This window comes from Dermacentor albipictus, chromosome 9 (assembly GCF_038994185.2).
Source record: "Dermacentor albipictus isolate Rhodes 1998 colony chromosome 9, USDA_Dalb.pri_finalv2, whole genome shotgun sequence".
NCBI classification, from domain to species: domain Eukaryota; kingdom Metazoa; phylum Arthropoda; class Arachnida; order Ixodida; family Ixodidae; genus Dermacentor; species Dermacentor albipictus.
In genome coordinates this window covers 21783802-22072159 of record NC_091829.1, presented here as the reverse complement: position 1 = coordinate 22072159, position 288358 = coordinate 21783802, and the positions used below count along the sequence as shown (strand labels likewise).

General features: G+C 43.6%; 10 protein-coding genes across 24 annotated transcripts in view; 3 read left to right on the top strand and 7 right to left on the bottom strand.

The window, feature by feature from the left end:
- Positions 1-20043, bottom strand: part of LOC135901971 (E3 ubiquitin-protein ligase Siah2-like) — a 137622-nt gene extending 117579 nt beyond the window's left edge. Inside the window, exon 1 of one of the 5 annotated variants that reach the window (XM_065431841.2) lies at positions 19692-20043. In XM_065431841.2, coding sequence (XP_065287913.1) covers positions 19692-19814 — 123 coding nt within the window. In that variant the 5' untranslated portion in view covers positions 19815-20043. Of the gene's footprint in view, positions 1-3194; positions 3214-19691 lie in introns of those variants that run through there. The other 4 variants (XM_065431845.2, XM_065431843.2, XM_065431842.1 and 1 more) reach the window with 4 other exon arrangements.
- A 5208-nt stretch (positions 20044-25251) lies between these two features.
- LOC135901976 (tRNA (cytidine(32)/guanosine(34)-2'-O)-methyltransferase-like) lies at positions 25252-41028 on the bottom strand. Its single transcript, XM_065431862.2, has 10 exons — positions 40616-41028; positions 40358-40427; positions 38278-38380; positions 36680-36758; positions 34813-34865; positions 34111-34164; positions 32242-32344; positions 31033-31110; positions 29272-29369; positions 25252-25816 (listed from the first exon to the last, which is right to left on the bottom strand). Exons 1-10 carry the CDS (start codon positions 40734-40736, stop codon positions 25310-25312), a joined length of 1266 nt encoding a protein of 421 aa, XP_065287934.1. The 5' UTR covers positions 40737-41028; the 3' UTR covers positions 25252-25309.
- Positions 41029-41136: 108 nt separating this feature from the next.
- Positions 41137-51574, top strand: LOC135901977 (trimeric intracellular cation channel type 1B.1). The gene is made up of 6 exons (XM_065431863.2): positions 41137-41392; positions 42749-42905; positions 43575-43759; positions 45342-45429; positions 46278-46689; positions 48778-51574. Exons 1-5 carry the CDS (start codon positions 41272-41274, stop codon positions 46579-46581), a joined length of 855 nt encoding a protein of 284 aa, XP_065287935.1. The 5' UTR covers positions 41137-41271; the 3' UTR covers positions 46582-46689; positions 48778-51574.
- Positions 51575-54125: 2551 nt separating this feature from the next.
- LOC135901978 (actin-binding protein IPP-like) lies at positions 54126-85156 on the bottom strand. 3 transcript variants are annotated; one of them, XM_065431864.2, is made up of 9 exons: positions 84996-85156; positions 81039-81425; positions 76582-76710; positions 73685-73860; positions 72288-72509; positions 70930-71266; positions 69566-69724; positions 65070-65290; positions 54126-62326 (listed from the first exon to the last, which is right to left on the bottom strand). In XM_065431864.2, exons 2-9 carry the CDS (start codon positions 81415-81417, stop codon positions 62084-62086), a joined length of 1866 nt encoding a protein of 621 aa, XP_065287936.1. In that variant the 5' UTR covers positions 81418-81425; positions 84996-85156; the 3' UTR covers positions 54126-62083. The 3 variants fall into 3 exon arrangements, with proteins under 3 accessions (XP_065287936.1, XP_065287937.1, XP_065287938.1); XM_065431865.1 differs by lacking the exon at positions 84996-85156 and adding an exon at positions 84756-84894; XM_065431866.1 differs by lacking the exon at positions 84996-85156 and adding an exon at positions 84625-84737.
- A 4574-nt stretch (positions 85157-89730) lies between these two features.
- Positions 89731-108204, bottom strand: LOC135901981 (zinc finger protein OZF-like). 4 transcript variants are annotated; one of them, XM_065431869.2, is made up of 8 exons: positions 108099-108117; positions 107090-107190; positions 106500-106630; positions 103790-103952; positions 100030-100140; positions 96129-96251; positions 93248-93342; positions 89731-90728 (listed from the first exon to the last, which is right to left on the bottom strand). In XM_065431869.2, the coding sequence occupies exons 3-8, from the start codon at positions 106616-106618 to the stop codon at positions 89840-89842; spliced, it is 1500 nt and encodes a 499-aa protein (XP_065287941.1). In that variant the 5' UTR covers positions 106619-106630; positions 107090-107190; positions 108099-108117; the 3' UTR covers positions 89731-89839. The 4 variants fall into 4 exon arrangements, with proteins under 4 accessions (XP_065287941.1, XP_065287942.1, XP_065287940.1 ...); XM_065431870.1 differs by lacking the exon at positions 107090-107190 and having other exon boundaries at positions 108099-108204; XM_065431868.1 differs by lacking the exon at positions 107090-107190 and having other exon boundaries at positions 108093-108202.
- Positions 108205-112863: 4659 nt separating this feature from the next.
- Positions 112864-191969, bottom strand: LOC135901980 (uncharacterized). Its single transcript, XM_065431867.2, has 30 exons — positions 191838-191969; positions 188233-188362; positions 185326-185968; positions 182723-182838; positions 179703-180348; positions 177369-177425; positions 175628-175687; positions 173885-173944; positions 171487-171626; positions 167859-169022; positions 162144-162852; positions 154920-155050; positions 153702-153924; positions 150994-151124; positions 143934-144564; positions 142549-142659; positions 139358-139435; positions 138798-138875; positions 138219-138296; positions 137655-137732; positions 137109-137168; positions 130181-130308; positions 128258-128897; positions 124475-124605; positions 122645-123284; positions 120629-120688; positions 119447-119515; positions 118365-118433; positions 116793-116921; positions 112864-114359 (listed from the first exon to the last, which is right to left on the bottom strand). The coding sequence occupies exons 2-29, from the start codon at positions 188247-188249 to the stop codon at positions 116799-116801; spliced, it is 7071 nt and encodes a 2356-aa protein (XP_065287939.2). The 5' UTR covers positions 188250-188362; positions 191838-191969; the 3' UTR covers positions 112864-114359; positions 116793-116798.
- Positions 113824-115089, bottom strand: LOC135902021 (zinc finger protein 525-like). Its single transcript, XM_065431911.1, has 3 exons — positions 115058-115089; positions 114054-114359; positions 113824-113989 (listed from the first exon to the last, which is right to left on the bottom strand). Exons 1-3 carry the CDS (start codon positions 115087-115089, stop codon positions 113824-113826), a joined length of 504 nt encoding a protein of 167 aa, XP_065287983.1.
- Positions 191970-192181: 212 nt separating the features above from the next.
- On the top strand, positions 192182-208698 carry LOC135901983 (zinc finger protein 595-like). Of its 3 annotated transcripts, XM_065431873.1 has the most exons (10): positions 192182-192381; positions 193332-193487; positions 195310-195417; positions 195949-196008; positions 196524-196583; positions 198233-198292; positions 200095-200225; positions 202257-202914; positions 205006-205136; positions 207796-208698. In XM_065431873.1, the coding sequence occupies exons 3-10, from the start codon at positions 195322-195324 to the stop codon at positions 208430-208432; spliced, it is 1833 nt and encodes a 610-aa protein (XP_065287945.1). In that variant the 5' UTR covers positions 192182-192381; positions 193332-193487; positions 195310-195321; the 3' UTR covers positions 208433-208698. The 3 variants fall into 3 exon arrangements, with proteins under 3 accessions (XP_065287945.1, XP_065287946.1, XP_065287947.1); XM_065431874.1 differs by lacking the exon at positions 193332-193487; XM_065431875.1 differs by lacking the exon at positions 198233-198292.
- Positions 208699-214926: 6228 nt separating this feature from the next.
- Positions 214927-232689, bottom strand: LOC135901985 (zinc finger protein 845-like). 3 transcript variants are annotated; one of them, XM_065431876.2, is made up of 8 exons: positions 232548-232689; positions 230004-230134; positions 225411-226050; positions 224835-224894; positions 221160-221290; positions 219870-220452; positions 217637-217740; positions 214930-216378 (listed from the first exon to the last, which is right to left on the bottom strand). In XM_065431876.2, the coding sequence occupies exons 2-8, from the start codon at positions 230120-230122 to the stop codon at positions 216090-216092; spliced, it is 1926 nt and encodes a 641-aa protein (XP_065287948.1). In that variant the 5' UTR covers positions 230123-230134; positions 232548-232689; the 3' UTR covers positions 214930-216089. The 3 variants fall into 3 exon arrangements, with proteins under 3 accessions (XP_065287949.1, XP_065287948.1, XP_065287950.1); XM_065431877.2 differs by lacking the exon at positions 224835-224894 and having other exon boundaries at positions 214927-216378; XM_065431878.1 differs by lacking the exon at positions 217637-217740 and having other exon boundaries at positions 216316-216378.
- A 2735-nt stretch (positions 232690-235424) lies between these two features.
- LOC135901986 (dynamin-binding protein-like) lies at positions 235425-287668 on the top strand. 2 transcript variants are annotated; one of them, XM_065431879.2, is made up of 24 exons: positions 235425-236070; positions 240964-241141; positions 247996-248251; positions 249689-250325; positions 251629-251990; positions 254340-254371; positions 254727-254861; positions 256300-256420; positions 257325-257445; positions 260530-260656; positions 261298-261389; positions 261568-261717; positions 263095-263200; positions 264335-264352; positions 265783-265916; positions 267069-267173; positions 268023-268154; positions 269738-269899; positions 271160-271342; positions 274371-274607; positions 275953-276142; positions 278331-278538; positions 280896-281553; positions 283647-287668. In XM_065431879.2, the coding sequence occupies exons 1-24, from the start codon at positions 235981-235983 to the stop codon at positions 283830-283832; spliced, it is 4620 nt and encodes a 1539-aa protein (XP_065287951.1). In that variant the 5' UTR covers positions 235425-235980; the 3' UTR covers positions 283833-287668. The 2 variants fall into 2 exon arrangements, with proteins under 2 accessions (XP_065287951.1, XP_065287952.1); XM_065431880.2 differs by lacking the exon at positions 264335-264352 and having other exon boundaries at positions 235426-236070.
- Positions 287669-288358: the final 690 nt, after the last annotated feature.

Here is a 288358-nt window from a genome sequence, read left to right as displayed (position 1 = left end):
ATACAAGCAACCATTGTTGCGTAGGCGCTATCAGAGCTGTTCAAAAATAATTTCATTGTAGAGACTTCGACGCCTACGGGGACTGTGATCTGCCGTCGCGACGATTCAATCTTTTTTTCATTCTAAATTATTCGACCTTTAAATTCTATTTCTCGAGTTGCGTCGCACTGTATGTTTATCGGTGTTCTCATGATGCAATTTCCCGCTGCTCCTTTTCTGTAATCCAGTGCATTAATTCATAACACAAACATGACCATATGCCATGCTTTTTTTAAATGTGTTTCTTACCGCTGCCTTTCGACTCCACTGAACTTGCCAGTATCTATAGCATCGACAAGTTCATAGACCAAACCGTCATGACATTAGTCGGGCGAACGTCTCAGTGCGCGTTTTCAGAACATCGCAGACCGGGTGCCGTAGCAGAAATCTTCCTCGCGTCTGTGCTTGTTGCGTACCCGAGTTGTAGCCGATGACTGTTTGCCGGTTTTATGTTTCACGAGCCAAGCTTCACGCAGATTCTTGTCCTGTGGCTACTTGTGAATAAGCCTGACACCGGCCTCCGTTACGTGCGTCCGGCCCTGCGGCAACGAGCAGTAGCCAACCATGTTGCGCGCCTTCAAAGGCAGCCACTACCTATTGTAGTGCTTTCAAGCGTTGTAAAGGAGACACTCGAAGCGGGAAAATTTCGCCACTAAATGAGGACCGCAGCGTACGAGGGAATTTAAACTCGTTTTCAGCTCGCTTCGGCGCGCCCGAAGCAGCCGACGCGGCCGCTTTGTCCACGTGATCCCTCCTAGCACGTCACGCCGACGGTGGCGCCAGCTTTTCCAGTGGTGGAGCTCGAGGCCAATAGATGCAAAGCACGCACACAGGGTGTACCCTCATTAGGCCGGCGAAGCGCAACTGACTGCAGCAGTTGGCGGTCACTGCGACGCTAAAGAGTGCTCGAAGTGCAAGGATCAGCTCCCGTGTCCGCAACCTAGGAAGGCTCATCCAAATCGCCCTTAAGGGGAAGTTTTAGCTCGGGTGCTCCAATCTAAATACACGTAAAAGGAGAATTCGTTTTTCTCGGCAACCCCTGCACCAAATTTGACGAGGTTTGTTGCATTTAAAAGGAAAACTTAAAATATAGTGGCTGTTGATTCCGGAGTTTTGATTTACATCGTAAATGCTCTATTAAAATTTGACAAAAATCGAAATATTTCAGAAAACGAAACTATCAGGTTTACAAATCTGTAACTCAGCAACGAAAATTGATAATACAATTCTGTGAATTGCATATAATAGTACATCTAAAGCGGACAAAATTGATATGTTACACATTAATCTCAAGAAATTTCGTAATATGGAAATATAACTTTTGCAGAACCCTTGTAAACAGCGTAACAAATTCAAATAAAATATAAATTGACGTATTGAATTTGACCGCTTTGAATGATTTAATGGATCCCGTTTACAGAACCGAGATATCTTTTTTATGCAGCGCTATGAATCTGTAAACTTTGTGATCCTATATTTCTCAAACTTTCGAATTTTTGAAAGATTTTTAAGAGAATTCAGGACCCAAATAGAAATTCCGCGACGAACAGTCACTATAGTTGAACTTTCTCCCTCAAATGCAACAAATTTCATTAAAATCGGCGCAGGGGTTATCTCAGAAAAACGTTTTTGCGTTGTTACCTGTATTTCAATAGGCCGCGTCGGAGTTGGGCCCGAGCTAAAGCTTCCTCTTGAGAGGAAGCATTAGCTCGGGTGCTCCTATCTAAATACACGGAAAAGGAGAATTCGTTTTTCTCGGCAACCACTGCACCAAATTTGACGAGGTTTGTTGCATTTAAAAGAAAAACTTAATATGTAATGACTGTTGGTTTTGAATCTTCGATTTAGATGGTAAAATTTTTAATAAAAATTGGCAAAAATCGAAAATCTTCAGAAAACGAAACTATCAAGTTTACAACTCTCTAACTCAGCAAGCAAAAATTATATCACAATTCTGTGAATTGAACCCTATAGTACGTCTAAAGCGGACAAAGTGATATGTTACACATGAATGTAAAAAAATTGAGTAATATGGAAATACAGCTTTTGCAGAACCTTTGTACGCAACGTAACAAATTCACCTAAAATATAAATTGACGTATTGAATTTGTCCGCTTTGAAAACTCTAATGTGCACCGTTTACAGCACCACGATATCTGTTTTCGGTGCAGAGCTATTAATTTATAAATTTTGTACTTCTGTTTCTTTTCAAACTTGCAAGATTTTGAAAATCTTTTTAGCAACATTCAAAACCAGGATAGAAATTCCGCTACCAACAGTCACTAGACTTTAGCTTTCTCTCTCAAATACAAATTTCATTAAAATCGGTCCAGGGGTTATCTCATAAAAAAGTTTTTGCGTTTTACATGTATTTAAGAGAAAGCTTTAGCTCGGACCCAACTCCGACGCGTCCTATTCAAATACATGTAAAACGCAAAAACGTTTTTCTGAGATAACCCCTGGACCTATATTAATGAAATTTGTTGAATTTGAAAGAGAAAGTTAAATTCTAGTGATTGTTGGAAGCGGAATTTCGATTTAGGGCCTGAATTTCATGAAAAGGTTTTTCAAAAATTCAAAACGTTGAAAAAAAGAGAAGTACGAAGTTTACAAATTCATAGCTCTTCATCAAGAGCAGGTATCGCGGTTCTGTAATCGGCATCCATTAGGGCATTGAAAAAAGCGGACAAACTTTATCTGTCAATTTATATCTTACGTGAATTTATTACGATGTGTACAAGGGTTCTGCAAAAGCTATTTTTCCACATTACTAGATTTTTTTTATCCGTGTGTAACATCAAATTTGTCCGCTCTAGATGTGCTATCAGATACTATTCACAAAATTCCGATATCGTTTTTCTTTGGCGAGTTACGAGAGTTGTACTTGATAGTTTCGTTTTCTGATGATGTGCGATTTTTGCCAATTTTTAATAAAACTTCGGTGACATAAATCGAAAATTCGAAACAAACAGTCAATAGACATTACGTTTTGCTTTTAAATGCAACAAACCCCGCCAAATTTGGTGCCGTGGCTGCCGAGAAAGACGAATTCTCCTTTTACGTGTATTTAGATAGGAGCACCCGAGCTAAAGCTTCCTCTTTCAGGTGGCGAGCATACACTATGGGGTTATGTTACAGAAATAGAGGGAATTTACCTCGATCAGCTAAAAGGGCCACTCTAGATGCGGGCTCTTGTCCATTCCGAAACTAAGAACACGCACCGACACCCGTCGCTCCGAGCCGTCGCCGATACGATCGCCGATACAGTTGTCAGAAGAGACCGCTGCTCGCAGCGCTACGACGAGGCAACTGCAAGGCTAACCCCACCAGTAGCCTACAACCACTCAACTCAACCTGGCTTGAAGTCTCGCCTGACGTGAGCGCCCGTCGTTTGCTCCCCGTGACGTCAGAGCGGGGAAATTTCTTATTGCCTTCCGTTCTCCACGCCTGTGGAGTTGGCAAAGCTCTGCCGCTGTACACCTATCAAACAAACCGGATCGAAGACGTAGAGGTGTGAGCCAAGACGTACGCGCGCCGCCTCCGACGCCGGTGTTTCTTGTCGGCAAGGTCAGTGCATCATTTCAAAAAAAAAAAAAATGATTTCCTTTTTCAGTCCATCCAGCCTCGTTTGAGATTTTCTGTTGTCTTGCGTAATTCTTTTGCCTGTCTCGAGCGCAGAATCGTGTCAAGCAGGGGAGCAATGCAGCAACACAATACGAACAAAAGTAACCCTTGCTCTCCACGCGTCTACTCACGCGTGTCGTCACAAAGCGCAACGTGGGATTCCGAAACTTCTTTTCCAAAATCGTAATATCGTAATATGGCGCAACGAAAAGAAACAGCGACCTCGATCGGCACATCGGAATCACGGCAGAGGGTCGTGGACCCCGTAATTGTGGTTATATAGTCGGCGATGTGTCTGAATAGCGGCATCAACGCGAGAGATACAACTTGTAACAAGATAGAAATTTCTGGCCTCGATGCGTTTAAGATGTCGGTCGGAAGTTTACGCATTATTCCGGGCGTTGCATTCGAAGCAGTTTTTCTACCTTCCTACATGTAAACGATAATATGCTTACATGCCTACTTCATGGTGCTGTTTCTTTGTACCGTTCATATAAAAGTTTGAATGCAACTGACACCGATAGCTGCAATGAACTATAAAACAGTTTCGACGTGCACGTTAAAAAAAAACTTTTTTTTATAATTATTCATCACAGCAATGCCTGTATTTCTACTAATTCGCACCTCGTTCATTCAACCTGGTGACGACGAGTTAACAAATTGAGCAAATTTGTTTTCTACCGCATCATAACATAGCTGAAGAAAGGAAAGGTACATCTGCTCAGAAAAAAAAAGTATTTTCATTTTTTCTTCAGGAAAAAAAAAGGCGTTATAAGAAAAGCTACATAAGGGCGACTAATATTCAGAACAAGTGAATTCACTTATTGTCCAGTCACCCGCCGTGGTTGCTCAGTGGCTATGGTGTTGGGCTGCTGAGCACGTGGTCGCGGGATCGAATCCCGGCCACGGCGGCCGCATTTCGATGGGGGCGAAATGCGAAAACACTCGTCTATTTAGATTTATTCAGATTTCCGGAGTCCTCCACTACGGCGTATATGTCCACATTAGATGTGATCCGTTTCTTTTTATTTATCCCAATGTGGAGAGAGCATCATTAAATTTTTGCATGTCTTGTTTTGTGGTTCGTTTCTGAATTTATCAAGCAGCAGCCTCATGATGCTAAACTGACTTATTACAATCATCAGCTTTTCTTTCGCAGAAAAACAACACATTTCCTCACCCATTGTTTGCCTTCCCATCACTCGCATAATTTTGCAGAGTATTCTACCTATATTGACTTGCTTGGCCTCCACTAAAGAGTCCTGCATTTTCAAATACCATTCTTTCCTTAAAATTATTCGACCCTTCTCATAATTTCTGCACCTTGGGCTTCTGATACTATGCATTCACCATTTTTGCTTGTTGTTTCTGGCGAGAAATGTCTTCTTTAATTTAGAGCTTAAATTTTACCTTTGGAACACACAGAAAGGCTTGCCATTGCATATCTGCATATCAGGGAAACATGTTTCATTAAACATTTGCAATATCCAACAGAAGATTGATGGATACATCTTGCAGTGTGATTTGACTGAATGAGCCATAAAAGTAAGTCATCTCACTTGGTAAATTAAAACACATATTAGTGTGATGTACAACATATCTTACACCAACGTGGTGGGTTCTCTTGCTTATACAACAAAATAATTGGTGCGCGAGAAAAAAGTTATTTTTGCATGCCCCTTGTACACACTGATTTAAGAAAAATGAGCTGGAGCTGTTCACATGATCTACTTATTTTACCTGCGAGTATACTCAACAAAAATGTGTCCCAGCTGCTTAGCGGTAGTTGAGATTATGTCTGTATTACATATGTGCGGGTTGCCTAAAATAATTGAATTTTGAAAATGCTCGCAGGGATCTGATGTGCATATCAGCAGTTTATGGATACATGTAAAAGACTCAGCATCAAGTGCAAGTGAACGGCCCCACAGGCCCGGAGTCGATCATGCAAATAGATTCGCTGCACACATTTGTGACCAGAAAAGATATGCCACATAAAATGGCATGCAAGGAAGTGTTGAAAATATTGGACAGTTAATAAAACGCCTACGCTATTAATATGCGGGTTCATGCCCTCGATTTCGTCCGTATTAGGCACTCGCCTCTTGATTGCTTCGTGGCACAGAAATACTCGGCATCGGGCTGTTTTTCTGCTGTGGCCTTCGTAGAAGCATGATTGTTAAAAGTGCAACAATTACACAGATTCTAAGACTTGCTTGTGGATTCGCCAGTACAATTCCGGTGCGCTGGTCCGCCTGTCCAGCAATTTCCTACTGAAGAGAAATCTGCAAATAAAAACACCGCTCCGCAAGTAAAAAAAAAAATGCTCTACTGTGACGCTTCTCAAACGATTGCATCATAAGAGCTGTCTACTCGCGTTATGTTCTGAACAAGATACATTCGTTTACATACATGTGAAGGTATATGTCAGAGCACTTCGGGGCTTGGGTGGCACAAAAGGCATGAATGTGCCATAGCGTCCTGTGTTGATGCGCGATCGCATTTCAAACCTAAACTGTACGAAACTACTACGCATCCAAAAAACAAAACAAAAAAAAACAGATTCGAAGCTGAAATTCGTGTCATCCTTTATTGCAGGAATGCGTACATCGCGATTTACATAAGTCACGCACTTAGCAAGCGTTTTCTGTAAACTTAATATTAACGCATCCCTTTCATAAAGCCATCAGGTATGCGTTTTTAAATGACAAAGCATAATGTGACCTGTACTTGTTTTCAGCTCTCTCAATCTGCAAGATGTCTGCTCCACCACCAAAACCATAGAGAGGGGTCTACAGACAGACAAAATGGATAGCAGGCTAACGCACCTTCTCGAGGCTAAGCAATCACTTCTCGAGAGGTGGAAAAGCCAACGCTTGAATCGCAAGCTCAGAAAAAAGAGCAATGCCAAGCCCCGTCTAGGCAGCAATGGGACGACATTTGCAATTCAATCGACGGGCAGATGCGCACGGGAGGGAAGTTGAATCTTCTCATTGCTCGACGACTCCGGCACCAAGTCAAACCAGAGAAGTGTCCTCGCTAAAGCGCTCCACGAAGCCAAGAAGTCGTCTTCGGAAAAGGACATGCTGGAGATGCTGGCTAAGAAGTACCTGCCGCTCAAAACTGTGGCCAATGGGGCGGCATACCCAGTATACAAAGGGAAGCCGAACTCCGTGCTGGACGAGCCTTTCAAAATCAGTGAAATCCGCCGCGCCCTACACGACCTCAACGGTAGGTCAGCACCCGGCCCGGATCAACAACAAGGCTCTCAGAAACCTAGAGGACGCATCGATCGAGTTTCTTACAGATGAGATAAATCGTATTTGAGAGCAGGGAATTGTACCGGAAGAATAGAAGTTGGCGAAGGTCATACTAATCCCAAAGCCCGGTAAACCGCCGAGCCTGGACAACCTCCGCCCAATCTCACTGACGCCATGTGTAGGGAAGGTGGCCGAGCACGCCATCCATAACAGAATTGCCGAGTATATCGAGACCAACGACTTTTTCCCTCACAATATGATATGTTTCAGGCCAGGCCTCTCCACCCAGGACGCCATGAAGCTTATCAAGATCCAAATCCTGGAACGCTGCACTCGGGACACGAGAGCCATCCTTCGTTTGGACCTGGAGAAGGCCTTTGATAACATCCGTCACGAGTTCGTTCTCGACGCCATCTCCAAACTCGACCTGGGTTTGTCCTTCCATGCCTTCGTCAGGTCTTTCTTGAACAAACGATGTGCCATCCTCAAGGCTGGAGATTTGGAATCGGAGAAAATGAAGCTGAGCAGAAGAGGCACCCCCCAGGGGTCAGTCATCTCATCACTACTCTTCAACATCGCAATGGTCGACCTCTCAAGGTATCTAGGCAAGGTCCAGGACATCGGTCACACGATCTACGCGGACGACATCACTGTCTGGTGCGCGGGTGGCAGTGACGGACAAGTCGAAGCCGCTCTCCAGGAAGCTGTCGACACTACAGAGCGCTTTCTAACCGACACGGGACTCCGGTGCTCCCCAAAGAAATCGGAGCTCCTTCTCAACAGCCCAAGTAGAAAGGGCCGCAAGCCACAGAACTGGAAACCCCCCTCTGAAATTGACATTAATCTCTACACCAATTGCGGAGATCCCATTCCCAAAGTCGCGTCCATTCGAATCTTGGGAATGACACTCGAAGGGGCGGGCTCGAATAACATCACCATTCCAAAACTAGCAAAAACGACGGATAGCGTCATCGGTCTAATCAGGCGGGTAGCTAACAGAAGGAGAGGCCTGAGCGAAGAGAATCTGTTAAGGCTAGTCCACGCTTTCTTGTGCCATTTTACGTACGTAGCGGCCATGCACGTCTGGAAGAGGGCCGAGCGAGACAAGCTAAATGCCATGATAAGGAGGGGGATCAAGAGCGCGCTCGGACTACCCAACTACACACGCACCGACCGACTCCTGCAGTTGGGTATTCATAAAACCCTGGAAGAGATTGCAGAAGCACAAGAGAGGCACAGATTCTTAGGCTCTCGGGCACCAGGGCGGGCAGACGACTCCTAACTGAGATGGGCGTCCCCCCGGCCACTGTCGAAGATGCCTTCCAGGGCCTTCCGAAAGAGCAGAAAGATAACATCATAATATCGCCCGCCCCGCGCAATATGCATCCCCAGCGCAACGTAGAAAGAAGGAAGGCCAGAGCGGTAGCGCTCCTACGCCGCGCAACAGAACTCCCTGGCGGCACCTGCTTCGTTGACGCGGCCCAGTATGCAAACAGCAACAATTTCGCGGTAGTTTCAATCAGCCACAGAGGTTGAACCACAGGAATTAGAGGGCAGTAAATGGCATATAATAGGGCTCAGTGAAGTTAGGGGGCCAAAAGAAGCATATACAGTGCTAAAAAGCGGGCACGTCCTGTGCTACAGGGGCTTAGCGGAGAGAAAAGAACTAGGAGTCGGATTCCTGATTAATAAGAATATAGCTGGTAACATACAGGAATTCTATAGCATTAACGAGAGGGTGGCAGGTCTTGTTGTGAAACTTAATAAGAGGTACAAAATGAAGATTGTACAAGTCTACGCCCCCACATCCAGTCATGATGACCAGGAAGTCGAAAGCTTTTATGAAGACGTGGAATCGGCGATGGGTAGAGTGAAAACCAAATACACTATACTAATGGGCGACTTTAATGCCAAGGTAGGCAAGAAGCACGCTGGAGACAAGGCAGTGGGGGAATATGGCATAGGCGCTAGGAATAGCAGGTGAGAGTTATTAGTAGAGTTTGCGGAACAGAATAATATGAGGATAATGAATACGTTCTTCCGCAAGCGGGATAGCCGAAAGTGGACGTGGAGGAGCCCGAACGGCGAGACTAGAAATGAAATAGACCTCATACTCTGCGCTAACCCTGGCATCATACAAGATGTGGACGTGCTCGGCAAAGTGCGCTGCAGTGACCACAGGATGGTAAGAACTCGAATTAGCCTAGACCTGAGGAGGGAACGGTAGAAACTAGTACATAAGAAGCCGATTAATGAGTTAGCGGTAAGAGGGAAAATAGAAGAATTCCAGATCAAGCTACAGAACAGGTATTCAGCTTTAACTCAGGAAGAGGACCTTAGTGTTGAAACAATGAACGACAATCTTGTGGGCATCATTAAGGAGTGTGCAATGGAAGTCGGTGGTAACTCCATTAGGCAGGATACCAGCAAACTATCGCAGGAGACGAAAGATCTGATCAAGAAACGCCAATGTATGAAAGCCTCTAACCCTACAGCTAGAATAGAACTGGCAGAGCTTTCGAAGTTAATCAACAAGCGTAAGACAGCTGACATAAGGAAGTATAATATTGCTACGGGGTAGTATTCCCAATGACCAAGAGTCGAGCAGGAAGAAGAAGTCGACGATTGGAAGCTAGCGCGGGCTGTTGCCTCCTGGTCAACTGCGGCGTATAGCCTTGTAAATATACTTGTAAATAGCTTTTCGTCGGTGTCTTCCTACGTAACATATTTGGTGGAGGTGGACGTTCCCTGTACCTCGTCACGGAGCTTCGCAGTGGACGGTACGTCGAGCCTACCTTCATAGCTCCCGGCGATGCCAACCCGACACCACCGGCTCCGACACCTGCTGCCACTTCGACAACCTACATCACCCTCTCCGCTCCCCGTGATCCTGGCGTATTCTCGGCAAAAGATGGGGAAGACGTCGAGGACTGGATCAGCCTTTACGAACACGTCAGCCGCAATAACCGGTGGGACCCAACTATCATGCTCGCCAACGTCGTCTTTTACCTCGGTGGCACACCTCGAGTTTGGTATCGGACGCACGAAGATGAGCTGACCAGTTGGGATTCGCTTAAGCAAAAGCTTCGAGACTTGTTCGGCAACCCCTACGGTCACCAACTTGCCGCGCAGAAGGCGCTTTCCGGTCGTGTGCAGACGTCAACGGAGCCCTACGTCACGTACATTCAGGACGTCTTGGCTCTATGCCGCAAAGTTGACGCACACATGACTGAGTCCGACAAGGTCTCCCACATCCTCAAAGGCATTGCCGATGACGCCTTCAACTTGCTCGTATTTAACAACGTCGCGACGGTAGATGCAGTTATAAAAGAGTGCCGCCGCCTGGAATTTGCTAAAAGCCGACGTATCGACCAACAGTTTGCCCGTCTGCCCAACACCCCAGCGACATCTTCCTGTGCCGACGCTCCTCGTCCCAACAACACTGGCGATGTCACCAGGATTGTCCGGCGTGAGCTCGAGGCCGCCTATCCGGCTGCGTTCGACTCCGGCCCCTCCAATGCACCTGCAGTCACTGTTTCCCTGATCCAGGCAGTTGTCCGCCAGGAGTTCGCCAACATGGGTATTCACACCATCTGCTCGGCCCATCGCCCTGATCCCAACCGGCATCTTCGATTCCACCCCGTCCCGCACCTTCTTACCCACCACGTTTCCGCAACCCCTCTGAATGGCGCACTGCAGACGACAAGCCAATTTGTTTTCACTGCCATCGAATTGGGCACATTTCTCGGCACTGCCGCAGTCGCTGGAGTTCCCTGAACCAGTCTACATCTACTGCCTACTCTCGCCCCCCAGATGGCCTTTCTCGTCGCTATGCCGCACGCTCAGATAATGCCGCCACCGATTCTCCTGCGCCGAACCGCCCCTATTCTCGTTCACCTTCGCCCCAACGACGACAATCTCGCTCTCCCCAGCCCCGTCGTTCCTATTCGCCGACTCCCTTCGGACGCCGCTCCCAGCCGGAAAACTAGACGATGCAGCGCCTCGAGGTGACGCTGCATTGCTCCCTACGCCGCCAAATCCTCTCCTGACGTTGCCCACTCATCTGAACCTTCTTTACGTGCAAGTCGACGGTGTTCCTGTATCAGCTCTCATAGACACTGGGGCGCATTTGTCGGTAATGAGCGCGGATCTTCGTACCCGGCTGAGGAAAATAATCACGCCCGCCACGACGCCTGTTGTCCGTGTCGCCGATGGCGGAACAGCCCCCGTCATTGGTATGTGTGCCGCCCGCGTCTCCTTCGCCGATCGCTCCACTACCGTGCTATTCACAGTCATCGCTCACTGTCCCCACGACATCATCCTCGGCCTCGACTTCCTCTCCGCACATTCTGCTCTCATCGATTGCTCCGCCAGTACTCTCCGCCTCGACCTGCCTGTTCTGGATCCCGCTGAACAACACCTTCCTCGCCTCAGTTCCGTCGACTTCGTTCGTTTGCCTCCTTCGGCACTGACTTACGTTGACTTCGTGTCATCCCCACCAGTGCCCGACGGTCACTACATCGCGGCTCCTATGCAAGACGTCCTCCTTACACACGGGATCACACTACCTCATACTATTTTATCTATTACGGCGAATTGCGTCTGCCTGCCAGTGGTCAATTTTGCCTTGACGACACAAGTGCTGCCACGCGGGATGTCTCTGGCCCAACTTTGCTCATTCGAGGATCACTCTGTAGCATCGATTTCAGTAGACGACAATTCAACCGATTCTCCTCTACCTTCGCAGTCGGCAACTTGTACCATCGCCAACTTACAGAAAATGATTGCACCCGACATGCCGTCCGAGCACGCTCGTGCGCTCTACCGCGTTCTGATGTCCTACCAAGATATTTTTGACTTTAACGATCGTCCTTTGGCCCAAACAACAGCTGTTAAACATCGCATTAATATACGTAACAATATGGATAGAATTGAACATGCTCCAGGAACGGAGGAAGCCTAAAAACGGTGAAGAAGAAACTAGGAATCGGCAAGAATCAGATGTATGCGTTAAGAGACAAAGCCGGCAATATCATTACTAATATGGATGAGATAGTTCAAGTGGCTGAGGAGTTCTATAGAGATTTATATAGTACCAGTGGCACCCACGACGATAATGGAAGGGAAAATAGTTTCGAAGAATTCGAAATCCCAAAGGTAACGCCGGAAGAAGTAAAGAAAGCCTTGGTAGATATGCAAAGGGGGAAGGCAGCTGGCGAGGATCAGGTAACAGCAGATTTGTTGAAGGATGGTGGACAGATTGTTCTAGAGAAACTGGCCACCCTGTATACGCAATGCCTCATGACCTCGAGCGTACCGGAATCTTGGAAGAACGCTAACATAATCCTAATTCATAAGAAAGGAGACGCCAAAGACTTGAAAAATTATAGACCCATCAGCTTACTGTCCGTTGCCTACAAACTATTTACTAAGGTAATCGCAAATAGAATCAGGAACACGTTAGACTTCTGTCAAGCAAAGGACCAGGCAGGATTCCGTAAAGGCTACTCAACAATAGATCATATTCACACTATTAATCAGGTGATAGAGAAATCTGCGGAATATAACCAACCCTTATATATAGCTTTCATTGATTACGAGAAAGCGTTTGATTCTGTCGAAACCTCAGCAGTCATGGAGGCATTACGGAATCAGGGTGTAGACGAGCCGTATGTAAAAATACTGAAAGATATCTACAGCGGCTCCACAGCCACCGTAGTCCGCCATAAAGCAAGCAACAAAATCGCAATAAAGAAAGGCGTCAGGCAGGGAGATACGATCTCTCCAATGCTATTCACAGCATGTTTACAGGAGGTATTCAGAGACCTGGATTGGGAAGAATTGGGGATAAAAGTTAATGGAGAGTACCTTAGTAACTTGCGATTCGCTGATGATATTGCCTTGCTTAGTAACTCAGGCGACCAATTGCAATGCATGCTCACTGACCTGGAGAGGCAAAGCAGAAGAGTGGGTCTAAAAATTAATCTGCAGAAAACTAAAGTAATGTTTAACAGTCTCGGAAGAGAACAGCAGTTTACAATAGGCAGCGAGGCACTGGAAGTCGTAAGGGAATACACCTACTTGGGGCAGGTAGTGACGGCGGATCCGGATCATGAGACGGAAATAATCAGGAGGATAAGAATGGGCTGGGGTGCGTTTGGCAGGCATTCTCAGATCATGAACAGCAGGTTACCATTATCCCTCAAGAGAAAAGTATATAATAGCTGTGTCTTACCAGTACTCACCTACGTGGCAGAAACCTGGAGGCTTACGAAAAGAGTTCTACTCAAATTGAGGACGACGCAACGAGCTATGGAAAGAAGAATGATAGGTGTAACGTTAAGGGATAAGAAAAGAGCAGATTGGGTCAGGGAACAAACGCGAGTTTATGACATCTTAGTTGAAATCAAGAAAAAGAAATGGGCATGGGCAGGACATGTAATGAGGAGGGAAGATAACCGATGGTCATTAAGGGTTACGGACTGGATCCCAAGGGAAGGGAAGCGTAGCAGGGGGCGGCAGAAAGTTAGGTGGGCGGATGAGATTAAGAAATTTGCAGGGACGGCGTGGCCACAATTAGTACATGACCGGGGTTGTTGGAGAAATATGGGAGAGGCCTTTGCCCTGCAGTGGGGGTAACCAGGCTGATGATGATGATGATGATGATGATGATGATGATGATGATGATGACAGAGGTTCGACCGTTAACGCCGCTTCGGTACGAAGCACGTCGTCGCATGCGGCCGAGCAAAGTGGCCATTGCCTTGGCCCTCCTGGACGACGGACATGCCAATATCTTTAGCGACTCCAGGGTAGCCATCCGCGCCTTCAGCGTTGGCGCCGCGTGTAAGGAAGCCTGTCGCATCCTCGAAGGCAAAAGCATCGCCACTCACACACTCACGTGGTTCCCCGCTCACATGGGATCCATCATGGGAGGCCCCACAAACCTCAACGAGCTGGCCCACTCCAAGGCGCGAGGTCTCGCTTTCCGCAACCATAGAGAACTCCAACGCCGGCCCGCAGTGGTGGAGAACAGAGATCAACCGACCGCATACAACGAAATTGCGCAGCACTTTTATCTCGACAGGAGAGACTTTCCCCTTCCACACAAGAAGTTAAATAGAGCGCAGGCATTGACCCTCAGATTATTGCAAACAGGTTCATATCCCAACCCGGCTTTATTCCACAAAATTTATCCCGACACCTATGCCACTAGTTCTTGCAGGCACTGCAATGACATCGCTAGCCTAGACCATATGCTCTGGCGTTGCCCCTCGTTACGAGGGACAGAACAAATCAACGAGGACAAGTGGCTCTCCGCTATCAAGAGCCCCGATGCCGGGGCGCAACTATGGGCTGTCCAGAGGGCCCACGATGCGGCGGTCGGGCAAGGCCTGACTGTCCCAACGTGGGAGCGGCCCGCAGCGCGCTGAGTCGCGTACCTCAGGACCTGCATTAAAGTTTTGCATCCATCCATCCATAATAACTGCGCTGGCCACATTGACCAGTAGCAACAGGGCGCGCACCCTAGCGGAATTCCCACTTTTTCGGGCCAGCTTTTCCTCTAGAGTTGGTTATACTAACCCTATAAGCGACGCGTGAGATTGAGCCGTGAACGTCGGTACCCCTCGCGCCCGGTCGCAAGATGTGCAGTTGCTGCAGCAGCACAACGCCGCCTCCTCCCTCACCCCCCCCCCCCTCCACACACACACCCTTTCGCGCGACGAAGTGCTCTCCGCTTTCTTCGCGCCCGACACAGTGAACCGCGATCTTCGGCTTCCCTCGCGCGTACTACAGCATGCGACGCGCCGCGACGGTGTTGTCACCCTTGGACTTCATGCAGAACGTCACGGAGACGGCGGAAATGTGGCCGGGGTGCCCATATAATTGATATCGCAATAAAAAACGGTAAACTGGCAAACAGCGCGCCGGTAGACGGTACCACTCGGGGAAAAAAACCGGCCAGCAGGTGGCAACCGCGAGTCGCGTTCCTGCAGCTCTAGTTCCAAAGTACGCGGTCTTCTACAGTTCGAGCGCGCTCTCGCGTACCGCGAGATTCCTTTACAGCGTTAGCCATGCGGGACAAACAGAGCAAACTGTGCAAACTTATTTTACTATTTACGTCTTTCTCTCTCTCTCTCTCATTTCGAGCCGTATGGCGTCAGCACTTAAAAGTCAAATGGCAAACACAACCCGCACCACTGCAAGTGAACCCAGGAGCCCCCAATGCGATTTCGTAACGCGTTATAAAACGCGCGAACTCTTATAATAGATGTTCATCGAAAATTGGTGCAAGCGCATAAAGTGGTCCGTGATGTCAGAAAATCTTCGGAACCGCGCAGTCCAAGCAGCAGACGTTTTCAACTCAAGCTTGCACCACCGAAATAGCTTTCCGCACGGGTACTGGCGAAGCTTCAAGCTCTCGGGTAATTTCCACGCGCTAAAGTGCGTCAGTGAAAATTAACGTAAACCCATAGAGAAAGAGATTTGTCTGTGGTAAACCTTACAGGCACTTGTTCGTTGCCAGTATACTTAAGTGCAGAAGAAATAAATCAAGCGGCACTTCAGAGGACCTGGCACAACTGAGCGTTGAAAGCCAGCAATATTCATACAATACTGGCACCGAGAATCGGCACCTGTATACATGCATCTCCAACCACGAATAAAACACCGCTGGCTAAATCTTCTCTTTATTTTCGGCGATTTCAGGTTAAGAGCTTTGTTTTCAGTTACCATTTATGGACAGGAAGGCTATTTGATAGGCAAACTTCTCATTTTGTCGTAGTTTGTAAACAACTTAGGTCTCCATACCGCGAACACTGACCTGACAACCTTAAGATACTTTAGATACCACACTCGAAGTAAAAAAAAATAATATTTGGACGAAAATAATCACAGTTGTTTGATTACACAAGAAGTGGATTATTAATTTAAACAATGCAAAGACTGTTTTGTAGGAATGCTGCAAACAGGCACTCTATATATACTGGCTATAAATTCGTAGCTGGATTTGTCCACGCCACATGGAAAATAAAATATTCACAGTTTTATTGATGAAATATTCGCGCATGCAGTGGCCGAAATTTCGGCTGCCGTTACGTGTTTCGGCGACGTGACTGAATAAACGTCCACAAAACCCAGGACCTGAAAAATCGGTCGGCAACTACGTTTGCATTGTTTAAATCAGCTGTGCTCTACAGGGGACACAAATAAAGAATATAATTATTGGTGTAACTACTACAATCGTAAACAAGTTCCAAACATATAGGTGTACGCCGACGCACTGACCGCTGGTAGTTCTGAACTTAGTGTCACACATTACTTCCCCCCTCTTCTTTGGCTTCTGGATTGGATTGGCGCGGCTCGCTACGTGCTTGCGCGCGCTTTTCCGAGCGCAGATTAGTGTGCGCCTGGTTTCTGCACTAGGCTGTTATGCGATCGCTTTTTCGACCGCAGATTGATGTGATCCTGGTTTCTGCACTAGGCATAGAGTTTCATATTAGTATACCTAGAGGCAAATCTGGCGCTGCGATCGTTCAACCATCATGGGAATGATGGGAAGTACAGGCTTCGGATTGGCATTCTGTTGACTGGCGAACTAGTGCACAAGTATTTTTTTAAAAGTTTCGGTTTCGCTCCAACTGCAATTGCTATAACCTGCAGTTCGACAGTGCAACGCAAAGCTCTCTGCGTTTGTTATGTTGCTCGGAGTGGCGATAGCGCGCTGGGTCAGTGACTGGGACGATGCTTGGGTCGCGGTGTGGCGTCGAAGCCGTGACGAGAAAGCGGCGGCATCGTAAACGTTGAAAGAACATGTTTTGAGCGTTTAGACCTTTGTTTGTTAAGTGTGTTAGGTTGGCACTGTAGCGTTACGTGCTTTATGAAACTTCAGAATAGAACAAAGAAGGCACTACTGATACAAGACATATACAATTGTACTTCTAGTGGCTTGACAATCAAATTTTATTGAGGGCTTCATTATGTGCTCATTGAAATGCGTGTTTTAGGACTTTGAGAACACAAACTTACTTGTGGTAGAAAAGATAGCTGCTTCCTAGCTGTAGTCTAGTGTCGCACAATGGGTACCCGCAAAGCCGCGCTGTAACGCTTCGGAAGCGGTACGCCAATATAAAATATGATGGAGCATACTCGTAGGACGCCACTAGCGTCCTAGCTAGCACTGCAGCAGATCTGCTTAAAAGTACTTGAAGACGTTCAGCAATTGTGACAGCCGACGCAACTTTTCGAAAGAGCGAGAGAGTTCGCAAGTGCCTGTCGTCTGCGAGAAAAGTCTCGCGTTTGCAGCGAGCAGGCGTCGTAGCAGACGACACTTCTAGCATTCCCGACCTTGGCATTCCTCTCAAGGGCGCAACGCTTTGTCACAATACAACATTTTTATTTCCAGAACTACTTGATGAGTATTTTTATATAAGTACATGCACGGTTGTTTTGCTGTTGCAAAAGTGAATAAATAATTATTCTTTGGCGTTAAATTGGGAACAGAATTGCACAAGTATGCATACCCTGGTGTGTCCTGCTGACAAACTATAGTAAACCATGCTTCCATCTCAAAGTCATGCAAAGTTTATGTAGCGTGTTGTGCATTATGTAACATACTGCAGAAATATAATTAGATTTTACGCGATAATATTTGAGTATAGCGCTGTTTACTGCGCCAAAAGCAAACGCCACTAGTCTAAAGACCGAAGTCAATCCGAAGCCTGTACTTCCCATCATTCCCATGTAGGTTGAGGCGACGCTCATGATAACCCCCGTAGACACTAGCGCCACATTTCCCTCTAGGGTATTTTTAGAAACTCTATGGCACTAGGCTTTTGCACGATCGCCTGCTTTTTGCACTGGGCTTTCAAAAGGCGAAGTGAGCGTCGCTTACTGCAGGCGGCAAGTGATTTGGCTCACGTACTGCGTGAGCAAAAACATAGGCGCGTGGCTCATGAAGGAGATGACCGGCGACTTGCTTAATCTGTCGGACCATGTCATCGCCGACTGGAGGAACTACGCTCGTGAGGTCGTGCGGGACGAGCTGCTGGCGCGACCCCCACTCGGTGGCCCCGGGAGGATTGTGCAAATTGATGAATGCCTCCTTCGCGGCAAGCGAAAATACAATCGAGGCCGCCTGACGACGGGCGACAACGTTCCGCCGAGCCGTCAAAATTACGGCGGCATTGCAGATCGTGGACCATGGGTATTCGGCATGATCTGCGTGACCACCGGGGAGCTCCGACTATTCAAGGTCGACCGACGAGACGCGGCGACGCTAGGCCCCATTATTGCAGCCAACGTTGAACCGGGAACCACCATCCACAGTGATGAATGGGCCCCATAAAACTGCATCCCGAACTTGGTGGGGGCTAACGGAGCAAGACTGAATTTGCAATGGGAGGCTGTTAACCACAGCATGAACTTTGTAGACCCAATCACGGGCGCTCACACCCAGAAAATCGAAAGCTACTGGCAGAAGGTGAAGCGCTACCTCGACTCCGCCGGCTACAGGGTGACTCCACAGCTTCTCGAGTCGCACCTGATATGGCTATGGTGGGCATCGATTAATGGGCACATGCGCTGCAAGGACTCGTTTCTGCGTTTATTTGAAGCGATCGCACGGCGCTACCCACTGTGACATAGTAATGGAAAATAAAGCGCACTTTTCTGACCCTTTGCTTTTGTATGAATGTTTCCCGGCATTGCTGCGCGCTTCCATACACGGTAGGCCCGCGGCGCTGCACTTCCGCAGTAAGCGACGCTCACTTCGCCTTTTGAAAGCCCAGTGCAAAAAGCAGGCGATCGTGCAAAAGCCTAGTGCAGAAACCAGGCTCACATCAATCTGCGGTCGAAAAAGCGATCGCATAACAGCCTAGTGCAGAAACCAGGCGCACACTAATCTGCGCTCGGAAAAGCGCGCGCAAGCACGTAGCGAGCCGCGCCAATCCAATCCAGAAGCCAAAGAAGAGGGGGGAAGTAATGTGTGACACTAAGTTCAGAACTACCCTGACCGCTTATGACGTGCTCGAATGTCGATACGTAAATACTGCAAAATAAAATTCACGTGACATGTTTATGCAAGTCGTACGCTATTAGCGAAACGCCACATTGCACAAAAGCGTTCTGCAGGTTTCACTTGCTGTTTCAGTTGCTTTCGCATGCTAGTAATTAGCCATTTAAAGGGAAAACTAGTCATAAGAAATACAATAACCTGCGTATGCACCTCCAAATGGCAACGTACAGTACTTCCGTCACCTATATCAAGTAAGAAAAATAATAATAATAGAACGCTACTACTAAAAACACTGTGATTGCCTGTGACAGGGCTGAAATACGAACAGCTACATCGCCCGTCATAAAGAACCACTGAGCATGCCGTGAAATAAGGAACAAAAAAAAATCAATAAGGCAAGCAAAAGATGGCACGCGAAAAGCGGTTGCCTCCCGAATGGCACGCAAACTCCAAAAGCTTCCGCTGCTGCACCTCTCGCAACAAACCATCATTTCCCAACAAAGCCGAAAAATACTGAAACCAAAGACGTCGACTCAATTATGCCTTCTTAGAGCATGCGAGCTCTATACCGCGGCCGAGCGCCCAGTGCATTTCGTTCGAAGATCAAGCTTCTTTTTTTTTTTTTTTGCCGCTTACTGCTACCGCTGTCACGGACGAACAAGACAATTGCGCTACAAGGCATTTCCGAGTGACAAACGCACGCAAGAACGGCGACCGCCAACAGGGCAACGGCTTCTCGTCGGTAGACTCACCATTGTATCCGCTCTCCAACGCGACCACCGGACATCGCATCGTTCAGAAGAAGCTCGGCACACTGCGACACATCCATCCGCCAAGGAACACAGGTAGATCCACTCACTCCGTACCGAAAACATTCGTCGCGAGCCATGGAGACGTAGCCCGCCCTTTCCCGCCAAAAATCAGCTGGGCGGGAAGCGCGAAAAAGGTCAGTGCGCCCGAACTAACGTCCTCCCGTCTTGACAACGTCCGCGGACTGCCCGGTTATCCCTACCTATCCTAACCGTATACCGTCTGTTGGGGAATCACCCGTGCCTAGGTGACGCAATTCAACCAATTAGAGCACGCGTGTGCGCACGGCACTCACAGCAGCCGAGCGGCCGGGCCAGTGGCCGTACGCAGCGCGCTCCCCGAGCACAGGGACACGGCGTAGGGCCAGGGCTTGCCGGCACCGTTGGGTCCGTGGTGGCGCTAACGCCACGACCAGGGATTCCCTATATAAATGACCGTTGGCTTTTCGTTACGGGCGATCTCTGATGTTATGCTGCGGTCGGAGTTACGATGAATATTTCGATAAGCTTGAGTTTTGTTCTTCGGGCGATGAAATATTCGTTCGTCGCTGCTCGAAGTGTTCCTTCTGGTGCCACCGGGAGGCCGTTCCGCGTCTACCTGCCGCGAGCTTGATCTATGAGGAGGGAAGAAATGAGATTATTGTTTCAAGCTGATCTGTCTCGTAGCCATTTCTGCGTCTGTCTTGGGGAGGGAGGACGCCATGTTGACCATGTATCGGGTCCACGTCGAGGGGCAGGCCAGCCCGAGCGTGGGCTGTTGATGTCCGCGAAGTTTTTTAGTAGGCGGAAGTGCGAGGTTTTGACTTGATAGACGACATATATTTATGTAAGAGCCGGAGGTGCGTGCGCCTGTTTCGTACGTTTAATCCGCGCGATTAGCCTCTAGTCTTTACGAGCGTGTCAGCGGCAGCACTTGCCTCAGATCTGAAAGCACTCGTTCGCTTTCAATGAAAGCGCGCTGGCACAATTTGTCGGACATCGCATTTCACTGCGGCTATTGATTTGCTTACCTGTAAAGTTTGAGGAATATTTCATTCTTGCGTACCAAAGCTTCGCGAGCAGCACGTCGCTCGTAACGTCCGATGCTGTGCAGGAAAGTCGCCGCTGCGTACTATGAGTAATGATTTCGTCTTTGTGTTTGTGCGTGCGCGCGCCTCGCACAGGTATGCCACAGTGTCTGTCTTGAAGTAGTACCACCATTTTGCAATAACCTAACTTTATTAGGGTATGTTCGCTTCACCTGTTTATAAGTCAGCACACATGAGTTGCCACGCATGCGCTGAGTAATTAACTGCAAAGCGTCGATAGGCTTGGGATGCTCGACCGCTTGAGCCATTATAGTACGCAACTGCAGACGACCTTATAAATCACCCTATCATCAGATTCATTAAATTCCGTGTAGAGGATGTGAGAATAGCTGACACGAAAAGTATCCACAGCTGGGCAAGTTGGTACGGTTGCATTCTTTACAGGCTGGACGATTTAAGACGACAGTCAGGGATTCCGTCGGCGACTGCCCTCGCCACGCGTATGTAACAGCGCAGTTTTCAAGAATGGCTCGCTGTCATCGCCGCAATTTTAGTCACAATGCCGTGACGGAGGCAATCTGAGAATTAGGCTGGACACCTTCGCTGCAATGTTTAAGGCGTGCAAGTTGCTAACGGTCTGATGATTGTGATTAATAGATTTTACTGGCACGAGGGCCAGATATGGCCAACAAGTGCCAAACAAAAGATGATAAATAAATTGACGATAGGATAATTTAACTGTGGGGGTAGTAGATCAGAATTTTAATGGTGCATGCAACATGGCTGTAGAGATCACTAAAAATTAGTCGTTGTAAAGTGGGTAAAATGTACGGGCATTAAAAAAAATAAAAATAATAATATGATAAAGGTCTGCGCAGGGAAACATGATGGTGGTAACTTCGAAATAAGTGCTGCTGGAGAAAGCATGTTTAACAGAATCCTTTGTGAAACGACGTAGCACCGACAACGTGCAGATTGGACACAGCTGATGACAGTCAGTGAAGATTCGCGGACGTCACTCCGAATCTTCCCCCAAAAATTATCTCGCCGCTAATGCTGCTGACCAGAAGGAGGTCCCGGGCTCGACTCCCGGTCTCGGCGGTTGCATAGTGGCGGAATGAAAAGCTATCGTGAACCACGTTTTGGGTGCACGGTGGTTTGAACGTTGCACCCAACGACTCAACCAATCGATCGATCAGTCAGTCAGTAAGTCAATTAAACAGTCAATAAATTATAACCATATAGCGGCTTCGGCACCTAAAATCACTTAATCCATTTAACGTATCTCCGGACCGTCAGTTCAAATTATGAACGGAACAGCGAAAAGAAACTGAAGCGATAGGGATAAACTGGGAAACGCGCTTACAGTTTAGCAAATTGTTCTTACGCAAGGTCGCCGCTCAACTGCGGAGGTCTGCTTACGCCAGGCCTTTGTGCACCGGCCTGAGTGAAAGTTTACAGTCATGCGCATCATCCCGTGTGCACAGTGATCGCTCTCTCTTCTTTCCTCATTCTATTCCCCATTTCCCCTCCCGCCAGTTTAAGGTAGCAAACCTGATACTCACCTTGTTGACTCTCCTGCTTTTCCACTCCTTTCCTTCTCTCTCCAAAAGCAGAAGACATTTCGGGCATTGCTCGAGAAAATTGTAGAGCAACATTAAACACTCAGTGTCCTTCCACTCTGTGAAGAAGGATGACCAGCGAAGCTGTATATGCGGGCCCCTTAATGGCAAACTGCACCTCCGTCGCGTGTCGGCCCGGCATTGCGCTATCTTGGGGATCGGCCCACGTACGGGGAGTGCTTAGCGCCTGCGTCACCTCTGCGCCGGTCGGCTCGGTATTGCGCTATCTTGAGGATCGGCCCACGTACGGGGAGTGCTTAGCGCCTGCGTCACCTCTGCGCCGGTCGGCTCGGTATTGCGCTATCTTGAGGATCGGCCCACGTACGGGGAGTGCTTAGCGCCTGCGTCACCTCTGCGCCGGTCGGCTCGGTATTGCGCTATCTTGAGGATCGGCCCACGTACGGGGAGTGCTTAGCGCCTGCGTCACCTCTGCGCCGGTCGGCTCGGTATAGCGCTATCTTGAGGATCGGCCCACGTACGGGGAGTGCTTAACGCCTGCGTCACCTCTGCGCCGGTCGGCTCGGTATTGCGCTATCTTGAGGATCGGCCCACGTACGGGGAGTGCTTAACGCCTACGTCACCTCTGCGCCGGTCGGCTCGGTATTGCGCTATCTTGGGGATCGGCACACGTACGGGGAGTGCTTAGCGCCTGCGTCACCTCTGCGCCGGTCGGCTCGGTATAGCGCTATCTTGGGGATCGGCCCACGTACGGGGAATGCTTAACGCCTGCGTCACCTCTGCGCCGGTCGGCTCGGTATAGCGCTATCTTGGGGATCGGCCCACGTACGGGGAGTGCTTAACGCCTACGTCACCTCTGCGCCGGTCGGCTCGGTATTGCGCTATCTTGAGGATCGGCCCACGTACGGGGAGTGCTTAACGCCTACGTCACCTCTGCGCCGGTCGGCTCGGTATTGCGCTATCTTGGGGATCGGCACACGTACGGGGAGTGCTTAGCGCCTGCGTCACCTCTGCGCCGGTCGGCTCGGTATAGCGCTATCTTGGGGATCGGCCCACGTACGGGGAGTGCTTAACGCCTACGTCACCTCTGCGCCGGTCGGCTCGGTATTGCGCTATCTTGAGGATCGGCCCACGTACGGGGAGTGCTTAGCGCCTGCGTCACCTCTGCGCCGGTCGGCTCGGTATTGCGCTATCTTGAGGATCGGCCCACGTACGGGGAGTGCTTAACGCCTACGTCACCTTTGCGCCGGTCGGCTCGGTATTGCGCTATCTTGGGGATCGGCACACGTACGGGGAGTGCTTAATGCCTGCGTCACCTCTGCGCCGGTCGGCTCGGTATTGCGCTATCTTGGGGATCGGCCCACGTACGGGGAGTGCTTAGCGCCTGCGTCACTTCTGCGCCGGTCGGCTCGGTATTGCGCTATCTTGAGGATCGGCCCACGTACGGGGAGTGCTTAGCGCCTGCGTCACCTCTGCGCCGGTCGGCTCGGTATAGCGCTATCTTGAGGATCGGCCCACGTACGGGGAGTGCTTAGCTCCTGCGTCACTTCTGCGCCGGTCAGCTCGGTATTGCGCTATCTTGAGGATCGGCCCACGTACGGGGAGTGCTTAACGCCTGCGTCACCTCTGCGCCGGTCGGCTCGGTATAGCGCTATCTTGTGGATCGGCCCACGTACGGGGAGTGCTTAACGCCTGCGTCACCTCCGCCGCGGGTTGGCCTGGCATTGCACTATCTTTGGGGTTTTCACACATTCATACATCGCACCGACCGTCTGCAATAGAAAATGCTTCTCGTCCAGCAACACACTCCAAGATTTGCCTGTGGTAATTTCAAACAGGGAGAGCAAAGCACCTCACAATGGGGAGGACTAAGGCCCAGTATGCTCCCAGTCTACTGAGCACAGCCAGTCTCAGATGCCGTGTCCAGCCACTGCTATTTTCATAACGCACTGCGAGACAGGGCCACTGTTGGTCATCGCACTTCCGAGAAAAACGTCTGGTTGCGAATTCAGGGAGAGATTTTACAGCGATATCTTTACTACTCCAGGTACAAACCAAAGTAAATGCCTGATTCCATAAATCTGACCTTCAAGCTCAGCCAAGGTCAAACTGGGACTTAGTCTGCCACCAATGGCAGCTGCTGCGTACGGCGTGGGCGCCCATATCTTGAAAACAATCTGCAATGTGGACAAAGTGTGCAGTCGCGTGCACCTAATCTTCAAGGCGACCTGCGTTGTGCACAAAGTGCACCAAGCGCTGGTAGCTTCGTATGCGCTGTGCTTTCAACGCTTAGTTCGTGCAGAAGCGAGACGAAGCATTAAGGTCAATTCACTCGCTGATGCTGCCGCTCTGAGTAGCCTCTGTGTGTTGTCTTGTGGTGTAACTATAGATGCAGTATTTGCTGATGGTGCCGAGTAGTGTCCGAGTTCTTTCCCAAAGCAAGAAAAACTGTGACATCGCTCGACAAACTTGGTTTAACTGCGTACAACCACGGCAACTTCTTTCTTGTATAATTCCTCCAAGCTTTTTACAATGCCATGACCAAGAACGTCGACACAGCACCGCAATAGTTCGGCCATACTTACTCCAGTGACATGAAGACCTCCGCAACACAGAACCATAAATTAATTCACACGGTAAATGTCTATGCGCCTATGCCCTATCCCTGCATCTCAGGTATAAGGGCTGTGCACTGTCCATTATATGCACTAGCTGCTGAGTCAGGCAGACATATTCCCTTTTTGTACAACTTTTGTTATCAACATGTTTTTTGTGCAACTTTGTAAGAGTGTTGAGAGTCTCAAAACTCTTGCTAAAGACTACAAGTTAAACATCACTCGTCATGCTTACTCAAGTTCCCCAAACCGAAAACTTTCTAATCAATGAAGCCTAATCTTAAGGCACTTTGCCAGCTTTTATTTATATATAAAGAAAAATTCTGAATAAGTCCACATTAATCTCGTTTGACATCCAGATCAGCGATGGCCGAACGCACAGCCTCCAGCACTTCCTCATCCGCCTTCAGTACTCCGTCACCAGAGTTGGCTAGCCGCGATGTTGATGCACTTGCACCAAGCAATGTCTCAGCCACTTCACTTTTCACCACAAACTTGCCACTGCTGAGGTCGAGTTCCGCAATGCTCGAGCACACAGCTCCAGCAAACTGGTCGCCTGATTCACAATGCCGCGAAGTTGAAGGGCCAGCTGCCAGCACAGCCTCAACCAAGTCATCTGGCTTCTGCGTGGATTCGTCATAAATGAAGTCCAGCACACTGATGTTGGGACACAGAACCTCCTCGAGCGTGTCGCCGGCTGTGGCTCCGAGAGAAGTCGATGCACCAACATCCAGTACAGTCTTGGCCAGCTCATTACGCTTTTTCATGGAGTTAGCAAGCTTGTACGGAGGGTCTATCGGTGGCTGCACAGGTTTGCAGAACTCATAGGCCTTGTCCTTCCCGAGCTGCACAAAAGAAAGACAGCCTTCTATGTTTCACTCTCATTTTCAAAAAATTTTCGAGCAGGAAGGAGTAATGACTGGAAAGGCAGGGAAGTTATGTTATAGAGATAGCCAGATGTTCTGTTTGATAAAACTAAAGCAAGAGGAACAACATTAGGGTGAGAACAATACAGGTGGGCAAAGCGCAGTCACAAGGAAGCTTTAGTTGTCGAACCCAACATCAAACTTCTTTACTAAGGGGATGAAAATGAAGTACTTGTACAACTATAATGCTTTCTTTCATTTTTTTACAGGCTTGCATACTACACACATACTGCATACATACATACATACTGCGCTTCATTGAGGATCACTTGCATAACTTGATGCATGCATGCATGCAAGAATGGACCCCTGCGCATGCGCAAGTGGCCTTGCACGGGCGTGCACCGTGCTTAAGCCTACTGCGCTACTCCAAATGCCCATTCTAAGCCCGTTAAATTTTACTTGAGCTGCAGACTAAAGACAAACACAAGTTAACTAAGCATTCATGTAGAGCAGCACTTCCAAACACTTGCACATCTTTTCGTTAGGAAGAAATTATAAGTGGACAAAAATTAAGGCCAGACTTTTGCATTTCGCATCTATAAAGTTGCTGCGCCAGTTACGAACATGTGACGTCACCGTTTTCTCTTTATTTTCACATAGTTGCTCAGTTTATCCCAGAAATGCGGCTAAAATAGGCTGGGCTAAGGGTCCACTTGCTTTCACACCAATCCTATATTTATACGATGATAAACAATGTGGCCCCAAGCAATGCTGTCTAAATCCAAGACGTCCTGTTGAGTCGCTACAAGAACCTCAAGGTAGCGGCACCACTTTAGTTCCAATTTTGCTTTTCTGGCGAATCAAACTTCTGTAGTGCCCTTTAAAGGGGCCATGACATATTGTGAAGCTTGAATGATGTGTTCCATTTTTAACCTGTACGTCGTCTGCAGCAAGTTGGCATAATTTCAGCATATTCAGTGATGCAGGAAATTTCTTTCTAAATTTTTTTTTTATACTGTAGCTGGACTGTGCAGCGGTTTGGCAACACTATGGGTGACAATATGAAGAGCATTATGTGTGGTCAATGTGCATGGTATATGTTTCGTTTTCGCATATTCGTCTCTATGGTCTGCCCGTGGAGAGTTCTAGCGGGTGTGGAATTTCGGCAAGTGCGGGCAGTTTGTGCAGACTGCTGGATTAGCTGGGAGTGCAAACTTGTGTGGCCGGAAAGGTGACGCCACCTGGTGGTGCCAAAGTCAATTAGACAAACGCGGAGGTAATATTGCAATAACCCAGTATGTTCTACTTCACTGCTGGGGCAAATTTTCGGCAGCACTTTAGCTGTCTAGATTTACACCAACAGCAAAGTAGAATATACTTCGCTCTGTGTTTGTCTGGTTGAGTTTTGCGCTACCAGGTGGCGTCACCATTTCGGTCGAACGTACATTTTTTGGAAGTACTTGGATTTAAAGTGGATAGAAACATCAACCATTAGCAGCCGAGAAAGGCAAGAGACATTTAGAGTATTGGTGGAAAAACAGCAGGAAAGAGACTGATACGACCAGATTACAGGCATAGGTGGCGGTACGAGATAGACAGAGATGTTTTGAGAAAGAAAAAAAAAAGATTAAGAAGATGGATACAAAAATGCTGAAATGAAAAGCAGACTAGGTGACTAGTTGCCACCACCCAAACTCAAGGGGATGTCAATAAATCATAAGGATCACCTCATGTTTACACACCCATTCATCCAGCAAACCGCCTGCACTTGTCTGAATACCGGACACACTAGAACTCGCTGGTTTCTGTGGCGTTCTCTAGTTCGTGGTTTTTATTGCACGAGTGAAATAATTTCGGGCACAGTGCAACGGCAATTCCCTTGCTCTGCCGTTGGGTGTCACATCTTCCAGTGCAAGGAGAGTCCTGGGGATTCTATTCCGGACTTTGTAAAGTTCCGTTATAATGTTGAATTCGCAATTTTGTGGCTCAGTTTTTTTTTCTTTCTTTTTCTTTAACCACAAGAGTGGTTTTTCTCTAGGCCTTTTGCAGACTTCTGTTTCACAGAAACTAAGTTAAATTCTTAATTTATTTGGCTCTTTCTGCAACTTTAGAGCAAATAGTTTTCTCTGGTTTTTTTCACTCATTAGCATACTTGAATGGGCACATTCATCAGTGAACACCAGCTAGCTCTTTGAGATGCACATGCTGTCGTGCGAGAGCTTTGTAGTGTCTAGAAGCTTTGGAAGGTTTAGATGCTGTAGTCAGTGGCAGCTTCTCTGCCACTAAACATTTTCTTGACTTCTGCTCTCTAAATGTACTCGGCTTTCATGGAATATACATTTCAGCCTCACATGACATACTTGCAAACCTATTTGTGTCTACCTTCACTGTTCCTACGGCACTTGGACGCTGCGGATTCTGTAATACCTAGTTTAATTCTGAAATCAAACTGGCTTAAACTTTTTTTTCTCTTCAATGGCCCTGCACTTCTCGACACCACAACAAGCCATGCCGAAATGGCGGCCGCTGCTATGGGAGGTGCTTAGAGGGAGCAATATCAATTTGAAATTTTGGGCGAAAACGTGTGCGCTCTGGTTTTGTGCACAGCATTATATTGGTCCCCGAGAATAGTTAGGCAACCATGTTATGGTCCCTTTAACCATTTCTCTTCAGTGTCTCACTTACACCTCAAGCAGCATTTTCTGTGCACAAAATCGCACGGCGACTTCCACGCTACCACTTCATGTGCCAGGCGCATGAAGTGAACAGCGGTGCAACCACACAAATGCCGCCGCTCACCACAAAACTAACATTGGCAGAAAACAGAAACAAAGTGCATCGATTAAAGCAATCTGCTTTCTGCTCCAAAAATACCACCAATGATTACTGCCCAGGTCACGGTAGAAGCAGGCATCACCTGTTCACCCACCATGCTAAGCCCATAAAACAAGGGTAGCCCACCATGGCATATATACTAGCCTGTATGGGATTGGTAAATTCAAAGGCGATTGGCTGGAGAGATTAGATGCACATGCATTTTGTAATGTTCTCTGGAATTGGCTAGAAGCCCTCACCCACATGAAAATGTGCCTACCTGCGCTATAAGCTTTGTTCTACTAACGTCATGTCAGTGTTTCACGAGCAAAATGCACCTTGCAGGCCAGCTTTGAAAGTCAGTTCACAGAATTCCTAATTAATTTTTTCGTTTGTTTTTTGTGGTTGAAGGAGGGATGTCACCTCCTCCCTAATGTTTTATTTATGACCATGCTATATTTGAGTAAACATGGTACTCAGACTGTGCACATGTTCCCACTGCCTATATGTAGCTCCATTGTGTAAGTGATCCTACCCCCTTCATTCACCCCTGACCTGACCCCCCCCCGTCAACACATGAACACAAAAACTCCAAACAGCAGCCAACATTCACTCACCTCAAGAGGGTACGTCCTGTCAGAGTCAAACCCATCAAGATCTCCACAGATGACAAATGGAACCATGGTTCTGTTTGGCTCCTCAATTGTAACTTTCACTGGTAATTGTAAAGACAGGAGAGATTCATACCACAGCAAAAATGACCAAAGTCAAGCCTGTAGATTTGTCGTAAACATTTTAAATGAGTAAATATGCAAATGCACTTCCTATCCCGACAATATTATCAACAGGAGTTCCAAGACTTGAAACGTCTCACTCACTGGCCAATATTCCTTTCTAAATTTGTGTACATTTTCATGTTCAGGGAAAAGAGTATGCACGGTATGAGTGGAAAGAAATGATGATGTTATGGAAACAATGATGGGAACATAAAGTGACCCGGCTGTCGCATCTTGCAACAACACAGCACAGCACTTCTCTGCGTGAGCTCCTGCCAATTCTAGTGCAAATTATTCTATGGTGCTTAAACCTCTCAACGCTCTAGTATAACTTAGTTGAGAAGAAAATGAGCGAGCTGAGGAAAAATGTAAAGGCTAATATTACCTTTTTCTCTCTGGGTTGAAATACTTTTGCCCTTTAAGTTCAAATTTGCCGAGCTAAGCGAAATGCTCTTGCCTCTGTCAAACTAAATCAATAAAACTTGGCACATTTAAATACAAACATCAAATTTTAGTGGCTCACGCTTGCAAGATGGATGCAAATCTCAGTAACTAAAATACCAAAATAGCGGTGTTATGAAAACAAACATGTTCAGAACCTTATAACTCCACAAAATGACGATGTTGCAGATCAGTGAAGTGCCACTGACAAGAGATTTTTGGAGATAAAAACACCAACACATTATGTTGCAGTTTACATACATTTGCTACTACAAAAAATGGAATATAGGTAGACCCTTGGCTTTGAGGCAAACAAAACTGGAAAAAAAAATGTTATGCAATGCCGTTAAACACATATTACTTCATTCCATCCGAATGCTTAGTTGTCATCATAGACAAAAACCGCATGTGAGGCATCAGGGTTCTTGTTAGGGGATCTCTTGTTTGCAGCTCACTGCAGCGATCCTCATGTGACTGCCAGCTATTGACTCATTTTGATGGTTCTAGTTCCCATCAATACCCACTTCATGCTTTTTGCACCATGTTCGCAGAGTGCAGTGGTTGACGAGAACTTTCTTTTGTACCGCCACTTTGCCTTAACAAACAGTCATCCTCGCATGTCATGCCCGCCAGCTAGAATTTGTAACTTTCAACATGTTCCATAAGGCAATTTATCAAAAAGTTAATAAGTGAATTGTTTGTTAATTGGTCAATTATGCAACCAATTTTTAATGCAAGTAATGTCCGCCTCTTCAAGTTGACCAGCTCATGGATTAAAATAGTACTACTTGCTACAGGCAATTTTAAAAATTCCATAATGCTTAAAAATTATCACCCTGTATAATGATATCTACTAAAACCATGACAATGCACTGAAATGAAACGAGCTCGCTGATCGCATCGTTAGAAAGTGAAAGGTACCACCGACGAGCGTAGCTTGTCTTTGGTCGTTTTACCAGAAATGCGCAGACAAACCCAGCTCGTCTAAGGCATGGAAGGGGTTAAAATTGCTTGAAACAACTGCGCAATTCTAGCATTTAGCATTTCTGAACATGTATGCAAAGAGAGGAAATGGAAATGGCCTCTGAAAGAAAGCTTCCCTCTAAAAGGGAGTGGCAATCAGGATCAGACATGCAAGATCACCATAAAAAATGCACTCACAATCTTCCATGGAGCCAGTGAACATGAATGGCTTGTAACCTTCAGGTGGAGAGTAGCGGCGACAGACAACAAAAGACTCTGAAAACACAGTCCCCAATTAATGCATCTGGAGCTGCTTAATTGCTAACTAAGGTAGTATTTGGCTGCTAGCAGAAAATTAGACGGAAAGTAACTTGGCCCATGAGGCTTTGCTATAGCAAAGGAATGATTGGATGTTGAAAGCAGAAACATTGAAAGTAACGCTTCTACTCCCCAAGCACTCATAAGTGCAGAGACTTTTTGTCATTCTAACAAAAAGTTCTTAATTTAGGACGTGCATGCCATGTTTCCGGAATCTGCAATAAATTTTCTATGCAGCCATGCAACAGACTCTTTTTCTTAATGCAAAAGTGTGTTTATTTGCATTGCATATTTGCCCAACAAATCAGTCAAAAAACGAAGCACAAACTTCACATAACGGTGCTTGCGTGTAGAGTGTACTTTCATCACTTGAGTCATGTCTTTGTTCTACATATAAAGTGCACTGACTGCAAAATTGACTACACTGACACCAGCTTTGCAAAGTGCCTTGCTAGAAAGATAGCTTTACAATTACTAAAGTGGTCAATAAAAGGAAGTACTGTAGACTTCTGTGAAGTTGACTTTGGTTAATTCAATCCCGGCTGCATGTCCTGGCCGGCGTATATGCATTTCTATGGGCCAAAGGGCCGAAAATTGCACATAAAACAAAACCGCCTTTGTAACATTCACATGCTTTGCTGCATAACACAGATATATTGCAGCGAAGCTTTTATTTAAAAAATGCGTAGCAAAGCTGACTTTGGAAAACCGGCAACCATTGTGCACCAATTTTTCCTAAGAAATCAGGTACACATTAGATTTGTGCTTTGTTTAGAGGATTTAATGCCATTTATATGTTAGTTTGCTGCTCTGGACAAATATAAAATGGGCAAGCTTTTGATTTGGGGGGGTGTTCAAGTTAGGCAAATAGTGCCAAATGAATCAGTGATGTGTTTTGGCATTTATTTTTTCTGCAGCTTAAGTCGACCCGCTGGATGAATAAATCAATTTCAATGGTCCTGTAAAAGTCGAATCAACAGAAGTCAACTGTAGCATACAATAATTTACTCCTCCACACCCCATTTTTAGATTGGCACTAAAGTGGTTAAAAGAGGCAAAATGGTCGGCATCACTTTGGACAAGCCATACCTATGCTGGAGTTGCGGCTGCTCCGAGGCTTAGCAACGGTGACATGTTCAAAGAAGAGTTTCAGCTGTGCATACAGCAGGGTCACATCCTTTCCTCGAAAAATCTGACACCAGAAGAAAAAAATAATTATCTGTTTACTTGATGAACTTAACAGCCCATATTGAAGCAACACAGTGTTGTGAAAGGTTCAAGACAATCATACTACAATAAGTGTTTTGTTCGAAAGAAGTGCCTACACATATTTTCAAAATTTCAGAAATGTTTCAAAAATGACATGTAGAAATGACGATGGGGAAATGTAGGCCATTTTAACTTGACACACAAGTTGCTCTCTAAATTTCAGACCTGGCATCATGGACATTATTGTGGCACCATGACAGAGAACAGGATTTGCTGACACTGTGTTTATAGAATTTGGATTTGCCTATAACACAAGATAATGACAAGTTAAAAATGTCATGCCAGAACTTCCAAATTCTGTCTTGCAAAGCAGTGCAACAGGACATTCACAATGTAACATCCAACTAACCCGACGGAGCACTGCCAATTTTCACCACTTGCCCTCCTCTTAATGCACCACCTAAGTTCAATGCGCAAGCCTTTTTCAATTCTGCCCTTGTTTAAATGCCATTGTGACAGCTAGAACTTGCAACAGTGACATTACAAACCACCAAGCCACCACAACACATTAAAAAATCATTTTGTTACAAGGCTAACGAGCAACTTTACTCTGATACATCCAGAATCTTACCCAAAACACTTCAACATCTTTAAAGAACAATGTGTGCATGAAATGGCATACATGTCAAGCAGGGTATTTTCTTCCTTAGCACTAAATTTTAAGGAACATACAGAATCTCTAGAAGTATTTCTTGCAGCTTTGTTTAGATTACTTTTCAAGCACACCAGCCCTCATGGCCCACCTTTTAATAGCGGCATTCACATGCTGATGTCAGAGTTTCAATCCCTGTATGAAGCGATTGTATTTTAATGAGAGTTTGATACAAAACTGATTAAGAATGGAGACAAGGGTAGAAGTTAACCATGCAAGATGGTTAAAAGTAATCTGGAGTAGACCGTCATTATGGTGCCTCTTATTGAACAGGCATTGAAAGATTAAAAAAGTTTGCTCTTTAACAGTTGCTATTTTTCGCCAAGAATCGTCTCGGAACAAATCATTTTGGAATCCCGACCTCACCAGCTGCCATTGAAGAAGGCTACAGATGCACCGTTACAATTCTAAAGGACAACAAAGCTTCACAAGCAAGTTTAGCTCCGACTAGCATTAACTGGAATCCTGTGCTGCGAGACTGTGATAATGTGTCTGTACTCTCTCTACTTTCGTCTTATCTTTCAGCCTCCCTGTGCCCAAGCCCACGGTGAAGGATAGCATAGTGTATTTTTTTTTCTGGTTAACCTCCCTGCCTACTTTTTCTTTTGTAACCTCTCCCTCTCTCTCACTTGCCGAGAATGGTAATAGAAGATGTCAGAAGAATATTTTGCTCCAGGCTGCTGTCTACACCTTCCAAAAGGGGGCAAAAAATTGTCACGAAATGCTATCTCATCCTAAAATATCTTAATGACACCACAAATTTCATGACCCTGTCATGAACCACAAGAGGAGCCATGATTGATGAAAAGGTGATCTCATCTAAAGCATGCTAACAACACCATAAAGTATATGACTCTGTCATGAACTACAAGGGGAGCCATGACTGGCAACAAGGTAAGCTCATCATAAATAATTCAGGGGTTGAGGCAAATTCCTACGGATTGCATACACTAGTTACATAATGGTAATGTTGTTTATAAAGTATACAGAGTGGCTGTTTTAAATATAAAAGCATGCAATCAGCACAACCGTCTTACCTTGGCTATGTAGGTGCCACCAGTCTTCAGGACATGCGTGGTGATATTCAGGGCCTGAAAAGTTTTGAGAATAAACTGTTAGCTACCTGCAAGCAATAGCATATGACTGTGCTATTGTTGCAGCCACCTGTGAACAAGCCACAGGGAACAAAAGCAAAAAGCTAATTGTAACAAACTACCCTAAAAATTCATGCAGAAACTCCTCCGGTAGTCGTCGAAGTATTGTGCCACTTGCTCATCCCCATGCAGTCCTGTGTCATTACCAATGTTATGAAACTTGATGTGACCAGTATAAATGACAGTGCTGCGGCGACACGAACTGCTGCGGACGGTGGCGCCAGGTGCACTGATGACATTCCTATCATTACAAGCCGTTATCACTCTTCAGCGCCTCATCCATCGGTGTCGAACCATTATGAATTGTAATCAACCATAGTCCAGCGGTGGCTGCACATGGCACAGTCGTGCCGGCTCCATCTTAAAAGCAATCTGTGATGGGGACAAAGAGCACTGACTGCCAGTAGCTTTGTGAGCACTGTGTTCTTACCACTTAAGAAGGCCTGTGCGAACTATGATGATAGGAAGCATGAATTCACAGATACTAACAAAGCTTACTGAACAAGAAATTTCCGTTTAGTTATCCCTGGCAGTATATATTGACACTCAAAAGTTGATGCCACTGAGAGATACATGAGCCCTTACCGATAAAAGTAGCTCAGCCTGAATATACTCATCAATGTCGTGGAGGCCAGTAACTGTAACACAACAGAAAACAAAAACATCATGACTGCACAGTCACCTACTCTGTCACATTCTGTTTATAAGCACTTTGGTAAACTATAGAAAAATGATCGGCAATAAGAAAAGGTAGTGTTTGTAATCATGACCTCCAGTTCTGCAATTTCTTTCATGGTTAAATAAAGATGTGCCTCTAGGAAATGGGCAATCTCACATAAACAAGGACATTAAAAGTAATGCAAGGCATGCCATGGTGTGCTTGGAAAAAAGAGAAAAAATATTAATTATGAGTTTTCATGTCCAAAAGCAATACAATACAAGGGCTATTGGAGATGCACATAATGGAAATTATTGTTGATTTCTACCAGCTGGTGTTCTTTAACATGTCTCTAAATTTAAGTAAATCAGCATTTTTGCATTCCACCCTTATTGAAATGTGGCAGCTACGGGCGGGAATCAATCCAACAACCTTGGACATGACATTGTGCTTAGCAGCACAATGTCATAAACACTCAAGACACTGCAGCGGGTAAACGGGAGAGGTCTAGGCAAGCTACCAAAACACTAAACTCAAACATAAAGTCTAAGGTGACTCAACTGTTTGTCATAACTTAACCACCACTGAACACAGCTCTAGACTTAAAATTACCCCAGAACGAAGAGCACACAACAACATCTGGTAAACAGGCACCTGTATATTTCACTTAAAATGTTAAAAAAAAAAATTTAAGCTTACTGCTGCACTGTCCTTGCTCAAATTTCACAGAAAGATTGCATTTTGATGTCTTAAACGTTCAGTGTAACAACTGGCGCATTTAAGTGCCTAGTTTTAAGAAGAAAATATGCAAAGTTACGTTCGTTTATGGGGATGCAAACTGCTACTACGACGGCACTAGCATAAACTTGTGTCGCTACCTGCCGGCAGCTGCGGAGAGCGGCAGTTCAGGGAACATTGCCACGTGTTGCCTGCTCCCCTGGAACAAGCCGTATCACACGACCACCCTTCCTGATCAGGTGCTTTCTATGGCTGCAGGCAGATGGAGACACAAGTCTGCGCTAGCGTTGTATTTGCAGCAGCAATTTATCTCACAGATGAAAGTAGTTTCTCACTATTTCCTTAAAGCACGGGCAAGTACCTGTGCAGAATGTTAGACTGAACGACATAGACTCCAAAATGCAATATTTCTGCGACATTTGAGCAGGAACAGTGCAACAGTAAGCACAAAATCTTTTTTTAAACATTGCAAGTGAAATAGGTATGTCCCTGTATGTCAGAACAGAACAAGAACACTGTGCTAGGCTGGAAATCTCGGAGTCTTCCACACTAAGCAAGCCAGATGGTGGGACAGAGACCTCCATGCAACTATAAATAACAACACAAGGCTCTGAAGAGGTAGCATTATTACTACCTTCTGAGGGCAAACCCGATAAATTTGGCCAAAGTGCATTTTCTTTTGTGCACAAATACAATGCAGTGAACATTTTGTTACTTCTGACAACTCCAGAACTTATGTCAGCGGCAGAAAGTCTTGTCAGTTGCAAAGAGGTTGCAACAAATGAAGCAGGGAAGAGGCACAGGACAAAGTCTGTTGTCCTGTGCCTCCTTTTCGGTATGTTGTGTTGCACTATTTAAAAAAGAAAGAGAAAGCTCTACTTAATTTTAGCCTTTAGGACAGGTGAATAGTATGCTTTAACAGAACAGATGAAAAGTATTCACAAGGCTCATGCTGGTTCAACACAAATCCTCTTTTAAGTGTAGACCATGGACCACCTGTATTTGATGCATCATATGCACCTCCACTGCGCGTGGCATATGGTGCCCTTTACTCACCATCCGGCGCCCCGTCACAGACAACCAAATCTGCCTTTTCACCCTCAAAGTGGCTGATGATCTTCTGAGCTGTCGAGACCTAGACCAATGCAATGGAAGTCAAAAAACAAAAGGAAAGGACTATTGAGAAGTGAGAAGATTGCTAGGCAAATGCTAAGGCTTCCTTGACATACAGTGGGTCACTGATTTGCGGTAGCTACACAAGGCACCAAAAAGTGCACATGTGTGCGGCAATTAGCATTGTTGGCTACATGTTGTACAGCGCTGTGGCGAGATGCGAAAACAAAAGTACAGAAAGGAACCATTCCTTTTTTTTACTTGCACCCCATCTCGAACCTATTTTTTATCACCTTTTGTGTGGTATGCCCATGAATGGGAACTGTTTCACTGAAATTCAATATGGGCACACTGTATTGAGTACAGCTTTGGAAGCGGTCAGGATTAACGGTGAGCATGACAAGTAGCACGATCGCCCTACCATACTTTTCCATTCTCTGCTATGCGCAGTGTGTAGGCAATAGAAGGAACAGCACCACACTCTTTTGTTTTTGCATCTTGCAGCAGCGCCATGCAACATTCGGACGATGAAGCTATCTGTCACGTGCTCCTCTGTTCCCTTTCATAACTATGACAATAGTGCATCCAAAAACGGTGCCTCATAGTTACATGCACTAACAGAAATTATGCCATTTGAAACTTGTTGCGTACATATTAAGGAACTGCTTATAAGATACGTGCGAAGAAATATGGTGCTAAGTGCCATGCATGTTATTAACAGAAGTGCTGGATGGCAGCACCACTATATGGACATGTAACAGCTTTTCTCTCTCTCTCTTTTTTCATATAAAAAATTCACGAGGGGCAAACTTCTGAAATGGCTTTGCTGTTTGTAAGCACAGAACATGTGAAATAGCTGATCTTGCTACTACATCTGAGTCAGTTTTCGGAGTTCAGGCACACAGTCCACATCTATAGACACAATGAAATTCAACAAGAACACTCATCAAGAACAAATATTATTAAGCCTGTTCTTGTGCTGCCTGTCTTCAATGATGCCAAATATGCAAGAAATGGGGTATCTATTTATCAGAGTACCTAAAGTGCATTACAGCATTACAGTGGAGAGGGGGAGGAGAACAAAGAAAAGGGAGAAGACAAGCAGTTGAATCAATGTGCTAAACTAAACTAACAGCAGTATTCCAAAATAACTGTACACAACCCAAAATCGTACTCGGGGTCAAAGATGGAAACAGAAAAAGTAAACAATGCTGTGCACAAAATTAAGGCAAAAAAGGGGAGAATTAACTACTAAGAATCAAATGGACCATACATACATCCACCAATAATTAAAGGATGAAAAGAATGCTTCATTTGAGGCTGATAATGACAACAACATCTTATGGCAAACGGTTCCAACCACAGATCATTCTTGGGAAAAATTACACTTGAAAAATATTATTTTCTTTTGCTTCTTATCTGTAACTTTTATAGAATTGCTGGCAAAGATTTGATTTTACCAAATATTTACTAGAAATACTTAGCCGGTGTCTGAAAAGAATGTGTAAGTTAGACAAATGGCCCGCTTCCCACCTCCTCACCTCAGTGATGTCTCCCTGCAGCTGAATGACTCCTGGCAAGGGTGCCATGGCCTGAAGGTCCACGGCCACGATTTTCACATCATCTGGATTCTCCGCATTGCCTCTAGGAGGAGGGAGCAGAGATTTAAACAACAGTCACACATTATTATGTAAATTTTCCATGCCATCTTAGAAGTTAAAAGCTTTGAACAAGAATTAATGACTCTTTGTCTGGTTGGCTTTGTGGCTCTTGTCCCTATCTGTTTTGCATTTGTGTCGGTTCCTGTATTTTGCACTAACACCCATTAGTTAACGCTTGAATCCATTGTCATTTAGTCACCCAAGTTCTAATGCTTTATGTCATGTGCTCATCTAAATGGCACTAAACCCATACATTGTCAAGCTAATACCAATGTATTATTTCTTTTTAAATCTGTTAGGCTCATGAAGAAGGTCTTGTTAGTGCAGTAAATTTCAATCTAATGACAAGCTTTTCCTCCACAATTCACACTGCCGCCAAATTATGGCAGTAACGACATCATCCCGTGACATTTCAGATTTTGCACCCTTTTCACAGGTCTTTCTTGAACAAGCCTGGCAGACTGAAATTTGTGAACACAGAATAAGCCTTCCTCAAATATGAACAGTTAATGGAACCTGATCACTTGTTTCCACACACTTCAGCATGTATCACAGGGAGCTTCTTCAGCAAAGAATTACGCCTGCAAACGAGAAATCATTAACATTCTGCATGTATGTTCAGTACACCCACTGCAGTGCCTAGCGGCTACAATGTCCTGCTACTTAGCCCGATGTCGCGGCTTAGATTCCGGGTCGCGGCGACCGCATCATTATGTAAGCAGAATGCAGAAGTTCCCGTATGTTGAGAAATCGGGGCACTTTAAAGAACTAAATCTGTTCAGACTTGCATCCCATAGCAACACCGTGGCACTGAGGTGCAAGACGCTATCAGTGATTAGTATTTATGTGCGCTTCATTATTTTCTTTAACTCTTATCTGACCTGAAGGAGGAGGCGACTTTCATTAGAGGGGATAGTCATTATACCCGAGTTCCATAAAGGTCAACTAGCTCAAGACTTCATATGCTTTTAACCTGATAGTGTTTAAAATTAAGCAGCGACTGTTAAGTGTTTCATCCTTGCTGTTGCCTTTGCATCTTGTGCTGTTGTAGAACATTCATTTCCAGTATACCTGCAGCTTCCAGGATACTCCAAGCTTATTAGACCCTTGCACCTGCTAGAGGCTAGTGAACGCTAAGTTGGCTTGTGGTGCTCCATTTGACGGTATATATAATAATAGCAAAAGGAATTGTTTCTTGAAAGCATTATAGCAATAATAAAAATGTTAGTTACATTCAGGCTAGAAAGCCAAATTGTAGCCAATGCACCTTTAAGTTGTTTTTCAAGTAGGGCCTGGCATAGACTGAAAAATGTAAGCCAAATACTGGAACCTTCCGATTCCTGAGAAACATGTATGCAAATGCTGTCTTAGTTGGAACAGTCAAGTCTGCGATTCCCTTCACTGTTGAAAACGGGGAATGGCACCGACATTTGCTTCATTTTACTTATGCGACACCCTGAATAACTGCAATAAAAAAAAATAATTCATTGCAATGAAAAAGTTTAACCATAATTGCAAAGTTTACCGTTCGAGATTCGCGCTGTACTTTGCATCTCGTGCACTTGTTCATACCAGTTCAGTGCCTGTCATTCTTTTACAGAGTGCACAAGGCACTGGGCCTATGCTCTATGTCTTCCAAGTATTGAAAGTGTTGTAAACTCATTGTACACAAAAATTGCTCCTCGTGAAAAAAAAAAAAAATGGTGACATGCAGATGTTATCCTGTTTACATTGTGAGATGAATGGCACAGTTAGGCACCTCCTGAAAAGGTTCAACGAGTGGAGATGAACTGGATAGACCTATTAAGTCCATTTAGATTGATAGATTACAAGCAGATAAGCAGGTAGCTTTAGCTGTAGGCAAGGAAGCTTGGCGTTTTAACATTGCAAATATGAAAGAGGGGTTGTGACACCACTACAAAAACAACGTAAATTAATCAAAAGAGGCACACAAACTCACCGGAGTTTTCTCGACAGGACTTGGCTCCAGCTTCCAGGAGCAGCGCACAGGTCGACAGCTTTCGTGACACCTGTACGAAATGCTAGCTGTCAATGAAAAGCACTTAATTCAAAACACGGCTTGGACGTCGCTACGAGCAACGCCAAGCTCTCAGAACTCTAAGATCGTCAAACAGCATTCAAGTATGGCGCCTTGCTTTTCGTCCTGAATGTTTGTAGGGAGGACACTGTCACCGAACGAGAGTCAAAACGAAGTTACCTGTGAAGATGTCGAACTCTTCGTTGATCTGCAGCAATTTGAACGCGCTTCGCGCTCGCCAGCCTTCTTCCTTGGCCAACCGGTAGTAGACGTCGCGCTTGTCTTTTGACGAGCGGCCCATTTTTCGTAAGTTGAGCAGTCTTCGAATTCGGGCAAACGCAGCGAAAACTTACAGCCGACGAATGGAAACGACCCACATCACCTAACCGTAGCACGCACGGCACGTGGTCGCCATTTTGTATAACAGCAACAGAACAGTGGACAGATGGAGCGACATGTCACGAGCTTTGAAGCCGGTGAAGCAACTGACCGACTCAATCAGTTGAACACCTAAGAGCAGTAATAATAGTACAGCAGTGCACACGTAACAAATAAGTTTAATACTTATGTAAGGAACCGTTTCAAAGCTAACGGCTTCAACCCCGACATTTGAAGAACCGGTGGGTTTTCACTCCCGCGATATCGGACTCCACGGTTATTTCTCCATTCAAATCGCTCTCCTGCTCTTTCCATCATCTTGTGCGCGTGCGCAGTGGAGGAGAGAGGGTCCGGCGAGTAGCAGCCAGCCCCGCCGCGCGTTCTATTTACGATTTCCGTACGAATCCCGAACGGCGAGCGGGCGCTCCGGCACCCCCGAAGTTGCAAAGGACTTAAAAATGGATCCCGAAATGTTTCTCGATGTCGCCAACCAGGTGGCAAAGCTCAAAATGTACCCGTACTTCGACATTGCCCACTGTATAATCACCTGCCTATACCTGCGCGAGGACTTAGGAGCCGGTAAGCGATAACCCCGGGTCTGGCCCAGCTCTTGTACCCTTGGGAGAACAATTCGGTAACAAATAAGCACTAAACAAAACGACCAAGGATCTCGAGAGGATGCTTTTCTAAGCCTCGCAGTAGACGATCGCGGCGCACTGCTTTTTCTTTCGCTTTGGCATGTGGCGCGCGTCGGAAACTAAACACATTGCGGCAGGTTTTTCATTTTTGCGTTCGATCGCGACTGATGCCGTGACTCCCGCTGTGCGATTGTCGCTGAGTGTGGCGAATGTCGCGAGCTTTAAGTTAACTTTGGCGCAGCAGCGCGATCCTTTTTTGGGGGCCCCCTAAGTTCGCTCGTGGTTCACGAAAGGTCGCTCGCAGGCGTTCCTGCAGTGGCACTGCGTGATTGGCATATCGCTGTAGCGTGTCGCTTGAAAGCGTCTACCTGTCGCAGTGAGCGGTCTTCACGCCTGAGAACACGCGTTAGACGTTCGAAGTAAAAAGAAAGTCGCTCGCTTGCATTGTTTTTGATCGCAGACAACGTCGACAACACAATTAATGCCACCTTTGTAGCTGGACTAATAATTTTCTCGACATTAATTGATTCGGCTTCTACAGTGCGAGCTTTGCATACATCCGACATGTCCATATGTGTTAATTTGTATCTAATATATATGTTAACGATGTACAAGTTATCCTACAAATAGGTGCTGCTGTAGCAATACAAATTTATAGTATCTTGTAAAATGAAAGCAGGCCCAACCATCAGCAACAGCAAGTTCCACACCACCCTTTTAGATCCGTCATCTGAACCACCAGTGCTGCTCTTGCCTTTGTGTCTGCATACTGAAGCACTTTCTATTTTCTTTCCTCAAGCACTCGTGTGTGAACATGCAACGCTAAAGCTGATACATTCACATTAATTCCTCAACCACATTCCTTTCTTCAAAGGAAAACAAAATCACCGAAATGCGCTGTCCAAACCGGTAGTGCAATCATGCAGCACCGCCGCAAATGTAATGGCATGTGACGGCTGGGCTGGGCGAGCCAAAGCACTCGAGAGGTACTGTCATTTAATACATCCAGCACTTGGACCAATGTCAGCAGTCTTGAATATTTGCCAATCCTTACTGACTGAATACCAGCCACTGTACGCCACCATTATACATTTGTACAAACAATCATGAGTGTTGCTGCATATTGGGGTGCGCGCTTCCTAGCACTGAAGAAGTCGCAGCTGAGGAAATGGATGGAAAGTATAACAGCCCCATCTGATTTTTCTGCTTTATGCGATAGCACCACTAAATTGCTTCTACTGCTGAATTTTGCCAAAAAATCAAGTTTTACCCCTCAGCTACATGGCACCTTGCACAGGTTCCCAGCTGTTCTCAAGGAAGCACCCAATGTCCTGCTGGATATCGAGCATGTTTTCCATTTTTGCTGGCGGGATCTTGTCAGCGTTTCTGCTGGGTGAGCCCGTCCTGGGAGCCCTCAAGAACAACCAGCAGATACTGCTTGCTACTGCAGTGTGGTACGTGCTACCATTGTTGCACGGCAATTCTCTCTCTCTTAGATCTCCCTCCATTTTTTTATTATTTTGGTGCTGACAGTTGCATAATCGTCATACTGTGAAGGAAGATAGGAGAACAAATTAAGCATTCAAGCTTTCACATGTTAAGAGTTTTAGTGAAAACTTTAAAAAACATCGCAGCAAAAGTAAGGATACTTTTTAGACACAATAGCATAGAACAGTTTCCCCTCAAATGTTTCTTTTAGGCAGTATGTGTTCATTGTCTGTCACTAATTTACATTGACCCGTAATATTTAGGGCATTACTAAGCTGTGCCTCTTCAGATTATGTGCATTGCTTTAATGTAAATGTTTAGACCACAGACAAATTATTTTTATTCTAAATGATTATTGGACTTGGAGGTTAAGTGAGCCTGACATTTTCACATTACAAGTTTACATGCACAAATTGGCTTCAGTGCAGTTAATATAAGAAACTGCAAAGGTAAGCCACAAACTACACAGTTTTTATGTAGTTGCACGAATTAGCTGTACTTGGTAGTTTGAAACTTGCGCAACTAAAGTTTACAACACTTGCTGTTTAGCCGATACTGGCACTCACTAGATGTAAGGATTATACTGTGGTGTTACTGCAGTTGCGCTGTTCATTTCTCTCACTGGTACGCGACAGGTACGCCATCTTTTACTCGCCCTTTGACCTCGTGTACAAGATATGCAAGTTTTTCCCCTGCAAGCTTGTGATTGCGCTGATGAAGGAGGTCACGAGGTGCAAGAAAGTTCACGACGGCGTCCTGCATGCTGCCAAGATCTATCCCAACAGCTACCTCATCATGATCATCATTGGCGTTGTCAAAGGTCAGGCATGTGCTTGCTTGAATAGGCTTGATGGTCGACTGCCATCCTTCTTGCATGTACGGTGAAACATAAGTATGCAGATGTGAACAAGAATTGTGCTGAAGTCCCAATTCTTCACATTGGTGTCTGTGTCCTGTTCATGGAGATAGTGCAAATGAAACAAAAATTCAACAGAGGTGACAGGATAAGTTTTAGCTGAAACTTGTTGATTTGGAGTCATTGAATTTATAGGAAACAAGCGGATGATGCAGGTAAAAAGAACAAAAAAAAGGCACACCAAAGAAAAAAGAAAGCAAGAAAAAGGGAAAGATACAGAGCATGATTCAAGTGCAATCAGTATATGCAAACTCACATCCTAACAACGCTATTAGTGAACAGCTTAAACAGTGGCGAGAATTCTTGTTTACAAAATTATACCTAGCTGTTGCCACACTTTAAACAATCCATTGGTAAATGTGAATAAGAAATGCCTTTTAAACTATTACATAATGCTCACACAGGTATACATTGAGGCAGCACCCAACTGCCAAGTAACTTGTCCTGTCTCCATTTCTTTTGGCTGTTGTGTTTGCACTATCCACCTTGAATGCCTACCGACTGGCCCTGTTTGGTACCTTACCGCCTGTTCTTTCGTGCTACCATCAGGACAATAGAGACGAATGCGTTTCCTTATTCACCAGTTCCACACAGCTTCTATAACTGACAGCTGCAACACATTTTGCCATCACCGAAAAAGTGGCAGCAAATTCTAGTCATTCATAGAGAAGGACTACCTGAATCCTTGAGCCAGCTCTCAGATCTCATGGATTTCACAAATCAGGATTTGTCAGCACTAAACACTACACTCCGCACTAGGTCACAGCATAAGTTGACAAACACTGGTAAGAGAACATGGTGCATGGTGCATGATGACACCCAGTTGAATCTAACACATGAACCCTGTAAATAAAATGTAACGCAGAACCACTGAGTGAATTCATTTAAATGAACAGTGGAAAACTCGAGCTTGTTCCGAATCAACCAGTGGAAAACAATTTCCCCACCATGAAGCAAAGCTCCTGAACAACTAGTGGAATTCACCTCGATACAGATTAGACTGTGACGTTACTAAACCTGAAGTGGATACTATTGCATTAGTTGAAGTTTACTACCACCGAGGCATGAAGGATAAGGTTTGGCACAAAATATCTGTTGCCACCTGTACATAATAGGGTGCTTACAGAAAGCACTGTGCACCGCAAGATAACAGTCACCAGCCGAGTGTCGATGGACTAAGTTTTGTCCGATATGAAATCCAAAAGAAGGATTAACAACTGCCATTCTTGGGTGAAGTGAAAGAACAGTATTACCATAACCAAATGTTCCTCATCAATTCTCTGCATTTGAAGTACTATAAGCTTTAACAGCATATAAAGCACTCCATTCTTCTTAGCTGAAAACAGGTTTGGGGGTGTTTCCCTGCATTGTTATTATGGAGAGTCTTAATTATACTTTTCACTGCATGTGTGTGATTGCTTTAAGAACTTGCAGGACACAAAGGTGACTTTGAATTTGCTTTCTGTTTCACTGCTACAAATCACAGGTAACGGGTCATCATTTCTCAAAGTCTTCGAGCGGCTACTCCGCGGCTTCTGGACTCCAGGAGCCATGGAGATCATGCAGCCTAGCTTGTGAGTCTTTACAACCTGTCTTGCTGGCAGAACTCAGTTTCTATGGAAACAGTCATGTTGATGAGGTGTAGCGAAAAGTCAGTGTGCTTACTACTTCCACTGGTACAAAGAAATTTTCACTTTCTTGAATAATAAATGGCCACTCGGCCTTTTCATGCGCACAGTTTTGAGATATCACAATTCAGTAAGCTGCACTGGAACTTCTGCAAGGACTGTTTCATATCTACGTCAGGTGTGCACCTTCAACAACCTTTGAAAGTGTCCGACTGAATTACACAAGCTTTTTGGGCTCCACCAAACGCCTATCTCGATAAAGCCAGTGGAGCTCATGGGTTGCAGTAGTCATTGCATTCAGCAAATTGCATATATAAGATGTATATAACTGAAGTTGTAATCTTGGTCTTAACACCATGAAATTGAAATTTAGCCATTTTTATCAATTTTTATGTAAGTCAGAGTAAAAACTCTGCTATCACGAACATTCTACTTTCAATCATTTAGGCAAAACAAGTCATATTCAGACTCGTTGGCACTTAATGGCTTCAGACATTTGGCAGATGGGCACCTAACGAGATAATTTATGAATTTCAAATGCACTACTTCTATAGCAAAATTTCCGTCAGGTACAAGCTAAAGCTTCTTCTAAATACAGCATGGAAGCCTCACATTTTGCTTTTCAAGGCCACTGAACACAATAAAAAGCTCATTACTATACCACACCTACCAGTTTGTTTGCTCAGTGCATTCTGTTATCAAGCTCCAATGATCTTGTTACTCTTAGTGAGTGAATTGATTTTGTTACTGTACTGATGACAGCTCATTTTTGTTGCTCACATCACCCTCTGCAGCGCTACGAAAGCATGCCTGGTGGCCTCGGTGATCTTTGTGCTGGACAAGAAGACGGAGTACGTCTCGGCACCACACGCGCTCGTCTACCTGGGCATCGTGGTGTTCCTGCTTTACTTCAAGCTGTCGGCCATGCTCCTGGGCATCCACGACCCGTTCCTGCCCTTTGAGAACCTCTTCTGCGCAGTCTTCCTGGGTGGTGTCTGGGATGCCTTGGGACGGGCACTCACTTCCAGCCGTGGAGGTGAGGGCAAGACAGATGCTGCCAAGAATGGAAAGTCCGAAGCCACCAAAAAGAAGGACTGACGTTGCGGCCCCTCCCAACTCGCTGCACGTCGTGTTCACTGCGAGACGTCACTGCTTCCTCCCTCTTTTTTCCAATTTCCTCCAGGGACACACCAGCGACAAAACAAGGCAAGTGCGATGGCTGAGGTCACCATATTTGCTCAGGTGGGGGCATGACCGGCTCTGAAGGAGTATTCACACAGAGATTTTCACCAGGCATATAGGAGCAACATGACCAGTTACACTGGAGCGTCGCTCGTAGACATCCCCCACTCACATGGGCAAGGAGATTGGGGAGAAAAGTCGGGGAAAGACAGTATAAACCACTTTGGTACTTTCTATTCTCAGTGCCACACTTCATCACTTGCTGAAAAAAGTGCCAGCATGCTTCATCAACAAGAGTGGCATTGTCGCCTAATTTCGTCATCCCAGTGCTCGAACGTGGAACAAGCCTTAAAAACTGTGGCCAGGTTGCTTACTGCGACTCCGACGACCACGTCAACAAAGCGTTGCAATATGACTGCTGCCTTCTTGAGGAGCAATTTGATTAAGGTCGCCAGACACCAGCTGAAATGCTTCTACGTCCACAACCGAGTGGGGTTTACTCGTTCCTCTTGGTCAGAAGCTCTCCTACCTATGGGGACAGGCAGCAGCGTCACACCTTCTCATAAAAACGTGACATTATAACATCAGGCGCACACCTTGTACTGACAGGCAAGGTTTCTCCTGTGTGAATACCCCGTGAAGGTCTCAAATGTTTAGCAGTTGTAGGTGTCGTGTGCTCCTTCAGCTTTTGACATGTCTGTAGGCCACATGAGAAAGCTAACCTAACCTTAAACAAACTCATATCTGCTTCAGATACCTGCATTACAGTTGCCAGATGCTTCTTCGACATTTTTAACTGCCATAATCTAGTCACATTAGTGACAAGCAGTTCTATTACAAAAGTCTTGCATTCAACACTACAGTAACATCACCATTACTGAAAAGCTGAGTTTTAGGTTCATAATGTAAGGATTATCGTCATAGTAAAAGTGATCCCAAAGCAGCAGCAACAGGTGACATTGGAGAAATGGCACCCAAAAGCTGCTACTACAGAAGCAAACATGGGCATCCATCTCGTAAAACAATGTGGCTATGATACAGTGAACCAGAAGCATACAACAATTACATCATATACATACATTGTTTAATGTCACTGTGGGAAAAGAAATTATAAAAGGCTGTCAGAACAAAGCTTTAGTACTACTGCTGTTTCCCTGCTCGGCTTTGAGCTGTGCGTATGCTCACCATTGCAGCCAAAGTAATTGTAATGTGAGAACAAGTCACAGCAATGAGTCATAGTAACAATTTGCTGCAAAATCCGGTTCTTACTATTTGACTGTGACACCAAGGCTCTGTTTCCGTGGCACATTAAGATGGAGCAATGAAAGTGGGAAATGGAAAACTTGCGAGCACAAGGTAGGTTTGGTTGACAGAGGACAGGGTTGATTTATCATCATTGTAAATCACTGCAGGGCGAAGGCCTCTTCCATTGATCTCCAATTACCCCTGTCTTGCACAAGCTGACCCTGCATATTATGGCTGAAAATGTCCCAATTTTATCACTCCAACTAGTTCACTGCCGTCCTTGAATGTGTTTTTTTTCCCTTGGCACCCAGTCTACAAGTCTAATAGACTGTCGTTTCTTGTGCCTTGTACATTATATGGCCAACTTCATTTTTCCTCTTACCTAGAATATCAGCTACCCCGTTTGCCCGCTAGCTACAAACTGTCTCCTATTCTCTTAATGTTGCGCCTAACATTTCAAACTTGCTTGGTTACCTCAAAGCTTCTGCCCCATTTGTTAGTACTGGTAGGATGAAATGATTGTACACTCTTCTTTTCAAGGATAGTGGTAAGCAGCTGACCACAACTTGATGTTGCATGGTCGTGACAGTGTTGATTGCAGGTATTTGAAAGAGGTCTTTGCCCTACAGTAGACATAAGTTGTAGATTACGATAATCTGAGCACCATCAGCACAGTGAAGGCCTTACAGATTGCGAGACCTGAGGAAATCTTGAAGTTCCAAGCTGTTTGTAGGCTGTACAACACTGTGTTGGTTACATTGACCGACCAGACTGGAAATCTGATTAATAAACCAGACTCTGCTCCGAGACTGCGGAGATCTTCAGCTTTTTCTTGCACCCTTGTTGATCTCTCTCTGTCCTTTTCAGGTTGTGTGTGTGTGTGCAAATGGGGTCTACCGCCGCACGAGCGAGTTTTCTCCGCTGCCAAGTGCCGGACTCTTGTTGGAGAGAAAGGAGCTGGGGGAGTCTCGTTCTCAAGGAAGAATTGCAAGAGTGTGTGCCTTGTTTTGTGTTTGTTGGGGTCATTCTGTTACCATCCTCTTCTGTGATTGTTGAACGCCCACCCACCCGGTGATTTGGACAAAGTTCCCACACAAACTTCCATTTTATTTACAACATTTTTTAATACCAGACGCAAGTAACATCTTTGTACCTTATTTCAAAGCCAGTACCACGCACTTCGTTGTGTCTCTTGCTTCAAGAACTGAAGGGAGTGGTTTTAAGTGTCGCACTATCGTGTTGCCTACATTTATTTTAGCATTTTTTTACCGAGTGGAGCATGTTCTAGGCTAGTCTGTTATAAAGGGCTGTATACTATGTCTACTTAACTAGCGTCTGCTCAAAATAAGCTCTCCTTGAGTGTGAAAAGTTGCACTTCCTGTTTCCTATTCTGTCTGAGAATTTTGTTTTACACTTTCTAAACTGCATTTTACGCACAATGACGCATATGAAAATGTATTGTTTTTCAGTCTTGAGATTCACCTCTGGCATTCTGGTGACCATGTGGAGCAGCTACCTGGTGCTTAATATAATGTTAATATAACTTTAGTATCCTGTAGGAAACCCCGTCTTCCTGTACATTTATGAAAATGAGCCATATTTAGAAGTAATATTTGCATTACAACTGAATGTGCATACATGTGTGTGTGTATATATATATATATGATATTGCACGTCACATATAGGGCACTGTGTAGTATACACCATATAAGGTTCAAGTTAGGTTAACACATACTGCGTCAGTTTTACATGGGTATATTTCATAGCTTTTGAGATAAGCCATCAGACTGGCAAGTGTGTTTTGGAGCGACGCGACTGAATTAGAAGACTGAAGGATTAGCTGAGAATGTGCCAAAGCTATACCCCGAAAAGCTCAGACTGTAGCCTTTTGGGCACGACTGGCGAACCAGCCCATCACGTTGCAGTGGGTCAGTAGTTAAAACATTCTGCTGCTGCGCAGATGGTCATGGGTTCAACTTCCAACCTTAGGCCAAATTCTAATGGGGTGGCATGACAAAATGCAAGTCATGCATTGAGACTTTGGTGCCTGTTGAGGTTACCTGGTAGCCCTTTTAAGGGGGGGGGGGGGAATCTCTTATAGTTGAGGCATAGGTGTACGAGAAGTAAAAGCTCAGTCAGTTAGTGGTTTGCGGGCCACAGTCACGTTTGATAGGCAGCGACTAGGGATAGGATATGTGCCAGTACAAGAGAAACTGTGTTTGCTGGACACTCTTGTCGCAGTTCCAAATGAAGCAGACTGCCACTCTGCACGGGGACAAGGGCACCCATTTATAAACCAAACACGGCCATTTCACTGGTTAAAGAATATGCACTGCAGATATGGTGTCAGATCTGTCAAAGCTGCCCCTCAGAGCTTGGTTTTCTGCCAGCATTGTGGTGGCAACAAAAGCCTCTGGGCTTTAATAAACAGGGCTGCAGTTCTCGGCTTTGCTGCAAAGCGTTCGCAAGCTCGGCTCTGCCCATTTTTAAGTCCTTTGAAAACGTCAGCGACCACATGAAGTGCCAATGCCGAGATGAACAAAAAAAGAGAGCAGAGCTATGCGAAAGCTTGTAATGAGAGTTGCTCACGTAACTGTTCAGCCATACTATAAGAAGATGAAGTTTATTCACCACTGGGTGGTGTTGTTTTTTTTTTAATTATTTAGTCCATAAACGAGGACTTTGTTTACTGAATCCTTTACCGTCGGCTCAATAATGAAAGTTCACAGAAGAAATGATGATGTCCTATGGCACATGTAATGTTGTAATCCTCTGTGGCGTGATTTACAGCATTGAATGTCGTACAGATTATGTGCGAGGGGTATAACAAAGTCTGAAATAGCTGTTTTTTTTTGTCCCCTCGCCACGTATTGTGTCCTTATGCTGATCTGGTCATTGAGCCTGAAGTGAATGAGACTATACACTTGTTCGAACAGTGTTCATCGAAATTTCGAAACTTGAATAGCTGAAGAGCTTAATGTATGCAATGTTATTTTATAATAGGAGATGAAGTCTGCAGACATGCACATTTGTTCAGCGAAACTTCCTTCGTATTGCAGTGTCTGATGAAGCACAGTTTGTCAATTATAGGGCAGCATGTGCAAAGCTTCACACACACTGCATCTTCAGTCCAGATATCGGCATTGCAATGTGTAAAAAAAAAGTTGTGGTGCACTGTTACAATTAGCACTTAAAAACCGAGAATGCCGGTGTTGCTGTTTCATGTACTAGTGCAGCCAGTGATTTGATAGAGCATCATTGTAATGAAACCTGGCAGCAAGGTAGTGGCACTTTCCACTTTTTGTTGTCCGCAACCGTTTAATTAAACAGAGCAAAAAATTGTTGTTTTACTCCCGTAGTCCACCTTAGCATAAAAAGATTGTGTGCATCAAATTTTAGCAGGACACAGCAGGCTTCCATAATGATGACAGTTCGCTTGCACAGTTGTAAGTTGACGCACTGCACACATGAAATAGGCTGAATGCAAAGTGCAGTGCTTAAGATGTTCCTCTGACAGGGAAAGTGTTGCTAGTCCTTCTTTCTTGCTCCTTGTTATCCTTAAGATGTTTAAGACAAGGGACTGTTTTCTTTACAGATCACTTTTCAGGGTTCTAGGCATTGAGAAAGCCAATAAGAGGAATAAAATAAGTTGTTCACCTTCCTACCCATGGACATTGTTTTCATTCTCCTTTAAAGCTTGGAACTGTTTAATACTGGCTTAAGCTTACCCAAGCGAAAAGACTGGTCAGTCTCATATTTTTCATGCAGTTAGGTGATCTGCACAAAGATACAACATACTAGCACAACTTGTTACAGTTCTGATCTGACCAGTCGCTCGGGTAAGCGTAAGCTGGTACAACAAAGTTGCAGTTTTGCCCGAAAGGCGAAGCATTGCTTACGATAGCAAATTAGTGGACGCACTCCTAGTGAATATTAATGGAATATGAAGTAAGGATAGTAGTTTTATCTGCCGCATAAACTTGTAAACGTAGGCACACTAACTAAATTAAGATGCGTGGTGTCATGTGCGTGCGAGCAAACATGAACAGATCTGGCTCGACGACCGCGTAAACCCGCTGTCAAAACGCTGGCGTGTGGAAACGCGGCAGCAGCAGCGAGCAAAGCGACATTTCGTGCCGTCTATCGCTTCAACGAAAAGTGAGCGCCGAGAAGACGCAGCATGCACAAAGCTGTCTGTTCTGCCAACATACCTAGACTCTGCCCTCAATGCAGATCGCTCCTAAGATACGGCAGGGCAAGCGCGCGCAGCCGCCACGTGCAGTTGCAGGCGGAGTAGACCACCGCCCCACCCCCCACCTCTCTCTCTCTTTGTCAAAAAGGTAAATTTTAATAAATAAAAACCAATTATAATGTGTTAGCAGGGCACTTTATGCACTTTCCAGTGGCTATGTACAAGGGTAATTCCATAAGTTTTCGGCCTGACATCTAAAACTTACAGCAATTTCAAAACGGCCGCTTCAGACACAGTGCCATCCCTCGGGAGGCCAGTGTACGAGTTTGAACTCAGCGCGCACGTTTGTCAGTAGCAAGCACTTCCCTGACAAACAAGAGGCATGCTAAGTTATGATAATGTTAAAAATAGAGTAGTGAACCGTGATTAAGTTCCTGACCAAACAAAAGGTTTCTCCAAGTATTAACAAACAATGTTTGGATGGTGTGTACGCAAAAGATTCCACTTCTTATTTCACCGTGAAGGAGTGGGCAAAACAGTTTCAACTAGGAAGAGAGAGCATTGAGGATGAGCCCTGCAGTGGTCGGCCCGTGGAGGTGATGACCAAAGGAACTGTCTCTCTTGTTGAGGAGGAAGTGCTCCACGACAGGAGGCTAAGTTCTCTCAAGTATTTTAGAGTTTTGCTGTGGGAACGAGTGAAAAGTGCTGGAGTTGATTATCACCAGGGATGAAACCATGGTTTTTCACTACGATCCCCTTTCCAAAAGAGAATTGATGGTATGGCGCAAACCAGGAGAAGTGCCACTGAGAAAAGCCAAGGTGACTCAGTAGACCAAGAAGGTCATGGCAACAATCTTTTGGGATTGCTGCAGGATTCTTTTGATCGACTTTCAAAAAAGAAATACTACCCCGAACTAACAGTATTACGCCCCACTTCTACACAAACTGCATGATGCAATAAACAAGAAAAGGCGAGGGATTTCCCTCGTGGCGTCCGCCTGCTTCACAACATTCTAGTTCACGCGGCGTGCACTGCAAAGGCTGCAGCAAAACTTGACTGTGGCTTCGATGAAATTGATCACCCACTCTATAACCCCAAACCCAGCGTCGACTTACTACCTCTTCTCAAAGCTGAAGAAAGATCTTCGAGGCAAAAAAAATTGATGAAGTGAAAAGTGCCGTCTGCGGACATTTTGAAGACAAAAGTTCAGATATTCTTTGAAGGGTACATAAATGTTAGTGCAGAGGTGTGAAAAATGTGTTGAAGTGAGGGAGATATTGAAAAGTGAAACAGTTGTTTGATTCCTATCTCCATCAAAGATTGGTCAGGCAGGAAACTCATGGAATCGCCTTCATATGTATCTACACAAGTTTGCTTGTATATAACAGTTTTCCTGCCTTGCTGGGTCACTGGGTAGTTCACGGTTGAACGGGCAGTGCATCGACAGCTGTGCTAAGGTAACAGGTTTTGAGGCCAACCTTTGAACCAACTTGGGTTATCGAGTACTGTGACAACGCATGCATAAGTGACACTCTTCAACGTACCTCTTTCATGCCAACATGGGTCGCTGTAGACATGGGACTGGATCAATACTGCTGTTCGGAGAAACTCTTTGACGCCAGCTTGGAGCACTGGGTATATGCAGCTTGGTCTGCGCTGGTCTTCAATGAACCCCTTTGACGCCAACTTGGGTGCACTGGGTGCCAGTAGGAGTGAGCTGCTCATTAGTGAACGTCTTACGCCAACTTGAGTAGCTAGTTATGTGCCACTGGGAATGTGTCGCTCTACAATGACAAAACAGATCCCTTAAATTTATCAGATGCCGAGCGGAATCGAACCCACGTCGCAAGGATTCCTTCAATTGACAAAGGATAATGTAATAGATTTCTAAAGAAAAAAAGCACTTGTCTACAGTGGACTTAAATAAAGGTGATTATTACGATTACGACTGTCCAAGTTATAGCATGACCCGTGCTTTCGAGTGGTGTCGCAACGGCCCATGCGCAGTGAAGCAGCCGCAGGTTGAGGCTTTGTAAAAACCGTTTATTAGACTATGTTTTATATTTTTTTTACAGTATAGCTTTTGTACTTTTTTTTTTCATCCTCACAACACGCTTATACAAGCACACACAAAAGGCAGTGCAAAATCACCCACATTTGTCTGTCTCTCTCAATGCAATGATGCAAGAACACACGAGAGATATGTTCGCTGGTCGCAGAAAATGAAAATGAGCACACACACAAAAAAAGAACAAGGTGCTCACAAGGGCAATTTCAAAGAATCAATTATTCCTGGTGAATTGTTATGGTCATTGTTGCTGGCAAGTTCATCATTTCGTCGATATCCAACATAGCCCATACATTTCGAATCATGCCGAGACGTTACTTTGGTTATTCACTTTCATGGAACTATGCCGAAACTGGAACCAATTATTGAGAGAGTAAACTATACAATGCAGAATGATTTCCAGCAGCAATCAGCAAAAATGCATGAAACAGCAATCACATATTTCACCACGCATGCACTCTTACACAAAAGGTCCTGCAAACAAAACAAAAAGAAGTGTCACATTGGTGACGGAACAAAGGATTACATCAATTTTCCAAATCTCTTGGGTTCAGCAAAAATGCATGAAACAACAATCACATATTTCACCACGCATGCACTCTTACACAAAAGGTCCTGCAAACAAAACAAAAAGAAGTGTCACATTGGTGGCGGAACAAAGTATTACTGCAATTTTCCAAATCTCTTGGGTTTCCCGACGGGCCGCACAACCATAACCATAGGGATTTCTTGTGTTCGCTCACGTGCTGCAAGTGAGTCGAGCGGCAATTCCTCCAAAGAAGACAATTATGCAAGTGCCAAATCGGAATTTATCTGTTTCAGTGTATCTACTTTTCATTCTTACGATTATGGAAGCCAATCTTTATTAATGCATAAACAATGCATGTTTACCTATGGAAAATATTTTTATTCACTTTACGGTCACTCTAGAAAAATTGCGATAAATTTTAAATCGACCTAGAAGGGTCACATTTAGTGAAAAAAATTGGCCTTTGAAGGGTTAAGGTAACTTATTCTCTTTGTTCGTGACCCTAATGGGACTTGTTAACACTACAAGGCCAACAAAAGCTAGAGGAGCCATACCTTATAGTACAAATCAGATTACTATAATCGGGACCTGCAAGTTTGTTTTTTTTCCCCTTCCCTGCTAAAATTCTCTGGCTCTAGGTTTTCAACTCTCCTCATTTACCTTTACATTTGCTTGGGCCTGCTATGCCTTCTGGTGGTGCAGCCTTCCTCATCACTTTTATTTCTGCGGTTAATCAAGCAAATCAAGTAGAAAGTGTGTCATGAATGTAAAGTGCATTGTGTTGTTCAACAGTATTACAGCAAACTTTCAAACACCAGCTAAAACGAGAATAGTTAGTGTACATGTACATCGAAAATAACATCTCAAGTTCGACAATACAAATATTCTAACCATTTACACAAACTAGGGCATAACCATGCTGCTGTACTTTTATTAAAACCCTAGACACTGATTATAATATATTTACTGACTAAATAAAGTGCTTAAGCTGCACAGGGGTATTGCAGGTTCTCAGATTACACTAAAATAGTTTTGTGTTTGTTTTAGAAGAGATCACCTTGCATAGAAGACCACAAACCATATAGTACACTACTTAAAGAATGCAAGTATAATCACCGGTACCACATATAAACACACACAAAAGAGAGAACCTGTCTACTTTTTTATATAAGTTTATGTAGCATACACAATCCTTAAAGTAATACATTCCATTAAAAATACCAAAATGACGACTCATTCCAATATACTCTATTTGCTACTGACAGTCGGCATACTGCAACATGGGGTGCAATCATGTGTGGGTGCAACATGGGTGCAATAATGCTTTTGCTGACAAAAGCATTATTTTGACAAATCAAGAGAGAGCAGGTGAACAGCTTGCTTTCTTAGCCATTATAAGATAGCAACCAAGATTTCATTGACTCCCAGATTTCAGAACGAATACTGCAGCCACCAAAACGAACTTGAAACACAGATACAGGCATGGGGACTGCTAGGCAGTACAGCATTACAAGTCATAGCACTGTATTCAAATGTGTGCGTGTGTTCATGCGTGTATCCGCACACGTGCATGTATTTTTCTGCTTCGAAATTCTGGGATCGTGCGTATCCAAGCTGCACCCATCTTGCATTGCAGTTACACCAAGGCCATTCATGCACCTTCCTTAAGAGGAAACTCTAGCTTTCTTTTGCACACGTGAAATGTACAACTGATTACGTCTGGCAACTGCTGAACATGCTTGAGTTACATTTATTGGACTTAAAAGAAAATGCCAATTTTGGCTACTGTTGGCAGCTTGAAGCATAAAGTTTGCACAACTCCATAGCTCTGCAATAAAAACATCCCAACGGAGCAAAATGCATCTGGTAGACTCTCTAAAGTGGGCAAATTTGATATATTAGACACGACACAAGACTATACTTTGCAACTATGGCCTCTGCAAATCTTGTGTGACAATAATGATTTTACTGTAGAACAAGAAGGTGCACCACTTCATGCGGTCTGTCAGCTTCACTTTAATTACAAAACCAGTTTCTGATGCAAGGTTAAGAAGCACAAAGATAATTTTTTTTAGGTTTCTCATTTTCAGCCCATTTCACAAAACATTAAGCTTAAGAAAACAAAATGAAAAAAAAAAGCTCCCCGTCTTATTAGATTTGGGGGTATTCTCTTAAATGCAACAAAGTTCAAGCTGGTCTAGCACTTGTTTGACTCCAACTGGATAGGAAGAATCAAGAGTTGGAACCAAGCTAAATCTTTCACTTAAGCCATTTTTTTTTTCTTTTCACAAGCAAAGAAGTACATACACATTTGTGAGCAGCAACAGACATGACAAAATACACAGGCAAATAGGCCGTACAACAACCTAACCTGGATACAGTGCACCTGTTTATATAAAATACTGTATTGTTATAACAAAGCCTGAAACTTTCCACTCAGAACAAATCATTACAATGAAGAAATAAAAAAAACACACACACAATTGTAGTGAAGTGGTTTTCAGCTCTTTTAGCAAGTGTCACCCAGCTGTTACACCTTAAATGCTTCTGAAGCATGCTCACGAGAATTTCACATAACTGTAGTGATCATAAAAAACAAAAGAGACGTCAGCAGAGTGAACAAGCAAGACGCAAACATGCGATGCCAAAACAGAAACAGACCACTATCGAGCGCAGCCAGCACTTTCATTGGATATATGAGGAAGGCAGCGTTAGCAGACACTAGCTGACAAGACAAAGTGCTACTACTTAAAGATGTACAGAATTAACTACGAAAGCTGCCCATGGCATAACACACAAGGGAAAAGCAAGACACATTCTTGGAGTCATCACATGTTTTAGTTTGCATTGATATATGCTTTGCCTTGGCAAAAACCATCACAGAGAGACTAGAAAAATACATTGAAACTTGCACACCCTTAGACTGCAACAAATTACACCCTATAGGGCATAATTTTGTCACAAAAAGATTGCATGTTTAGGTGAAGATTTACCCTTTGTTTCATTTGTCAAATTGCACCTTTGTGTGACAAATTGCACCCTAAAAGGTGCAAAGTACAATAAATCACATGACAATCACCATCAATCATAGATTTTGAGCATTTCCTTCCTTTCCCACTGTGTATACGCTAGCTATTTAGCTATCAGAAGCTCTTTGAGAAGCTTAAGAAATGCATGGCATGCCCGATAGGAGAGGCACACAGTTTTAAATAATAATGGAAGCACACACAAGATTGATGAAGATTACTGTTCTGTGACAAAATTACACCCTGAAGGGCATACGATTTTACAGAGGATAAGGCAAACAGAAGTTGAATTGGGAGCTCAAACATAAAATGCTAGGCAAAGCTTGGGTGAAGAAGCTTTCGCAGCAAGAGGAGGCAGTTAGTGCTGGGTAACTATCCAGCAAAATAATGAATCGATCCTGAAAGCAACATTCTTATTCAACACACTGGTGACATTTTTGCAATGAAAGTAGGAAGGTCAGAAATAGAAACACAGTTCCAACACACAAGTCTAGGACAACAGTGATGATTAAGATAGAGATAAAATACACATATCACAAGCAGAATTCAACCATATGTTTCTGAAACACTACCGTAAAATACCGAGATGCCCCACCTCCGAAAGACAACCCCACCACCGACTAAGCTCCCGGCATAAAAAACTGAAGGTTACCCGCTTGACAGTTACTCACCACACTGAAAGTTAGCCCACCCCATATTTTCACTCAATTTTCTCTCAATTTTAGGGGAGCTGTCTCTCGGGATTTTACACTAAATGACCAAGGTATGCTTGTAGGTCACATGGGGTGGTTCACACGAGGTGGTGACATCAGGAAACTTGTCAAGTGACATAGTGAGAAGTTGGCTTCCTTGAAGCAAGCAAAATTCAGGCAGACAGACAGACTAGGCATACGGTCACCACCATGCCACAAGAGTACATAACAGAACATCAGAAAAAAAGGTAAAATGTGCTCTGGATTTAGTTACAACTTCACAGAAGATAAGACCGTTATGTTCAATATATTCAAAAACATCTCTTATTGCACAATATGCAAGCACTCTTGTACAATAACATTTTTTTTGTGCAACATTGTCAGAATTGGTGTTGCCAGTAGCTAAATACGTGTTTCTTGCATTTATGAGCATCACCTGAATTCATATATTTTGTACAAGCTCTACAAAGTGAAGCACATGAATCTCTAACCACGGCATACAACCTTGCCATCCTTCTAGAAACCTCAGCGGGTAAAGCATTCGTCATTAATTCACCATTCTTTAAAGCAATCATTGGGCGCACACTTTCCTAAGCGCTTTCCGTCTACACTGCATAAAGCCATCTGCAAAAACCTTCACTCTAGCTCCTGACTAACTGCATCATGGCACTCCCTAGGACTGGGTCCATCACATTGCATACTGACTGGAGTGTGCTGCCTGCTCAAGACTGAGCACCTAAATCACTTCACCGTTGAGCAGTGACCATTTCAAACAATGCACAAACAGCAGCGACAACACTGTTCACTTCCATTATTTCAAAACTTTTAGGTTAATTAGACCTCTTAGCTGAACTTTCAAAGCTCTCAAAAGGTGCTTGTATCTTATAAATGTTTCTTTTAATTCAAATGTCAGATCATTTGGGCCAACGTCTCACGTCCTGCCAAGCTTTAACTAATGAATGTTAACTATTTCTAATACAAATAACCAAAAGTAGAAAGCAAGTTTTTTGTTTTAAGGTACTCTGCTATTCTGGGAGACTCCTTACGGAACAAGTCAAAAACCACAAGCTTTCTAAATCCATCCTTCTGAAAGCAGAAAAGGCACCCACAATGTTTAAACTGACTTCATAGTTGAATGTTAGAGAAAAAATAAACTCCATGTTAAGGCATAAACTGCGAAAGCAGGCCAGAAAGAAGCCAGGTGACATAACGTACACCACCATTTGTGTCACACACTGAATCTGATTGGATAACGCTCTTTTGCTATCGAATCAGCAATATCACTATGGAAATTTCGGGTATGTTTAAGCGCACCTTACGCCGAGCGATAACATTGAAACAATGGTTAGATGGTGAAAAATGGTCACTGGAAATATGTGAATTAGTCAAGTACGCCACATGATGTGCATTTTCGGACATGCCCCCTGTTGAACAGTGCTTCAACCAATTCCCCTACACACAAATGCTGTTTTCCCATAAGCCCAAAACAAGATAACACAATCTGTTGCAATCTTTCAACGCAGTCACTCTTCAGAGCATTCTGCCTTATCACACTGGCTGCTTTTCAAATCACTTCGCTAAAAACATGTCAGAGCCCAACTCCCATCTTCACAAACATGCCAACTTGACACGCCTTCTAAGCTTATCCAAGCAAGGTAATCACTACATGTAAATAAAACTCCTCATCAATTCACGTGACAAGGGGTTGTTTGAGAAACCCATTTCCACGACAGCACAGAAAAATGCCTCATTATGAGGGCAGCACTGCCCAAGTGAATTAGACACTGCATTAAATAAATTAATACTCTTCGATTGTTCCTGTAACAAAATGATGTTTGAGAAATGCACCTTCAAGTGGGCATAGGAAATGCCAATGCAAGATTATAGCATAATGATCACCGAGGCATGTTACTGAAGAAATGAGACTACTTCAGCTGAAGGGTAGATCTGCTGTACATTCAATTTAGTTAAAAAGAAGCATCAAGATAAGGCATGTATGTGAAAATCTGGTGTGGCATTCTTTCATGAGCGACATCCACCTGTAACTATGCTTTGCCTCACAGTCAACTCTTGGGAAATGTTAAACCACCACACAAATACATGGGACAATCAGTTGCAAGAATTTAACACCCTGCATTTGACATTTGTAAGCACTTGCGTTGGGCATATGAATTCCAACAAACCTTCGAAGCACAACCACTAGTTCAGAACACACGCACAATAACACTACAGCACAGCCTTAATGCAAGCGACTTCAACCACACGTCGCTTGCACACATGGGCTTTTTTTGGCACAAGCGTTTCTCACTACTCAGAACGTGTTTAATTAGGGAGTTTCAGCTTGTCCATAAACACACTGCCCTTCGAAGAATAGACGTAAATGTGAGTGGTAATATTGGTACCGCCGTCAAGTGGCGCAGAGCTTAAGACCGAGGCCACACAGCTATTATTGCACTAACCACGTATGTTCTACTTAATTGCCGGTGTAAATTTTAAGCAACGACTTGCTCATTATCACGTGGCCTTATTTATTTTTCTGTGAAAGTAACACAAAAATGTGTTTTATGCATTTTTGTTTGATAAGGCATCACAGGATGTCATTACCAGCATTGGTGCTGCAGTTGACGTCTCTGGTAACTAAGTTTTCAGTGAAGTTTAATATGTCTCCAGACAAACTAAAACTCTCTATTCTGACTTTTCTCTTTACACATATTTTCATGTACATGAACATATGTTGCAACATTCACTGCTTGCATATCAGCTGCTGCTCAACTCTTTCACATCAGAGTTGCAAGATCATCTCATTCTGCCACACGTCTTGCTAGCTTTCTTTTCAGGCTTTTGCATCACAAAAATAAAAAGGCAAGGACGACCAAGACACTCTTCTGGCAACATCAAAATTCTGTGCCTACTGTTCAACCAGCACCACTTCATTCAAGACAAGGATACCATTTTTTAGCATACAGGTCAAGAATGCAAGGCAATGTACATCAAGAGAAGCCATGAACATGCACAAGACAATGGGTTACGTTTAAAACATAGCTGCCATGACATTTTCCTAGCACCTGCGATTGCTTTCAGTGCCTGAAGTACGCAAGAACATAGCCTTTGAGATTGGTTTCCATTAACATGCAGGAGAAGATGCGGAAGGGGGGGTGGTGATGTATCCACGACCAGCAACATCATTCGATTTTCCCACTCTTTTTTTTCTTGCTCAGGTGGTGACGGGATGCCACTCAACGGGAGGATGGGGCAGGAGACTCTGAGGTGCAAATGCCAGTAGGAGGATTAACCTGTACACAGTGTTCGCCCTTGAATCAAACAGCTGCCTGCTTGGGCAGCAAGAGATCTTAGCTTATTTCAAGATTTCCACATTTCAAAAAGCTCCCATGAATGGCTGTGCAGGGAGCAAACTAGGTTTTTAGCACTTGCTTAGGTTTGTAGCAGAAGAGAAAGAGAGCAAAACAAACAAACATGCAAAAGCACCCGTCTGTAACAGAAACGCTCATCAGAAATGGCTCTTTCTACCACAACCAACGAGCAGGCATAACAAACCAAAGGAACAAACAGCAACACAAAAGGAAATGATAGTGAGGGAGACAGCTGAGAAGGAAGTCAGGTCCATAGCTTCTTGCTGGGTCGCTCACGACTGCTCGTAGCAGCGCTCATACGACAACGGCGGCAGCATAGCAGCGGCTGAGCGGCATGGGCGTTGCCTTGGACCACATGCTGACCTCAGGGTCGTAGGTCTCGGCTGTCTCCAGCGTGAGCGGGGGCCCACTGACTGCGAAGGGCCGCTCGTAACCTGAGGGACGTCGACCGCCCATCACATGAAGGCGGCCATTGACACCCACCACGGATGCACCCACGCGTGCCATACTCATTTGGGGGAGCTCCGTCCAACGGTTCTGCAAAGTGGATAAAAAGACCAGTTATAAGTAGGGTTCCGTGTTTTATTGCGATAGCGATTATATGGACATCCCAGGTACATTTCTGCCCTCAGCATTGCCATGAGGTTCTGTACATAAATCGCTTATGGGTTAGACAGCCGTATTTGCAAAGGTTCCCCACTACACAACATACCACGACCCTAGTTTTGGATAAAATGGACTTGGAATATAACACACATTCTTGCTGGATTATCACGGTTTGTTGTAACAAGCGTCGACTGTATACCGAATTCATATTGATACTTTTTGTGCGCAAACAAACAGGGACGAAGAATAGGGGCAACATAAGGACGAGCGCTTTCTAACAACTGGTTTATTTTTGAAGAACTACTTACTTAAATACCCACAGAACTGCGCGATCTAGTCAAACAGAGCACCCTACAGCGCATATGATACCCGCTGATCTGCGCCATCAAGTCAAAAGAGCAACGTCAATATTACATATAACACTTGTGATAAAAAAGACGTGGACAAAAGCCACCCGGTCATACTAAAAACAGAAAAGTGCATAAAAACAACCACTTACAATAAAATGCGTTAAAGATGTGATGATAGAAGTGAATTTTCTTTATCTAACAATGAAACAGAAGGATGGCTGATGCATTTATCTTTTTGTTTTTCAATCCAGTATGCTTCCACGATTTCCCTAGCGGTTTGATTCCTATGCCTGTATAAAATGTCTGTGCTAGTAAGACAAGGGGAGCAACCATGTTCTTGGCAATGCATTGCCAAATGCGTACTAGGGCGACCTTTCAGGCTAGACAAGTGCTCCCTTAACCTAGTGTTAATGCATCTCCCAGTCTGCCCTACGTACACATGGCCACACGTCATAGGAATCTGGTAAACAACGTTCTTCGCGCAAGCAACAAATTGGGTCTTGCGCGGATGTTTAACAGTGCATTCTTTCTGTACATCACCCTTACTTTCAAACTTCTTTTTAACCTTGGAACACACACTACCTATTTTGTTTCTTGCCGAAAATACTACTTTTACTTCATAACTACCAGCCACTTTTTTAAGTCTGTGTGAAAGGCCGTGCACATACGGAATCACTGAAACATTGGAACCTCCATCCTTCTGCCTTTGATTCTTTGTGCATTGTCCTTTATCCTTGTTAAGTTCTTTCATTAGTCTAGCACACGTCGCCAGCATCACAGCGAGCGGGTACCCAGCCTTTCTCAACCTGTCAACTTGCTCAAAGAATGCAATCCTTACAGTGTGGTGGCATGACTTCAACAACGCTGACCGGAAACACGAAATGACTATTCCATTCTTCACAAGCCTGGAATGGTTTGAGGCATAGTTCATTAGCGGTTTTACGGAAGTACCGGTAGCGGAAGTACCGGTAGATAAGAGGCTACAGTTTCTTGATGTCAAGTTAACATTCCTACCGGAACATGTGTGTTGGTCTTTCTCACCCCGAGCTGGAAAACCGCTAATGAACTATGCCTCAAACCATTCCAGGCTTGTGAAGAATGGAATAGTCATTTCGTGTTTCCGGTCAGCGTTGTTGAAGTCATGCCACCACACTGTAAGGATTGCATTCTTTGAGCAAGTTGACAGGTTGAGAAAGGCTGGGTACCCGCTCGCTGTGATGCTGGCGACGTGTGCTAGACTAATGAAAGAACTTAACAAGGATAAAGGACAATGCACAAAGAATCAAAGGCAGAAGGATGGAGGTTCCAATGTTTCAGTGATTCCGTATGTGCACGGCCTTTCACACAGACTTAAAAAAGTGGCTGGTAGTTATGAAGTAAAAGTAGTATTTTCGGCAAGAAACAAAATAGGTAGTGTGTGTTCCAAGGTTAAAAAGAAGTTTGAAAGTAAGGGTGATGTACAGAAAGAATGCACTGTTAAACATCCGCGCAAGACCCAATTTGTTGCTTGCGCGAAGAACGTTGTTTACCAGATTCCTATGACGTGTGGTCATGTGTACGTAGGGCAGACTGGGAGATGCATTAACACTAGGTTAAGGGAGCACTTGTCTAGCCTGAAAGGTCGCCCTAGTACACATTTGGCAATGCATTGCCAAGAACATGGTTGCTCCCCTTGTCTTACTAGCACAGACATTTTATACAGGCATAGGAATCAAACCGCTAGGGAAATCGTGGAAGCATACTGGATTGAAAAACAAAAAGATAAATGCATCAGCCATCCTTCTGTTTCATTGTTAGATAAAGAAAATTCACTTCTATCATCACATCTTTAACGCATTTTATTGTAAGTGGTTGTTTTTATGCACTTTTCTGTTTTTAGTATGACCGGGTGGCTTTTGTCCACGTCTTTTTTATCACAAGTGTTATATGTAATATTGACGTTGCTCTTTTGACTTGATGGCGCAGATCAGCGGGTATCATATGCGCTGTAGGGTGCTCTGTTTGACTAGATCGCGCAGTTCTGTGGGTATTTAAGTAAGTAGTTCTTCAAAAATAAACCAGTTGTTAGAAAGCGCTCGTCCTTGTGTTGCCCCTATTCTTCGTCCCTGTTTGTTTGCGCACAAAAAGTATCAATATGAATATGTTCCAACTAGGCCGACTCGCAGTTATGTATACCGAAAACACAAAACCCTAGTTATAAGCCACCCATAACACTGGTATATTTAAGGCATGAGCGTTTCTTATGCCTAGTTCTCGACAGCTTGCCCTCTCTGAGACACAAGTGCACGGTGCACACAGAAAAGAGTCTATAAAAGGCAGCCCACCTCTTCAATAGAGTAGCGCTCAACTGAGTTGAGTGCAGAGGAAGTATCACTGCTGCCGCCAACAGCATAGATGTGGTCGTGCAGGACTGCCACACCTACGTAGGCACGACGCTTCCGCAGTGGAGCCAGTGTCTGCCACTCATTGGTGACCGGGTTGTACGATTCAACAAGTGCAAGCTCGCAGTTGAGGTCATTGTATCCACCAATGACATAGATAAGCCCTGCAGAAAAGTACCAATTCTCTTACTAAGGCAGGCATAGACACATTGAAACATGAGCACTGTAAAGACTGAAAAGCCATTCCCACAATAATGTCTGTTACTCCGTTCTGTTGTGACACTTGTTGGGATGGCCAGCCATTTCACTCCCAGTAATTTTCACCTGTTCTGCTTGACAACTGTGCGACAGTGGGAGCAGATAGGTCACAGTTACAGCAGCTACACTGAGCTATGGTGCTAGTGCTTCACTACCAGTGCCACAAGAGGAACAAGATATAGTGTAAGGGACCAAGTTCCTTTGATTTTGATTTAGCTTCAGAACAGAAGTGTACATAATTTAGCATTATGCACATAAGCTTTCAGAGCACAAAACTGGCATGAATGAGCACATGCAAATCATCATTCCTTTGCAGGTCAAACATGTTAAATTTTTCAACACTGACCCCACATGCAACTAGTCTATGTTTTGTACAGCTGGTATTTTGTACACAAGTGTCCTTTGTATAAGCACTTGCATCATTTTCCAAGCTCCTAAAAGTGCAGCCCACCACCATAGCCAACTTGTGCCACTCACTGCACTTGTGAAGAGGAGGTGGTCACCAGCTTGCAAGGTAGTGTGTACAATACATTACAATTCCAAATTTACACGGTGCGCATCAGTTTACTGCTACAGCTGACTTTCCTTAATTTAACTCCAGTTAATTCAATATTTCAGTTATTTTTATTCCAACTGAATGCCTCAGCCAGCAGCCACACATTTCTATGGGTCAAGACCACTACTACAGTGAAACATCGTTACTATTAACAGCACATTAAGAAACTTTTCAGATTAACGAACTCTTCAGAAATCCCTTGCTGACTTCTTATAGTTTCAATGTAAAAGTATTTCAGTACTATGAACTTCAGAATACCGAACTTATCAGAATAGCAATCGTTATTCAGTTCCCCTGTGATATTAACAACGCCTCAGTACTACAAACTAATATTCCGAAATCTGGAGACTCTTAGATTTCCCGTGCATCTTTGACGGCAGCCGAAACAGTAGGCTAGCAAACGACAAGGCGCGGAGAGCGGATGTCGTGGTGGGTGCGTGGGTTCAGAAAACCTGAGATGGCGCTGGAGAAAAGAAGAATGCGGGTGAGTGTGTGGAGGCGAAGACGCATCAGGTTTTACTGTGCTATGCCCAGAAAAGCGTAGCCTAGGAACGGAGGCGCGTATCTTCCTTCTTTCCTCTTCTTTCTGCACACGCCTCTTTTTTTCATGCTTTTATCTGCCGTACTAGCTAAGCGTGCGGTGAAATGCAACCTCTGTACTTTGCACTTTTCAGACGGTGACGTTCACGCGTGCTTGCGCTTTGACATAGTTCAGGTGTCTGCCTTGAGTGAGAGATGCGGTGTCCACGGCAAGAAATGCGAAAAACAAACAAATAGCAAGAAACACTGCGCTTTGGAGGCAACATGGAGCTACCTTTTTGTCGGTAGTTTCCTTAGCGTCAGTGTCCGTGTTGCGCACGTCACTCTCATTCATCATCAGCCTGGCTATGCCCACTGCAGGGCAAAGGCCTCTACCATACTTCTCCATCTACCCCAGTCATGTGCTAATTGTGGCCATGTTGTCCCTGCAAACTTCTTAATCTCATCCGCCCACCTAACTTTCCGCCGCCCCCTGCTACACTTCCCTTCTCTTGGAATCTAGTCCGTAACCCTTAATGACCATCGGTTTTCTTCCCTCCTTATTACATGTCCTGCCCATGCCCATTTCCTTTCCTTGATTTGAACTAAGATGTCATTAACTCGCGTTTGTTCCCTTACCCAATCTGCTCTTTTCTTATCCCTTAATCTTACACCCATCATTCTTCTTTCCATAGCTTGTTGCGCCGTCCTCAATTTAAGTAGAACCCTTTTCGTAAGCCTCCAGGTTTCTGCCCTGTAGGTGAGTACTGGTAAGACACAGCTGTTATACACTTTTCTTTTGATGGATAATGGCAACCTGCTGTTCATGATCTGAGAATGCCTGCCAATTCACCCCAGCCCATTCTTATTCTTCTGATTATTTCAGTCTCATGATCCGGATCTGCGGTCACTACCTGCCCTAAGTAGATGTATTCCCTTACCACTTCCAGTGCCTCACTACCTATCGTAAACTGCTGTTTTCTTCCGAGACTGTTAAACATTACTTTAGTTTTCTGCTGATTAATTTTTAGACTCACCTTTCTGCTTTGCCTCTCCAGGTCAGTGAGCATGCATTGCAATTGGTCCTCTGAGTTACTAATCAAGGCAATATCAGCAAATCACAAGTTACTAAGGTATTCTCCATTAACTTCTATTCCCAATTCTTCCCAATCCAGGTCTCTGAATACCTCCTGTAAACACGCTGTGAGTAGCATTAGAGACATCGTATCTCCCTGCCTGATGCCCTTCTTTATTGGGATTGTGTTGCTTTCTTTATGGAGGACTACGGTGGCTGTGGAGCCGCTATAGATATCTTTCAGTATTTTTACATACGGCTCATCTACACCCCGATTCTGTAATGCCTGCATGACTGCTGAGGTTTCAACTGAATCAAACGCTTTCTCATAATCAATGAAAGCTATATATAAGGGTTGGTTATATCCTGCACATTTCTCTATCACCTGATAGTGTGAATATGGTCACTCTTATTATATGGTGCTTTGTGGCGGCGGAATCTATGAAAATCAGCAACAGCACTTGCCAAGAGCAAACAGCAACGTTTTTGTGGATAGCTCGTGGTGACAACTTATGAACTGATGGGTTGATCGGCGGAATGGTTCATTTTGGGGCTTTCACTACAACTATCTTTCAGAATAACAAACAATTTACCGCGGTCCTCTGAAGTTCGTTATGTCAAGATTTCACTGTATATTGATCCTATAGCTGGCCCTCATCAGAGAATCCAAATTTTACTGGCCAGCACGCACCCATTAAAGTGACCCCAATGGCTGCATTGTCGGTCTTGGCGACACTAGAGGACAGTGACCGTATCTAAGACATGCTACCTTGTTTTAACAAAAACGCTAATTGTCAACCTGCCCCTTTGCAGAGTTTCAAGTGAAAACAGCCATTTATAATTATTACTGCACTCACCTTATTTTAACATGCAAATATTTCCCACGAAAATCAGTTGAAAAATTGCCCATGTTTACAATAAAGTGTAAAATGAAAACTGCATTATTCGCCTTAGCAACAGCCAACTGTCAAAGCCAGGGTCGTTTAATTAATATTTCGGAGGTTTTGAGTGCCAGAACCACAATCTGATTACCAGGCATGCCCTAGTGAGAGGCTTCAGAATAATTTTGACCACCTGACCATCTTGTGATTGTTATCACAAGATGGCAACTGAACAAATTTTCTGGTTGGCAATGATTTCGTGCCACTTTCGTCACAAGAGTTCCTTCAAAAGAGAAGTTATTTTACATGTTAAGCTAACAGCAATGGCGCCGCCCTATCACACACTTTCGACACGTTGGTGGCTTGCACAGCATTACGAAGCGACGAAGTGGTTAGTCTAGGCATGGGCCACCTTCCTGTTTGTAATGGCTGCACATATGTTCAAGGAATGCAGAATATCAATCAATGCAGTCCACTGTACCAAATAATATGCAGCAGACCATACAGATCATGTTTTCAACCATAGCAATAAAGAGTTGCCAGAAAGTGATGATGGTAGACATTAGGTTTACCGTGAGGATAAACTTTACACATTTCACCGTTGTCCAATTGCCTGAATCTGAGGCATGCAACCTTTTGCAAGTTAGAAAATCGGCTGTGCATAAGATTTGCAAGCATGTTATTTTTTTACTTTGAGCCCATAAAAACTAGGTGTGTTCGGATCAGGCTAAAACTGCCAAATAAAGTAACAGTATGCTCAGACATATTTTCTGCCTTTTCCATTAATTCTGCTTACCTAATAATCCTATCAACTCTGTCAGTTCTGTTAAAGTTAGATTAACAAAAATTGGCTGTATTTATAATTATGTGTAAACACGTATGCCCTTTCCTGCAGAGCTCTTTGCCTCTCAAGCTCAAGCTGTGCCTGCCGGCCTAGTTTGTATCAATTTCGTCAAAGATGCTGAAGCCACAGTTCTCGCAGGGCCAGCTCATTCTGAGCAATTCAATTTGTTTGGGACATGCAGCATACTTTGGACATCCACCAACTTTACTTGGGAGATTTCACTGCTCTCTTCGTCAGGTATTAGGCAGAAACATGTAGATTTTTCGTGCACCCCAAGGGAAAGCCCCCTTTCCAAGAACAACCTACCTTCGTGGGCAAGCACCCCCATGGCATAGCGGCCAATCGTCATCCGGCTGATTATCTGCCATGTGTCCAATTCAGGGTCGTACTTCTCTACAGTGTCACCAAGCTCGGCACCCACCCAGCCTCCCACGGCATACAGGAAGCCATCCAAGGCGCACATCCCTGCATAGGAGTAGACGAGGCAAGAAAAAAAGCGAGTACTCTCAGAATATGATCCGAACCCAAGCTATAAAAATTGAGCAGTTAGGAATACAACACCTAAGACCGCTTGTAGGCTGTTCTGATGATTATTGAGTAATGGTAACTGCCTGATGAGTAATGGTAACTGCTGATAGTGGCACCAGCAGGCGGTTATAAAAATGAAGCAAAAAAGTGAGAAAAGTGAACGGTCTGTTCGGCTAGTTGGTTTGTCCATGGCTTGGAAAAAACATCAGCGAACATGATGGACAAGCAAGTAAACATCAAGACGACCACAGGAGCAGGTGCGAGAGAGAAAATGTGGGGTCTTTTGCTCCCTGAATATATGGCTCCGCCTAGGAATCACGAAGAATAAGTTTTTTTGCTCATTTTGTATGAGCAAAAAAGCCCCTCTTTTTCCCTTTGCTCGCGCGAGAAGGTGGCACTCGTGAAGTCACCATCTTTCCTGTATCACCCTCACACACTTTCACTTGCACCTAATGCAAACAATGCGTGGGGTGCGATAGGATCTTATCACGCTTGAACTTTGTACGGAGCATGATGCGGCGCCACTTCGGCCATCCCCTTCATCGTGCCGTGCGTGATTTTAGGGATTTGTTTGCAAGCAGCCGCTTGAAATTCAATAATCTGACTATATGCGTGTGCAGAAGTTTCCATTTATTGTCTCGGCACTCCTTTGGGGCAGCAGTGAAATTGTGTAATATTAGAATTGCATAAAAACACACTTTGGTATATTGAGGTTCTAAACACATGGTGTTCTATGGACAAGAGGTTACGTAAAGTCAAATACTTCGTTATATCGAGAATTCCATTACACTGAAGTTCGTTATATCAAGATTTAACTGGATATAATGGGAGCACAGTTTCAAACATGACACTAGCTTAATCATCACACCTTGCTGGTGAAGCAGCGCACTGGCACAGGGCACAGTGAAGACACACAAGACAACACAAGCTGCTTAATTAATGACATTAATTGACATTAATGACATATTAATGACACGAGGTGCTCCTCGTGTCATGTTTGATCATGCATTGTCCCCTCGTGTCAGATACTTATGTGATCATAGCGCAAACCCATTTTTTACAGTTCTGGAGAAAACCAGGTTTGCGCTTTAATCACACAAATATTGCAATTAACCCATCTTCATGTGTTTTCTGGTGCTCACCCATCATGCAGCGAGGTTGAACCATAGGTGTGATGGAATCCCAGCGGTTCGCCACAGGGTCGAACACTTCGGCACTGTCGAGGATCAGGCAATCGCTCTCACCACCCGCGACATAAACCAGCTGGTTGAGTGCTGCGGCCCCTGGCCCAGACCGCGGGTGGGCCATGGGAGCGAGTGAGCCCGCCCACTGGCCCCGTGCGGGGTCAAAGCGCTCGACGCTGGCCAGGCTGTAGCCCTCACCAAAGCGCATGCCCGCATGCCGATGACAGCCACCCAGGATGTAGACACTCTTGCGAGCACACATGCGTGGCTGCTGCTGCACGTCCACCACTTGGACCTAAAGAGTTGCATGTTGGACAAACATTCGTTCATTCATTCAGTTACACTTTCTCGAACCACGCTGAAAGAAATGGAAACACTGGTCCAACCAATAGGCCAGACTAGTAAATGGTCTGATTACAACAAGGCACGGGCAGCCTCTTTAGCTATGACAAGAAACAATAGGTTATAACAAAGCTGCCAAAAAGTAACACAGATAAGGACAATGCTCTCATTTGCTTATGATTCACAATATAGCGAAAGTAAAATAATGGACAAATTACAAAGCCATCAGGCATCAAGAACAAGTCACTACTACCACGTGGTAACACTGTAGACAGTGTGCATACAAAAGAAGTAAAATAAAGTTAACAGGAGCACGCGAACGGCATTCTACGCTGATAAATGACTTTGCTTCTGGCAGTGAAATGAGAAATGTTCCAGCCACAGTGATTCAGTTGGTCGTGGGTTCGATTCCCAACAACTGCCACTGCATTTCGATGGGAGAAGAATTTCAACAATGCTTACATACAATTTAGGTGCAAATTGAGAAACCCTGACTGGCCTAAAATAATCCAAACCTCCTCCGCTACAGTCCCTCATAACACAGTGTAGTGATGGGACACTAAATCGCACAACATAATTTAATTTTGATTTAAAATTTAAGAAAGCACTGCCAACTATACTCTTGAACATGAGCAACTGCTAAACACATATTCTGAGCAAATCGTATGTTCAGACATGCTCCTGCAATAGTCACTGTTTCCAGGGTAATTGAATGTTCCCTATGAGATTGGTATCTGATGCTCACAGCTGTCTGCCCTTTATGAAAAAAGAACGGCTGATATGACCTGTTAGACAGGTGTCTTGTGAAGCCTGTCCTTTTTCTGTCATTGCTTTTTACCATGTAATGTAAGTTCGTGCCAGAATTTCTTTTTCCATTAACACACCTCCTTACTATTCACGTGTTCCCTGAACCACTGATTAAGTACTCATTACTGCAGGCAGCCATGACACCATGCATGAGCTTGCACCCTCACCTGACTGCTCTTTCCATCGATGCAGAGCCTCCGGTCTGGCTTGAGGTCCTGGACCAACTTGAGCAAAGCCTCGTGCAGCTCTTTGTCGGGGCAAGTATCGGCATACTGCTCCAGTTGCTTGCGCGAGATCACCGGGAACCGGATGGCTTCCAGCACATCGAAAAACAGCACGCGCCGCTCTTCCACGTTGTGCAAGATCCACTTCATGGTGGCATCGAAGACCTGTGAACACAGGACGCTCAATCTGATAACCTAATAGTAGTTTCACAGTCAACCAGGGATACATCCTCTAACGATCCCATTTCACTGCCCATTCTTCTTGAACTTCGTCAAGAGCATGGGCATTGCCATACTGCAGTTATCACTGAGATTGGGCTCTCAACATGACTTGTTATAAAGGATTGGAAAATGAAACTGAATGTTACACACAACGGACCCAAGTGGCACAGCTTGTTTTGCTGTAGCCCTTAAATGCAATATTGACACAATGATGTGGGGCTCCAGCACCGCAGGACGGCACACGCGTAAGTCAGCCATGAAAGATGATGAAGCATATGAGCTGCACGTTCTTCTTCTGTCGGTCGTTGATTGTACACTAGAAGCCCCCCCCAACCGATGACACGGTGTCAAAATATGATTCATTACGATCGTTCCATTACTCAAGCCAGCACTACCGCAACTTTCGTTCGCTTTCAATAAGATTACAGCTAATTTTCCCCGATAGAAGGACAAATTCCTCGAGTTTTCCCTGTGTATTTCCAGACTACCCAAAATCCCCTGAGAATTGCCAGTTTTCCCAGTTGGTAGACACCCTGGCACACTCAGAGGAGAGAGACCAATGCAAGATTTCAAGCTGCAGTGATGTCATGCATGTGATGTATAGCAAATGAAATGTACACTTCAGGTTCACATATGACGAGAGGTGCCTGCGTTATTTCAAAGGAAATTTCACGGGTTGCGTGGGGCAAAGCCTACTTCCAGTTTATTGCTTGGTTTCCCCCCTACTATTGAAAAAGTTTCGTAAAATAATTTTTCTTTTCGTTGGTAATGCTTATTCTCAATGTGTTTTGAACATTTAGATAGAAAATAAACATTTAATTTGGGTGTTTATATATGCCATCGATAAAAGGTTAATGTGCAGCATCACTACTCAGAAGAGGGACTCAGCTATTGAAATTGCTTTTTCCGAGATGAAAAGCTTGATAAGGACAGGCAGTCAAGACAGTTGAACAACACAAAGCTTTGCTTACTTTGACAATAATCCTTGGCGGTCATTGTCACTGCATAATTTCCATGATTGTTCCTTCTGTGCCAAATGTATCAAGCTATAGACTACCAACTGGCGTAAATAATCATGCTGAGTTACAAGCAATGAGTCAAGGTTGTGTAATGAGCACCTGAAACTCGTTGTCGATGCTGAGCCCCTCACTCTTCAGAAAGTGGCGCAGTGTCTCTGTGGGCAGCTCGTAAAATTCCTCCTCATTGATGACCTCGGTGAAGCGCCTCTCGATGAAGCGCTTGGCCTCCAGCTTCAGGTTGGTGCACGCATGCATTTCAGCGAAGCGAAAGATACCTGCACAATGCAAGCATTAAGCAAATATTATTTCAACAGAACATGCTTTGTTTGCAGCAAAACACTGAAGCACTGCTGCTGTAGCAATGTTAAACGCACGCTAACAGAGAAGGCCCCAGGAAAGCACTTCAGAAGAATTTCAAGAGGGCAGAGAGCTTAGGGGCTGCTGGACTGCCATATCTCAGTGAGTAGGTAAGTGAAGAGTGATCGGCTTAGTGAGCAACATTTCTCAAACAAATATTCAGTGTTTGACTCAACATTTGTATAAGTGTTATTAGCATTTTTATTACTCAAACACTCCTAACTGTAAATAAATAGGATACCAAATAAAAAAAAAAATATCTGCTCTGAACAGTAGAAAGTCACTATCTGTTTTAGATAGGAGCAACTGCATTTAAATCCCTCTGGAAGTTGGCCCCAGGAGACCGTTATTGCATTTCATGTACACAGCCAAACCCAGATATATCATATCTGAAAGGGATCACAAAAAAGTTTGATATATTTCGATATAAAAAATAAGAATATGCAAAATTTTTCAAGGAGATTTTACAGCTGTTCGTTCTACACAATAATTAATTATATATGGGTTCGATATATGGGGGTTCGACTGTATGTCTGAATAGGGAAATTGAAACATGCCCGCAAAACTAATGCTTTTGTGGCAAGACATTTCTAGCTTGTCAATGTTTTTTTTTTCTTCTTTTTTGCTTTAGATAAAAGTGCTAACCCTCTAAACCTTTCAAAATATATTGGCAAGTGTAAGAGCACACCACATAATTTACTATAATTGTGCTTCTAGAAACCAGTTTCGGTTTTCATACAAAGGATGCACTAAATGTGTCATGACATTACAATATATCCTTTACTTTTTTAATGAGGTATGTCCCCATATCTAGCTTCCATGCTAAACAATGTCAACAAGTCTTTCTCTGTGTCATAGCATCAAAATAATGCCAATGACACCAGGTCCCACATTTCTAGAACAACTCTGGTATCAAACTGAAATAATTTATGTTTCCCAACCTTCATATCTACTAACTGTCAGGATTTCATGTTTCAGGATTACAAGTGTGTGAAAGAGTTTTTACAACCTTCGAATGTACAGTAGTGAACAAGAAGATGCAATATTGTGGTTTTCTGTGAAACGTTTGTTGCCTACGTTTCTAAACTATCAGTTTTTTTTTTCTTCCCATATGCAGTAATACCCTGTTCACTGAAAGTTTTAAAAACTAGAGGAACTTTCGAGATAAGGAGAGTTTTGAGGTAAGCGAAATTACAAAAATTGGAACCCGCTGGCTTTGCACAGAGTACATGAAGCATTTTAAAATGCTGCCAGTAATATATTCTCGGTCACTTTCACGTGCATCAACACCGCACACGTCGACGTCTATTGGCAAAAGTGCACTCGCACTGTGCCAACATAATATACTAACATGCGTTTTGCACCGAGTCAAGACATTGATCCTAATGCTACATTTGGAGCCATTCATCCAAGCATAACCAATTGCAGACATTCAAAAAGCTGACACTGCTACTTTCTGCATTGTAATGACTTCAGAGCAATTTCACTTCGAAAACAGAAATTGAACTGTGCAAGCACGCAATTGACATGCCCTTAGCAAATGCCCATGAGCGATGCAGCATTTAAGCCTCACCATCGCGCGAGCCTCTTTATCAAGCTGCAATCTCACTGTAGGGCCATGCATGCTGGCTTCTCTTGAGTCCAGCGCATAGGCTGATCGTGCTGCTTAAAAGCGAAAAGTGATGAGCTTAGTTGAAGAATATACTTCAACTCCAAGCTCACTGCTGCTGCCTGAGGCCACAATGAAGAGGCACCGGGCAGCCAAATAGTGATAGAAAAAAAAAAAGGGCAAAGAAGAGAGAAGGATATGGAGGATAGCGACAAGGTGCAGCACCTGGCTCGGCTAGCAGGCTGCTGCCAGGTGTAAAGCAAGTGCAGATACTACACAACTTTTGCCTTTTTTTCTTAATTTTCTGTGTCAACATATCCGGTACGGCACAAAAACTTTTCTCAAGAGGTGAAAAACACGTGGGTTGATATCACGGCGAGAAAAAAATTTTGACTACCTAAGCCATTTGTTCAAATACTGGAGTTCGAGTTGAGCGTTTACTGTATTGTCACACAGAATGACGATTGCCGGGGGCAGAAGGTCAGAGATGGATAAAAATTTGTTTATTGCTGGCACCACATATCTCCCCTTTCATCCTTTGTCATTTCACACTGCTCCATGTTGCCTACACTTCTAATTTTGTGTGCGAATTCACGTGCACACCTGTTTCTTCTCTCTTTTCTATCTTTTATTCATCACATATTAAACTTGCAGTTAGTACGCAAAGCCTTTCACTCAGCCAACCTCTCCAGTTATTATTAATCTTTCTTTCACTACCACAGGCATATTTTCAGACATACTGGCTGACATATACATTTCCATGCGACACTCAAGTTGCGTGTGTGATGTGTAAGCTACCTGGTGTGAATAACATGGCAGTGAGTGCTCAAGAGATCACTGTCCGATGCTAGCAGCCTGGCATAAAGCAGTGCCTACTTTCTAAGCAGTTTCGTCCAGAAGACCCAAAAATGCAAAACATATCTTTTTGTCCACTACTGCGTGGATCAATGCTCCACCCCTTTAACAAACCGGGCTTTGCCAGAATGCAAACAGTGCACGTATGCTTTCCAAGTGTATCTCACTCACTCACCCACACAGTTGGAAGGGTGCAGTTCCCTTTGAAGGAAGTCGCAGCATGCCTGAACGACATCTGCTAGCCTGAACATATTGGCAGCTGCGAGCAGGTCCTGGCAGTTGTCCCGTGTTATCAGGATCTCACCTGCATGGGGCACAGATAGAGATTAATGCCAAGTCTCCAAGCTTTTGAAATGCCAGAGGATTGTCTGCAATTTAGTGTGTGCGGTCAATCAATGAAATGGGATGGTTCACCTGAGGCCGCGATTTTTGTGCGTGACAATTCATCTGCCACCATATACCCATACATACATGGTATGGAAAGGCAGGTGCACAGAACACAAACACAAGTATAACAAAAGCGGCGGCTATCAATTGGAACGTCACACAGTGACAGAAAAGAAGCAAGACATAAAACACATCTGCACGTGCTCAAGGGAAAGCGGTGCCAACCTGAGCAAGCACACATACCCAGTACATTTGTGGCACAGACTGCTAAAGCATTGGTTCGCTGTTCTTGAGGAACCCTTGTGACGTTGGTTCTATTCTGCCCAGCATTGGAGTAAGGGATATTTTTCATTACTGTAGAGCAGCACAATCCCATTGGCAGATACCTAGTTAACCAAGTTGACATCAAAAAACATTCATTGAGGAGAGGCTTCAGGACTCTAATAAAGTTTTGTGAATGAATGAATGAATGAATGAATGAATGAATGAATGAATGAATGAATGAGGAGAAGCACACACCTACTGGCACATAGCTAGTGACCCAAGTTGGCATCAAAGAGGTTCACTGAAGACCATCACAGTGATCATCACACACAATAATCTGGAAACTTCTTTCTTCTTCTTTCTTTCTTCTATCTAGCGGCACATATCCAATACTCCAAGTTGGCATCAGAGTTTCTTTGAGCAGTGGTACCTATCCAGTCCCGCAGCTACAGTGAGTCATGTCAGAGTGAAAGAGGTTTGTTAAAGAGCAGCATCTATGTACACATTGCCACATAGTCATGATCCAAGTTGATCCGATAGTTGGTTTCAAACCCTGTTACCACAGCACAGCAGTCTGACGTGCTTTCCTCCCTGCCTACCTTTCCTGTCCTTGCTCTCTCTCTCTCTCTCTGATACACTACCCATTCTACCACTGACTACCCAGTGATCTAGGTAGGTGGGAAAACGTTTAGATACATATCTACAAACATCCATAGATACACATGCATACATACATAGCCTCTGGAAAGTGCATGAAGTAACCAAAGGATGCAAACGCATTAACATACGCTGAAGTTATCATGAAAAAATTCATAAGACTTGCTTGTCATCTCATGAGCCAATTGCAGAATTACATCAAGTGGCGTCAGGTCTTGGACTAGAATGATACATTCTTCTTGAACCCTCTCTCTCACACTGGTGGTGATCTTTAACTCTTGGCCCCAAGTTGTGATATAAGGTGGGGTGTCACGGAAACTGAAAATCTCTACTAATAAACTTTTTATAACTTCAGCTAGCTTCATGTTCACCAAATAGGTATTTTTCAACTATTGTGCAACACACCACACAATGCATGTTCTCACTTATAATTGTGTAGCAACAATAATTTCTTGACCGCATGGCCCAATAATAAGCATTCGCTGACAATGGAACACGGATGTGCATTTGTTAGCTTTGCAATATTATTAGGCATTCATTAATAAGCATGTTGGAATTGTAACACTGCTATGCACACATTGGCATTACAATGTCGACATGCATTGACTGATGAGAATTTGTTGACCCAAGAATGCTGATAAGCATCCACTGACGCTACAATACTGACAAGCATCCATTTCCAATAAAGACTAGTAAACATGGACTAACATCACAATGCTCACAAACACTTATTGACACCAGAAAACTGATAAGTGTTCACTGACATCCTGACCTCAATAAATATTCACATCCTGATAAGCATTCATTGACATTGAAACATTGCCACTGCTTCATCTTGTCAACATACTCAGTACTTGACTTAGCTATTTACTTCTGGATGTACATATCTGCTTCTGCTCGCATGTATTATCAGTACATACTGATACCAGTGTACCCGGAAAGTGAGTTAACTGAAGTTGAGGCGGAAACTCCCAACTGGCGAATTGTCACATAGTGTATGGAATTTCTTGGAATCAATTCTTATGTAGCTTATACTCTACCCTCGAAACCAAGATTGTCATATTTTAAGAGGTAAGCAATGCCGAAGAATACCACGCACACTACGATGATCTCGCCAGTGAACTCATTTTTACCACCAATCTTGAGTTTGGAAAATAACGAAATGTTGTAGTGCTTTTTCTTGCATAATTTGCCCACTGATGCACTCACCTGCGTTCCAACGCGTCCTCTTCAAAAGCTTATCTCTGTTGACAACATTTATGGTGTTCATTTAATTACTTATAACACAGTACTTTGTTTAAAATGATGAGTTCACAAAGTCACGAAGCCACTTGAAGCCAGAAGGATGAAGACTAAGCAAATGCACATAACTAACCATCATTTCCACGCTGACTGAACCACCCTCCTTGCAGCTCTCGTAGGCACTAGTGCCAGGGTTCCCTGTAGTAATTAGCTTGAAACTATTGTTTGAGCTTTGGGCAGCTGTGTGTCCGCATCTGGTGGCTTTCTGACAACATATCGCATCAGAGGTTCGTGCACCTGCAAGTAGGTGGTGGTAAGCGTACAGCAGTCTGTTTATCCACCTGTTCAAGCCTAGATGGTGCTAGGGGTTTTCTGGCGACACGAAACCGCAGGTATGAAGGGAACGGAGCAGAAAATTACCCCAGGCACATAGGCAAGGAATTCTATATATTAAAAATACAGCGCCACCCTGTGCATACATGAAATCATGCACAACACTCGTTGAATGAACAGCAATAATGTGAGCATTTGACCTCTTCGCTGCTCTGAAGGCCATGGTAATGGGGGGATTGTAAAAAAACCCGCCATCAGAAAAGTAACCCCATTTGCCCTAAAGTGGTCATGAGCAAAAAGTTTCTAATCACACAAACCCAATGCACAGAATGTTGTCAAACTATGCATCCTTCCATTGTCATGTTTCATACACTGAGCACCCTAAATGTTCTCAAAGTCAATCTAATTGCTCATATGATGCCACCAGGGGTGTTCTGTGCAATGTGGTCACAAGAAGTGCTTGTGAGCCTCTCAAGATGAAAACTGTCTCGCAGTGAATGAATCTGCATTTCATCTAAATTCTTTGGTGTAAACCTAAGAAGGTTACTTAGTCATGAGACTGCATGGCTGCTAGTAAAGATGCAGAAATACATGCTATCCAAGACGATCTGGTCATCATCACCTCCAGAATTTCTATTCCAGTTAAGCGCTATAAAGTGAACTTACACGTTCAAATTGACAATCTCATATAACTGCGTACATTTGTTTCTTGCTTCCACTGCACTATTCAGTGAAAATTTTGAGTTGACCAAATGCAACTTCCTCATGACTATACACACTTCTCTGTTTGAATCATTGCAAAATCTGATTTATGATTTCAGATAAAATTGCGATGATACATGAGAAGGCACACACATAAAGGATGTTCTCCTGCTACCTTCTAAAAAAATGCAAGTCATATCAGGTGCTGCCCCAGACAGTGCAATGTGCACTATCGAGAGTGCACCATGCACTCCAAATGCAACATGCTTTTCATTCGGCAGCCATCTGCATAAGAGTGGTCTGAGGTCGAGTGCATTGTAAGCATATGAGAAAGCCTTCAGTGCAAGCTAAGCATATAAATTATACAGTGCACTTCAAATAACTTCTTTTGGCAAGTATTTGCAATAAAGACCCAAGTAATTTGGACAGTGGTTTGACCCAAGGAGTCTTGCAGCCTGGTTACACAATTGTGAAAAATGTTTCACAATTGCAACCTGTTTCACAGATATGCACTTACTTCGCACTTTCATTGACCACTATTAGTGTTATCATGTTCCTGGTTATACCCAAGAGATGCTTGCAGAATCAGACAATTATTTAGTCACGGTTGTTACAGCCAGTGCTAGAAGGACGAGCCCATCTTACCAGTTTGTACATGGTGCAAACATCAATTTCAAGAATGATCAGGATGACTGACCCACCTACAATGCTCTACAATGCAATACAGGGGCTGACTGAAAGCTGCATTATTTTGCTCAACAACTGCAGACCATGTAATCACTGTCTGTGTAAGAGTTGTTTGCTTATTTTTGCTGGGTGGCAAGCTTACCAAACTACAGCATTGGTTTTCAAGGTTTGTCATTGCTAGCACATTCACGTATGTGCCATCAATGGCATGCAAGCGAAGTAGCTGGCAAGACCATGCCAGGCCAACCAAACTTTTGAGATTTCTTTAAATCAGTTTGCACGTTGAAAGAATCTACTTCGAATTTTATGAACTGACTGTACAAAACATAGACATAAATGGCATGTAGTATAATCTCTTACCAGTGTATATGAACCCAAGCAGCAGATCTGTAATGGTCGCTGACACACCCCGTATCTCGACTGTGCCGCGATCCGACTCTGCCAGGCCAGAATGGAACATGGCCGCAAAGTATGGGCAGCTCGCCGCGAGGACCACTCGGTGCAGTGCAAAGTTCTCGCCGTCCACATGCAGAGTCACATCACACAACATGCCACTCTCACGCAGTTCACTCAGACTGCCAAGCACCCGCGAGCCATACTCTCGGCTGCGGAAGAGTCTCTGCTGGCCACCAGTTCCTGTGCTCCTGCCACTGCCACCACTCCCACCGCTGTCACGGTGGTGGCGGCTCCCACGGCCCTTGGGCCGCCATGAGAGATTCGTTGACGATGGTGGCGGCATCACCAAACCTGAAAAGATTATTATTATCATCGTCATCAGCCTCTTTCATTGTCTATTGCAGGGTGAAGGCCTCTCCTGAAGAGCCTTTTGCTCCTGCATCTTTCTTGAAATTGTATTCAAGATGAAATAAACATTCATTCACTCATTCATCTTCCCTTAGCCCTGCCTTGTGCCTGCTGTCACCATCTTATCCCTGCAAATATCATGATTTCCTCATACCACCTAGTTCTCTGCTGTTGTCCATTTGAGGCTGTATGCAGCAACTCTGACAAAATATTGTTTCTTCTCGGATATCGTTTAAGAATTTAGTGTGCATAGGAGTACATAAGCTTATGATGTGCTATTATGTACATACACTGACCTGCATTTTATGAAGGTTGAATGGCACTTTGCCAGACCAGGCACCATCAACATCATCGTGATGTCACGACAAAACATTAGTGATAAGGTTGGGTTTGACGACGTTGCTCAGCAAAAATAAAGCAGCTGCACACATTTCTTCCGGTTGCACTCGTGCGCGGCAGCTGCATCGCTCTCAAAACTGGGGTGAGCGAATGCATAATGATGGCTTGGCACATCCACCAGATGAGCACCAAAACCAAAGCCGGTTCATAGCAAAAGAAAAAAAAAATGGCTGTGGCCTAGCTAAGGTTAAGCCCAGGATGCGAAGCATACTAGCCTTTATTTTAGTTGTTATGCGTTGCATATTGCAATCACTCAGTTCAGCCCTTGGGTGCGGCCGGGCAGCCACCACTTAACCACGTGACGTGACGTCACGACAGCCGGAGGAAAAGCTGGGCCCCAACTCGCGCGGCAGCAGCCACCACCTGACTCCCGCTAGGGGCGCTGCGCCGGCGCGTGACGCCATGGTCACGCGCCGGCAAGCGCGTGACTGTGACAGATGGTCACCTTCCGGCGAGCGCACGAGCTGAGACCCGGCTATGTAGCTATGCGGCCGCAAGCGAGCGCACGAGTTGAGCCTCCGCTTTTGCAGCTGTTATGACGGCATATGGTAGCTACGCGGCCGTGCGCGGCGCAGCAAGGAAGAGCGTGGTTGTGCGGCTAGTATGCTTCGCATAAAAATGATGGGGTCCTAGGTGCCAAAAAACACAATCTCATTATGAAGCATGCCGTGGATAGGAAACCTCAGATTAATTTTTGCCGCTAGGGTTTGTTTAACGAGCACGCAATGCATGGCAAATGAGCGATTTTACAATCCACCCTCACTGCAATTTGGCTGCAGTGCCAGGGAACCAAACCTGCAGTCCTGAGCTCAACAGCACCGATTTGTAGAAACAAGTATTATAGTAAAAGTATGCAACAACGCCACAACTTAGATGATCCGCATCAGTCAGCATTAGCATCTTAGCGTGCCAGGTTCACCTGCGAAAAAAATTTTTAAAAAATAAGAACTGCATGTGTCTGTTGCCACTGTAGAAACAAGCTGCTCTAAAGGTGACTGGCTTCACGGACTCGGGACAAAACGGGCAAACAATCATGCCAAGTGTTTGCTGAACAGTGCAGACCTAAGTTGGCGATAAAGGCAAGAAATATGAGCAAGAACAATGATGTAGTAAGTGCAAAATATTTCTTTAAGGTTGCTGGTGTAATAATTATTACATGTAGGCCACTGTATGTGCACGACATGTTAGGATGTACAGGTGGATTCCAATGTAACTATCACATTCCCCCCATACACACATATTTTAAAACAGAAATTGAGCATCACTTGACAAAACAGTTAGCAATAATTTCTCTCTCTCTCTCTTTTTTATAATGAAAGTCATATGCCTGAAGAGTGCCCTCACGTAGAAAGAAATGGAGTACGGGTCTGCTATTTTGCACATTAGGGTGCATATTTGGCATTTCTTTTTTTAAGCTTGTTCAGTGGGTTGGTTTTACAGCATGTTAACTCCTCAACATTTTAATCCTTAACCAGAGGCAAGATGCGGATCTATAATATTTACATGTACTCCACTAAACTCCTGATTAGCTCAGTTGGAAGTGCAAGTGCTTCAGAAAGGCAGCAATTTCGGCTGAAGTAAAACCTTAATTTGGGCGAGTTGGTTCACATATACTTAAAATGCAGCACGGCTAGGATGAAGACAAGAAAACATAGGCTGTGTGCGCAAGTAAGTCAGCACCTGTCCTGCATTTCTGAATTCTCGTATTCATTCAAGTCACGCTGCATTCAAACAAGGTAACACTGAGTTCAATACCTGAAGCAGCAAAAATTTTTCACCAAATGCAGCCCTTCTTTCAGAAGAACCTGGGTGATTTTCCTTGTAGCTTCAAGCAACATTAAGGAAGTTGACGACTTCCCCTTTCAAAACTGCCTCTACGCTGCACAATTCTGCAAGCTCATTTGTTATAGTTGCACTTACATGCCCTTTCTAGGTATGTCATAAACGTATGCTCCTTCGCAAACTTCCTATGCAACAGTAAAGTACTACCCACTCCATAGCAAGACTTTCATCTGACAACTTGACAAGTGACACACTTGAGATTTCACCTGTTGCAACATGGGTGCGCACTGTAGTGTCAAGTACCGTACGTGTTTTTGCATGACGGAAAGTCCTCTTACAAAGCATTGAAGGGAGGCGTATATGATTAACGCGTCGCTAACTGCATCGCATTAACTTATTTCCCTGTACTACTTTTAGTGTACTTTTTATTTTTTAGCCAGCTTAACCTGAAAGGCCAAGGTTCTTCAGCTTCGCGTCGCGAACCTTGTCAGTACACACAGTAAAAATACTTGAAAACAAGTCTACGTGTGCCACATTTTCCGGTAACACGACACACCGCAGGAAAACGTCAACGACCTCGGTGTTTACAGCTTATGATCAGCTTGGAGCCGCAAACTACGTTCAGGCGCACTCGGCCGTTGACCGCGGGTACTCAATCGTGTTACCGGTTTTGTAGCACGATTTGAGTGACACGTCGGAACTCGGAAACTAAGCGTTACGAAGCTGCAACATGCACGCGAGCTCCCGTTGTTTCAGACTGCGCGAGGCAGCGCCTAGTAACAGCGCCGATCTTAAAACGGAGCTCAACAACAAGCACTACAAAAGGACGCCCGTTAACCTCGCCTACGACACCTGAGCGCTGGACGGGAAAGGCCACGGCAAATGCAGCTCGGGCAGTTGACGCGGGGTCACGCAAAGCATTCACAAAATCAGTTTTAACAAAGCAAGGACAAAAACAGACCCGAAAGACCAGAAAAACAAAGTAGAGCGGATGACGCGACTCAACGACAGAACAGCAAACAATGCTGCTGCACTGCAAGCAGCGACAGCGCACAGTTATTGGGAAAGGAAGCGCATCAATTTGCTGTATACCTGCTTCGCCTTTCGTTATCTCCAGGAGTTAATCTAGCTGGGTCTAGGCGGTTGACAACAACCACACTCCAACAATAGTCATACGGAAGGAAGCACAGCTGATACAGCTGATACACACATCTCGAAAACGCAACAACAACAACAAAAAAACGTAAACAATCCTTGCGCCGCCCGCTAGGCGGAGACCTGAATGCAGGCGTGAAAAACGGGTCAACCTTGTCGACAAGGCTGCCAGGTTACCTTTAAGTCCTCGAAAGTGCGTGCTCGAGACCGGTGAATTCGTGCGACGGTACGCGTCTCCGATGAGAATGCATCACAAAACTCACTCGCAAACCAACAGCAACCCAAGCAACCCTCGAACGCTCTGCTAGAATGGCTAGAATAATGGCGGCCATCACATTCGACGGCGTTCATTGGCTAACCCGAGAGATGACACGGTCACGTGAATTTACTGTCACGCAATTCTCAAAAACATCAACCAAACATATCTCCTAGTTACAAAATCCTTAGTAGTTTAGCTTTAACGCATGTTTTTTTTTTTCCGAGGATTTCACAAAGCCATCTTTTTGGCTTGATGACAGATGCGAAACCGAAACCAGAACACCGAGGTAGGCGCATGCAAACTTGTTTTCGCTAAAGTTTAGTTTTCGTACAAGTTACTGCAACATTTTTTTTTTTTTTACCAAATTATGGATTGCGAGAAAGTCTTACCCGGGTTCCCCGCAGCTAGGTTAATGGCGCCCGTTTATTTCGGAGTGGGTCCCGGATAAGCGCGTAAAAACGTTCCCTATGCGGATTGCGCTGGGTTTTTGGAAGTTGGCTTCTTTGCATTAAGGAATTCCTTGGGGAGAAGCCAGCCTTTAGTGGTTCTTTTCGTTTCAAAACGCGCACTTGTGTTTATATAGTAGCTCTGGAATGCCTTGCAATGCGCATGCTTCGCTCGGTGAATGAAACTAGTTAGTGACTACATGACAGCGTATGGTGCAGCACTCGGGACATCTGAACGCTCCAGTGAATGCAAGCGTGCCTTGCTTCACATACATTAACTATACAGACAGTTTCTTTATATCGGTGGCTAGTGTATAAGGCAGTGGGGAATGCAGCTCAACAGTGATCCCTTGTTTTGGACGTTTCAACAGCAAAGCTTAAATTTCATGGCCAAGTTCAAAATTGAAGGTTATGTTTGTTTATACCTGTAGCTCATACAACTGCACTCTGAAATGCAAGAGATGAGTAAGGGGCCTAGGGGCAGAAGGTATAAGGAATATTTTTTTAGCCAACAGAAATATTCTAATTTGGGTGACACATTGTTCATCCCATAGAAGCAGACCTGCACATAACATATTACATGTAATTAATTCTTGTAATCTATTAAGCTTAATGGTAATTTTGTAATTTACGAATTATACATGTTCTGTAATTCAATCACTTTTCTCAGTGACCTTTTACATGTAATTTGTTACTTTATTGGTGAGACAAGCTGTAGCAATTGATGCTGTTTTGGGGACCTAAATTTGGTGGGTACTGCTGTAGAACATTTGTGATCGTGCCACGCAGCAGCCAGTTCAGACAGGAAAACCCCAGAGTGCAACATGGTGCAATATTTAGTTGTTTTCTTTTTCCGTGTTAACGCCCCATTAAATGTTGGCCAGTGAACTAAAATGGTGCTCGTATGTCTCGACGGGGATGGCCACTTAGGACGTTAATGCCAGGATGTCACCTGTGGATGATTTTAACACGTTTTCGCTGGCCCAGCCGGTAGCGTTTTCAAGTCCTAGCAACAATAAAGCACTGCACCCAGATGCCGAGTGATGTCTATCTTGCACGCAAGATGTGTGTACGTCACACCGCCCTACTCGCTATAGTGCACATAACGCAAGTTTTCAGTGGCACTGCTGTCTTAATGAAAAAAAAAAAACTAAGGATGACTACAGAAATTTTTTAAAAGCGGTTGTTAGTTAAGATAAGCAATGTATGAAGGGCTGCAGAGGACACATTAAATGTGCCAGACCAGCTTCTCCTGAATATGGTATCTGTGGAATGTTATTAAAGCCCAGTTTGCATATAAGCAAATGACATAAAGGGGCACTGAAGCACTTCTTGAACATGATAAGAAAACATTGCCGATCTGTGAGTAAAGAACATGCGAGGTATAATCACACTGCACGCACCAGAGAATTTACAATCGCATGTCAAAAGTAGTGAAATATTGCTTGCTCTCACTTGTACAATGTCATCATGCAACATCGTTGCAAGCAGCTGGTCCCACAACAGCTATTGGCTGACTTCGTAATCGCGAGAACATTCTCAGTAATACAATTATTGCTTATTTGAGTTAAATAAATGAAAAATATATATATGTCTGCAATTTCAAAACACAGGAAGACCAGTTCATCTTTGCACAGCCAATCTAAGCATAACAGTTGCATGTTGCTGTGTCTGCTTTACATGGCCCCCGAGATGAAAAGTGCAGCATAGATACTGCGGCCGGGATTAGCCATCTCGCCACCACGACGTTCAACCTTTGGGTGGGGCCAGTAAGGCATTGTTCTCCAGCGACATCTTGGTGTATTCCCTATTTAGCTTCTAGCATGCTTGTGTAAATCAAAAGATAGAGCAAGCCGCTCATCGATCCGATAACTATGTCTAACTTCACTTGTGCTTGAAGGATCCGAAAAGTTTTTGCAGCAGAAGGTTCAGGAGGTGATTCAATTTAATAATGGAGCCCTTGTATGATTAGTTAGAAAAGCTTTTCAGGGCCTCTTTAAACATGGTAAGATACCTAGTCTATAGACAACGCTGTCATCAACATACAAGGCAACTATTATTACATTGTATGCACCTGCTGTGGTAGCTTGCAGCTATGGCATTGCGCTGCTAAGCACGAGGTCGCGGGATCGAATCCCGGCCATGGCGACCACATTTCGATAGGGGCGAAATGCAAGAATGCCCATGTCTCATATATTTGGGCCACACTAAAGATCCCCTGGTGGTCAAAATTAATCCAGAGTCTCCCACTATAGCGTGCCTCATTATAACATCAAGGTTGTGTAATGCAAAACCCAAGAATCCAAAATTACATTGCATGCAGCAGCAAACCTGGAATCTTGCATAATAGATCACTTGCTCTGTCCTGTAGCTTTGGAAGTGCCTGCTTTGTTTCTATTCCATGAAGGTGGTTGACAGTTTTCCTCTACATGAACCTTCTGTCACCTTGCGGTCTTTTGCAGAATGATTTGCCACATTGTGCGTGCCTGTACTTCAAGTTGTCAATTAATCTGGCCTTGCTCTGTCATTTGCTAGCCTCCTGGTTAGCTCAGATGGTAGAGCGACTGCCTCGGAAAAAAGCCTCGGTTCCAAGTTCAAGCCCAGGACCAGAATGTATTTTTCTTCAACTATCAATCATTCTTTTTAGAGAAAACTGCACTAGTTTCCTTTTTCACTAGATGTTACAGTCAAGTACACAGTAAATTTTCCCTTTCATGAATTACCTGTGAGTACAAGCTCACACACATGTGCACAACATTCTTGATTATCTTTAAAAAGAAAGTCTGTCTCTTTGAAAAGGTATGGGGTGGGCCCCTTCAAATGTTACGAATATGGGCAAATGAAAAAATGCAATAGATGAAATTATGTTGACTAAACACAAGATCTCTGCATACAACACTGACACCTTCCTGATGCTTCAAAATCAGACTTACTCCCACTTAACATCTATGCATTTGGTAGATTTTTTAATGTACTAAAAACTGCATTCTTCTTAGAATGCAGTTTAAGACTGCATTCGCGAAGTTTAAGACTACATCGCCAATTGCTAGAATTGCAGCCTACAACATAACAAAGGCGATCCATTGTGCTCACGAAAAGAAAGCTCAAGCCCAACACTCACCATGCAGCTTGCGTCAACCCGGACAACATTGTAACACAAACAGACAACACTTGCTGTGTACCAGAAGTGCTTCAGTGTAGCGATAAACTGTCACTGTGTATTCTTTTTCTGTTACTTTCTTTTTATAGAAACGAATGAACAAACGTTTCAACAATAACAAACAACATTTGTTCACTATGAAGTTGAAAAAATTATTGACGGAACCTGGGTAGCGAATCGGACAGCTCACCTAACTGACGTCAATTGGGCATTAATTGCAAGCGGGCAGCTGAAAACTCCGGGAGCGGCATTGCTGCAATCGGTAGCGATGCACATCTTTAATACCTTATAGTAAATCACATGCTTTACGTGGAGCACTTAAATGAGTCACTTATTGATCAGAAGAGCCTAACCTAACAACTCAGTATGTTTGTCCTTTTAAGGGTTCCTTTAAGTGCAGTGCCACAACATGAGAACCCCAGTGCTGCTGTTTCCAAATATATTCTCATTCAGTGCAGTGAGCCTTTTAATACAAACTGCTTCACTTCTTTTTCAAAATTAACGCAGAAGTAAAATATTTATCCTGGATAAAAAGTCAGGTGCGCGCCAAACTGTATTGAGGCGTTTCCATTATATGTTTTTCCTTTGGCAGATTGCATGAATTTTGACACCAATTTTGTAAACACCGCTGAGTCCCAACAAAAAGGACGTGTCAAGTATGTTTTAAATAGCTTGTGTTCACGTGGAGATTCATAATATAGCATCAATATGCCACCCTTATACACAATTTTACATCTTTACCTTTGTGCTCAGACAAAGAAAAGCACTTCTTTTACAAGAAACAAGAGGAGATGGTCACTTTCTCAACATGCAGAAAGATGCTTAACAAAAACAGAAATTCTTTCACATTCATAACATACAAGCTGGTGTTTGTAGCAAATTGGGTAACAAGAAATTACGTGAAAAGTGATTATTTCTTTGAGCTGTCGTTTGGTCAGAGGAGGAGATATATTCTGGCTATACGTTTACTGCTAGAACATCTCTGCTATTCTCAGCCTCTAAAATAAAGACGAGCCAACAACACCAGCTAATCACGACTATAGGCCATCCATAATCAAATCGTCCATGTTCAAGAGATCTCCCCAGCCATCGGCTTTTACATTGGCAGGAGGCTGAGCCGAGTGCTGGAATGGACACTGACAACATCAACTAATCACTAGTACACATCGCCCGTGATCAATTCTTCAAAATCTGAGATATCTCCACAGTCTTCAGTTTTTATGTTGACCGTTGGCGAAGTGTTGGAATGGCCACTTGGTGGTGAAAGCGTCGCCTTGCAATCATTGCCCGTTACCCCAACCCTCCCCCCATTGTGCATAAGACGCAAGTGCAATTTAAGTTTGGGGGCGTGAGAAAATGCCCTCGTGCAGATGGGGCAGTGGTATGCCTCCGCTCCACATTCATGAAGCAGCACATGTTTTTTCAGAGTCGCATTGCGACGGAATGCGGCCGGGCACTGTTCGCAAGTGTAGGGCATCTCAGTTGAGTGAGTGCGGCGATGGCCGACGAGCGTGTTCTTGAGTTTGAAACGCTTCCCGCATACATCACACTCGTGCGCCCTCTCGCCGGTGTGCGTCAACATGTGGTCTCTAAGCGTATCACTCCGTGCAAATGTGGCTTGGCACTGCTCGCAAGTGTATTCCGTCCCACTCGTGTGGATGCGGCGATGGCCGGCGAGCGTCCTCTTGAGTTTGAACTGCTTCCCGCACACATCACACTCGTGCGTTCTCTCACTGGTGTGGGTCAGAATGTGATTTTTAAGCCTATCATTGCATACAAATGTCACTGAGCAGTAGCTGCACTGGAATGGCTGCTCTCCCGTGTGGGTACGCTCATGTTGGACGAGACTCTGCCGCCACGCGAACCGCTCCCCGCATGTTGCGCACGTGTGCCGCTTCTCGCCGGAGTGCACTGCCTGGTGTTTTGCCACCTGGGACTTGAGGGCAAACCTCCGGTCACACACGGGGCATGGGTGTAGCTTCTCAGCCGTGCTCCCGGCCTCGGTACGCTGCTTCACTGAGGTTGTGATGGTACTGTCAGGGATTCTGCAGGTTGAAGAAAAATATGTACAAACATACTTAAGGAGTTTCAGCTATTTAAGGGGATTTTACAAAGAACACAACAATGTTATACCTACTGAACATAGGCAGATATGAAAAGTGCACTTCAGAAAGCAGGGTGCTTACTGTAATAGCTTAGCAGTACTCAATGAGGCAACAGGTCCTGCACGCTTTCACGCTCATATGGTCGTACAGTAGAAACCACTAATAATGATACCGGTTTTAACAATATATTAGTTATAACATTGAGAAGCCACTGCACCGTCAACTTTTGAATGTTTATCATGCTGAAATAAGCCGCTTACTGCAATGGCCCAAGGTAATGGAATGCGAAATCTTCGAAAAAAAAAAAAAAACTTGGGGCTGCTGCACCCTTGTCCACCACCCCAATGGCCGCTGCATGCTCATAGAGTAGAACCTGTTTTCCAGCCTTTTCCGCATCTTGAGCCTCGCACACCCCTGAACACGAATGGGCCTGCGCCCATAGCTCTGTACTGCGCCACCCTCCGATACAGGAATGGACCGTGCCTACTGCGCTGACAGTGCTGCTACCAGATTTCTTGCTTGCTCTCATTATGCACAGTTCTGCTAACGGATTAAGTCGCCCACGCTCATATTTGTTGGTTGCGTTGAAGTTGTTCCTCCCCATGTGGTTTCTCTGCCTCGTTTGACCCGCCTCTGAAACGGAAGATGGCTGATCCACCCACTGATTATTGTCAATGCACAATGCTGCTGATGAAAAGAAAGCGCACTGCTATAGATCTGGAATTTAAGTGCAGTATTGCAAAGGACGACAAAGACGGTAAAAAAGTGTGTGACTTGGTGAAGAAGTACAGGCTACTGCAACCGACAGTGTTGACAATAATATGCTTGGCAGAAACGTTCAACAAAGAAAACTGCTTGGTAGACAACAGGTGCAAGCGCGTTCAGCAATGTGGCTATAAGAAGGTGGAAGACACCCTCTACGAGTGGTTTCTCGGTGCCCGAGCCATGAACTTGCCCATCACCGGGCCAGTTCTGGCCACAAAGTCGAAGCAGCTTGCCCTGCTCATCAACAATATTAAATTTCAGCCAGGTAGTAGCTGGGTACAGCGCTTCAAAGAGAGGCACGGCACTGTTTACAAAGCTGTCACCAGCGAGAGAGTTTTGCCTGACATGGAGGCAAAGCAGAAGTGGGTGGAGGAAATGCTGCCCGGCATCCTTGCCAACTATGTTGACAACAATGCATATATTGGCGACGAAACAGGACTGCGCTTCCAGATGTTGCCATCCAAGACGCACGGACTCAAAGGAAACATGTGTAAGGGTGGCAAAAACAGCAAGCTGCACCTCACTTTGTTTCTTTTGGTTATTGGTGTGCACCAACATGGAAGGGAGCGACAAGTGCCCCGCATTTGTCATTCAGAAATAAAAAAATCCCCGCTGCTTTCATGGTACTGCCAGGCTATCAGTATGCTACTGTCACAACTTGAAAGCATGGATGATGCAAGAACTTTTTTGTTGGTGGCTCTTGGGAGTTCAATCAACCTATTGAGCAAGGAAGGTGGCGCTCATCCTAGATAATTGTAGGGCCCACTACATGCCTAAGCTCTCAAGTGTGGAAGTTTTTTTACCACTGAATATGACAGCATGCTTTTGCATTTCAAAGACACTGGCACAATCGCCAAAATTAAGGTCATGTATCATTGCCTTGTCCTGAACAAGTTAGTCTTTTTGATAGACATGGCCATGCAAACAAGCAAGGAGTAACCAGACTTGAAGATCAATGAACTGATGGGCGTGCAGTTTATTTTTAGTGTGTAGTCCAAAGTAAGCACTTCTACTGTTAAGAACTACTTTAGTAAAGCATGCTTTGTCCGAGCCAGCAGTAACTTATATGAACCCTGCAAAGCTCCCAAAGATGAATTGATGCCTGAAATTTGGTCTGCAGTCAACGAGGATACTTCAGGACTCGAAGAGTTTCTACATACATAAGTCGCATTAGAAACATCAGAACTTCTAACCAATGAGGCGACAGTTGCGAGCGTGCTTGCATCTGATAGTGATGGCGACAGTCAGACAGCGACGACTGCGATGATGTGGTAGGGTAGGCTGCCTCAACGCTGCCTCAAGGTGCTTTTGGAATGGACGGCTTTGTCCTTGATTGAGCTCTCTGTAGTTCTGTCTCAGAGACCCGTTCTAAACATTAAAGAAAGCTGCATCACAATGAGCAACAGCATTCCTAGCACTGTGCCAAGTTCACCATCTTTGCATAGTGCCAGGGGCACTGTCACTGTCAGTTGAAGTGTTTGGTGCCGAGCCATGCAGAACTTCCTGAAAGTGATCGAGTGCCTAAAAGTGGTTGCTCAAGAATAACACCTCCGAAAGTGGTAAACAGCAGGCAACCATAAAAATGTACCACTTGGAAGACAACCTTTTGCACAGGAATAAACACCAATATGCCTTACTGAAGCATGAACAAACATCCCCTTCGATAATTTTTTAGTGGAATCAAGTGAGCTCACCCTATGTCACTGTCCTCAATAGCTGTGCCTCCTGATGTTTCGGTGCTGTCTGCCAACGAGGTTACAAAGACGATCCTTGGCAGCAGGATTGCCGTCTGAAAAGATTATTTCCCATTCATGTCTGAATGGCCCTACCAAGCGACATGCACATTTCTTTTCACAACAGTGTGGCTGCAATGTGAGAGAATGTGTTAGCCTTACCTCCCACGGCACTAAAGCTTTCAAGTTACTATTTGAGGTTTACTTTTGAGTAGAAATATTCTCTCCTTTATGCATGTCTTTTTTCTTTACTGACATTGGTACAGTACATTTCTTGCAGGAAGAACATTTGCATCAAAGCACAAATTGATGTTCCCAACAAGGAAGCAGCAGGCACAGTGTGTTGAAGAATGGAAATGCCTGCAAGAATGATGGCTGTTGCTGTTTCGCAATGAAAGTAAACCTGAAAAGTTGCACATTTGTCAATGCTACACATTGACACAAGGACATGAAGCCTTGCTAGTACACGCACCTAGTACTACTCCAACACAATGGGCGGCATCTTTTTATTTCATATAAAAAAAAAAGATAACTTCTGCTGTCAAAATGGCAACATCATGCAAAGTGCAATATATACAACCATAATTCTGACTCACTGATGAGGTTTGACATCCACCCCCTTTCTGAAGGGACACCAACTGAATCAGTTTAGGTTGGCAAAATACACTTGAACTGCACTTTCATGGAAATAAATGAATTATTAGCAGAGAAAATGATGGTCAGCGTTTTGTCTCTGAGTTCTGTGCCGAAACCCCGGTCCAGTACGTCAGTGCGACGTCGCTGATTGCAAAGTAGTTTCTTTGCATTTCAGCCTTTGTGGTTAATTAAAAGGTTTTCATGCTTCCTACTAACTTCACTCTTTGGCTCTTTTAGAACACAACGTAGTCCGCTTCTCCGATAAAAGCAGACAGTGTCAAAATCCAGGGTGTCACGGCAAGCAGGTTAGTGGGTACACTTCCGAAGAAGCACGTGTCAGCGTTCGACTCTGTGTAGCTGGACAAAATCCTCTCAATTCGTGAGTCTCGAACACACCACGCTATCGTACGGGATCTGTGCGCCCAATGAGACAAAAGGGCCATCTCGTCTCACCTTATGAGTGCAAGGTAATGATGTAATGTAATGTAATGAGGTAATGATGAAAAGGTAACAGGCCTGCACAGCAGACACAGCACAGTTATAGCATAAGTTAGAGGAGCACCTCCACAGAAGCTCAATTTTCGGCAGCATGCAATAGATGGTTCTTACGTTGTGAAGAGGTGCCATAATGTGTATTGAAGAGTAAACACAGGTATCGAGACTACGCAGCACACATTTCACAACCCTTGAACCGTGGTGCAATATGATGCCGTTGTTGATTAAGATGATTTATTGGTATCCCCTTTGAAACAAGGCTGTGACAAATAGTCACCTAGCCTACTTGAGTTGACCAAGCTCGGCTACATGCAACATGCAGCTGCTACATGCGACTCCTACATGTCTGGACAGTTGGTGGAATACAATGCAACTGCAAGTCAAAATATGTACACTTCAACGCTATGTGGTGCGCATCTAAAGTTGTGACAAGTGGCACAACATGATGCTAATGTCACGATGATCATGATGATTTACTGGCATTCCCTTTGAAGCGGGCATACATCTCCTTAATGTTCTTTTTCTTACTCAAAGCTTCTTTAGCTACCTTGTACCGCCGCCTATGAACTGCTACAGGGCATGCCACCTGGTGTAATAATATGCAACTGCAACGCAAAGTGTCCATGTACAGTATCTACATTACGCGGTACGCATCTTACATCGTGTGACAAGTGGCACGACACAATGTTGATGATGATTTATTGGTGTCCCCTTTGAAACGGGGTGGTGACAAATACTACCTAGCCAGCTTTATTTATTAACATACATTGTATATGTTTTTCGTTCTAGCATTTATGTATGCCTCTCCTTAATATTCTTTCTTTTCTTCCTGAAACCTTCTCTGTCTACATTGTACCGCTACCTATAAAGTGCTACGTAGCATACCACCTGGTGTAATAATATGCAGCTGCAATGGGAAGTGTGCATGTATCAACACTACACATCTCACATTGCGTACAAATGTCAGGATATGATGCAAATGATGATGATGATTTATTGGTATCCTTTTGAAAAACAGTTACCTAGCCTGGTTGAATCAGGTATGCCACACGTTTTTCATTCTAAGATTTTTATAGATCTCCTTAATCTTCTTTTTTCTTCATCAAGATTTCTCTATCTACCTTGTACCGCTACTGGTGCAACTGCCATATGGCGTACCACCTGATGTAATATTATGCAACTGCAATGAAAAGTGTGCATGTATTGGCACTAGATGGTGCACATCTCACATCGGATGTCTCCTCGCACGCTAGAATGCATGTTTAGGGCATTTCTCTGTTACAGGCTAACAAGCGCTGGCATCGCTTAGTGGTAGAGTAGCCGACTCTTGCGCAGAGGGCCCGGCAGGAGCTGGCTATCTTTTCTCTCATTCCCCGTAACAGCTGCTACAGACACTGGCGTTGGACACCATCGTTAACCAAAACGGCTATTGTAATTAGCCCACAACAGCTTACGCTGTAAAAAAACAAACACGGTCTAAACCACAGCATCATTGGCAGATTCCTTGAACAGCTTATTATACAGCATTTGGCAATGACCTGAAGCTCATGTTACATTATACCAGAGTTTTCATACATTCAAATTATGCAGTGTGAGCGCGATTTAAATAATGATAACCTGAAAAAGGAAGTCACTACTGCCCTTTAATTTAGGTAAGATTATGAAGAATCGAAACACAACATTCAACAATTCCAAAGAGTACTTCACTTACAGGAGGTGGTGTAGTCGTAGGGCTACTCGGTTCTTCTTTGATTCGAAACAGCACTTCACTTACAGGAGGTGGTGTAGTTGTAGGGCTACTCGGTTCTTCTTTGATGTCAACACTAATCATGCCCTGTAAAAGTTATTCATTTTTATTTTTATATTTAAGCTGCCTTAGCAACGATCCATTTACTTCGAATCACGAGCACATAAGCAGTGAGAAAAGAGCACCATACTTTGTCGAACATTATGTATACTGGTGTGAGCCATATAAGACTTAACTGTTGGAAGCTGTCCTACTTTATGCTGTCATGTTTTTCCACAGTGGAGCAGTGGCAGAACAAACACACATTCTTGGAAGGAAAAAAAAAGAGAAAAACTCCAAACCATATCACCACTGGCACATTAATGGATCAACTTATTTAGCAGCATTCTGCAATAGCACGAAGCTCATTTTACTTTCAATCTGACTTTTCAAACATCCAAGTTATGCAGTGTGAGTATGACTTAAATAATGATAACGTGAAACAGGACGCCACCATTGTCGTTTAACATAGCTTTGCGTGTCAATAATGAAATTGCAAAATTGCGCAATTCCACATTGCACTTCATATTTAGGAGGCAGTGTGGTTGTTCAGCTTGAATGTCTTCTTGACCTTGCCGTCAACTGTCTTTACAATGATTACACACATCTGATTTGCTCTTTGTGATTGCCAACACCTCAAGAATTTCTCACACAAGTTTCCTGTTTACAGAGCCAGCCAGTAATGCAATTCTAACATTTAAATATCAAGCACACCCTTAACTGCAAATCACTAGATTTGAGCCATCCCTAATTCCTAGCATTTAAAGTGTTGTCACATCTTATCAGTGGGATATTGAATTGTTAGTTTGACTTAACTGCATCTACAGCCTAACGTTACTCAATATACTATAGATATGGCACATGAAACATACTGATCCTTATGCCTAGTTGTATATTATTGCTCAGCTGGGGCTACTTGCATGGTACAGAGAACACTAGGTTAACACCATGCCTCTTTACGACTCTTTAGCCTGTGCAACAACACAGGAACATAAGGCACCATATCAAGTTAGAGACATGCCTGTGTCCGACAACAGCAACACTGGTATGCTCTTTGCACAGTCTATTTAGGCATTCTGCAATCACATGAAGCACAGGTCATGGGGGAACAAGCATGCTGTTGCATGAAAATACCTTCATTACACCCTGTATGTTTTATAATACGGGTGCCGACCGATAATTCGGTCATGTTTGATTATTCGGTCAGCTCCACAGCAACCCTACTGGCCTCGTAAATTTGATATATAAGGATTACTGAAATTTTGGACATCTCACAGATTGCCGTTTGATAATTCAAACACTAACTACATGGCCACAGGCTAATTTGGCTCCAGAGTCGAGCAAAAAGAGACAATTTTGCTTTGATACATAACCGGCATGCATGCTGGCCATGTCCCCAGTGCCTCCTCGAAACCGAAACAATTGAAACCTAGTCTATCTAGAAGCCGCCGACATTGCCTAAACTGCAGGACATGCTAAGCCACTAAGTCGTAAAAGTTGCATTGCTGATTTGCAAAATTTGTCATCCAAGTTTCGTTCCCCACTTATCATCCATCATTCAAGGTCGGCTGATCCTGTAGATAATGCTGGCGGAGTGGCGCTCTGACAATTGACAATGCGTGAAAAGGATGAAAAGGAATAGCATAAAGGGCATAAAAGCTAAATAGTTTGTTATATGGAGAATTTCATTATATTGAAGTTTGTTACACCAAGGTTTAACTGTATTTTGCATGACTGGCACTGTATGCATCAACAGGTGGCCCCGTCTCTGCACTGTGATAACACAGTGTGCTTGACACTTTGCCAAGAGTGCCGTCGCTTCTACATGTCAATGTGCCTTGTGCCAGTCATGTCCAACTGATGGTACCCCGAAAGTCATGCTCCGAGAATACGGCCAATTCTTCTTTTTCTTTGCGACTTCTGTACCAAAGTCACTTACTGCATTTATTTGATTATAAACTGTGATGTGGTTACGATCATAAAGTGAGAGTGCCCCTTGTTGGCTGACATAAGAAAAAAGTCACCGCCCAAGCACTCTGTACAGAAAGTTTTATTTATTTATTTGTACACACTGCAGTCTATACAAACCAAGCAGGTGGGCGTATTTCTGCAAACACTCTTGTAGGACAAAAATAATATGTGCTCTTGTGCTAGACATATGGAACAGAAAAAGGAAAAGAGCAAAAAGAAGAAAAAAAAAGTAACAAGTCGGCCTTCTTGTATTGCAGCAAAGCTGCAAACCAGCAAAGCTGAAATGTGTGGCCCCAGTGTTTATCACGGTTAATCCCAACAATTCATTAAACAATGGCTTCGTAGCCTACCGGATCCTCGGTATGCAGTTGCTGGTTGAGCTCGGCTGCACGAGCCTGTTCTTGTGCTCGGGCTGCAGCATCGGCACAGCGTAGATGAGCTCATTCCTGTTTCTGCTCGTGGTGTTGCTGATCGAAAGCTGCTTGCTCCTAAGGAGTACGTACGACGCGTGGCCTACCCATATGGGAGCCAGAGAGAAACTGCGGTGCGCATGCTTGGCTACGACGGAGAGCAACGATATCACTATTGGCGCAGCTAATCCAACACCAACTAGATAGCACAAGGCCTTTTTCTTCCGATCTACGACGCCATGTTACCTGGCCCGACTGCCATAGAATCTAATGACAATGCTCCAGAGAAGGCAACAGTGATTTTGACATCACTGCTTTCATCACGCCAGCTTTGTCAATGGAAATTTCGGGCCAGGTAGTGCGACATCATGGGTCGGAGTAAACAGGCCTTGTGCTATCTAGGTGGTGTTGGCTAATGGCGCACCTCTCTCCCTTTCGCCCCTCCTCCCTTTTATTCTATCGCGCATGCACATAAGGCTGTGCCGGAGTTTTCAGCATACAGGCAACCGACAGACAAACAGATGGGTGAAACGGCTAGCCATATACGGCTTTGCTGTAAAAACATAAGGATGCAAACTATAATACGAGGCGATGCAGATTCGTCAATGGAGTATTCAGACTTGGTGGGGATTGCCTGAAATAGTGAATTACTAATCCAGCTAAAATGCAAAGTAGTGAGCATGAAACAGAGGGAAAAGGAGCTTTAACATGTGGAGACGGTAAGAGAGTCGGGTTCCCCAAGAGATAACACAAAATTCGCGTTGCCACAAAGCCACACTTCAAGGCAAAATTCGCACATATCCTGCACTCCACCTTTACTATTAATTTTTTCGAATTCTCACTGAGGATCGTGTGCGCAGTAATATGGTACAGCCTCACCTACCAAATTAGTTTGTACAAACTGTACTGCAGTTTAAAATCTAGATCGCCAGAAATGTGGCACTGCTGCCACCATAATAATACGGCAACTGATCCTATCAGCCTTACAAGGTGGGGAGTGACGTCAAGGCTAAGAATTCTGGGAAAAAAAACTCCCCCTATTCGAATAAATACAGTATTTTCTGGTGAACCCAGTATTTCAGGCTTATTTGAATTTCCTGACAGTCTCTGTCAAGCGCGAATTATGATTCGACAACTGTTCATTCGTTACACCCATAATGGTGAGACAATTTAGATTTACTTTGTTACATTCGATAACTTGTTTTGCTAGTGTTTGCAATCTTGAGGTTCAATAGTACTATTTTAGAGACTGACATCCTTTCGTGTTGAAACCAGGTTTTGAATGGCAAGCCAGGACGTCAATTTATGAAGAGATATGAATGCCACGAGACCTGCAGAAACCGACAAGCTGGGAAGTTAGATTAATTTGTGAGGAGTCATCGTTGCCATGGGAACGGATCGAAAGGTCCATCCATGGCCATGCACTTGGCTTTGCTGTTACCAACCCTTTCGTTGTCCTCTTCTTCTTTTTTGATCTTGGCAGCACCATTGCCGTAGTGCTCATCCTCATAGCACTGCAGAACACATTCTGGCTCAAAGACGTGGCCGATGTTTGCCTGAAACGAGACATCAGCCTGTGGTCACCACCATTAGGTGAAAAGTACTGCATGTGCGAGTTTTTTCACATGGCAAAAACGAAGGGTGTAGGCTGTACCCCCTCTGCCCTAGCAGATCACTTGCAGCGAAACTTTCACCTTCGTTTGAGATGGTTATATTGTGTAAGGCTGCATACACTGTAACTGTCTCGCTCTAGGCAAACACCTTGGTCAGTGTAATGTAGCGACACCAAGCTCCTTCATCGATTTTTAAGTTTGTGTGACAGTGCATGAACATATGACACTTGCCCAATTTATATCATAAAAAGCCAACAAACACCGACACCAAGGACAACATAGGGGAAATTACTTGTGCTTAATAAATTATAGAAACGATAAATTAATGGAAATGAAAGTGGATGAAAAAAAATTGGCAGTGGCTTAGCTCGGCTATGACAGGATATATGTAACGAAAGCTAACCGGACAGCATGAGTGGATACCTATACCCGTTGCTTACACTGTACAGCGGGATCTTCTGTTTCTGTAAACTGGCGCTACATGTTGAGCAAACACTTGCCACGGCTCCCCCTTCCTCACCCCACTCGGGCACGCTAAGGCTAGAGTTGGGCGCATGGTGCTAATCACAGGTGTCAAGTCTCGTTTATGCCACAGCCGCTCACAAACGTCACAAACGAAGCCGAACGGATTGTTTGTGAAGTCAGTTTCAAAGCTCCTGGTCACACTGGCACTCTCCGCTACTCGAATCGCATTGTCCGTTCTATGTTGAACAACTTCTTCCTCATGATTGACAGCCTGACATGCCGCCATTTGGGCCGTGTCACTATTCTCTAGGCGAACGGCACGTTGTTGTTCGGTTTCTTGAGTGCGCTGAAGTCTCTTGATCGCATTCCATCGTTCATCACGGGCTGCTGCGCAACGGTGAAACACCTGTAGCTTGGTGCTACTAGTGGCACATGCGCAATAGTAACTAGGGAGCGAGAGAGAGAGAAATATCCGCGGTGAGGCGCGCGTTGTGACGTCATGTGCCTCCTCGGAGCGCCGCCACGGCGAAATTGCAAGTTCGCAGCCAGTAAAGCTATCACTTTAAAATAACTTGCCACAGGTGGGTACCGAACCCACAACCTTCGCGCATTTCGCATGCGATGCTCTACCAATTGAGCTACCGCAGCGCCGTTTCCCCATCCACTTTCTTGGGTATTCATGTTTCCTAGTAGAACCCTGGGAGTGTTAGCCAGCGCCACCACTCACAGACCTCACTCGTTCAGCCACCATTCATTGAGCAGCTTATTTAACAGACATACCACAGTGACAGGAAGCGCATGCCAGGCGGAACCCACTAGCCATTAGATTTCTAACAGATTTTTCTCTCGGTTATTCTGTGTGAGCAAGACTTTAATAATTTCAGGTTGAAACACAAGGTTGCTATTCCCTTTTCAATTAGCATTTAATGTATTGACATATAACATTGTGCAATACCACCTTCCACTTCACTTAAAGGAGGCAGTGTGGTAGGTGAGCTCTGCTCCGATGTTAACACCTGCCACACTAATCTCGACTCTGCTGTGAATCTGGCGCATGTACAGTGTGAGGTTATTCTCCCAAGCAAAGCGTTTCTGGCACACAGTACAGGTGTGCAGGCTTTTGCACGTGTGCACTAACAGGTGCCTGTCGAGATAAAGGCGGTTGAGCAGACATGGCACTGGTAGGGCTGACCCGCAAAGCTGGCAACAGATTTAAACCACACCAGTCAGAACTCTGCCCTCACCAGTGCTTCAAATTTAAGTTGGGAAGGAATTATTTACTTTAAAGAAACACCATCACAGCTGCAGTCATAGAAGAGCCCCATACTTTGTGCACGTTCGGTGAAGCAGGTTTCAAGTCTTTACTCCGGCTGCTGTCGCTGCTGCTAGCGGTCGAGACATCGGACGTTAAACGTGCCCGTCTCGCGGCGGCATATTCACGGCGTTTAGCCAGTCGTTCGGCGCGCTGTTCGTCAGTTTCCTCGGCGATTCGTTTTCTCTTCATCTCGTTCCGATGTCGATTCCAGGCCGCCTCCTGCTTATCATAATTGTCGCCGTCCATACTGCCGCCACAGAATAAAAACAACAAACTGCCACCTCAACTGTAGTTGCAGCGCACGTGAGCTCTCCTTTTCAAACCTCCGACCATACATAGCCCCCTATATTTTTTCATGCCTGCCCACTGACGGGAGAAACAAAGCGCGCCGCCCGTTCCGCCTAGTTCAAGCGCCCGCCACCAGATCGCGCTGCCTTCCCATGACTAGGTGGCGCGCACCGCCGTTACCCGATTCAAAGGGTTCAGCCTCATTCATCCATCCATCCTGTCCCAGAGCAGACGACGCACTGACGCTGCTTACGCGCGCGCTCGTGGAACACGTTTGGCGTTCGTATTTAACGTGGAACTATAAAATAATATCGCACGTTGAATTGATGTTTGAATTGCGCGTTGAATGTGCATCGGAAGTAAGCAACACAACGTGCGACTTCTCCCAAGACATAACTGTACGGCCATACCAAACAGAAGGAATAGTCAGCCTTTCTCTCATGTGCAGTAAATGGGGCCTTCAGAATTTTTTATGAAAGATATGGAATGTGTCTGGCTTCAAAGGCCATCTTCTCACAAATATTTCCGAACAAATGGTTTTTTAATGTACTTTGTCAATGAAATTCTGCTGCTGAAAGAACCTCACAGCTTGAGCCTCCATTCTGCCATTCCTACTGCAATCAACACTCTGTACTGTGCTCATGTAAAACAACATTCAATATGCTTCACGCATCGTCACATCAAGCTTTCAATTCTGCACAACTCGGGCATTATGTGATGGGAAACTCCATGCGCCACCATCAGTAACTCGCTTGCCTCCCACCCATCCCCCCCTTTTATTCTCCCCTCCACCAAAAAATTTTCTGGCTAAGCTGCTGGCCATAACGCAACACTGTGCTTACTTTACATAAACATGTTCACGCATCTGGTAACTCTCTGGAAAGCCCTGAACAGTGTCGAATAGCCTGCTGTCTGCAAAACCTTTCACATAACACAGACTCCTACAGTACAATAATGTTTTTCCAAACTTTTAGTTATTGTACCTGAGAATGTCTGGAATAACAGCAACTTGAAACCTAAGGTTACAAGTGCCGTTTAAAGGAACACTAAAGAGAAAAGTTATTTGAGCTGTGTTATTGAACTATCCTTCTACCATGACATCGCAGCTTCCCGTGATATCATGGATTTTGACGGCATCTGCTCGAGCCTAGTAAACTTTTTGATCTACACAAATGGAGTAAACTGTATGCTAAAAAAGCCGAAGACTGAACATGGGAAGTATCAAGAACTTTTAGAAGTCGCAAAGCATCGTGCCAGGAAAAAAATATACTTCGAAATCTATGATGTCACATTGGTGTACCGAGCCTGGGGTCCAGCCACAAAATTCAAGGAATGGAGTTTTGACCTTCACTTTTTCTTACAATAATCAACCAATTATTGTGAAATGTGTGAAAACACCATTCTTCAAGAATACTTTATCAATCTAAACTGATTTAGCGTTTCTCTTTGGTGTTTCTTCAATATTAATTCTAGTGTGAAAACTACAAAGTAAAATTTCACAATCCAACAATGAACTTCACTTACAGGTGCCAGCACAGTCGAAGGCCTGCTAGGCGACACGATGATCTCAGTCCTGGTGTTCCCATTCACTGCAGCCATCTCCACTTCACCATGAAGCCAGTGCATGTGCATTGTGAGGCAAGTCCGTGAGGCAAAGCATTTCTGGCACTCAGGACAGCTGTATGGCCTTGAGTTATGTTGTGTATGTTTTATGAGTTACAAAAAAAGGAAAGAAAAAGAAAATCAGGGAATACAGTTATTCATTATTGCACGAAAGTGCTAACACCAAAATGCAGTAAAAAATGGATCCACAATAGAGAACCAAACAAAATTAAAGTAGCTCTACCTGGGGTCTTCATCGGACTATCAATCAAGTCGCAGAGACATTAAAGCAATACTTGCAATTCCAAAGCAGTGTGGGTATTCACTAATGGATGTGATAGACCAATCAATCAGTTATGTGCCTCTAATGGTTCACAGCCTGATCGTTGCTCCTATCATCACTGCTGATGACCTCCTTAATGTTACCCTAGAACAAAGAGTAACCAACTGAAGAAACTTGGCCTCAGATGAAGCCTTCCTGCCTTTTTTATTTGAAGCTCTCATGACTCAAAAGTTGATTAATTCAAGAAAAAAAATTAAAGTGCTGTTTCCAATTCTTTTTGAAGCCAAATAGTTAAGGCAAGTAAAATGAACACTTTTGGATAATTGTAACTTCTTGCTTGTTAAAGCAGTGGAACACAGTGAAAAATGGCTGATAACAAGGCACTGATGCTTACAAGTACTAGTAAGAATGCATTTATGTTCAATATCCAGGCAGCTACGTATGTTGGTGGCTGCTCATACAATATAGTGCCACGCACACTGTTCGCCGGGAAAGCAACTTTGTCGAATGCATCATAATGTTTGCACATTTGTTGCTTTCTTAAATATGCATGTAAAAACTGGCAATGCAATGTTGAACTGCATTTTGTTATAGTTCAGATAACTCAAACAAAACTGTGTACTTTGCGTAGGTTCATGTCTTGCGCCACTCTTGAGCGATATTTACCTTGCACATAAAGACTGCATTATTCAAACTTTTCTTAATATGACCCCTGTTGAAAAAGTGTGCAGACATGTAGATGATTTTTTACTTCTCATTGAATGCCTGGAAGAGGTGTATGAGCAGGCTGCAGGAAAAGTGTTAGATGTATTCAGAAAAAACCTGCATCCGTTAGAGCTGACGCATGAGCAACCCGAAAATAACTGTTTAAGGTTTTTGAACGTCAGGCTGTACATGTCCAGTAGACATTTGTGCTGGTCATTCAAACCAAGGAGTGGGAAACCGCTTCTCTCTTTCCGGACAGCACATTCAAAATTAGTCAAAAGAGGTGTCAATAATGTGTGCCTTGTCAGTGCCCTCAGAAGGTCATGTCCGCATTCTATGCAAAAAAGTTTTGATGCTCAGGTTGGTTTAGTATCTTTAGATACAGAGGGCTTTAGTATCAGCTGTCGTGGAAAAGCTTTTTAAGCAAGTCAAGCATGGCGAAGCTGATCGAGCACCACGTCCGCCAGTGGAAAAGAAAAAACTTGCAGTACTTCCGAATATACATGATGTGTCCCACAAACTGAAAAGGGTAGGGCAACATGCTGGTGTTGCTGTGGTTTTTTCCGCTCTGGAAAAGCTAGCAAAGATTTGCAAGTTTGTTTCACAAGCCAGGCGTGGCCATTGTACTGTGAAACACCGGAAGGGTTTAGTGCCCTGCATCACTGGCGTGGTGTATGTGATTCCTCTCTCTTGTGGAAAAAAAGTACATGGGACAGACAGGAAGGTGCTTAAATGATCGTTTCAGGGAGCACCATAACAATGTGTACAACATGGTACAGGACAATCTGGGTACTCATTGCCGTGACCACGGGTGTAAGCCCTACTTTGAAAAACAAAGAGCGAAGTGCTGGCTAAGCATAGTTCACAGCTGACACATGAAATCATTGAAGCAGATTTCATTAGGAAGTTTGATAGCTCATGTGTCAGCTCTCCTTTTGATGGCACTGTCATCTCGGGAAATGGCATATCTTGACAGGGTTTGAATGTCGAGCATTTCGTGTGCTCTGTAGGTACGTGGCTATCATTATCAGCATTGCAAATGATATTCCAGGTTTTTTGTTGATCATTCACATATTTCGCACAGTAGCACCCTATATATTAATTCCTTCATTGCTTCATGAATAAACAGGTGTAAACCAGCGCTGTGTTTGTGTTACTCTCTCGTGTCCTTGTCTTTATTTTGCACTATGTCCTTTTTCCGAAGTCTCTACAAGTTTGAATTAACCTGCAGAGGCTGTATGTTTCAAAATAATTTCCAGCACAAGGTTGAACTGGTAAACAATGGCATAGCACAAAGAGAAATTTGCTGCTTGACAGACCACCCACTGAACTAATATAAAAATGTGTTGCCTAATTAAAAATTCCAGGGTTCAGTGTTTCAAAGCAACACATGCCCTGAGAAACTTGGTAACGAGGGCTCTAAATTAGTTTCGACCACCTGCTGGTACATTAACATGCACGTAAATCGAAGTAAACAAGCCTTACTGAATTTCACCTCAATGCAAATGCAGTGACCGAGAATCGAATCCGCCTATCTCATGCTTAGCCTTCATTGGAAGCATATATGCTGATATCCCTTTATGCCCATACCCATATATGCATATGTCCCTTTGACCCCATTTCGGTGGACTCGGGAGACCTCACCCCGAGTCCCAATCCATGGTGGCTGCGTCTCTTGAAGTTTCAGTGCTGTCTGCCAATGTGGTTACGCGAACGATTTTTGGCAGTAGGGCTGCTGGCTCAGATGCTTCTTTTCCATCCATGTTTAGAGGTCCCTACAAAAAGCATGAAGTTCATTTATTTTTTTTTTCTTCTTAAAACATGACAATAGGCGAAAATGCATGGGCTTTACTTCCTTAAGACCTAAACCTGATATTTCTTTCAACGTATAGTTTTGTGTAAGGATAAGCTTTGACATAAGAGTTCTGTGGAAATCCGCAAGGTGGAGAGAACTAATTAATTAAGGGAAAATGAGACGTCCACGCAATCGTAGCAATTGCTACAAAGGAAACCCACACGGGTTCCTCGAAAGAAAAGCCTCGCGTAGACCACGGGTGAATAGCTTGTTTCTTTAGAGCATTTCTTTCTTCAATTATGTATGCACGGTACGTTCCTTCTGAGAACCATATGCACGTCAAAGCGCCCACGCATATGATTAGATGTTAATGCTAGCTTCAGGTCAAGGCACTATACGCGTCGGGACACTGAGCGAGAATAGCGAAAAGTGGAACTACCTCTCCGAACCCACCCCAGGCACACGGAGGGCTCGGCGAATCCCCAACCAACGGACCAATCTAGGTTCAAGCTTTGGTGTCCCCGTTACTGTTTAGGTGGCCTGGAGGCAAAGTCAAGGTACACGAATTAACGACATGTTGCTTACACTAATACGCGCGCGAATTCTCGCTTCCTTTCACCACATTACACAGCTGTATTGCGGTGAAGCCACTCTATGAAACGCATATACGGAGGGCGTTTATAGAATTCATATTACAGCTATCATAAACTTGGAGCAGGCATATACACTATAGGCATAAAAAAAGAAGCACACGTCTTTCATGCTTTAGTGGAATACAAAAATGCTGTTCTGTGCATTGCTGTATAAAACAAACCGCAATGACATCAAAAGAAAAAGTAATGGCAGAGTCCGTAGGGATAGTTGGCTATCCAGGAGCAGGAGCAGTGATTCGTTTTCTGCATTTGAAGGAACACAAGGCCGAGGAGGTCTATGCCAAGCTGGTGGCAGTGTACGGCGACAGTGCCCCAGGTTATGGCACTGTTCTGAAATGGCGCAGGCGATTTCAGTGCGGTCGGACAAGCCTGAACGAAGAACGGACAGGTCGACCATCGCTGATGGCGAACCACAAATCGATGCGCGAGGTGGAGGGAACGCTGGTGCTTGCTGACAGGCGGATAACTGTTGGACAAACAGTGCAGCAATCCAACTCGAGCGCGGGCTCAGATACACTCATCCTAGTCTCATCGCTTAATCTGTTCTAAGATATTTTCCAAACTCTGAGCTGCTGCCGTACGCACAGGCTGCCAACCGACTACGCTGTGTGCAACAAAACATCTGTGTCCAACTTTCTATAATAGAGCAGTCGATCGGGTCTCCCGTCGGCGCTGCAACAGCGCGTCGGGCCGTAGGTCAACGTTCAGAAATCAGCTGACAAAGCTGGATTGAGTGTGCTCTGCAGCAATTTCCTTCCCTCCTATTCCCAAAACAGAAAATAAACAAACACTTGCTGCAAACTTCACTTCGGACTACGGTACTACGGTGTTTCGGATGAGGCATTAGGGCGCCGCCATTTTCTAGACCACAAAAGTGGCTTGCCTTGGCTAGTATGCAAAATTCTTTACAATAAACATGGCGAACATGACGTCAGAACGTAATCACAGAGGTGGACGAAGGATATATTGAGAAACTATATGGGCGAAGGAGCATCTCAGAAAAGGTACTACTAAACATGACTAGTGGTGGGCTAGAATGGGACTAGAGCTACGGTGGCTGCTAGAGCCATGCAGTCTGCCGCGCGGTCCGAGAAACGCGATTCTGCCTCTCCCTTCTCTCATCTCCTCGAAAGGCAACGAGCGCCGCTTATGGCGCACGCCTGCAGCCTAGATCACGTGCTGCGGCCTCCGAGATTGACATGGCCTCTGTTACAGTCTCGGAGGCGGCAGGCCCTATCGGCACTAGGGCTTTTTTTTTTATTTTTACATACACTGCACTTTCCGTGTATTAGCGGGCTTCCTTCACACACGGAAAAACACTTTCATGTAGCACATATTTACCAATAGAAAGCTGTATTGAGTTTTTCATGTTGCTCTACAATTTTCTCATTGACACTTTTTGTCTAATTATAATAATTAATAAGTTGATTCATTCTGACTAATTATATAATTAAGCATAATGCAACAAATAATCTGAGCATCTCCAAGTGACAGCAAACATTACCTTAGTTCTGTCCAGCTACATGGCATTTGTATATTTTTAACGTTTGGCTCAAGTGAACCACCATGTAATATCAGGTGCTCTCCCCCGAGGCCTTCGTTAGCCGGTTACATGTGCCCTCCTAGAGCAGTAGTTGTAAAAAATGCAATGAGTCATAGTAATGAAAAAAACCTGCAACTGTTGCAACACCAGTCAGAACCTTGCTGGATTATCTTGCGACAGCTGCTGCAGCAGTTGCTTTCGTAGCCTACAATTTCTTGTCTGGCTTGCGCTCTCACTTTTTGTGATGCTATAATGTTGCATGATGCAGTGCCATTTAGTCGAATCATACTGAACGTTCCCCTTGGCCTTCGCTTCTTTCTCTCTAATTGCTCTGGAAAGTTACTTGCAGCTCTGGTGCCGCATTCTTGCTATGACTCGAATCTGGAGTCTTGCAATCCGATTCAAAGAACTGGATCGGCCAACCAAATTTGACGTTAGGTTCACCATGCTTTGGAGCTTCATATACATAGGTGTTTTGTGACTTAGCTGTAATCAGTGCTGGCATACCAATTTGGTGTTCCCTTTAAGGACAGACCATCAAATGTTACTGATAGCTAAAAACGTCTGCCAACATTCTTATGTGGTGCATCCGGATTTCCCATACCAAAATTTAGGCATCATACTTGCTGTAAGATTTTCTGATGTTCAATTCAATATTCGTCTTTTTCACTTTTTTTTTAAAATGAAATTCAAAACCTACTCTTAGGTATTTGCACACCTCTATTGGATACTATTGTGACTTTAAATCGCTGCAATGACTGCAAGTGGGTGCACATGCCCAGTTCGGGCTCTGCACAAACCCCAATTCTCACCCTTATCACGAAATAGCCATAGGTATCACTTGAGGCGTCGCGCGCTCCCACCACCAGCCAAGCAACTTGATAAAACGCAAGCGGTCAGATTTAGGCGACTCCAAACAAACACATACCCACACCCAAAGTACATTAACAAAATCACAGGGGCCAAGGAAAGCGACCTATGTAGGCTCTGTTCACAAACAGGAACACTCACACATATAATGTGTAAATGCACCTCGCTCCCGTTCTCTCATCCCCCCATCAGCAGCAAGACTGACTGTACAGCCTAGCTCAGGTCCGGGGATGTCGACCGACGGCTTCAACTGGTGAACTGCATGGAGAAGGCCAAGCAGGCCCAGGGCCTTACTTGAGCCTGATCTCTCAGCCACCTCCCCCTTCCTGCTTTCAATAAAGTTTACCACCACCACCACCACCCTGGTCCTGGGGAAACCACATCGAAACGCATTCTCACTGAACACACTGTGCCATCTTGCGCCACTGCCGCAAAATCCGCAAGTGGCGCCTGTCGGAATTCAGACAAGAGCGAAACATATTCAGTGAGCCAAGCTGGCATCAAAGAGGTTCATCAAAGAAGAGCACATACTCACCGACTCAAGTTGGCATGAAAGAGGTTCACTGAAGAGCCGCAAATACTTACCGTTACACATCCATTAACCCAAGTTGTCATTTAGAGGTTAGATAAAGACACACACACACATTTCACAAAATTGGTGAAGGTTCCAGAGAATCTGATCGCATTAAAGCATGCCCAAAGGCTGATTTCAAACCCATTTCCATCAGCACAGCAGCCCAATGCTATACCGACGGTCTACCCAGTGAGCCAAGTTGGTGGGAAACGGGTTAGAATCCACAACAGACAAGTAGGCAGAAAGTTGTTCCCTAAAAGTGCTTGAAGTTCATCAAGAATGCTAAATAAATTAAAAAATCCCGACTTAACCCATCTCATTATGAACGTTGATGTTAATGCAATTAGCATTGAAGCAATCTAGCGACGCACTGTGTTGCCACCACAGCAACATGCCATGTATGAGGTGTGCATGTCCAGCCACCTGTCTTGCTTTCTGGATGTATGTGCCGCCCCATCTAGAAGAACAAGATGGTTACCAACTGACAGAATAAAGGCTCATAGCATAAGCATAAGCAAAGAGTGGTTGCTTTCACATTTTGGAAATTATAATTGTATAAGTTTCTCTTCACATTCCATGTGTTGTTGCATTTGAAGTCGCCTGTATGCCTATTTTATTTCGCTGTATTAGTTAAACTGCATTATTTCAATTCATTCTTGCTGTGACATCTTTGACTTGTGTATGTTTATGGTGGCTCCCCCCACTTATGTAATACCCTGTAAAGGCTCCTTAAGGGTCCAATAAATAATGATGATGATGACGAATGGTAGGTAAATGCTGCATGGAAACAAATATACCACTGGTTCAATGTATAGTTGCAGCCTCACTGATGTTGATATGGTTGCTAGAGTACTCTTGCTTAAACACGAAACGTTGTGTATGAGTACAAGTTCAAGCAAGAGATCACCTAAGGATATGCCAAAAGAAGCTTTTGGTGGGGGGGCCCTAACCCTGAGGTTGAGGTCCCTGGATTTGCCGCATCATTCCACTGTAGAAATTCACAAGCTTGACTGGTAGAGTTCTCACAATTCACAATTACATAGTCCTTGCACTAAATATCTGTTGATGGAAGTGGTGTTTCCTGGTTGCTATCGAACTTGCCAGTAGGATCACATACTGCAGACATACCACAGTGAGTTATGTTTTACAGCAAGACAGAACCAGTATAATTGCAAATATTCCAGCCATTTGACAGTGGACAATGTCTCACAATATCGCAAAAAAAACAATTTATTTAGACTTTTTTTTCTACGGGTTTTTCAGAAACACAAGCACCATTAAAATGTACATTGTGCTAAGATTCTTCAACAGCACAAGCACAATCTTTATGGAAATTTTCCTGGTGATGTTCTACAACATTGTTACTGCTATTAGCAGAAGGAGAGGTGGCTGTGAACCACTGCTGAACTAGCAATGCCACATGCTAGTTTTGTAAAAAAAAAAAAAAACCTCAGGGCACTTAAGTACTTACAAGAAGTGAATGCAAGAGCATTAATGTCCAATTGAATGCCACTGAGTGGTCTTTCGAGTCACAAACTCCTCGTGGGCAAGCGAGCACATTGAGATGCATGGCCAACGACTCCTACATAGCATAAGGCCAGTGCACTCTGTACCATGGCCTCATGCTACCTTGCCCGACTGCCATGAAAGCTAGTGGGAACACTCCCAAGTAAGCCACTATGATTTTGACATCACCTCTTTCGTCATGTGGGGCTTGGCAATGGAAATTTTGGTCGAAGTAGCATGATGCCATAAAACAGAGTGCACAGGCCTGCTATCTAGGGGGCAGTGGTCTAGCCCAGTGGGTAAGACAGTTTCTGAGTGTGGTGTTGTTGGTTCAAATCTCACTAGTGACAACATTTTTCCTTTCGAATTTATTCAGCATTTTTTATACATTCATTTCTTTATAGCAATTACCAAGGCAGAGTTACAACGCAGGCGAGAGCTTGCGTGGACAAGGAACGGATGAATAACACAGGCTTCCAAGAGTGAGGGTGACTTGGCGTTGCAGTGATGCGCTCTCCCCTCACGCAACAACTCTGCTCTGTCGATGAGCGAACGTGACATGGTGGCACAGCCAGTGGCAATTTAGGTGCCATTTCGCTGCTACAGACACCGGCTTTTTTGCTCAACAGGCCATTTGATGCATTTGCTTCAATATAGCGAAATAGTGCAAGGTGATGATAGCAGCACAGGTGCTGGTTCTGACCCCTTCCGACACCGTGATTTCATGCTTCCATTGCAATACTGCCTTTCACCACACACACACACACACACACACACACACACACACACACACACACACACACACACACACACACACACACACACACACACACACACACACACACACACACACACACACACACACACACACACACACACACACACACACACACACACACACGCGCGCGCGCGCGCGCGCGCACACACGCACACACACACACACACACACACACGTACTTGCACACACACAGACAGTTTACTTTGAACTTGGTTTAATTAACCATGGCCTCACATGTTACCACTTCAGTGCTACAAAAATACAATAGCGAAAGTGATAAGATACTTGGTTTCTTGCAAAAATATTTATTACCAGAGTTTTAAGCTATTAGCAGCTGTTTTAACTTTTTAAAATAATGTCGGACAGGATCTGCATTCCTGCAGCTAAAGGGACAGAGCTGGATATTAATTTGTTTATTGATGGTCATAAAGCTGTACTTTTCACCATGTTGATATCATGGTGCTTGCTCACTGTTGCCCACACTTCCAAGCTGGTGTGGGAGTGGAAGAGTGTGATTTTTTTTTCTCTCTGTGTTTGGTTTGTTGTGATATAGTAAACTTGCAGTAGCTTGCGAAGCGTTTTGCTCAGCTAACCTCTCCTGTTATCAAAATTTCTCTCCCCAGTGTGCACATATTTTCACATGCTGTTTGAACTAGTATAAAAAGCTTCCTTGCAACATATTCTTGGAACATGCAGGTTGTGTGCACGATGACTGGGCTATGCGATGCAAATAACATAACATTTCATTGAGTGTTCAGGAGGCCATTGTTTGAGGCTGATCTGGCGTAACACAGCACCAAATTTCTGTGCAGTTTATATCAGACGAGCCAAAATGCAAAAATACTATATCATTTTGTTCAACACTGTACATATTCTGGTAGACATTTGCACTGTTTAATAAAGCCAAGCAGGCAGTAGCAGCTAATCACAACTGCACATTACCTGTAATCAGATCGTCCATCCCCGAGAGGTATTCAAGATCTTCAGTTTTTACACGTGCAGGAGGTGACATATGCTGGAACAGCTTCTTGGTGGTGAAAGCATTGGGCTGTGGCCAACACCCATCATTCTGAACTCCGCCCCATTGTGCATATGACACATGTAGTTCCCAAGGCAACAGGACAAGGCAAAGGCCTTTTCACAAATGGAACACACGTATAGTTTCTTGTCCATGTGCATATGTATGTGCATGTTCAGACAGTGCTTTCTATCAACTCAGGTGGTATACGTGAGGCTTTAAGGTTGCATGCTACTGGAGGTGCTGCTCCAAGGCTTCCCTCTGTGCAAATGTCTTGCCATACTCTTGGCAGTGGCATAGGTCCACTCCATAAGCATGCAGCTGCTTGTGACTGTCCAGTGACCTCTTGTGACAGAAAGCAGATGGACCCAACTCAGACTTGTACGGTTTCTCGAACCTGTCAGTATGGAGATGGCGATTTAGCGTTGCCTTATGTGTGAAATGCCGGCTACATGTCACACTTGTGCAGCCTCTCACTGATGTGCATCAGCATATGACTTGTAACTCTTTGCACATGAACAGGCTCTAGACCATGTGGGTGCTCTTGTGCATGACAGGTGAACTGCTCCTTGCCATCATACTGCATGAGTTGTTGGGCAGTGTGTGAGTGCTCTGGGGTAAGCGTCTGCTCACAAATGGGGCTAGCGTCTGCCTTGTCAGACATGTGTGTGACACAAGGCCTGCACACATTGCACTTGTGGGATTCGTTCACGCCGATGCCTTTGTTAACTTGCATAGCTGGAGTTGAAATGGTACTGCCAGGGATTCTGCATATTGAAAAAAGAAATGTACAGAGTCAGCAGCCACAGCACTGAGGAGCAATATTAGAGGGACACTACAGCCAAGAGAATGAAGTTACACACATTGTTACTTATGGATGAATAGATGCATGGATATTGTTACGAGAACAAAGGATTAAGAACTGGAGACTATATTTACAAAGTATATTTACAAAGGATAACTGCAGCGCTGGCCAGTTCAGCCGACAGCTCGAGAGCCAGAGAGCGTTCAACGTCTTCGTCGGGGTACCCGCACGCAGCGTCCACAAGAAACACGCAATATGCATGTATCATTATCCCCAGCGGCAGAAGCACCGGCCCTGTGTGTCTAAATATCAGTGATAACAGGAGAGTAATATGGTTTGAGGCATGTAACATGTACATCAGTGGAATTCGGGGCAGATGAGGCACTGGTACCAACTGGGGCGATTTCGTACGTAACATTCCAGTGATGTCAACAGTGCTGCCATCGGCCATGCGTACGGCTCTTGTAGTAGTAGGTGTGAGAACCTTCCTCAGTCAACAACAGAGGTTACAATTCATTATGGACACCTGGGCACCAGTATCTATTAACGCCGTCAAAGAAACACCGTCGACGTGAATATCAAGTAAGTTCTGGTTCATTAGAAGCGTCAATGAAGGATTTTGACACGACGAAGATAATGCAGGAATATTATAAGCGTCACCTTTGAAACAGGGTGATGGCTGATGCCAACATGCTCGCTCCTTTTACCGTTCTTCTGCATCAATTTTCGGCCTGTAGGACCTATAATTTGTGTTAACAAGTTGTTGATTTTGAAATAAATCTTGAGCCTAAAATTTATTCTTTATGTCCCCTGTTTTTGCACCACCAATACTGCATCCGGACATCTATTACTATTCTTCCCAACAGGCTTATTAGCTTTCCTTTCGTACCCCTACATCCCATTACCTCGGGAAGGGTTACAATATTTTCATTTACCTCTAGATGGACATTGCAAAATGGTAACAAAATATTCCCTATGGTTTCCGCGCTATCTACACATGCCATGCAATTAATGTTATCAGCAAATTTTCACCATAACACCTTGTTTTCATACATGCTGATCTTGCTCCGAACAGTAATTGTAAAGCTTTTCTGTTTTGGATTTCATTCATTGCTGTTATAAATATATTTCTATCGCTGGTTTCTTCATGCACTAAGCCGATGAATGCTACCTGTAGGCAGACTTGAAAAGCTTGGCTGAGATTGAAATGTAGAAAATAATAAAGGAAAGGGAAATTACAGTAGATGAGATTACTTGCCACTGGTGGGAGCCAAACCGACAACCTCCGCATTATGTGTGCGTTGCACTACCCATTGCACCACCAAATACTGCAAAATATATACATATATGTATAGCACAACCGCACGGTGGTCTGCTTTGAACCACCGTTCCTAGAAGAGGGAGGTCGTGTGTCGAGTGAGTTCCTGAACAACACTTTGCAACGTGGTGAACGCGGTTTAAATAATGAAAGAAGGACCTCAAAAAGGTGCGACATAATGCCTAACACATTTATCTCCCATTTACCACTAAATTGCCACTTTGTTTACAACACAGCCTTAGCACAACATACTATGCAGAATCAGGCAGAAACCAGTTTTGTCCCAAGCACACAAGTAAAATTTCTAAAGATGTCTAATTTTATTAAACCACAATGTGCAGCATGACAAGGTGCCAAGGCCTTGTTGGGCTACAGCCTTTTGCTTCGGTGTCTACTCTTTCTTCATGGAGAAGGGAATAAACTTCAAACACTTGCAAGAATATGTATCCATCACTGGTATCAGAATCAGCTCACCAAGTTACCACCTTTAATTGCATGTCTCCAGGAACAGCCCAGTTCACTCAGTGATACATCAACATGCCAAGCCCAGCAAAACAGGAACAAAACTTCGCTTAAAGCATGGAAAAACGGGAGCACAGATGCTACTGCACCATGCACTATAGTGATGCTGTTGCCTAAGGTGCCTAGTTTTGTGTGTAAGCTTGCTATTATTCAGGCAGCTATGTACTTCAACAGGTGCTACAACAAAACATCACCATCGACCCTGCAACAGTGAAACCAAATTATACCTTGCTTTACATTTGTTAAGGTCGTCTGCTTGTTAGTATGCGATCGTGTGTGTACATCTGTACTTGAAAAAAATGTACTAAATAAATTTTGCCAATTTTTTCATATAACATCAAATAGTTCCAACAAAACTGTGTGTTGCATAAAAGCTTGAGTTAACATGAGGAAACTGTATGATCTAAATAATTTCAAGCACAAGCTAGAATTGGTAAACAATGGGCTTGCATGAAGGAACGTCAGTGCTTGGAAGAAAACTTTCTGCACTGGAACAAACATTGGCCTGCTTTAGTGGAACGAACGTTCGCTCTGACCCTGCTTTGGTGGACTCACCCTGTGTCAATCTCCATGATGGCTGTTTCTCTTTAAGTTTGTGCTGCTTGTCTGTGGAGTTATGGAGGTGGTGCTTGGCAGCTGGGCTGCCAGCTGAGATAGTTCCTTTCCATCCATGTCTAGAGGTCCCTAGAAAACAGCATGTAGTGGCAGAACAGCCATACAACCTTTTAGCGCAGGTCTTGGAACAGGCAAAAATTTTATTTGGTGCAGCGAGGTGCACTTTTGGTGAATCATTGCATATACATCTATATACCAGATATGATCTCAATTCTAAAAGAAACAGTCAACAAGTATAGTGGAGTCTGCTTTATCCCCATTAAATGAAGCATTCAGACTGAGAATAAGTGAACTAGTTTCATTCTTTTTAATAGAATGGCTTTCCATGTGCATTTTTTGCACTATAATGCCACTTTTACAATTCACGTTTTTGCAATGAAACAGCACATAAGAATGGGACAAGAACGGGGAGAGACACGACCAAGAGGCACAACTCTCCTGTATGTCATCTTCCTTGTCCCATTCTTAAGCACTGTGTTTGCAAAAATACGTACCAACTGGCTCACGTTAAAACACTGTTTACGATTTCGACTTGCATCAAGCCCTGTGTGTTCAGCATGCTTCAAACGTGGAAGAACAAAATGTTTGCAAAACTACAGCATGTCAACAAGACCACACCTTAGGAGCTGCGCAACTAAACTGTTTTTACACTGAGGACGTAGACATGTGTCTTCTAATGCGCAGAATCTCTCCAGAATATATCTATAGCTGTGCTGCGGTACCTATGAAAGCTGAATAAGTTAGAACCATGACTTAGTCACCTACTTACAAATGTGCTCTTCTGATCACGCAGAATAAAAACACGAACAGCGCAACACAGGAGGTGCGAGTAGAGAGCACAGGACACTCACTCATCCTGTGTTGCGCTGTTCCTGTTTTTATTCTAAAGATGAACCAACCAGCCCCATTGAACACACTGATCATGCAGAGTTGCAGACTCTGAAGCAGATTATACTTATGTCAGCAGGTGAGCAGAACAATACTGAGAAATACTGAGGCAAGTGCTAATGGCGGTATTTATTGCTCAGTTCCAATATAAAGAAATGTGTATTCCTGCAAGTGAAAAGGCTGTTCTGCATTAACTTTATGTCAAACTATAAATTTTTGCATAGTCCAAAATTTTATTGCAGTTGGACCTTTAGCATAATGATTTGAACTAGTTTAGACTTAACTATTGAAAGTGATTTTGTTTCATGTTGCTATCTTTTCTACTATGGAGCTGCGCTGAAACCAGAAAACATTGAACCGCAATAACATAAAAGAAGCAATAACTCCAAATCACAGCATCCTTAGCATGGTATTTTTCTCAGATCATACATCAGAAATTATGCAACGGCAATAAAGCTCACACTTCCTTTGTACCAGCTTTTTCTAACTTGCAAGTTATGTTGTCTGAGAATGACTAGAATAATTCTAACCTCAAACAGGAGGTTGCAATTGCCATTTTAATTAGATTGCAGTGTGAAGAATCAAGATGTGAAATTGCGTAATTCCACATTATGCCTTACTTACGGGAAGCAGCGAAGATGGAGGGCTATGCGGTAGCACTATCTCCTCCTTGACGTCAACACTCGTCACAATCTGAAAAAGTTTCTTTTTTTAAAATCTTCTGAGCCAAGTTGCAAACATACTATTTACTTTGATCAACACACCCACACCCACAAACTCAGAAAAGAACCTTCAATTAAGAGCGAGCTTTAACTTGGAGGCACCTATTTAAATACACGGAAAAAGAGAAATCGTTTTTCTCAGCGACCAGTCTACCGAACTTGATGTGGCTTGTTACATTCAAAAGAAGAAGATAAAATCTAGTTTTCTTATGTCATTAACCATGCGCACAACCTACCCATATGTGCCATGTTTTGAAGGCTGAACATCATTATTATCAATATGGGTTCAAGTGTGCACTGTGTGAGGAGCATTGAACTGCAGCATAGGCACAAAGTAGGAGAAGTGATGACATTTTAGTAAACATCAACAAAAGCTTCACTCATCAGGTTACTCATCGTAAACCTGAAGAAATGCACCAAGAGCCATCATGTTTACTCCTGCGTTAGAGTAAGGAAAAAGTGGGGCAAGAGTTTTAAAAAGTTGAAGTAAAGGGTAGACAGCCTTGCAGATGGCATTAGAGATGCTCAAGTGTAGTTTAAGAAATCCTCTTCGTTTTAACTTTAGGAACAGGCTTCTTACTTAGAACAACATACAAATGCATACACGCAAGAGCCCCACAATTTATTCGATTACTCGATTTCAGTTAACCATTGTGGTTTGAACCAGTTCAGCCCGTTAACTGTTAGCTGTTTCGTTTTTTGCTGTTATTTTTACACTAGGAAGGTGTGCCCAACCAACATGTTTTCATTGAGCCATACAGACACAAATAGCCTAAACATCAGTTACAATTAAATTTCCCAACTCAATTACAGCTAAGAGCAGTTCTTACCGGATTTTTCAAATTTACAAGTTATGCTGTGTGAGAATGACTAAAATAAATCTAACCTGAAACAAGACATTGTAACTGCCCTTTAATTTAGATCAGTGTGTGAAAAACAAAAACAAAAAAAAAATTTTGCGATTCAACATTACGCTTCACTTACAGGAAGCAGCGAAGGTGGAGGGCTATGTGGTAGCACAATCTCATCCTTGATGTCAACACTTGTCACAACCTGAAAAGGTTTTTGAGCTGAGCTGCGAACAAAACTATTTGCTTTCATCCATACACATTCACCCACGAACTCAGAAAAGAAACCCTGATTAAAAGGGAGATTTAGTTATGGGGCTCCTATTTAAATACATGTGAAAGGAGAAATCGTTTTTCTCAGCTACCACCTCATAAAATTTGAGGTTAAAATAACAAACATTAAAACAAGCTGAAATATAATGAATTTCAATTTATGCCATCAATATTTGAACAATTGTTGAAAATGGTAAAGTTTTGAACAGGACTATCAAGTTTACAACTCTGTAAGCCAACAATGAAAAACAACATCACAATTCTGTAAACTGCACCTATTAGTATAAACAGACAAAATTGATAATATTACACACCCCTGTGAAATAAAGTAATAATTTGTGAATTTGTGAGATACTAATGTGACACCCTAGTAAACCCTGTAAGAAATCCACATAAGCTGATAAATTCATATGCGAAATTTGTCCACTTTAGATGCTCTTATAGATACTTTTACAGATGCTGCTTACAGAACTGTGATATGTTTTTTGGTGCAGAACTATGAATTTGTAAACTTCTTGCCTCTACATTTTAAAAAGTTAACAATTTGCAGTAATCTTTGTAAAAGAAAATATCAGGCCCAAAATAAAAAATTCACTTGCTAAAGTTGCTAGAACACAACTTCATCTCTAAAATGCAACACATTTCATTCAGATCGCTCAAGGGGTTATCTCAGGAACGCGTTTCTGCATTTTGCATGTATCTGAATAGGCAGCATTGGAGTTGGCATTGAACTAAAGCTTCCTCTTAATAAGACTTAGACTGTTAGAAGCCATCTTGTTTTATGCTGTTATTTCTCACCATACAGCTGTGCAGCGAGGACCAACACATTTTCCTTGAATGACATGCACACACAAAAAAAAAAGACTGCAGAAACCCACATGGTGTTTTTGTATCATATTTCCTTGTATCATATTTTTCAAACTTTCAAGTTTTACTGCGTGAGCACGACTCGAATAATGATAACCTAAAACAGGAGGCTGCAATTGCCCTATGTACATTGGCATGGAATGTGGAGAATCCCAATGAAAATTTGCACTTCACTTACAGGAGGTGGCGTGCTCGGAGGGCTACTTGGCTCCACCTTGATGTCAATGCTTGACACGACCTGAAAAGTTTTTCTTTTAATTCCTGAGCTGAGCTGGGAATGAACAATCGACTTTCACCTGCAAACATTCAATCAATAAAGAGCACAGGTTGGGAGACCACGTGAATATTCACTCACCAGTATTTTTGTGGGCTATCTACTCGCTCATATTCATGGGCACTCACGCCTGTTGGCACTGACTCACGTTCCTTCTCATGCTCACCGACACTCGTGTCAGCTCACACTCGTGTCAGCTCCCGCTCACAGGCACTCACCCACAGACAAACACACAATCACTCGTTCGCCAACAGTCCCACTTGCTCATACCTTATTAGTAGTGCGGAGGCAAATTCACTCTCACACGTTACCATGAAGACGATAAATGCATACTCGTACTTAAGCCTGTCAGACCACACCCACAGCCCTGGCCCGAAATATCAGAAGTGCACGAATGTCACTCCCAATAAGTGTCACAACGCAATTTTTGTTACTGCTAGTTTTTTAATGCCAGCTTTATCAAAATGCAGCAGTGTCATGCGGTGAAGCACATTCAGAGTGAAACAGTGCCACTGTCATGGAACACACTATGTGTCCCTTAATTATCCGTGCATGCACATGCTGTATCTCGGCACACTGAGTACTGCGACATTTAATAATCGTACTGGAAGCCATTGATACCTGTTTATGGTGTTGATGTGGTGATTTGTGGCCTTCCTCGCTGTTACGTTTTCCTGGCCATTATGTTTTTTTGTTTTTGTTTTTTTCTGCAGTTACTGGAAAAAAATATCACTGGCAGATGCTAATTTTTACTTTCCTTACTATTCCTAATGCAGATTTTCTAAATTCCTTCAATTCTATATTGCTCGATGAATCTTCTTAAAATATAGCTGCCCATTTATTTGGTCTCGCTTCTCAATTATGCACTAGACCTTTATTTGCAATTGCACCTTTTCAAGCTCGTTTTCCTTAAAGGAGTGTAGACACCAAATTTAAAGGCTAAATTGATGACAGCATAAGGCTTGCATGCTTACAATGAACACATTCACGAAGTATGACTGACAGCAGACAGCTAAAAAGTAATTTATTTATATCTTAAAGTCTATAAATGAAATGTGGCTCCCTTCTCAAGACTTGAAAAGATAGCGATCATGAAAATGTCATTGTTAAGGGCAAAATAGTGTGACGTCAAAGACACTGATGACATTTGTTTGCCGAAACATGACCGGGAGACGTAAGCACATGTCTCCCACCTAGCTCCGGCGTTTACGAACATGGACACGTGTAAAATTGAGCAGATGACGTGCAAGTTCGTATTCAGCGCTTTGACAGTTCACGTGATCTCTGTGATGTCAGGTACTTGCGATTTATGTCACTCAAGAGTTATTCACCCCAACTGGCAGGAATTTTGAAACCAGAATTGTGTGATGGAAACCATCGCTTTATATTAAATTACTGGGGACACAGTCATACCTATGCTGGACACTATTACGATCCCCTAGAAGCTGCGTATTACCAAAGAGTAAAATATAATCACTGGAGAATGTGGTGTCCATGCTCCTTTAAGCCATTAACAGAGTGTACTACCTACCCATATGCACCATTTTTTGAAAGCTGAATGTCATTGTCATCAACACTGGTTCAGGTGTGCACTGAGAGAAGAGCATTGAACTGCAACAGAGAAGTGAAGTAGGTGAAGTGAAGTGAAGTGATGACATTTGAGTAAACATCAAAGAAAACTTTGCTTATCATTGATTCACAAATATGTGTGGGATCCACAGATATTTTACCACCAATCATCTGACAGCCTGAAGTTCGGGAGATGGGAACCCACGTTCTGCTGCCATAATACCCAATTTTTCAAACTTCCAGGTTATGGTTGTGCGAACAAGACTTGAATTTTGCCAATCTGAAACACTAGGCCACAATTCCCCTTTCATTTAGCTAATATCATGCAATTCTGTATTGCACTTCACTTACAGGAGGCCGCATGTTCGGAGGGCTTCTTGGTGTCGTAATTTCCGCCCCACTGTCAGCACTCACCACAGCAGTCTCAACTCCACCGTGTATCAGGCACATGTGTGATTTGAGGTTATTCTTCAAGGCAAAGCGTTTCTGGCACACAGGACAGATGTGTGGTCTTTCACCTGTGTGCACCATTGCATGCCTGGCCAGAGCACTGTTGTCCATGAAAGCAGCTGGGCACAGGTGGCATGTGTACGGCTTTGTTCTGTTGTGCCACCTGAGGTGCCATTGCAAAGTCTTCATCTGCTTGAAGGACTTGCCGCACTCAGAGCAGTGACACAAATCCACTCCATTCACGTGTAAGCGCACGTGCGTCTCGAGTGACCACTTCTTGCGGAATTTGGACGGGCACTGTGGGCATGCATGCTGCATCTCACTCGTGTGAACGTGCTGGTGCCTGATGACACTGGCCCTCAAGGCAAACTTCCGGCCACAGACAGGGCAGGCGTGCTTCTTCTCGCCCGTGTGCAGGACCAGGTGATATTTCAGAGACTCCCTCCTAGTAAAGCGCTGCCCGCACTCACTACACTCGTGGCTCGTGCCGACACTCCTGCGGGGCTTCTTCACTGGGGTTCCTACAGTGCCAGCAGATACTCTGCACATTAAAGAATGAGAAAAGAGGCACAAACTTACTTAGGCTGTTGTTGCCCAGTACAGGTACAGACTTAAGAGAGACACTACAAAGAAAAGGATGAAGCTATGCAGAGCTATAGAGAGAGCCAACTGCACAGGTTATCTCTGTTAACCTCTCTGTCTTTCACCTCTTGTTTTATCTCTCTCTCTCATATCAGACATGGAGAAAGCAAAGTAGAGCTAGATCAGAAATACACTAGATTAGTGAGTTACTGATCCAAAATGGCAGCTAAAAAGCCACTGTGCATCACAACCTGACTAAGCGAGGCAATGTGCTGAGAATGTACGGCAAGATGTTGGAAGTGTGTTGCACTAGTCACCAAAAGAGAACGAGATAAAAATAACGAATCCCTATGAATGGCATTATTCTCATAATTGCACAAAAGTACTTGCCAAGATGAGAAGAATACAGCAGAAAGGAAGGCTCGGGCAAGAGAGCAAAAGAGGACCAAGGGAACTCTACTGGTCACATTGGAAGGGTCTAAAACAGGTTGTGGAGCCATAAGCACATTACTTGATCTCTAAAGCAGCACAAGTTCTTGATAGGCTTACTGGTTATATGAAGATGTAATTATTCACAGCCGAATCAGTGTCTTCATCACCAACACTAACAGTCATCGTCATTCCAACACCATTTAGTACCACTTTAGTATCACTTTTTCCACACATGGTTAGCCATGTTTTGATGTGCCAGTCCCCAGAGCAGTAAGTCGTAAACCACTCATTAGTCACACATTTTTTTCAAGGAGTTCTTCAGTGGTATTATTTACAGCTGACTGGCATTCTTTGAATATTAGTCACAACGGTAATAAGTGTTTTACGAATGTATGTGTTGTTGTTCTTCATCTCCTTGAGCATGAGCAATGCTGCAGTTGTCGAGTGGGCGTGCCACAACCATGGTGTGCACAGTGCTGAGCAACAGAGCCATGGGCACCCACATACCCTCTACAGCCTTATGAGCATATTATGCATGTGTTTGCATTCTACCTCCTCCTGAATGCAATCACACAGCCGGGAATCGAATCTGCGACCTTGTACTCATCAGCAGATTACCATAGCTACTCAGCCACCAAGTCGGGTAAAGTTTTTCTTACTCCAAGCACACATGAACATTCCCTTCGCTCACGTTTGTGTAGACTTGACAGTGCTCACCCTGGGTCGCTATTCATGATGGCTGCATCTTTTGAAGTTTCAGTGCTGCTTGTCTGTAGGTTTATGACGATGATTCTTGGTGGCAGGGAATCTGAGTCAGGTGGTTGTTTTCCTTCCATGTCTAGGGGGTGCTACAAAACATCATACACATCTTTTTTTTCTTTTGCAAAACAGGGTGACCAAAATATGTGACATAGCATGGCCTTTACTTCTCATGGTCTAAAGCCTCTCGTATTACTTTCAACATGTAATTTTGCATAACAATAATATTCTGTCCCATGTGCATTTATTTTACCTAATGAAATCCACATGGTACTTTCCAGCCATGAGCCACATGAACATGAATGCACCAATTGATATTCCTAAGGGAAAGCAGTAGGCACAGGGTGTAGAAGAAAGGAAATCTATATATAGTGACAGCTATAACTGTTCTGTAGGAACAGAACACCACTTGAGGTGGAAATTTCGTATTGTGACAGAAATATAAAACATGGTGCTATAGATTCCTAGAGGTACCTAACTAGATCCAATGAGCACCAGCTCCACTGCTTTCAGGGATAAAACTACAGTGTCCACCATCATAAATGCCCATATCCTGGCAAAGTCCTAAACACACAAGCATGCTCTTGGCTCAATGAGAGGATTCATCATCATCAGCCTGGTTACGCCCACTGCAGGGCAAAGGCCTCTCCCATACTCCTCCAACAACCCCGGTCAAGTACTAATTGTGGCCATGTCGTCCCTGCAAACTTCTTAATCTCATCCGCCCACCTAGCTTTCTGCCGCCCCCTGCTACGCTTCCCTTCCCTTGGAATCCAGACCGTAACCCTTAATGACCATCGGTTATCTTCCCTCCTCACTACATGTACTGCCCATGCCCATTTCTTTTTCTTGATTTCAACTAAGGTGTCATTAACTCGCGTTTGTTCCCTCACCCAATCTGCTCTTTTCTTATCCCTTAACGTTACACCCATCATTCTTCTTTCCATAGCTCGTTGCGTCATCCTCAATTTAAGTAGAACCCTTTTCGTAAGCCTTCAGGTGTCTGCCCCGTATGTGAGCACTGAGAGGATTATACATTCACAAACAACACCTGGACTCAAAAGGATGCTGTAATAAGAGGCTCCATATCTTTTTTACCACTTTTGGTCTCTCTGCCATTAGACTATAAACTCATCATGCACTTAAAGGAACACTAAAGAGAAACACCAAGTTGAGTTTGAATGAACCATGAATCTTGAGGAATGCAGACAGTTTTTGTTGGGTGCGAAAACACAATTTACTAGCAGAGACATTCGCAAATAACAACCGCAGTTCTCTTTTTCAATTTCTCTCGCTTTGGCGATGCTGTTGTAGCCATGTCATCATGGATTTCACTGCCCTCAGCAAATCAGAGGGTGCCATAATATGTCACCGGTGTGGGTAACTGTCCTGTACCCACTCTGCCTCCCCGTTACTATAGGGAAAAGAAAAAAGTGCTCGCCATGATGGATGTTGCTGCGCAGAACCCTGTAATGAGGACCTCACCAGGGAAGCGGGGCTACATTTCAGCAACCTGAGTCCAACAGAATGCGAAATGATCCTCCGAGCTCGTGCGGAAAAGTGCTGCTTCGTACGACGGCGGGCCGCAGGTTGAGGCATCGCAACCACCATCAGACAAAGAGGTTCCAATGTTGGCGAGTGACTGCAGCAGCGGCACCAGCATTAACTGGTGTGTACTCGAGTTTTTACATATTAACCACATTGTTTGCGTTTAAAAAAAAAACAAAAAAAAAACTGTCACTTCGAGGGACTTGGAATGAACGCGACAAAGCAAGAGTATGCTGCACGGGCTTAACTTCCTTTTCTCATACATTTTGCAATGTCTACTGCTGCTTGGCATCACTTGCGCAACACTCTGGCGATGCAGGCGAAATTTTAAAATTCTAAAAAGTGTATGACGTCGCATAGTGGCTGCAAATATGCCTGTTATGCATGCACAGTTTCATGCAGATCACATTGAGCTGGAATCAAGATCAAGTTTCTTGATCATCATTGTGATGTGAGCTGCAGATGGGAGGAAATTTCCATTGAGGAATTCAATCTTGATCAGGCTCGACCGAGCGCAATTGAAAGTGCCCCATGTGAATGGAACATTACTCACCACTTTCAATTAACAATGCTTTACGCAAAAGCCACTTTCAGCAGCTTTGTGGAGGATAATGTTGGCTATACAATATTACTTTACTTAGAAATGTTTGCATACAGGAATGATTGAGTGCAGCTTGAGCTGAGATATTTGAGCGTCTCTTTGGTGCTGTTTCAGGCATAATGCTCATCAACTTCAGTGAGACAGAATACCTCTGCTGTTGCAAGTTGGGCGATCCTGCGACTGGTGTGCAGCTCACAGGATGCACCACAGAACAACCAGAGTTCAACCTCTTCTGTCTGAACATCGTGGTGCTCTACACTGCATATTTTGAGCTCGAAGGAGCTAGAAAGCGAATAGCTTTCTTTGGCTCTTTCGGCTGTTTTTGTAACAGGTTGAAGGTACGATAGAGCTTGGACTTGGGCAAGAGAAAGCGAGGAACTGTGTCACGGAAAGCGTGCATGCTCTCAGGCAAATGAGTTAGGAAAAGGAACAGGCAGGGAGTAAAGAATTGTTGCGCTTCAGCTCTCGCACAACCGAGTGGCGGGGAGGCGTGGGAAGAAGGAAGGGCACACTGTTGCCTCGCTTCGTTAGCTCGTTCGTCACGGGCAGGCGAGGGAAAGGATGCATGCTCTCAGACAAGCGAGTTGCGAGGAGGGGCCGCAAGGAGGATGAGGGGAGGCTACAGCTCACGTGTTCATCGCCTGTCGTAGCCGATCGTAGATGCTGTGGAAGATGAGAATCCCTGTTGGATTCTTGGACACAAGCAAGCGCTTTGTCGAGTGCTGATGGCATTGACGCCAACACACCAAGGAGAGCAAGAAGTGAACATGCCCACTTTCCACAGCTGCCGCAGAGTAACTCCAGGAAGGCGAAGGAAGGCACCGAGGAAAAGGACGCATGCTCTCGGGCAACCGAGTTGCAGGGATGGGCAGCAAAGAGGTTCGACATAATTTTGCTTCATTATGTCAAAATTTCGCTATTTTGTAATTCAGCCTTTTATGCGAAGTACAGCCGCCCCCTCCCCCACCCCTACCTGTCCCCAGTCAAGTGTGTGCCAACCTCCTGCCCCTCCCTACAAAAAACTGGCTACACCGCTGGCTGTCACACACACGAATGCTTACCAAAATATTTCACAAAAGTACACACATCATGGCTGATGATGCGCGTCACATGTTTGCGCCCCCAAGAGATATATTTTCTGCAAATTGTAGTTACTGGTGCACTGAGAGGCTACACCCTGGTTCCTCGGTGACCTTGTATGAACAAACACTGCGTAAATTTCACCAAGTACAGGCTTAAACATCTCCAAATCATTCTACAGCATGCAACAGTAGTACTTTCAGGCAGCACCGCATCGGATCCTACAAGTCAGAGAGAAGGAGAGGCTTGCCGTGCCTTTATCTTCTTGCCCGATGAAAAGGTCTATAGCTGATCACTAATTTGCTATTGCAATCGATGCTTCGTCTTTGAGGCAAAACTGTGACTTTTTTCCTTCTAAGAATCAATGAATTACTGTAAAATCAGCAAAATTAACAGAACAATTTATCAATCCAAACTAATTTGGTGTTTCTCTTTGGTGTTCTGTCAATTTAAATTCTAGTGTGAAGATTACAAAAGTATAACTTCACAATCCCACACTGCATTTCACTTACCGGTGGCAGCGTAGACAAAGGGCTGCTTGGCGACGTGATCTCAGCCCTGGTGTTCCCATTCGCTGCAGCCGTCTCTACTCCGTCATGAAGCCATCGCATGTGCATTGTGAGGCAATTCCGTGAGGCAAAGCATTTCTGGCACAAAGGGCAGCTGTATGATCTTTCGCGCGTATGCTTGAGCATATGGCTATCCAGACGCAACTTCAATGCGAAGGCGGCCGGACACAGGCGGCACTTGTATGGCTTCTCCATTTTGTGCCACTTCAGGTGCTGCTGTAGATTACCCTTGTGCCTGAAGGCCTTCCCGCACTCGTCGCAGGGGAACAGGTCAACTCCACTAGCATGTAACTGCTTGTGCCTGTCCAGAGATGCCTTGTGGCAGAATTTGGATGGGCACACTTGGCACGCATACGGCATCTCACCGGTGTGGACGCGTTGGTGTTTGAAGAGAGCGGGCCTTTGGGCAAACTTTAGGTTGCAGACGGTGCAGGTGTACTTCATCTCATCGGTGTGCAAGACCAGGTGATTTTTAGCAGTCTTCCTGTTCACAAAACGCCGCCCACACACACTACACTCATAGCACCGGCTGACACTCCCGTTAGGCTTCTTCAGTGGACCTCGTATAGTGCCATCGACGATACTGCACATTGTATGTAAAAAGAATACAAAAAATTAAAGACGAGAAGTGTGAACATGCCTCAGCAGTTGTTGCATCATGCCGGTATAGACACTGTGTAGAAAAAGCCACAAAGCTATAGCAGACTAACTACAGCAGCAACGTAACAGAGTGGAATTTCGCTTTGAGCTGTACTGGTAGTGCCATTGCAACTGCGACCAGACATGGAGAAAGCCAAAGCCAAGCTAGACCGCAAGTTACCTACTTCAGTCGTTTACTTGTCAACAATGACCGCTCAAAAGTAACATCTCAGCATAACTGAGCATGGCAATGTGCAGGGGACATATAGCAAGATATTTGAAATATGTTGCATGAATTGCAAAAAAAAAGAAAAAAAAAAGCAGGGAATACAGTTATTATTGCACAGAGGTGCTAATACAAAAATAATGCAGTAATCAATCAATCAGTTATGTGCCTCTAATTATTCACAGACTGATACAAGTTCTTATCACTGCTAATGACTTCCTTACTGTTACACTAAAACAAAGAGTAAGCAACTGAAGAAACTTGGCCTCAGGCCAAGCCTTTCTGCATTCTTTATCTGAAACTCTCATGACTAAAAATGCTGGTTAATTCAAGCAAAAAAAAGACATCTTTATTTTTAACTGCTGTTTCCATTTTTTTTTTTTTGAAGCCAAATAGCTAAGGCAAGAAAAACGCACACTTTCGATAATTGTAACTTCTTGCTCCTTAAAGCAGTGGAACACAGTGAAAGAATGGCTGATAACAAACCACTGATACTTACAAGTACCACGGTCGCTCGATCCAAAAGCACAAGGTTTGCATCGAGCGGCCGTGCAAGTACTATTTAGAATGCACTTATGTTCAATATCCAGGCAGCTATGTATTTTGATGGCTGCCAGTACAATATAGTGCTACGCACACAGTTCGACGAGAAAGCAACCTGGTCAAATGTATAATACAAGTTTGCACATTTGTTTTTTTTAATTAAATCTGCATGTAAAAACTGGCAATGCAATTTTGAACTGCATTTTATTACAGTTCAAATGATTCAAACAAAACTGCGCAGTCTCTATAAGCTTGAATAAACCCGCAGAGGCTGTATGTTTCGAAACATTTACAGCAGATGGCTGAACTGGTAAACAATGGCTTAGCATTAAGCTAATATGAATCGAATCTGCAATCTCATGCTCAGAAACAGAACACCATTGTAATTTGCCTTACTGGAAGGATACATGGGCATTCCCTACGACCCGGCCCGTTTTGATGGACTCGGGTGGTCTCACCTTGGGTCACTACCCATGGTGGCTGCATCTCCTGAAGCGTCAGTGCTGCCTGCCAATGTCGTTACGCAGACTTTTGGCAGTAAGGCTGCTGGCTCAGATGGTTCTTTCCCATCCATGTTTAGAAGGTCCTACAAAAAAGCATGAAGTTTATTTTTTTATTTCTCCGGACAGAGCTAGGCTCGGCCTCTCTGTCCCGACGTGGGAGCGGCCCGCTGCGCGCTAGGGCGCGCCCTAAAGGACCCTAATAAAGTTTTTCATCCATCCATCCATCCGGATAACTGTGTCCATAGGCAAAATGTGCGGGCTTTAGCTCCCACAGTGCTAAACCTAATATAAAGCCAATGTGTAGTTTCGTGTAACGATGTGCTTGTTTCCTTATCGCAGTTCTTCCTTCAAATATGTACGTATGACATCTTCCTGCCAAGAGATATATGAATGTGAAAGCACCTACATGTATGGTTATGTGTTAATGCTAGCTTCAGGTCAAGGCAGCAGACATGTTGTGACACTGTGTGATGACAACGAAAAGCGAAACTACCTCTTCGAAAGCACTCCAAACACGCGGCGAGCTCGGCAAGCCTCCAACCTACAGACAAATCTGGGTTCAAGCTTTAGTGTCCCCGTTGCCCCTCTTATGGCTTGGAGGCACGGTCAAAGTAGACGAATTAATGATACATTGTTTACATTAATACTGCGCACATTCCGTCTTTCTTTCACCACATTACACAACTGCATTGCGGTGAAGCCACTCTGAAACTCGAAGGGCGTTTACAAAATTCCTATCATAACTATAATAAATTTGGAGCAGGCGTACACAATAGCCTTCAAAAAGAGCGCACGTCTTCCAAGTTCTAGTGGAATACATAAATTAATTTCTATGTAGTACCGAGGAAAAGCTCTAGGACATCAAAACAGATATAAATGTCAGCGTCCGTCGGGATAGTTGGCTTAAGCAGAAACAGTGACCCGTCTTCTGTACGTACGTAAAGGAACACAATGCCAACGAGGTTCATGCCAAGCTGGTGACAGTGTAGTGACAATTCCTCGGGTTCTGATACCGTCGTGAAAAGGGCCGGCGCAGGCGATTTCAATGCAGTCCAATAACACTGAACGAAGAACGGACAGGCCGACCATCACTGGATGGTCAACCACTAATTGACGCGCAAGTGGGGGGGAACTCTAGCGCTTGCTGACAGACGGATAACTGTTGAACAAACAGTTCAGCGACCTAACGCGAATGCGGGCTCAGCTTAAACTTCCACCCTAGTCTCGTCGTTTGAATTGTTCTAATCAAAGAAACTTGCCAACCTCTTGAGCTGCTACCGTGCGCACAGGCTGCCGGCCGACTGCGTTCCCCACGCGGCCTTTCTTGTGCGCACGGGAGGCAGCTCGTAAAACTCTGTGCAACTTTTCTAGAGCAGACGGTTATCGCAAACCGGCTGCTTACACGACGATGCGTCGGGTTGTACAAGCGGCAACAACACTCCCACGACTACACACTCCAGTCAACGTTCACAAGTCAGCAGCCAAAGCCGAACAGAGTGCGGTCTGCAGAAATTTGCTTTCTTCCTATTTCCAAAACAGAAAATAAACAACCACTTACTGCAGACTTCACTTCGGGCTGCGGTGTTTCGGATCAGGTATTAGGGTGCCGCCATTTTTCGGCCACGAAAGTAACTTGCTTTGGCTATATTTTGACTAGGCCAAGTCACATAAAATTATTGACTGTAAAATTAAACATGGCTAACGTGACGCCACACTATAGTGGTATACTTCAATAAAGTTATTGTATGAAATTCTACGGTCGCAAGCATAAAGTTTGCTACAAAAGAAACTCTATGGAGGCAAGGCGTCTATCGTTTTATGGAGCTAGAGTGCAGTAGATTAGGATAGTGGATCCAAGAAGGGCTCCGCGCTGAGGCACTTTTTATTAAAACTTCAGATGGCGCCACCGTCGCCTTCTTAACGCCACGGTCGCGCTTTAACGCAGCGTTTCAGTTCCGTTCGAGCATAACCGCAATCAGATGGACCGCGTTTGTTGCTTTCTTTTTAAATCCGATGTGCGTGTTTTCACTGTGTCGTGAGGGAACGAAATTTAGAGCTCATATTTATTTATTTATTTTATTTATTTACAATACTGCTACTCTCATTTGAGAGCGTGGCAGTTGGGCGATACAGTAGGCATGTATATGAATACGCATTAAGGCAGAACAATAATTGAAAAAAAGGAAGAAAAAAGATATTGCGAGACATGGGGGGTTCATGTACAGGAATGGTCCGGATGAGGTACAGGAATAAATTAACTGTTACTTAAGGTGTTAAACAAAAACTGGAAAACCGTCGTTTGCTGCCTTTCTCAAGGCGATATATTGAATGCTAATAAAATTTATCTGATGCCCTAATAACGGCAGTAATTTGACATTTAAGAATGTAGGCCACATTATACGTTACGTGCAGCACATTTTTTTTTCTTTAAGTTGTGTGTATTGAAAATATTTAAGGAATAGCCGTTTCTTCCCTATTTTTATGCGTCATACGCCTGGGGCGTAGTTGGTTTTCCATGTCCCTTAGGTGAATAAAGCAAAAGCAAATTGTTTATACTTGCTTGAATTGGGAAGCATGTTATCGGCTCTGTCTTCGAACTCGCGCAGGTTTCCATTGTCACATGCCTCCAATGTCAATGACGGTTCAACTGAGAGCGGGAGCGTTCTCTTCGATGACCGGCCTTCATCTGTTGCACATGAGGCCGTTCTCTTTCGCGTGGGCTGTTCGTAGAGATACTCCGGAAGATACGGCAAAAGATTGTCGGTACCGCATCAGACCGAAGTGCAGGCTTTTCACACTGTGTAGATACTTGCTGACCTTCAATGATATTCACATAATGCCTCAGTACGTAATTTGCATCCAAGTGCAGCTCACAAATGGAGTCGATGGCTTCTAAAGGGTCGATCGGTGCGGTGAAGATTGAGCTTCCACACCCGGCGCCTATGTTCATCTTTAGGGACTTCGAAGAGCGAGAGCTTGGTCTACCCTTTCAATCTGCTGTACACAGTTTTGCAACCAACTACACAACGGTAATTCTTTCACCGAGGTGTGCTCATCCTTCGAACACCCTGCCAAGTCGCCAAGTTGCAAGCTATAGACATATGCGAGGGCCGTCTGCGCGCGTATACGTAGTGCAGACGGCATCGTTTGACGGAAGCGAGGTAACCTAAAGTAATGAAAGCAATAGTTTTATTGTATTCTCTTTTTTTTCGTACATACTAGGTACACAACATGAAGAGAAAAAAAAACGCAAGCACGGCGGTGTGTCGAGCAGACGACAGCTCGGCCGCCGCCGGTAAGCGCGGTTTGGATTGGCCGGAAATTCACAAGGCGACGGCAGCGCCGCCGCAAATTTTCAACGTTTTTTTTTCTTTACTGCACTCTTGCCGCGGCCGCAGCCACGGCTGCACTAGAGTACACTAGACTATGGTTAAGTGGACCGAACGGCGCTCTCTCGCTGAGATGCCGCGTGTGGAAAAGTTTTGCGAGGGCGCTGTGATCGAACTAAATAGCGGTGGAGACGCGCTTCGTGGCATATTCAACGTAATTTCGCTGCGGGCCCCGAGACTGGTTGCGCGCGTACGCTCTTATAACAGTGCTTTATTTCACTGCAAATTTTGATGAACACATTTTTACCACGTATATATATTTATTTCAGGCATATGTTATACAACACGACGTCTTCAATCTTGCTAGCGTTGTCTAGTACGTCGTCTGCTAGCGACACGCGTTCGGTGCGCGGACGGTGGCGGACGTCGTTTTTCATGCAAAAAAGTCTGTGCAGTAAAAATTTTTTTTACGGTTTTACTAGTATTGGCTCGCCCACGACTCTTATCGGCCGGTAGCAATTGTAGTTTAAGCCAGGTGAACTGCTGTTTTTAACATTGTTTTTTAAACATAACACGTAATTCTTGCCACAGAGGCCGCCTAGCTGCAACATGAAGCTACGCAAGAAAACGTTATTGATATCGTGTCATTTGACGCGCGCTTCTTGCTGGTGGAGTATTGGTCAGGCACAATGATCAAGGAAAACAATATTATGGTAAATAAACTAGGTTCATTAACTGCGCGGCGCGAAGAGATGCAAATGAGCAACGCACATTTAAGCAAATCTAAGGGTACATAGACAGATATCTCCACGACATATATGCAAGAGAAAAATTATAAAATATTCTAAATGCACTGATTGAAAAAGTGAGAACTCCCGTCCGGAATATACGTGTTTTAAAAGCTGCACCAGCCCCAGGTGAAGCAAAAGACTTTCAGAGAAAAGGAATCAAGGCAATTATTGGACATTAATATGTACAGCAGTGTCAGGGACAAGATATTGCCTATGTACTCAGACTCAATCGGGAAGATCGGAAAGTCTTTACCAAAGTAATCTCCGTGGCTTGTCTGGCAATCTCCTTCAATGTGCCAGCAGGCAAAATGAAGTAGAATCATATAGTCTAACTGAATGGTATTTGCTATTCAGATCGTATTCGACTTCAGAATTCACTATTAAAATTTATTGAATAGCCGTTTGCGTTCGAATGTAAGGAATAACAGCACTTTTGAAGCCTCGAAGGTGAGGGGCTGATGCAAGTGAGGACTTTTATTCCAAATGATTGCGTTGCTCGAGAGTCGTGGCTGTTGCACCGAGGTGCACCAGTTCCTAAGAGAATCAACGCAGGGCTGCTAACCGGTTCTGGTGAACAAGTTCCTAGCTGTCATTCAATATAAACACCCCATTTTGGGACAGCCTGTAAATCGACAAACTTTATTCAGGCAAGGAAAACATTTTTTTTGACAGTCTGACCATGTCTGCAAGACTGTAACCTATTAAAACTGGGAGCCCAACGGAGTACCACACTTTTCTTCTACAATGAACACGGCATACCTACAAATATGTTTACGTGTATGTGAGTCATGCCTTTCCTTTAAATGCTTCAGTGTTGTTCTTATGATAGTGCATCGGATAACTGAAAGCAGCCGTTTATATTGCAGAAGCTGCTTAGTTTAGCGGATGTACAGTAGGGAATGGCATTACATTGAAGGTACAAAATATGACATAAGCATAACACATCTTTCTCAGAAATCAGACTCGAAAATAGTTTCTTTCGCTTACCCCCCTAGGAAAAAGCCGAAGGACGCAGCTACCTTCTTTTCTTTCTTTGTTCTTTTTTAGTTGAATACGTTCTAGCGTTTTACGTCTGGCAATATGCTTATGAGGCACCCTGCTCAGTTCTCAATATCAATGTATTTGCAGGCTGGAAAGAGTTCTAAGAAACAACCTGCAGTGTAGCACATTTTAAAGCACTGGGACCACTTTTGCAAGCTCTTTACAAGCAAGCTATGCTCACCTTTCCTTGAAACAGACTCGTTTCATTTCTTGCACACATCGGGCACAGAAATTAATTGTGAATACGTTTACCAGATCCTCTGCCTTTCACTATGGCACACAGCAGTAAATCCTAATGTCATCTCTGACATTAGGCTATCCGTAATCAACTCAAACTTATTGACAAACTAATGAGAAAATTTACTGTATCCGTTTTTTTTTCGTTCTTTCTTGCTTTTTTGCCTTTTTTTGTTTTTGTTCTTGTAAATAAACTACTGGTATATGTTTCACATGCAATTTTTTATGTTACTGTGAGATAAGCTAAACCTTGTTATTATTTGTAATGAATTCTGTATTTTGCTCTGTTAACGTTCATTTCCTGTTGCTTGTTTAATACCTTATTATATGCTACTGTTGCTTTGCGATGTCAATTATCATAACTATTTTTGTACAGGAGGTCCCGATACAGTCTTTGACTATGGGACCTCCTCCTGCATACTAAATACATGTAATTTGACCCAAATTCTAACAATAAATTCTGATTCTGATTCTGATTCTGATTCTGAAAAGAGCTAGGTTATCCCATGAGTCTTTTAAAACAATTTACTCAAGTTCTAAAGGAGGCTAGGAAAGGGATATTTATGCCATCTAGCATTGCAGCTGCCACCTATGTTCATTGTTTACATTTCTTGCACTGCTCCTCCTCCTCCTCTAATTTCACTATTCAAAGGCAAAACATGCACAAATTTCATCCTTTCTATATTTGTGAATTTATTCATTTACCACCAATACGAGAGCTTTGTGCCTGCCAAAACGGTAGCACGAGCGTTGGAACATAACAGAGAAGTAGACGACAGTGAACAGGTTGTAACTAGCGCCACTCTGCCAGTACATTCTGCCCCTAGTGGCAGAACAGTTCAACTGGACCAAGCGTGCCGGGCAAGGGACATCTGTAAAGGTCTGGAGTTCAGTAGGTTGCGATCCACACGAACGCGGCGACAGTGCTACCACCTATAGTTTGATCTAGCGGCGAATAAGCAAACTATGGCATCCCCTGTGTGGATAAGAAGCTGTGGGGCCTGCCACTCCCAACTTCCAGCGATCGCCAAAGAGGGTGAAAAATCAGCCACAGTGCGTTCCAGCCAAGAAGGTTATATATAACATATAGCATACAGCGCCAAAGTGGAGCTACTGTAACTTGTTATATTAATAAGTATTCTTTCTGCTAGGGGTGCTCAATGCAGATAATATTTGATCTATAAATGTACATACGTATCATAACTGACATAGTTGACATGTCATCTTTTACAAAAGTAGGCCACTGTAGTGTAAACCACAGAATTATTGGAACATTCTCTGAGCAGCTTATTTAGCAGCATTCCACGGTGGCCTGAAGATCATGTTACTTTATACCAGAGTTTTCAAACATGCAAATTACACAGTGTGAGCACGATTGAAATAATGATAACCGGAAACAGCAGGTCACTATCAGTCTTTAATTTAGCTTAGAGTACGCAGAACAGAAACACGACATTGCACAATTCCAAACTGCACTTCACTTACAGGAGGTGGTGCAGTCATAGGGCAACTTGATTTTGCTTTGTTGTGAACACCTGTCATGATCTGAAAAAGTTGTTCATTTTTATTTTTACATCTGCGTTGATTAACAATAAACTATTTACTTTGAATCACAAGCTCAGGTGCACCCAAAGAAAGAGCACTTTCTTGAACTTCGGTTATGCATACCGGTGCGAACCATTTAAGTCTTAACAGTTGGAAGCTGTCCAGTATTATGCTGTTGATCTTTTTCCACTATGCAACTGTGGCAGAACACACACATTTTCTTGGAAGCACACAGATAATAAATAACCTACTCAAGTTACAGCATCATTGGAACAGTCCTTGAGCAGCTTATTTAGCAGCATTCTGCAATGGCCTGAAGCTCACGTTACTTTATACCAGAGTTTTTAAACATGCACATTATGCAGTGTGAGCATGGCTTAAATAACGATAACCACAAAAAGAAGGTAACTACTGCCCTTTCATTTAGCTCAGATTATGAAAAATCGAAACTAAACACTGCACAACTCCAAACTGCACTTCACTTACATGAGGAACAGATTCTACAGGAGGCGGTGTAGTCGAAGGGCTACTTGGTTCTGCTTTGATGTCAACACTTGTCATGATCTGAAAAAGTTATTCATTATTATTTTTACATCTGAGCCAACAATGAACCATTTACTTCGAATCACGAGCTCAGATGTGCCCAAAAGAAGAGCACCATACTTTTTCTAACTTCGGTTATGCATAACGGTGCGAACCGATCAAGAGTAAACTGTTAGAAGCGGCCCCGCTTTATGCTGCTATCTTTTCCCCCAGTACAGCAGTGCCAGAACCAATACATTTTCTTGAAAGCACACAGATAAAAAAATAACGACTCAAGGTACAGCATCGTTGGAACAGTCACTGAGCAGTTTATTTAGCTGCATTCTGCAATGGTCAGAGACTCACGTTACTTTACACCAGAGTTTTCAAACATGCAAATTATGCAGTGTGAGCATGATTTAAATAATGATAATGAGAAAAAGGGGGTCACCACTGTTCGTTAATTTAGCTCAAATTACAAAGAATCCAAACACAATATTGCACAATTCCAAACTGCACTTTACTTACATGAGTAAGAGATTCTACAGGAGGCGGTGTAGTCGAGGGGCTAATAGGTTCTGTTTTGATGGCAACATTTGTCATGATCTGGAAAAGTTATTCATTCTTATTTTTACATCCGAGCTGAGTTAACAACAAACCATTTATATTGAATCATGAGCTCAGATGTACCCAAAAAAAAGTCACCACACTTTCTCAACTTTGGTTACGCATACCGGTGCGAACCATTTAGGTCTTAACAGTTGGAAGCTGTCCAGTATTATGCTGTTGATCTTTTTCCACTATGCAACTGTGGCAGAACAAACACATTGTCTTGGAAGCACACAGATTTAAAAAAATAAGAATAACCCACTCAAGTTACAGCATCATTGGAACAGTCATTGAGCAGCTTATTTAGCAGCATTCTGCAAATGGCCTGACGCTCATGTTACTTTAAACCAGAGTTTTCAAACATGCACACTATTCAGTGCGAGCATGACTTAAATCATGATAACAAGAAAAAAGAAGTCATTACTACCATTTAATTTAGCTCAGATTATGAAGAACCGAAACGCAACATTGCGCATTTCCAAACTGCACTTTACTTACATGAGTAACAGATTCTACAGGAGGTGGTGTAGCCAAAGGGCTATTCGGTTCTGTTTTGATGTCAACACTTGTCATGATCTGGAAAAGTTGTTAATGTTTATTTATATATCTGAGCTGAGTTAACAATGAACCCTTTACTTTGAATCATGAGCTCAGATGCACCCAGAAGAAGAGCACCATACTTCCTCCAACTTGTTATGCATACCGGTGTGAACCAGCCAACAGTAAACTGTTAGAAACGGCCCCGTTTTACGCTGCCATCTTTACCCCCAGTGAAGCTGTGCCAGAACTAACACATTTTCTTGGAGTCACACAGATAAAAAAACCTACTCAATTTACACCATGATTGGAACAGTCCTTGAGAAGCTTATTTAGCAGCATTCGGCAATGGCCTGAGGCTCATCTTACTTAATACCAGACATTTCAACATTCAATTAAGCAGTGTGAGCATGACTTAAATAACAATAACCAGAAAACGGTCACTACTGCTCTTTAATTTAGCTCAGATTATGAAGAATCGAAACGCAACATTGCACATTTCCAAACTGCACTTCACTTACAAGAGGCACAGATTCTAGAAGAGGCTGCGTAGTCGTAGGGCTAAACGGTTCAGCTTTGATGTCAACAGTTGTCGTGATCTGAAAAAGTTTTTTTTTTATTTTTATATTTATTCTGTGTTAGCAACGAACCATTTACTTTGAACCACGAGCATATAAACACCAATAAAAGAGCGCCATACTTTGTCCAATATCATGCGTACCGGTGCAAGCCATTTAGCACTTAATTGTTGGAAGCTGTCCAATTTATGCTTTCACTTTTTTGCACTATGGAGCTGCACCAAAAAGAAAGCATTTTCTTGGAAGCACACAAACAAACAAACAAAAAACACCACTCCGAACCACATCATCACTGGCACATTACTGGATCAGTTTATTTAGCAGCATTCTGCAATAGCTTGAAGCTCGTTTTACATTTAAATGGTCTTTTCAAACATTCAAGTTATGCAGTGTGTGCATGACTTAAATATTGATAACCTGAAACAGGAGGCCACTATTGCCCTTATAGCTTAGCATGTGGAGAATGAAATCATATAAAATTGCATAATGCCACAGTGCACTTGATATGTAGGAGACAGTGTTTTTGTTGAGCTTGAACGTCTTCTCTACCTTGCTGTCAACAGTCTTTGCAATAATAACACACATATGGCTTGATATTTCTAATTGCCAACACCTCAAGAATTTCACATGCAAGTTTAGTCCCTATGCAGTCAGCCAGTACTTTAATTCTAAAATTTAAATATCAAGCACACCTTTAACTGTAAATCACTAGACTTGAATCACTCCCATTTCAAGCATTTAAAGTGTTGTCACATCTTATCAGTAAGATATTGCATCGTTAGTTATTCAATACACCGTAGATATGGCACATGAGACATACTGATCCTTAAGACTAGTTGCATAGCATTTCTTTACTGACATCCAAGATTATTGCTAAGCTTGGGCTACTTACATGGCACACAGAACACTAGCTTAACACCCTACCTCTTCATGACTTTCTTTAGATTGCTCGACAACAAAGGAACATAAGGCACTATCTCAAGTTCAAAACACGCTTGTTGTTCAACAACAGCAAAAAAAAAAAAGGGGGGGGGGGTTTACATGCCAAAACCACTTTCTGATTATGAGGCATGCCGTAGTGGGGGACTCGGGAAATTTTGACCACCTGGGGTTCTTTAACATGCACCTAAATCTAAGTACACGGGTGTTTTCGCATTTCACCCCCATCGAAATGGGGTAACCGCGACCTCGGGCTCAGCAGCCCAACACCATAGCCACTGAGCAACCACGGTGGGTAACAACAGCAACGCTGGTGTGCTCTTTGCACAGTCTATTTAATAGGCAGGCATTCTGCAATGGCATGAATGAAGCACAGGCCACATGAAGCACAGGCCATGGGGGAACGCACATGCTGTTACATGAAAATACCTTCATTACATCCTGTATGTTTTATAACATGGCTGCCGACCGATTATTCGGTCATGTTTGATTATTTGGACAACTCCGCAGCAACCATATGGCTCTATAAACGTGATCTATAAGGACGACTGAAATTTTTGACGTTTCACAGATTGTCGTGTGATAATTCAAACACCGCCTACATGGCCCCAGGCTAATTTGGCTCTTGAGTCGAGCAGAAATAGAGATAATTTTGTTTTGTTAAATCACTGGCATGGTTGCTGGCCAGGTCCTCAGTGCTTCCTCGAAACCGAAACAATTGAAACCTAGTCTATCTAGAAATCGTCGACATTGCCTAAACTGCAGGACATGCCAAGCCACTAAGTTGTAAAAGTTGCACTGCTGATTTGCACAATTTGTCATCCAAGTTCCGTTCCCCACTTATCATCCATCACTCAAGGTCGGGAAATCCTGTAGATAATGCTGGTGGAGTGTCACTCTGACGACTTACAGCGTGTGAAAAGTATGAAAAGAAATAGCATAAAGGGCAAGCGTATGTGCATGTAGCAAAGCATTGACAAACTTAGGCCATATTGTCGAACAATCACTTTCGAGGACTTTCAAGACATTTTGCGTGACCAGCACCGTATGCAACAACAGGCGGCACCGTTTCTGCACTGTGATAACATAGCATGCTTGGCCTTTTGTCAAGAATGCCATCACTCGTATGTGCCGATGTGTCTTGCGCTAGTTACACGCAAGTAATTGTATCCTCAAAAGTGATGATCCAAGAATACGGCACTTTTTTTTTCTGCTGCTTGTGTAATAAAGTCAATTACTTACTGCATTTATTTGATAAAAAATTGTTATGCGATCATGATTATAAGGCGAGGGCGCCCCTGGTTGGGGGACACAATAAAGAAAATCAAGGCTGCACATTTACAATATAAGGCGATGCAGATTCGTCAATGGAGTATTCAGACTTGGTGGGAATTGCCTGAAACAGTGAATTACTAATCAAGCTAAGATGCAAACTAGTGACCATGAAACAGCGGGAAAGGGAGCTTCATTGTGTTGAAGGAGTAAGAGAGCCGGGTTCCCCAAGAGATAACGCAAAGTTTGCGTTGCCGCAAAGTAACACTTCAAGGCAAAGTTCACATATAGCCTGCACTCCACCTTTACTATTAAATTTTTCGAATACTCAGTGAGGATTGTGTGTGCAGAAATAGGGTACAGCCTCACCTGCAAAGTTAGTTTGTACAAACTGTGCTGCTGTTTAAAATCTAGATAGCCAGAAATGTGGCACTGTTATCACCATAATAATACGGCAACTGAACTTATCAGGCTCTCATACAAGATGGGGAGTGACTTCAGGGCTAAGAATCCCGGGAAAGAAAACTCACCTTATTCAAATGAATACAGTATTTTCTGTTGAATCCAGTATTTCAGGCTTATTTGAACTTCCTGACAGTCCCTGTCAAGCCAGAATTATGATTTGGCAACTGTACATTCATTACAGACCAATAATAGTGAGACAATTTAGATTCACTTTGTTACATTTGATAACTTGTTCTGCCAGTGTTTGCAACCTTGAGGTTCAATAGTACTATGTTACAGACTTTGAAACCAGGTTTTGAATGGCGAGCCAGGACGTCAATTTATGAAGAGATATGAATGCCATGAGACCTGCAGAAACCGACAAGCTGGGAAGTTAGATTAATTTGTGAGGAGTCGTCGTTGCCACGGGAACAGATCAAAAGGTCCGTGGCCATGCACTTGGCTTTGCTGTTACCAACCCTTTCGTTCTCCTCCTCTTCTTTTTTGATCTTGGCAGCACCATTGCCGTAGTGCTCATCCTCATAGCACTGCAGAACGCATTCTGGCTCAAAAACGTGGCCCATGTTTGCCTGAAACGAGACATCAGCCTGTGGTCGCCACCATTAGGTGGAAAGTACTGCATCTGCAAGTTTTTTCACATGGCAAAAAACCAAGAGTGTAGCACTGTGGCTGTACCCCCTGCCCTAGCAAATCACTTGCAGCAAAACTTTCACCTTCGTTTGAGAACGTTATAAAGTGTGGGCATGCATACACTGTAACTGTCTCGCTCTAGGCAGACGCCTTGGCCAGTATAATGTAGAGATGCCATGATCCTTCACGGCATTTTTTTTTAGTTTGCGTGACAACGTATGAATGTACGACACTTGCCAAATTAAGGTCACACATGCCATCCAACAACAGCATCACATGTGCACTCGTTGAGCAGCTTATTTAACAGACATACCACAGTGAGAGAAAGCGCAGGCCAGGCGGAACCCAATTGCCATTAGATTTCTAACAGATTTTCTCTTGGTTATTCTGTGTGAGCATGACTTTACGAATGTCAACTTGAAACACAAGGTTGCTATTCCCTTTTCAATTAGCTTTTAATGTGTTAAAATATAACATTGTGCAATACCACATTCCACTTCACTTAAAGGAAGCAGTGAGGTGAGCTCTGCCTTGATGTTAACACCTGCCACACTGCTCTTGACTCAGCTGTGAATCTGGCGCATGTGCAGTGTGAGGTTATTCTCCCAGGGAAAGCGTGTCAGGCACACAGTACAGATACGCAGTCTTTTGCCTATGTACACTAACATGAACCTGTACGGGTCTTTGTTATACATGAAGGTGGCTGGGTAAAGATGGCACAGCTAGGACTTCTCCCCTTGCTTCTGAGTCGTGTTGGGAAGGAGTTATTTACTTTAACGAAGCACCATCACAGCTGCAGTCATAGAAGAGCCCCATACTTCGTCCAAGTTCAGTTAAGCATGCCAGCGTGAAACAGTTATGACTAAACTGTTAGAAGTTGTCACTTTCTATGCTTTTATTTTTTCCCACAACGTAGCTGTGCCAGAACCAACACATTTACTTAAAAGGACACGGATGAAAAAAAAAAAAGGTCTAAACTCTAAACCACAACATCCTAGGCGAGCTCCTTGCTCAAATATGGTAGCAATTCTGTGATGGCTTGAAGCTCATCATCTTACCTCTGTACCAGATTTTTCAAAACTTCAAGTTATGCAGTGTGAGCATGACTTCACTAATGCTAACCTGGAACAGGAAGTCACTGATGCCCCTTAGCTAGCTTAGAGTGCAGAATACAATAGTAAAACTGTACAATTCCACATAGCGTTCCACTTACAGGAGGCAGCGTGGTCGGTGAGCTACCCGGCAATGTTTTGGCGCTAACACCTACTACACTGGCCTTGACTCCGCTGTGCATCCGGCGCATGTGCAAGGCAAGGTTATTCTTCCAGGAAAACCGTCTTTGGCACACAGTACACTTATATGGCCTTTCACCTGTGTGCACCAGTGCATGCCTGTCTAGATCTTTGCTATATACAAAGGCGGCTGGGCACAGCTGGCACGGGTATGGCTTCTCGCTCTTATGCCACCTCTCATGCTGCGACAGTTTCGTCCTGGACTCGAACACCTTGCTGCACTCATTGCAGTGGTACAGCTGCACACCACTCGCATGTAGCTGCTTGTGCCTGTCGAAGGACGCCTTCTTGCAGAATTTGGACGGGCACAGCTCGCATGAATACCGCATCTCGGCCGTATGAATACGCTGGTGGTTAAGGAGACCGTTCCGCTGGGCAAACTTTCGGCCACAGATGGGGCAGGCGTGAGGCTTTTCACCCGTGTGCAAGACCTGGTGATCTTTCAAATACTGATTCCTTGTAAAGCGCTGCCCACACAAGTCACACTCGTGACACCTGCCAGGACTCCTGCGAGGCTTCTTCCCTGGAGCTCCTGAAGTGCCACCGGAGATTCTGCACAATGAAAAAAAAACAACATAGTAGGTTCAACGTATTGGGAAATTGTAACACTGAAAAACACAGACAGACGTTTCTTCTGTCTGTCTGTGTTCTTCTACCACCGTAAAATCCTGAGGTATAGCGCACTTAAAATTAAAGAGAAAATCGACTGAAAATATGAGGTGGGCTAACTTCCAGTGCGCAGTACAAAAAAGGTGAAAAATGTATAGCAGCCAAAGAATGAACACGCGTTTATTAGCACTGACCATCGTCTGGCCCATGTTGGTGATGGAGACGTCACTATATTCGTGCTGAAGGTGCAGTGTTCCTACAGTCTTTTGGAAGACAGATACTGCATCCACATGGTCGACCGGGAGCTTCTAGCTGTCGTTTGTCATGACATGAAGTGACACACTGAACCTATTTTTTAAATGGGGCAGATATTGGCTCGAGGCGTTGAATTTCCCCAGCTTCGTTTCCAATGTGAGCTTCCTTGCATGCCCTTATAGCAGACAGTTACTAACTGCCCTTCCCACCGCTCTCTTTTCTAGCAGAAATTCAAACAGTCCATTGTCAATCAGAAAACATAATTCAACCTCTGTTCAATGAGTGCTTAAACATGCCTTTCCTGTGACACTCCTCAATGTGAGTTAGCAAAAAGGGAGAAGGGTGTAGTCGTGTCGCGCTCTTACTCTCTCCAGGCAAAAGGACCCAACTGAGCCCTAGTACAAGCTGGACTGCTGCGTGACAAGGGAGAACTTATTGTGTGCATGTTTTGTGCAACCCATTTTTAGTGCTTGCCGAAATGAAGATCGCCAAACAGAAAGAACAAAAGATCAATATCGAATTTCTTGAGACAATGAGCAAGAACTGTGCAGAAGCTCATCAAATGTTGCTACACACCCATGAAAATGATGCCCTAAGGAAAAGAACTGTTTTCAAATGAGTCCAACACTTTGGGAAGGCCATGAAGACCCCAAAGACAATGCAAGATCAGGATGCCTCTCCACCTCATGAGAATGTGAAAACATAGGACTGTGTGCATTCCCTAATGCTCAATGACTGCTGAACAACTGCTAGAATATTGCCAGAAGCATTTGATTTATGAAAGTCATCTGTTCCCTGCACTTTGACAGAAAACTTGCAAATGATAAAGGTTTGCATTAAGATGATGTTGAAACTGCTGGATCTTGAGCCAAGGGGTTGCAACAAAAGGATGCTGCATTGGCTGAAAAACTTAAGATGAGAGCCATAAAGTCTTGCAAAGGGTCGCCATCGGCAATAGAACTTGGATTCACAAATAACACATCAAGTTGAAGCCAAGGCGAAAAAGAAAAGGCACAGAATAACAAAGCAAAAATTATAGTCATGTGGATTGGGTTTTTTGACTGCCATGGAATTGTGCACCACGAATTTGTACCTGAAGGCCAAACTGGCAATGCAGTTTCCCACGTGGAGGTCCTGAAACATCTGTAATATCGTGTGCACTGCATGCAACCAAATTTGTCGCAAGAGGGGTGCTGGATTCAACACCAAGATACCAATGCTCTTGCACACTCTGCATTGATAGTGCAAAAGTTTTGGGCCCCTAATTCCATGACTGTGCTGGAATACCCTTTCTACTCACTAAATTGAGCTCCTTTGCGACTTTCTTTTGTTCCCTCATTACAAATTGGTGCTCTGTGGGGTAGAATTTCTGGGATGTGAGGTCAATTTAAAATGAAACAACATCGCTGCTAAAGTGCATAACAGAAGGGGACTGCAGTCATCAACATCATCATCGTCATCATCATCTTTTATGTCCACTGCAGGACGAAGAGGCCTCTCCCTGCGATCTCCAATTACCCCTTTCCTGCGCCAACCAATTCCAACTAGCGCCTGCAAATTTCCAAATTTCATTTCCCCACCTGGTCTTCCGCCATCCTCGACTGCGCTTCCCTTCTCTTGGCACCCATTCTGTAACCCTAATGGCCCACCGGTTATCTAACCTACGCATTACATGACCTGCCCAGCTCCATTCTTTACCTTAATGTCAATTACCTTAATGTCAAGTTATGCCTAGCATTCTTCGTTCCACCGCTCTTTGCACGGTCCTTAAAGGGCCCCTGAAACGGTTCGGACAAATTTTGTAGGCGCATAGGATACAGCTTAAGTAGAACATTCGCACCACAATTTATGTGAAGCGTTACGTATTAATGGAGTTACAGGCGATTAGAAGTTACCCTCCTCCCTAGCCATGCCTTTCCTCCTCAACTCGCTCGCCGAGCGAGCGGCGCTAAGCTCCACCTTCACTAGTCCTGCGTCACGATGCGACGTCACATCGTCCACTTCCGGTTGTTGGAGCATGCCTCCTCCCGCGCGAGACCTCTCCGCTAGCCGCTTGGCCGTCGACCGAGAGCCATCGAAGCAGCGTGCGTTGCGAGCATTCTGTCGTAGCGCCGAAGGTGGCCGGTATTCCGGTAACCACAGGCAAGCTGGTCATTTCGGCAAATGACTGGAGGCATAAACTTAAGCTGATGAAGGAACTTCAGAGTAGACGTACGTGAGCAGCCTGATCGGTCTGCACTGTCCAGACACTTGTTGGCGCAGCGCTTAACCAGTCAAACGAAGCGCTAATATTGCTCTAACCAAGTGTAAAACATTTTAAACATTTATAAGAACAACGTGTTGATGATTACACTCCTGCGAAAAATACACACCAGCAGCAAAGAAGAATGTACTTCGTTGCTGCTACTGTGTATGGTTGAGCTCTATGCCACCAGGTGGCTGCACCGTGCAGACCATTCACATTTACCTTTCTGCTCATCTCATGGCTCATCCCGGCGCAGTCAAGCGGCCAGACCCTGTCCCCTTGTGCTTGTGTTTGCCTTAATATCAGACTTGCGAAACGCTATTGCGTTAGTAATCTTCCGCTGTAAAGTGACGGCCACAAACTCGCAAATCCTGGCGCCTATCGGATAGCCGCAGTCCGATGCGCAGCAGCCAGTTTGCTCGTATGCTGCCTTGCAGAGAGACACGATTTCGCAACTTCACATCTTTCCAGTCGCTCCGTCTGCAGCCCACAACGCAACAAGGGTGATTCATCGTGCTCACGAAAAGACTGATCGACACTGACGGTGGAGCTCTCGTCAAAGACTGCGCACGTTGTAACACAAGCAGACGACACTTGCTGTGTGCCGGAAGTGCTCAAGTGTACTAAAAAACTATTCTTGTGTATTCTCTTCAAGTTATTTTCTTTTTACAAAAACAAAGTAACTAACATTCCAACTATTACGAGCATCATTTGTTCACCATAAAGTTGGAAAAATTATCGACCACGCGCCCTGGTCAGCCTATCAGATAGCTCGCCCATGTGACGTCATATGGGTTATTTGCATCATATGGGTAGGGGCGGCGTAAAATTCCGCCGAGCAGTGCGCTGCGATCGACAGCGATGTGCATTTTTAAAACCTTATAATAAATTACACGCTTTACGCAGAGCACTTAGATGTGCCAATTAATGATCTGAAGGACCTACTCTAACGACTCAGTACGTTTGTAGAAAATCGCCAAAATCGTTTCAGGGTCCCTTTAAAGGGACACTAAAGGGAAACAATAAATCAGTTTAGACTAATGGAGCATTGTTTGAGAACCCTGCAGGCAGCCATTTCGAAAAAATAGTTTGATTATTAGATGAGAAAATGAAGGTCCAAGTATCAGTATTTGAATTTCGCGCCGAAATCTCAACGCCGGTACGTCAGCGTGACGTCAGGGATTCCAAAGTATGTTTTCGCATTTGGGCCGCGTTGGCTGAATAAAGGTTCCCGAAACTTGCCATGTTTAATATTTCATTCCTTTAGAACACAATGTAGTCAATCTGTACCGCTATATATAATTAGTAGGCCCTAGAAGATGCCATCAAAATCCATGACGTGACAGCCCCCAGGTGCGGGAACTCAAGTAGGCGTCGCCACCCGTATTTCGTTCTTGCGCTATTTCTGGCTTACCAGACGTCTTATCGTTGTAAGAGTGGTGTTTTTGGTGTTGTAGAACAGTAATTTACTGATGCAGAAGTAATAATTTTTCACTTTAGTGTCCCTTTAACTTGTTCTGAAGCTTCTTCGTCAGTCTCCACATTTCTGCCCCATATGTGAGCACCGGTAAAATGCACTGAATGTGCACCTTCCTTTTTAATGTTACTGGTAAACTTCCAGTCAGCAATCTTAGTATCCTGATAGTGTATGTCCAGCTTATCAGAAATATTTCTTGTTTGGAGTTTCCAGTCACACAAAAGCACACAGTCCACTTCAGAACAACTTTTATGTTAGTTTGACTAGCAGTCTGATTCTTAAATGTTTTGAACACAGCCTGTCAAAATGCATTTAATCATTACTGTACAATACTATAGATTACAGTACTGTACAACGCACGCAAAGGCTCCATAATCAGTTTGAACTTGCTTACACAGCGAAGCTGATAAAGCCCAATAATAGATTAAGAGAAGCTTAGTGGATGTTTTCTAACATGGCAACTATTGAGTCAAGAAAAGGATGCAGAAAGAAAAGAACTAGGCACTTGCTGCAAAAAGCCAAGAATAGTGTTCCCTGCCCAGTAGGTGTATGTACACATTTTTGTATTTACAAAGCCACAGGTTTCCTGCACAGCAGGGGTATTATTGCGGATAATATGCATGACAACAAATCTGCACATTTAATTCATGTGTTTGAACTTAGTTGAATACTGAACATCTAGGAGGAAGACACACATTTTCTATATGTTAGATTTTCTACTTTCAATACTTTTGGTAACGATCGCAAGTTAGTATTATTTTCAATCATGCTCTTGAAATGCTTCTTTAAAAGTGTACATAAGAATTCTCAAAAGCATTAAGTGCAATCATGCTTTACTTAAATCTGATACATCATTAAGCAACAATTTTGTGCATCCTAGTATATAATGCACCTAATACATATTAAGATAAAATGGTAAAACAAAAATGCACTGAAGTAGGCGCATTACTAGTATTAAGAAAAGAGTTAAAGGGGCCCTGAAACACTTTTCTTTGAAGCCTCAAAAATAATTTGGAATGAGTGTAGTGCCTTCCAGAAATTTGCTCAAATAAGATCTTGGTTTGAGCTTGTTGGTATTGATTCAGGATTAAAAGAAGTGTGCTTCCAGAAATATATTACTCAAATAACTTTTCAAGAAAGTCTAGTACAAGTGTAGATATTACAAGCATAATATTTGCCTTTCTGAATCCCCCTCAACGTCCTTCGCCCTGAAAGAGTGGCACAACGCAAGTTACAGCTGGTTTTTTCTGTAGGTGCATGAGCCTTATCGAAATCCAAAATGTGGACTTTCACTTACTTCAGCCTGTTTGGTTCACTGCATCAACTACTGTATATAGTCGTGTATAAGCTGCATTTTTTTTTCACTACCCTGAAAAGGCGCGGCCCTTACATGAGGGGAGGGGGGGGGGGTATTGCAGTTTAATTTTTTTGCCGCGTGTAACACCCTTGATTTCTTTGTGCAAAAAGAGCAAACGCCATTGTTTTCGTTGTTCACACAAGCATGCCCGCCCATGCATCTGGTGCCCATTAATAACCCTCACTACTGTCGCTGTCACCACTGCTCAGATCCGGTTCGGTAACACACTCATGGATACAGTCATCCTCGGCGTATTTCACGGCACTGGATATGACCGTGATGCCAAAGCTTTTCAGAATGTCCAAAGATTGTGCACGTCACGAGCTCAGAATCCGATAGCATGCACACAAACTGTAACACTCTCTTCATTTTTCTAATTGCTCATTTCAGTGTTTTTTTTTTTTTAATTAGGGCTGCCAAGTCGCAGGTGCTGCTCTTACATGAATGTAGCCCTTAGTCGAGTATATACAGTATTATACACAATACCAGTATTAAAAGTGCATTGATCTAAACATCCTTCGTGATTGAAGCTAGCTATTGGCCAATAGCAGCAGTCTGCAAAATTCTTGCATATGATGAGATATCAAAGTAGCTGGGGGCTTCGAAACTGGTGAGAACAACAAGTCTGTTCAAAAAAGAGGGCTTTTGAGATAAAAGCAACTTCACACTGTGTTTGTGAACCCCATGTGCCGCAAACAATTGCAAAATTTGGCTGAGATGTTCGCAGCTGAATATGTCATATCCGGAACGTGTTTTTTCGCAAAGCCTGAGGGGTGGTTCAGGGCCCCTTGTTCATTCCAAGGTGACACGTCCATGAGAGACACCATTGTAAGGGAGGCATGTACGTAATATAAATACAGGTCCATCTTTTGCCTCCGTCTGAATGCAACCTATCCGGCTGTGAGAATCGAACACTCGACCTTGTGGTCTCCAGCATAATGCCGTAACCAATGAGCCACTGCAGAGAAATTTGCTTTATTGGGAATCGTGCATTGAGGTTCCTTTCGATCACATTTCAGTAGACTCTAGAGAGCTCACCCTGTGTTGCCATCCATGATGGCCATGTCTCTCGAAGTTTCAGTGCTGCACTTTTGTGAGGTTACGGAGGTGACCCTCGGACGCAGAACTGCTGGCTCACATGCATCTTTACCGTCCATGTTTAGAGGGCCCTACAAAACAGAAAACACCCTTTTTTTTTCCCTATACACTGCAACTGCAATACATAAAAATCTATGAGCTTATCTTATTTTTCTTTAGCATTTCTATTCTCTAATGGCCTTTGCATGCCTTCTCACCAAGTGCAATATGCACATGAAAGCACCTACTGATGTTCCCGAGAGCAAAACAGCAGGCACAGTTTGTCGAGGAAAGGCATTGAACACATAAATGACAGCTATCACTGTTCTGTGGCAAGAGTACACTTCCAAGAGGTACGAATTTTTCACTTGAAACAGAACTATGGGCCATGCTGGTACAGTAAACAGCTAGGGCTAATATGTCCAAAGGGTGCCAGCTTAATGTCTCTTGGTGATAAAAATGATGTATTTGCCACGCGCCCATGTCAAAGGGAAACTCTGGAATTTGGCATTCCAAAACAACATCTAGGGCTATGAAGGATGCTGTAGTGGGTGGCTCCATACAATGATTTTTCTATTTCGGCATTGTCAAAATCTGGTCAGAGCTGCTAGGGGCATTGTGAGATGTTTTGTCTTAATACATTTGTATTGTAAAGCCCAAGCAAATTTAGAACACCAACTACACTTTTTACTACAAACCACTATATTTAGGCCATCCCTTGAATTCAGATAACTGAAGTGTTGTCGCATCTTATCAGTAAGATGCATATCATATTGACCGCAAATAACGACGAGGACAGTGGTAGAGAACACAAAAACGACACGGGCAGTAAGACATTGCCTCGCTTATTCAACATAACCGCAACTTAGCAGCATTCGATATGCCACAGATGTGGTACATTAAGGTACTGATTCTCATGCTGTGGCAAGTTGTTCTTTCATCCACTTTCGGTTCCATTAATTTATAATTTCTTTATTTCAATTGGTCAGTACAAGTAATTTCCCCCGTGTTGTCATTGGTGGCTTTGTTTTTTGGTTTCTTATGATATGATCACTAAATATCGGCCACATGATTAATCTCCTTTCTTCTTGTTCATTACATAACGAGGGTCTAGAATCCGGCAACATTGATGCCTTCAGATAGCATGTGTGGGTTTATTGACCAGTTGCCTTCCCCCAGAAAAGATCGCACACTCGTGACGCCTGCGGCAGAAAGGATGTCCCACATCCGCTGCCAAGGTTTGTGAGTTGTGGCACTGGCTAACATTCCCAGGGTTAGTTCAAGCAGTAACACATAAATACCCTAGAAAGTGGATGGGAAGATGGTGCCACAGTAGCTCAATTGGTAGAGCATTGCATGCGTAATGCAAAGACGTCGAATCGTCCCCCACCTGCCGCGAGTTGTTTTATCATCCACTTTCAATTCCATTAATTTATAATTTCTTCCCTTCAATTAGTCAGTATAAGTAATTTCTCCTGTGTTGTCATTGGTACCTTTAGTTGTTGGCTTCTTATGATATGATTAATAAATATCGGGACCCTCGGTTAATCCCCTTTCTTCTCATTCATAACTAGAAGCTAGACTTTTATAGTGTATGCAGGCATGTTTTCAAGGGAACATACTTTTTTTTCAGCTGTGTGGTAGAAGTTGGCAGACTGGGTTTATGCTGCATTGTGGCCATACAGTAGCCAACAAAAAACCTTTTATTACTTTACAACTGTCTTTTAACAGTGTATTAGTGCAGCAGCCATGGCAGCACTGTGACTTAGCTCTGTGCTATATCCAGCCTCGTTCCTCTGCCTACTGTCTTTCCACATATTGTTGCCCCCCATGTATGACAGCAGGACCCACTGGATTCATTCATAAAGGAAAGAAAATAAGTGTGAAGGATACGGTCGCCAACCGTATTGCCTTTAGTGGAACAGTCCTGACGAGGAAGAGTCCTGGGTCCCAACTTGACCCAGTTGGGACGGCCAAATGTTTGGACTTCAGCATTTTCTCTACACAATAATTAACAAAACAGATTTGATCTTTATAATGCCTGGTAGCTTGTTTGCAAGTCCTTCTCCTTTGCCTCCAGTCGCATTGTCATAAACATAAGGCGGTTTCGTTTTTGTCATGGTTCTAGCTCATTTGTAGGCCCTCTGTTTACAGTGCCTTTATCTGTATTGATAGTCATGTTAACCAGGCAAATACTTTATCATTCTTGTAAATTGCGACATGACAGAACCAAAAAAAAGTCAAACTTTGTTACCTGTACAGAATGGCAGCATCTAGCACTGTCAGGGTTGAGCTCCACAAGACCTCCCCCCTATATAACCCTAACAAACGTGATCACAACTTAAACCTGCCATTGCGTGATGCCAACACTAAGACATTTCAAATCTCTGAGAAGATACAACACAAATTTAGACAGTGCCCCACCCACTGCATATTTTAGGTGATACGAAAATAAAGTTCAATTGGAAGTCAGCCCCTGGCTCCGCCAATGCATTCCATCCTTTGTCGGCCATTGTCCTGTGCACATCTTCAACATCTTTCTGCACTCATGGCAGCAGTACAGGTCCACCCTACTCAGGTGTAGCTATGCTCAAGTGTAGCTACTTGTGCCTATCCAATGGCATCTTCTTGCAAACTTTGCACAGGCAGAGATCGAATGCATATGGTACCTTATTTGTGTGGATGCGCCGGTGGTTAAGGAAACCAGTTCGTAGGGCAAACTTCCGGCCACAAATGGGGCAGGTGTACGGCTTCTCGCCGGTGTGCAAGACCCGGTGTTCTTTCAAATAGCGCTTTCTTGTATAGCGCTGCTTACACACGGTACACTCGTGACGCCTGATGATATTCCTGCCAGACTTTTTCCCTAGCGCTCCTGAAGTGCCACCGGAGAATCTGCACATTGAAAAAGAAAAAAAAAGGTACAGTATGAACTCAATTGAGCAGTATGTGCAGCACAGCAGTGTAGACTTAACAATGTAAGGAACAACAGGACAAAGAAATAGAGATGACCTAAGTCCTGAAGCTGCAGTGGTTACAGCTATAGTCAGATCACTCAATCTGATCAAAAACCTTTTGACACATTGTTAAACACTATGTAACTGAACATTAACTTTTGGCCAGATTTTGAAATTTTCAGCACAAGGTGCACATTAAAAAATAAAGGTTTGAAAGAAGGTATCATCCAAACTCTCAAGTGCTCCCCACACTTCTGTAATCAAACAATCCAAAATGTGCACTTTAGTCTGCTTGGCTGCATAATTTTTGAATGACAGCAGCAGTGAAGACAAAGCAACCTCTTTCAGGGTGCATAACTTTTTGGGATGACATCTATGCTGCTTTACTTTAATGATACCTAAAATACTGACACATGCTTTGGAGTGTATATTGCTGTTTATGCTAGGCTAATATGAAAAGCAACTTAATTTTATCCAGCAGTGGATTGCTTTTATCTCAGCATTCTCACAGTGTACGTACTGTTTATTATAAAAAAACCTTCTAGTTTATAGTTATCACTTGCCCAAATGCACACTGCCAATTTCCAACTCCCTTGCCATAGAAGCTTGAGACATTTGACTAGCAGTCTGATCTCTTACTTTTTGAATGCAGCCTATGAAAATGCTCTTAACCATTAATGTAAAATGCTGTAGATTACAGTACAGTACAAATGCTTTACAAAGCATGCATAGGCTCCAGCATCACTTCAAAGTGCATGAATAGGGTAGCATTTAAGTTTCCTGGGCAAGTAACGTCCATCTTCTCGAGTAATCCAGCTCATTGATTAGAATTTTTTTATTTTTTTTCTGTATGGTAAAAAAAACAATAATAAACCAGACTTGGTATATCGACATTCCCTTCAATCAAGTTTCCGTGGACTTGGAAGAGCTCACCCTGTGTCACTATTTATGATGGCTGCATCTCTTGAAGATCCAGTGCTGCACCTTTGTGGGGTTACGGAGATGGTCTTCGGATGCAGGGCTGCTGGCTGACATGCATCTTCGCCATCCATGTCTAGAGGACCCTACAAAACAGCATACACTTTATTTTTAGGTCCACTCTGAAAGCAACACGACAAATATAAGCATATCATCTTTTCTCAAATGATGTCTGCACGATACTTTCCTTCCAGGAGCAATTTGCACAAGGAAGCACCCACTGATGTTCTTAAGAGCAAATCAGATGGTGCAGTTTGCCGAAGAAGAGAAATGAACAAGCAAGTGATGGCTGTAACTGTTTATTGGCGATAGTGCACCTCAAGAGGCGCAAATTTTTCAACGACAAAGAGCTATGGAACATGACAGCTACGACTAATATATCCAAGTGGTGGCAGCTGAATGTCTCTCAGGGATAAATATAGTGCATTTGCCCCATGCCTATACCATGGGTGCAAGCCTATGACTGCACTATAGATTCAAGCTCTTATCAGACATCCCGTAACAACACCTAGGATTTGCAGAACGCTGTAGTGGATGGCTACATATAGGGATCTCTGTATTTCAGCCCCGTCAAAATCTGGGCAGTGCTGCTAAAATGTTTTGTCTCAATGTGTTCACACTGTAATGCTCACTCGATGAGTCCAAAAATTGAAGCTGTCAACACAATTTGAGCGGAGAGCAAGGAGGCGGACTCTAGGTGAGGGAGGAGGAGGACATGCAGGATCACATGATGGGTGAAGTCAGCTTTGAAGGTTAGTGGGAAAAGAGCAGGCACAGCACAGGCAACAAAGTGAACATATGGCACCCACTGAAACGATGCATAAAAACACTTGCAAGGAACAGCGAAAGGAAAGCTTATAGGAAGTCATCGATGGGAGGAGCAGTTCCATGCATAGGTCAGCAGCCATTTATACAGAATAACAAGGAGGTATCAATGCCAGTGCATTACAGTTGTTCGGTATAACCTGAGTAACAAGTCTGCTCTAACACTGTATGCATTTAGTATAAAGTGCCTTTTATAGAGAAATAAAACAGCTGTGCGAAAACCATAACCTGTTTGGCATTCATATATAACAGACAACAGGACTGTCACTCACTGTGGTGATTTAGCGGCTATGGTGTTGCGCTGCTAAGCACGAGGTTGTGGGATAAAATCTGGCCACATCAGCCACATTTCAATAAGGGAAAATGCAAAAACGCCTGTGTCCAGTGCATTGGAGGCACGTCCAAGATCCCCAGGTAGTCAGAATTATTCCAGAGTTTTCCACTACGGCAAGCCTTATCATCAGATTGTGGTTTTGGCACATAACACCGTATAATTTTAAAAAACTGAGTTGTTGGTGAACCAATTTCCTATTGCTTAAAGAAGTCCCTTAAACAATTACATACTTTGTTGTCATGTAGGCTTGTATGTATTGCTACACTGTTCGTAGCCTACAGCATTAATATTTCAAATGCATACCGAATTCTGTAGAGCTTTTAATAAATATTAATCAGGGAAAATTTGACCTCAGTGTATCAACACTTTGCTTTTATTATGTCTGTACTTTTTACAGAGTAATCTCAACAAAATTTATGGGCCCTGGTATTTACTGTGCATGCAAGTTACAATAATCACAACGATGTATTGTTTATTTTTATTACAGTAATGGAAAACACTGAGTAAAAGACAAGGGAAAAAAAAAGACATTTATCACGTCATATTTATCTTTTTGCCACGTGTCAGTAAGCAAGACAGCATCAAAGACAGAAGTAAATTGCACTCAATCAAGAAAAAAAGGGGGGGGGGAGGCAAGAATTTAAATGGCAGCTCACAATACACATCTCAATTTTTACATTTTTATCCACTGCCACTTTTCATTACGAAAGACCTCTGTGTCATCACATAAAGATGCAGCCTAGCCAGAACACAGAACTTCATTATCCTGTTTGTGAGCGGTGTGTTGTGCTCAGCATATCTAACAAGGTTCAGCTTGGTCAGTTGCAGAAATCATGCCAGCTCCCAGAGACCACCACTGTTTACCTGCTTCAAGCTAAAGCAGTGCATGAAAGCGTTGTTAAATGCCATCACAAGTGCACCAATTTGTTCTGATGGCTATAAGAGACCACCCCTGTCAACTTCCGTAGTGAGGGATGCTGCTGCTGGAGGTGACCGATCCTTCCGCTGCCACATAGCCAGCCATATACAGGGGGTGGGAATACCTGATGTCACTTTGTAGCAACTTTTGGAGCAGGTAAAACATCATTCTGGAGCAGACAAATTCTGACTTTAGAGCAGTCTGTAGCACATATATCTTATTATTTGAGCAGTCTGGAGCATGCAAGTTTCAATTTAGAGCATTAGGATTAAGTGGGGTAACAGTCATAAAGCCTTGCATTCTGCAGCATTTACTATTTGTGGCCATGTGTTTGGCCCCATGCGACACGCAAAAATATCTATTCCAGTCAAATGTCAGGTAGCGCCTGACGCATGTGTGCTCGCGTTCCCCTATTATATGTATTGGTAGCAGCAGCTTATGGGAACCTTTAAAGTAATAATTGCACTTCTCAATATTGCCAGAGGAGGGAAGCACTCTTTTTTTTTTCCTTCCTTTATGCTTGAAGGAGTTTTCGTACGATTGGTGTCATGGAAGTGCCAACAGGATAGTGGCGCTTTTTGCGTGTGCTTTTTATGGATGAAATTCACATAAGTTCAGTGAATTGTAAAATCATTTTAGTGCCTTGGATTCATATATTCCACCTTCAGATGGTCAGCAAATGTCTGCGGACAAAAGCACTTTAGAAAACAACGACTATGAGGACCCTACAGACCTGCTGTGCAAACCCTGGTCTCCACCCAGGAGAGCGCTTCAAGCAGTGCCATGCAGTGCTCAAGTACTGTTCAGAGCCTCAGGAATAAGTAAATATTTTTTGAAAAAATCAATCCACATGCGTTTGTTTACATGAGCCATCTTTCTGCGCGGCATCTAAACGAGCGAAATGGCTCCCGACTGGAATGACCACAAGCTGGGTAATTGCGCGTGACTGCATAAGGTTAAAGAAGTGTCAAAAAGCAGCCGTAAGACATTTTTGGTACTATTCATGTACTAAGTGCTGGTGAATTGATTGCAGAGATATTTCTAAACAGAAGATGTGAAAAAGCAAGCTAGAGTTAACGAACACCACAATGGTTTACTCAAAGACATTTCTAGGTAATACAACAGCCCTTCAACTAGCTCAAACCAAGATTCTCTATGTGACTGACTTTGCTTTGCTATTTGCTAGAAGCACCGTGACATCTGAAGTTCACATTAAGTGATTGGTTGTAAGCCCCCTGAATAAGCTAAAAGTTGCAACATTCCTCCTCTCCTGGCCTCTCTCTCTCCAAGTTCCTTTGCCGCCCGCACCCTCAGTTTGTTCTTTTTAATCTCGTCAATATCGCACTGCCACAGCACTGCAATCGCTGCATTATTAGGATTCGCGATCACCTTGCAGTTGTTCACCGTGATCAACAGAAACTGTTATGGTGCCAACATTAGTAAAAAACAAGGCATGAACGGCGGCATGCGGACACTCATGCACTTGTCTCTGCGGACACGGCGCCAGCACAACCAAGTGAATCTGCTCCACCAACAGAGAGCTGCAGATACGCGTGGAATGTCCTTCCCTACCCTTACCCCACTGACTAGTGCAACAAGATAACAGAATGTCAATAACTTTACCTTTATTTGGGGGGCCTAATTGGATGTGGCCCTTGATGCCCCTTGGCGGCCAGAATGTGGAAGCTATATTTACGCGACCTCCGAGACCAACCACACAACACCTGCATTGCGTCGGCAATCTTTCAGTGAAGCTTGCTGGAGGCAAAGCTGTCAAAGGTGTTCTGCTTCAGCGTGGCAATTTCGTTCATTTTTCCACTTTTGGCACAATTTAGTGCAGCAATTTGCATATCAAAATGGTGCTATTGGTGCAAGATTCCCACCCCTGTATTAGCATAAGCCTTGAATCCCTGGCTTGCACAAGCATTGAAATGTGGTCGATGAGCTCTCACAGCTGCTAAACCATCATGCGCTTCAGAGAGATTTCCAACGTCCAGAAACTCTTCTGAGTCACATTTTTTATGTCGTCAGCTCCCACCAAGATCCTCAATGACCCTTAAGGCACATTTCCATGCGTTGGTGGGTTCACAAGGCTTAGGAAGGTGTGGTTATTTACTCAAATTAAAGACTGGCTTGGGGTAGAGTGATCACTGCAGCCGGACATCTGCCACACAATCCCCCAAAAATTATTTCTGGAGGGTGTTGGCACAATTGGTTTGTCATAAAATAATGACATCTCAGCGTATCTCAGTGTAGTCACCACATCATTGAATAAATTCAAAGTACTTGACAATGTGACACAGAGGCACTCAGCTGTGCTATGGCAAAAATAGCTATCTGAAGCAGCTGCTGACCATTCCCTGGCATGGGATAAACTGAAATGCATCTTCATATCATGGCCTCTGTCAAGCTTGGTACCCTTTCAATGAAGCTGAAAGTGGCAGCTGCGTCCTCATGCCCTGCTCTCTATCTCCTTCTTATACAAGAGCAAGTCTCTAAGGACTTCATCAATGAACAGTCTGAAACCAACATTCACTCTCATGCTTTCAAAGCCACTTGCTACCACGATTAAGAGGTTCACATGCAAAATTGCTTTGAGCATGGCACCATGCCTGTCATCACACTTTCGAACAGAGTCTCTATGGGCAACAGCAGCATGCCCTCCTGGTAGCTTAAAGCCTGTCCACACAAAAGCATTCCTCATGCACACTTCACAAGGTGGGGAAAGTCAGACACAAAATAAGCTAAGCATCCTGCATTGTTGGGTGCTCTCTCCTGCACCAGTCTCATCACAATGTGATCAAATCTACATGGAGCTCAGCATTCTCAAACATCACAGACTCAAGAATTATCTTGCTGAGTATTTCTGCTTACATATTGCAGTGTGTGAACCAAACAGGCCAGCAATTAGGTGCCAGTTGCCAATCAGAGATTGAAACATGACCACAAGGCCATTGTCACAAGTGAGGAAGCCCTCACCTTCAGGCATGAACTTCCTAAGATCAATGAAGCCCTCAATCTTGCTATTTGATGCTAGACAGATTTCCAGAGAGCTTCAGTTCATCAATGAGAAGTCCACCGTGGCGTTGTAAGCGGTCCATAACCTTTGTTTTCTCTTTTCACAATAGCAACGTGCTTACTATTCAAATCAAACCCACTTCTGTACCTCTTGAGGCAGCAACGAAGGGATGTACGAGAGCACAGACCATGATTTTGTTTTTTCCTAGTATTGATGCTTACATATAACTGCAAATTCCAGCACCGAATTGGACTCATATTGCATTCCCTTCATGCTTTTGCATTTGGACGCTGCCAGACATGCCCTGATCTGCTGCTGCTGCTTCATACGCACAGCTTTAATTGCTTACTCAGAAATGTCAGAATCCATCTCTGCAGAGATTATTATACGATCATAAGGTATAACACCATTACAAGGAAGGAAATTAATAAAGTATCACGACTGCAATAGGAATAGAGCATTTACATAACAGAGCAAGACAGTGCTAAAAATGTCATCTCACAATCAAAATAAAGACGTATACCATATGAAATATCAATTTCATACATACAAACGAGACTAAAGTTGCTGAATGTTGACTCAATCCAGATATATCAGCAATTCTACTTTCAGAGGGTCTCTGCGTGAAGAGATATGATGTGCCGTAAGAATATTCCTAGGTGCAAAAACTGTATTGCTGTAATATGTACATCGAGCGAAAAAATGACAAACGCGATAACATAGGTTGTTTGTCAAGATTATTGTGATTAAGTCTTCGTTTCAACGTTGGTACGCTTTGATAAGATGAATATGTTGATCAATTAAACCTGGGTGCCCAGTTTTGGACGTATTTTTGGATACCATATTATCAAAGCCTATTCTAATGCCGACCTAATTAGTGTTGCGCAGGCATGAGGCTTCATCTTGAAATTGGCAGCCGACAAACGTCGCTTTACAAAACCTAGTTTTTCAAAAGCCTAATTTGCAATTCACTCTATACAAATATTCCCCATTTGATCAGAGAAGTGCACACCCAGATACTCTAATGACTTATGCTGTTGTTTATTAAATAGGCATTGACAGGAGTATTACTGAGCGTAGAAAATGTCATCAGCTTTGTTTTATCAATGTTGATCTCCATTTGCCACGACATGCGCCAGTGTAAAACGATTACCTCAGCCTGCAGGAGGCACTGCGTCAAGCGGGTGTTATTTGTCTGTATATCACACAGTCGTCTGCAAAAAGTTGTACACTAGAAGTAATGTCAGCTGTGTTGTTAATGCAAATAAAGAATACTGCCCTAATACCGACCCCTGTGGCATGCCCGTTGCTACCACAGTGCAGCTAGGTATGTATGTGCTCTCTAATGTTGACATGTTGAAAGTGGCTACACAAGAATACTGCATTCCAAAACATAGTATTATCAAGTTGCAGCTTATGAACCTTCTTATTCAATCATTTGTGGAACACCCAAAGAAAGAAAGCTTTCAAGAATTTTACAAATGTAGCATCAACGTAGTTCGAAGCATGCAAGGAGTCATGAAGATCGGTTACAAGTTCAACAAATAACTGTGTTGTTGATCAAGCAGCAGATTGTTTTTGTTTAGGTGGGACATTATGTGTGCGTAAATGATATGTTCCAGCAGTTTACAGCAAACTGAGGTAAGTGAGATAGGTCTATAAATGTTGGGAGACATGCTTTTGCCTGACATGAATACTGGAATAATGTCATAAATAAGGAACTTTCTTTTTAAGTACAAGTTCTCCCACTGCAATGCACATATTGTGAAGGCTGCGACATTGTACTCCTTGGCAATCTGTTGTCGCAGCCAGTAAATGTTTGGCAATTGGAAGTTAAAGTGCTGGGGTTTTGAGTGCCGAAACCACTATGTGATTATGAGGCATGTTGTAGTGGAGGACTCCGAATTAATTTTGACCACCTGGGGTTCTATAATGTGTGCCCAGTGCACCGTACACGGGCACTTTTGCATTTTTCTCCCATTGAAATGCGGCCACCATGGCCGAGATTTGACCCCGCACCCTTGGGCTTAGCAGTAGAATGTCGAAGTCATTATGCACGGCAGGTAACTGGCAGTTACTCACATCAGGTTGCACGGAGGAGTCCGAATTGGAAGCTCCTGGAGACATGCTTCTTTCTTCTAAGGCATCGTCCACCTCTTCAGTGGATGCGGCATCACTTTCTTCCCACCTCAGAGACTTCACAGGCAGGCCACGAGTTGACGTTCTGGACTTCTTTTTCCAATGTGCCTTCTTCGATAAATACTGAAGGAGGTCGGGGAAAACTGTCGGAACTGCATCACTCGTTAGCACAGGCCGGTCACGAGGAATCAACACTGTTTCACCGTTGATCATGTGTGTAAAGTATCGCACAATGAATTGTTCATTAAAATGCAGCTCGCAGAGTCTTGACCTTGCGTTGAGAACTTGACCGGCACACGGAACCACAAGCTGCCAGGCTTTAAAGCGTTCTGGCTCCTTCGGCACAGAAAACAAAGACACACGTCGGCCGCAATTCTTCGATGACACATATCCAGATGTACAGCCGGGAACGAAGCAGTGAGTCTGCGCGGCTTTCTTTGCCATTTCTAACGTCGAAAGCTCGGTATGCAATGCTACATACCGACTAATTGGTCTCGCTAGAATGGATTCGACAAGGCCCAGACGAAGAAAACGGAAAAACACGGCATAGCGAGGAGAAATCGTATTTGTGGAGGGGGTTACACAGCTGCGCACTTTCCAGAGGGGAATCGAACTGCGACCAGCAGCGCCACCACGTCTGCCGAGGTCCTGTCATGAAACGGAAGCGCTCGCTCCTTCTCGTGGCTATGGGCGTTCGCGCAAATAGCGCCTGTTCCTCTTTACAATCACTCTGTATCTCTAAACCTTCTTGCCACCATTCCTTCTCCGTTCAGTTATGATGTTTCGTCAATAGCACTCCTCCGAAACTTGTTGCCCATTTCCAACTTTGGGACGGTCCACAGATGTCAAAAACACGTGGCTAACTTTATATAATGGAGGAAGAATAGTTGTGACGATATTTTCTAAAGCCTGTAAAACTACGGTAACACGTTGCCAGATCCCCAACGCGTCACAAGAAATGCGAACTTCACTTCGCACCGAACCGCCGTCACGGATGCCAACACGGTGACGCCATAACTTGGCTGAATTGGCCGCAACTTGGCTTGTTTTGGCTAGCACAAGTTGTTTAAAATCCACGCAAGAAACACGAAGCTTATGACTTATTTTCGGCTCTGCAATCGCTTCCGCTGCATTAAGCCAGCAGATGCACAACCTTTTTTAATGGCGAATTCGCTAAATCGCACTGGTGCGCACCAGGGAGCCACAATGCGTCGTTTCATCCAATCATCGTCGCCACAGGGCGCCCCGTACGCCCCGTACTATTTATGGCGAATTCGGCAAATCGCACCGACGCCATGGTGTACTGGAATGGTGCAGTGTGTCGTCCGTACAGCAAAACAATGGCAGAACCGGGGAACGCTTCTGCGATGACGCCACCAGCAGGACGCTGCGATCGACCGGCGTGCCTAGCGCGCGAAATTTAAACATGCTCTGCAAAACTTTCTGCATTTACAAACTAAAACGCTCTCAAGACAATTGAAATTGTTTGCCCAGTGAGCACGCGTGATAGCACGTGCTCACTGGGCTCACTCATAGACGCCTTGGAAGGCGCCACTTCGTACTTGGTTATTGACAGTGTTTCAAAAAGCTTCTATATTCAGAAATGTTATTCTCATATTTTTAGAGCTGTTAGATCCGCACAAAAAGGAAAGATATTGCATGAAAATTTTTGTATTTTACATACAAAGAGTTTCCAGCATCAAACTTTCTGAACCACTACTGGAACTCTGTTTGTGTATACCTCCGTTGTTTGTGTTCTCCCTACTGCCACCAAACCTCCAATCGCATCTTACTAATCTCTATTGCTTACATGCTTACTTTTCCTCTGAACGCAAGGGCTTCAAGGAGGCTTGAGGAGCCCAAATCGACAGCTGGGTAGATATCTGCACATTCTAACAAAACATGTTCCATACTTTCTATAGCTTTACTGAATCAAGCGCATGCTTCTTGCTTGGTGTACCTCGCTTCAAAAAGTAAAGAGCTTTCCTTGGCGACAACTATAGTGAACTAGAGTGACAAACACAGTGGCACAGGGTTACTCTAGAAGAAAAGCTGGGCGAAAAAAGTGGCAACTGTATACATGCCTCTAAGTTTATACGACTCATTTTTGTAAGGCTAAAATATCCAAAATATTACGCAAGAACAAGTATTTGTACAATAACTCCAGAGACAATATGGTGACATTACTAAACCGTTAACATTAATGCGCGATGTCCAAATCCACGCCCATAGGGGGATGCCACTTGATTCAATATGCTGATCTTAAGGAGTATGATTTACTAGTTGAATGCGGCGGAAGCGATTGCAGAAGCTGAAAACATGTCATAGATGTCGGACTTTGTAAATAACCTACGTGAATACCCAACTTCTATGACCTATTGTTTCAATTTGCAATTACTTCCTGTGCATATGCACACCAAAAGCGCAGCCTGAGAGATCAGCTTCTGGTAATTGCGTTGAAACTTGTGGAGTCCAAATCCATGCCAAGGAGGTTACATAAAACTTCTGAGTGGCAGTCCCTGCAGCTTACGCATGGAGGAAGGAAAAAGCTCGGAGGGAGCATCGCGCAATATAATTGAAGCCAAACCTGTCAGCCCAACACGTGATCGCACGTCAAAGTGCATGGTTGGTTTAAGTTTTCCCACGCTGCAGGCAGAGCCACGGCAGGGCAGCTGAACAAGCATGAACCAAATAAGAACTACTGGCATAGCTACTGGGAACCAAATATCTCAGCAAATCTCGATTCTTGCTTCGTGATCTTGATGCAAGAGGTCACATATTTGACCGCCACTGAACAAATGTATGGGCTTCACGGAGCATTCGCTTGCCAAGGCTGGCTGTGTGACGTGATGCTATCTCCTAACTTTTTCTTTCCTACATGCCCTGCAGCCACCTATGGGAGTGAGTGAAGCGGCAGCAGTCATACTGCTAGAGGCAAAGAACTTACCGCACGTGGCATGTCCCCAGCATAGGCAGTCACACAATAAGCGCACTGCGATTCGGTTTCCTTTGTAGCTTCATGATAAAAATCTTCAAAATGTATATCAGTTCACGATTATATGTCGTCAAAAAAAAAAAAAAAATCTGCATCCCGCTCTTGCCACAGGCTTCGAGAAATGTAACTGGTGGAACATGCCATTCACCAATCACACTTCTTTGCTGTGTTGAATTACAAACGGTCTCTCATGCGATATAACTGCATATCATTCAACATTGATTAACCGCCGATCAGCGAGAAAGATTTTTAGCCACTTTTTGTAAAGACCTGATACACTTTTCATCAGCAACTTCAGACTTTGTGGTGCGACCACCGTCTTCATTTATTGGTGTGTTGTATCTCTCGTGAGTGCTATGCCATGGCTGTGTACATGTGGAGAAACTGCAATTCATATTTATCTGCTCCTGGTAGTTCTAAAAGGGCTCTCACGCCATAGGAGACATTTAATTTGCAGCACTCTCTGAAGAGAGCTTTAATTTTGGAACAAACTGCCAAGCTGTATTTCTCAAGAAGGGCACTGCAAATCTTGCATTTAGTATCCTGAAACACTTGATATCCGTATACTGAATTCAGAGGTTACATGCTCAAACTTCACTGTGGACGTTCTCTTATAAACTATATGCACCTGAAGAAATTGATGCCGATCATGCATCACGGCGAGAGCATCTGTTTCTGTAACATAAGCATTGCACTGACCCAGTTGGAAGTATTCAGACAACATACATACCAATGCTACACAAACATATAAACAGCAGAAAACACTTCTCAGTAACACTTGAACTTTTCAAAATGTATATTGGTAATGTGAACTGAGCTCCTAGTGAACCTTAGTTTGGAAGTTATGTTCTGTGTCAAGTGATTTTTAAATCATGCAAGTCTCGAAAGCAGTGTTACCGCTCTTGACAATGCACTCAGTTACATTCCTCAGTGATGTGGTGTATCCAAAACATTATATAGCACTCTGCAACCTTGTAATTGCAGTCGAGCACAACCACTCTTGTGTTCAAGCCGTAATACAACATGTTTTGCTGGGCAAGTTGGTACGTATTTGTGAATAAACAGGAAGCCTTTGAGACATGCAGATGCATTCACGAGCTAAGAACTGGACTAGATTACAATTTCAATTCACTTTATTTATTGATAGTTCTGGCTGGATGAGTGCTATACTTGCAACTGTTCCCTTTCGTCATAAATGAAGCCCTCATTTTTCCAGCGCACCCCTCTCACTGTTTTTCATATTACAAACACAGGCACTGCACAATACGTGCAAACCACAACAGATAACATTGTCACAAACAAAGCCAGCTGCGCTACATAGTACCATATGCAGTGGCGTGCCAGTGACTACTTGATGCATAAATTTCTTAACTGTGCGTACAAACATCATCCTAACTGCTACCAATTGAAGCAAACATATATGCGTAACATCCAGTCATGAGCAAACAAGAGCTTACATTACAGCTGGAATGTTATACCAGAGGCGTCTAATTTACATGATTGGTGCAGCCATATGACCAACTAAGATGTTGTAATGCCCTCGGAGAGCATGCCACAATCAGTTAAACACTGTCCCGACTGCATACAGTCAACAAACACTACAAACGCCCTCCACACTGTGCTACGGCAGCCGTGTCGGCTCGGGATTTTTGCCTCTAGCAAGACAGTGGCAACCAGTTTCATTTGTGGAGAGCTACCTCCACTCCAGTAAGTATATAACTTCCTTGATCCACACCCCAAAAGGTGGCACTTTCTTAATGGATCTTAATGGCTATGCTTTTGCTGGTTGAATATGGCAGAAGAGATTTCGGGAGCCAGAGACACATCATAGACATCTGGTTTTGGATACCACCTATTTGCTTACATTTACAATAATCGCCGATGGTATTCACACACTTTTCTTTTATAGCGAATATCTTTCTTCGCATCTTTCGCATGTTTTATAACCGCCTCATGTGCTGCTGCCTTGGGATGTACCAGTGGCGCCATCTATGATGGGTGGCAGCAAGAAGCCTTGGTCTAAGGCACGCAGTCGACCATCCCGGATTGCATGTCGCGCATTTTTTTCCACATGTTGCGGGCTGCTTGTGTGTTCGCACACAATCTCTCTTTGAAGGTGATGGCATTGATAAAACATGTGTCAAGACAAAAGCAATTAATTTTAGGTGCAATACAGAGCATCAGTCGCCTTGTTTTACTGATAACTTTGGACAAACAATGCATAATAGAGTTTCATACCTGCTTTTCAAATGCACTCACGTAATAAGTCTATACTTCACAGCAGTGTACAATACACCATTTTTGTCTGCTTTAGATGTATTACGAGGTACAATTAACATAATCGGCTATCATTTTTCATTGCTGAGTTAGAGTTAAAAACGTGATGGTGTCATTTTCTGAAATTTTTCGATTCTGAATAATTGTTGTAAAAGGATTGCCACCCTAAATAAAAATTTGGCTTCCAACAGGCACTACATAGTAACATTCTTTTTTAAATGCAACAAGACATCAGATTCGGTCCAGTGGTTGCCTAGAAAAATTATTCTTCCATTCGCTTGTACAGATACAAGCCACCAAGCTAAAGCTTCTTTTATGCTATTAGACACATATCAACTGTGCTGATCCTGTTTAATAAAGCAAAGCAGGCAGCAGCACCTGATTACAACTGCACATCACCCGTAATTGAATCACCTGCCATCGTGATGTCTGTGTCAGTTCTGTCAACAAGTGGTCTGCTGAAATCGCTGCTTACATTGCCTGTAATCAAACTGTCCATCATCGTTAAGTCCCCATCAGTTCTTTCAACAAGTGGTGAGCTGGAATTGCTGCTTACGTTGCCCGTAATCAAATCATTCGTCATTGCGAAGTCATCGTCAGGTCTTTGAACATGTGGTGTGCTGGAATTGCTGCTTACATCACTTGTAATCAAATTGTCCATCATCGTGAAGCCTCTGTCAGCTCTTTCAATACATGGTGTGCTGGAATTGCTGTTCGGAGGTGAAAGCGCCGCCCTGTAGTTAATGCCTGTCACATCAAGCTTTGCCTCATTGTGCATACGACACATGTGCTTTGCACATGCGTCGGACCGGGCAAACGGCTTTTCACACACAGGGCACTTGTATGGTTTTTCTCCTGTGTGTACAAGCATGTGATTCTCCACATGGGACTTCAATGTAAACTTAGCCGGGCACAGGTGGCACACGTAGGGCTTCTCTGTTGTGTGCCACCATAAATGCAGCTTCAGGTTCCTCTCTCGAATAAATGTCTTGCCACACTTGTGGCAGTGGTAGAGGTCTACTCCACTTGCGTGCAGCTCCTTGTGGTTGTCCAGGGACTTCTTGTGGTGAAACTTGGATGGGCACTCCTCACATCTGTACTTCTTCTCATCCATGTGACTGCGGTGGTGCTTAACTAGTGCCCTGTTTTCTTTGAACTGCTTGCTACAAATGTCACACTTGTACGGTCTTTCGCCAGTGTGCGTTCGTATGTGAATTCTGAGTGACTTCTTGCTCGCTAATATAGCTGAGCAGTGGCTGCACTGGAAAGACTTCTTGTGCTGGTGGGAGTGCTCGTGCATAGCAAGGTGACTCTGCATGAACAGCTGCCCACACGTTGAACAGGGGAACAGTTTCTCGACAGAGTGCGTGAGCTGTTGAGTCGTGAGTGAGTGCTCCTCGGCAAACGGCTGCTTGCACACAGGGCATGCATGGGCCTTGTCACCCACAAGCTCGAAACGATGGCCGCATACGCTGCACTCAAGAGATTCGTTGATGCCGGTGCTCCTGCTGCCCTGCGTCACTGAAGCCACGATGGCACCACCAGGGATTCTGCAGATTGAGGGAAGAAATGTAGAAGCCTACTTGAGTAGTTCAATTGCTGAACTATGAAGTTAAAGGGGATTGTAGTGCAAGAAAAAAAAAAGTTTTGAACAACAATGAGGTCCCGTGACAAGCTATGCTGTGATTGGGAAACATGCTCATGTGATGTGGACCAGTGATCAGAGGTCCATTCATTTTTTGCAAAATGTGGTGCGTCGCTATTGGCCCATGTATAAGGAGTGTGCGGTAAAAAGGTATGGTGATAGGTCTGGTATAAGTAGATGACATTGTTCTTTCTTTCTTTATTCAAAGATTGCACCGTAGTGCTCTAAGGCATTACAGCAGAGGGGGAACAGTGTCAAATCAAATATATCTTCATTTATGCAATGCACTTGTTTTTCAGCCAGTCTGTTCCATTGGTTTACTGTTAAAGTACATGCACATTTAGTTTTCCAGCACTGGCTCTCTCTGTTTAAGAAAAAGGTTATTGTCCTCGACGTCTTATCCTCTTAAGCTCAACTTAGCAAACACGTTCGTGGCACCATGAAAAGTATCAACACCAGCCAACACGACAGCTCTGGACTGACTAATGCACAGGCATATATGACTGCTTCAACAGCTATAACACAACATGGTGGTAATACTGCTGACTTTTATTAATTAGGTGATCATGCATTTCAATTTCTTTTTGCAAGTACCGACTGCCTCTTCAAGTACACCAGCTCGTGGACTAGAATTTTGCTATCTGCCAGACAATTTAAAAATTTTTTTAGTGTTTGCTGAAACACCCTGCATATTGCCTAGCAAAGAGGTAAAATGAGGTTTGTACACGTAACATATGAAGTAATTTGATTGAAAATGCTTTAGAAGTGTTTTGGAAAATGAGAAGCTAGAAAATATGCCACAACAAAAAGAAGAAAATAAGGTCACTTTTGATCAGAATTTAAAGGGGCCCTACAATTCCATTTTTGGATCACCATATTTACTTTATATCTATTCTCAGCATGTCATAAAACAGAGGTCAAAATGAATTATGAAAATTGACCTGCGCAAGCCCAAGCTATAAGTCAGAGAAACTTAAAAATACAAGCAATATGAGAGCCCATTAGAATCTTTGCAGCTTTAAGGCACACGTTTCCCTCTCCCATAAAGTCATACAGTGCCACTCAATAGCAGCAGGGCATTAGTGGTAGTTGCCGCACCACGGTTGCCAAATTTGCTCTGCTCCTTGATGGCACTCCATGGCATTTCCATGGTGTCCGCGATCACACGGCATGGGGTCTAATCATGGAGGCTGTGGCATCACGTTTATGGTTACAAGAGCTCCTGCGAGGTGGCCATCGATGCACCAAAGTGCTCGGAATGTGATGCGTCGTTCGAATGATTTCAACCCCTTGCGCATAGCAATGCAACGCCTAAAATCGTTGGAGAACATAATGCCGCAGCTTCCTTTACAGTACTCCCAACACTGTGCGAACGCAACTAGTACATTACATTTTTAGCCAATCATCATAGCGGCACTCTAACACATAACATCCCGTCTATGAAGTATACAATATCACCGCATCGAGGCGATGCCAACGAATTCACTTCACAAACTTTTCCTGGCGCGTTGTAGGGACCCTTTAAGGCATTAATGAATCTAGTCAGAGATGAAATGGAGACGGTTGTGAGCGCACTTTTCCGATACTTTACATATCTTCTTCAGCAAAAATCATGATGATGACAGATATCGTGCTTCTCATAATGCCCCCTTCTATTTTAATTGCAGCCAATCAACAAAATACTCGCAACATAAAATGATACATTTTGCTTGCTTACAACTTTGTTACTGGCTCCTCATGATTTCAGCTTGAGCATCTGCACAACGAAGCAGAATTACTGTGTAAAGTAGTATATAGAACAAACATGAAACTCAGCTCTAATTACAGCTTCATTAGATACCTTTACACGAGCAACACTCTATGACAATCCTGCATTAATGCTAATTTTCATAATGCATGTTGCAACAATGAATGTCTTCAGTCAGTAGCTGTCCTGGAGCATACGAAAAAACCATTGCTAATAAATGAAATGCACTACAAACAATAAAGAAATGCATAATAAAGCAAATGTGTCAGACATATACATTTTTAAGCATTAATTATGGCCTCGGTTTTGCTCCTACGCAACCAAGTACATACACCTGTATGTGAAATAGCGAGTAAAACTATTTTGGATGTATTTATTTGACTTTAGAAAATTCTACCAGAGCTGTGTGTTGCAGAAAAACTTGAGGTAATGTGAGTGACCTGTGTGTCCTAAATAATTTTATGCTCAAGCTGCAACTGGTAAACAAAAGGCTCGCAAGAAGGTGTACGCACCACTTAGAGGTCAACCTTTTCGCACCAGAACAAACACTGATCTGCTTTACTGGAAGCATATGCATGGAGATTTGCTCTGATCACATTTCAGTGGACTCAAAGGAGCTCACCCTGTGTTGCTATCTGTGATGATTACGTCTCTCGAAATCTTAGTGCTGCTTATCTCTGGGGTTACGGAGATAGTGCACTGCTGCAGGGTGGCTGGCCCAGATGGTGCTTCTTCATTTTCTTCATTCATGTCAATGTGCTCCTACAAAACAACACACACAACTTTAAAACTAGAATCCAACTGCATTATAACACTTGTTTCTACAAAGACTTTAAGGAATATTTAAATACATAACTATTTTAAAATAAAAGGATAGCTCCTGCGGAGACTTGCCGTGAGCATTAGCGACCATGGGGTGAGGGGAAACGAGATAATCAGTCCCTAATAAAGAATAAAATTATTAATTTGAAACTTTTCATTTCAGCAGGCTCATTGTAATAGGCAAACTGAAGCAAGCTCTCCAGACAAGTCATTTTAAATTTTGAATCTGGAGAAATGCAATTACCCATGGAACTGTGGTCTGATGAAATCCGGCTATCACAGCGGATGAAACCGATACTGGGAGGCTGCTGCACGCACACAGCAGCATCCCTCAAAGCGACATTCTGCTTACATTGCTCAGCGGTGGGCAGCCATGCTGGCAAGTTGCAGCTCTTTGCTCCTCATTATTGCAGCTGTGTGCCGAGGGCATTCGCAAGTAGGCATAGTGGCCTGTGCCCAGGAAAAAGTTCACCAGCTGTACACCTGCACGCGCTACACCTACTGATCTGAAGCTAATGTACCATGGCAGCACACTGCAGTCGTCAGGTGCAGCAGAGCTTGACCTAAATCGTCACTCGCGACTTTGTCATGGGCTACAGAGACCCTACCAGGAAGCCTACAGTCCACCAGAACACAGTGAGAAACATACTGCGTTACACTGACCACCACTGCCTGTTAGCGACGGGCCATGTGACTATCAAAACATGTTTTTCAGTTGTTTTCTTATGTTAGATATTTTGAACAGTATCTTGTTTGTTTAGCTGACTTTTGCATGTATGTAGTTGTAGACTGTTATTCCTGCTAACGCTAACTATTTTCATATGTCTGTTGTTGCTGTTGTCCATAGCTGCTGGCCTTTCCCCTTGCCTTTCAACAGTACATAGGAAAACGTGACATTCATCTAGTGAGACCTGTTCACATTTATGTGTGTGTGTGCCCGTCGCACCATTTTTATTTAGTAGGTAAGCAAATGTTTACTGCACTTTATGTGGCCTATAAAGCTATGATCTTTACTTCAACTAATATTCTATGACCTTGCTGCCTCTATCAATTCTGGGACTTCTTCTGAATATGGGACTTCTTCAAGTCAGCCCAAGTTCAGGCAGGCAAAGTGCGGTCACATCCTGTCATAGATAGATTGCCCTATTTGTCCAACATAATTACGCCTGTAGATTAGCAGTGTTCAATCTGTAATAGATGTGGAACATTAAATATTTTGATTCTCATGCACAGCACTACGTTGACTGATCAACGCATTTGCCGAGCTGGTACAATTCGCACGCTGTAGAAAACAAAAGGTTGTCACAGCGCTTTTTGGTGACTTTAGGCTGTGTGACGAAATATTAGCATATGGCAGAGTCTCAAATAAAGACATCTGCTGTTGCCTAAGAACAGCATCATTGGTATGCACTTTGTGCAGCTTATTTAGCAGCCATTTTGTGATGCCCTGAAGCACAGGCCATGGAAAAACCACACATTGTTACCTTTGCAGACAATTTTTCAGACTTTCAAGTTATGCAGCATGAGCACAACTTAAGTAATGCTAACCTGAAACAGGAGCTCACAAGTGTCCTTTTAGCTCAATGTTTATGGAAACAAAATGTAAGACTGCACAATTCCACATTGCACTTTACTTATAGTTTACTTACAGGAGGAAGTGTAGTCATAGCACTACTCAGTGCAGCTTTGATGTCAACATTTGTCCCAATCTGAAAGTTATTTCTTCTTACTTCTGACTAGAGTTGGAAACTAACCATTTACTTTGAACCATGACAAGAGAAGACACATTCAGAAAAATGCACTATACTTTGTCCAATAACGGTTAAACACATCAGTGCAAACCAGTTACGACATTTATAAGCCATTCCATTATAGGCTGCTATCTCTTCCTGCAATGCAGCTGTGTTGGAACCACCACGCTTTCTTGAAAGCATATACATATATAAAATGAAAAAAAGAAAGAGGAAACTTTAAACCAAGGCATCTGTGGCATGCTTTTTTCTCAGCTCAATTAGCACCAACGCCTCAAGCTCATGTTACCTTTGCACCAGATTTTCAAAGCTTCCAAGCTATGCAGTACAAGCATGACTTGAATAATGCTAATCTGAAACCAGAGGTTGATACTGCACTTTAACTTACCTTTGAGTTTAAAGAATGAAAATATGAAATTGCACAATTTCACATTGCGCTTCACTTACAGGAGGCAGTGAGCTCGTAGGGCTACTCGGTTCTGCTTTGATGTCAACGCATGTCACGATCTGTAAAAGTTTTTTTTTTTAGCTTGTGGGCTGAGTTGGCAGCTAACTATTTACTTCGAACCACAAGCACAGACACACTCACAAAAAAGAAACGCACTTTGTCCAATTTCAGTTAAAAGGGAACCTTAAGAGACACTAAAGGAAAAAAAAAAAACGATTTTACCTGTGTTAGTTAATAACCCTTCAGCAGTACGAAAAAAGTCATTCTTACTGCAAGAAGAGGCCTGGTAAGTCAGAAAATCCACAAACAGGAAAGACTGGTGGCACTTCCGCCTTGAAGTTCCTGCACCAGCGCTCCGCAATGTCATAGACTTTGACGGCGTCTGCTAGGGCCCAGTTAATTGTTTATCAGTAAAAAAGCACTACATTACAGCTTAAAGGAGATAAGGAGATTGAACATGACAAATTGTGCAAACCTTTACTGAGCCAATAAGGCCCAAAATACAAAATACACTTTGCAATGTGTGATGTCAGATTGATGTAGTGCCCCTGAGATTCTGGTGTGAAATAAAAAAAAAAATTAAACTTTGACCTTCATGTTCTCTTCTAACAAGCAATCTAAATTAACAAAGATAGTTTCTTTTAGCATTTTATTAGGTTAAACTGATTTAGTGTTACTTTTCAGTGCCCCTTTAGCTCGAGAGCTCCTATCCAATATCACGAGAAAGAAGAAATAGTTTTTCTCGGCAATTATTGTGCTGAATTTGATGAGGTTTGTTACATTTAAAAGAAAAAATTAAGATGTAGTGACTGTAGGGGGTGGATTTTTTATTTAAGGCATTGATTATGCAATCAAAATTGCTGAAAATAAATTTTCTGGAAGAAAGCTATCATGTTTACAACTCCATAACTCAGCAATCAAAAAGAATATCACAATTCTGTAAATTGCATATAATAGTAAATCTTAAGCAGGCAAAATTGATGCACTCAAATTTTGGTGGTGAGAGCCATGCATAATAACACATGGCTTTAATAACACACCACTAATATTTGACGAATTTTGCGAAACATTTGTAAACATTGTAACAAATTCACCTTAGATATAAATTTATATATAAAATTTGTCTGCTTTGGTTGTTCTAATGGATGCAGTTTACAGAACTGCAATATCTGTTTTTGGTGCAGAGTTATGGATTTGCAAACTTAACAATTTTTGGCAATATTCTTTAAAAACAAATTAAGGACCTAATTCAAAATTCCACTCCCAAACGTCATTAGGATTCTTTCTGTTTCAAATGCAACGAATTTAATTAAAATACTAGGTCCAGAGGTCATCTCAGGAAAGTACTCCTGCATTTTACATGCATTTAAATAAGCAGCATCAGAGGTAGCACAAGCTAAAACTTCCTGCTAAGTGCAGCGTTGCAATCCAGTTAGAATTTTTAGAAGCCGTCCCATTTTATGCTGTCACCTCTTCCCACTACGCTGCTGTGCTGGAACCAACACATTTCCTTGAAAGCACACAGAGAAAAGAAAAAAGAAAGAAAGAAAAACGTACTCCAAACCAAGGCATCATTGGTGTGCTCTTTGCTCATGTTGCCCTTGTACCAAGTTTTTCAAACCTTTAGGTTATGCAGTGTGAGCATGACTTGAACAATGCTAACCTGAAACAGGAGGGTGCTACTACCCTCCAATTTAGCTCCGAATTTAGATAATTGTAATCTAAAATTGCACTTAACTTACAGGAGGCAACGTAGTCATAGGGCTCCTTGGTTCTGACTTGATGTCAGTACTTGTCATGATCTGACAAAAGAAAAAAAGAACACAATTTTAAAAATCTTTTTTTACTTCTGAGCTGAGTTGTCAACCAACTATTTATTCTGAACCACGAGCACAGGCGCACTCAGAAAAAAGCGCTGAACTTGGTTCAATTTCACTTAAGCATACAGGTGTGAACCAGTTAAGACTTCACTGTTACAAACCATCCCATTTTAAGCTGTTAGTTGTTACCACAAGGAAGTTATGGTAGAACCAACATATTTTCTTGAAAGCATACAGAAAGAAATTACTGAGCTCATCTAGCACCGACAGACCACTCCCTTTTTGCAAATAGCGTGACGTCAATCCAAGGGTTCCTCCAATCTACCGCACCTCCTTTGAAGTGAGTGCTGGTTAACAACAACAACAAAAAAAAAACCTTCAGCCAGCCTCATCGCTGCACAAGAGCACTGTTTGGATCTAATCTGTTACAATCACAATTCCTGCATATTGACATTTTCTCAAGTGACAGCATCTACAAATTGTGCTTTGAAAGTAACCATCCTCAATATGCTAGCACAACAATGTAGCGTTGTTGACAAGTGCACGGTGCCTTTAGACAGCTATGGTGATTTCGTAAGAATGGCTCTTTGGTAGATGAAACAGCCACAAAAATGTTATTACTTTTTCAAAGCGAATATTGTTTATTGTAGAAACTGGGCTTTCTTCTCAAGGCAAATTTGAAACCTAGGTATACTTGAACCCATAGTGAGAGCCAATCTAAGTTGCCTGAAAGAAATGCCATCTTGACATGTAAATCATATAACACATTTAAGCAATTTTCAACAAAAATTGACTAAAACTGGGTTTAGCGCACCCTCCATGCATTTACCTTTTAGGTAAAATAATTATTATGATAACTAAAATGCCACAGAAGCTATTTTATCTCCAAAATTACAAGTGTGCCAAAATTGCTGTGTTGAAAAATCAAAGAAAAACATTTCAAAGCATCTCTATTGGGAGAAAACTTGTAAAAAAAATCTTATGGAAATGAAGGGTCTTGGAAACGCGTGAATGACAAAAGTGAAAATATGAAAGTTTGGCCAATTTCCAGCCTATGAAATGCAGCGTCATTCCCTGCATAATTTAGCTTAGAGTGAGAAGAATCGAAATTTGAAATTGCGATTCACTTGCAGAAGGCAGCGTGGTAGTAAGACGACCATGTTCCACCTTGATGTCAACACTTGACACAATCTGATAAAGTAAAATTTCTTTTCTCTAGCTTTTGAGCTCATGGCAACTGTTCACTTGGACCCCAAGTGCAGATGCACTGAAAAAAGCGCTCCATACTTCGTCCAATTTAAGTTAAGTATATAGGTGTGAGCCAGTTAAGATTTAACTGTTAGGAGCCACAACATCTTATGCTGTTATCTTTTAACACTATGCAGCTGGCCCGGAATTAACACTTTTTCCTGGAAGAACACAGCTCAAAACATGTTACCTCAAAGCCAAAGTATCATCGGCACGCTCTTTGCTTGGCTTAATTTGCACCAGTTCTGTGATTGGTCTGAAGCTCATGTTACTTTTCCAAGAGATTTTTCAGACTTCCAAGTTGTTCAGTGGGTGCATAGCTTGAATAATGCTAACCTGAAAGGGGAAGTTGCTACTGCCCTTTATTTCTGTTTTGAGTACGAAACATCAAAATGTAATATTGTGCTTCACTTACAGGAGGCAGCATGGTCTTAGGGCTACTTGGCTCTGCCTTGACGTCAATACTCATGGCCTGCAAAAATTTGTTAAAACGTTTTTGAGCAGCTTTGAGAACAAACCACATACTCCGAATCACACCTGCATGCGCGCTGAGAAAAAAAGCCCTGTACTTTGCCCCATGCTGGTTAAATGTACTGGTGTGAACCAGTTGATACTTCAAAATTAAAAGCTGTGTTGTTTTATGTTGTTATCATTACCTACTATGCAGCTGTGCCAAAACCAATGTGTATTGTTTGAAGCACAGACAAAAAAACCCCAGCACAACACATCTCAGTATGACTGTTGACGTCGATGCTGTTAGCATTGAAGCATGTAGCAACATACCGCATTGCCACTGTCAAAATGGCCTGCATATGAGGCATGCACCAGCAGCTGGGCTCCTCTCTTGCACTTCTACTGCCGCGAAGTCCGCACACGGCACACGTCTGAATATACATGACGAAGTTTTCATTCCGCCAAGTTACGAACAATTTTTCATGGGATTAGCATTCTTTGGGAATTTGCATTATTTTGCTACACCTTTACTTCTGATGCATTGCTGTGCTTCCCCAAGTGCCACTTGCACCAACTGTACCAAAGCACACTATTTTCGCCTTAGCAGCATGATAATAAACTCTATTTGTTCTTCGTCTGGCAATTATCCCCCAGCCACAGATGAAATTAACACAAACCAATTGCTAAGCTTTGTTTTACAATTTTCCTGTGCTGTCAAGGCATCAGCTTTATTGAAAGAATTACATATAGCATGCTTTCGTCTTCTAACACTGGATGTGTAGAATGAGCATACGTAAGTGTAGTACACTGGCACGATGTCAATGATATGACAATGATGGAATGACGACAACTGCGTGACTACAAAGGTATGAGGACAACTGGATGCCGACAGTGCAGTAGGACAGTTAATTTCTTCTATCTCCTCCAATAAAAAACTGATTTGAAATAATTATTTCGGCAAAGAACTCCTCGGACGGCATCTTAAAACTAGCAGCGTATAACTAAAATTACCTAAATTATGGGGTCTTACGTGCCAAAACCACTTTCTGATCATGAGGCATGCCGTAGTGGGGGACTCCAGAAATTTGTACCACCTGGGGTTCTTTAATGTGCACCTAAATCTAAGTACACGGGTGTTTTCGCATTTCGCCCCCACTGAATGCGGTCGCGGTGGCCGGGATTCGATCCTGCGACCTCGTGCTTAGCAGCCCAACACCGTAGCCACTCAGCAACCACGGCGGGTCAGTGTATAACCAACATTTACAATGGGGCCTGGTGAGAGGCCCTTTTATAAAGTGAAGCTTTCTTTGCCCCCTTGACCCATTTGCCGGTGCTTTCTGCTCTCTTGCCCTACATACTACTCGGGTCCCTGGGTATGTGCAAATGAACATGTGCTGCTCGATATATGCTTTAGATGGGTATGCATCACAGGGTAGACGCCCGATTAGTCAATCAGGACAGGAAGCAAGAAGTCGGTTGGCAACAGACACACCCAAGTGTGGAGTAAGAAATGAATAAAATTGATAACTATTTTTTACTCTGTCGCTGGTTCATAACATGTACAAAGAAAATGACTTCTTGAAGGGCCACTTAGTAAACTTGGCTTGAATTTAAGTACTGGTGTATTACTGCCCTTGGGGCTTTGGCATTGGATTTTGGAGAAAGGGACACATTTGATGCTATGTGTGATTTCATTCAAGTGACAAAACATATAACACTAATTCTTACCTTTCCTACTATTCCTAATGCATTTTCTCTAAACTTTTTCTATTCTAAATTGCTCAATGAATATTTTTTTTTATAGAATCCTCCATTCATCTGGGCTTACTTCTCAGTTGCGCACTACTCTATTATTTGCACTTTTACCTTTTCAAGTTAATTTTGCTGAAGGAATTAACCGAAGACAACCACTCTATACTTGGCTCAACCACCTTGTGGGTACATGCCATGTTTTGAAAGTTCATCATCAACACCATCAAAGTGGGACAAGAGGGAGCACTGAAGAAGGGGGTGTTTAAGTGTAAAGAAGAGAAATAGAAGTGAAGTAACAACATTTAAGCAAACATCAAAGAAGCTTCGGTTATAGCCGATTCACACTAATGCATGGGATCTGTCGATTAAGGTTTCCAGGCTGTTAAATTTGTACCAGATATTTCAAACTGCCATGGTATAGCTGTGTAAACATGACATGTATAACGTGAAACCTAAATGTGAGGTCGGAATTCCTCTCCAAATAAGCTCATAATATGAACAATTATAAGGTAAACGCATGCATTTCACATTGCACTTCACTTACAGGAGGCATTGTGGTCGGAGGGCTACTTGGCATCGCAATCTCCCCCTTGCTGTCGGCATTTGCCATGGGGGTCTCGACTTCACCGTGTATCTGGCGCACGTGCACTGTGAGGTCACTCTTTGAGGAAAAGTGTTTCTGGCACACGGGACAGATATGCGGCCTTTCACTTGTGTGCACCAGGGCATGCCTGGCCAGAGCACAGTTCCCTACGAAGGTGGCCGGGCACAGGTGGCACTTGTACGGTGTCTCAACATTTTGCCGGTTAACAACCTTGTGCCAGTTCAGGTGCTGCTGCAGGGCCTTCGCCTGCTTGAAGGCCTTGCCGCACTCGGGGCAGTGGCACAGGCTCACTCCAGTTGCGTGCAGCTGCTTGTGCCTCTCCAGCGATGTCCTCCTGCAGAATTTGGACGGGCACAATGGGCACGCATACTGCATCTCACTCGCGTGGACACGCAGGTGCCTGGTGACACCGATCTTCAGCGCAAACTTCAGCCCACAAATGGGGCAGGTGTACTTCTTCTCGCCGGTGTGCAAGACCAGGTGATGCTTCAGAGATTGCCTGCTCGTAAAGTCCCGCCCGCACACGCTACACTCGTGACTCCTGCCAGGTTCCTTCGCCGGGGATCCGACAGTGCCATCAGATATTCTGCACATTCAAAAAGAAAGAGAACCACGAACTTGCTTGAATGACTGCTGCACCACCACATTACAGACTTAGACACTATAAAATCAACAGCAGGACGAAGCTATAAAAAGAGCCTAAATGCAGCAGTTGTGTAGAAGACTGGACACTAGCCTTTCAGTTGTGGTAGTGTCACTGCAACTGAACCAACAGATGGAGAAAGGCAAGGTAGAGCTAGATCAGAAGTATAGGGCCTGAAAGGAGGTCCTATGGCTAAAGGGTATGTCATGAGCTAAAGATATGGGTAGGTGACCCGTCAGGCCAGCAAACAGAACCCACTGATTTATTCGCAAGGGCATGCGGTGCGAGGAGCTCTAGCATAGTGCAGAAGTGCACCCAAGTGTAGATGAAAGACGAAAGAGACGATGGCGCCACTAGAAGAAGACTAGATTAGTGATTTAGTGATCCAGAATGACAGCTCCAAAGTGACTGTTGCACCACAGCATGACTGAATGTGGCAATGTGCAGAGAATGTATGGCAAGATGTTGGAAGTATGTTGTATGAGTTGCCAAATAAGGACAGAAAAAGCTATGAATGGCATTATTGTTACACAAATGCACTAGCTAATATACATTAAGGATCCAGCACAAAGAAAGACTCAAGCAAGAGAGAACCAAGCAGGACAGGGGCAGCTCTACTGGGGCCTTTGCAAAAGTCTAAAACAAGTTGCAGAGCCAGGTTCGTATTACTTGGTTTCCAAAGCAGCATGAGAATTTTTCAGCAGCATTGAGAGATATAGCTGCCAACCTGTGTACTTTAGAATTTCTAAATATACCACAGACACAACGACTGCAAGGGGGAGAAGGCTTATAATGTTGGCCTTGAGCATACGCATCTTGTGGGATACACATGCACTTCATTAATGCTGATCTACCTCTACACGCAGCCTACAAGCACCAGCAAACTTGGAACAGCACAGAACTGACGAGCAGCTCATTGTTCTCAGATCACACTCTCTTTCAGTGACTTCGATGTTGTTATTTTAGTATGCTTCAGGAATCTGTCTCAATAAACTTGTTCAAAGCGAATATTCTCTGGCATATGGCGCCTTGCACCACCACAAGAAGGAGGCGTAGGTACAACCAAATTTCCTTATTGCATGCATTACTTTGTAATCATGTGCTGCCCCGTCCAATAGCACGTTTAAAACTTTTTAGCAAGCGGAATTTATTTTCCGTAAAACTTCACACAACATTTGTAAAATTACACAATAAGCCCAAGTTCTAGTGCCAGTTTTCGTCATCAACACTAATCACCCTCTCTCTCCTCCACTGTCATTTGCCCCTTTTCCTGCATTTGGTTGCCCATGCTTTTATGTTCCAGATGTCGTGGCCACTAGCACTCCAGATCAGATGGTAAGTTGAAAATCCCTGTTCACCTATCCATTCTCTTGAATGAGTTCCTCAGTGATAATAATTACAACCAGGTGGCTAGCTCAAAGTAATAGTTGCAAATGCAATAAGCGTTTTCTCAGTTTGTGTGTGTAGTGTGTAGTTCTCCATTGTTTCCTCACACACAAAGCAAACCATGGTTGTTCAGCAGGCATATGGCAGCCACAGTGTGCGAAATGCTGAGCCATATATGACCTTCAGGTGCCATGTCCACATTTGTGGACACGATTCATTTTTGCTGGTTCTGTCAAGTGCTGGCCAAGACTAAGCAGTAGACATTGAGCTTCAGGTGAATTGATCCACCTGCATGCTCAAAGTGCCTTCATTTCACTTTCAACATCCTCCGTACTGATACAGATGAACACTACCATGTTTCTGGGGATGTTCAACATGCCGCATGACCGCAGCAATATAGATGAAAAAAAAAAACACATCTTTCTTTGCTCAAAATGCATGCAGTCAATTCTGAGATCGTACTTGTGCTTCAAGCATGTGATTGAATTTTTATGCAAAGCTGGAGCATTATTGCCTGCGTAAAATAATCAGTTACTTTCTAGTTATGACGACTCATCAAAAAATGCACAAACCATCATCCTACCACGTTGTATTTATTATTGCAGGGAGTAGTCAATAAAGGTCAAGTGGCTTCAAATGAGGTTGTGTAATTTTGATGCATTTACAGGCAGTACTTTACAATTTACACTTGAAGGCAATATAGCACTAGGGGCACGTCCTTATGTCTACCACCTAAACCTAACAATAGGAACGTTATTGCAATCTGCCCCTTTCTGAATGTGACTGTAAACTTGTGAATCAACCTGTGATCTTGTCTTCAGCAGCGGAATGCCACGGCGAGCGCCACGGTGGGTAATTTCCCTTACTGGAAGCAATAAGAATATATGGAGATTCCCTTCAATTACGTTTGAGTAAACTCAACGGTGCTCACCCTGGAGCTGTCTTGTTTGAAGTTTCAGTTCTGCGTTTCCGTGGGGTTACCACGATGATCCTTGGCTGCAGGGCTGCATGCTCAGATGGTTCTTTTTTTTCCATGCCTAAATGGCCCTATAAAACAGCATGCACACTTTTTTTTTTTTTGTAAAACAGTGTGACCACAAAGTATGCCACAGTATGATAGAAAAGAAGGGCTTGCATTATTTATTATGTTTGCACCCAGCCCTTCAAAAATTTTATTTTCTTGCCATAGAAGAAAGTTTTTGCAAACAGATTGATTGATTCTCCTCTTGTCATTGCCTCTATAGAGTGTTTGGTCAAGAAATTGAAATATAAGGCTTCCCTAGTCAGTCAGCCTGCTGCGCATTCAAATGTACCCAGAAAAGTTGCTGTAATACCTTTCGTGTACTCTAACTCTCACAGGTTAGAGAAAGTTTTTAAGCATTACGGCACTGACATTCTTTCTCAGGGTAGGAAACTTTGTGGTATATGTGCTGCAATCAATAAAAGATCAAGGATTGGAAAAGACAGAGTGCCAACAGTTGTTCTGTAAAATATTTAAACAAGTACACTAAATGTTCCTCTGGAGCAGTTTACACGCTTACTGTGATGTGTGTACCAGCTTGTTCACTGGGCAGACTGGCTGGTGTGTCAATGTTCAGTTATGTGAACATGCTACTTCCTTAAAAGGAGCTGCGTCTTCACAGTTTGCCAGCCATTGCAGTGATTGCAGCCGCGTACTTTCTTTTGCAGATACCTTGGTCATTACCGTTTCTTTACCAATGAGATTGCTTTTGTTAATTGTTCATGAATGTGTGATGAGTATCATACATGTGACCCACATCCTTTCTCTTTCAATGAGTATTAGCCTGTTGCTTCCAAATGAAAATTTCGGTTGTTAGACCAAGGTTTGTCCCATCCTTTTCTGTTGTCTTTGTCAGTTTGGGCTGCTCAAAAGTGTAGTATAGTAGTCTGTACTAGTGTAGTAGTCTACACATGGGCAACCAAGTGTGTAGTAGTCTTGTATAGCAATATTTTTCTTTCCTGCAAGTATTTATTTGCCCAAATAAAGTTTGCATGGTAATTTCCAGCCAAAAGAGATGTGCAAGTGAAAAAGCACCTATTGATATTCCTAAGAGGAAAGCAGCAGGCACAGTGTGTCTAAGAAAAGAAATGAACAGAGAATGACGACTATTTCTCTTCTGTGACAACAGCAGATCTCACAGGATAGAAATTCTTTTGACTGACACAGAACTAGGAAATATGCTACTAAGACACCTAGGGTTATTTACATCAATGGGTGCCAGCTTCATATTTTTCAAAGAATAAAAATGAAGTATTTGCCAACATACATATAGATAGTCTGGCAAGGTGCTAAACGTGCAAGCATACTCAATGCAACTCTCGGTTTCGACAATCCAAAACTGGGTGGACGTTGTACTGAGAGAGTCTGTATTATTTTCACCATCTCTGGTATCTATAAAACAAACACGAAGTGTTCATGCACATAAGCATAAGCATTTTTTTTATTTCAGCATCATCAGAATCTGGCCAGTGTCATCGCGGCTTAACAAGTCAATTGCGTCATGACTGGCAGTCATCTGATTTGTCCCAAAACAAGACACAAAAGGACACTCTCACTCACTCTCCAAGTTACAGTAAAAGGTCCCTATGACACCTTTTATGAAAGGTATGCAATGTGTCTCGCTTTAAAGGCCATCTTTTCACAAATATTTGCCAGTGAATAGTTCTTCAATGTGGTTTGTATTAGCAGAGATATTAACAATCAAATTCTGCTGCTAAAACAATCTCATAGCTGTCACCTCCATTCTGTTGTTCCTACTGCACTTAAAGCTCTGTTCAGCTTTGTTTGATTAATTTATAATCTTGTCTCTGGCAATTTAAATTTTGTGTTACAATATATAACTCAATGAAAGTTCTACGCCTGAAAAGCACATTTATTCTGCTTTCCTTTCATGCATTCGATAACATCTTGAGTACAGCAGTCCCTTCAGAAAATAAATAAATAAATAAATAAATAAATAAATAAATAAATAAATAAACAAACAAACCTAGTGTAACCTACACAAACCAGACACTTTATCACACTAACACTTTCCCACTTTTTCAACACAGTTTCACGGTCACACAAACAGAGAATAACAAATTTTGTTTGGGCTGAAATTCAATCAATCAGAATTCATTATGCAGCACTGCATTTCTTATTTAACAAAATAGGTAGCAGTCATACGAATGTTTCAGCTAGAGTAATTTTCATTGTCCTGTCACAGGGCAATGAAAATTGACTCCTTTGACTGGCACTGATACTCACCAAAACTAGTGACTATTGTCGAAAAAAGTCATGACATTTTTTTGCGCACCTTATTTAGCCACCCGTCTGCATCGGCCTGAAGCAAAGGATAAAGGAAACTCACGTGCTGTAGCCATTGTATCACATTTTGAAAACTTCCAGTTATACTATGCAAACATAACTACAATAATTCCCCCTTTTTGAAATGCAAGGTCACAATTCCCCTCTAATTTGTACTGCAGTGAGAAGAGTAAAAAATTACCAATACCACACTGGGCTTCACTTACAGGAGGCAGTGTCGTCGGAGAGCCACCTGGCGTCGTCATGTCCACCCCGCTGTCTGCACTTGCCACTGTGGTGGTCTCAACTCCACTGTGCAACCGGCGCATGTGCGATCCGAGGCTTTGACGCCAGGCATAGCATTTGTCGCATACAGGACACTTGTGTGGCTTTTCACCCATGTGTATTAGCACGTGACTGTCCAGATTACGTTTCTTTGTGAATCTGGCCGGGCAAAGGTGGCACGGGTATGGCTTCTCCACCTTGTGCCACCTCATGTGCCTCTGCAGCGTCTTCGTCCACGTGAAAGATTTGCCGCACTCGAGGCAGTGGCACAAGTCCACTCCCCTCACGTGTAGTTGCTGGTGTCTATCCAAGGACTCCTTTCTGCAGAATTTGGACGGGCACACCTTGCATGCATACGGCATCGCGCCCGTGTGGATGCGCTGGTGCTTAAGGAGAGGGAACTTCTGAAAAAACTTCAGCCCACAGACGTCACAGGCGTACGGCTTGTCACCCTTGTGCACGACCAGATGATTTGTTACAGACTTCTTGGTCGAAAAGCGCTGCCCACACACACCACACTCGTAGCAGCAGTCCACACTCGTTCCGGGATTTTTCAGTGTAGCTTCTGTAGTGCCTTCGCAGATTCTGGACACCCAAAAAGGAGAAACCCAAGAACTTACTAGAGTGGTCATTGCATTGTGCTGGTAAAGACTTAAAGAGACACTATGAACAATAGGAACAACTCATAAAGAGGACATAACTGCAGCAGCTATCTAACTAACAGGACAGTTGCCTTTCAGCTATGGTAGTGTCATTGGAACTGAGAAAGGACATGGAGAAAACCAAAATCAAGCTAGACCAAAAATTAACTATACTTAGGTGGTTCACTCATCCAATATGACAGCTTTAAAGCCCCTTACAGTCATGGTGTTGAACCAAATCCAAAGAGAAAACTATACCACAACCTGGAACTGAACTCAAACTACTACTCTTGGAACGAGCCTGAATTGAAACCAGAAAAGAGAGAGAGAAATGGAAAAAGAAACACGAAATTATTACTTGTTCGGTACAAAACAGTTCAAGCATGTAGGATGCAAATGCGTGCTCAATAGGTAAGCGATTCTTAAAAATAATTACTTCTTCAGCCGGCGCACTACACAAGCAGAATGTTATGACTAAAAGAGTTGCACTATACATAGATGCGAGACTGGGGACACATGATAGGTGTATACTGATATCTATTTGGCCACCTAGACGGAGATAGTTTCACTTCATAACTGGGTGATGCCAGTTGTGTTCTGCGGTTGCAACATTTGTTTAAGAGCTGCCCTATAATCACCATTTCTGTTGAAGCTCCCAGTTCAACTGTTCAGCCAGTTCACTATTATTACCTAGGTAAACCGAAAAACGCACAGGCCAGGACACATAAAGACCAGGACAGACAGTGCCCTCGTGAAGGAAGGAGAAATAAGAGAAACAACTTGTCACAGCACTGCTTTTTGGAACAATAACATTGAGATTGTTCATGAATTAAAACGTAACTATCTTATTCTAAGTGCTCAGTAAAATGGCTGTGAACAGCAATGGAACAGCACTTTTGTTGCATGCCATGATTCAATGCACATTTGGTGCCTCCAAGCAGACTACAGCACTCTTTATTTTAACAAATCACTCCAAGCAGACAATATGCATGGGTTAGGCTTTACTGTCCATGCTTATTCGGTGCAAGACTCTGCACCACATGCAGTTGCGTAAGAAAGGTCATCGTGGTGTTTTGAACAAACTGTCCTTGTACATAGTCAAGAAGCAGCAATGACTCACTTGCATTATTAAAGTAATAATAATAATAATAATAATAATAATAATAATAATAATAATAATAATAATAATAATAATAATAATAATAATAATAATGATGATGATGATTATGATGATGATGATGATGATAATAATAAAAGAACTGAGCAAAATGTCACTTTCTGGCATCTATTTTTGCTACACGCTAGACGTCTGGAACTGTAATTTATGTCATACAAGTGGATCCATGATGCATTATATGCCACAGTTCGCTCATCACCAGTCCAGTAGCAACTACTTAAAGCAAAAGAAAAATGAACTAACTATGCTGCTGTCAAGGCATGAAAGCGTAGCCCCCAGCCCATGCAGACACAGGCATTCTCACCCATTAACTCTGTCATTGATATGCACATGAAAATTTCTGTATACCTGTGCAATGCATTCGTAAACTGCACCTTGTAAAGAAAAATGTCTTTACTCGTGCTTATCTGAGTGCTATGGCTGCTTTCTGACAGCTCATTTTTGACAAAAGCCACTACTAAAATCACAGCGATGGTGGCAACGCAAAAAGTTTATCTAAGTAGTGCAGACTGTGCTTTGAACAATTGTTCGGATGAGGAACAAAGAAAAAAAGAACCCAGCACAACCACACAGCCGCTGCTGCTGCTCGCGTTGTCGGCATCTCAACGGTGGGATCTACACTGCATTCTCAAGGCTTACGAACTATAGAGAAGGATGTTAAACACAGGTTTGTTAAGGTCCACCTTAACCAATGCACGAGCACTTTTGCATTTTGCCTTCGCATAAATTCGGTCACTGTGGCGGGGATCAGACCCACAACCTCGAGCTCAGCAGCGCAACACTACAGCCACTGAGATACTGCAGTATGTGACTGAGAGTCAAACATATGATCTCACGCCCTGTAGCAGAATGCCACAGCCATTGAGGTGATCGGATATTTTGCTTGATTGGAAGTGTATATAAAGATTTCCTTTGGTCCTCCCTTCTTTTACACATGACACTAGCCTAGACAGATGGCTAGTCAAAATAATTAAAAGCATTACATGAACAAGAACCCTCAATTCTGTTTCAGTGGATTCTGAAGAGCTCACCCTTTGTCGCTATCCATGATGGCTGTGCTTCCTAAAGTTTCAGTGCTGCTTGTAGATGTGCTTACGGAGACAATCCTTGGCAGCGGAGCTGCTGGCTCAAATAGTTCTTTTCCGTCCACGTTTAAGGACCCTACAAAACAGCAGGCAATTTTTTTATTTTTGCAATGCAGTGCAACCACAACATGTCACAATGTGCAGGCTTTACTCTCCATGGTCCTAACTGTTTTATATGCCTTCTAACACATAGTTTTGGGTAACAATAATCTTTCTTTGTATGCATTTCGTTCCTCGAATGAAGTTTGCATGGCACTTCCCAGTTAGGACCAATATGTACGTTAAAGTACCCACTGATGTCCCCGAGAGAAAAGCAGTGGACCCAGTGTGTCGAAGAAGGGAAACGAGCACGAGAGCGACGGCTATTGCTGTGCGCAGAAATAGCACTCTTCATGAGGTATCAATTTTTCTATCAACACAGAACTATGAAACACCTTGCTACAGATACCCCAACTAATTATTTTTGAAAATTCCAGGGGACAAAGAGCAGGATCTATAAATATGCACACATATAAAGCACCCACTAGCAACTGAATTTTTATTGCACAAACCACAAACACCCTGGGCAAGTGTGTACATGTAGCAAGAAAAACAGACAATTAATAAATAGCATGTAAAACCCAAGAAAATGATAAGGCTCAGAACCTGCCACATGAGCTGGTGGAAAGAAACAAGCGACATTAGTACACAGACAGCTGACACACCCATATGCGTGCCAGGTAGCAAACCAGTCACGTGTTCAACTTGTTCATGTATGTGTGCACATATCTGCTAAAGAAAAAACAGCCCAACAAAGGATATCGCACTCAAATTAAGGATGAGGTCTTCTTGCATCTATGACATGCCTTGTTAATGGATTCATTTGTTTAGTGCTTATAAGTGCTGAACAAGTTCATGTGCTAACAAGGTGATCGCCATCTCCAACCAGTAATGCCAAGCTCCTGTGTAGGGCTTTTTCTAGAATAACCCCTAAAAATGCCTAGTTTGCCAGGCAAATGCTTGGTTTTATATATTTATAATTACTGTTCAATATAAGGCAGTCTGCTCCACTATGGCCCGCTTCATAACATAGGTAACAAAGCATGAAAAACAAGGGGCCCAAAACTCACAGTATGGGCTAATCATTTGGAACTTATCTCATGCTGCAAAAGACATTAAATATCAGCTCAAACTTGTCCAACTTTCTTTTCAATGGTTCAGTCCTTACATTCTTCAAGTGGCAGCCACATATTATTTGGAATCATGCTTACATATCAAGACCCATGAAAAGGACTAACCTACACACTATTTAAAATATCCGAGGCAGCATACCTAGTGCGACAATCGGCAAACAGTGGACATGTGTAAATTCAACTCTGATGGGACCAACAGAATTAGTCCAATTAAACAAGAGACAATAACATCAAAACACACTGCCTGATTAACTTGGCAGTATTTCCCCAATTCTAACACCTCTGCAAATTAAATTCACATCGCTTATTCGATGAGTTCAAAGTATACTACTAATGTAAAAAGAACTTTAGAGCTCGTATATCAAGTAGGAATTGAACATGCAACCGATATTATAGCCTGATGTATCACGGCTGCAATTTTGGCATTAAGAAGAAGACGAAATTAGTGAACTTTACCCTCATAGGGACAAACTTGATCTACTTAATGTCCATCGTCATCCCTTTGAAGCAGTACTTCATCAATGTCTTATGAAGAACCACATTTTAACCTCTGTACGATCCATGGTACATTTGGTATTCTGCATTTATTTCTGTATTTATTTGTTTACTTATTTACCAAAATACCTGAGGGAGTTGGGCAATATGTACAGATAACATGTAACATGAAATGCTGCAATAATGCATGAGCCTAAAACATTCCAACATAATACCTTCAATGCATGAGTCAAAAACACATTCCAAAACATACATTCAAGTCCAGCACTAAGTATGTAATGAAATATAAGCATATACTGTAGTAGTAATTTAGCATATAATGTAGTATGTGCTCATCCAGAGCGATTTTAAAACATAGAGCTGGTTTACAGGTGTGGTGGAGGTGGGCGAAGTGTTCACAGCAATGTTGAAACATGATTTTCTGTGTCCAACTTTATGGGGACGGTTTCCCACAAGCGCTTTGTGTCGAAGGACATGAACACTCTCCGATCTGGATCAAACTTGCACAAATACTTTCACCCTTCAAACATCAAGAAAGCACAGCTAGTCCTGAATCATTACATTGACGGCGTGGAGCAAGTCAAGAAAGAAAGAAAAAAAGATGAGCTTATGCAAAGATAAAGGCGTACGTCTGTGTCAAACTCCCCCCTCCCCCCTCTTTTTTTTCTTTGCCTGCGTGATCTGAGCACATTTTAAGTGCCTCTAAGGCAAAATGTGTTCTGGTAGGGTAATTTTCTATTTAAACATTTCTTACCATCGGCATTTTTTTTCCAGATAATGAAATAACTGCACGTGGCTTAAATGAAGGCAAGTATGAACACCCCGATGGTAATATAATCCTTCAAAATAAAAGTCATCGAGTCAGCAAGAGGTTATGTTTACTCTCAGGAGGCTGCATCTAGTGTGGGTATTTATTAATCTCCATGTGCGTTCTGCTGAATTTATATTCCGCACCTTCCGTGCCGGAAGGCTGCAACTGAGTTATTCTCGCTCCATTTACTGTGTTTGCTTCTACTATTACGTATGTGTCAACACAAAATTAATAGTTCATTCAAGCTATTTTTTCTCTGTTATCCTACACGTTAATTATGCACAAAGCTGTGCTGTTCTTCCAGTGCACAGCAGTGTGAAAAAAAGCGTTCGATTATATTAAACTAAGCGGTTTAACGTCTAGACAGATTGAGTAACTGCAACTCTACTTTTTGCAGATTGAGTAAGTCAGAGTAAGTGTGAAATGACAGCAATGAGTTCGAATACACGTCCTACTTTCTGTAATTTTTTTTATTGCTCGTTTTTGAAGTGTCAAAACAGTGTGTTTCTTCTTGTTTTCGCGAAAAGGTAGGCCCCTGGGATTGATTGACAGGGCCTGCTTTCACGTGAAGACTTTTATTTTGTATTTTTTACAACTATTTGAAAGAGTCAGTTACACCTCCTACCCTTCCACCGTTCCGTTGCTAACACAAGCAAACACCCTCCTTTTTGACCGTTTCGACTTCTGTAACACTTCTGTACAGACCAACTGCGTGCTTTCATTGAGCATCCGTGGCACTTGTTGCCTCGATGAGGACAAGTCGCGTTGTTGAAAGGCTGGCTCGAGGGACATCCCTTCTTCAACCACTGTTGATATTTTTCGTGTGAATTGAATAAAGAAGCGGCCACGGGCGACGCGAGCGGTGTGCAGCTAGAGAAGCGATGAAGAGATAAGCGGTGGGAACGGCCGTGATCACCCGTGTGAGTTTCCATTGCTCCGGTAAAGGAAAGACTGGCGTCGGCGGAGAAACGACGAGAGGTTGTCTGTGGACACACGGACACTCTCACACGCGCGCTAGAGCATGCGAGAGGTCTTCAGAAAACTGTGCGCCAAAGTACAGGATAAGCACTTACTAATGGCAAATTTCGGTCAAGGGTGCCGCCATTTCCCACTCGGCTAGCTTGGCCTCAAAGTACACTCGCTTTGGCTAGTACGGAGACGCTTCAGGGCGATTTATAGTTTGGATCTAAAATGCGAGTCCTAAAGGCTATGCTTTCGCTAGTCGAACGCGCGAAACACAATTACGAGAACCGAAAATACGTCACAGACGTCAATTTTCGGACATCACTTCATCTAAGGTTCAGTAACGGTGGATATAACTTGCGGCGTAACAAATGCGAATCTCGAAGGCCATGCCAGGTTTTGGACATGTAAGATTTGTACTAGCCAAAGCAAGCCATTATTGTGGCTGCTTGAAAAAATGGCGTCACCCTGACGGTTGGGTCCATCGGGAACCTAGCATTTGTCGTAATGCGTTGGAGATCTGGCAAAGTAGATGTAACCGTATTTTACGGCCTATGGAAACTATCGTCGCTACTATTTCTGTAAAGAATCCTTTCTCGATGATATAAAGACTCTTAACATGCGCCTTCCGTCATCTGCGACCATTTGGTATAGGTATGTAGGAACGCATGGAAGCGAGACGGACAGCGCTTAGAACGGATTATTTCTTTTGCGCGCTGCAGTGTCTATTAATGGAGCGATGCAAAACAGCAGCACAAAACACTGCCATCCTTCCTCCCCCTCACAGGCCCTTTCAAGAAAAAAAGAAAATAAAAGTTGGGGTCAGAGGAGTGAAAGGTCAGAGACGAACCGCGCCAAAGTAAACTTGACAACGGTTTAGAGCACCAGAATGCTCGTAAACAACTTCGCACCGCACCAAGTGAAACAGGTGCGGGATATGCGAATGTGTGCGAGCGAGTGCCAAATGGTGTGCCTCAATGCGCGCTATCGCCGCGAGAAAAAAAAAAAAAAAAAAAAACGGCATCAAGAGAGAGAAGGGGGGGGGGGGGTCGGGAGGCGAGGGAGGTCGTATATTCTACTAAATATAACTCGGGTGCTCGGGTAAACTTTATTCACGATGGAAACAAGCAACATTGTTTGTTGGCATGTATTTATTAAAAGCCCTTATTTGGTATACATTCGAAGTTTTTATACTGTAGCAATTGATTTACTTGTAAGGCATAGCGGTTGCTTACAAACAGTGCACCAATACACAGAACCCCACATGACAATGAAATACACAATGCTTTAAGGAACTGGGAATGTATTTGCTAGTGACAGTTCATTTGTCTGCTATGTATGAATGTGAAACACAGTGCTTAATTACAATGCAGATTATAATGTAACAGTTTAGGGGGAATCCAGAAAATGGGGTGGCTTGTGCGAGTTGCATCCGGCTTTGTGGGAGCAAAAACCAGTTGTGCCAGGGAAAATCTGGCCAGGTAGTAATCCTAGCAAAGCCATATCTCTAAACTAGGCACTTGCCTTGTCAGTGGGTGCAAGAATGCATATTGGAAAGTGCTTGCAGATTCCATAATGTCTCGTACCCACCTACTCACGTCTAGACCGACTGGACCCGTTCCTTCGACTTCAATCCCCATCTGGACTCTCTCGACTCAAGACAGCAGTACTTTGCCGACTGTGGCTTGGTGTCACTTAAACAAAATCTTTCGCCTTCCGAGTCGGTATGGACGAGAGCGCGGCTTGCAGTCACTGCGGCGGTGAGGAGACTCTACAACATGTACTTTGCCACTGTCCTCGATACAGTGCACACTAGCTGTCACTAGCGATCGCGTTGGCACGCCTTGATGATAGGCCACTTTCAGAACAGTCAGTCTTGAAATGCCTCTTGAAACTGTCGTCTCACTGAAAGTTGGTCAAGGCTTTGTTGACCTTTTTACGTGGCAGTGGCCTATTAGAAAGATTATAATGATCCCATTCCATCCCTTCTCATTTTTTTTTCTTCACGCTTTTATTTTATTTTTGTCACCGCTCTTCTTTCAGTCTTTACTTTCCCTTCCCCTAGTGCAGGGTAGCAAACCGGAGGTTTTAACTCTGCTTAACGTTCCTGCCTTACTCTCATTTGCATCTCTCTCTCTCTCTCTACTTTGAGACAGTTGGCAAAGAGTTTAGCTGTGTGGCTTTATAGACAGGCAGCAAAATTTGACTGGCAGGTTATTTGGTTCGTGGTCACAGAAATTACCTTGCCACCTACTTTTTGTTTTCTCTTCGCTTTCCGTAATGCCCTTTTGTCTCGCTATAAAAGGCACAACATTACAATCAATGTATACAACTGTTAGCAGTCATTGTTGCTCAATCTATGTTTGCACAATGGTTATGCATGGACATTGACATGTACAGGCGCCGACAAAAGTGGTGTACTCCACGCAGCGGGAGCCGGAGCAATGGCAAACTGCATCGCAACGCCATCTACAGGCAGCATCTGGGATTGAGACAGCCAATGGGTGCCCTTTATTATCTGCAAGCATGTCGCTTGACTCGTGTGAATGTTTCGTGCTTCAGCTCGCCAAAATGCCGAGCGATGCTGCTGCAGTAGCAATCTGTGTGGAGTATACCACTTTTGTCGGCGCCTGTACCTCCCCTTTATTGGATAACTGGCCACTGACCTCTGTACGAAAGTGATCCTCCTGTCGATGACCTCCTATAAACTTTCCCCTCCTCTTCCTTGCAAGTTCACTTCAGTGGGTGTCGTATGTACAGTGTGTTGCATATGCTATGCCCCCTCTTTTTGCTTCAATTTCTGAAGCTGACTGTTGCTCATCATGTGACCCCATCACTCCTCCTTCCTCACCCAGAATCTCAAATTGTGTCGGCAGCTTCCGTTTTTGAACTTGTCAAGTAGGCCTTATACTGCAAACGCATTCAGAAAAAAACATCCTAGTAGCACTGGCCAAAATTTGACGATGCAGAACTGTAGAGATACCTGCATGTAGCCACCCATTACAACGTCCTGCAGAGCCCCGGGTGTTCTTTTCCGAACGTCAAATTCCAGCATTGAGTCAATAGTGTACTCATAGGTAGGTTTAGCATATACCTATAATATGGGCAGGTGCCAAACTCAAAGTGTGTGTACCTGAGAGACACTAAACTGCCACCGTTTGGATATATCAGCCGTAGCTATCTATAGAATCATGTTCCATAGCTATGCATCAGTTGAAAACGTTGCACTTCTTGAGGTGTACTATTGTCACGGAACAGTGATAGCCATCATTCGCATGTTGATTACCCTTCTTCGACAAACTATGCCTGCTACTTTTCTCTTAGGAATATTGATGGGTGCTTTCATGTACGTATAGCAGTAGTCGAACAAGTAATGTTGCTGGAGCCAACATTTTCGCAAGGAGAAGTTCCCTTGTCCAAAGAATGGCTCGAGGAACATTTCTTGTCCTACCACTGTTAATCACTCCTGGTAAAGAAGTATCATCCAGATATTATTTTAGGAAAGAAATGCACAAAGAAAGATGAGGTCACAGACCATCATGTATTGCAAGAAAAATTTAAAATGTGCATGCTGTTTTGTAGGGCCCTCTAGACATGGATGGGAAAGAAACATCTGAGCCAGCATCTCTGCTCCCAAGTATCATCTCTGTAAACCCACAAACGAGAGGTGCAACCATCATGGAATCCAGGGTGAGCTTTGCTGGATCTACTGAAATGTGATGTATCATGACAATATGACAATGTAAGGCTCATGTTTTTATGGCGAGTATAAATTGCAGTAAAGATCCACTTACTGACTAAAACATGGTGTAATGCACCTAAAGACACACACATGAATAGAGTTTTCTCAATGCCTGGAAACATTTGCCATCACATGCTGCCGTGATGAGGGCCAGGGTAAAGTGCCGCCCCTTGCTTCAATATTTCAACTGCACTATGTTTCCAAAACTCAACTATAGGAACACCTCCAGAGAATTTGTGCGGCCAACGTTCATGTACCTTCAAGACGCTGAACTGCAATTGATACGCAAACAAATTAATGCATAGTAAAGTGACTACAGTGTGTTAGTTCTGGCATGGAAATGTGTGCTGATGAGGACTGGCATTCTTTGTATGAGTATGGTGCTCTGTTCTTACTGTGCCTGGTGCTCGTGGGTCAAAGTAAATGGTTCATTGCTAAATCAGCTCAGAAGTAGAAATAAAAATAAACACCTTTTTCAGATTGTGACTAGCGTTGACATCAAGGCGGAACCAAGTACTCCTACGATCGCGCTGGATCCTGTAAGTGAAGTGTAATATGTGGAATTGTGTAATAATGTATATTGATTCTTTGTGCTCCGAGCTAAATTAAAGGGCAATATCGAGCTCCTGTTTCAACTTAGTATTGTGCAGATCATGCTCAAACTGCATAACTCGTATGTTTGAAAAACCTGGTGCAAAAGAAACATGAACTTCTGGCCATAGTGTGATTGCTGCTAAATAAGCTGAGCAAGGAGTGTGCTAAGGTTGCTGTGTTTGGATATAAGCCTCTATTATTATTGTTATTATTGTTATTATTACTATTATTATTCATGGGCTTACAAGAAAACATGCTGGTTCCACTGCACGGTGGAAAAGATAAAATTTAAAGAAGAGACAGCTTCTAACAATTGCCTCAACTGGTTCACGGCGGTATGCTTAACTAAAAGTGAACAAATTATAGTGCTCTTTTATGAATGCACCTGTGCTCATGTTTCAAAGTAAATTGTTCGTTCCGAACTCAGGATAGCAATAAATTTGATAAAACACTTTTTCAGATCATGACAAGTGTTGACATAAAAGTGGAACCGAGTAGCCCTCCGCCTATACTGCCTCTTGTAAGTGAAGCGCAGAAGTGCGCAATTTTCTGTTTTTATTCTTCATACTCTGAGCTAAATTAGGCAGTAGCAACCTCCTGTTTCAAGTTGGCATTATTCAAGCCGTGCTTACACTGTGTAACCTTGAAATTAAAAAAAAAAATCTGGCACTAAGGTAACATGAGCTATTGCAGAATTTCTGCTAAATAAGCTGAGCAAGGAGTGTGCCAAGGTTGTTGTGGTTTGGAGTTGAAGTGCTTTTTTTTTTGTCTTCCAAGATAATGAGCTTGTTCCAGCACAGCTGCAAAGTAGAAAAAAAATTACTGCATAAAAAGGGACAGCTTCTAACAGTTGTCCTAAGGGGGGATTTAGGGCTAAATTGACATTTTTTGCCAGAAATACCCATTTTTCTCATTTTGTTTGTTTTCGATTTCATGGCATATATAAAAGCTCCTCGCCGATTTTGGTTATTAGCTGCATGATAGAGGGAAAGAAAATTGGCTTTTTTACCCAGCAGTTGCATGTGTTTTGGCATGTTTTGAGATCTTTGAATCGATTTTTCTTAGTTTTCAATTTTGGGCCAATTTGCACATTTCGGAAAACTACCATTTCAAAACTGCAAAGGTAAGAACTGTTTGTAACAAGGATTTGTGAGGAACAGGACTATGGACTTCTTGAATTTCTAGATTGCTCCTATAGAGAAAAAAAGGTACAGATTTCTGGATCATAGTAACTACAAAAAAAGAAAGAAAGAAAAAAATAATAGAAAATCTTAGTTTTGGGGGATCGAGGTGCCTTCTTGCACCTCATCCCCCAGCTCACGCCTTGTGCCTACCTCAATCGCCGGGAACTGCCACTCTAGTGGCAATCTGGCAGACAGGACTAGCAAACTCGAGCTAATTTCCCTTGCAAGCTATGGTGTCGAATCATTTCATGAGCATGCATCACCGAGACCTGCCCTGATTGGACTCTCGAGTGGCGGCTCCCGGGTGTCCTCTCCACCCGCACTTTCTTCTGCTGAGCGCTTCATCGCTGAGGCAGAGGCTCGCAGACTTGCAACAAGTTGGTTACATGGGGCCTCTGCTCCCATGACTTCTTGTTCTTGCATTTGGTGGACCGCTAGCCGGTAACCCCTAGTGCAATGGGTGCGCATACTAGATCGGTCTTGCGGTAAACAAGCCTTTGCCCGTAAGCATCTTAACTGTCGCACTGTGGTGAATTGCCACAAGTTTTCAAGCATGTGGTTTCTGTAGAAGAAGGCATAAAATTGCAAGCAGCTGCCCCTATCTTGTAATAATAGGGCATCCAGAAGACACTTAGTAAAATTTTTATCTAGCTTTAAATTATAATTTTTTATATGATAGTTTTTCTAAGGGGACACACTCATTTGCTCAACTTTTTTCTATTTGTAATAGGATGATAAAATTTACTACATGCCCTGATGACAAGAAGACAAAGCCTCCTGCCAAATTTTGTTGAAATTGGCATGTCGGCTCTAATGTTGACATTTCAGCCTTGCATGTCCCCTTAACCGGCTCACGCTGGTATGCTTAACCAACATGTCGCAAAATATAGGGCTTTTTTACGTATGCATTGGTGCTTGTGGTTTAAAGTAAGTTGTTGCTTCCCAACTCGGTGCAGCAGTAGAGATTAAAAAATAACTTTTTCAGATCATGACAAGTGTTGACATCAAGGTGGAACCAAGTAGCCCTTCCCCTATACTGCCTCCTGTAAGTGAGCACAGAAGTGTGCAATTTTCCGTTTTGGTTCTTCACACTGTGAGCTAAATTAGGCAGTAGCAACTTCCTGTTTCAAATTGGCATTATTGAAGCTATGCTTACACTGCATAACCTTGAAGTTCAAAAAATCTGGTGCATAGGTAACATGAGCTTCAGGCCATAGAATTGCTGCTAAATAAGCTGAGCAAAAAGCATACCAAGGTTTTTTTTTTCTCATCTGTGTGCTTGCAAGAAAATGTGTTGGTTCCAGCACAACTGCATAGCAGGAAAAGATGTAAAAAGAGACAGCTTCTAGCAGTTAAGTTGCAACTGGTTCGCAATAACATGCTTAACCAAGATTGGACAACATATGGGGCTCTTTTATAATGTGTGTGCTGTTTAAAGTAAATAGCAAAAGTCAAAACTTTTCAAGTAAATACACACCCCGAATGAAAAAAGAAATGTATTTTTATGCGAAGCATATTACTAGAGCTCAACCCAGCTCCTCAGGCGCGGCGGTGTTGCCTTCAATACCACGTGACACCGTGACGTCACGACAGAGGAGAAACGGGGCTCCAACTCGCGCCGTCGCTCGCGGCGTCGCGGCGGTATATAAGCAGCTGCGCTTGCCTCTGCTAGACACTCACGAGGTGAGATGCCTCCTGGAGACAGAGCTGCTCGTTGGAATGAGAAGCGAAGGTTGCAGCGTGCTACAGAGACTGTTTCTAGGTGGCTTTGCTAAGGCGCAGCAACTACGCGCCCCGCATCGGACGCAGTGAGCGTCGAGCAACGCAGCGTTCGGCGCGACAACGAAATGTGCCCCTGAGCAAGCGCCGCACGCCTGAGTTGACGCTGACGACACCGGCTTTTCTGCGACACGAGCTCCTTAACGCTGTCGCGTTAAAATAAAGGCTAGTATGCTTCGCATCCTGGGCTCAACCTTAGCTAAGCCACAGCCATTATTTTTTCAAGCTGCACTTCAGAAACTGTAATGCATTTGCATTAGCATTTCCCCAGTATGTGTTGATAGTTTGCTGACTTCGGCACAAAGCTTCTATTGATGACTTATTGTGAACGGTCTGCTTCTTACTTCCATGCAAACTATTCCACACACTGTTCTAATGAGGACAGTGTGAGTGTTGCATTAGGAGCATATTTGTTCTAGTGCTACTGCTTTGTTCTTTCCCCTCTCCATAACTGACTCCACCCAATCATGTGACCTCTGATGTCACTCATCATCCTCCCTCACTGAGAGCTCACCTACTCACCCTCCGCTCTATCACTAACTTTTAATTTTTGACCCATTCGGTAATTGACACAATGCCAATTGAAATAAAATAAACTAGAGCAGCTCACTACATTTTGAACAGGATCACACCAGTGTTCTTAACCAAAGTTGCTTTTAACCATCAAAATGTCCTTACAACTACCACCTGTACAGAGTATAGGTGTATGTTAAAGGAGCCAGAGGTGATCAGTAATATACAAGAGGCAAACAGCTTTTGCCTCTTGTACCATTGCAACAGAACAGTAATAGCTGTCATTACCATGTTAATTTTTGTTACTTGACACTGCGCCCACAGTTTCCCTCTTAAAAATATCAGCGTGTTTTCAGGTGCAAATTGCTTGATAGGAGCGTACGTTGCATTTATCATTTGAAGAAATGTGCTTAGGAAACAAGCTTATTGTTAAGCAAAATTACACGCTGCAATTAATATGAAAGGTTTAGCACCATAGGAGGTCAAGCTCATGTGCTTTTATGTATCGTGGCCACCGTGTTTTGCAAAGAAACAAATCTTCCTGCTGTTTTATAGGTTACTGTAGATATGCAAGGAAAAGAACTATCAGAGCCACTAGCCCTGCTTCCAAGCACCATCTCCCTAACCACATTTACAAGCAGTACGGAGACTTCAGGAGATGCAACCACTATGGATAGTGTCCCAAGGTGAGTTTTCTCAAGTCTACTGAAAAGGGACATAAAGGAATGTCTGTATATGCTTACAGTAGGGGAAATTACATCCCTCAGTGCCTATTGCAAGGGGTCGTAAAGTTTCATGCCAGGCTGTGGCAGCCACCTCCTGTGCTTTGCACAAACGCTCGTGCACTTCGATTTAAGTGCATGCATTAAAGACCCCCAGGTGGTTGTAATGACATATATTCTTGTGCAAGGGCCACATCCCTTTATAGCACATGCGCACTTTGTATCCCACGACCATACAAAAGTGTGTTGGCGTTCGACTGCAACGTTTCATTCATGTTTCACATAACATCGAGACTGCTTCATCGCACGACCTTATTTGTGATGCAACATTTGAGCCCGCAACCAAAGACAGCTTCCCCTTTGTACTGAGCAGAGGCATATTGGTTGCTGTTTTTGGTTGTTTCCAAAGTCGTCCACAAAATGTCATCGAAATTTTTCAACCCGGCATCTTGTAGCTTGTACTGTAGTTCTGTGTGTATGCATTTCTACAATGTATGTACATCATCTCACACATGGACTTCATGCCTTGTACATACTGTGCACATTCATACAGTGTTTTTCTAAATCCTATGCCACCTGAAAAATGCGTGGGCGCTATCGTTTTACATAAGAATTCCAGAAACGTTTTCATCGCACAACTTTACATCCGAGGACAGCTTCATCTTGTAACAGGGGCTTGTGGTGAACCTGATTTCAGCTGTTCCAGCTTCACAGTTGTGTGCCAGAAATGACTAATGGGGTAGCGAATGAAACTGAAATAAAGGCTTCCCAAATTAGTGGCAAAAGCAAATCAGTTTTTCAGAACAGATCAAAGTTTATTCCTTTTTAGCTGTGCATAGGCTGGACCCCCAAATTCTGGCTCAAATATATGAAAGAAAAAAAAGTGACACCGTTGCACAAGAATATACAGTAATTCAGAGGTCCCCATTACTGCGTCTTTCATATCCTCTGTGTTGCTTTGGGACATTAAACACCGTAATTTCAGTAAGGCACATTAGTGCTTGTTTCAGTCTAAGAGGTGTTCAATCAAACAGTACATTTAAATTTATTCTAACCCATTGTTTACCACTTCCAGTTTGTGCTTTAAATCTCTCAGAACCTACAGTTATTGCATGTTAACTCAAACTTCTAGGCAGCGCTAATTTCTTTTTATTACCTGAATTGTATAGAGACAGTCCAACATTAGATAAGGCATTAACAGTTACTACATACATTCCACCTTGTTTCTTCTGCAGTAAACAAGGCACATATAGTGCCACATTGAAGTGGAACCTGTCAAAGTGTTTTCCTTACTTGCTTGAATTACAGTGCTCTAATATGCACTGAAAAGATAGGTAACAAAGATTTAAATTTTTTTTATTTGCTTGAATTAACACATACTGAATCATCATAGCTTCAGTTGTTTCCAATGTTTCTGTAAAAACATTAGAATGAAGAAAGATGCGATAATTAATAAAAGCAGAAAGGCTCAGCTGGGAAGAGAAAGGCTTATTAGGGTTGACAACTAAGGCATGAACTAGACTTAATATAGGCATAATAATGATTGGCTTATCACAGTTGTTAGTAAAGACAAATGCTGCTTTGTAAATCAGGTAATGCACTTATGGCTCTGAAAGTTGATTTCAAGCCCTGTGAAGATCCTTCTGGGCTCTCTCATATGCAAGTCTTCTTTTTTGATGGATTCTTTTTTCAGCTTTCTTATTTATTTATTTTTATTTTTCAGTCACGCTGTCAGTGTGGACAAGTAAATCACCAAAGTAGCTACTATTTAGTGTAGCTTGAATTGGCTTTATTTCATGTATTGTCTTATTCGCAGTGATGCTACCGCAGTTCAATTGCAAGTGCTTAGTCTGTTATCTAATGGCTGTACCAAGGTACTACTCTCCATAAGATTGCCCAGCTGTTCTTCATAGTATTGGGGTCCCTACCGGCATGATGCAACAACTTCTTAAGTAAATAACTATTACTCTTTGATTTATTTTTTCCAATGTGCAGAATCTCCGATGGCACTTCAGCAACTTCAGCGAGAAAGCCTGGTAGGACTGTCAGCAGGCCTGTCAGCACGTGTGATCAGAATAACGAACGTGGGAATTGTTTTTCAAGCAAAGCGTCCGCAAAAGATCACCTGCCCAAACCCTCAGGCAAGAAACCGCACGCCTGCCCCATCTGCGGCCGCAAATTTGCCATGAGGTACCAACTCAAGAACCACAATCGTAACATCCACACTGCTGAGATGCGGTTTGCCTGCGAGCTGTGCCCGTCCAAATTCCGCAGGAAGATATCGCTGGACAGGCACAAGCAATTACACGAAAGGGGTGTGGACCTCTGCCACTGCTTTGAGTGTGGCAAGACTTTTGAGCGGATGACAGCACTGCAGCAGCACCTGAAGTGGCACAAGAGGGACAAGCCATACCCGTGCCACCTGTGCCTGGCGAGATTCACAAACAAGCACAACCTGGAGGACCATGTGCGAACACACACGGGTGAAAAGCCGCACAAGTGCACCATGTGCGAGAAACGCTTTGCCTGGAGGGCTGGCCTCAAAGTGCACGTACGCCGGATACATGGTGTAGTCGAGACTGCCGAGGCCACTCCCGAGAGCAGCGCGGAAGTTACGTTGCCGAGTACTAGTCCTTCAACTGCGCGGTCTCCAGTAAGTAAAGAGGATGTGGAATTGCACAGTGTCACCTTTTGATTTTTCCCTCTTCAAGTTAAATTAATGGTGAATTGAGACTTTGCCTTTCAGTTTATAATTATTCAAATCATGCTCATACTGGATAACTGGAAGTGTGAAAGAAAATCTGGTACAGAGGCTACAGAATGCAGGTTTCCCACTGCTTCTGCTTCATGCTAAATAAGCTGCACAAAGAGCAGTGCAATGATGCTGTTGTTGGAAGGCAGTGCCACATATTTGTATGTTGTCGCACAGTCTAAAGTCGTAGGAAAAAGCATGCTCCCAACCTTCTGTTTTCTGCGGCATGCAAGATGTGCCAGCTTTGCTATCTCATTGGAGGTCAAGAAAGGAAATGCTTTGCACTTAAGTGCTATGAGAATCAACACGTTTCATGTTCTACATTTATCGCAGAAGAATATACTCCCAAGCTACAGATGTTGTTATGTTGGATAGACGTGGCAATCTCTCTGGTAGAATGTGACATTTTTGGTGTCTGAAATCAGGTGCCGGCTCGTAAAAGTCAGCTTTAACAGAAAGATGAAGCTTTGATAGCAATAGCGTAGTCTTAAATAATTAGTTAGTGGAAGCAGGGTTCATAGTTTTATACAGCATATAAATTGCAGTAAACATTCGCTTACTAACTAAACAAGAATGCACATGTCACATGCACATAAACAAATGTAAACACACCTCACTTGATGATCACGAGCACCTGCTATCACAACACTGGCATGATGAGTGCTCACAGTGGAAAACATGCATTCCTGCTCCAACACGAATGTTCATGCTGTCGCTCGCTACAGTGTTTCACCTGTCACTCAGGTCTCCAAAACCTTGATGACTTGACCTTGAACAGTATGCTCTCAGCTAGACAGTGGCATAAAGCCTGCATGCTTGCTCTAAGCCCTGGCATCCGCAGTCGATGATTTCCAACACACTGTGCATGGGATGCATGTGGTGTGTAACACAAAAAGAACACAATGGGACAAGAAACAGAGACAGGGTAGGCTCTGTGCCACACAGGCCGTTTACATGAACTTGACAGGATAGGGTTGAGTAGGGTGTGCTCTCTCTACTCTCCTCGAAAAAAAACAAGAGGTGACAAGAGGTGTGTGACAGAGGTGGGGGAGATAAGGGAGGGGACACGAATTTTGTGAAAAGTACTCTGGAAAGATACAAACATAGTAAAGAAGAACTGTTAATACGCCGAGTACAAATTAAGTCTGAATGAAATTTATTAAAGGCTTTGTATAAAGTTCAGTACACTTATGAAATATTTATGCTGTAGCCTATGAAGAATGCTGCAATACCTAGAAGCCTACATGACAACAAAATACCCAATGCTTTAAGGAACTAGAGGAAGTTTAAGAACTTAGGAATGAATTCACTAGCAACAATTCATTTGTCTGCTATATATGAATGCAAAACACAGTGCCTGCATTGCAGCTTATGATGTACCGGTTTAAGAGGATCTGAAAAATGGGAAAGTGGGGTGCTGGTATGGTGTCAAACTGGTTAGTTGACAGCATTGTGAAGGAAAACCTGGTCGTGCCAGTAGAAAACTATATATGGTGTGGCAGTTCTAGCAATGTCACATCTCTAGACAAAGTAGTTGCTTCATCAGAGGGCACCAAAATACTGTCCTTTGTGACGATTGACAAAGTGTTTAGTTGTGTGGTGATGATCGACAGCAAGAATTGACCGACAGGTTAGTCGGTTTATGGTCACAGAAACAGAAAGATGGATCCGAAATTTTTCTTGATGGCCTACAATTTCCCGATTGACAATTTTGCTCTGATTATAATATTTGAGAAGTTAATTAATTAATGACCAATTTTGTAATTATGCAAAATTTAAACAATAGTCGAACTTTGCTCCAAGTGACAGCAAACAAAATTACCTTGGCTCTGTCCAGCCAGGCGGCACTCTCATAATTTTAACTTTTGGCACAGGTTATGTGTGGGACACCCTGTGCACACAAACACACATTCATATGCACGCACTTTTTCTCACTTTGACACTTCTTAAACTAGCGAATTAAAAAAATATATATGTGCATGCTGTTTGCAGGGCCCTCTAAATATGGATGGAAAAGAAACCTGTGAGCCAGCAACCCTGATGCCAAGGGTCATCTCCGTAACTCCACAAACAAACAGCACTGAAAGTTCAGGAGATGTGGCCACCTTGGATAGCAACTCAGGGTGAGTCCTCCCAATTGCACTAAAACATGATCAGAGGGACATATAATTCCTGTAAAGCAGATTACGCTCCACTGTATCAAAGTGCTTGTGGCATTCTGCTGCGAAGCACAACGTCAAGCTTTCAATTTCTGGCGGTGGAGGAGGTTGCATCCTGATGGAGGTAGAATACAACAATGGTTGTGTAACTTGGACTGAGGTGCATGGCCACCCACAGTTTTCATTGGGATGTTAACTCTTTTTGTTACTCCATGAATGTGCTCATTTTCAGTGCATTTATGTTTTACTAATTCATTTTAATATGTATTAGTTGCAGTATACACCATGGTAATACAAAATTGTTGCCTAATCATTATTGTTTCAAATGAAGGTAAGGCAGGAATAATTTTTCCAAGAGTTCTGGAGAATTTTGTGAAACTCCAAGAAAGCGCCTGAAAAAGCAAGATTCAAAAAGAATAATTTGTGATTGTTACCGAAATGTGGCGAGAAAAAAATCTAAAATGTGCAAGACCTGCCTTACTCTTAATCGTTTCAACTTGTTGAAGTCCGAACATACGAAACTACAATGAAGATTCGTTGGCATAAATATTAGCCACATTGATGCCCATGCTGTGCGGGAAAACTGTAGCTTCGCAAATGTAAAAATGGGTATATGCCTATTAGGCAGGAAGCATCAACTTTTTTGTAGAAAGTGCCTGGTTTCTTTCTTTCTCCATTCTGTAGGCTCCTGGCGCAATATTTGTCAGGCTAGAGAACGTCCAGTAGTCTACTCATCATCTATTATCTGGATCAATCACTCCCACACTGTAAGCAAGTTGGCTCCGTGCACCTTGAACTGACACTGGAGCCTATGCGTTCTTTGTACAGCATTTGTGCAGTAATGATTAAGGGCATTTTTGCAAGCTGTGTTCAAAAGGTAACAGAACAGCTTGCTAGTCAAACTTCTGCGCAAGATCGCTCTGAAATGGACAGCGTGCTTTTGTGTGAGTGAAAACTCTGAAAAACGAGAAAGATTTCTGACAAGAAGAAAGCATACACCGTTGGAACGCGAAGATAAAAGCAACCCACTGCTGGAAAAAATAAAGTTTCGCTTAATATTATTCAAGCATAATAATCAGAACAATGTACTCCTGCTGCACCTTCTACACCCTGCTACATTTTCGCACAAATGTAGCAGGGTGCCAAATTTGTGCCATGCCTGTGCCAAGACAGCAGATGATCGAAATCCATGAGTTAGTCTCCCACGTTTGTAGTGTAATTTTGGGTTGTCATCAGAGAAGGCAGGTTAGTGCTATGAAGTTCAAAATATCTTTAAATGCCAGGTACTAAGTACTGAACAGAGGATAGTATTGGATGAGGCTGATGCATTGTGATGAGCAAGTAACTCTAGCGGTCATCACTTGACAGTTGCTGCACACCTAATTACCATTCACACCACAATCAAAAAGTACTGTCGCCCATTACGACCATCTAGCTTGGCTACGAAGACATGTTCCTCGACATGTCTCGTAAACACCGACAATATTCTAGACAAGCATATGCATGCACTTTTACATATATTGATTTTCATTGCAAAACATGACACTACTGTTCTACGTAGACGTAAATGTTTGCAAGTGAAAATCTGTGCCCTGTAACTGCACCAAAAGGTTGATTTTCTGCTGCACAGGGAGGTTTTAACTGTGCCAGAAGCTTCTCTGAAATGACTTGGACCAATCACATCACAGGCATCATTAAAGCTGTGTAGATGTCAGAGCAAAAGATTACATGACCTGGCTGAATCTCCTGTGTCTTTACTGCTATTGTCACTTAAAAATTGTTTAGCTAAGTCGACAAAAGTGCCCATTTTGCATTCTTTGGTTTGGAAGTGTGAGGAGCATTTGACACCAGTCAATTTGATACTGTTAAAACTTTTATTCTTCATTACGCCGATTCTGTCGAATATTGCCAAATCTGATCAAAAGTCACTACTCAGCCTTCGTTCCATACATGGCATAGCATTTCTAATGGAAGAGTACTGAAATGACTGTACTTCATATGGCATTTGCATTTGGGCACAGCTTGTGAATGGTTTAATGCACCAAAAAAATAAATATATATGAGATAGAGTTTCTTACTTTGACCTTCATAGTGCATATATGTATTTCCTCATATTACACATTTAATAAGGTAGACGTAAACACAAATGTATGCATTGCAGTTAGTTGTACAGCATTTAGTCCACTGCTTCACTAAAGCTATGCTTCACATAGATTACAACATGTATGTTGGATCTGCAATCTTTTTTCTTTTTTTCAATCCTCTCATTTTTGGCAGCTCACGCAATATACCTCAAGCAACCTGTTATACAGACTCTGCACATGGCAGTGCTTACTCACTGTGAATGCATTAGTGGCTTTGTAACACTCATTGCTGACAAGTGAATCACTTCATTTTTGGTCTAGCATGACTGCAAGTTTCTTCCCGTCTCATTTCAGTCGCAATGGCGCTACCATACCCGAGACCTGAGTGTCCAGTCTGTTATGCAACTTTTGCACTTACGTCCTCTCTATGTCTTTCTCTTGTTGTTCTTCACAGTATCTAAATCTGTAATCAATACTGCCGTGCTGCCAACCACTGCTCAAATAAGTACATACTATGCTTTCTTTTTTCCAATTTGCAGAATACCTGGTGGCACTTTAGGAGCTTCAATGAAGAAGCCTGGCAGCAGTGTCAGCGAGTGTTACGAGTGTACCGTGTGTGGGCGGCGTTTTAAGTGGAAGCACTGCCTGCTAAATCACCGTGTGCTGCACACGGGTGAGAAGCCATATGCCTGCTCCATCTGTGGTCGGAAGTTCGCCCAGCGCACCGGCTTCCTTAACCACAAGGCCAGCCACACAGATGAGATGCGGTTTGCCTGCGAGCTGTGCCCGTCCAAATTCCGCAGGAAGATATCGCTGGACAGGCACAAGCGATTGCATGAAAGGGGAGTTGACCTGTGCCACTGCCCAGAGTGTGGGAAGACCTTTCAGCGGCTGACGGCGCTGCAATGGCACCTGAAGTGGCATGAGAGGGACAAGCCATACCCATGCCACCTGTGCCCTGCCAGATTTATAAACAAGGCGGACCGGGACAATCATGTGCTAGTGCACACAGGTGAAAAGCCACACAAGTGTCCCGTGTGTGAGAAAGGCTTTGCCTGGTGGAGTAACCTGAAAATGCACATACGATCTAGTCACGGCAGTGTCAGGACAGCCAGGGCAAGTGTTAGCAGCAGTGCAGAAATGATATTGCCAGACAGCCCTCCAAGCCATTCCTAGTGCACTGCAACTAAATGTGCTACAGCTTCTCCATGAAGGACGCAACGGTGAAAAAAATGCCATGGCTCGAAGCCACGTATGGTGGCTGACCTTGGATGAAGACATCACTGCCGCGGTGCCAAGTATGTATGTCAAGAACACCAGTGCGCTTGACGGCCAACAGCTATAACGCTGTGGCCATTCCCTGAAGAACCTTTGGTCAATACTTCATTTGAACAACTGATACCTGGTGATCATTTCTGATGCATTTTCGAAGTGGATAGAAGGCGTCCCCATATCTAGCCTATCTGCAGAAGCCGTGATTCCATGGCTGCAAGCCCTATTTGCAATGCATTGGTTGTGAGACATTGTTCTGTCAGACAATGGTCTAGCGTTCATGAGTGAAAGTTTCAGACACTTCCTCTATCGTAATGGCATAAGACAATTTTTGACGCCTTCGTACCTCCCAGCCTGCAATGGAGCTGCAGAACACGTGGTTTAAACGATCAGCAAGTCTAAGGTGAAGAAGGGTGTAGGTAGAAGCTTTGACTGCCAACTGGTCTGCATCCTACCGAATTACTTGACAACACCTGACTTAACTATCAACTGCACATGTGCCTAGCTTATCATGGTCACCAGTTGAAGACTGCCCTGCTTTGATAACTCAAGCAAAACCTAGCTCATGACAAGGACGTCCACCGACACCACCTATGCAAAAGGGGTCCTGTCCTATGTATGCAAGAAACATTAGAGAGGGACCAATTAGGGGTTCCGGAAAGAGTGACAGCAACTTGAAGTGATCATATTGCCGATAACGTTCTTCCAGATGGCCGACACTGGTGGGGGCATAATTGCACCCAGATTTCGCCACATCTACGTCATCTCCAGTGCCAGCAGCCACAACGCAAATATGCCCACCTAACGAACTAGTGTCCAACCGAGTGACCACAGCTGCACTGCCATATGTAGATAGAGACACTTAAGGCAAAGCTGACCCTCGTGAAGATTTGCCAAGTGAAGCTGAAGCTCCACGATTCTCTCCTATTGAGCATTACGTGCTACGAATAACATCTAGGGCACAAAAGCCACTGGTGCAGTATTCACCATGAAGCCTGCAGAGCTCTCCATTGTGCTGTGCTTTATGGGGGAGGAGTAAAAAAGTCGAAGTTTCACCCGAAAGGTGAAGCATCAGTTGTGATAGCAAGTTATCATACAGCCATACGAAGTAAGGATAGTAGTTTTATTGGCCATATAAACTTGTAAACATTCACTTACTAACTGGATTAACAAACATGGTGTCACGCGCGCACAGCCAAACATGAACACATCTTACTCTATGATCGCGAACACTCACTGTCAAAATGCTGGCGTGAGGAAGGGTGGCAGCAGCAGCAAGCGAATTGCGCTTTATGCTGCCTCTTGCTTCAACGCGAACTAGGCGGTGAGAACGCAGCGTACACGAAGCTATCAGCCCTCGGTATGTCTAGACTGTACCCATCGCAGATCACTTTCAAGAAAAGGCCCGTGTCGCCTCACTCAGCCGCACAATACGCAGCTGCAGTAGCGCAGAACGCGCAGCCACGTCAGCGCAGAATATTGCGCTGATCACCTGTAATTGATTGAAAATAAAGTCATTGACTTGGTGAGCTGGCGTGCACATTGTTCTTTCTCTCCGCTCCGCCTGGCACTCTGATTGCAATAAAAAGTCATAGCTCCAGCTTAAAAACTGAGCTCTAACAACCTGTGTTTGGTTAAAGGTATAAATAAAAACTGTAAAACAAAGCATGCGCACACATATGTCTGGGAATTAGATAATAAAAACAAATAAATAAAAAAGGCACTTGTATATATATCGTAGACACTAAAAAATTATGTAAATGTAAATAAACAATGGCAAAGCTGCTCGGTGTCGGGGTTATGGACAGCCCTGTCTGAACCAGGTGTAAGACTGTAAAAATGTAATAATTAAAAACAAATTATTAAGGGCTACTGGATATATTTGTATGATTAGTATAGCAAATAGATCGAAGAGCTCTATTCAAAATATTTATACATGTTGGTTACAACTATATTTTCTATCTCTGCGAGACCGAAAGTGTGACCAGAATATCAAGTTTAATTTCATCGAAATTGTGACCAGACAGGTTAAAGTGCTGTGCTACTGCTTTAGGGAGTTTCTTGACTCTGTCCGCAAGATGCTTGTTAAATCTAGCTTTCATTGGCTGTCCTGTTTCGTCGATATATTGTTTGTGTCACAGTGAACATTCCAACAGGTAGATAATGTTTTAACTAGTGCAGGTGAACTGGATTTGACTTCATGCATATAATCACTTGCAGTGCTTTTACTATTTATGCCATTTAGAAGGCGTTTGCAGTTTTTACAGTTGGGACGAGCACAGGCTGCTATTCTAGTGACACAGAGGGTTCTAATTTTGCGTGTCCTAACATATTGTTACAGTTTCAACTGCAGTGGTGTGCGATTCTTCGTACATCCGAGAACACTTTTCTAAGGCGATCATTGCTTGTCAAGATTGGATAGTATTTTTGTAAAGTATTGTTTACGTATGCGAATGCATTGAAATATTTTGATGTGAATGGTAGCAGCTATTTGACGGTATTGTAGATACTTTCTAGCTAATGTTGATTTCCTCTCTAATTTACATGCTTGTATGTAAGGGCATTATGCAGGTAATTTCTTTCAGCTAGTGTTGCCCTTAGATTACATAAATGGTGAACATAATCACTATTGTTGCTACAGCTCCGTCTTATGCATTATGCCTGCCCAACAAATATTCCTCACTTACAATGTTGCCAGTGATGACTAGTAAAATCTAAATATTTCTGGCTATCGAAAGGATTTCGGTAAAGCGTGATTTTTAGCTTTCCCTTTTCGATACAAACTGGTGTGTCAAGGAAGTTAATTTGAATAGTAAAGTGGTGCATGTTAATTTTAATACTAGAGTGAAACTGGTTAAAATGTCTAACGAAGGTGTTTAGAGCACCTATGCCATGTTCCCAATAATGAAGGTGCCATCTATGTCGCAGAAATAAGTACACAGTTTTAATGAAGATGCTTTTATTAGCTCCAATTCTAGCTGCCCTATATTTATATCGGCATATGTTGGCACAAATGTGGTTCCCATGCTGGTGCCAAAAATCTATAAGTATAGGTTGAATCAAATTCAACATAGTCGACAGCAAGGACCAGATTCAGTAGATTCTGAAGGTAGGAGTCAGAAGAGTGTGCCTGCTTACCAATCTGAGTAATTTTGAGACCGCTTCAATTCCTTCAGTTAGAGGTATATTCATGTACAGACAGGGCATAGAGACATCCAAAATTACAAGAATGGTCTAATCAGAGTGTTCATGTTGCATTAATGGAGTATATAATTCAAAGGAAGTAGAGGATATCCACAATAAAAGGTGGAAGGATGGCGGGTACATGCGACAGGTGATGATTCAGGAATTTTGAGAATTCCTCAGTAGGCGTGTCATTGTTTGACACAATAGGTCTGCCTGAAATTTCTACAGTTAGAATGTCTATACCTATGGCGATGCACCCCTTACAAGTGTATTGTGCATGTGTAAAATTCTCTGTCTTAATGGTGTTATGCTCATATCTTTATTACTTACCTACTCCAAAACTAAATTTAGCTAGCTGTGGGCATTGCCGAAAGCACCTTCCAGACACCATCGCCTTGCACGAGCCTTGCTTAGTCCAAGCAATCTCGTTCCATTTCCCAAGTGTTCTATACAGCGGCTTTGCCTCAACATGTCTATATCTGTGGCGGTGCACCCTTTACAGGGGCAATCTGCAATGTAAGGGTAAGTACACGGCTAAAATCGTGATTTTTGCCAGAAAAACACATTTTCTAATTTTGTTTATTTTGGATTCCTAGAAGCATAAAGAGGCTCATCACCAAGTTCGGTTACAATCTGAGCTGTAGAAAAGTAGACAAGAAGAAATTAAATTCTCTTCTTGTGACGGTGACACGCGCTCGCTGTCGAGAGTGCCCATGACATATTCAATACGTGGCCCAGAATGGGTAAGGAACTGAACATGAAGTGAGTGCCTGCGTTATAATGTTTTTTGCATGTTTTAATCGTGAGAGACCTTCCATCGAGGGCACAACAGATTGCAAGGTAAGAACTAAACAAACAAAGCATAATTGTAGCTGCGGAGCCCTTGTCTGCGAGCATAGACAAGAATGATGGACTGCTCTAAAGCCGACAAAAAGCGAAGATGAAGCACTTGCCACAGAGCAGGTTCGAATCGAATAGGAGGGTCAAAAATAAGGAGCGGGGCACATTGATGAATTACTTTTGGTTCTAAAATAACTAGTGGGTTCTGAGATCTTCGAGCTCATTTTTCTCGGTTTGCTCTTTTTGGTCGAATTAGGAAAACTATAATTTTCAGACTGCTTCACTAAAATCTGCTTTCAAAATAGTTCCTGGGTGGAAATTTTGTCAGAAACAAGATGAGCTACTTCTTATAATTCTACATTTTTATGAACATAAAAAAAGAATTGCGTCTGACATATAACGACATGAAAAAAAAAATTTAACTTGGACTCGAAGTCATGACATCGTTACAGAAATGTAATGAAAAACACGCAACTGGCCTTATCCTGCACTAGGATTGGCCTTATCCCCTAGGAGATATTTAACAAAAACAATCGGTGTGTCTTCATTATTTCTGAAATGTTAGCTTTCCTAAGGTGATGGCCTAACTGATACATATGACAGCCATAACTTCTTTTTCTGTTTGATCTGTAATAATGAAATGTATAATATGTACTTAAAAGAAAAACATACTTAAACCTATAAATTTTTATATCCGTACAACGGTTCAAAAGTTCATTTTCAGCTCCGCATCCCGCCTTATATTTTCGTTTATATTGGCGCTAATTATGCCCGCATCTTTGACTTTACCTACTCTGCAACTAATTTTTGCTAATTTTGGACAGTCACCACTGTAGGTGCCTACCAGACACCACTGACTCGTGCAAGCGCTGCTTAGTCCAAGCGAACCCGCTTCATTTCCCAAAAGTTTGCCGCACGACGGCATTGCCTCAACATGTCTGTATCTACGGCAGTGCACCCAATACAGGAGGGTCTCGTGCAATGTAGTTAATTCTTGACCACGCAAAGTGTAAAGCCCCATATCTGTCTACAAACACCGCAAACACCGTCTGCCATATTACCTACAGCACAGAAAAACGAAACCAGTCACAGAGCAGCACATCAGCTGTCAGCTGCTTCTTCTTTGGCTTCATTCTGCAATGCCTTCCCACTGCCGTGTGGCACAGTTCACGCAATGAGAAGGCCGGGAACAAGGTCACACAGCTTTTAATCAAATCTTCTGATTACTAAAGCTAAGAAAAAAATACACCAAACTTACTTTGTCAATGCAATTGGCACTGCGTTGTGGTTCAATGCACTTAAAATCTCTGTTCAGCCTAGGTCCTCATGTTGGTGTCTGCAGCAGGTGACAACTTCGTGCAGTACTTGGATCTCTTTCTTTTTATGCCGGCAAGTTGTTACACAGTGCACTATTTCCAGCACAGAAAGCTGTATTTTACTGCGTCAAAAAAGCTGGATGTGTAAGAGCTTTGACTTTTTCAATTGATTATTTTTCAGGGGTCCTCCAAAAGCCAGAAATGTTCACATATCGCTCAGCATAATTATCAGCTTATGCTTCTATACATTAGATGGCAGGAAACAATAATTTACCGCAGCAATCACCATGATTATTGACCCAAGAGAAGTACATAGAGTGATATAAGCATGCCTTCACATATAGCACTCAAACGAATCAAAATAAATAATTACAAGTTTTCTCAAGAATTAAACCATTTGATATCTTATTACAGTTATTACACTGTGCAACTAGCACGTGATGGTGACATCTCTAATTATTTGAACAAACTTGGCAACAGAAAAACACGTTGTGGGGCTAGTTGGTGCATAGCTTTCAAAAAATGAAGCGCCAACAGTAACGGCACACAAAGAAGGAACAAAAGACAGGACAAGGCGCTACTTGCAACTGTTTATTGAAGTCAAAGGTGGCTGATTATATAGCCGTGGGGAAAGGGCGGCGAAAAAAGAGGGACACTGATTATGTGAATGCGCACGTACGAGAACACTGAAGATATATTCAAAGGGAATCGCGATTAATCAAAATCTAAAACTTATCTAAAAACATGCTTTCATTGTTATAAATGTTCACAGACGGGGTGCTCACACAGGCGTCCCCTCTTTTCTTAATCTGGTTGGCCTCCAACAATTCACGCGCCACAGAATCTTTACTTGTAAACATGATGTAAACATGATGTAAACAATCATGTTTACAAGTAAAGATTCTGTGGCACGTGAATTGTTGGAGGCCAACAAGATTAAGAAAAGAGGGGACACCTGCGTGAGCACCCCCGTCTCTGAACATATATAACAATGAGAGCATGTTTTTAGATAAGTTTTAGATTTTGATTATATGCGATTCCCTTCGAATATATCTTCAGTGTTCTCGCGCGTGCGCGTTCACATAATCAGTGTCCCTCTTTTTTCGCCCCCCTCTCCCCACGGCTATATAATCAGCCACCTCTGACTTCAATAAACAGTTGCAAGTAGCGCCTTGTCCTGTCTTTTGTTCCTTCTTTGTGTGCCGTTACCGTTGGCGCTTCATTTTTTGGATTGGCAACAGAAGCAGGCCACATTTTTTAAACTAGTTGGTACAACTCAAAATGATGACAATAACAACAAGTGAGACGTGGTATGCACCTTACAAATCTGAGTAGCTTTTTTTCATAGTTTTGCACCCACCATACAATCCCATAGTCCAACTCAAATATCGGTAGTATATTCCAGAGCTGCATAGAATTCATCACTTTTGTCCATTTTAGATGTCTGATTAGACAGAGTTTATAGAATTATGATATTGTTAGCAGAATTGCAATATCTGAAATTCATATATATTTTTAAAGAAACTAAGGACTTAAATGAGATATCAAATTCTAACAGATCGTAAATTATTCGATCGAAATGCAATGCGCCTCATTAAATCCAGTGCAAAATTTTCACATAGAATGCTTAACAATTTCTCTATTCTCGCGTATTTAGACAGAAGCTCCTGAAACAAAGCTCCTTGTGTACGCATATTACCATCACCATTGCTGTTCCAAGATGCATTCTTGAACATACTTACACTAGTGCCTACCTAATAAGTACTAGCGCTACTAGCTAAGCTTCTTCAATAAAGCCGAGCATACAGCAGCAGCTTATCACAATTGCACATCGCCCATACTCAAATCATCCATCCTTGAACAGTACCCATTAGAGCTTTAGTCAGGCAGGGTGCTGGAACTACTCAGCATTCAGTGTGAAAATTTTGTGGTTTGTTGCTTTGTGGAGAAAGAGTCGCATTGTAGTCATCGACGATCACCTCAAGCTTTGCCCATGAGTGTGTGATTTGGCTGGTGACCGGATTTCGTGAAAAGAGTTTTAAATATGAACACTTCTACCAGTTCTCATTAATGTGAGTACGGCAATGGTGGTACGACGTCCCAGCATGTACGAAACGCTTGCTGCACACTTTACAACCGTACGGCCTTTAGCCGGCATGCGTGGGGATGCGACTCGTAAGTGTTTTTCTGCTTGCTAACATTGCCAAGCAGTGGCAGCACTAAAGTGACTTCTCGGATTGGTGGGAAAGTTCGTGTGCGGTGAGGTTCTTCCGCTTTACCAGCTCCCCGCATGTAGAACAGGGCAATTGTTTCTTGCAAGAGTGTGTGACCTCTTGGGTCGCGAGTGAGTGCTTTTGGGCAAACGTCTGCTTGCGGACAGGGCACTTGTGCAGCTTCTCACCCTGGGGCACGAAACAATGCCCACGCACACTGCACTTGGAGGACTTGTTGAGGCCGGTGCCCTTGCTGCCCTGTGTCACTGCAGCCAAGATGTCACTCCCTGGGCTCCTGCAAGTTGAAGAAAAAAGGCTTACAGGCCTACTTGAGCCATTGCAGTGCTTCACAGCTATAATCTAAAGGGACACAATGGTCGACAGAATGAGTTTGCAAACACTGTGCACTCAACTGGTCATGCCGCCTGCAGACATACTTGGAGAGCATACTCAAGAAAGCAGGGCGATAACTACAATAACTTAGCAGTAGTGAATCAGAGAACAGCTGCTGCACACTTTCAAGCATGAGTGATCTGCTAAGGGCCAGCAACAGAAAGAAAGCTGCTGTTGGGATGGATAAGTTATGAATTTACATGGGCAAGCTTGACTACTGTGTTGAACCAGTTTGCAAATTGGTACGGTGCTGTGAACTGGTTTGCAAACCGTTCAAATTTTTAATTCTCCAAATGGGTACTTTACCAGGGCAAAATAAGAGCACATTGAACCGATCCCTTCAGCGACACGTATTTTGCGCTAGTGTGGCTGGGGCATTATGGCGCGATGCAGAAATGGCGACCTTGCTATTTGAGAGAGGGCGAAACATGTGCCACTGGGTTTGTTTGTTGTTGTTGTTATTCTTTATCTTTATTTTTTTCCGGCCGTGTCGTTGAGGGATTTCTCCTAAGCCTTTCCTCTGTGGCGGGGTCAGAGCAATGCTGGTCAGAGGCACTGCCGCGTGATTTGGTGCACTTCTGAGAGCATCATCGGAGCAAGGTATGTTCGAATCAACCCTCACAAATGCTTGCGCATTCAAATTACCGGGCGTTTTTGCCCATTGGAATACATATAACTTTGATGAGATCACGGCGTCAGTTCGAACAAACTGGAATTTTGAATTAGGCATGGTCGAATTAATGAGATTCAACTGTACTTTATTAATGTTTGGCATAACAATACATAGCCACATAAACAGTCACCCTGAAAGCAAATGTGTCAGACCTTCTACATTTCTTATCGTACATTTTTTCTTACATGACTGAGTGCGTACATCTGTACCAGAAACAAACCATTAAATCAATTTGGGCATTTTTTTATTGAACTTTATAACTAACAATACTTTCAAGTTCCATAAAAGCTTGAATTGCCATGAGTTAAATTATGTCCCAAATAATTTAAAGAACAAGCTGAAAGTGGTAAACAATGTGCTTGCATGAAAGGAAATACAATGCTTGGAAGACAACCTTTTGCACCGGAATAAACATTGATATGCCTTACTGGAAGCATGTATAGACATTTACTCTGATCGTGTTTCAGTGGACTCAAGAGATGCTTACTTTGGGTTGCTTTCCACGGTGGCTTCATCCCTTGAAGTAACCGTGCTGCTTGGCAGCAAGGCTGCTCGCTCAGCTATATCTTTTTCACTGACGTCATGGCATTCCTACAAATTAAAGTGCACAACCTTTTACAAGAGTGCAAACACACTATCTGACAAGGCTCAAACCATACTTCCCACATGTGTAATGCGTTGATTTTGGGCAACAACCTTCTTTTGTTTGTGCACTTATTTTCTCTAAAGATTTCTAGAGCTTGGCAGTTTCAACATGGAAAAAGCATGCACATCAAAGCATAAATACGTTTTTGACAGAAAAGCAGCGGGCAGTTTGTTGAATAAAAGAAATGCCTACAAAAGTGACAGTTACTACAGTACAGTGGTAAAAGCAGTGTTCAGTGATTGAAACTCGATACTCAGGCCGCATGGCAGTGGGGCATGGCACTGGCAGTGGGGCATGGCACTGGGGAGCACTGTGTGATTGCTGAGGCGCCAAATGCAATCACAATGCTTCACAGACACTCTCTTTCCAGTGACACAAAAATGCATCAACTCGTTGTACCTAGTGCCTGCTGGTGGTGCAGAAAGTGCCGGCAGCCACATGTTCTGGGTATCGCATTTCAGTTGTTGAGCACTGCACGTATTTGAAATGCCCTAAAATAGACACCTAGTGCTATTTGAGCGCAACAGGTGGCACCTTCACATTTCTGGGACAAAAATAAAATGAGAGTGTGCCCCATTATACACACACTGACTACTGGGGTTTGATTCCCCGAAATTTTTCATTTTATGTTTGCAGTGTTTGCCTTTTGAAACCACATACTGGTGTCGCTGAAAAATTTAAAAAGTAGTGCGTGCAATGCTAGTGTCTAATCCAATCAAAGTGGCGGAGACTGTATTGCCACAGTCACCATTGAGAACTGTACAGAAATGACAAGAATGCCTATTGTACTTGACACCTTTCTTATTTAGCACCATGCATGACACAGTATATGCTGCACGCCTACTAAATTGCATGGGTGCCATTTGTAGTCGCCATCCGCGATAGTCTGTGGCGGTAGTAACCAGTAACCATGGGTTAATCTGTAGTGTTTGTGTCAAGCAATGGCTTTGAATAGATTCAATGCAGGGGTGCAAAGTCACAAATAATGCAGAAGTCGTCGAGGATGAACAGTGATGTTAATGCAGCCTGAGCGCTGTCATCCTGCTGGCTGTAACGCAATTGACGATTTAGTTGCCGGTCAGTCCACTTGCAAAAAATAAGTCTACTCGGATGAAGACATGCATATCAAGCCACTGCAGGCACTTATCTGTCACACGAAGATGATAACTACAGCTTCTGCACTGATTTTCTACAAAACAGAAATAAGGGTAGTGGGTTTGTTTAGTAAATATAGGCATGCTGATGCACAAATGTTTGTTTATAGCTTTTGTTAGTCCTTCAGAACATTTGACTGCCTAGACTTCCAGAATTTATCACTCAAGTAAGTCTTAATGAGACCAGCCACTTCTATGAAATATTGATAGCAACCTCGCCTTTCCAAGTAGATTCCTATGTTAGAGCCATCCCCTGACTTCAGACACATAAGTATTGTTGCAGCCTATTAGACAGACACTGATTGTCCATTTGTTCAACATGAACCAGTCCATTGCTTAGGAGAATTCATTATGTTACAGATATGCGGCATGAAATGCAACGATTCTCCTGCACCACTGCACAGCATTTACTTGACTGATCTGCAATGGATTTGCAAAGCTAAGACTACGTACTTGCAGTGCGCGTTCACACACACACGAACGCACGCACGCACGTACACACACACACACACACACACACACACACACACACACACTTTTTCACGATTTCAAGCTGCATGATAACACACAGACTATGGCACTGTCATGAATAAAAGCGTCTCCTGTCCAGCAAAAGCATTGTTGGCATGCTGTTTGCACAGCTTACTATCAACCATTCTGCGATGGTCTAGAGCACAGGCGACGGCAACCACGCATTCTGTAATCTTTGCACAAGAGGTTTCAAACTTTCAGTTATCTTGTGTAAACATGACTTGAATAATGCTGTCCTGACATATGAGTTTTGCAATTCCCCTCATAAATAGTTTTTATGTGAAGAATCAAAAATTAAAACAACGCAACTCCCCATTGTGCTTCACTTACAGGAGTCAGCTTGATCAGGAAGCTGCTTAGCAAGTTATCTCCACCCTACATCTACTCACCTCAGTGAGCTTGACGCCGCCATGACTGCAGCGCATATGCATTGTGAGGCTACGCCGCCAGGTATAGCTTTTTTTGCACATGGGACAGCGGTGCGGCTTTTCAGCCGCGTGCGTTTGCACATGATTGTTCCGTTCACAGCGGTGTAGGTAGGAGGCTGGGCACAAGTGGCACTTGTATGATGTCTTCTTCTCGTGCCACGTTAGGTGCTGCCGTAGGATACCTTTCCTCTTGAAGATCTTGCCACACTTATGGCAGTGGTACAGGCCCACTGCCCTTGTATGTAGCCGCTTGTGCCTGTCCAGAGATGACTTTTTCTTGAATATGGACGGGCACAGCCGGCACACAAACTGTGTCTCAGCCCTATGGTGAGTGCGCTGATGCCTTTTGAGTATGTGCCTGTAGGCAAACACTCGGCCACAGATGGGGCAAGCGGTGCGTGTTCTATTGCTTGTGTGTTCGGGCAGGCTGTTTTCTGCAGATGCTGTCTTCGTAAAGTTCTTCCTGCATTCACTACTCTCATGACACCTTCCAACGCTCCTGCCAGGCTTTTTCACTGGAGCTCCCAAGGTGCTACTGGAGATTCTGCACATTGGTCAGAACAAAATAAAACAAAGAGCAGCAAGAAGTTACTTGAGTGGTTACTGCATCAAGCTGGCAGAGATTTAGACACTACGTACAACAGGGCGATTCTATGGAGAATACCTGAGTGCAGCTGCCTCTGAGCTACACTAACACCACTGCAATTAATACAAGACACGAAGAAGGCCCATGCAAGCTAGACCAAAAATTAACTACTTTGGTGGTTCACTCATACATAACGACAGCTACAAGTAAATTGTGCACCTTGGCATGACTGAACATTGCAATGTTCAGAGGCTGCATGAAAGAAGGTAATAATGGTGATCTTATTGTACAAAGCTACTAGCTATCACAAGAAGAATAAAACAAAAATTGTGCAGATCCCATAAGACCCTTATCCATTATTCTTAAAAGATAAGAGAGTGCTTTTCCATCAATATTCAACCACACATATATTATGGTTCTCACAGTAAAACCTTGCTATAACAAAGTTGAAGGGGGAGCCAAAATTACTTTGTTATATCCACGACTGCATGAACTGCACTACGAATCCCTATGGGATTTCAAGAAGAATTTCAGTAATTCCGTTATATCTATTATTTCATTTTATCCCGTTTCAATACAGTGAGGTTTCACTGGATATGGCTGACTGCAAGCAAATATGAACATTCGCTTCATTCCTGTTTCAGTAAATACATGGAAGAGCTCACTCTGAGTCGCTATCCGTGGTGTAAGTGTCTGTAGAAGTGCCACTGAGGCTCGGCAATGAAGCTACGGAGGTGACCCTCGGCTGCAGGGAAGCTGGCTCAGATAGTTCTTCTCCGTCCACGTCTTCATGGGTCTACAAAAGAGCAGGGATATCTTATTTTGCAGCACACTTCGACACATGTGAACACTTAGTGCATGAAACGCCTTCTGATATTCCTGAGAGGAACGCAGTGGACACAGTGCATTGAAGAAAGAAAATTAACGTGAGAATTACAGCTATCAGTTCTATGCAGCATATTCCAAAACAAGCTAGAATTTATAATGGGTCCCTGCTACGTATCTTGGGGATAAAAATAGTGTTTCCCACTATACATGGCCATATCATAGCAGAACGCTGAACATACAAGCAGGTTATTGACTTAATGCAGGCATAAGACATCCGAAAAATACGCATGGGCTCTGAAGGATGCTGTAAAAAGACATAAAATTGTTCTCCACTTATAGGTAGCTGCGTGACAGGAGGGCTAGTTGGTTCTGCCATGATGTAGACACTCGTCATGACCTGAAAGGGCTCTCACTTTAGAGCTTCCGAGCTGAATTTAGAATGAACTGTTTACCTTGAACCCCACATACATACTGAAGTGTTCCACACTTTGCCCGTTTTGGTTAAACATACTAGCGCAAACCAGTGAAGCCTTACAGGGTTCCTGTACCTAAGCATATCGCCTAGGCATGAAACGCATCGCTGAAGGACAGCTTTCTCAAAAGAATTTTGTGTGAGTGTGGTATAACATAAGAGCTACAAGTGGTTACACATTATTCCGTTCTAAAGCCACGTTTACCGTCAATGTTTACATTATGTGGCCATGGCCACGTTCCACCTCCTTAAGCACAATGTCACACAATGATGTGTTGTCTACATTCAGTTGATTTGATCCGATTGTCTGCCTGCGTATCTCTCCAATGCAGTTTTTCTCTTTACTGTGGCAGTACAGAGACTGCGGAGGGTTGTAGCATTAGGCATGTTACAGTGTAGATAGTGGCCTTTAAATGAAGTTTATGTGCAGCGTTCACATTTTCCACGACGTGTAGTCGCTGCAATTTACACTAAGGTGCATTGATGCGAGTAGTGGACAAAGGGACATTGAGGCACTCTACACCCTGCACACACCTGCAGAGCAAGGTGAGCATAGTACAGCACTGGTACCATTCATGTTCCGGCTGGCAAAGAAGACATAGCTGCACCTATTTTTATGTGAGAACCACTTTTTGTCATATCGACTGCTGTCGACCCATTGCCACTCTTTGTCGAATTTTCTCACCCCTCACCTTCCGTTGTATAGCCTTACAAAACTTTCACAAAGCCCAGCTTATTGGGAGAAACTTGTTATTCCATTTCCCTCAAATGCACTTGTAGAGAAAACAGCTATAGCTGAAGATCTGCACTCTCAGGCAGAACTGCACCGTCGGTTTGAAGAAATGTCCACATTTATTACATTTGTGTACTTACTTTGTAATCACTATGCATGCATGTGCTATAAAGTATCAGCTTAGTGGAGTGGCATGTTTCAAGCATTCCTAATAACGTTATGGCATCATGTTGGCAGCCAAATGGAACATCCCGTGGTGACGTCACTCGCCAATTCTATGTAGAATGGGCAAGGTGGCCGAAAATGCAAGGAGCACTGACGCTGCGATCACTATCGACGGAGATATTTAAAGCTCAATAAATGACGCATTTTGCGTAGAGCACTCGAATCCATCTCTTGATGGACAGAACCACCCAACCAATTCGCTGAATTTGTACATAACGAGCAAAATAATTTCACGATGCCTTTAACTATCAGAAACCAGTTACATTTCAAGCTATTGTCTTTTCCCACTATGGAGCTGTGCTGGAATCTTCATGTTTTCATTGCAGCACGCAGACAAAGAAAAACGGCTATGAACGGGTGGATGTCTGATTTTCCCTTTATTCATTACTTCTCTCCACTTTGCGGGTTTCCGCAGAACTACTACGTCAAACTCTTGCCTTTGCTTCGTGTTGTCGACAAATTCGACTTCGCCCTGCCATCTGCTAGCCGCCTGGTTAGCTCAGATGGTAGAGCGGCTGCCCCGGAAAGGTGGTGGTCCCGGGTTTGAGTCCCGGACCAGGACGAATTTTTCTTCAACTATGAGGCTTTTCTTTCAAGGAACCCTTATGGGTTTCCTTTGTAGCAATTGCTACGAACGGGTGGATGTCTGATTTTCCCTTTATTCATTACTTCTCTCCACCTTGCGGGTTTCCACAGAACTACTACGTCAAAGAAATACTCCATGCGCATGGTTATACTAATATGTTGAAATGCATTTTCTTTTTCCAGTACGAATTAAGATATATTTTTGTGAACATCATAGAGCGAAATGCATGCCAGAATCTATGAAGTGCTTTTTATTTTCCTTTTTCAAGAATTTTTATCCACTGAAGAACTTGAAGCACTTAAAAGCTACACAATGTGTTTTTATAAAAAAGCAGTAATTTCATATTAAAAAGAAACAAAAAACAAGAATAGTCGCAATCATAGGCTAAACAAACAAATATACTTCAAGTAATTTCCGCTATGGTAGCATTGCCCTTGAGAACATATTTAAACAAAGCTGACACAGAGAGAAAAAGTCATAGTTTCGCCCAAAAGGCGGAGGATCGATTGCAATAGCAAGTTAGTTGACAGATATATGAAGTAAGGATAGAAGTTTTATCGACCGTATAAAACAATCGCCTGCTAACTAAATTAACAAGCATGGTGTCACGCGCACACACGATGACTGTGGAAACTTGCCGTCAAAACACTGGAGCAAGGAAGCGCGGCGTCAGCAGCAAGCGAACTGACCCCCTTCATGCTGCCTGTCACTCAACACGAACTAAGAGGTGAAAACAGAATGCACACAAAGCTGTGAGCACTCAACACATTCCGTCACAGATCGCTTTCAAGATAGGGCCCGCATGGCCACTCACGGGCATGTCTTACGCAGCTGCTGCCAAAGTAGACATCCCATATAATTGCTACCGCAATAAAGCAATATAAAAATTTTTGGGGGTGTAGAAGGGTCCCCAAAAGGGTATGTACTAGTTGTACTAAACACATCACAGAAGGAGATGTCAGTCATGCGCAACTGTTACTTGCTAATAGCAGCACTCAGTTTGCAGTCCTGTCCGAGTCAGCCCAATTAACATGCGGATCTCATTTCACTCGCTCATTTTGCAGCGCCCACTGCTGAAAGAAATAACAGCAGTCTGTTCTTGCTAGTGTTGCCACGAATCCCTTGGTCCACTTACAGCAGCAAACAGCAGTGGGAAGGCATCACAGAACAAAACTGAAAGCAGCCATGCATGCAGCTATGTCATGCATTGAACAGTTTCAATTTGCCATGCCTTAAAAAAGATGGCAGATAGGACTTTGGTGCAAGTTGATAGATGGCACTTGACAGTTTGAATACTTCGCATTCTCTGATGATCTGAAGCACAGGCGATAAGAAGCCGTGAGCTGTTACCTTTGTACCAAACTTCCAGTTGTCCTGTGTGGTCATGAGTTATAACAATGCTCACTTGAAATGCAGTCACAAGTCCGCTTTTAGTTGGCTTTTAATGTGAAGAACAGTAGGTTAAATTGCACAACCACACATTGCACTTCACTTACAGGAGGAAGTGTGGTTGTAGGGCTGACTGGCTCTGCCTTGACGTTTACAGTTGTCACGACCTGAAAGTTTATTCATATTTTTTTTATTTTACTTCCAAGCTGAGTTGGGAGCAAACCATTTACTCAGAGCCACACACACAGAGAGATAGAAAAAAAGAGAGACACATACTTTGACCAATTTCTGTTAAGCATACCATATTAATTAATTAAGATGTTAAGCAGTTTCAAGTTCTCCTTTTATGTTATTATTGCTTTTCTCCAAAGAACTGTGCCAGAACCAAACCATTTTCTCAGACCTACACAGTCAACAAAAATGTCCAAGGTACAATTGACAGCATGCCTGGCACTCTTGTACTAAACTTCTTCAGCAAGAATTCTGCAATGGCCAGAAGCACAGGTCACAGGAACCCACGTACTGCAAGCTTTGTAAAAAATTTATCAATCTTCCAAGTTATGCTGTGTGAAAATATATTTAATAATACAAACCCAGAATACTAGGTCACAAATACCGTTTAACTTAGAGTGTGACAAGTGAAAAAGATAAAATTGTGCTACTTCACATTGTGCCTCACTTACAGGCGGCAGCATGGCTGAAGCGCTGCTCGGCAATGTCACCTCCACCCTGGTCATAACATTTGTCACAGTGGTCTTGATTTCTCCATGTATCCGCCGCACGTGTACATCGAGATTAGTCTTCCAGGCAAAGCATTTTTGGCACAGATGACAGCTGTATGGTTTCCCATTCGTGTGTAGTAGCACATGATTGTCTCTGACATATTCGTAAACGAAGGTGGCTGGGCACAGGTGGCACGAGTATGGCTTCTCCATCTTGTGCCACTTCAGGTGCCGCTGGAGGCTTGTCTTGAGCAACAAGGTCTTGAAGCACTCAGGGCAATGAAAGAACTCCACTCCACTAGCATGCAACTGCTCATGCCTGTCCAGCGCTATCTTCGAGTTAAATTTAGATGGGCACTGCTCGCACACAAACCTCACCTTACCTGTGTGGACCTGCTGGTATTTAACGACATTAGCTTTCTGGGTGAACTTCTGGCTGGAGTTGGTACAGGCGTACGGTTCCTCGCACGCATGTTTAGCGAGGTGAATTTTTGCACTTTTCCAGCTTGCAAAACGCTGCCCACACACACTACACTCGTGACATGTGCCAACACTTTTGCCAGGCTTCTTTGCTGAAGCTCCTACAGTGCCATCGCTGACTCTGCACATGTGAAAAAAAGGAGAAGCGAAAGCTTGCTTGAGTAGCTATTGCACCACGACAGTATGGTCAGAAACAATATAAATCATGTAGGTCTTATACACAGTGGAGGACTGTTCAAGAAAAGCTGTGGTGAGCAAGCAAGACGAAACGACACATCTCAACAAGTGACAGTGTTCTGCAACAAACACACCTTGTAACCATCTACCAAGGAAGCAGAGAAACATAACACAGCACCACCACCGACTACAGCATCACAAACTTGACCAACTTACACTCACGCTATGGTATCCAAACCTTCAAACCCCATAAAGCTCTCACACGAGTGCACGCACACCTAGACAAGCTAGTTGGAGCTGGCGAAAGAGAAGCATGCATACAATTGAGGCCAGACGCTGCTCCCACCAAGAAAGAGTCAAAGAAAGCTACTCACTTTAACATAGGAAGGATGTGATTGAAGTTGTATATTTCTTGCTGCAAGGACATTTAAGTGGTGATTGTTATTTCATTGCGTAATTTCGTAAAAAACAGAGCTGGTCTCCAACACAGCTGTAGGGATAGTACAGTTGGCTGTGCACATAAGCTGAATCGTTCTATGTGCTGTGTTGTGCTGAGCTGCTCTACAAGAGACAGTCAGCAAAGGCTTGAAGGCTTTGCAAAGAACACTTTGCTGTAAAGGGACACTAAAGGCAAATATTAAGTCAACATGGACTGTTGAAATACCATTACAGAAACCTCGCAGCAATGCAATGCAATAATCTTTTTGTTATGAGTGGTTGAGTACTAGTGACAGAATCATAAGGAGGAGCCGCTATACCATCGGCCCAGTACTTGAATGTCCCGGAGTAGTCTCAAACCATGTCCTGCATTTACCTCAATTTCTCTATTATTAAAGCTCTGTTCTCCATATTAGTGACACCTTGAACATTTTCAAGCATTCACCTATCACTTTAACTTTGCATAATATTCACCTTTAGTGGCCCTTTAACAACAGGACAAAGCTATAGGGAGGACTTAACTACAGCACTTAACAGACTGGACACTCACTTTGAGCTGTGGAAGCAGCATTACAGTGGAAACGAGAAGTAAAGAAAGTCAAAGTCAAGCTAGACAAAAAAATGAACAACTCTAGTGATTTATCCTCCTCCTCCTCCTCATCATCATCATGATCATGATCATGATCATCCTCATTCTCCTCAGCCTGTTTTATGTGCACTGCAGGACGAAGGCCTCTCCCTGCGATCTCCAATTACCCCTGCCCTGTGCCGACCGATCCAACTAGCACCCGCGAATTTCCTAATTTCATCGCTCCACCTAGTCTTCTGCCGTCCTCGACCGCGTTTCCCTTCTCTTGGTACCCATTCTGTAAACCTAATGGTCCAACGCTTATCTAACCGCTGCATTACATTACCTGCCCAGCTCCATTTTTTTTTCTTGATGTCAATTAGAATAGTGTTTATACCCGTTTGCTCTCTGATCCAAACAGCTCTCTTTCTGTGTCTTAACGTTATGCCTAGAAATCTTCATTCCATCGCTACTCCCACACTATGAGCGAACAAGTCACTATGCACTGCAGCATGACAGAGCATGGCAATGTACTCAAGCTTTATGATAAGATGCTTGAGATATGCTTTACGAGCTGCCAAAGAGGGAAAAATTTTTTTTTTTAAATATGCAGATCCAACATACGTTTTGGTATCTATGTGAAGCGAAGAAGCAGTTAATGCATGCTCTAAACTTGCCCATTTCATTCCTGCATCTTAGGTGTAAATGAAAGTGATGCGTACACACATGCTCTTGTGCTATGCAATGTGGCAACACTCATATAAAGGTTTGTATTTCTTAATTTATTTTTATTACTTTAAAGGGTCTGGACATTTTGAGCTGACAAGCGCAGAGCATACATTGCACGATAATGATCGTGTCTGCAAAGCACTACATCTCTACACCCCACAGAAAGATCTGAAATTTCAAACTGAACGCTGTTTTTCCTTCTCCTTGCGGCCGCCGCGCTCCAAGCCGGAGGATGACACACTCGTGTGCCTGCGCCTGGTGTCCACAGTGTGACGTCACTCATGGTGGCACGTGACTTCGAGAATTATTCAAGACAACATCTGTTATCTGTGTGATCTGTTGCTTGAACTGACAAACTGAAGTTTAGAGAAAGAATAAAACACACAAACGGAATGTCTGCGTGTCTTTTTGTTTTACTTCGCACCGAATCAAGAGAGATGTACTTCCGCTTCGTCTGCTTGTTCCCACAGTCGCGCGGTCATGTGCACAGGTACCGAAACTATGCCATTTTCTACCAAGTTCGAGCGCGTGATCATGTTCTGCGATCTGCTTGTTTTGCCTCAGTATTCATGTAGCACTGAATTATACCACTAGTCATGTTTCCATGTGCACAGCGAGCAAAATCATGCACTGCACGAACGAGACAACTGCTCGTGCACGATGCCATCAGCGGAAATGTGTAGCACTGAAAAAAGAAATAATAAAGCGAGGAGAAAAAAATAAATGAAGGCGGGGCCTGTGACATATATGTCACACGATCCTCAAGGTCCGGCATGGAAGAACGCAGGGAAGGAATTTCACTTGCGAAGGCTAGACGGGGCGAGTGGAGAGAGCGTCTTGCTTGGCAGTGGCGCCCGCCTGCTGAAATCATGGGTTCACGGCACTGAAATATTTTGCCTCGGCTATTAATGAACCGATTGGAAACATTTTTGCAGCAGAAGGCTCCCTAGAGGACACGTAACAATTTCCAGCGTATAAGCAAAATTTTCTATGGGGCCTCGTGAGGGGCCCTCTTCCTTGAAAAAGAAAAGGGCGCGGGCGAGGCGGAGCATGCTCCTCAACTACAGGAGATAACCTTTCGCAACAAGCACAGACCGGAGCATGCTGCAACGGTGAAAAGCTGTTTTTTTTTCTCCTTTTTTTGCATGGTAATGACTGTGATGTTTACGGGCATCTCCTCTGAAATGGGGCAGGAACTGAGTGGTGCCACCTAGTGTGAGAATCTGAACTACACGCAAGATGGCAGTCATGATACCATAACCTGAAAGGGGCCCTGAAATGATTTTGATGATTTTGACAATTTCATATACACGTACCAAGTCTTTAGGATAGGTACTAGATTATTAAGTGACACATTAAAGGGATACTAAAGAGAAAATTGGTATCTTCTGTATCAGTAAGTTACCTTTATAAATATAGAAAGCACCACTCTTCCCATAATGAGTTGCTTGATAAGCCAGAACTGCAATTACAAAAGACGGGCGGTGACATCTCCTTGCAGTTTCTGCACCAGATCGCTGTGACGTCATCGATTTTGACAGCGTCTTCAAGCGCCTGGTTGATTTTTAGTGGTAAAGATAGACTGCATTGTGTTCTAAATGAGCTAAAGATTGAACATGGCAAGTTTCGGGAACTTCTGCTGAGCCAATGCGGCTGAAATATGAAGAAATAATTCGAAATCCACCACGTCCCCGAGACGTACTGGCGTTGGCGATTCAGCGCGTAATTCGAAAACTGAAACTTTGATCTTAATTTTGTGGTACTGCTTCGAAATTAACGACAACAGAGTTTTCAAAGAACGCCTTATCCGTCTAAACTGATTCAGTATTTTACTATAGTGCCCCTTTAATTACGCAGCTCTCTTGATATGAGACGCTTCACTTAAATTGTGGCATGAATGTTTTGCTGTAGCTGTACCCTACACATCTACAAAATTTGTCGAAACTGTTTCAGAGACGCTTTAGTATGCACCTAAATACAAGCGCATAAATGATATTTTTTTTTGCCTTTCTCCATCATCCAAATATGGCCACAGCAGCAGGGAATCGAACCAGCGACCTTGTGCTTAGCAGTAGAATGCAATAACATTGTGATGCATGTAATTTGCTTCACCGGAGGCATATACAAGCACTCCTTTCAATCATGTCTTGACCAGTGCTCACTCTGAGTCACTATCCATGGTGTCCGATTCTGTAGAAGTTTCAGAGCTGCTTGTCGATGAGGTTACAGAGGTCATCGTTGCAGGTAGAGCTGCCGGCTCAAATTGTTTTTCCCCATCCATGTCTAGAGGACCCTACAAAACAGGGTGCACACTAATAAATATATATATATATATACCACAAAACAATGTGACCACAACACATGACAATGTGCAAGTCTCCCACTGCCATGGTGATGCCAATTGCCAGTCAAACGCCTCTACAACAACACTTCTACAGCAAAATGAGCTGTATAACGAAGAATGGCTTAAGTCCTGGCCAAACTACTATCTTTCATATGTATTGTGAAGACCTCCACAACAAATTTGTGAACACAATGAAGAAATTGGGGCGTCCTTGACTGCTGATTTGTTACTTCACAAGGCAAGGAATAGCAAGTAGTGGCACTGTCATTGCCCTTCATAGATGCCGCCAAAGTGCGCTCTGCACTTGCACGAATGGCAGCACTAGCGACTTGCCCAACAGCATGGCAATCTAATGGTGTTTTCCACTAGTAGATCTGGAGCAGCCACTGAAATCCTGGAGCGAGAGCTCGGATTTCACCAATCTGAATCTGTCAGCAAAGAGCAAGGATGCTTCACGGTGGATCGTACCAGATATTTTTGCAACATCACACAAGCCAAATTGTGCACTATGTGTTTCCATGAAAACCAAGGTAGACATCCCACAACAGGAGCAAGTGACGGATGCATCTCGTCCTATTTCTGCACGAGTCCCCGCTGAAGCAAGTGAGAGCGATCTGGCACAAAATGAGGTAATCTGAAACAACCAGGAAAAAGTGTGGACCCACTCCAGATCGACCAGTGAAAAACACCATAGGTAGCCCTGATGCACTGCTCTAGGAATTGTTCAACTGCTTGTTGTAGCACATCAGCAGTTGTGACGGCTGACAAATATGTCGCAGTTGCTGATGGCGCGATGTAATGTTAATCCACGACCAATTTCTTCAAAGTGAAGTAGGGTGTAAAAGATGCGAAAGTCAATGAAAGCAACAGTAATGAAGATCCTGTAAATAAACCAAGAATTTTGATGGCAATGGAGGCAATAGTGGCACTTGACCATGGGCAGCTTTACTTTGTGTAACTAAACAAGTAACTTAGCACAATAAAAACCACGTACACAAGAAAGGTGGACAAAGACAAGCGCTTGTCTTTGTCCGCCTTTCTTGTAATGGTTGTTTTTACTGCGCTAAGTTACTTGTTTAGTTATGGAAAACCAACTAACCCGACAATCAATTATTTTAGAATACTTAGTGTAGCTTTTGCATTTTGCCGTCAAGCATGCTGTGAGCCTCAGTGCAATAAGGTTGATTGCAGTTGTAAATTCTGTCAGACAAAAAGAATTTGTGACTTATTCTACTGAGTCTCTTAAAATCATGTCAAATAAAGGTTTTCTTTTGTTAAACATGCTTAGCCTAATCTAGAGCGAGAAGTACCGTACACAGCCTTTACAACAAAGCGACCTGTATATGAAAAGTATTTTGGAGGTCCCAAGCACTTCGTTATAAAGGCATTTGACTGTATTGCATAAAAAGACAATTTTACTACATCCTTGTAGATTGCACTATATGTGCGCAAGTTGTTTCAATTTTGAGTGATGACATTTTGTTCACACCATGTTTATTTGTATCTTTGGTGTTTACATTGTGTAATTTCGTAGGTAGTTTACCACTGCCCACATGGTATTTCTGGATTTGTATCGTTATCCCCTTCCATCATGTGTGCTGGTTAGCGCTCTGGATAATTAAATAAACTGCTAAAAATAAAGCATTTATACACATTTTCAGATCTAGTCTTGCATGACACTAATCATTATTGCTTAAGCGCATTATTTTTTTAAACAATATTTTCACGGTATATTCCTGCCATGGGCTATATGAACATGAAAGCACTCGTTTATGTTCCTATGAGAAAATCGCCGAGCACAGTGTTCTGAAGCAACGAAATACCCAGAAGAGAGATATTATTTTGGTGCCAACGGCACACCCGAGGAGGTGCAGGCTTTTCAACAGATGCAAAACAATAAAACATGCTGCTACATATACACATAACTAATATAGTTCTGTGTGTATTCTAGTGTGTGTTTTAGTGTGTATGTTTTTCCAAGTTATCTCTTTTACGCTTAAGCGAGACGACTTCGAGTTCGTTTTTATTATGTGATTTCTATAGGGAACTCTTTCAGTGCATTTACGTTACCAGACTGTATGTCCCTTTCATTCTTGTTTCTTTTTTTCAGTGCCGGCTTTTTCATATTTAGTATATATTTGTTGTGTATGAAACGGAGCAGCCGGCGCACACGTGTCCCTACGCAATGCGTCATGTAGGTTTCAATCATTGTTAATCTACTCTATTTTACTCTTTACATCTTTAAACACATTACATTTAGATGTTGGCGCCTTCTAAAAGCGCCAACCCAGGTACACGCATGACGGCGCAGCATGTACAGAAAGCCACCCGCTCTCCTGTTCGTGTCCAACACACGTCATACCTTTCGCACCAATGATTATGTCCGCAGTTCGAACGGCACATAACACTTCGCATACGCGTACTTTTTCGGACTTTCAACGCAGACGCAAACTTCAACTTGGAACGAACCGCCCTGAGCGTACTTGGCTTTTCACTCGACCATGAAAATGGCTTGTTTCGGCTAATCCAACACCAAAGAAGATGGCGAACATGACGTCATTTTTTTTCGCTTTCGGTTTTACTGAGAAGTTTTCTACACTCTTACACTCTTAAAACGGTGGCACTTTTTGGGGTGTATATTTGTCCCACAACAATAATCGTCATCTGCCTTGCTTGCGTTTCCTCTCCTGAAAACTCGGCGCTCGCTACTTTCCTGTCGAGAATAATGCGTCACACTGATAAGGCGCATGCCGTTCGTGACTGCAAAGTACCGGGCTCGCAGCAAAAGAAAGGAAACGCGGGCAAAACAGATGACGATTATCGTTGTGGGGCAAGATAAGCCCCAAAGGGTGTAAATTTTTCGAAAAGTGAACACTCTTAGAAAAATTTACACCCTTTGGGGCTTATCTTGTCCTACAACAATAATCGTCATCCGTCTTGCCCGCGTTTCCTTTCTCTAACGCGGCGAGCTCGGTACTTCCCAGTCACGAACGGCATGCGCGTTATCAATGTGACGCAGCATTATTGTTGTGGGACAAATTTACACCCCAAAGGGTGCAACAGTTTTAAGAGTGAACAATAATCGTCATCTGCCTTGCTTGCGTTTCCTTTCCTAAAAACTCGGCGCTCGCTACTTTCCTGTCGAGAATGCTGCGTCACACTGATAACGCGCATGCCGTTCGTGACTGGGAAGTACCGGGCTCGCCGCGTTAGAGAAAGGAAACGCGGGGAAGACGGATGACGATTATTGTTGTGGGTCAAGATAAGCCCAAAGGGTGTATATTTTAGAGCGCAGCTCTTTGGCGTCCGTTCCTGGGTTTCGCGTCGTCGTCGGCGTTGTCGGCCTCGTAACCAGCTCGCCGATGAATCTGCTCCGCCGCCGCGCATGCGCGCTGTCGGCTCTCCGGGTGAGGGAGGATGATGGAAGGGAGGAGGAGAGACTGTGGAGGAGGGCTGGCTACACAAATGGCTCTTTGGCGTCCGTTCCTGGGTTTCGCGTCGTCGTCGGCGTTGTCGTCGGCCTCGTAACCAGCTCCGCCCCCCTTTCATCCCCCCAGCGCTAGCAGCGACCGACTGATACCGCTTTCGTGAGTCCGCTACCGCACTCACGAAAGACGTCGTGCACTTCCTGCAACTCGCATTAACCGTCCATCGATCCACACCGATGTTACTAGTGGGGGACTTTAATGTTGACTTAAAGACAAACAGCAATTTCCTAACACTTATGCGGGAGAACATCCCGTTCCTCTCGCTCGTAACGCGTCCCACGGCTGTGACAACCTCGCGAGGCACTTGTATAGATCTCGTCTTTGAGAATCAAGGATTCACTCTTAAAACGGTTGCACCCTTTGGGGTGCATATTTGTCCCACAACAATAATCGTCATCTGCCTTGCTTGCGTTTCCTTTCCTGAAAACTCGGCGCTCGCTACTTTCCTGTCGAGAATGCTGCGTCACACTGATAAGGCACATGCCGTTCGTGACTGGAAAGTACCGTGCTCGCAGCGTTAAAGAAAGGAAACGCGGGCAGCACGGATGACGATTATTGTTGTGGGACAAGATAAGCCCCAAAGGGTGTAAATTTTTCTAAGAGTGTACCAAGTCGAACATATATCAGTCTATTTCTCCGACCACAAAGCTTCCTTCATGACTGTCAAGAACTGTTAGGGGAGTCTTTGTTGAAGGAATACGTGTTAAAAATAAAAAAAAATTCTGTGATAGCGCATACATGTGTTGCTCGATTTCTTTGCCTCAATCTATCGAAAAGGTGAAACAGCTTATTTGCTGCGCTCAAATTTCGCATTAGGAAGTAACGTAATCGTCGGTAATTTTTTCCAAGAGTGAAGAGTGTAGAAAAATTTACACCCTTTGGCGCGTATCTTGTCGTCAACAATAATCGTCATCTGTCTTGCCCGCGTTTCCTTTCTTTAACGCTGCGAGCCCGGTACTTCCCAGTCACGAATGGCATGCGCCTTATCAGTGTGACGCATCATTCTCGACAGGAAAGTAGCGAGCGCCGAGTTTTCAGGAGAGGAAACGCCTGCAAGGCAGATGACGATTATTGTTGTGGGACAAATATACACCCCAAAGGGTGCAACCGTTTTAAGAGTGTTAGAAAAATTTACACCCTTTGGAGTTTATCTTGTCCCACAACAATAATCGTCATCTGTCTTTCCCGCGTTTCCTTCCTTTAACGCTGCGAGCCCGGTACTTTCCGGTCACGACCGGCATGCGCGTTATCAGCGTGACGCATCATTCTCGACAGGAAACTAGCGAGCGCCGAGTTTTCAGGAAAGGAAAAGCAAGCAAGCCAGATGACGATTATCGTTGTGGGACATATATACACCCCAAAGAGTGCAACCGTTTTAAGAGTGTACACTCTTAGAAAAATTTACACCCTTTGGGGCTTATCTTGTCCCACAACAATAATCGTCATCTGCTCGCCCGCGTTTCCTTTCTTTGACGCTGCGAGCCCGGTACTTCCCAGTCACGAACGGCATGCGCGTTATCAGTGTGACGCAGCATTCTCGGCAGGAAAGTAGCGAGCGCCAAGTTTTCAGGAAAGGAAACGCGAGGAAGGCAGATGACGATTATCGTTGTGAGACAAATTTACACCCCAAAGGGTGCAACCGTTTTAAGAGTGTATTTAGAAACTATGCAAATGGATGCAATGGCGCGTTGGGGCGCCCGGTGCGCACCGATGCGATTTGCCTAGAGTGTATACTCTCTAATTTGCCAAATTGCCAGAAACTGCCAGAAACTCTCTGCCGTCTTCGATGCAAAGCTATCGCCAGGGTGCGCCACAGTCGCCGTTTGTTTTGAATTTTTACGATGGAATTATTATTGTTATTATTGCACGGGGCGATGCGTTTTATCGATGGCGCGCTTATGCTGTAGTAGCGATCACGATGTACCGAAGCGTTGTACGCTTCTAAAGAGGCCGCGGATGGGAATCTTCTCTCCAGCCCCGTCCGAGAAACGCGATCCGTCGCTTTCGACCGCGTTTCGAGGCGGCCGTGCTACGTGCCTCGTACGCCTCGCATATCCCAGCTTCGTCGACGCCGCCGCTGGTTTCTGAACTCGGCCGACAACTGCAACCCCTGCCGTTCGCGGCTGCTGTCTCCTTACCGCGCGGGCTTTTGTTGCTTCGTGCATCGCCCGCCGATTGTTGGACATTGGACAGCTGTCAAGCGCGATAAAGTGTGTGTGTGTGTGTTGCCGGTGAGAATTTCCATTTCGTCCGGAATGCGGCGCCCGCAGTGACGACTTCGGTGTATCCGAGAGTGATACGTACGCGATGGAGCCTGGCTCTCTTGTGAAGGCTCTGTACGACTTCAGTTCGGGTCTCGAAGGAGAACTTCCCATAAAGAACGGAGACTTGATTCAGGTGAGAGTAATTTAACGCGTCTTAACCGCCGTGTGCGATTGCATGCCTTTCTCCTGGTCTTTTTTTGTTGAGCTCTTTTTGGACATCGAAACCTCTGCACAACTAAAATGGTAACCACGGTCTCGGAGCCAGTTTCGGCTTGCGTGCCGTGGTTGTCTAATTTGTTTCATTGTGTTTATTTTTTGCTCATGGCAACAACAACGCTCAGCAACAACAACAAGTCGAGGTCGATGGCTTTTCGTACATCGCGAACAGCTAACAGAAATTGGTGCTCAGGGTTTGAAATCCTAACAGTTTCGCGTACCATTTCAAAGTGTTGACGCTCGTGCCCCCCTTTGAATTTGGGTTGTCTGAATTAAGGCGTTGTTTCAGCACACTTTTCTGCTTAACTGCTAACGCAACGCAAGGGCTTAAATGGCGTTGGATGGCGTTGGTTTGTGGTTTCGCACGCGCGCGCGTATTTTCACGGTTTCGCATGCTTTTTTTCTTTTGTACTTGTGTGGGTGTTGTGCTCGCGTGCGTACTACGTGGTTTCATGTTTCGCTCGTTGTTTCGTTGACCGTTCGCTTTCTTGAAATCTTCCGTGCACCTTGTAGGCAAAGCGTTCCATGAAACAGCATTTCTTTTCCGGGTTCGTGCGCCGTTTTTCCTTTCCACATAAAAACGCGCTTTTAGGAGCCGTGAACCGTAACGAACGCATTTTGTCGGTGCAGGCAGCAACGCCTCCTCTAATAGCTGCGTTTGTCGGACATGGCGCCTTCTTGGCTTTATAACGGGCTAGCCCTGCAGCTGACAAAAAAGTCGTCATCTTGCATTAGCGCATTGTGGTGTCGTCTCCCGTCTGTCCTTGTTCGCTGGCGCTAAATATGCTTTCCAAGTCAGTTTACCAACACGCCCAACAAATGGCAATGCTGATCTTGCATTTACACGGTGATTTACGACGTGCTCATTTGCAGTTATGACTACTCTTGCAGGAACAATTGAGCTGCCACGGGAATTTAGCTCAAAGGCCAAGGTCGCAGAGCGAACGCTCTTCTTGTAATGTGCTTTCTGTGCCTAATTATCTACCTGTATGCGTCAGTGACCTGCAGAACGTCATGCTTTTCATGGCAGTGCAACAGTCTATAGGAAGTGCACTATATATGCACCGTTATGAAGTGAACGGTATGCAGCATGCAAAGGGTGCTGCAAGCTCTGTGCCATCGAATCCTGCTATACATTAATTTGTACTTAGCGGGATCTGCAAAAAACTGGACATTTTATTTATTCTACAGGAATGAACAAGGTCTGTTGTGAGACTGTATAATCTAATTGAAGCACTCTGAGATATGAATACCTCACACTTCAAAACAGGAAACAAACACATGCACAATTTTTCAGTACTGAAACTGTTGTAAGGGAAAGACGCAATGACACAATTTTGTTTGCTCATTTCTCAACTTCTGTCTCCCACAATCATCTTCTTTCTGTTTGTGTGCACACATATATGCTATTAAGTTATATTATTGTATATGTTGAGAAGCACCTGGAACAAATATAGCTTGTGGAGAGTCTTGCAGAGAATTTACATTTACGAAATATTTATGCACATAAGAAGTGCTTGACAAAATTATGGTGGTGAAGAAACTCGGAGTAAAAGCTAACAGCATTAACAAATTCATTAGCTTTTACCCTCGCAGCAAAAAAAGTGCTAATAAAAAAATTGTCAAGAAGCATAGGCAATATCGTATGCACTGGCATTATAATTGACTGATGCTTGAACACATTTTGCTTGTTACGTTCATGGAACAAAGTTCTAAGGAAAAAGAAAACTGTTTTACATTTCATCTGCTTCCAAAAGTCTTTCCCAGGTAAAAACCTTCACCAGTAGTAACTCTATTAGCATCCAGTTACCATTTGAAACCTGTTAAGATTATCGGTTTGAAATCCATTGACATTATCTACAAGCATTGGAAAACTGACTGTAATCCTTTGCAATTTTTTAGTAGTAACATATGCAAGCTTCAATTGCACATGTCAGCACCTTATAACAGTGAGAAGTGGTGAGATCGGCGATAGTATCCTGAAGTGCAAAAAAATATCTCCAAATTGAATACCGTATTCAACACTATTCACTTCAGTGGTGCATGGGCCCTGCCTTAGTTATGCGCAAGGCCCTTTTGTGCATCACCACAAATAGCCAGGCCACACACCCTCAGGTAGTATTTGCAATCATCACTACTGCTTTTTTATTCGTAACAATTGCTTGCACATGCTCATAAGTTTCCTTCCTGTTTTTTATCTTTATTTTCTGGCACATGCGCGGGTTCCAGTAATATGAGGAAAAAATGGAAAGTGCATCACAATTGAAACATCTTTAGTCCACATCTATTCTCACGTGGACTTTTCGTAAACAGGACTGTGCGGGTAACCCTGGCTGGGTGTGTGTCCTCCCAATGCAAACAGCGTAGCAAATGGTACTCACACCAAAGAGTGCTTTGTGCACTTGCGCATACTGTCGCTGATTTCACTGTTTCTTGCTGTTGTATAAGGCACAGACTTATATAATGGCCGTGCCATCAACACTTGCACAATATTCAAAATTCAAGGTTGTACAAGCTGGAAATTGAACAATACTACTATATCAGTTAGTCTGATTGGTTAATATAGCTTGGGTTGTTCTACAGTCGAACCTGGTTATAATGAACAGGGTTGTGCTCTAAATGTATTTCCGTATGTCAGGACCATACAAAGCCAGCAGACAATGAAGCCAAAGAAAGCACCGGGGGAATGTTGTTGAAATTGAAATCAAGCCCTAGAAGTAGATCTAGTAAGCATAAATACCGAAGTTAGTGGATGGTTTGATAGCCGTCACCATAGCACAATTGGTAGTACAACGCACACGTAATGCAGAGGTTGTGGGTGCGGCGCCCATCGGCGACACGTTATCTTTTCGTCCACTTTCATTTCCCTTTCTTTATTATTTTCTGCGTTTCGACTTCAGCTACAGCCAATTTTCCTGATGTGTTCCTTGGCTTCATTGTCTGTTGGCTTTATATGGTCATGATTAACAAAATCGAGCCCCTCAGTTCCTCTTCTTCTCTCCTCTATACGTAAGGTAATTAGAGATCCCCAAGCTCTCCAAAAACAAACCTAAACTTTCGTGATACCTTCACTATGTACAAATGTGTGGTCTCTATAGTGAAGAAACCAAGGAATAAATTGACTGAAAACAAAACTATGCATACATAGTTGTCAATAATTTTTGCCTTTGCCTTAAAATGTTCCTCAGTGTCACTGAAAATAGCAATGTCAATGTGCAAGATGTATGTAGACCTGCCCTAGTCCATTTCCCTCAACATCGGCACAGCATACCTGCTGCAAAAGTGCACCCCGAAGCACCGGGCAAGGTGGCTTCCTTATCTGGCCATGCTCACTCAGAGTTTGGCATATTAAATGTCCAGTTCATTACGAAGGAATTATTTTACATGAGTATCAGTCAGTAGGTTTTGTGTGTTAGGTACACAAAAATAATTCACTTTGTCCTGGTTTGTTATATTCGAGTTTGACTAAACTAAGGCAGAATGCCTTTATTCACATAAGCGCTTCTTTGTTTTGGAGCACCACTGCACAAAATGGGAAAAAGTCTCAGGTTCAATCAAAGCTGATTCCGCCACCTTTTTTTTTTTTTAATGTGATTTAGGGGCGGGAAGGCAGTGGTGGAAATTAGATGGCAAAGAGGTGTAACTGATATTATAGTTCAATTTAAGAGGAAGAAATGGCAGTTGAGAAAGTCGCATAGTGCGTAGAGCATAAAGTAATGAAAAGGGTGGTGGGAAAGTTTTGGAAATGCTCTAGAGGACAGCTGGGGATTAGGTGGTACGATGACAATAAGGAATTAGACAGAGGTAATTGGAGTCTGTTGGAAAAGGCCTTTGCTCTGCAGTGGACACGAGTTATGCTGGTGGGGGTTGATTATTTTTTTGTTGTGGGATGGGACAATATAGAGGTTTAGCTTGTCCACAAGCCTCTTTCCATTAATTAACTATTGTATTTATTTATTTATTTATTCATTTATTCAAATACTTTCAGGGCCCATAGGGCGTTACAGAAGGGAGCGGGAATAATAAATTGAAAATAAAAAACACGAAGCAAATGTTAGGTAACATATTCAAGTGCATTTTTAAGGTCACTGGGATGTGCAATAGATACAATGGAGGTGAGCAAGTGGTTCAAATCATTACAAGTTTGAGGGATGAAAGAATGAAAGTATTGTTTAGTGTGACAACGAGGAACAAGCACATTACACGATGGTCAATAGGAGGTGATATGAAGGAAGGGTGGGAAAGTAATTCCTCCTTAAGACGAGGGTTATGGTAATAAATCTTATGAAATAAGGTGTTACCGAAATTGTGGATGGCAGTAGCAAGAATAGTGGCAAAATTTCGTGACCCTTTGTCCAGCTACAGTGCGTTTTAAATTCAAACTGTTGTGTTGCATAAGTAGCGATTATATTGCTACGAATGCTTTCCACCAGCAATTGAGTAGAATATGGTAAGTTACTACAGTATTAACTCTGTGTGCTCTCTCGTTAAACTCTGCATCACAAGAAAGCGCTACCAGCGTTGTTGCTGCCATGCACATCTGCGGTAACCAGATGTTCCGTAAATGCTAATACCTTTACAGACAAGCCAGAACTCTAATGTGGCAGTCACTACTAGTAGGGGGCTACTATTATAACCTACAACAGTGATTTCAGGATTGTAACTATGAACAATGAAGCTGTAGAACACATGAGCATGAATGTCGGAACATTGTGCCTGACAGCTGTCATCGCGGCTGCATGATATAATAATGAGTCTGACCTTCTAGGCAGCCACCTTTCTTCAACACCGCTTGCCGGTCTTTGTGCAGGTCGTGGCAGCTGTCGACAAGCACTGGACTCTGGGTAATCTCCGCGGCCAGCAAGGAAAATTTCCGTCCGCATTTGTGGTCGAAGTCAAGGTGCCACAGTTGTCTCCTGGCCAGGAACTGTTTGCTGCCATTGCAGATTTTTTGTCCGATGTGCCAGGAGACCTGACCTTTCGATGTGGTGAGTGTACAGAAGAAGGAAAAAAAATATTGGACAAGACGACACTAACAGGCGGCCTTGAAATTTGTAGCTCAAGACATCGAGACATGGAAAAATTTATTTGCAAATAGTTTTATTTCTTGCATGGAGCAGTGGTCTAGTCATGGTACCTTTGGCTTACGGCACTTGTGCCATTTTCAGTGTACTCACGCAGTGCCGCACGTTCGTTTGGATGCCACGCGTGTTTTGGCACACATTCAACTGGGGCGAACACGACACAAGTGCATGCCACCATGGCGATTGGTGGTGGAGTGCGATTCAATCCCATCGAGCAGCGTGTCACAGCAGACGATGAAGAGTGGGCAGTTCCGTTCAGGCATCATATTGTAACATGTGGGGACGATGGAAGCCATGTCTCTGTGTGTCTCGCACAAAACTACTTTTTCCACTAGAATCCAGTAGCTCATCGGTCACCAAGATCACGCAGTTGATCATCGCTGCTAATCGAGAGCCCTGACAAAAGCAGCCGTCGAAGTGAACAATTTCATCACTGGTGTAGCGGCGTCATATGACGAGTTATGAAGCAGAAGCATAGGTTTCTGCCTTTGCTGCTGTAACTTTCCTTTCCATTGTTCTTTTTTTCAATCTTGAAAACACTTCAGGCTTAGTCGGAGTACATGCAAGGTGCTGACAGTGCAGTTCCCCAAGAATAAGTTGTCACTTCATATTTAAAGCATTTGTCGTCAGCAAAATGCTTGACCTTGTTCACGTTGCTGCGAATCATGGCGAGTGCAAGTGATAAGTGGCCTATGTAATACAGTGTCGTCTCCTAAACTTCAAATTCGGCATGTATCTTGCAGAGGGCGCTATAGTCGCAAACTTCCGTTCGGTGGCTCGCACGTTCGTTTGGCGCGTAGCGAGATGTGAAACTTGGGTGGTGTTTTGCGTAATTTCTGCTGCACTGCCACGGTGCCAGGGTGGCTCAGCCAAAGGTACCATTAGGAGTCTGCTCAATGCTCTTCAGGATTTGTGATGGTGCCTCCAACATCTCTGATGCCACTATTCTTAGGAAAGGTTCTTCTTTTCCCAATGGTTAAAAGTCAGGCTCAGATAGTACGCTTTGTGTTTAGTATACATTTGTGATGAGGCACGTTGTAGTGGAGGACTCTGGATTGATTTTGACCATTTAGAGTTCTATAACATTCACCTAAATTTAAGTATGGAAGTGCTTTGGATATCACCTCCACCGAAATGTGGCCACCACTCCCGGGAACAAACCCGCATCCTCTAGCTCAGCAGTGCAACATAGTGATTGAGATACTGCGAGGGGTAAAGAATAATGATAAAGGCAGTAATAAAAGCAAAAATGTGGGCAATCATGCCTGATATTGATCATACCAGAATCATTACATCGAAGTGCCTATGGGCTCGAAGCTACTCGGTAATAGCCATCTTGTAAATTTGCTTTCACTGACCCTTGCCCTGTTCAAATTGAATTACGGAAAAGAAAAAAGTTTGCCATACTTTCTTCATTTTTTTTTCTTGCTAAAGCCGCAAATGCTGAAGCTTATTTATAAATACTTCATTATTTTCATATCTGTCAAGTGTGATCCTTTAATTTGTGAGACACATGTTTAAGAGCTTCTACAACTTAAAATTTAGGTTTGTCAGTAATTATTTAAAACTTTAGAACTAAATTATGGTGAGACCTGCACAGTTCTTGTGCTTTGATGAGTATATACAGATTGCTTTCCTTTTTTCATGTGTTATGTAGTGTATCACTTCATTGTTGTTATCTCTGTTACAATGATTTCTTTATCATGAAAAATCAGCATTTCCTGTTGGGCTGTCGATAACACTGTAATTCATTTGTTTAATATAATCTCTCACTGCATGCAACAATGCAAGGATATCTGAATGTTCTTACAATGGATTGTATACAATGGATACAATGATATGCCTTTACAAGCAGAGGTCTATGTCTGGTGCCTTTAATATATTCCTTTTCTTTTTTTCCTGAGATGATGACCAAATGGGATGGTTTGCTGAATGTATCAAATGTTCATGTCATGCTACCTGTCTGCAAAATTGATGTCAGCATTTTTTTCTTTGTTTATCTTGCTTGAACCTTTAGAGCGTCTGAAACACGGTAGTATAATATGATTAGGGATTGCATTACATTTGAAAGTTAGCAGGAACAGGCTGACCACATTTGAGAACTAGATTCTCCTTTGCAGGTTGTTGTGGTGTGAAAAGCCCAAGATAGTGATTGTCAAAAGAATAGTGCTTGAGCAGTGTTGGCAGAACCCTTAGTGCAACAGGATACTGCAAAGGATAAACCATTATTAGTGTAGCTGCTCGTCCTCTGCATTAGCTGCGATGACAAACACTTGCTGCTCTATTGGCTTCTCGATTTCAGTGATGTCATTCACAGTTTATGACAACTCTCTGTGAATTTGTCATTTACCCATCTGTGTAAAAACGGGAGTTCTACATTGGGAAGGCGTGCACTTGATATCGGAATGTCCGCAACGGCTATCCAATCTTGTACGCTTTTATGTCTCACCATCCATGATATCAGAAAGGTGTCTGCAGTGTTCGCACATTGGGCAAGAATTCTTGTAGGTCATTGCCCCAGGCTCTTGTTTTTGCATCCTGCAGTGAAGCAGCAGAAACAATGTATGCTTGTGTTCATAAGCTTAGAAAAAAAATCGAGCAAAAAAAAATCAGCATCTCTCCTGGCATAGTGGCACAATGTAGAAATATTTTAACGCATTACATTTGTTAAACACATGTGCGTTGACTGTACATATTTTCAGTTCAGTTCTTTTTATTTTCCTTTACATGAAAGAAAGGAGAATTCACTAAAAGCTGCTACATTTAGTAGCTTGACAAGGTAATTGACAAGGTAATTGCTCCCACAACACACGACGAACCATTAACAGACAGTTGGGTATATACAACTATAATAAGGAATTAAGGTACAATGGTGAAGATGAAGAGTTGTAATAGGAAGAAAAGAAATTCAGTGGAAATTTAGTGATTAATTGGAGCCGAGTGAAACTGCCAGTGATCGTAAGACAAACACACACACACACACAGTTTTTCCATGTCGCTCCTAATGCATTAAAAGTAAACAGTGCGACTGTAACAGACAAATAACATTCACAGCTTTCTCAGCCTTTAAACAAAATGAAGAAAGGCAAATGCATGTGCAATAGACATTACATTACGCATATGTGGCATGGGGTTGCTTGTAAACAAAACAAGAAATACAAAGGCAAATGCAAGCACAATACACATTGCATTACACATATGTGGCATTGGGTGTGCTTGTGAACAAAAAACAAAGCACACAAATGCAAGCACATAGACATTACATTACACATATGTGGCATGGGGGTGCTTGTAAACAAAACAAGAAATACAAAGGCAAATGCAAGCACAATACACATTGCATTACACATATGTGGCATGGGGGCACTCGTAAAGTAAAATAAAATAAAGGGAAATGCAAGCACAATACACATTGCATTACACATGTGTGGCATGGGGGCGCTCGTAAAATAAAATAAAGGGAAATGCAAAACAGTACATATTGCATTACACATGTGTGGCATGGGGGCGCTCGTAAAATAAAATAAAGGGAAATGCAAGCACAATGCACATTACATTACACATATCACCAAATTAACCTGATAATGTTCTGGAACCCGCCCAAAATTGCGCAACAAGATTCATACTTTTCGAGTACTCTCGTGGTTCAAGCATCTCCGCCCTGAAAACCCAGCTTAGCCTTTCCACTCTTGTTTCCTGCCGCAGAATCGCACGACTTTGCCTGTATCACAAGTTTTTCCATTCTTTGCCCATTGAAAATAAGTACATCAGAAGAGCCCACCACATTTCTCGCACCACCCATGCCAGTGCAGTGTATCCTGAGCATACCCGCACCACCACTGTCCAGCAATCGTTTTTTCTCCGCACTGCTCAACACTGGAATGACTTGCCAGTTGAAACCGCTATTATCATCGATTCGCAGAGTTTTAAGCGAACCATTGAAGCACGCCCATGATGTTTTGCGATAACCCCATGCGCCGTATGTACGCCCACCTCTCATGTAATGCCCCTTGGGGCCCTTGAGGAACCAGTAAATGGATGAATGAATGAATGAATGAATGAATGAATGAACGAACGAACGAACGAACGAACGAATGAACGAATGAATGAATGTGTAAGTAAATAAATAAGCAAATAAATAAGTAAATAAACAAATAAATAAATAAATATGTAGCGTGGGCACACTTGTAACCAAAAATGAAGCAAAGCAATGAAAGGCAAATGCAAGCACAATACACATCGTTACACATTGTGGCCATAGGTGCATTAATAAAAAAAGAAATAAACAAACAAAGCGGAATGCAAGCACAATACACAGTTCATTACACATAATATGTGGCTGGGGGCATTCGTAAACAAAACAAAAGGAGACAGGCAAATGCAAGCATAATACACATTACACCACACATATGTGGCATGGGGGTGCTTGTGAACAAAAAAAACTAACAAAGGGAGATGCAAGCATAATACACATTACATTATGCATATGTAGCATGGATGCATTTGTGAACATAAAAGAAGCAACACAATCAAGGGCAAATACAAGCACAATAGACTACATTACACATATGTGGCTAGGGGGCCCTTGTAAACAATCAAGCATTTGCAACAAGAAAAAGAGGAAAAGCCACCCTTTGCATTGAATATATTTGTCACAGTGATGTCTAGCTGCACTTGTATCTACATCGTTGTTATGTCGATACTTTTATTGAGAAATTAATTTAGCAAGGTATGAAGCCAATAAGGTAGCATCTGCTTCGCAGCCTGCATGTCTAGGCTGTAAATTAAAAAAAAATATTTTGGAATGCCTGTGGTATTCAAACTTTTGCTCTCAACTATACGTAAAAACATGCTTGAACTGCTTAGAACACAAGGCATGGTGCTACATGTTGTCATGCATGTTTTGCAATGCACAGGCGGTCGACTACCAAAAGAAAAAAGAAAAGCTACAGTTGACAACACATCGCATTGTTGATGGAGCAGTTCACTGACCTCAGTGCCTTGCAAGCATAGTTATTTTTGTAGTACTGACTGAAAGCTATCATGACGTCATTCAGTTGCGGAATTTGTAAGCACTGAACTTTAGCTCTTTTTTAGAAGCACAGGTAACATAATAATGTTTCATATAGCCAGTTAACACCCTAGCCTCGTGACGCTTACCAAGCCAAGCCTGTAAAGAGGTGATGCACCCTTCGTCTCGTATGTACACTGCTTTCATTTTACCTTGCTTAAAAAGACACTAATGAGGCGTTCCAAGTTAAACTGCATTAGTGTCATGCACTTCTGCTGTAACAAAATGGCAGTTTTACAGTAAAAGTAGGCTTTTTAAGTCGGAAAGGACACAGTAATCAAAAGGGGTGTTGACGAAGCCTTGAAGTTCACACTCAAGCTCGCCATGATGTCATGGGCTATGACAGTGTCGACTTTGGACCAATTAATTTTTTCTGAATGAAGAATTGCACTGCTTGCTAAAGGAACCAAAGTGTATAGACAGCAAGTTTCAAGAACTATTGCAATGGCATAATGACCCAGGTATGAGAAGATAAATTGAAATCCGAGATGTCATGGTGATGTACAGGCACTGAGGTTTTGATGCAAAATTCAAAGAAGGAATGCTTAGCCCTTAGTTTTTCAAACGATAAACATTCTTCAACCAGGAGAATTAAAATAATGTTTTGAAACAGTTCTTTACCAGTCAACTTATTGAGATTTGCTTCTGTGTGTCCCTTCTATAAGCCTTGCCTGACAATTGAATTGACTCAGTGTGGTCAGTGGGGTAGTTCTTTGGGCATCTGTTGTCATCTCTTGTGCAAGTAGGTGATGATGCAGCCTGCTTTTTAGCACTGCTTGAAGCCTGGCAGAGTTTCCCCGAGGCTACAAAAATCACTTCCCTCGAGTGATTCCGTCGCATTGTCAAATTCACCATCTTCTTAACTTGGATCAGTTCAAAGAACAGCTAAACCCCCTTTGATTGACTCAAACGCAAATGTGGCTTAGTTTGACAGTGTCCCGAATAGTACGAGGACACACGGACATCGTGTGCGTATTGCAGTTGCTGCGAGACAGTTGAGCACCAGATGTGGGAGTGTCCTGCTTTTATTGCACCATGCATGTCGCTAGTGAGGGACTCTCATTTCCTCGTCCTTCAGTTTACATTCCTTGATGAATATCTGTAACCTAGGTGTTGTGTGTCTCAAGGTGCCCTCCTTACTTTTCAAGTAGAAACTATCTTTGATTCCTGTTTGTAGCTTATTTCTATTTGTTTCTAGTGACAAGACCTTGGAGATTATTTCTTTTATTTCCAACATTCATTTAGTAGTGCGACCTGCAATGATCGACTGTGCTCTGTTCTTTTTTTTTCTCTTTCATTGTCTTGCTTTGTTCCTTGTGATCTATCACGTTGTTCTTTCTTTCCTTTTTCCTTCCTATCTTCCATTCCTCTGTTTTTGTCCGCTCCTTTCTCAAGACTAAGAAAGTGTGGTGCCCTTTCTTGTGGCACTTGCCAGCCTGCTCCTTGCTTTCTCTTTCCTTATATCAAGTGTATATACTGTTACAACGCTGAAAGCAAGCTCGAAGGAGGGGATCACGAGTTTGGGCTGAAGGCGCCGATGTCAGGGACTTGCCTGCTGTGCCTGTCTTTTGTATATACCTTGTAAAGAGATTTCCCTGTTTCTCTAATCCTTGTACCACAATATGTTTTCAAACCAAATATTAGTACGAGTGCTGGTTGTTCTGAAAGTATAATATTTCGGTCACAGGCGACCTTATCATTGGACTGGCCGCGGTAGATGCGAACTGGTGGAGGGGCCAGCTGGACGGACGTGAGGGCATCTTTCCACTCTCACATGTCTGGATGCTGGACAAGGCGAATCTCCGCTGCACTCAGGGGTCACAGAAGGTTGACCTCTGGGCTCGCGTGCTCCAGAACTTAACCGGCCAACTTGACGATGAGATGAGCCTGCGCAGTGGTGACGTCGTACACATCCAGCGCATCATCGACAAGGACTGGTTCTGGTCAGTGCCACTTTGTTAAAGGTCAACGGTAGTGAAATGTCATTTCTTTTTTTAACATTTTCTTTATAAATGAGTGGTATATACCACTAATGCAACCTTGGCAAGCCATAGAGTTGATAATTTTATTGTTTTCTTGTTAGCATCTTTTAAACAGCGCCTAAAGCATGCACACGGTGGTTGTCTCTGTGAAAAATTTCAGCACACCGCCTCTGAAATTTTTCAGCACGCCGCGGGCACCAGTGGGTGCCGTCTCGTTTCAGGAGTCATGCCAAGTAACTGTGCGTCCTAGCTCATGCATCAATTTCAGCACGCAGTAATGATGGCATGTTTTTCAGTATTGGTATCACAAAGAACGATTTTTGCAAGCTTGTCATGATGCTTTCACAGGTATTTCAAAGGCAAAATTTTGCACAGACTCCTCTGTCTTAAACTAGGCTTTTTACACTGTACACGATTTAATCAAAATTGGCCTTTATGCGGGCAACGCATAGTACAGCACGGCGTCCTATGTGAGGCGCAACACGTGTAAAAATGTGACTGTTGTGGTTGTTAAAACCTGGTCAAGCCCATTGGCACCTGTCAGAAGCTAATTTGGTGCAGCATTTGGTGTGACAGGTTGTTTATCGGATTGTATGCCGAATCACGTCATGTGTGTTTTGCTTTACTCAGTGTCAGTTGTGTGTTACCAAGCTGTTGCTCTCTCTTGTGTGCATTCTTCTCAGCCTTTAGTCGCCCTCAAGTTCTTTTGGAAAGAAAAATATGCGGAGTTTGCCTATTGTTTTACTTTTCCAAATGTGTATGCACATTTTTCTTTCAAAAGTACATTGCATGTGTGATAAGCATTTGTTCTGGGATTTTTAACACAACTTTGGGAGGCTTTTCATCAGAATAATCTAGGTGCAAGATACTGACATAGATGGGAAATGCACGAGTCCCCAAATGAGTGTGATTGTAATTGAGCCTAAAACTCATTTACTTGTTTGGACTTCGAACCAGAGTGTCATGCACATCAATGCTTAGAACATGTGGTCCCTGTGGGTTGCTTTTGTTTGAGGTTTCAGTGTATGAAAAAATGTACCCGACGGGCACCGTCATATTGGCTTACATGTGGCGCGAGCTATCTGTATAAATTTTCATTAGGAACATATACTTGAAAGATAGAAAACGGCCGTACTGTAACAGTCAGATGCTGGCATTTTTTTTTGTTAGCCGTAAGCCCCAATTAGCCCCTAAGTTAACCATATGGTTAACTTCGCATCGCACACTCAACAAACAAATAGATGTTTGACTCTTGCCAAGCTGCCGTTTTTCTAGTTATCGTAATCACGACTTTTTTTCTTTCTTTTTATTTTTCTTTCTTTTTTGTATGCTGCTGTCATGGTCATGGCTCTGTTTCTTACTAGTATACGCTTCCTTCATTCTTCCACCTCTAAACAGGGGTGAATGCAACGGCAGGTCTGGCAAGTTTCCCCGAAACTTCGTCACACTCCTCTCCGACGAGGAGGAGACCACCGCACTGGCGAAAGCATCCCAGCTGCCCACGTCGACCGGCCCGAATGGATATTTGCCGCAAAGTACCTCGGGTCCACCAAAGCCACAACGCTCTTTTGACTCTGGTCAAGCCAACATCGTCGGGGACTTAAGCTCGGTAGCCGTGAATGGAGCGCTGGCGTCGTCTGACGTCAGTGGCTACCACAGCCTCAACTCCGGTCTGGCGCCGTATGCACGCTCCAAGTTTTCATTTGAGGCCCAGTACCCCAATGAGCTGTCATTCCAAGAGGGAGAGCTTGTCACGCTCATCCGTCACGTCGATGACGAGTGGACGGAGGGTGAGCTCAACGGCAGGGTTGGGCTTTTTCCAACAGAGTATGTGGACATCATCGTCGACTGTGCCGACCCTGCAGTGAACACAGCAGCAGCCCCGTGCAATTTGGCAGCAAGTGAAGCCAGTACTTCGGGGGCCTGCTTTGGACGAGCCTTGTTTGATTTTCCAGCAACTGTCGAAGGTGACTTAGCACTGACTGCAGGCGAGGTTGTTGTCCTACTTGGCAAGGTCAACAACGACTGGTATCAGGTGAGCAGAATTTGTGTTTGTGTTTCGACTCGTTCTGATGAGTGTGATAGGCTTTGCATAGTTTAGGAATGCCTTTGTGGACACCAGAGGCTTTTGAGATTCCTACATCAGAAAGGCTATTCACTAGAATTTAATTTGTTCTGTCAAACTATGCCTGTGTGGCTGAACTTAATGGTACAGTTGGCTTTCGTGAGATTAGCAGAAAAAAGAAATAAACAAAAAATTTAGCAAATGCAGCAGAGATTGTGCACACTGAATGTTGTGGAATCTTGTGCGTGGTTAGGGACAAAGGGAAGACACTGCACAGCAGTGAAAAAGAAACCAACGGACATTTATTGTGGCTTATTTACATCAGTGCAAGCTAACCGAATGACAATTAATGGAATATGCTGAGTCCTGTTTCATGGAGGGTTTGGGCGGATCAGATATTGTGTTCGTCCTAGGTCACCACTTGTAGGCTTATGCCTCAGGTGCAAAGGAGAAAGACAGCTGACCCGAATCGACGCTGGAAAAGAACCGCGAACCGTGGCTTCGCGTGCTATGACTGGGCGCTGTCTTTATTTTGTTCTCATGGAGGGTGCTACAATGTCATTAAATGTTTGCATGTAGCAGCAATTTGAGGTTTAACGGCACCAAGAAAGTTAAGGCCCTAGAAGATCAATCGTATAACATTGCACTTGTGGCATAGGTATAAAGCGTACTATTGCAGAAGCAGAATTTTATCCTTTTTTCTTTGCCCACAACTGGTGTGACATGACAAACGTCTATGCTTTCAGGCTATAGTCGGAATGCTTCATGTTGAAGCAGGTGTCCTCTGGAAAACTTTGCAGCTGGTGTGATTAATAGGATAAAAAGTATTTCTGCCCCTTCTATGTCAACCATGCAAAGGATTTGATTTACAGCTGTGCCACATTGGCTTCATGTTGCTGCGTCTGCAGATATGTAGCATCTTTAAAAGTGTCGAGGCCGCCACTGTGTGTGACGAGAGCTGAACCAGTGACATGCGTTGTGGCATGTGCTGTACTTAACGAGCCCTGTGGAGTATAAACCACAACATCTGGGCTTCTCCCGGTGGCAGGACTGCTATAGGAGCCCTACCATGTTACCTAGCAGAGACTTGTTCAGCAGTGGCTCAATGACACCTTAAAGGTGGCTCAACACTGGCTTATTAGTGGCTTAGCACTATCACGACAGTAACCTGGGCACATTTTACAGAGAGTGCACTTGGGCAATACGTGGAAATTGAAACAGGCAGAGCTGAAAGGGCAATGCTCACAATCTTGCATCCCCAATCTTTTTACAGGCAAGGTCACGGGACGGACGCTTAGGGATCTGCCCAACATCGTTTGTCGAGGAGATGGTAAGGTCGTCGTCATCTGACGCTGCTGAAGTTGGCCTGCGGAAGATGGGAAGGTTCAACTCCGCACCAATATGTCGTGCTGGGGAGCCGCGGAGAAAGACGCTGCCGCCGTGGAATAGCCTCGCGGAAGAGGCATCACCGCCACCCCAAGCCTCTGAAGGGCACGGACCTCAGAGTCTTCCCGTCTCCACCTCCAGCGAAGGAGACTCGAGTCAGGGAGCGCCTGCCGCTGTCGCTGATCCCGCTGTGCCTCCGTTGAGGCGCGCAAACACCCTCACCAGTTCAGACAGCGCAGCTTTCAAGAGGTGACTCCCGTCTTTCTAAGCCTAATGGCAGACTAAAGATAGATAAGTTCTGTCACATTTCTAGGTTACAGTGTAATTCATTAGCAAAGCCTCATTCTTATAACAAAGTGATGTGAACCCAAGGCGCTTGCTCTCTTGGGTTCGAGACAGGAAGCGTGCCGCACGTGCAGCAACGCTCTTCCCCGGCGACTGTCAATCAATCTACAGAGAGATTGATTGACAGTCGGAGGTGGTAGACCTGTTTCTTGAGTACTGAGTACGTTCATCAAACTCACATTTTAAAAAGCATGCGATGCAAGGCTGAGGCTTCAATTCACAGCCAAAGCATACACACAGCATACACATACACAAAGCATACACATATTCACAGCCAAGCATTCAAATGGAGGTTCAATATGCTCGTGTACTTAGACATCGGTGCACATTAAAGGCCAATCAGTCAGTCCGTCAAGAACTTTATTGAGGTCCTGAGGGGTCTAAGCCGTTGGAGACCGCACGCGGGGAGCTCATTGGGCCGAAACCGTAGGCGACGCCCAAGTCGGGACGGGAATGTGGTGACGCTCCGCCATTTCTTGGGCCCTCTGGACGGCCTTGAGTTGGAGTTTGAGGTCCAGGCTTTTGAGGGCTTCTTCCCATTCGGGCTCACTGCTGCAACAATATGTTGGACTGAATAATAAGTCCAGCTTTAGATGAAAAATTTTGTGTTTGAAGTGCAAGTGGATGTGTCACAAAACGCCAGCAAAAATAGACAGTTTTGATACAGAAACTGAAAGAAACACTGCCATTATATCTCGCCAGAAATGAAGCAGAACCCAGAACAATCAGAACCAGTGCAATTCCTGGCCATGACTCTGGATATCAGCGATGCCTGCAGTGTTTTGAAAATCACTGGGGCTATGGTTTGGGAGATCCGTCACATTCGTTAGCCACCAGGTGCCCAAGTCATCTGCTTTGGTGGTATCAAAGGCTGTTAATAAGAAAATAAGACAACTAGCCGACCTGCAGCTCTGCCTAGATTGTTTTAGTGTATATATACTAATCATTTCTAACCAATTTAGCCAAAGTGAAATTTTGTTGCACTCAGCCTTTAAGGAATCCTAGGTGGTAAAAATTAATCCTGAATCATCAAAAGAAGAGTTTAATTGACTCATTTCCTCGGTAAATTTCAAGTTAAAAGTCGCTGCTTGTGCTGCGTATGCACCTTGGTATTTGTTTTCAGTGCACTGTTATTATTAGCCATGAAGCATGTGGGGTCTGATGCGGGGATATCTCACACCGTACTCTTGGGACAAAGGAACGACAACACAGTAGTGCAAACAATCACAAGGGCATTTATTGCACCTTTCATACATCAATGCCTGGTAGCCGAGTTGCTATCCACAAAACATGCCGATGGGCGCGCGACAAATCTAGAAGTCCGACTCACCGCGTCCTCGCAAGCGAATATGTTCGCTCCATGCTGGATCCCAACGCCTGGTCGTTCGCGTGTATAGTCACGCGAATCGTGGCGCGTTCGAAGGCGGCCACGCGAGGCGGTCTCGCAGATGCATCGGTCGCCGCGCGCGCGCGGAATGTCCGCGCTGTTCGGCGACCCGCCGGGGAAGAGCGTTGCTGCACGTGCGGCACGCTTCCTGTCTCGAACCCAAGAGAGCAAGCGCCTTCCTTTCGGCGCCCAAGTAACCTCGCGGCCGCGCAACACTAGCGCCATCTCTCGCACTGCGCCTGTACCACTCGGACCGCCGCATGTGCGGCGAAGCCGCACTACAGGAGACGCGCTATGCGGGAAAAACATCAGGGGAGGCGCGAGGGTCGCGCATCCCCACAAGCAACATCAATTTGGCTAGTTTTCTATCTCCTTTTTACTGAAGAGGTTGCACGGGCATGACTAGTCAAAGTGTACCAATGTTTGTTATTCGAGCACGTTAACTGGCACTACTTTGAAGTGGTGCCACTGACTCTGCCGCTATGAACAATAATAGGTAGAATGTGTTTTTATTCATTTAATTGTTCTGTTCATGTGTATATTTGAACATGACCAAGTGTATACGCCTGTGTGTACTATCTGATAGGCCGGAACTGATTAATTTTTTTAAACATGTATTACTCAACATGGAATAATATACACACCAACTCGAAGAAAAATCTGCGGTCTGTCACGAGTTTCAGTTATTCTAAGTCCACTGTAGCCTGTTTACGACATAGCAAAGTTTTGTTAAGTGGTCTACGCTGTGGGAAGCAGTTTAACAATTTGCAGTGCTTTCTAAAAGGAGGAAAAAAAAAAAAGTCTGGTGTTAAGTGGGAGAAAAGGGATTGTTCTTAAAGGAAGTTTTCTTGTTTTTGTTTTTGCAGGGAAGTTGCCAGTTTTCATGAAGCCAAACCAGGTGAGCGTATGAACTTCTCAGTATTCTTTTCTCTTGCTAAGAAAGGAATTATTCTTGCGAAGGTCTATGGGGTGAAAATTGTTGCTTGTTTATGTGCACTATGATGCCGAATGGGAGCTACTGCATGCAGGTTTTTTGCCACAGCTCATGCTGAGTGCAGTACTACAGTCTGATATGTGGTCACAACTCTGCATGCATGACTGGCTGCAGTAACCGCTATGAGACAGGAAAAAGTTGCACTAAAAAGTCTGGTACTTTCATAGAATTTTAGCAGCTGCACTAGTATTTTTAAATTTTTTGTGCTCATCTCATCCATCCTTTCTTTCTTTCTGTCTTTCTTTTTCATAACTTGCAGCGACTCGAAAAGCGCCCGTGCCAACGCGGCCGCCACCAGCCGTACCCTCAACATCATCCACTAGCGTGACTTCACTGCCAAACAGGTCGGCACCTCCAATACCACTTGCCTCACCAGACCCATGGGCAGCATCAGGTAAGCTGTGCGCCATAGTTGTGACTGGCTATTCAAAGTCTGATATTAAACCTGTTGTACATAGTTGAGTTGTGTTCCGTAGGAGCATTGGAATGCTAAATGATAGCTCTCTAATTGAAAATGAGAAAGAAATTGAGAAAATTAAAGGCTGTATATTGAATTGTTTGTCTAATCCACTCCACCTTTTCTTCTCTACATGTATTGCAGTTGCCACCATTCTTTTTTCTTTTCATCTGTTTTGCTCGAAAACAAGTTAAGGACTGTGCAAAGAGTGATGGAACAAAGAATGTTAGGCGTAACATTAAAAGACAGGAAGAGAGTGGTGTGGATCAGAGAGCAGATGGGAATAGCCAATATTCTAATTTAGATTAAGAAAAGTGGAGCTTGGCAGGTCATGTAATGTGTAGGTTAGATAACCGGTGGACCATTAGGTTACAGAATGGGTGCCAAGAGAAGGGAAGCGCAGTCGAAGATGGCAGAAGAATAGGTGGGGTGATGAAATCAAGAAATTCGCAGGCACTAGTTGGAATTGGTTGGTGCAAGACAGGGGTAATTTGATATCGCAGGGAGAGGCCTTTGTCCTGCAGTTAACGTAAAATAGGCTGCTGCTGATGCTGATGATGATGCATCAAACAGTTCCATGGAACCAAAGGGAGCTTGTATTTGCAGTGGCCTTTTGCTGCAGGTAGGTTTGCACAGCTTGGCATAGAACATAGGTTCTTGACTGAATTTACCAAATATTTCAGAAATCAATTAGCTGGTAATAAGTTCACTAATTCAATCAGGTTGATTTGTATTTGTGTGCTCGAGTGTTCGTATATCTGCTATGATAAGGTCTGTCACTGGCATATGGCCTTAACAGCCATGTTTTGGTGGGATTGAAGGCTGAAGGCTTGTTTGTACTCTTTAGTTTCAATGCAAATGTCAGTGCAATCATGTAAGGAGAGCTGTTCTTGCAATTAGGTTGAGGGTTTCATTCTTGGCTGCAGTGGCCACATTCCAGTGTGTTGTGGAATGCTAGAATGCTCGTGTACTCAAACTTCACCTTAAATTGCACGCTGGCTTGGGCAATCAGTATTCATTTAAAGTGACACCCCAAATGTGATCAACCAAGAATACCACTCTTGTGTTGCGGGCACACTGTCCTGGGTTCGTAAAAACTATACATTATATAGGTATTATTGCGATAGCAATCATAACTATATAAATAATTCAAATAAACCAATGTCAGTAAAGGTGTCATAAATTTTTGTGCACCCATATATGTTGTGTCTGCATTAGTTGGACCCGCGTACTTTTAGAACACCGTTCGAGAAGTTCAAGCACAACGCTAAACCTTGATATTTCAGGCAGGGCTTCACCCTTCGGTGAAACTGCCAATTTTTTGTTGGTGCACAACAGTTGAGCGTGTGCTTGCTTCTACCTTTGCAACACACAGATACATTGTCTGGGCCGGAAGCTACGACACAGGACCAGGTCAGTGAAGTAACGCCATTGACGGCCTCTACAAGCCAAGGTGGAACAGCAAATGACTCAGCAGCCAAGGATGAGGAAAAGCGGTGAGTGCCCTGATTTTGTTTAATTCTCTGCTCACTGGCCATATGATAGCAGGTTCCACTTGACCTGGTCAGGAAAAGCACACCCTACGCTGAGAAGCTGTACTCCATTTTTTTTTTGTGTTTTTGAATTTTCGCATGAAAACATGGTATACTTCACGATTTCTCGCAAATTTGAGAAATTCAGGCCCTATGCCGTGATTATGCCACAGTGTGAGGCCTGAATTCAACGCACTTTAGTGACAGGAAAAAACTCTCCGAATGAACTGAATGTCTAATTATTGAGGGTATCGAGAAAACAGTAAATAAGTTATTACCACACCAATCTGCTCTTAGTTACAAAATAAATCTGTAACTCTTACTTTGATTTCACACAAAATCTGTGCAGAAGCGCTGGTTACGGTGTAATGTGCGACGATAAGCACTAGAATAAAGAGTAATAGGCACAAATGGCCATGAAGCGTTTATTCCTGTCGCTCCTGTATCTTTTGCTGATGAATATGGTGATATGGACTCCACCGCTTCGTTTCAGTTGGACTAGCGCTGCTTTTTCTCTTTTGCATTGACATCTGCAGCACTCTGCACTCTGGGGGTTGTCTGAATTAACTGGTATGCAACCAAATACATTTGAATTAACAAGAGTTTGATGCCATTAAATAATGCATATGCCTGCCTGGACCAGAGGACGAGCCCAAATTATTTGATTTTCGAAAATAATGAGGGTTGACGTTTACTGACGTTAATGAAGTTTTTACTGTACTTTGAACCCCTAAAGTCTGTAATGATCTCCTTAGAACTTGGGCTCACCCGAGTTTTCTTGCTTAAGCGAGAGGCAGGTGCAAGAGTCCTGTGTTGTCACAAAGCTCGCAAAACATGTCACGCTCTTCACTTCTCAACCTCGGTGCAGGCGCAAGCTGAGGGACCACCGGCAGTGCGTGTTGACGGAGCTGCTCCAGACAGAGCGTGATTACATCAAGGCGTTGCAAGTGTGCTGCGATGTCTACCTCAACGACGTCTCTCGGAGCAGGGTGCGTACTTTGCGCTTCCATCTTTGTGGTCCTAAGCTTTTGCCTCAATGAGGTAAAGGTCTGGTACAAGGTAAACTAGGGTAATTGGAGATCGCTGGGAGAGGTCTTCGTCCTGTAGTGGACATAAATATAGGCTGCTGCTGCTGATGATGATGACAAGCTGCACTAGAGCAACAGAATGGACTCCATGGCAAGGGAATTGCAGTCCAGGACGGAAGAGGGGGAAAGAGGGAGAGAGAGTGATGCACATTCTTCAGAGGAGTGCTGGAGAGCTTTGCCTGGATTGCGTAGAGGATGGAATAGGATGTGCGATGATATCAGGAAATTTGCAAGCGTTGGATTGAGTTGGATGGGTCAAGACGCGAGAAATTGTAGATCATCGTGAGAAGCCGTCATCCTGCACTGTGCATAAAATAGGCTTATGATCACGATGGTCATGACTTGATGTCTGTGAGGATAAAAATAGGCTGCAGAAAACCGCGCATTCTATATTTCATGAGCCTTTCGTCAGGTTCTTATCGAACCAGTGCATTTCTCATAAGACAAGCTTCTGAGGTCTGCTTTCACTCATCTCCAAGAGTGTTTACTGTGCTTCTTGAGACCTTGCTCTCCTGTCAGTGAGGAGTATGAACCTCACTATATATTTTCTGTTATGAATATTAGAGCCATGCGACTTTCTCAGAGCATGAAGGAGCATATACATCTTTGACATGCACCAAGTCTGTTAAAAACCCGCCGTGGTTGCTTAGTGGCTATGGTGTTGGACTGCTGAGCACGAGGTCACGGGATTGAATCCTGGCCGCGGCAGCTGCATTTCGAGGGGGAAAAATGCGAGAACACCCGTGTACTTAGATTTAGGTGCATGCTAAAGAACCCCAGGTGGTCTAAATTTCCGGAGTCCTCCACTACGGCATGCCTCATAATGGGAAAGTGGTTTTGGCATGTAAAAATCCCCTAATTTCATTTTATTTAAGTCTGTTAAAAACTATGCAAGGCCCCATACTGTTTGCCTTCAGACCCTGCCACAATCCTTTGTGTGACTTGATCTGCAAGTTTTTTTATAGGCTTGGATACTCACAGGTAGTTTAAACGTTTCTCTACTCTGCAGACCACTGTTAAAGGGCCCCTAAACTAGGGACCTCCGATATTTTTTAAACATATCAAGTCAGGAGATGAATAGAGTTCAAAATGCCGTCATGATCAACGATGCCAAATGCGGCAGCGCTATGCACTCCAGGCGCGCCCCGAAATGAAAAGCAATCCCATGCTCCTCTCTGGGCCTTTCGGTATCCCCAGTGCTCATTGTGACGTCACCAGTGTGCATCTGGTGATGTCAGCAGCAGCAGACACTTGATTGGTTGAACAAGAAGCTACGATTTCTGGTTAGTCTGCTAGCAGGTACGTGCGCTCCCAGCTCTTCCTCGTCATGTTGCTTGCTTGTGTGCACTTGTGAATCGCTAACTATGGCCCCTAACGCAAGTGCCAAATCGCTCGGGTTCCAACACAGTCGTGCTTAGCGGTCTGATTAGCTGCGCGAACAGTCTAAAAGTGTTTTGCGATGGCCAGAAGGCGTCCATGTGCAGTGCTTGGCTGCAAGAGTGCCGACTGGAAAAATGAAATGACGGGACACTAGCTGCCTCATGATGTCACCCTGCGTAATGCCTGGCTTGAGCGCATTGGAGTTGTTTCAATGAGTTAACCTAGCAACGTTGTAATGAACCAATACTTTGCTCACTTGCGTAGCTATCCTTCTATTTGCATGTCGAGCTCCCAGAAAGCGTAGTACGCCACTGTAAGGACACTAGGATTCAGACATATGCTGGGGAAATATGAATGCCCTAGTGCAGTCATTGTTTCCTTTGGCAACGACTTGTGTCAGCTTCCTGCAGCAAACGTCCTTCTCGGCATTTGTACACACTACGTATAGACAGCACACGCACCTTCATTGATGATGTCATTAGTGCAGAACAGGCTAACAGCCAGTGGGCGGAAACAGCAGAATGTACAGACCCATATTGTCGCCATGATCTGGGGAAGGCGGCGATGGTGGCTGTTCATCTCTAGTGAACGTGCTTCGGCATGGCACGTCACTGTACGGATCCATTATGTTGGCGAGCCTTTCTAGATGTGCACACATCACAGGGTCCATAGCGGCACACTTTGCAGGAGCACGGGCCGACACGGCAGCAACAGCAGGTAGCCAAGAAGCGCAGAATCACGGTAACTGGAAGTTGACAGTGTATTGAAAAGCGCGTTGGCAATAATGTATGTCACGTGACATTCGGAGGAACACTCGGCGAGGAGGAGACCAGTCGAGGAACAAACAGTAGCGAAGGAAAGAGCGAAACAAGCGAGAGCCGTGTTTCTATCATCAAATGCGTTTAACTTTGCTATTACGGCACATTTCAAGAAATTCTCGTGGCTGCATGTTCGTTGCAGACTTGTGCATAACTGCAACACCACAACTAAATTTTGGCCTCAGGGTTGTTTAGGGACCCTATAAAGAGGACACCTTAACGTGGGGCTGTCTTCTGCTGGTGCTCTAGCTGCATGCACTGGCTGAAACTATGTTGATGCACTGCACAGATTTGTATACTCCTTTTCATACTTGGCAGGCATCATTGTGGAAGCTGTGTTAGTGTGGTCAAGAAGGCTAACTCTAGTACTGTAGTAATTTCGTAGTACTGTTGTTTTGATCTGCTACATTACCACTGCAGCTTGTGGAAACGAGGTTACATTGGTTCATGTATTATTTGTGCACTTTGTGCTCCCAGTGAACAACACACCTCGTTTTGGTCGGAAACACAAGTGGTATGCTATGGCCGCTGGTCGCAGAAGCATGTCACTCCTCTTGTTATGTGGTAAATAGGTTCAGATTTGTGATGCTTTCTGTGTAATAAGTGCACCATGTTTGGCAACATGAAAGTATGACAGTTTACTGGTTACATTGAATCACATGAGGCACACTATTCTTTGGTCACAAATCTTATGCAGTGGAAGAAGTGTGGCTGCATGCATTTATTGGCTGGATTACGCCAAGTTGACCTGGTGCTGTTTCTTTTCTGCTGCTGCTGCCTTTCTCAGATGCAAAGCTTGGACATCGATGCTGTGACACTGTTTGGAAACATCGACGAGGTGATTTCTGTCTCATCACAGCTGCTCAGCGCCCTGGAGAAGGAACTGGTGAAACCGGAATGCTCGCAGCTCATTGGTGAGCAACACTTTGGAAAAGGCTTAGACAGATCATTCGCCTGCCACATCCATGGACAAATACAGACAAAAGGTGCTAAATAGACAAGCATAGGAGGAAGTGGACACTGGCAAGCACTTGTCTTTGTCCGCTTCCTCATGTACTTGTTTGCTAGGTACAGTATTTTTTTCCAGTTAGATTGTACTGCATTCCCTTGTAAGCTTCTGCAAGTCGCATAACCGTCATTACTCTGTTCGATTCATCAGGAAGTGTCAAAATGTCAGTATGATTGTATGATGTCACTTGGCACAGAAAACCACTGGACGAAAGATGACACATTCATTTTTCACCCATGTTGTTCGTCCTGTATTTTCTGTGCCAAGTCACTTTGTGCAGCCAGGCAGTTGTGACTTGACTGCTTCGATTGTGAATGTGCTAATGCCTTTCAACAAAGCACTGCTTATATAACTGCAGGAATGCAGGCAGAGTAGGGATTTGGCTGGTGCGAAAAATGAATTTCGACAAGACAAGTGACCTGAAATGAAAGTTGGTGCCTGGACTTGTTTATTGCACTTTTCTGAATTCATGTTTGATTCACATTTCTGTTAGTTGGGAAGTGAGTGTTGTTCAGACAGCTTGTTCATAACAGCTTGTCTATGCAGGCACTTGTTTCGTGAACGTTGCCGACGAGCTGAAAGAGGTCTACGGCCACTACTGCCGCAACCACGATGACGTCAGTGGCCTTTGGACGAAGGTATGATAGCAGTTGTCGGCTCAAAGGCTCCTTTGCTTACGTTCTTGGTGCAATAGAGATCTTGATAAAAGAATATGGTAGTATGCGTGAATAAAACAAGAAACACTGTGTGGAAGTTTCTGTTGGTATGCTTTATTTACGTTTTTGCTTTCTCTTTTTGCTTGCTGGTTTTTCGCAGTATATGGATAATGCACGAGCCGCGCAGTTCCTCCAGGCAGGTGTGGAGCGCATGCAGCACGAGACCAACTGCTTCGACCTGCCATCCGTACTCATCCGTCCTGTGCAGCGCATACTCAAGTACCCGCTCCTCATCAATGAGCTGGACAAGGCATGTCACCTTTAGCCTGCCTACAGGAGCTGACATTTCATTATCATTCATTTGCACACTTGATCACTCTTTCAACTGCCTAACTAGCCACTTGCTTGCTTGCTCAGTCAGTCAATCAGTTGCAAGACAAGCAGCTGTTGCAGGTCTCTGAGATGTTAATAGAAACAAGTATGAGTGCAGGGCCAGGGCTACTTGCATAATGTTCACATGATATTTAGCTGCATTGGTAAGAGGTTGCGCTCTTGGCAGCTGTGGTGGCCAGTAGTGTCCATGTTATCTTCTTCTCGTCAAAGACAAACTGCACTACTGCTTCTCTTTGGTTTTTTACTTCTTTGCAGTAGCAGCTCGTGCTTTTGGTGAAAAAGAACTAGTGGTACACCAATATCACCTTGAAACTGATTATTCAGCAAAAGTAGTCATCTACGAGTTCTCATGTGTCTAAGCATGTTGACCCAGTCGTGTAGTGCAACTGCGAGCGACTTTACTGATAATGTGGGTGATCATCACAGGACAATGTGTCAGGCATTGCTGGCCTCTAACTTGCTTGTTTCATAGTGATTGATTGATTCATGTGGTTTAACATCCCTAAGCAACAGTGGGGCTATGAGAAACGTTGTAGTAGATGTCTCTGGATTAATTTTGACCACTTGGGTTTCTCATGCACCTAATCTAAGTACATGAGTGTTTTTTCATTTCGCTCACATCGAAATGCAGCTGCAGCTGTTGGGAACCGAACCCGCTACCTCAAGCTCACCAGCGAAGCGTCATAGCCACTGAGCTACTGCGGTGGTTTAACCTTTTAACCCCCAATCCCGAGCTGTATTCGTCATGGGAAGTTGCGCCAATATTGCCAATGACAAGTCACGCTCGTTAAGCTCGGTGTTGTGCCGCTCCCACTGTCAAAGATGAGTTACGGTCGTCATATTTTTTTCTTTCATATTGTGTTGTTTATAACCATAAACCAAAACGTAACATATGTTCAGCAAGAAAATAACCTAAAAAAATATGACTAGATAAGAATTTTGAGAATTTGGTATGTTTTTCTTGGATGTAATTTGGGGGTTGTAGTACTCTTTACTTTCTTTTTACGAGATACTTCCTAGTAGTGGAGCAGAAGATTAGACACAGTTGTAGCTTACAAGACCGCTCTCTTCTAGTGGCAGTTGATATACCACCTTGTGGTTTCTTTGTTTGAAAACGGCAGTTTTCAGTTCGCCCGAGTCCAAGGACTTCGAGCCGCCACCTGAGGCCACCACAACCAACACTGCTGGACCATTCTTTTCAATAGAGACTATTTTCTTCTTTCTTTCAGTGATCAGCTTTACTTAGTTTTCTTCCTGGTGCTTTTGTTTCTTTTTTTCTTTGCAATGGAAACAGTCAACAGAGGCTGGCCACCCTGACAAGCCAATGCTGGCACAGGCCATGGCAAAGATGTCCGAAGTTGCAACCTCCATCAACGAGTTCAAACGGAGGAAGGATCTCGGTAGGCCAACTTCCCACACCTCATTTGTGCGCTTTCAAACTTGTTGATAACACTACAGACATGCAAGAAAAAAAAAGTCAGTCAGGAGGCGTGGAGGAGGAAACGCCGTAGAGAGCAGGGTGGCAGAAAGATCTAAAAATGGCGCTACTTTTGGAAAAATTGAGGGGCTTTAGGTTTATCTGGTCACAGTACTAAGATTCTTTAAGTAAGCAAATTTATCACCTGTCAAGATTCCTTGCCTCCAAAAGGCAAGCTGCAAGGTAGTGCCTTTTACAGAGACACAAAAGCAGAAAGGCACTGTCGGCCATGGAACCAAGCAGAGACCAAGCAGCTAAGTTGATTGAGGAGGCGGCATAGAAACTTGGATTCTTTCTCCTATTTCTCCTGTTACGCTATAAAGCAGTTGATTGCTGCTTTTTAAGACTGCAACATGTGTCTGGTCAGTCATAACTTATGCTTTAAAATTGGATGTTTGGCCATAGTTTTGATTGAATGCATGGAAAACAATCTTCTTCCAGCAAACAAACAGTGACAGATTTCAAAGAGAGTAATATACCTATGTAGTGGGATTTAACCTTCCCATCATCATCATCATCATCAGCCTATGGAGGACAAAAGCCCCTTCAAGCGATCTCTGATTACCCCTGCCTTTCACAAGCTGGTTCCAAGTTGTACCTTTAAATTTCCTAATATCATCACCCCACCGAACTTGCTGCCATCCTTGACTGCACTTGCCTTTTCTAGGCATGCATTCTGTAACTCTTAACAGCACACCGGTTATTTGCACTACACATTACATGGCCTGCCCAGCTCCATTATTTCCTCTTGATGTTAATTATAATGTCGGCTATCCCTGTTTGACACCGCTGCCTTCTCGATAGTCTCCCTTCAAGCCAGCCTGTACTTGCCAGGTTACGCCAGCACTGCAGAAGCTGTTCATTTTGCCAGTGTGACAGTAGTGTGGTTGCACATTGTTAAATTATGTTATATCGCTTTAAATATGTATGCCATGTATTCTTTCTTCTGCTGCCTATTTTTGCTGGAAGAGTCACTTTTGGTTAACTGATATGTCTAAAAGTGAGTTACTGTACTGTATCTACTTCCTGCTGAACTTTTCTTACCAATCTTTTACAGCCCTCTTACGTCTTATATGTAAGTCAACCATGCTGCATTTAGTTCATTGACACCTGCCTACTTTAACGACGTTTGATAATGGAGATTGCCGTAGGGATTCGCATTCATATTACACATGTTTCATGATGCACAGTTTTAGCAAAATGTCACTGGCAGCGTTTCAGAAAGATGCAAGGGTATGTCAGTGGCACATGTCTGTATCATGTCTGTATCAAGATGTCTATGTCATATAAAATGCATTGTAAAATAAAAAGTGGAATAGGCTTTGTACCTACCAGAATGAAGACATGCTTTTTGTTTTGCTTAACTCTTTTGATAACTATTCGAGACCGGCAGTTAAGACCCTGAAATCGCATCACAAAGAAACACTTTTGCTGAATCAATTAATATGAAGTGGCATATTTATTGTTGTTGTTTACGCAGTTTCAAGTGTTCAGAGGAATCAAACTAGAAGCTCTTTGCATGAAACAGCGACTGCGATTTATGATAGCAATTCTAGGTCTCTTGCACATGCTGCTGCTCATATACACGCTATCAGTCATCAATTGCCACTTCAGGGGCATGTTGATGTACATGTGCAGGCAGGGTGCAGATATTACTTGTCTTGGCGAAGCCTCCAGAGTTTGCTGCAGTGTGGTATTGTGGTGCCATCTGGCATGCACTTTGCTAATGACAGCTGTTACCTCTGAAATTTTATTAAACAGCTTTGTTTCTTTGTCCATCTTTTTCTTGTTTTTTTTATCGATTAGGCTTATGACACACATCGGGCTTCATACAATGAAACACAAACCAGTGCAAATACATGACACACATCAGGCTTCAGACAAGAAGGCATGTACCTGTGCAGACACCAAATATAACATCATAATAAAAAAAATTGTTATTAAAAATTTGTTGTAAGCACATTAGAGTTATGCCTTCATTGCCTGTTTTGTTTCTGGTGGGCCTCTAGATCTTATAATTATTGTTTTTTTGAGTATTGGCAACCAACAAGTACAAGACAAGAATAAAGCCAGATTCAAATGGCAGTGAGGTGAAACAATGTCATGCTATGAAGGCATACATTAAATGAATTCCTGAAGTAATCTAGTAGATTTGTAGCTCCTATCAAGAAAAATCCTTCCATGTAAATATACAACTCATTGGTGCAAGTAGATCTCCATGAACTTGCCTGGATATGCTGGTCATGGTGTTGGAAAAGCACTGAAATATCACTGAAAACATTCATGAGCACTTTTTCTGTTTTGATGTCTCAACTATTGCTTAATATGAATGACTAAGTATTGTGTCTCTCTTCACTGTATGCCATTCCAGAAGATGTAAATCTAGTGGTGTTGTATATTTGACTAGTCAAATAGTACATTTGTGCCTCCTTGTACGCTAACAATTTTTAAAACTTAGCTATTTCTATTGTCATCTTTTTCATCCCCCTTCTCACCTGCGTTCAGTTTCCAAGTACAAGAAAGACCCATCAGAGTCCACCTTGTCCCGGAAGCTGGCCAAGCTGAACCTGCACTCGGTCCTCAAGAAATCGTCCAGATTTGGTGTCCTCCTGTCATCCACCTTTGGCCTCACGTCCGTGGTAAGCAGAGGATGTGTCGAGCTGTCATAGTTTGCCTTTATATTGCAGGCTGGGTCAATTTCTTGTCCCCTGTGAAATGCAGTCCTGCAGGTTTAAGAGAATCGTAGGATGAGAAATTGCGCATTTAATGTGCTGGTTGTTGCAGATACAATCTAACGTCACTTTAACAAAATGGTATATAACAACATAAGGGGTATAATGAAGTTCACGAAATTTCCCTTGAAATCACCATAGAGATATGTTAAAATTGTCCTGCCGATGGATATAACAAACTAGATTTGTCTCCAAAACCAAAAAATCCACCTGCAGCACCACGCAGACAGGCGCAGCTTAAGTGTGGCCTCCACGATTGCATCGGTGCAATCTCAGAGGCCATGCCTAGCTGTACCAAACCTGCACCAGACTGTACAACCTTCCACAGTTGAGAAAGAGAAGTGTGATGGCGATGGTGAGCTGCTGCTTGCGTGAGATAGCATTGTTACGCAAGGCGGTGTGAAAGACCAGTGCACGCACTTGTCTCCCTCATTGTGGCGTGCCGCGCAAGCTGGTGCAACTAGGCATGGCCTCCGAGATTGCATCGGTGCCAGTGATATCTCGGAGGCAAGCCAGTGCGGTAAGGTTCACTGGGCTTGGTCACTCAGCGAAGCCATGTGAGAACAGCAGATCAGCTGCATAGTCTGCAAGCCGTGTTGTGTGCCATGTGCTGTTCTGCCACAATAGACTACAAGCTGTTCCTTCAATGATGTTGCCGTTTTGCTGGTTTCATGACAACATGATCTAGCCAAGGCGAAATTGGAAGAGGAAGACAGTACCATTAGAACAAAAGGCAGCTATTGTAAAGGCAGTCGTACCGGTTTCTAGGAGCTTGCATATTGTACGCGCCGAAGGTTATTTTGCTGTTTTATTAACTTTTCATTGCACGCAGGGCTGCCTAGCAGTTTCATTTGCTGCAAATTCATCTTCTTGTGTGCATGTTTAAAGTTCTGCACCCCATTGGGCATATATCGTAATAAAGGACAATAATGGATATAATGGAGTAATTTCAGCTCATCCTTCAGCTTAGTTATAACAAGGTTTTACTGTAGTTCATATAGAGTGATGCACATATTTATCTCCCCTACTTAATATCTCTCTCTTTACAACTTGTCACAGGAAAAAGATGAAGCCTTTGAGCGTGCTGAGCGAGAGTTTCGTGTCCTGGAGAAGGCGCTGAAGATCTTTCTCAAGAACCTCGCTGTGTTCTGCGACCAGATGAAGGTGGGTCAACGGCTCTGGCAGTCTGCTATATTGTTTGTGCCTTCAGCAACGGCCCTAGCCAACACTGTCAAGGCATGCTCGCTGTTTAAAAGTCCTCTGTGCTGTGTTGCATGTCACACAGTGTCCACCGCATTGTTCAGTGTCCCTATTGTACTTTAATTTATCGGGCTCTGTTGGCAAATGCAAGCCCTGTCATACTTGATAAGCACATTTGCAATTGTAAGCATGTGCCATCTTGCATGTCTGTGTTTTCTACTGCAGCATTCCTTTTCTATCTGAGCTTGCATTTTGAGGCAGCACGATCATGTGCTTGTCAACAGCTCTAAAATATCAACTGTGGTGGCTGTGGTTGCACAACAGCTGTTGTATTCTGATGGCGACCACAAAGTCATGGGTCCGATTCCTGGTCACCGCTACTGTATTTCAAATGGAGGCAGAACTCCATACTACCCTCCCCCCAGAAAAGTATAAGCATTGTGCACTTCCATTTAGATACACTCAAAACATTTATACAACTTGGATACATACGCTAACATGTGGTTGTGCGAACATTAGATGCAATAACATCCCTGTGACCAATGCACACAAGTGTCCGAATGCATAGAACAGCAATGATGTTGATTTAGAAGGAATGAGGAGAGTCAGAAAGGGAAGAACAGAGGATGATCCCCAAGACAGGACTGTTAGATCACGATCATAAATCACTAGTTCAGTGGCTGGTTATAAATGGCGTTGCATTCTGTCAACCTCTCTGCTTTTGTGCAGAATAGCCTGAACTTCCTTCTCCTCTTTTGTTTAGCAGTTGTCACTGTAGCCTAATGTTTTTACTTTGGTTTTGTTCGGGTGCAGCAAACGGTGCATGTGTCACTGCAACTGTCTGAGGACCTGGTCCAGTACTACCACGACCGCAAGTCACTGCCCGAGGTGGAGCGTTACCGAGCAGTCCAGCACACCATCTGTTCCCAGCACTGGCACGAGTTTGTGAGTCCCTTTCAGTTATTTCACATTCATTCATAAGCGCCATAAATGGCCAAGTTAAAGGAGTGCAGATATTAATATCTACTGAACTGAGTTTGCGGCTACGGTGTCTAGCTGCCAAGCATGCTGTCATTCAAACTCGTGGTGGCCACATTCTAATAGGTAGTGAAAAGCAGCAATAAAAGCACTTGTGTCATCTTGGATTGTCAGTTAATGAACCACAGATGGCCTCTCAACCACAGTTTCTCTCAACCCTACCCCACCCACCGACATATTGTCTCCTCTAACTGGTTCAGTAGACTTCAGTTGATTTGACTTCGGGTAATTAAATTTTTCAGTTAATTCGATCCCGGCCGAAGGTTCTGGCCCACTCTATTGCATATCTATGGGCCCAAACTTTACTTGTTTCGATCCTAGAATTGGCCTTCACCGAATAATTCGAACTTGACCTCTATAGTAGCCCCCATATCAACCCCCTTAGAGACAGTGTATGTCTCGGAGCTTAGGAGACAATGAATGTGTTGAACACTCATCTCTCAATGAAAACACCTATTTTCAGCCCGCCCTAGGAAGCTTTTCAAGCAATAACCATAGCTAGCAGCATTTGATTATGGTATTCACCAGATTATAAAATGCGCCTTTCTTTTATAAAGAAAATTGGGCCGAAAATTGCCTGTGCAGTGCAATCAGACACGAAATAAAAATCGCCTTAGCAATGTTTGTATGCTTTGCCGCATAACACAGATGTGTCGCGGCGAAGCGAACATAAAAAATAGTGTGGCGAAGCTGACTTAACAAAATCGGCTGCCATTAGGCAATAATTTTTCTTGCTAGAAAACCAGACATGCATTAGATTTCTACTTTCTTTAGAAGCTTTAATATTATTTTTGCATTATTTTAGTACTTTGAACAGATGGAGAGTGGATGTGTGTTTGATTTGGGCTAGAGTTTGCTCTGCTGCTTTTTGCTTATTGTTGTTTTAGTTTTAGATGTTCAAATTACTCTGCTTTATTATGGTTGCGGCTGTTTCAGTTCATTTTTGTATTAAGCTGGTGATTGTTCATGCTTCTTATAGTGATTGTATCAACTGTTTTCCCAATTTTCGTCTGTAATATGCCCCTCCCCTCTGTAATGTGCAAACCCTGATGGTAAAATAAATAAATAAATAAATAAATACTGCCAAATAAATCAGTGGTGTGTTTCGGTGTTTTTCTGCATCTTGATTAATTCAACCCGCCGGATAATTCGATAAATCTTGTCAGTCCCATCAGGGTCGAATTAACAAAAGTTGACTGTATTTTTTCTTTGCAACACAAAACCAGAGCAGTAATTCGATCTGCAGCAACCAGAAGAATGCCAATGACCGTCCGTTGCCACCTTGGCGAGAGAAACATCCTGTACCTCAATGCTGTGGAGATTGGTCACAATAACATGTGGTCATTACAGAGCAATCAGTCAGTCAGTAAGCCCAGTGTTGGTCAACTTAGGTTCAAATAAGAGATTTCCAAATTTTTGCTAGCAAAATTTCGGGTACTTCGAGGAGCACTGACATGCGCTGCTTTGCCCTGCTCCTTGTGATGGAACAGGCGATGGCGGTGGATCGTGATGTGGAGAGCGTGCTCAAGCAGCTGCTGCAGATGTTTGTGGGTCCCAACAAGCTGATCACCAAGCGGCAGCACAAGCTGCTCGACTATGTGGCCAGCAAGAGCCGCCTAGAGAAGAACAGAGACTTCACCAAGCAGAAGGCGGTAAGCCATTTTGCCTTCTTCCGGTCTCTTTCTTTGTTTCTACAGAAAATAGTCACTTTAATGCAAATGTGAAGGAACCAAAACACTGTTTATTATGCACAAATGAGAGAGAGAGAACAGAAAATAGAAAGAGCTAGAAAAGGAATCTTCATTTGCACAGATGTTTAGAAAACCACACCTCTTGAAAAGGATGGTAGAGAGCCATCTCTTAATTTTATAGGAAAAATCTACTTAAACACAAGCACAAAAGAACAACTAATGCACTGTTTGTTGATTTAAGATTGACACAAAAAGACCATAAATTGACTTGCACAAACATTGCAGACTGCACTTAGTAGACAGGAAATGATGGCAGCGAATGAAAATAAATAATTAATGAAGGGAAAATGAGACATCCACCCGTTCATAGCAGTTGCTACAAAGGAAACCCGTACGGGTTCCTTGAAAGAAAAGCTTAGCAGTCGAAGAAAAATTCGTCCTGGTCCGGTGCTCGAACCCGGGACCACCGCCTTTCCGGGGCAGCCGCTCTACTATCTGAGCTAACCAGGTGGCTAGCAGATGGCAGGGCGAAGTCGAATTAGTCAGCAACTCGAAGCAAAGCAAGAGTTTGGTGAAATAGTTCTGCGGAAACCCGCAAGGTGGAGAGAGGTAATTAATGAAGGGAAAATGAGACATCCACCCGTTCGTAGCAATTGCTACAAACGGGTGGATGCAGCCCTGCATCTGCTAGCCGCCTGGTTAGCTCAGATGGTAGAGCGGCTGCCCCGTAAAGGCAGTGGTGGGTGCGTCATGAAAAGCTTGCAGGATTAGACAATTTTAGACAGATTAGAAAATGATGCACAATCCAGAATGTTGAGAAACAATGCAGCTTTTTGACTGGACATTCGAGATCAGGCAGTACCTGCTGTGAACTGAAAATTTCCGAGGCTGTGGTCTGGGATTCGCATCACACCTGCTAACCACCAGACGCAGGTGTCATCTGCTTAGGTGCTATTTAAAGGCTGGTAATAAGAAAAATGAGACAGTTAGCTGCCATGCAAATTTGCCAAGATAGCTGCAATAGTATACACTTCCCATTTATAACCAGTTCAGCCAAAGTGAGATTTTGTTCCAGTGGGTCTTAACCTTTGCACAGTGATAAGGTGTGTTAGGCAAGACTTGTTGAAGGAGAATACTGAGCAGTGTTAGAATACTCAGATGGGAGATTAAAATGTGAGAAAACAAACTGGGCTTACTGGCTGTCTTGGCGTCATGCTGCAGCTCTCGGAGGAACAGCAGCTGGCCAAGAACACGTACTGTGCGCTCAACGCGCAGCTTCTGGACGAGCTTCCCAAGCTGTGTGGAATAGCACGGGAAGTGCTGCAGTCATGCGCGCAGGAGTTCCTGCGCGCCCGCAAGACCTTCATCGGTCGCACCACACGCGAGATGCTCACCCTTATGGAGGTGAGTATTGTTCCCTGGGAGGCGTAAAGTGGTGGCTGTGGTAGTGGGATGTGTGCAGCCATTGAACCAATTTCCAATGGGAGGTTGCAGCTGGAGGGGCACCAGGAATAATGAAGCACTACTCGACTGCAACTGAATACTTAGGCCTTGACTCAACACACAACGTAGTGCAACATATGACACTACAAATAAGTGTCACCATCTTCTTGTCTGCCAGTCTAGTAGTTCCACTTGAGAGTGCTGCAGTGTTAATCTCCATCTATGTTATTTTCGTGCTGTTGTTTTCATTCATGATTAGTTCTGTGGAGGTAACCCTGTTCTTATTTTATTATTTGTCCCCTAGAGTCAATGCATTTCAGATGAAAAGTAGGGGCAGTAGAATTGCAGATGCTTAATCATGACCTTCTATCCATGTATCTACTTTGTATGTACAGTTAAACATCAATATAATGAACAAAGTATTTAACTTCCCATAGCCTCTTATCCATAGAACACCACGTATATAGAACCTCAATGTAACGAAGTGTGTTTGTGTGTAATTTCATTATAACAAAATCTCACTGCCGCCGCCGCAAAGGAGTGCAGAGACAATAAATGGAAACTTCTGCGGCCGCATTTCGATGGAGGTGAATTGCGAGAACACCCGTGTACTTAGATTTAGGTGCACGTTAAAGAACCCCAGGTGGTCGAAATTTATGGAGTCCTCCACTACAGCGTGCCTCATAATCAGAAAGTGGTTTTGGTGCATAAAACCCCATAAAAAAAAAGAAAACTTGGCGAAGAAATGGATATCTCAGTTCTTGAACATCGCCTAAGGCCTCCAGCTAAGCTATTATCGCCCTGGGAGTGGTAGGGGATAGACTGTGACATATCCTTTGTAGAGGCCACAAAGTACGCACGTCACCTCAAAATCGCTATGCATTTCCGTGAACTTCAATTGAAGTACTCCTGCTCAGAATTCTACACAGATGTGTCAAAATCACATGCTGGTGTATCTTATGCTGCTGTTGGTTCCTCTTTTTCAAAATCTGACATATTAAACCCACTAACAAGTATCTTCACTGCAGAAGTCTATGCAGTACTATCTGCAGTAAAACATATAAATAAATTAAAACTCGACAGAGCAATAGTATTACAGACTCGTTAAGTCTTGTAAAAGCGCTAATTTCTTTACAAAAGCATACAAATCCTGTTTTCATTGAACTTTACTCACTATTATGCAATATTTATCTATCACATAGACACGTAGTAATATGCTGGGTGCCTGGCCATAGAGGCATCGAGGGTAATGTAGTAGCTGACAAAATGGCCACATCACTCACATCACTAACCACTTTTCCTACGGCTGCTGTTCCCGTCACAGATCTGAAGCCTTTCTTACGAAAGAAACTGCAACAACACTGGTAACGCACGTGGAACGCAGAAACAAATAATAAACTGCACGTTATAAAGCCACAGTTAGGCTTTTGGCCCTCCCCAACAAAATCAAGGCGAACAGATGTCCTATTCTGTCGCCTCAGAATAGGGCACACATTTGGTAACCACAATTTTCTGCTTACTGGAAATGAACTGCCCACCTGTGGTCAATGTGGTGAGAGGCTGACCGTCCTCCACATCCTCTTGGAGTGTCGGAAAGCCAAATCTGAAAGAAAGATACATTTTTCTCTTGCATATCATTATTGCCTCCCTCTTCACCCATCTATGTTTCTTGCTAAAGAACCGTTTTTAAACGCCAAAGTAGTCCTCAAATTTTTAAATGATGTTGTCTTACATGTTACAAGCCCATTAAATTCGTAGTGCATCCTCTTTCCAGAGGATGCCGCTGTGATAGCTGTTTTGTATAGCACATGCCTCTAGGCTCTTGTGTCTCAAGGGCTCTAACAAGGCAGTGGTGCTCTAGTGAATTTTAGAATCTTATACATTTTTATATGGTATCATTATTTCGCAATGCACCTTAATGCTCATAGTACACGTCTTTTGTCATTGCAATAATCTTATTACACATAGACTTTATGCACATTAGAGCAAGCATTTTTTTAAGGCCCCTTTATAGCCACGTCATACAACTTCATAGAAGTCACAACTCCACTGCAAACTCATCAACATTGGCTTGGCACTCTTTGGCCATAGCTGGCCTTTGCACCAATAAACACCACGCATTCATTTATATGCTTCACCGCGATGCGGTTTGTATGCTTCGCTGTTTAACATGGCTGTACTGCTGCGAAGGTGGTTTGAAACGACAACGGCATTTTTGGGGGGCTCGAATATTTTGAATAGTAAAAGTGTCTTTCGAATCAAGTGCTAAGATGTTCAAATTGACTATACGAAGTTTCGAATATTCGCGCACTACTGTAGGAAGTATGAGCAGAACTTTTGCAAAACCCTTGTAAACATTTTAACAATTTCACCTATGCTTTAAATTTATATATCAAATTTAGCTGCTTGAGAAGCTTCAACAGATGCAGTTTAGAGAACTCTGGCACCTGCTTTTGGTGCAGAGCTACGGATTTGTAAATTTTGTGTTTCCATTCTTTGAAGACTTAGCAATTTTTGTGAATTTTCAAAATTTCGTTGGAAATAAATCAATATTCTGCTTCCTAGAGTCACTAGAGTTTAAGCTGCTCTCTCAAATGCAACACATTTCATTTAGATTAATCCATTGACTGTCAAATAAAAGCATTTGTGTGTGTTACTCATGCTTTTATCCAGAGTGTCGAATTTGACAAGATGCAGGAAAAAAATGACAATACACAAAGCCAATTCATTAGGCAGCGTTGTCCGAGTCTAACACGCCTCCAAATAATATGAAATACGGCAGAGTCAGCCTTGAGGTAAAGCTTTCTTTTAATGTAGCCTTTCTGTTGTTTCTCGAGGCAAAAGAGGGGAAAAAAAAAACTGACAAATTTTCGCCATGCTGTTAAGAAAGTTGAGTTGGCATTATCTCCAAAATGAGCTGCTATGCCTCTCATGAACCTGATATGGGAATTTGACTCACAGTGCTTTCTCCCCCTTCACCCTTTCCCAGCTTCCCATGATGCTTAGCGCCAAGGGCAACAGCAACGTGCTGGAGAACTTCCGCATCAAGCACACCCTGGTGCTCAAGACTCTTGCGGAGGAGCCAAGTGCGAGCGAGACCAACCTGTTCACCGGCCTCCTGGCCAAAGCCGAGGGTGGGGGCACCCTTTCCCGTAGTGCCGGGGCCAAGATGGCTGCCCGCCTAGGGCTTGGCTCTTCAGCAAGCGCAACCATCCCTGGCAAGCTGGTGAGTTTATACAGTAGACTTCTATTAATGTGACTCCAGTTAATTCGATCCTAACCAAATTCTCGGCCTGTGTCCGTGCAAGTCTATGGGCCCAAACATTTCTTATTTTGATCCTAAAATTGGCCTTCGTCGGATAATTTGAGCTTGACTAGTCACCACGCATGTGCCTGACCCCTATGGTGACCCCAATAGCATCTGCTTTAGTGGCAGCGTCATTCTCGGCCGAGCTTAGGGGACCGTGAATGTCTTGAACACACGTCGTCTCCTCTTGAAAGCGTATATATTCGGCCTGCCCTAGGAAAATTTTCAAGCAGTTACTTTAGCACACAGTGAATTATTACAGTATTTACCAGAGCCTAACTCGCACTTTTTTTCTGAAGAATTTGACCAGTTAACCGAGGTCGTGGGATTGTGTACTTTGCCGCAAACCACAGCTGTACTGGGACGAAGCTGACCTTGAAAACCGTGCGACAAAGCTGACTTAAAAAAAAAAAGCTGACCGCCATTGTGGAAATATACAGGCACTTGCCTATTTTTCTTGCTAAAAAATCGGGTACGTTTTAGATTTCTACTTTGTTTAGGAGCTTTAATGTCATTTATACATTAGTTTTCTATTTTGGACACATAGAAAGTGGTTGCGCGTTTTATTTGGTGGCGTGTTAGACTGGGACAATGTTGCCTAATGAATTGGCTTTGTGTTTTGTTGTTTCTTTTTTCTGCATCTTGTTTAATTCGACCCTCTGGATAATTCAATTAATTTCGTCGGTCCCATGAGGGTTGAATTAACCGAAGTTGATTATGAAATGCCTGTGGATCATTTTTGTGCTGCACAACTAATATTATCGTTTAGCTTTTTAGGAGACACCAGAATTCTTTAAGAAAATGTTTATTTTACATTGAAATGTGCAAAATACACCTACAACAAGAATATTCAACGTGAAAAAAAAGAAAATACATTTCACTGAAACCCCAAGCCACTTGTAGCTTCATGCGGAATTTGTAGGCAGTTCTTGTCGGATATAAAGCAGAGGTATAACATAGCATTATAGCATTTCCTCTGCTTTACCTGTGGGATACAACTGCCACCACGGTCCTTGACTCGGTCTTTCTCTTTCGCTTTGCTCTCAAAACAAAGTGAGTCGTGTGATAAACTTCTTCCTCATCCTCCGTTCCTGCTTTAACTGAACAAATGACAATTACAGCCTGTCATTTAGGGTTGGCTGAACACGTTCAGCCAGAAACTCTATGCCCGAAACCAAAACCTGGCAAGAAAAAATTTTCTTTTTGGGTTCGTTGCTCGTAAGCAGCACTTGTTCATAAATAGTGTACTTGCTCTCTTCCGCAGGAGCCTCAAACAGAAATGCAGCGGGTGTTTGTGCGCTCCAGCTATCCTGTGGAATTCGTCTACACTGTCGTGGAGGACTATGCCTCCTCCGACATTCTGGACATCAACCTCCGCACTGGCGACGTTGTTGGCGTGGTCAAGCAGCAAGACCCCATGGGCAACCCTGAACGGTGGTTTGTCGATAATGGAGGTGAACGCATTGATCATATTGATTGATTGATTGATTGAACACATTGATGCATAAATAAGTAATTCCACACAAGGTTCTTTAACTCCTTCCTTGCCATGGACAAGCTGGGTTCGTCCGTGCGTTCTGGTAAAAACAGCCACGGGTGAACTCACCTAAAATTGATGATACTTTTCATATTCTAGCCATGCCATGGATGAGCTAGTTTCATGTCACTAATTTGTGGTTCTGACAGATAACGGCACACAATTTGTGAGACAGCACTGCACAAGCTGATAATTGTAAAGGCCATGGTTATTATGACGTATGCGTTGCATACCAGCCAACTCTTTCTTTCTCCTAATCTCTACTCGAATATCGGCTACCTGCATTTGCCAATTCGTGCTGCTTACACTGAGAATTGTCGACATATGTTATGCTGGGGTATGCCTTTCCTCTGTTACATTGAGTTATTGCTTTTCACATGTTTCATTTCATTATTTCTTTTAAAGGGGCACTAAAGGCAATTACTAAGTCGACGTATACTGTTTAAATACCATTCCAGAAACCTCGCAGTGCTTGTTTCATGCCAAGAAAAGACTCAGTTTACCAGAAAATTGCATCTGAAGGGTCCAAATACCTTTATCACAATTAAAGTCTTCAGCCACCCAATTGGGGAGTGGTGATATTGCATATACCATCACCGACCGGCCTTTGCTGCTGTCAGCGAGTAAAACCGTGCCTGACAGATGGCGGTACAGTTTTGGGCACAAATCGCAAATGTGGGGCCATAGAAAAACCAAAACTATGCAGAGCGGTGGATTCGCCGCTGCAAACTGCTTTTGGTCAAGTGGCGTGGACAGTTCTGGCATCCCGTGACATTAAATGGAAGTGGAATTATCTGCTACTTTTAGTTTGTGCGAGAATTGCGAGCCAGCAAAACCAGCACAGCGTTACACATTAACAAACTACTGAAAAGTGAAAGTGCGTGCAGCGCAGAGTCAAGCAAGAATGAAACCTTTTGATCGCCCACATCGTTTTCAGCTAAAGGGGGCGAAAACAGACATATCTTCATTTTCAACTGTAGTGTCAGTGTATCTTTTTTTAATGAAATAGAACTGGACAAGTAGCATTTTCTTTTGTCTTATAATGCAATATAAGGATGTTTTTATAATTAGTTGTTGAGTATTAGCAACAGAATATAAATGAGGAATGCCTTCGTCATCGGGCCAGTACTTGTAATGTCCTGCATTTACCTCAATTTCTCGATTACTAAGGCTCTGTTCGCGACAATATTGAGGCCTTAGAGATTCTCGAGCACTAATCTATCACTTTAGCTTAACTTACTATTTGCCTTTAGTGTCCCTTTAATCACTGCGATTATCATGCTTATCAGGTGCAATGCATTTACAATATCAGAATTATTACACCTCAAGCACTGCAGCTTTATCAGGTGTCCATAATGAATGTAGCCTGTTCTTGAAAGGATTTCAGCAGCAATCACTCAGATATGCAATTATCAGCATTTTTTGCTTTCCTTGCAAAGACTTCCCCAGATAAGCACTAGAAATTCACCACAATCCATTGTAACTTTTTTTACCCTAAATGTTTACTGAATCTTTCATTAGAAGTTTTCTTAAAGAATCTGCCATTCACTAAATTCACTCACATCCAATGGAAAATGCAATAAAATGACATTGTCGACAGTTACACTGTATGAAAGGAGCCAATCACAAAAACTGTGTTACCCGCCTTGGTTGCTCAGTGGCTATGGTGTTGGGCTGCTGAGCACGAGGTCGCGGGTTCGAATCCCGGCCACGGCGGCCGCATTTCGATGGGGGCGAAATGCGAAAACACCCGTGTACTTAGATTTAGGTGCACGTTAAAGAACCCCGGGTGGTCGAAATTTCCGGAGTCCTCCACTACGGCGTGCCTCATAATCAGAAAGTGGTTTTGGCACGTAAAACCCCATAATCTAATCTAATCTAAAAACTGTGTCATTCGATCGCTGACCTTAGTCGTTCCTCTCATTGTCAACAATTTGTTCAAATCTTACAGTCATACTAATTGTTTTGTTATTTGAATTCTGTTGTCCTGTGATTGTCTACCTGAATGCTGCCTCCTGCAAGTAGAAAATGTAAAAATTTTTGTATAGACACTGAGCTGCCAGTGAACCAGTTGGTAAGTTGTCATTGATTGATTGGCTTTGCAGCAACCAAAGGTTTTGTGGCGGCCAAGTTCCTGCGACCGCTGCACCGGCCGCAGGGGCGCCCCGATTCGCACCTGCGCGTGTCCCCGCAGCCGCCAGCGGCGGTCGGGTACGACCCACCACCGCCATACAGTGCCACCGACCCCCTGAGGCCACGAACCCCAACACAGGTGTCACGAGCAAGTCCAAGCCCACAGCCTGCAGAAGAAAGGTGGGCGTCAGGTGCAGGGGAAACCTCAGCGTACACCGCAACCAAATTAAAATGTTTGCGGGGCATTCACAATATACAGATGTCATGCTGAGCTTCACTCTTCCGCCGCAAAGCATGCCGGTAGTACGTAGTAGTCATTAGCGGGCTGAAGGGTGACTGTGGTAAAAAGCATGTACTGTTCTACCATGACAACCAGCCTAGCCTTCGAGATCAATAGGCAGGGAGGTAAAAAAGAAAATTCACCGACAATTACGATACTCCTTAGTACAAAATTTGAGCACAGCTATATACCAGTTTTCATTTTGCGATGCATTGGTTGGCGTGGACAATCTGTCTCGTGCGGCACGATGCAAACAGAGCAAAGTGCGGCGCCATTGCCTTGCTAATTGGGAGATTGTGAGAGCCAGTGCATGGGTGGCACGTGTGGCCGTGGTTCACAGCAGCCACCGCTGACAGAACTCCGCTCAGGCAGCAGTTTGTTTCCATATATGGTATCGGTAGCGTCACTGGCGAACCGACAATGTGTGCTACTGTGGAGCCATGTTGTAGCGTTCATTGCTGCAAAGCCTCTCGTGTGTGCCGCTACGCGTTTCTTCTCACCCTCTCACCATACCCTTTTCCTCTTCCTCTGGTTTCCGCCCCGTGGTTCTGTGGCATGCTCCTCCTCCGTTTTCCTCCTTGTCCTCTCTTTGCTATCCCTGCCTTCATCCCCCACTGTGCTCCACGTTCGCTCTTTCATCCTTCGCTGTGCCCGTTCGCTCGCTTACGTGGGACGCCAATGCTTGCCCCAGGAATGGCCTCCTAAGAGCTGTACTCTAAAAAAACATTCTATAATAAGATCGAAGTTGAGGACAAGCAACCCTCAACTTCCCCCGTTGATTTCCTGGAAGGACTCACAATAACGCTTTCCTCAACATAGCTCTCAATATTGCCTTGAACCCAAACGCGGCGGAAAATCAATGAGGACTACTTTCATTGTGATGTTGGCAGGGCTGCTGTGCGTGAACTCGTGAGTGCGTGAATTCCATCTATTCATTGCAGAGGGATGTCGGCACATCTTCAGTTGCCTTGACCAGCAAACAGACTGCCTATCTTTATGTTGAACCCGCCGTGGTTGCTTAGTGGCTATTGTGTTGGGCTGCTAAGCACAAGGTTGCGGGTTCGAATCTCAGCCACGGTGGCTGCATTTCAATGGGGGAGAAATGCGAAAACACCCATGTACTTAGATTTAGGTGCATGTTAAAGGATACCAAGTGGTTCAAATTTCCAGAGTCCCGCACTATGGCATGCCTCATAACCAGATCATGGTGCAATCGGATTGCGGCATGTAAAACCTCGTAATTTTAATTTTTCTCTTTACGTTGAATGAAAGGGTGCTCCCCTTTGCTGATGTAGTTTTTGTTTAGGCTGGTGTGTTGAATTTCTCTCGCTTTGGCCCGACTCCTCTGCTTCTTGAATGTTTATACCGGGGTTCCATAAAAGCAGTTGTGTAGTACTTTGTACTAGTTAGTGCTCTGTCTCATCTGCTTTTTTTTTTGTCCTCTCTATTTTTCTTTTACAATGAAGCTGCTAAGGGCTAGTTCCTCCAGGATTGTGTCCATGTGTACACACAGACTCCCCATACGTGGGCTGATCCCGAAAATAGTGCAATGCCGGGTCGATCTGTGGCAGAGGTAAAGCAGGCATTAATCACTCTCCATACGTGGGCCGATCCCAAAGATAGTGCAAGTGCCAGGCCGACCCGCGGCGGAGGTGAAGCAGGCGTTAAACGCTCCCCATACGTGTGGCGATCCCGAAGATTGTGCAATTTTGGGTCAACCCACACCGGAAGTGCAATTTGCCATTAAGGGGCTCAATACACAGCTTCGCTGCTCGTCCTTCCTCACAGAGTGGAAGCGCACTGAGTTCTTTGCAATTTTTTCATCATGCAGTCATACCAACAAGATCAAATTTAGATTACATTGCAGTGTAACCGGTAGCAAGACAATTTGTGAACTTTAGGAGGATGAAGTGGGCAAGTTGGAAGTGATCCATCATAAGCAATGTGCAAATGGGCTACCAAGATAGAAAAAAAAGCACAGGATGCTTTCTTCAAGCATGCAGCTCCACACCATAAGTACTACTGTATCCCCTATTATAATAGTTTGAAAGTTAGTCACTTTTCACCTTAATTAAGTTAGTGAGTTTCATACGAGTTGTCATGGCCAACCACAGAAATAGTATGCTGCCCATTAGGATAACCTCTTTACCTCTACTACAGTGTTTCTTTAAGGACTACCTGAGGTATTCATTGAAACATCCATTACATTTTGCCGCTGTGGCTTGTTTCCAATCTGTGTCTTCATCATAAATTGCAGGAAACCATACACATATGCTGAAATATCACGGCCGCTGACACCAAGTGGAGGTGGTGCAGGCCAAGCCACCGTCACAAGTCACCTGTCAAGCCAAGCCATCAACTCAAGTGGCTATAACCCGAGTTACTCCAATTCCTTGTCTCCGTCGTCAGCTGTCAATGTTCCGAATGGGTCTATCTCCAGTGGACATCCATCACCTTCCGCTGTACCTTCAGTCGTCTGCCCTTCATCTGCCGACTCGTCACCTGGCAATCAACGTCGAAGCTCGCTAGGGCAGATGCCGGGGAGTCATGGCAGGCCCACCGACGCCACCACGAGAACAGTTGCTGGAAGTGCAGAGAAGGGTGGCGATGTGACGTGCTACAACTACTCGTTTGCAACCAACCAGGCGGAGCGTCACACCTATGAGGAAATTCCGGAAGAGAACGGCCCCTCCATTGGGTCGCCGATTCGAGAGCCGGAGACCACAGGCTCTCGGTATGCCAACCTTGAGTTCGACCCGCTCTCTGAGGGTGGAACCAAGGCACCAGGTGCGGCGCCTCCACTGCGCAAACAGAGGGAAGCAGACGAGACGAAAACAGCAGACGTGGGCTCTCGCTACGGAAACCTTAATGCTTTGGGAGCATCCGCAGTGGGTAGCCCTCCTATTGTCAATGAGGTAAGACCCGTGTTTTTTTTTTTTGCTTATTTTAGGCAGAGCTGTCCTATGTCTAGGATTTTGTGTAACTACCTGTTGAAATCTCTAATGGAAGTTCCACCACTACTGCTGGCACACAGTTTAACACTTTCATGATTGTGCCTGTTCCGATCGATAGCATGCTATCGACGGCTACAAATTCAAATTTTTCTGCTCTCCAATCGCTTCTGGACAGCTAGCGCCATCTAATGGATTAAAAAGAAACTGTTTTATCGGTTCGTTTTTGTGTTTCACTTTTCTGCCGCGTGGGAATCTTTAAAGTGCCATTGTAGTCGGGGCGAAGAGGGCTCTTTCGGAGATGTAGTTGACATCACACCCTGCTGCTCCACGGAAACGGTAAATTTCGACAGACTCCAATGCATCTGAGCTTGAATTTCCAGATGATGGTAGCAGCACAGACTTGGAAGACGACTTCGATTTGTCAGACTTTAGTACAAACAGTAAAAGAGCATCAAACCACCCCAGAACATCAACAGGCACCTGCCGGTGATTTTCGCTTTCTTCTCGGACCGTTTCATCACTGCCGCGCATTGATTTAGGTATATCCGGCATGTTCTAAGGGTCACAGCTTTTACCTGCAGGGTCTCAGCACCACTCGAAAAAAACCGAATGATGGAATTAATCACTGGCGGCTGCGCAGAAAGTGGAGCTTTGTGGATGAACATGGCTGGAAGTGGACTTTGGCATCACGCTCTGGAGTGCCACGTGGAGGTTCACTAGGGCTAATGTTTTTCTATGTATCTAAAGAAATTTTGTACATACAAACCTTATATTTGCAGGATTATTGCATATGGCCCCTGTGTTCAAAATGTATATTTCGAATGTTTTTTATGTTCATTTTGTGGAAAGCAGCATTGATGTGTTCAAGGATTATTTTCATTTTTGTTACAATGTTCTTCTTTTAATAATATTTTTTTTACTATTTTTTATTAATACCGTTGGAAAGGTAATTCCTTCCTCTACAATTTGATACCATACACTTTTACATCAAGCATTTTCTGTGGCAAGAGAAAGGATATTTCATAGACCACCCAAAAACTACAGATTTTCCCGTGGTCACGAAAGTGGTAAAATGAAGTGGTGTACTGCAGGCTGCTTATCAGACGTGCTGATCTTAGTGCCATTGTTGTGGAGCAGCTAAGTTGAGTGTAGTCAACATTTGCCATTTCTTTGTGTTTTGCCTTCCCACCAAGCCTGCTGACCTTTTCTCATAGCCTTTTCTTTCCTTTTAGTTGTGGTCTTTCGTGGGGCTTCGTTCTTTAATGCAGGGTTGTTTTGCAGCAAGGCTTTACATCAGCGTTTTGTTGAGACAGAGCAGAATGTTCGTCACTGCTGTTGTGTGTTTTAATTGTAGTGATCTTTTATCTTGGCACGCTCAGTTTGCCTTGGGTATCTTGAGAATGCTTGTCAAATGCACTGCTCTTGCACTTATCTACATTAGGCTGTGTACTCAAATAATCCTACGCTTTCTTTTTTATGAAGTTATTGTTATAGATATTAAGAAGACTCCTAAACATACAATGTTCATGCTTCTTTTCTTAATGGAACATTTGTTGACTTCAATTCATTAAGCACAAATTTTAGCTTCTGTCATTAATAGTTTAGTGGCTTACTTGGTATATCTCTTGGCTAACAAAATTACACTACCTGCTCATTGTGTCAAAATAGATGTATTAAACATCTTGGCTGCAGTAGGCAATTTGACAGAAAAGCCGCCTCTCATGTGCACAACAAAGCCATGATAATTGAGGACTTCAAAATATGGTTGCCACCTCACGAGTAAATGCTACTTCAGGTTACTTATCATGAAACTAGGCAGCGAAAACAAGTTGAGGTTTGTAAACAACCTTCAGTGCCTGTTTTGGCCTTACTGGTGCCTAGAAAGAGGCTTTGGGTGTGGCACCTAAAACCCATATCTTCAATGCCTAAAAGTCTGGCCTCTAGTGATCAGGCATGCCGCATGACATGGTTGCTGCAAGGATATGTAATCGCAGGGGGTACCTATGCATGACAAAATTTGGAATCTAAAACCTTGCCGTTTTCTTTTCACACAGTACTTCTATGCGCTGTACCCGTTTTCGGCAGCCGGTGCTCACCAGCTCAGTGTGGCCCAGGGACAGGTGTTGCTGGTGATCCACCAGTGTGACCTGCATGCGAACCCTGAGTGGTGGTTTGTCCAGGATCGCCATGGAAACCAGGGATATGTGCCTGGAAACTACCTGCACCCTTACACACTGTGACGTCATTGCTAGAGACGACAGTAGCTGGGCACCACCTTCAGTTACACCACATCGATGTCGATATGAACTCCCCCCATGATGACGAACTGTGGCTTCTCAGTTCCCGTGTGGATCAGTTTTGAAAGCGTAGCCTTGCGGACGTCACTGACAACTTGTGCTGCAGCTTATTCCCCTGACGCAGCTCTTTTCAGTAGTCAAGTGCTACTGTAACATGTGACCTGAGTTGTACTGTTGATACCCTCACTTGTTGACCGTCTGCAAAACATCACTGGTGTCGTCTTGTCATTGTCCTACACTCCTTTGCACCAGAGTTGGAACAAGGAGACAGAGGCTCAAGAAAGGGCTGGAACTCCTGGTTTACCACTTTCCACACCACAGTCCTCAGCTAGCGCTTTTTTCTTCACTGACCCGTGTGTTTTCTTCCTGTGATCCAAGCCTTGCATTGGGGTGTCCCAGTCAAAGATGTTGCAAGTCCACCACAGCTACTGGTATGCTTTGTTAGCCTACACTTACTTGTGGATGGACATGCGCCATGTGTTCAATCCTAGCGATGACAACTGTCTGCACATATTTCACTGGTGGTGCTTGCTGTAGGCCTGTGACACTTGTTTCATGTGAACAAAGCTGCTTAAGCCATCCAGACTCACACTGTGTGCAGCTACGTTGTGTGTTGCAGCTTCCAAGACTTCGGTTGCGACTCATTGGGTGCCTCATCTTCTGACGTCGCCCTCTGACTCTTTTTGCCGTCAGCTCGGGATTTGCTTCCACTGCCAAAGTCTGCCAGCTTATACACATATGATATTGTTTTTTAGCTCCAGGAAGCTGGGGCACATCATGATGATCGAATTTTCTACGGTAACTTCTTCACTGCAGTTTATGATTACTGTAACAGAAAAGCTTCTGTGCATTAAAAAAATAATAATGCTTTTTTTAAATGTTCACCACGCGTCAACAATTAAGCAGTTACGAAAAATCTTTCACAAGTGAAGTGGACAAACCGCAACTGTATGCTGTGCTTAGCAGTTACTGGCAGCTTGTGTTGTACCAAATGTTCCTGTGACACTGTTTCAGTGGAGGCAAATTGATTTCACCATTGTATGCTACCCGCTCAATTTGTGCTTTGTCATCTGCCAATTCATTTGTGAGGAATATTGCTTCGAATCACTATAAGTCACTTATTTGCTTTCAAAGCTTCATCTAGTTGTTAGAAAATTGTATTTCGTATCACCAACTTCGACTCAAAGTATTATTTCAGGGCTGATACCTAACGCCTAAACTGAGACAAGCACTTAGTTTTAAATCAAGTCATAACCGTACCAGATTATTGCTCACTTCAGACAATGATATAGGGCTTGCGCTGGCAGTTTATGATGAAAGAAGGACTTTCAGAAAAGCTAGAGATACTGCTTCTTTAGTTATTGACCAAAGTGCATTGTGTAATGGGATTTTGGGGCTGCACCTTTTATCTGCAGGAAAACTCTTTGGATTTTTGTCACTGATTATTAACACTGATCAGTGTCATGTTTGAAGCAGCTACAAGGCACATTAAGGTGTCAAAACATTAAAGGAAAACAGTTAGAGAAAACCCAAGGCAAACAGTGAAATATTTTTCCTGTATCAGTTTGAGACGTTTCCATGCGTCACGTGTGGTCACTGGTTGAGATTACACAAAGTGCTGATGGTGCAATGTACCAACCGTATGATCGGTAGAAGCAGGGTGCTAATTTAGGCTGCTGTCTGTGCATACTTGTTAAAAAAAAACAAGAAACCATGTTTACATGACATGAAGCAGATGACAGGACATGAAGCAAAGAACTAGACATGGCAGCAGATGACAGGAGATAAAACTGTGCTCATGCTTGTTGCCTGCTTTGCGTACAACTGTAAGCATTGTTTTTATTTTTTAATCGTTTTCTCCAGAGTATAGTGTGCTATAGTCAAAGGCTGTTGCAGTCTTGCGTTGCTCAGGGTCAACGATCGACCATGTAAATGTTCTAGACTACCAACAAAAAGTGGCGTAGAAGAAAGAGCGTAAAGATTTTTTGCCGTTCTGAATGTGGCATCAGCAGTGAAGCTTTCGGCTTTGTCATCAGAAATATCCACTTAGTTGAGGCCTGCAAGGGCTATTTGCAACTCCGGTTTCACACACGACTGCTCAGTAAGTGTTTAAGAGCTATGCCTGGTGTTAACCCTTCAGTAGTGCCCAATATTTGGTGCTGCAGGATGTACAGTGCTCAACAATTCAAACGGTATCACACGGAAGCGAGAGCCCTTGTGATGCATTGTGACTGCATCGAGCCCCTCAGTGATCACTGAGGGTTCACAGGTGGCTCAAAAAGTGGAGGCCGCCACACGGTCCAAGTACTATCGTGTTTCAATCCCTGAGCACTCTACAGGATGGCACAATACACAAAGAAAAGCCTAATTGGTAATAAAGGACTAAGAAATACCACAGAAGTGATAGTTCAAACATTTCTTAGCAATACTTGCCAAGTAGCCGTCGTTTTGAACAATCTGTTCTGTGGTACTTCATTGCTTTCTGGGCTAAAGTAAGGAGAAACAATGTTCTTAAATGTAAACCAGGCGTTCTCTTCCATATTGAGCTCGCCTGTAAATTGAGGCTGTGATGCATATGAGTCGTACAGCTACACCATTTCAAAAGGAAGGTATAAGTTGATCAAAAAGTTGGCTCAAAGCATCACTAATGGCATCTATTAGGCAACTGCACTAGTCTTAGCAGTGGTACAAATGGTACTTGATTGCTTTCTTGTCTTAGCGGTGATGTTTGGTAGTGATTTTGTTGGCAGCTGGTTTTGAGGCAGTTCATTTTACGGTGCTGTGAGACTTGTAAGGGTGTTGCAAATGAGTATTTGTGGTGACATTGTCTTCTTCCTTTTCTTTCTTATTCGTCTGTTGAGTTCTGAAGCACAAGGATTCTGAAAGCCAAGAAAGCATCATTGTCAGTGTTATGCTTGCAGCTCACAAACATTGAGAACTCTGGTTTAAAGTACTACATCCATTCCAGTGTCAGTTTGCACTTCACAATGCTTGGGTTATTTAAAGGATGTCTTGCGATGTACTGGTTTAGGAAGGGCCAAGGAGTTTGTGACCACTATGCTGTGCGGTACTTCTGCACCATGTCTTGGTAATTTGTTTATCAGCACTGCTTTTAATGGCACCTTAAATTATTTTGGCCACAGTAGTTTGAATGAAAAATTGCGGCACCATTTCAGTATAGGTGCAACGTATTGTGTTGTGCATAGTAAACTAAACAATAAAGTACTTAACCCTAGTTTGACCTTTTGTAAAGCAACAATTTCAGATTAGTGTTAGTGTAATATTTGCCAGATTTTTTTAGGACTAACATTTCAGTCGTGGCCCTATAATGCTTTTTTGTTAGCGTTCTTTCTTTTGCAGTTCCTACTGTACTTAGATGTAAGTATAGAATCAAAGGTAAAGGCAACCACATGGAATCTTCATCCTTGTATCTAGGACTACTGGCTTCCATGATAAACCCAAAAATAAATTTGTTCATTCAGTTTGGTTGTGTCAACTCATGTACAGTATAAGGCCAATTTCATATTCATGCAGCTGTACATTAAACTTGTAAATAGAATTCCCCCTTTCTTGTTCTGTAGCTTCTTCTGGCCAGCTCGGTTTGTTTCTTCCTTTCCTTGTTGCGCTGTAATAATTTTACAATGCAATGCCAACTCACCCAATCCTCAACACTAGTGCCCCTTTGAGTCTGTCCTTTGTTTCGCAAGCATTGGTAGATGGATGTGGCTGTAATTTTCTTGGAATTGCTTTCACTTGTTTGATGATCAAATTTATAGGAGCCCTGGCCCTTGCGCCACTAAACACCGCGCATTCATTGAAATTTGTACGAGTGCTGATGGACAGATGGATAGCTTTGTCTTTGGCAAATATGCTTCGCACACAGCTTGTACCTAAAGTGCAGAAACTATTGTTCATAGGCAACAGGCTCTGTATTGTCACATTGCCACACAACAGCGCAGGGCATGGGTACCTCCCGATATCTAAGATCGACTGCGGATATCAGAATGGATTCAAAGTAACTGGCACCTTCAACTGGCAGCACATAACACACACGACCACCTGTGTTTTCTGTTTTTCTCACTCGTAATGTCACATTGTCACAACATAACTACCTTTACAATGAAGTGCTTTATGATAAGATCGCTTGTGCAACTGCAAGTCATGGTGACAGCTTTTAGTGATCGAAAGGTAGCTCATAATAATCGGGCACATCATGATGTAAACCATGATCTACATTATTGTATTGGGACGAATGTACGAGTGGAAACTGTCTTGCTCTTTGTATAAAGCATGCGAGGTTCAAATACTGAAACATAGGTGCACATTGTTTTTAGTGGAGCTCTATCTTTCCTTTTATTTATGGATTTTTTTTTTCATTTTTGAGGCTGCAAAGTTATTATATGGGGCTATTTGCTGACCTGAATCTTTTGCAAAGTGTTTGTGTTACAGGGTTGTGTTTTATGTGTCAC

Coding starts and splice junctions, on each gene's coding strand:
- LOC135901983 (XM_065431874.1), top strand. CDS start 195,322: ATGGATGGGAAAGAAACATCTGAGCCAGCATCTCTGCTCCCAAGTATC. Junction 195,418..195,948: donor CAACCATCATGGAATCCAGG/GTGAGCTTTGCT, acceptor CACCTTTTTCAG/ATTGTGACTAGCGTTGACAT. Junction 200,226..202,256: donor ACTATGGATAGTGTCCCAAG/GTGAGTTTTCTC, acceptor TCCAATGTGCAG/AATCTCCGATGGCACTTCAG.
- LOC135901981 (XM_065431870.1), bottom strand. CDS start 106,618: ATGGATGGAAAAGAAGCATCTGAGCCAGCAGCCCTACTGCCAAAAATC. Junction 100,141..103,789: donor CTTCGACTGTGCTGGCACCT/GTAAGTGAAGTT, acceptor GTCTCGTTTCAG/GCAAACATCGGCCACGTCTT. Junction 90,729..93,247: donor ATTGAGGACAGTGACATAGG/GTGAGCTCACTT, acceptor TTCAACCTGCAG/AATCCCTGACAGTACCATCA.
- LOC135902021 (XM_065431911.1), bottom strand. CDS start 115,089: ATGTTGGCATCAGCCATCACCCTGTTTCAAAG. Junction 114,360..115,057: donor GCCATCACCCTGTTTCAAAG/GTGACGCTTATA, acceptor TTCAATATGCAG/AATCCCTGGCAGTACCATTT. Junction 113,990..114,053: donor ATCAGTGAGAGGCTGCACAA/GTGTGACATGTA, acceptor CCATACTGACAG/GTTCGAGAAACCGTACAAGT.
- LOC135901985 (XM_065431876.2), bottom strand. CDS start 230,122: ATGGATGGGGAAAAACAATTTGAGCCGGCAGCTCTACCTGCAACGATG. Junction 226,051..230,003: donor ACCATGGATAGTGACTCAGA/GTGAGCACTGGT, acceptor TCACATGTGCAG/AGTCAGCGATGGCACTGTAG. Junction 216,379..217,636: donor ACCGTGGAAAGCAACCCAAA/GTAAGCATCTCT, acceptor TTCAACTTGCAG/GAGCCCAGGGAGTGACATCT.
- LOC135901986 (XM_065431879.2), top strand. CDS start 235,981: ATGGAGCCTGGCTCTCTTGTGAAGGCTCTGTACGACTTCAGTTCGGGT. Junction 251,991..254,339: donor GACAGCGCAGCTTTCAAGAG/GTGACTCCCGTC, acceptor TTGTTTTTGCAG/GGAAGTTGCCAGTTTTCATG. Junction 256,421..257,324: donor GCCAAGGATGAGGAAAAGCG/GTGAGTGCCCTG, acceptor ACCTCGGTGCAG/GCGCAAGCTGAGGGACCACC.
- LOC135901976 (XM_065431862.2), bottom strand. CDS start 40,736: ATGGGCCGCTCGTCAAAAGACAAGCGCGACGTCTACTACCGGTTGGCC. Junction 38,381..40,357: donor GTCCTGTCGAGAAAACTCCG/GTGAGTTTGTGT, acceptor CCCTCCTCCTAG/AGGCAATGCGGAGAATCCAG. Junction 32,345..34,110: donor GTGGCACCTACATAGCCAAG/GTAAGACGGTTG, acceptor TTCTGGTGTCAG/ATTTTTCGAGGAAAGGATGT.
- LOC135901977 (XM_065431863.2), top strand. CDS start 41,272: ATGGATCCCGAAATGTTTCTCGATGTCGCCAACCAGGTGGCAAAGCTC. Junction 42,906..43,574: donor CTGCTTGCTACTGCAGTGTG/GTACGTGCTACC, acceptor GGTACGCGACAG/GTACGCCATCTTTTACTCGC. Junction 43,760..45,341: donor CATCATTGGCGTTGTCAAAG/GTCAGGCATGTG, acceptor TACAAATCACAG/GTAACGGGTCATCATTTCTC.
- LOC135901978 (XM_065431864.2), bottom strand. CDS start 81,417: ATGCCGCCACCATCGTCAACGAATCTCTCATGGCGGCCCAAGGGCCGT. Junction 69,725..70,929: donor TCAACCTCGCTGCATGATGG/GTGAGCACCAGA, acceptor ACTCCTATGCAG/GGATGTGCGCCTTGGATGGC. Junction 65,291..69,565: donor GGGGGTGCTTGCCCACGAAG/GTAGGTTGTTCT, acceptor ACTTTTCTGCAG/GGCTTATCTATGTCATTGGT.
- LOC135901980 (XM_065431867.2), bottom strand. Junction 138,876..139,357: donor TTCTAGAATCTGTGCCTCTT/GTAAGTGAAGTG, acceptor CAACTTTTCCAG/ATCATGACAAGTGTTGACAT. Junction 137,733..138,218: donor CTGTAGAATCTCTTACTCAT/GTAAGTAAAGTG, acceptor TAACTTTTTCAG/ATCATGACAAGTGTTGACAT.